The following is a 211257-nucleotide window of genomic DNA, read 5'->3' as shown; positions in this document are numbered from 1 at the left end:
GGGCTCCCAGCGGGAGCCCTCGTGGCCCCGAGCATTGAAATAAAGGTCTGTCTTTGTGCTGTGCTGCGATAGGTCGCTCTGTCGTTTGCTTTGTTCATTTTTCAGGCGCTCGTCTTTACGGATCCTTTGTGCAGACCCCACGTTGCTGACAGCCTGCTCGGTTCTGCCGTAGCTTTGCTTTCTCCTGCTCTTCTTTGTTCTGCAGGTGGGCTCAGAGGGCTTCATCACGCTGATATCCAGGCGCAGGTGTGTCTCCGTGGGGGGTCCATTTTAGGGCCAGTCTCCTTTACTGTTCTCATCATTGTGAAGGACACGGAATTGGGAGTAGCTGTTGAGCCCTTTGGTGGAGATGCCTTGCAGAGAGATGTTGACAAACCAGGCAGCTCAGCAATCACCAGCTTCGAGAAGTTTAATAAGTGCAAGTGCTGGATTCTGCACCTGGTACAGAACCACCCTGATGCAAACACAGGCTTTGGGATGAGAGGTTGGTGTGCAGCTCTAAAGAAAGGGATTTGCAGTTCTGGCTGATGTTGAAATGGATTTGAGCTAGCAGTGTGCTCTGGTGGCTAAAGGGCTGACTGTGCCTTGTAGCACCATGCCCAATGCTACCATCAGGTGACAGGCTGTGCTCTGTGCAGCTGCACCTCAGTCATGGTGTGGTTTAGGTACCACAGTGTAAGAATGGCATAAAACTATTAGAAAGCATCCAAAGGAGGGCTAGAAATAAGGTGAAGGGTATGGAGAACAAGGTATATGAGGAGCAGCTGAGGGCCCTGGGTTTGCTCAGCCCAGAGCAAAGGAGCTGAGGGGAGGCTTCATGGTAGCCTATAGTTCCTCGCAGGGAGCAGAGGGTGCAGCGCTGAGCTCTGCTCTGTGTGACAGTGACAGAGCCCGAGGGAACAGCATGGAGCTCTTAAGGGGGAATTGGGTGGGGGTTAGGGAAGGGTTCTGCCCTGTAGAGCAGTGGGTGTGGAGCAGGCTGCCCAGGGCAGTGGGCACAGCCCCAAGTGCCAGAGTTCAAAGAGCATTTGGACAGCATTCTCTGGTACATGGACTGCTGTGCAGGCAGTTCTGCTTGGAACCAGGAGTTTGATTTGAGCCTTTTGTGTCCTTTCCAATTCCAGCTGTTCTGTGGTACTGTGATATGTGACTGATGCTGTTTGGTGTCAATTCCCTTGAAATCTCAGATGCAAATGTGAGAAGACATTGATTGGTTTGCACTTATTTGAGTTTTTGCTTTGAATTTCAGGAGTGGTGGCACATCTAGGGAAGCTGGGTTGTTTAGATGCATAGTTGTGCAGCTGACGTGACTGACTCCCAACAGAAGGGGCCCACCTACCCGTGAGTTTGACCTTGTCAATCTACAGAATGCAGACTGAAACCTCTCAAGCTGATTAAGTTCTTCCGTACTTCCAGTGTAATCATTCATGGGGATGCTCAGGAAATAGCTGAGGTTCTTCAGCAGTGTCTGGTATCCATTTTTAAACAGTTTCCTTTTATTACCTAGACTTCAGCTTGATGGGCCTTACAAATATGCAAAGCTATCAAAGGGGTTATATCTATTCATTCTTTCTCTGGCTACTTATTCCCACTCCCACAGAGCCTGGAACTCAAGCAGCTGAAAAATAACCTTTGTGGGTTTTTTTTTCTTTTCTGGGTTAGTTTTCATTTCCATAAGTTTCCTAGACCAAAGTTCAACATATGTGCTGGCAAAGGATGCTGCTACTGCAGCTGTAAGGTAGGGAAGACCTACTTCTTCTCTTCCCTTTTCATGTGTGCTAAAAGCTTGGTTTCAAATTGAGTTGGTTCAGCTCTGAAAATGTTTCTGTCTTGTATCTCCTCCCTATAGCTGTCTGTCTTACCTTCCTTACCACCCAACCTTTTGTTGTTGTTTTTCAGGTCTCTAACTTCCATCTGCAGGTTGATTTGAGATTAAATACAAAAATCCTGTCCTACTTTGTTTGTTTTTTTCCCAAGCAAAATGTTTTTCTGTGCTGGTAACTGTTCTGAATGACATCAGTCTGCAGCATTTGAGTGTCACACTTGTTGAACTCCCAGGAAGTTTTAAATGTTAGTCTTAAACCGTGTTACGCTCCCTTAAAGCCTCTGAATTGCACAATGAAAACCAAAGCCTGAAGATTAACTTTGTAGCCAGTGACTGAGAGGGGGAGATGCTGTAGGAAATACTTGGGTTTCTTACATGACTGATGAAGTATAGACTACCAATATGAGGACCTGTTTGAATCCCCATCCAAACTGAAATAGCAAATAGGGTTTCTTTAATTTCCTATAACAAATATGTTCTGGACTGTCACATATACCATAGTCGCACTTAGTATCTAATGCCTTTGTTTATCAGCTTTGGTACCAAGCAGAAATTACTTCATTAAAATGAAGTCATACACAGTGTAACAACAGTGGTGTCGTTTTTAAGAGTGGCTTTCAGAGCTTGTTGCATTCAGAGTTCACTTTTGTGTTAGATTAAGCAAAACAGATGCACATATGTGACGAAAGTTCAAAGGTAAGTTGTTCTTTGCTTTGGCTGGTATGAAAAAATAAATTAAATAATGAATTACCCTGCTGTCACATTCTTGCCAGTTTTACTGTGCTGTGTTCAGAACTTAGAGCTCTCTAAAACTTCCAAAAAAAGAAAAGAACAGTCTTTCTCCATTAAAACACTTGTTCCATGCAGCTGATTTTTTTTTTCGTCTCTTTCACAGCTGCTTCTGCACTTGGACAAGATGTCTCTTCTTAGAAAACATTGTTTCTTCATTCTGCCCCAGTGTCTTTTCATCCTGCCAAAACTTCCTTGTTCTCTGTATTTGTTCCTTCACTTTGGGCAGTGGGAAATCTCTGTGTTATAATGACTTGCTACAGAAGTAAAATGTGGTTTCGACTAGCTACAGTCCTTTTCTGAAGTCGATAAATCATGGGTCAAATGAGAAATTAATGGTGTGTCTACTGTCTCTTCTAACTGCCTCATTAATTTTTCCACCCTAATTGATTATTCTAGCATTTGTTTTCATACTTGAGGAGCTAAGTAGAAATAGAAGCTGTAACACTTTTTCTACCAGGGAAATGCATTTCAAAATGGCATTAGCTGACCCGGTAAACTAGCAACCGGGTTAATAGTTGAGCTAAGCAAACAGAAAACAAACTCATAAATGAAACTATAGTCGTGCTATCTATAAAGAAGCTTAATTTTATTCTCCTAAGTAACATAAACTGTTTGCATTATAAAATAACTGTTTTCTTTCACGTCTGGCAGCATGTGGCCTGGTCTGTCTAAAGTGCTCTTAGGTACATAAAATTGGACTGAAATGGCATTTAAGTCATCTGAGTTCAATGTTTTGATCAGTGACACAAAACACCGGGGGATGGCTTCAAGCTGAAGAGATGCTGAGTCTTTTGCTTGGAGGCAAACGCTCTTATACACAAGCTGTTGTACTGGGTCACTACGCTCAAGCGAAGATTTCCTTCTGCAGTGCTGACGTGTTAAAGAAAAGCTGTGAGCTGCTCTCAGTTTTTTCGGGGAACAAATATAGGTTCATACTCTCAAGGAATTATTTTGGCCCTGAGGAGTGTCAGAAGCATCTGTGGCATTGAATTGAGGACAGAAAAGAGACTTTAATAAATGTGTCCTTTAAAAAAAGAAAAAAGGAAAAAAAAAAAAAACAAAAAAACAATAACTGGCTAGATACAGGATAGCAAGTCTTCACAAGCACTTAACTCTGAAGTTTAAGGGAGGCAGAGGGAGCAAGAACTGTGTTCCTGAGTGTTTCGCTAGTGATTACATAGAATCTTGGACCATATATAATACTTGTTCTTCTTGTGGTTGGTGGGAAGCAAAGAACATGTCACTAAGCACTGTACCAATTGTAGGGCCCAGAGTACTTGAGGCCATAATTTTATATCTAGTTAGATCTGTGTCTTTCACATTTTCATATAATTTAGCATGCATTTCTGCTTGAGACCATCATTTTATCTGCAATTTGCCGCTCAGATAAGGGTGGCATTGGTTTCCTTCCCCAGTTCTGTCACCATAACATCATTCCTGTTAGTTAAAAAGATCAGCTACATATTTCCATTTCATTTCCAAGGACTTCCCGGACCATTCCTTATTCAATTCTGCCCTTTTCTCTTCAGATATTTACTTCTATCTATCTTGCATTTTTCCCTACTAGCCTTTGTTCCCATACATTATAATTTGAAAGCATCATCATTTTCTTACTTCTCCTTTCTGCAAAGTAACTACCTCAGCATCACCACTCTGATCTCTTTCACATCCTTTTCTCAAAAATAAGTTGATGATAAGTTAGGTCAACATGAGCGTCTTGGTCTCGTCTCTTTTATTTGCTTGTTTCAATGTACATTTGTTACCTTCTATTAGATTTTTAGCTGTTAGATGTAAGGTCTGGTTTTGGCTCATTCATTTTTTCAGTATCCTCATGGAGGATGGGTAGGGAGCTGATTTATGCACATCGCTTAAATAACCCTTACATTGTACACGGAAATAGCTGCTGACAGTTCTTATAGCCCTTCGAGAAGGTACAGCCATTTGGGGAATGTTACTAATAAAACATGAAGCTTTACAAAAGCTGTTAACCATATCTACAAGCAGCAGCACAAGCTCCAGATTATTCCAGGTGCTTATTTAGAAATAAATACATTTCTTGTGTTGTTTGTTGTTTTTTGTTTGTTTTTTTTTTAATCAAACCTGAGTATTCTTACATATATTTAAAGCTTTATTGAGCCTATAAACTTTTCATTGTGTGTTTTGCATTCGGAATTTGCCTGTGTCTACTTTTTACTGCCTGATACAGTTACTAGAGTACAATGCTGCAATGTGCACGATAGAAAAATCTACAAGCAAAGTGTTTATTTAAACTCCATAGAAAAAGCATTCTTGGAGTCCTCCTGTTCTTGCACGTTTTTTATTTTTTAATGTTTGTGAAGCACACAGCCTGTTCTGAAGGAGAGGAAGGTTTGATAGCGATTCACAAACAGTAACAGACTGAAATAGCCCAAAGTGAGAACAGAGTTTTCAAGTTGCCGTAAGCTAGGGTAGAAGGAGAAACTGGAGAAGTTTTGGACTTGGTAATTCCTCTGAAAGGTTCAAATAGTTGGAGAAAGTTTCGTTTTTGTTGTTTTGGTTTTCACTGTCAAATAAAATTGATGGCAGAGGGTGTGTTTCCATAGCCCATTGAGTATGACTCTATCTCAGAGACATGAATCTGAGGCATACATTGCATGCATGATGCAAGCAAGATCCTTTTATGACTGTTTCAGGCATGGTGCTCAGTGTGACCTGATCTTTGTTGTCATATCCAAAATGGAGGTCTGTCTGCTTCAGGGCTACCCCTGGCCTCTGTACACCACAGTGTTCTGACATCTGTGGTGACTAGAAAGCAACTGTGAGAATTAAAGAAATGGCAGCACTGCAGCAATGGAGAGCAATGTGGGAGGAAATGGTGATAACCTCTGAACTGCCTTCCAGTAAATCTCCACTTGGCTGTGGGTAGGAGGACTTTGTTTAAACGAAAGATAGTGGCAGCTGCTTTTATATTTATATATAGAGAGGGTTGCTTGTTTTGTTTGGTGTTGTTTTTGAGAACATTTTCTTAAAGTGATTTTCACTTTTCTCCTGACTAAAGAATTCCAACCTAGGAGAATGAGATGGTATTAAGAGTAATTGGAAGTGTGGTAAAGGGCCTTACCCTAAGAATTCTACTCCTGCACGCAGTTACATGCACAAAGAGTTAGCTGCAGAGCCTCTCCTTCCCATACCTCCTGTTGGAGGTATGGGGACTAAATGTGCACCTGTGTGTGCATGTGACTTTGTGTGGTACTTGTCAGTATGCATTGTAGCAGATTTTAGCAAGCAGTACAGGTGCACGTTAAGATCCCACATCTCCAACAGGAGGTATGTGACAGGGGAGCTGTGCATATAGTTCTATGGGTGGGTGGCAACAACTCTCTCCTTGAACATAAACTTGAGGGATTAGTGATGGAAAGACCTACATTTCTTAGTTGTTGGTTAGCATTTTTCCTAAGTGTCTTATCTGTTGTATTGCTGATCCTGAACGTATAGCTCACTTATTGCAAGTTGATTATGTGCTATTAATAAATCAATGAACAAATTTCATTCTGATTAGGTTTGAGTTCAGTGAACTGGGCATGTTTTCTCTTTTATAATGATTATGTTGTAATTGTAGATATTACATGATACGTGGGTGGTATCATTATAAATTGGAGTTGTCTGACAGTGGGAGGAGACAACTGTTGATAAAAGAAAGATAGTTTCACTATTAATCTCACTGTTGGGGCTCTTTTGTGAATTTTTTTGAGCAAAATAATGACTGCTTGTGGAGTGCTGCAGGCTCTATTTATATCATTACAAACAGGTGATCCAGCAAGCATGCTGTCAGAACATGCTGATATTATACTGGTCAGAAGTGCTATTTCAGCAGTGACTAAACTAAGGTCCTATTACTAAGCATCACAAGTTGCCTGCTAGAAGACTGAATTTCTCAGGTCTGTTCTTTCAAAACAAATCAGGTTTGTACAAACATGCTGAAATGTAGTTTTAAGTCCTCAAACTGAGTTAGGAATCAATACAGTCTTGAGTAACTTGATCTGTGAAGGAGTTTTAGATAAAGTTGCTTCCTGAGGTCTCTACCAGCCAGAACCTTCCTATGATCCTGTATCTAGACAGGCACTTTTGCTAGTACAGGGAGTACATGGTAATATCTTGGCTATCTGGCCATAACCACAAGAGTATTTGGGCACAGTTATAGAAGTTCCCATAGCAATAGATGTTCTTCTAGAGGCAAAATCCAGCTGCCTATGATTGCCTAATTACTTGGACGTTTCCACCTGTGTTATCAGCAGAAGGTAAGTATACTTTAGAGAAGAATTCTCTTAACTGTGCAGGTCCTGCTGTTACCTCTTGGTATTATGTTTGCTTATTCAATTCTAATTTCTTAGAGGCCAGAGATGACTGTAGGTCAGATTTGATAAAAGAAATTGCTTTAAAATCAATTGATAGACTATGGAGGAGTGAGGAAAAGAAGAAAGATTCAGTTCCTGATTTTTATTTCCACTTGGTTAGGGTAAGGTTAGTCAGTAATGCACAAAGTTTAAGAGCACAAGACTGGAAAGAATTGAGTCTCATTCCCCACTTTGTGATTAGACATTGTTTCTTTTGCCCACATTACTCCTCTATGAAAAATACTTCAGAGCCTCACTTGTAAGGCATTTCTTCAACTTTTCAGTTTAAATGCCTCTGTAGTAGGTTTATACTTGTCCTTTATGTGCTGATTTTATCTTTCAGCTTAAATATGTTAACATTCACAGTGTTCATAGAGAGCAAGTGACAAATCTATGGCAGATTTTCAATTTGGTTCCAGGTTCAGTTCAGCTCTAGGTCAAAGTATCCTTGTCTGACTGTGGTTTGTACCCATACTATTTTAGCTCGCAGCCCAAAGACAGTTTGATAAACTTGATCTTCTGTGACATCAGAAGGTATAGTATAAAAATTGCAGAAATGACAGAACCTACACCTACATCATAGTTTTTTACATGCAATTGGTTTGAGCCACAGCCTCTGGGTTGCAATGTGTCTCCCAGCGCTCTGTCTCACCATTTTTCCAGCTCTCCGACCTTTCTACAGAGAGAGGTTAAGGAATTAGGAAGTAGCAGCGACACCGCTACATTTGGAAAGCAGTTATTACTGCAGCTGTGATTGGAAACCATCTTAAGTTCTTAGAATAGAGTCACTGAATATTTGGAAGAGACTTCTAATGGCCATCTAGTTCCAACACTCCTGCTGTGCGTAGGGACATCTGTCCCTAGATTGGGTTGCTCGACTTTGAAGCCCCTCCAGCTAGACTTTGAACACTTCCAGTTGATCCACAATATTCAATTCTGGGACATTCACAACTTCTTTGTGCAACCCATTCCAGTGTCTCATCATAAAAACTGTCTTCCTTGTAACCAATCTAAATATAGTCTCTTTCAGTTTAAAACCATTGCCTCTTGCTCTGTCATTGTGAGTCTGGTAAGTTAGTTCTCCTCTTTTCTTGTAAGCCCCCTTTATCTACTGAGAAGCTACTGTAAGGTCTTCCCAGAGCCTTCTCTTCTTCCTCAACCTACTAGCCACGTTTCTTTTTATGCAGCCTGTTTGGCTTTCTTGGCTGTGAGTGCACTTTGCTGCTTCACATTCAGTTTTTCATCAAGTTTCCCAGTCCTGCAGGGCTGCTGTCAGTCAACTCATCACCCAGTCTGTAGTGATGTTGTTTCTTTTCACCATGAGGAAAGTTGCTTTTGTACTTAATTCCCTGACACTGAAACACATAAATGCATGCAGTAAGGTTAGTGCAGAGAAGACTAATGGAACTGTTCTGGTGCAGTTAAGAGTACTGCTGTCTGCAGAAGGACCTGGTTCTGTTTCACCGAACAGCAGGAATTTTTGTTCAGTACCATCCTGTTAGAAGCTGTTTCATAGTTATTAACTTAGGTGTATAAAAACTAACCTTGACTAATCAAATGTGTACTAATAGGTGCAAAATTGATTCAGAGTGCTCATCACAGAGACATGGAGCAGGGCATGGGTTCATCTTCCACTTACAAGTTATTTAGCAAGAGAAAGAGGGAGGGAAAGGAAAAAGATGTTTTAATATCCAGTAGATTTCTTGTAGGTTAGGCAGCTTGAAGCTAGTTTTCACTAAGACTACTGTTCTGAATCAGTAACTGCAAACACAGCTTAGGTAAAAACAAACAAATCTATTCTTACCATATTTGGACAAGGAAAAAAAAAAAATCTCTGATTTGGAATTCAGGTTTGATTTCAGATCCGTCTTCTAAGCATACTCAGTTTTAACCTACATCAGTAGGCTAACCAACCCAGTGATCTTAAGGGTATCTTATGTGGTCTTTTGGGAGGATACAGAAGATGAACCTGTGCATCCACAACCCGTTCCTGTGCTCTGTTACCCTTACTGTGAAGAAGTTCCTTTGCATATTGGTGCGGAACTTCCTATGCTCCAGTTTATGGCAGTTTCCCTTTGTCCTGCACCCACAGACTGCGGAAAAGAGGTTGGCCATGTCATCTTCATGGCCATCCACTGGACTCTCTCCAAGAGATCCTTGTCTCATACTGGATATTGTAACTGGATACATTACTCCAGGTGAGACCTGAACAGACCAGGGCAGAATAGAGAGGGAGGATCACCTCCTTTGACTTTCTGGCCACTTTCCTTTCCCATTGGCCTTCTTGGCCATCGGGGCACCCTGCTGTCATCCACCAGGACCTTCTCCACAGAGCTCCTCTTCATCAGGTCATGTCCCAACCTGTACAGATAACTCGCAGGTACTCACAACCTGTACAGATACTCCTTCCCAGCTGCAAGACTTTACACTTGATTTTGTTAAACCTCATCTAGTTTATTGTTGCCTAGTTCTCCAGTCTGTCCAGGTCTTGCTGAATGGCAGCACAGCCTTCAGCTGTGTCAGCCACTCTTTGCAGCTTTGTATCATTAGCGTACTTACTGAGGGTGGACACCATGTTCAAGATATTGAATAAGACCAGACCCAGCACCGACCCCCAGAGAACACTGCTATTCACAGGTCTCTCCAACCTGACTCTGCATCACTGATTACAACCCTCTGAGCTTGGCCAGTTGGCCAATTTTTTGTCTGCTTTCTATTTCAGTTATTTTCAACAATGATCTTAAATTGCTATGTCTGAGGTAGAGAAGCTTATTTTTACCTGCATTTAACATGAATTTGATTTTTTTGATAAAGCATAGAAGACACAGGCAATGAAATATTATATGTGTATATATATATGTATTTGTACAACTTTTGGGCAGTAAAAGAAAGTTTATCAGAGCAGACTGCAGGGAGGGACAATGTCAACCTACACTGCTAGACGTTTATTTATTTATTTAGCAAAGTTTGGAGAGCTAAAAAAAAAGAAAAAAGCAAGTGTGTGTTGCAAGAGAATTAGGGGAAGTGACTGCTGAAATCACTCAGTATAAATGGGGCAAGGTCAATCCCTGGAGGCACTCACTGAGTAAATTATGAGTGCACATAACACAGAGTAATCGAAAAAGTTGGCTACAGCACTAAATGCACTTACTTCTGAGTTCCTGGATCACTAGTATGCCTTTCCTGGGCTATGCGGCTCTCCTGTTATGTTGGACATATTGTACTGCAGAGAGAGGTAAGTTTTAACCTGGAAAAAAGTGGCAAGAAAGTGTATGGAAAAACAGTTATGAAAACAATTGGTAAATAAATTGCTTGAATTGAAGCCTATTTTAATGAATTTCTGACAACGATAATTGAGATTTCTTCTGGTTGCATTTATCACTTTCAGTATTTAGTATTTTCTTGTGTGTAGCATGTAGTCTGTTTATCAGATAAGTACTGCTATTACTAAACTGTTGCACTTCTTTTTTAACGTCTATTACTGCTATAAACTACAGTTAGACAAATCATTTGTATTTTGTTTGTTAATTATTCTAAAATATAGAACTTGGAAAAAGATGGTAGGTTAAAATAGATGATATTCAATAAATATGTATTTCTGTCTGTCTGAAACAGTCCGTGTGATAATCTGAGATTAAGAAGTTGTTACTGGATTGACTGAAAAGCTTACAAAATGCCTATTCTATGACAGGTTAGGTCTATGGTATTTTTCATCCACTGAATAAGATAAACGCATGCAGATGTGCTTTGGGACTTGCTTAAAGAGGTAGTTTGTATTCTGGGTATCTTTCCAGAAGGCTGCATTAATATTTTCTGCTTCACTGTTGAATTAATTTTCCTTGATATTGTACTCATATTGCTTAATATCCATTTAGTAATCTGTTCTGCTTTGACTGCTTCTTTTCTTTTACAAAGACTGGGAAAAAGGCACGGTGTGGTTTTGAGCTAGTATGTCTTAGCTGTGAGTTGTTTGAGAACTAGCTTGTTTCACAAGGGCTTGAGTGCTTCTACCTGAGTCTGCAGTTTGTGCTTGACTTTCTGCAAGCATAATAACAGTGGGAAATTAATTTGAGCTATTCCTAATCCTGATCCAGTCACACGTGTTTAATAAATGATTAATTCCAGCTGTTCTGGTTTCCTACTGAAGTGTTCGAAGGAATGAATTTAAGCTGTATGTGCTAATATAAAAGTAAATAAATCGCACTTAACTTGTTGAGTACACAGATCAATGTGCATGATGTAATTAATATAATTTTGAAGTACATCTTGCCAGCTGATTTCTTTTTCTCAAACTATTAAGAAACCACATTAAAAAAAGAGTATTAATTAGCTGTAGTCAGAAATGCATTTGCATACTGAAGCGCTTTACAGTAACGCTTGCTGTCACGTAGACTGATACCAGAGCAGTAATAGAGAAGAACAGAGAGCTGAAATGAAATCCAGGGAGAAACATAATGTAATGGTGAAGAGACTGTCAGGACATCTTTCTTGTCTTGTTCTGTTTGTTTTTTAACATGAACAAGGAGGTGTAAAGAGTCCCCACTCTGCACAACAGACAATGGAAGTATAAATCAGAAATAAGAGGAGAATACAATTTATTGTGGGTAACAAATGAAAAATAGGTGAATAGGTCAAATTATGGGGCAAAAATCTGAACAAATAAGTTGTTGTTGTTGTTTTTTAACAAATGAGATTGAAAGCAATAAATTTAGATGTCTGAATAAGAGACAGCTAAGACACCCACGTGCAGTTTCTCTGAACCTTTTATAAATAGGATCTAAAAATGGTATATTGGTTTGAATGTGAGATGGCTGAGCTGTACATTTATTGTCTGAATAGTCTTCTGGTTGCTAACAAGCAGATGCATGCATGGAAGAAAAGTTAGTCACATGTATGAGTACATGTATAACTATTAAGCTGTTCTTGAAGTCATAGAATTTAGACTCTGCTTTCTCTGGTTACAAACTGAAAGCATTGGCATGAACAAGCTTAACGAGCTCTAATGAAAGGTATGCAGAACTGGAAAAATCCCTTGTTTCACCTTTGCAGACAATCTTTCTTGGGTAAAATAGACACTTTTAACACATTTGCAAGATGGAGCCAACTGGAGGACTACTCTTCTTTTAACTCATTCCTAGATTTTTTTGAGGGGAAAAAAAAGGTATTAAAGTGTGAATGTATCTTGCTAGTGAAAGTGGAAGTCCCCACCACTTCTTTTGATAGCAGAGTTCCCTCTAGTGGACAGAGCTGTCTTCGCAGAGTAATTGGTTGGAAGGAACATTGTTTTTAGAGTAACTGAAATAGTTCGGAAAATGATGAAGCTGTGGGAGGTCTGACGCTTCCTTTATCACCTCAGCAGTGTCTCCAAAGCTCGCCTACCTCTCCCACCTACTTATGCCAGTCAAAAGAAAGTTACTAGGTCTCACAGTGAGCATCCTTTGCTTTATACTTTCAAAATGCCATAGCTGCAGAATTACACTTTTTTAAGTTTTTACCCTTTGATACAGGAGAATTAGGATTTTTTTTTTCTGTTTGCTCTGTATTAGAGATCACATTTCTTAGTTTCTGTCTGCGATGGCCCTTTTATCCTCTTGTATGGAAAAAAGTTCCTACATATTTTCCCTGTAGTGTCACTTTCAGGCAGCATTTGGACCGTCAGCACTGCTGCTTTCTCAGACCTGTGGCCTTGCAACTAAACTGGTTGAGGCTTTGGTTCCAGCTCTGAGTTTAGCAATGAATCTCATTCACCAAGAAACTTCCTTTCCTAGCGGCTATCTCTCATTTCTTTTCTAAGTTCTAATTTCTCAGAGATCGCTTTTCATCAGTTCTCACTTGTGATGCTCAGATGTAAAATAGAGTATATTGTAACTAATCAGCTACACTGTCCAGTCTGTTACGGTAGGTAAAGCTTCAGTCTTTAAAGTAAATTCATTTCAGTCACTTAGGCAGAGAGATTAAAACTAGGTGACTGAAATTAGGCTAATGATTACAAACACACACATACAAATATTTTTTAACCTTCTTGATGTAATGTTGTTATGTTTCTTAGCAGCTTCCCATTTATTTATTTTTTAATTTCCCCTTTAGCCTCACTTTTCTTATTCTTACTCTTCTTGCTGAAAATGCTCTTAATAAAAGTAATTCAGGTCCTGGGCTCTATGTTTCACAGACAACAAAGAAAGCACCATAAGGAGCTTTTGGAGAAGACTGCGTAATACTGAGTTAATGAGAAACATCAGACATATCCTACTCCACATCCCAAACTGAGTCAAAGCTCACAGAGATCCAAGTGAATGAGCAGAATTAATTACACCGCGTAACAAGTAACTTGCCATAAGAAGCTTAGGGAATGTTTTGGAAAATCATAACTTTAGCTGAACAAAACATTTAGGGGATGTGAAAAAGAGGTCTGACAGGTCTTGACTCCAAGTGGAGCATGAGCTTACTGTCAGTAAGGGCTCTCATCTCTGGTTGTGGTCTTTGTAACTGAAATCTATTTTGAATGATAGCTGCCCAGTGTGTGTTTTTGTGTTTTCCATTGGCTTTACTGTTCTTCCGTCCTGTCCTATGAAATGTCTGTTCATACCCTTACGAAATGTGGATTCTTAGCAGTTCCCCGTTTTGCAATGAAGTTGAAAAGAGATGTGCATTTGATCACAAATGTACCCAGGATTTCATGCTACATTTTCCATTGTAAAAATATTTTGGAGATGTAACACGTGCCTCAATCACCAATATTTGTATTTATTACTTCTAGCTTGCGAACAGCCTCCTCCGAGGAGAGTTAAAGAAATACCTACTGAAACATGGGACAACCCTCCCTATCGACACGGTACTCTAGTAACATACAAATGTCGACCTGGATATATTAAAATAGGACGAATTGTGGTCAAGTGTGTTGATGGAGTGTGGCAACAACAAGGCAGCACAGAATGCAGGAGTAAGTATTAAGATATCGCTTCCAAAATTTTACAAGTCTATTGTTGATGAAACATAAAGTCTAAGCAAAGTAAATCACTAAGCTAGCTTCTAAATGCAAGTCAGTGAAATTATTGTTTTTTCTCTTCAGTTTATTCAAGTAGTTCTAAAGGATGCAACTTCTTGGAAGTAGATCAGGTTTTTTTGGCACTAAAAAGTTACGTAATTTATTTTTCCATGCCTTTTAAACTATAAAGGAAAATTCAGATGAGAATGAGAGCTGCTGCATACTATTTCTGATGTGCCACGTTAAGGGTTTAAAATTGTCTCACACTCTCATACTGAATGAGCTGAAGAACTGGAACTTCATTATTGTTAGTCAGGAGATACTTTCTGTCTATAGGGAATGAGTACTAAACACAAATAAATATTGATCATCTGAGCTTGTTTCTATTGCATCTTAAAATTTTGCCTATCTCAGTGCAACTACTCGGCTTAATAATACAAAATTGAGTTTCAAGATGAATGTAAGTTTTAAGTAAAAATTAACTAATTGTTGGTAGCTTCTTTTATAGTTTTATATTGTGGGCTTTTTTTAGTTGCTTTCTTACTTCAAATTATATTTGCATAAATACTTGGCGCACAGAGATCTTTCCAATTATACTAAAACCAGTGTAGTTTTTTTGTCTACGTATTTTAGTGAATACTGCCACCCTGTGAACTGATGCTGAAACTGGCAAGGTACAGATGGAAGGAAAAAGAGGATGATTTGGTACAGATTATGCGCTCATATTCATTTCTCACAAGAGACCACACTAGATAGCGAAAATTGTGATGGAGAGATCTATTTTCTTTGAATCACACTGAAAGAAATTTAGGGCCTACTCAAACATCTCTTATTTGGATAACAAACAAACAAGGATGTTGATGTGTACCAAGAAATGAAAATGCCTTGTTTGATAGGGACCAGGAAGGATTTCATCTGACAATGCCTATTGAAGCTTAACCTTACAACCCTTATTATAGTATTAAAGAGAGATGAATGAGAATTATAGGATCATAGAATAGTCTGAAGTGGAAAGATCCACAAGAATCAGAATCCAACCTCTGGCTCCATGCAGGACCACACAAAATCTAAACCCCATGTCAGAGTGGTGTCCAGAGCTCCTTGAACTCTGACAGCTTGGTGCCATGTTCATTGCCCTGGCCAGCAGTTGCTCTTGTTAAACTTAACACATTTGATGACTGCTCAACCATTCAGTTGCCAAAGATCTTTCTTCAAGGCCTCTCTTTCCTCAAAGGGGTCAACAGCTCTTCCAGACTTAGTGTTATTTGTAAACTTACTCAGTATGCCTTCAAGTTCTGTATTCAAGTCATCTATGACAGAGACTGCATGCTCATTTTTGCAATTCTAGTTTGGGATCAATTAAGGTCAGACCATAAGTGCAATCCTAGAGAAAACTTGAGCCACATTACTCCTGTGGCTTCAGATAATCCCTCTTTTTTACAGCACAATCCCCATCAGACTGAGGACATTTAAGTGCAAGTCATGAATGGCTCCTGTACTGGAAGATTTACAATGGTCTGTGTCAGAAGTTATGTGAAAAACTGATGTTACATTCTGTCCTTAAAATGTGTCATAAGGCTTAAAATGAGATTAGTCTAAAAAAGAGGAGCAAAGGCTCCTAATTTGTTACTTAGATTAAAAGAAAAAAGTCCTGATTCTACTATGTTCTTATTGAAAACAATGCTGAGCTTTTTTTTACTGTTTCATACCAGGTAAGCCCTGTGGACATCCTGGAGATACTGAGTTTGGTTCCTTTCAGCTCACCGCTGGAAACGAGTTTGTCTTTGGTGCCAGAGTTGAATACAGATGTAATGATGGGTAATATTATTTTACTCAGTATATAGGAGTTAAGGTTTTAATGTTAAGAGAAATATTGGTTATAAATGTGTTGTCTGTAAAGCAACTGCCAACTTGCTCAGTTTTAAGAATACCAGATTGTTGTTTAACTGAAAATACTGTAATTACAATACTAAATATAACTCTTTCCTATGTCTGGTCAGAAGGTTAGTGGTATTGGGATGACTGTTCTTCACATAAATGAAGCTGTCATACCAAGTCTCAGCTCACTTGAAACTGGTTGCCTGAGTATAGAGCAAAACAAATTGTCTGCCTCAAAGCTGGCTCATGACTCAACAAGCTAGCCAGTTCAGATGGGCATGCAGCTTCACACACTGCCATTAGTACTCATAGTAGGCAGTCATTATGCAATTATGTTGGAGAAGTCATTAGTCTGTACAATGGAATTGCCTGTTCTAAACTACAACACATCAAGCCTGCTTAAATAATTTCTATGAGTTATGGAAGGAGGGAGTTATTGAAGGAAGATGTTTCTGGTAGTCTGAGTAACATCCCTTCACTGACTGCTTGGAAGAAATTCTCTTATCTCTCTCTGTTCATTTTCTCCAATGAAAACTGCAGCAAGGCAAATGCATAGTGTTGTGTCTAGGTAAGTATGCTTATAATTGGATTTTTTCTTCATGAAATACAAATCAGCTATAACCGTGCTGAAGCGTTTTAGCCATGCTTTTGCAGACTTTATATTGCTGGAAGATGTACATGTATGAGTTAAGAAATCAATGTTCTTCTTAATCTCTTAATTGCAGACAGTTCTTCATTGTCATTTTAGACTATCTGTAATCTTCTGAACATGTTTCAGACTAAGTAGACGCAGTGTCATTGTGCCTATGATAATCTCGAGCCAAAGATAATATTAATTCAATGAACATGGAATGCATATGACTTGCATTGTCCTATTTTGATGCTGTCCCATGGCTTTCAGTCATGCTGGAACACAGACAAGAGATGTACTCTCCTTGCTAATGACTGTGTAAATCACCCTTGGCTTACTTATTATTGTAGCCAAAGCTTGATGTCTCTGTTATGAAGATAATGCTTTACCAATGAGAAAGCTACTTTAGGAATCTTACCTTTTTGTATCTTTTCCGTGTGCAAGTAAAAGAAACAAAATGGGGAAGATAGGCAGAAAAACTGTGTTTGTTGTTTTTTTAATCATGTTTTGGTTGGTCTGCAGTAGAATATCTGAAACCTACCTGTCTCATTCCCAAAACAGCAGCACTGCTAAGACTGTAATTTGTCATTTACTTTTTTTTTTGTAAGATACCGAATGCTTAGCCAAAAAAATTACCGTGAGTGTCTCGCAGAGGGATGGAGCAACGACATCCCTCACTGTGAAGGTAAATGGAATTTGACTTTTAATTCCTTACCAAACTGACTTTTTATCTGTCTGATACTGTCTGGAACTTGTCTATGATCTCACAACTCTCTGTGGCACGTCTATTGTGACTATCCTGATTGCTTATGCTGTAAATAACTACTCTAGAATATTCACTGACTAAACTCCTAGCATTAATTTACATAGATGTACATATGTCTAAACTCAAGTTATGCAGCAGTGAAACTCATAGAATATCTAATTATTCAAACCAAAAATCACTCACAAAGTTGAGTCTTGTCACTCCCAAATGGCTTAAAGCATTCAATGGCTTAAACCATTCTATCTCATGTAAAGGCTCTGTAGAGTAAGTATCTGCAAAACATGTTTATAAACAAGTCAGCTGGGATGAGACATTTTACATGTATATTTATACATTTATTTATAACTTATTTTCTCCTCCATCCTTATGAATATTCTGTCCATTAAGATTTTGTTACAAGTTCAACATCACTAAGATATAAAGAGAATAAAGAACCCAGTCCTCAGACCTGAATAGTCTGTATGGCTTACATATTACTTAATTAGTGAATTTGGAAACCCTTTCAAGAGTTTCAAACCTGTATGATTGTGGAAGTAATCATCCTTTCTCCCCAGAAATAACTTTTATCTTTTTAAAAGTAATTTCTAGTATTAGATATGTGAGTTTTGATGTTATTCCTGACCGCTGGTCTCAGGTATTCCACATTGAATTTACTGGGTTTTGAGTGCCCGTAGATTTAGGCACATAGCTAGCTCTCTGCTTAATTCAGAGCAATGGTTCCAATGTTTTTCGTCACATGTAGCCAAGATAATGCAATTTCCAAGTCCTCATAAACTTTCTCCTTCATGACCGAGGAGTTTTGATTCTGTTGAAAGCCAGCAAAAGTATCAGAATAGATACTCAAATAGATTTTGAGTAGATCTCAAAGTGATTGCTTTTCCTGTTCGGTTTGTTTGCTTTGTTTTGTTTTCCAGTTGCAAAATGTCTACCTGTGAAAGCACCAGAAAATGGAAGAATAGTCATAAGCGGTGCATTTGAGCTAAACCGAGAGTATTCCTTTGGCCAGGTCATAGAGTTTGAATGTAATGAACATTACAAGCTCGTTGGATCTAAAGCAATACATTGCTCTTCTAATGGAAAATGGGATAGTGACGTACCTCAGTGCCAAGGTAAAACACTGTTATCTGTAAGAAACTTTATTTTCATAGACTTTTAGGAACTGATTACAAAGCTTTCATTTTATTCCAGAGCAATTAAGCATAGGTTGCCTGTCTCCACTGTATATTTGCAGAAATATGATAAAAAAGAAAAATCAGAGGGCATTGTGTGCTAATACAGTCATAGTGGATCATTTGCTCATTCTATGTTTTCACTACAAACTGTGGTTTTCTGGGCTGCACTCAATTTCTTTGAAACTAACTGCAACATAAAATCTATACAATAATAGATTATTAATATATAATAATCTATAAAAGACTCAGTCACTTTGGTGTTCATTTAGCCAAATTAATTATCTTCTTGGTCTATCACTGGACCAGCTCCAGAATGTCTATGACTTTATTCTACTGGGAAGCTGAGACCTGAACAGAATACCCTACATGTGGTCTCACCCGTCCTGAGTAGAGCGCAAGGATAAAGTGAACTTAGTCACACATGCTAGCACTATTTATAGAATACAGTGACTTCTATTAAACAAAACTAATTCCACTGAGATTTATTTCATCCTAATTATAAAATAAATCCAGCAAAGAAATCTAAGAGAACCCTCTGGTGTCCTGCTCCACGGCCTAGGAAACAAAATCTTAGATATGATCTGGCTTTATGAATTCCAGTTTTAGAAACTGCAAGATCTTGGTGGTTTTCTGAGTTTGGCAAGGAACTGAGAATGCTGAGTTTTTCTATAGATGGTTAAATATCCTACAGTCAGTTCTCCAGGTATTTTAATGCTACTTTTATTCTGTTAATGCCGTAATTTTGTTGATTGTCTGCTGAATACGAGAGAGTTTTAGATTTGCTGGAAAATACAAGAAAATGAAATTACCAGAAAAATGAAAACCTAAACATCAGCTAGCCTAGCTGCTTAGTTTGCTTAGTTTAGAACATCCCTTACCTTATATACAATTCTAAAAGCCATTAAAAAAATGAACCATAGCCCTGAAAGATGTCTTATGAATCAGTTTGCTGCCGTTGCTGTGCTACAGCATACTTGGCACTCACAATTGTGTCACTGAACAGTTCTCAGTTAAGTTCCACACAGTCTCCAAATGCAAGTGGTTTTATTGATATAATTTCTATGAATTCAAAAAGAATAATAATTAAAAAACCACTAATTTTTATTCCAATAGGGATTTATTTTCAGCAAATAAAAACATATAAAATTATATGAATTTATGGATTTTGTTTGTTTTTTTTTTCAACTTCAGATATTATCTGTGATGTGCCATCAATTCCGAATGGAATTGTACGTTCCACGCAGAAGACTTATAGGGAGTCTGATCAGCTGCATTATGCCTGTAATGAAGGATACACGTATGGTGAACGAGCAGATGCACTATGTACTGAGTCTGGATGGTATCCAACCCCCTACTGCACAGGTCAGTCTTTTCCTTCAGTTGTTTTGGAAGTTATTTCTGAGATTGATAATGCCAATTGCTAGTTTGTTCATAAAATTAATAATTTCACCCGCATCTGACAAATACACCATGAAGATCTGGCAGGACTAAGGGTTAAAACAGCCAAAGTACCTGATATTAGTTTTTAATGAAGGAGCATGGCAAAAATAGTTAATTCAGCCTTTTATTACTCAAGCGTAGGTGGATGGCACTAGGAAAGTAGGATTTGTTGTGTATACTGCATAAGTAGGTTGATGCTGAAATACTGAAGCACTAGGAGTTGCAGAAAGTTACTGTGTTCCTTTTTATTCTGGAAACCTGAATTAATGAAGAAAACAGCAGATACACTTTTGAGTTAGAATCCCTAATTTGAACAAACAGAAAGGGTAATGCTGAATCTCATTGCCTTCTACAAATGAAGTGAAAATGTTTTAGCAAAGGAATGGAAAAATCAGACACTAAAAAGAATATTTAATCAAGCAGGGTGGGGAAAAAACTGTTAGTACAGCGAAACTAAAGGAAGTATCTGACATTTTTAACAGCATAGGAAAATTTGAAATCAGCTTCTCAGAGTAGTGATAACAGTTACTGTACTATAACAGTTACTGTCCTCCTTTCTTCACATCAAGACATTTTCAGTGAGCTCCAAGTTTACTGGATTTAACGTTAACATAACTAGTGAAAGTCAGTTTGGTTTCATTTGGAATTATATAAAGGCATTCTTCGAATTGGCACCTATGCACACCTTTTCTCTCTTTCCATTTAGAAGTTGTATGCTTTCCTCCGACATTTCGCAATGGAAACTTCAGACCTCAGAAAGACAGGTACACAGAAGGAGCTACAATCACAATAGACTGTCATTCTGGATATCGTTTTAACACACTGACTGCCAAAAATGTAGCTAAATGCACCAGCAGCGGCTGGGTGCCTGCTCCAGGTTGTGTTGGTAAGTAGCTCTCATGCACGAAGATGCAATGCACAGAATTGTTATTTCGGAAATATCTCAGTGAAAAAAAAGAACTCAAGAGAAAGATCTTAAGAAATGTAGGAATTAAAAACACGTATTTGCTGTGTTATGTAGTGTTATGAAGCTTAATGTGACAATGTAGAAGAAAACACTAAAAAATATTGGTAAAATCTAAATTCACGCTGTTTATGAACATGAGTATTATACTGTCAGTGTATCTGTGAAACCTTGTTAATTTGCAATAGCGGGCTCCTAGACAGGAAGATTTGTGGTACACCTGCAGAGTAGCAGGTCAGCCAAGTTAGCAAGGTACAGTGAGTGCTAAAGTATCTAAACCAAAGCACAGGTGGTGGTTGCAAGGTATGTTTAACCATGGTTGCCATAACTTTAGTTATTTACTTGCAGTTGTGTGTTGCTATGTAAAGAACTTCATTATAATCTGTCAAACAGCAAAACAAAATATTCTTGATTGATTATGAGGTTGGTTGGTTTTTTTGCTTCAATTTCCTAGAACTCCAATTACATTTTTGCCCAGTATGTGCAGAATAAAAACAAAACTCAGCAATTAATTTCATAGTTTGTCAATTAAGAATAATGTATTTTTTGTAAGTGTAGAAACCAGAAGGAGATAAGAGCAACTCTGATGAAGTCTGTCTTGTATATGAAAGTTTGAACAAGACAGTATGATCTATTCAAGGAAAGTACATTGTTCTGATAGGGATTAATCAGTTCTCTACTTGTGTGTTCTGAAGCTGAGTTATTTTTCTCACACCACCTCACTCATTGTGTTCTGTTCAGAGGATGATCCCTCTTCTTCCAGCATTTGTGCTTTAGGTCAGGACGTTTCAGGAGGAAACTGTCTGCCATGGCCAAATGGGACACCCTGGGTAAACCCTGGGTTAAAGCTGCTAGGAGCCTTCCCATTTTATCCCATCTTGTCCCCAAAAATCTCCTTAGAGCAACTGAGTAAGCAAAATAAAAATCACTGTGGTTTTAAGATGAAAAATAATAATAGTAATAAAATAAGAAATAAAGAGAGTAGCTAGAAAGAACATTTAGTGTGAGATCCTGGAAGTGACAAACAAAAGTGGTAACGGGTACCATTGCAATTTTTAGAGTCTGTGGTTCAGTGTCTGTACCTGAGCTAGCTAACTGGGCTTCCGTCCCTTTCAATACGGTAATTTAGTTGAAGCCCTCTGAAGTAACAATGTCGTCTCGGTGTAGAATAAATACTTACATTTGGTTTCAAGAATCAGCATCTGGAATCCACTGAGACAGAATTTCTGTTGGCTGTTGTATTAACAGGCAGCCAGCGTAGCTATAGACAATGAGAAAGAATTCAGAAGCACTGTACAGTTGCTCCTGTACTCAGTGGAATCTGGCAGAGCATGTAGACCCAGTTCTTCTAGTTACAGGAAACACTCCATGAAATCGTATCTGGATTTAGAACTTTGTACGCCAAGCTTTTTGTCATACATGTGCTGATATTGTTGCTATTAAATTCTTTTTAAAGAGAAACCATGTGACTACCCAGCTGTACAAAATATCAGGTTCAGTTGGCATCAAAGTTACTTTCCAATGAGGATTGGGCAGAGTACTTACTACCGCTGCGGTGAAGGCTACTTAACCCCAACTGAAGAAACTTGGGTTGAAATTTACTGTTCTCATGAGGGCTGGGAGCCAGTACCACAATGCCTCAGTAAGTACACTCGTAAAATATGCTTAATTTTGTTTTGGTTATTAAAGGTCTGCACAGGAGAAGTTGCACTGTGCAGCTTAGCAACTTATTAAATTACAGCTGCTTTAGCTGACCCCTGGAAGTGCACTCAGACTGTTATCCCATCTTTTTGGCTTAAACAGTCACCTGTCAAAGTGACATTATGTAGTGAATTAGTCTGAAATGATGAAACGTTTGGATTTGGGGCATTCTTTACACCTGCAGCTATCCCCAAGATCAAGAAAAAATTAAGAAGAGTAAGAAGGACATTTTTTTTCCTCTCTAGTGTTCAGGTCACACACATGCATCTGCTTTCTTTTGTACACACAGTGGTACATACACTTAAATTATTTTCCACATAAATAATCCTCCTTCAGTGGCTTGGGTGCATTGTCCAGAGGTTATTATCTGGAATCCAACGCCCTGTCCCTTGGGATAACAGCTGGTGGAAGGTGGAACACTTTTAAGCTGAGGGTAAGAATGTCTGCAGTAAGAGATCCAAATGCAGTGAATTAATCATTCAACTATGGGAAACAAATTTGAACCAGTCAGTTGAAGACTACTCTCATAACCCAGACCTTCAGTCACAGCACAGTTCCTACCTATCTACAGAACCTGAAGCATCAGCTGAAGGCTGGTTTTTCTCTTGTTGCCATCAGTGAACAGGAGATCAATACAGGGAATGAACAGAGCTGTGCCAGGTGGAAACAACCAGTTTCTCCAATAAAACAGCCACAACATTCCTTCCATGTGTCTAGGCTCTCGGGATATGGGATGCTGTAAGGACAGCATGCTTAGCTGCTGGTAAATTTTCTAGAGCTGGTTTGAGAAACTGACACGCTTGTACAGGGATAGTAAAATTGCCTGGTATCCAATACCTAATGTTTCTCAGCACACACGTCAAAATTTGAGAGACTCAGCATAGCACCCTGGAGTTGTACATGACGCTAGAGGCAGTGAAGTTAGCCAGCCTTTTTTGTTAACTACAGTAAAGTCTTTAGTTTACTAGGCCAGTTCTTAGTGCTTTATGAAACTCCTGTTTTTGTGATACAGTGATTACGGGGCAGTGAAAGGAAGCAGACCTTGATTCAGGCTTGAACACTGATGTCTTTTGAGTATAGACACAAGGGTAGGAGGAAGCTTTCTTGGTAAGTGTCTTCCTAAGAATTATTTACTGTAGTTTTGGCTGTTTTTATTAATGTGGTTAAATGAACTTTTCTTCTTTAGAAATATGTGATATCAGGCATCCGGAAAATGGTTATATGCAATATTCTTGGAGAAAATCTTACAAAGAAGGTGATAGAACTAAATATATCTGCAATGTTAACTATCGTACTGCAAATGAAGATGGTGAAATTAGGTGCACAAAGAATGGCTGGTCACCTACCCCGAGATGTATCCGTAAAGGTGATTATGCTTCTTTTTTTCTAACTGAAACCAATAAATCTATGGTTACATCACCCATGTTAATTCCCTCACTGCTACTTAGTGCAGCTCTAAGTCTAGGTGCCTGTGTGTTGCCTACCTGTAATTTCTTGTCTCCTTTCAGTCTCTAGCTTGATCTCTTTCTCTTGCTTGCTTTCCAGTTGGCATCATACTGGAAGGAGGGAGGAATGGGAAAATTACCTTTCCTAGCACTGTTTCCAGCTTTTGAACCGAGCCTGAAATTGCTAGAATTACTACAAATTCCTTAGATAATGATTTTGGGCATAGGAAAGAAATAACCAAATTTCCAACTCTCAGACCATCAGAGCATTTATTTTAGAAAACATGTTGCACATGATGATGATATCTGCAGTGTCTCGCTTGCAGTAGGGGTACAAAGTCCTCCTGATGCGTGCACACTACACGCCTATCATGAATTTTGTTTCTACTGAAAACCAAATGCAGCCGTATGGTCTTGGAATCTTAAAGAACAGCTGCAAATGAAATCCCTGCCCAGCCTGGCACCAGTTGGTAACACTGAATTTTGACTTTTCACACTTCAGTTGGATCCCAGGAAGGGACCTTAATGCAGAGGCAGAAATAATTGTGCTCTTAAAAATGTTCTGGATCCTACTGCTGTTTTTATTTGTCCTCCTTGTTCTAGATGTTACATCTCTGTCATTTAGCAATGGAAAGGAATTCTGTCTTTCTCTTTTCAGAAACATGCCAGCAGGTTGATCTGACAAATGGACATTTCATGAAAGAAAAGACAACATTTGATATAGGGGAAAGTGTCACCTATAGGTGTTATAATGACTTTGTAACTCCAGAAAGGCAAGAAATGAGAGAGATACGATGTCTAAAGGATGGCTGGTCTCCACCTCCAAAGTGTATCCGTGAGTAGCACACAGGCTTCAGTGTTCCCTGCTGCTGACACTGTAAAAATGTGATTTCCTATGTACTCTGATATTCTTCATCTATACTGGTATAGTTTTCTTACTGAATGGAAGGAAAGTCAAAAAGAGGACAGAGCCTCCAGAGGGGAACTTTTCTGAGGCTCCAAGAAATAAAAAGATAAAGCAAAATGGAAGTGAGTAAGCAGGAAAAAGTATCTCCTGTCTTCTAGGTGAGCCATCCTTTTGGACCCTCAGTGGTATGAAGTACATTGTCATTTACTTCTCCAGTGATTTTAGCTGATACAAGGTGCATACACACAAACTTAATCCCAGCTTTTCCATCTTGTTGACAAGAATATGAGCACCTTTCACTCATGCCAGGAACAATGTATGAAGACATGCCTATCAGCCAAGGTATCATGCCAAGAACTTTGTTTAAAAGTGAGCAGACTACTGAGAAACATGCTTCGTTATTTGGAAAGATGTTATCATCGTGCATAAAAAAGATTAGGCCATACATTTTACCCTGAGGCTAGAAACTATGCTTTTGAAAAAGACTGGAGTGCTTTCTCATGAAAATACTTTCACGTTCTTGTTGACTTTCTCTTATAAGTCCTGTCCTCTCCTAACAGGAGTGAGTATAGGATACAAAAAGAAGATACTTGATCTTTCATTGTTACAATGATAAGGTTTGCCATATTGACCAACTTCAGCTAATATTTTGTCTCATGCTTTAGTCTCAGGTTATGCTTACCCAGAATTTTATTTATTTATTTATTTATTTTCTGGGGCCCTCACAAAAGTCCATGGGCAAAATACGTGAAGCTGTTTGAGACTGCATCATTAAAATGAGAAGCAGTAGTAGAAAGGAAGGAAGATGAATACAGTAGATATTATGTGAATATGATGCGTATGACATTCTACATTCATGTGCTGACATTGCAAGGTTTTTAATGTTTTAACTATCCCCAGTCATACAGGAGAACCAGCACACCCCTGCAGTACAGGATGGTGGCCCCGAAGGGCAAATTTCTGGATCACCAAATGCATTAACTTTGTTTCATTCTACAGAATCCTGTAAAACACCGCGTGCTCACATTCTGATTGACAATGCAAGGAAAAATATATACCTGCCTGGAGATATGCTTGAATATGCATGTCCTGAGGAATATCACACAGAAGATAACATGCCAACTGGTACTACCAGGTGTGATGTAAATGGTGAATGGGAGCCAGCACCCCGCTGTGTCGGTAAATACATTTGTACTCACTAACCACTGTAACTGTACACACGCTGTAAAGCTTTATTCCTTCCTGTGCTTTTGTTCTAATCGGTGTCAAGTGATGATAAGAGTGTGGCCACCTCCTCCCGCCTTTCAGACCCTTCATCAGCACTTAAAGACAGGAGTCGCCTAAAACATAAATGTAGATCAGCTACGTCCTCTTTCTTCTTCAGCTGATAGAGACAGAAGTTTACCAGCAAAGGCACAAATGAAGCACTCTGGGTTCTCAAGCATGTGTGCATTCACGAACTCCCCGAGGCCTTTGCTGACCTCCCTCACACCGGTGTTCCTCCAGTAGCTGGTTTCTGGGATGCCACAGCAGCTGGAATTCAAAGACCCCCCTGCTGGCTGTGGTAGACAGCACCTGAAGCCAGGAATGCCTACTCGGTCTAACTTGAGCTGGCACCATTTTTTCACTCAAACACATACAGGTCTCACCAGTAACTAGCACCCAGACCTTGCTGCACGCAAACACATGGAGTAGAAAGTGACAGTATGCAACAAGATAGACAAGAAGGGATGTAATAAGAAGATAAAAGATGACAGGGTGGACTGTGGTGATCAGATTCAGGGCTCAGGTAGATGAGCACACTGACCTGCGCAGTTGTACACTTGACTGGTGCATTTTATGCCTTTTTCTGTTTATCCTGCTTTTTGTTTTCTTAGTTCCTACTTCACTCTGCACATCCCTCTGTGGACTGGTGTAGCTGTGCTTTTTTCCACACCTCACCCTGTCCAGGGTCCCCCTGGCTTATGGTCTTATCAGCTGCAGAGTCTAGACTGATCCTCCCAAAAGCAGTACCTGTACTTTCCTGATATCCAGTCAACTAATGTAACTGGGAAGAAAATTTCTTGTCAGTCTCCATGTTTCTTTCTGATCTTTGTTTCTGTATATGTAGTTTATTGTTTCCCCCTTGTCCATGAGTAGCAGCTATATATTTTTTGCAGTTTTCACAATATACACTGAAATATTCTAACTTTGCAGCAATAGAATGTGAACTGCCAGTACTGTCCCGTGGGCGTGTTTATCCTCCAAAGAGCAGATACTACAATGGAGATGTTGTGGAATTCAGCTGTGTAGGTGATTACGTAAGAGTGGGCCCTGCCTCTGCTCAGTGCTATCACTTTGGATGGTTTCCATCACCTCCAACATGTAAAGGTAATTTCTCTGTTGACTTTATTGTGGTAGGATGCATATACAAATACTTCGGTTCTGAAGACTTTTGTGGGCACCTGTAAGTCAGTGTAGCACCCAGGACACCTGTCTGGCAACCAGGCCACATGTTTTTCTTGTTCCCTTTATTCTATTAGCTTCACTTAGGTGAACTGGAGATCTTCAGTAAATGATTTGCACAAAACTTCACTCAGATTATTAAGTGTAAAATACTGCTTATCCAAAAAGGCATAATAGGGTGCGATATGGCAGCCAGAAATTGGGTACAATCATCTCTTCCTGCACCCTAAATAACTTTTGCCACTGCCTAGCATTGATACTCATCGAAGACTTTTTTCTATGCTGTTTTCTCTCATCACGTGACGTTTAAGTGGGGGAAAAATGATTTTGGAGATGATACACAGCTTGAACCCAAAGGTAAGAAACTCAGTGAAAGTTTCTTACTGCAGATTTCCTCAGTTTCATCCTGTAGGATTAACAGGTTCCTGCAGAAGGGAAGAAATACCCTGATCTGTGCTGATGACACAGCACAACTCATTGGAATCTGAAAATAATATTTTCAGACTGTGCCTTCCATGAGAAAGATCAAAATGACAAAGGCATCTCATGTTTCTCATCTCTCTTCTTTCCTGTTTACTCAGTCATTTGTTGTTGCCTTTCGTGCCCTCATCCTTCTTTTCACTCACTTTTTTGCATTTGAAAACAGGTGTATTTTATCTAGTTGACTCTTTAGCTCAAAACACAGGAGGCAGGAGTTCACTCCTTCAGATGTGAATCCCTTTAATGTACAGTGCACAACTCTGTATGGACAAAGAGCGTGTCACTGTTACTTGCAGAATATTCACTTTATTTATTCTGTGACAATACTGTATCACAGGCAGGTGGAGTCAATGCCCATCTAACACTTTTCATCCATTAAAAATTGATTGATTTCATGAACTGCTTATTTTACCATAGCTGGAAACTTATGACGCATAGAAAGAAGAGAGAAGACTGAGCCAGGGTAACTCATCTCTGTGAGCTCCACTCCAGCACGTATCTAAACATTCACAGGCAGAAAATAATGACCTGTTTAAGCTTTTCTGTATCTCTTTCTTAACTTTAAGCAATAAATTCTTTGTTGTTGTTGTTGTTGCACTTACTATGTAAGCGTGTTAATAATCCCAACTGCAGCATATATGTTTGATCTCTTTATTTCAGTGAATCCCAGAGACTGTGGACCTCCACCTGAAATCACCAATGGAAATATTACTGGTGGCTTTCTGGAACGGTATCAGCATGGGAAGAGAATGGAATATGAATGTGGCACCCAATTTAAATTGGTTGGATCAAAGGAAATAGAATGTTTGGATGGGCAGTGGTCATCTCCTCCTTCTTGCATTGGTAACCTACCTACTACTATGTATATAAAACTATGGTGATGCAGTACAAAGATAATCAAATGTGAAGTGAATTAGATATAGTCATTTGTTCTCTAGGGAAAAAAAAAAAATAGTTCTATAGTGAAAACAAGAAAAACCTCGTGTGGCTGTGAAACTTCTTCAGTGAGGAATTCCTCTGATACACCTGCCCCTGTTTTTCACAGCTTCTGAGAACATAATCACTTTCACAAGTTCCTATGTTATTGAACTGTTCAGGAGATTCTGCAGCTAACTAACTGTGGTGGAGGTCTGGAAGCAGGCAGGGAGGGACGTGCCATCACATGGATATCTTTCCTTAGAAAGGAAGCTAGAATCCATTAGCAAAATTCTTCAGTATTGACAGAGGTCTCAGAAGTCTTGAAGTTCCCTTGGGAGATCTGTTAATCTCTGGCTTTTAGATTTTCCCAGATCTTCCAAGAGCAACACTGATGTTTTAAAACTGTATGACTGCTCACATCTTTTCAGTGCTTGATCCACAGAGAACAGGTTTTGTGCTCAGGCTTAGCAGAAGTGTGTGGTCCAAGCTTGAGTGCAGAACTTTTCAAGTCCAATTTCTGCATTCGTCCTGAGTTTTCCCTTTCTCCCAGCAAAATAAAGTTGTATGTGTCTGTTCTATTGACATCCCCTTTTCCTCCCTCAGAAGGACTGCTAATATGCTGCACTCCTCTTTGCAAGCCACTAATCTTCGCTGTGCCTAGCACAGCAACAGTGGCGACACAGCAGGAACTACAGTTATCACACAGCAGAGACAACTTTGCAGCATTCTTATCAGTTCTAAGGATATTAGTCAGTTCTTGTAGTAATGCTAATTGAAAGTGTACATTACAGACGTGTAAGTGCATGACCAAATGTAATTTTTGATTGACCAGAAAAAGGGATCCAGATGAGTTGGATTAACTGAAGATTTTCTTATGCTTTAGGATTCATGTACCTTAGTAAAACTGTTTGTGAAATTAACCTTAGCTGAATTGACTCATGAAGTATGCCATGGAGTTATCTCAGTGAAGGAAAGAATTCTAGTCAACTGACTAAATTAAGGACGTACCCCAGCTGTGTAGAAGGTTATTTTGGGCGTTTAATTTACTGGAGTTGGTTTTACTCACCAAATACAAATGGAGTTACTTTATATAAGTTCTTTTGGGTATTCCCATGTGACATCAATACTTTGTGGAATATTTCTGTTCTTTTCAACAGAAGACAAAATGCCCTGTAGGTCGCCTTCTTCTATCTTGAATGTTGTTCTTCACCAGCAAGATCGAGACCAGTTTTCTCATGGTGATGAAGTAACCTACGGATGTAGGCAAGGCTCTAGGAGTTCTAGCAGAATGAAAACAAAATGTCTTAATGGGGAATGGAAGCCTTCACCTCTTTGCAATGGTAATCTTCTTACGTATTTCCGTAATATTTCAGTTATGAGTTAAACACTGTTACAGTCATGGTTTCAAGGACTTTGGGAATCAATATGTAGCTTGAGGTACTGTAATTTCTCACATCTCAACTAAATGATTTTCCATTTCCTCCTCTTTTAAATGTTAACGTATCCTTCATCCTGGAAAGACTATGGAGCTACAAGTTTGTAAACACTCTGAGTAGGTTTTGGGAAGGGAATGGACGGTTACACAGTGGTTAAAATCAAATGTGGCTGCACTGCATGTCCTTAACGTACAGTGACCCTACGACAGTACTTTTGTACTCATTCTCATGCGTTCCCCAGCAATAATTACTCCTCAGAAAGCTTTAGATATAACAGCAAAAAAGACATGGATAAGCATTAGGAAAATTATGACTTCTTTGTTAATGGACGCGTACATACATATTATCTGAACCAAATCTATTCTTTGGCTGTTTGTGTTGATTTTTTTCAGACCCATTTCATCAGTGTGTACTTCCAGAGGATATTGTGGTTGAACGCACTAGTGTTCCCAGGAGAGCAAAGGAGACTGGGCTGCTTTTAACATATAAATGTAGACCAGCTGACAGCCATTTTAAACAGGCAACTTGTGTGTCCGGAAAATGGTCTCCAGAGATTGAGTGTACAGGTATGATTTTAGATTTTCATACAATTTCTTCTTTTTTGTATGTATGGTAAATGCTTGTTATTGAAGATTCTTAGCACTTTTGTGCCACTGATTTGTAACAGAAATGTTTACATTCTTGTGTGTGTGTGTGTATATATGTATATATGTACATAATTGCATAGTCATTTCATTAGGAAATTATTTGAACAGCAAATAAAACTTAGAGACTCTACTTAGTGAAGCAGACTTAATAGTATCTGCTCTGAGCACAGACCTAGAGGAGGCTGCCATTATCTAATATATGTCCAATGGGTCAGATGCCTGCAGGACTGACTTTAAGTAATAGACAGAGCAGGATATTGCCTGTAAAAGAGTAAAAACAATTATGACTTAATTGCGTGATTTCAGTAAGCCAGATGTGTGGAAAATTATGTGTTGAAATGGGAGAAGCATATCAGGTGGTTACCATTCAACACAGCGTTCCCTTTCAAAACAAGTCCCTGCCATCCATATGTTCAGGAATAATGAGAAGATACAAACTGAGCTTTTGGGGTCTCCTCCTGCCTAGACCTATCTCTTTCCCTTCCTTTTCCTGTCCTATAGCAGGAGCCACCTCATTCCTTGAGTGGCAAAATTCACATCGCTATTAGGTAAGCCTGGGAAGACAACATCGACAATACAATCAAACCATCAAAAAAAACCCAAGCCCAACAAATCAGACACAACCTCCCAACCAGTCACACTTAACCTAGAAAACCCCAGAATGTGGAACAGTTTTCCTTAAGTAGCTCACCATACAGAGAGTTAGGAAAAGCACATAGGAGACTGCAGCTGTGTAATGGAAAAGGGAGGCTACCAGTTATGACAGGAAGGCAATTTTGAGATACAAAAAGATATATTTTTCTGAGTGCAGTTTCTGTGAAAACATGTTGAAAGCATTATAAGCATCTGAGAGCAGCTCTAGCATTTTTCAGGCAGAACAAAATGATCGTGGTACTAATTAAAGCTTGAGATAGCGACTGAAGAGTTGTCCACTGACAAGTGTTTTCTTAACTGTTGGTTACTGTTGCAATCGGTGATGAACTGTTACACTTCACCTGGTGCTCTGTTATGAAATGAATGTGCATCTTTAGGTGAGAATACATGCCCACCTCCACCTCAGCTGCCCAATGCTAACAAGATAACAATTGGAAGAAATTACAAGAATGGGAGTAAAATAGCTTTTTCGTGTCTGGAGGGTTTCCATCTCGTCGGTGCAAACGAAATAACGTGTATAAATGGGAAATGGCAGTCACCGCCATACTGCATTGGTTAGTAGCATTTGTTTTTATTTTATTATGAGCTTCTGTGTTGTGTACTTGCAGTCATCATTAGCAAAAGGATGCTGTTGTTTTTCTTAGGACAGTCAGAAACAGGTAATTGTATAGATAAGCAGTGGCATGTAACTAAGCAGGAGGCCTTTTTATTCAGGCAGACATATCGGAGATGACACGTAAAATTTTCAGGCAATTCCTCAAGAGCTGTGTGTTTATTCATGTAGCAGCAAATTCAGAGTGGAGTGTCAGTGTTGGGCAGGGGCTTTGGAATAGTGTCCTGGTGAATCAATTGAGAATGTTGGGTGGAATGGTAGCACTTTCTTGTTTTCTTTCTTAATTCTTGGTTGTTGGTTTTTTTTTTTCTTCTATTCCTTGTGACTTCTTGTAATACAAGAGTAAATACTATGACATAACTTTGTACATCTGTCCTAAGGAATCACAGAATGTTTTTTCTTGGAAGGGATCTTGAAAATCATCAATTTTTACTCCCCTGCCATGGGCAGAGACACCATCCACTGAATCAGCTTCCCCAGTGCCACATCCAGCCTGGCCTTCAGCATTACCAAGGATAGGGCACCCGCCACTTCTCTGAGAAGGCTGTCATTGCTCATTACCTCTGTCATAACGAATTTTTTCCTAGTATCCAATCTAAATTTCCCCTCTTTTACTTCAGAGCCATTACCACTCTTACCTCTCCATTCTCTCATAAAGAGCCCTTCCCCAGCTCTCCTGTAGCCCCCTCTAAGAATTGGAAGGCCACAATGAGAACTCCCCAGAGCCTTCTTTTCTCCAGGCTGAACAAGCCCAGTTCCCTTGGCCTGTCTTCACAGGAGATGCTGCAGCCCTCTGATTATCCTCAAAAACTTCTGCCCCGGGCTTGTCTCAATCTGTTCTCCACTTAGCCTGTATTTGTGCTTCACATGCTGAGGAATCTGTAGGCCAACAGTTAAAACGTTACCAATCAATGCCAGTTATCTCTTACAAGCAGGAGTTCATTAAGAGATAAAGTGTCTTCAGAAGCGGATAGGAAATGGAAATACAGGACAGATGAGGTCCAAGATAATGACTCGTGCACAAAGTGCCAAGTGAGTCTGTGTCTTTAAGCTGGAAGATTTTGGTGCTTTGTGTTTGTTTTTTTTTTTTTTTCCTGTTTTCTTGTTTATGAGTTTCCACTTCTGATCAGTGGCTCACAAAGAGAAGAATGAGAGAAGTGTTTGAGCTGTTCATAGAATTAATATTACTGCAATGAAATTTTCAGTCCTGGTTGCTGAACAGGAAGTTTGATTGTAATCAGATCCTTTGTCTTGTTGAGTAGAAATGTCTGCTTTCAACTCGATGCATCAATTAATAAATCTAATTTACCGGTAAATAGAAATGAATACTTCTTAAAATGTGACAGTTTCTTCTGCTTCTCTGCCTGTGATTGTTAACCTGTTCTTGTTAAGTTTTAACTGTATCTTCTTTGTGCTAAGTGGGATATGGCTCTAACTTGGTTCAAATCAAAAGACATAAAAACCCTTATAGGAAGGAGAATGGAAAGGAGTTTTGCTTTGTGAATCACACGTATTTATTTATCTGTCTTTCAAGACACTTCATTTTTTGTTTGGAATTTCTTTTTTGTTTTAGACTGCATATGTCTATGGAACTTATTGTTTATCTCTGTATTTTAAAGAAAATCCCTGTTCGCCACCACAACCTGTAGAATACGCTGATGATCCCAGGCTGGTAAATCAAAACTTAAAAATGGTAAAAGAAGGGAGAACAATTTATCTAGCTGGTGCTGTAATGAACTTCACTTGTCGTTCTGGATTTGTGTTAGACGGACCATCGGAGATAAGCTGTTCCATGGGAAACTGGAGCTCATCCCCTACGTGTTCAGGTAACATCAAACAATACTTTTCCTAAAATGTGCTTGGTAGTGAATTTGAAATACTGTCAAACTTGAGTTGACTAGTTACGACAGTTTCGTACTTTAAGTATTCCTGTGGTATTTCTGCCATCTTTGTTCAGTGTTGTCTCTACCAGATGAGTCATGAGCACATCCTTATCACCCAAGGACCTGTTTTCTACAGAGTCTTCAGCGTAGTAAAGGACAGAAGCCTTTTCTGGTGTTGATAGAAAGACAATCTAAATCTTTACAGTGACTAAAGTGTATGTCTATGTAGGGATCTAACAAGGAAGTTTCTTCACACTCTCTTTTATACAAAATCTGCTGGTAGTTATTGACTGTGCTGGTTAGGAAAAGCATCTATTTAGTCCGAATAATAACCTCATTCTGTGCGTATCATATTACCACAAGCATCAGGTTTGCATATCTTTCCTTTCAGAAATGTCATGCGGAAGTATTCCAAATGTTGCCAATTCTGCATTTGAAGGCAGAAACAAGAAAGTGTATGAGCCCGGAGAAACAATTCGCTACCAGTGTAAGGAAGGATTCGAGGCTGTTGGTCTCCCAGAAATTATTTGCAGAAAAGGAAATTGGTCGACACCGCCATTCTGTGAAGGTGTGTGTTCTGCTTCTAAATAGCATGCTATCCTTTTAGTATCTTAAGACATTCATTACAATAATACCCACTTGTGCATGCAAGTGAGTCAAAGCAATAGAGTCAATCATTGGATTGATTTGAATGGGATGCTACAACACCTTTTATCTGGTTCCTGAGAGCCATCAAGCAAAACTGACCAGCAAAGAAATCTTTTCCTCTTCTGGGAAAGAAGACGCAACTTAACTCATTTCTTAGATCAAACAGAAGGTTATGGAGGGAAGGGTGCTAACTGCAAAGGGATAACCGGTAAGATAACGTATTTATTTTCGCATCACTAGGAATGTAACTTTCACTATGAACATTACCTTCAAATAGTAAAGCAAACACTCTGCAGTCCTTTGGCGCACAATGCTGTACAGCACCAGCCCCCACGTTCAGCTAATCTCTACGACTCCTTTCTGCTTTTCAGTCAGCAGAATACTGTCTGGTGAAGCACTGCAGAGTAAAGACCATGGTATCTTCCTTTCCTACCTGTGAAAAACAAACTGCCTTAAGCAAACCATCTGTCCTCAGTGTGAATAATGTTGCCTCTGAACGCAATATTCTGCGGTCATCACATTACTGCCCAAGTATTCTTAAATGTGCCTCTCTTTTCAGATGTCACCTGTGAAGCCCCACCTGAAATTCACAACGGTTATATTACCAGCACTCAACAGCAGAGGTACCTGCCCGGTGCTCGGGTACAGTATCGATGTGACAGCAATTTTCAGATTACAGGTGTAAATTACATCACTTGTTCAAGTGGACAATGGTCGCAAACACCAACTTGCAAAGGTAGGAATCTCTGCTTTGGTCTTGCCCCTCAGTGTAGAGGAGTCAGTCTGTTTACCTAAATACTTGAAAAACTTCATATTTTAATTTTGTTCTGCAGCTGTGTACCTACTACTGCTTTCTTGCACAGCACTTGAACTTATTGCTTCTGGAAATACTATGTATATTTTCATCAAAAGCAAAAACACCTTAAAGTGCATAAGAAACGTGATGATTTTTCATTTTCCACTATGATACTTGTTATTCCCCAGAAGACACCATTTTATTGGCCTTCTCTAGAAAGATGTAACTGTCTGAACTGAAGTAGTGGGGGAGAGATCCAGCCATTTTTTCTGAGCATCAGCTTTAACTCGTAGAGATTCCACTAAAGTCTCAGGATGTAAAAACTGTAGATCTGCTCGAGTTCTGAAATGGCAAGAGCGTTCCTACAAAAAGACAATGTGCTGTCCTCCTGTACCTGCCCAAATCTGTGGCTAGAGGGTGAACTACTGCTGCTTGGGTTTCACATACTTCCATGGAGTTGACTGCACATACCCGTCCGTGAGCTCTGCAGGCTGACTACTTCTTCCAGAGCTCTGTAGTTCATTAGAGGGCCAGCTTGGCTGCTATGTCTTTGATTTTTCAGAAATGCCAAGGTTCTGTGGGGAGGGCCATGGCCTCACTAAAAGGACTTCTGTGTTGTAAGGTGTAGCTACAGAAACGCTGGCTTTTTTAAGACTCTCTCGCTGACACTGCCATCTCCTGAGAGTCCATAAGTAAGCATTCTGCTGCCGCTGTCATTTGAAGTCACACTCATGCTCACATTCCTGGCCTTCACAGCATTTTACCCCAGTGTGCTCTTGTAGCCAGGAGGAAAAATACAAATATATATATATATATAGTGAAGGTGTTAGAAGCTCTGGACAGAAATTGGACAGAGCTGGGGAGTAACAAGATTGATTCCCTTACCTGATATAGGTACAGGGGAACATCTCAATGACTATAACTGCAACTATAGAAATATCTCTTTTCAGATATGAGGTGTGGACCTCCTCCAGAAATCGCTGGTGGTAAAATTCAAGGTGTTAAAAAGTCAAGGTATTTCCCTGGGGAGACAGCTATATATCAGTGCTGGAAAGGTTTTCATATGACTGGAGCTTCCACCGTAAGTTGTCAGAATGGGACCTGGACGAAGTTGCCCACGTGCAAAGGTACTTTTCCTGTCTTTTCATCCAGCAGCCTATCATTTACTTCTTCAAATTTCAGTCTCTGAGCTGTGAGCAAATGCAGTGCATCTGTCAGGTATGGACTCCTCAGAGCCCGAGGTCTGCCCCATTACGAACTGAAATTGTATGGTCCGGTGTCCTTTGTTCTAGTTTGCAAACAGATTTGTGCATGTCCCTGCTTAGGCAGTACAGAGAGCTGGTGAGCATCCAGTTCCATAGAAAGAGCTGTGCCAAATATCCTGCACTATTGATAGGACCTGCAAAAGTCTTGCAGAAAGCAGCAAAAGCTCCTGAGGTGACAGATGGATGAACTGGTAGTTATGAGTCCCAGCAGTGGAAAAATGAGTAACTCTGGCTCTTTTCCATCTGCCAGATATTTGGTGTCAAGGTGGCAATTTTCTCTGCTTTCCTTTGAGTCTCCCAGAGTATTTGAGACCGGGCCGCCCCTGCAGTTTAACTCTGAAGTGTTCCTTTCTATGTGTTAATGTTCTTTCAGGAAAGAGTGAAAAATGCGGCCCACCTCCGGACATTGAAAATGGAGATATTCTTTCCTTCCCATTGCCAGAATATTCACAAGGTGCAGTTTTGAATTATAAGTGCCCAAATTTCTACATCCTGGAAGGATCTCAGCAGATCAGATGCGTTAATGGACAGTGGTCTAATCCACCGGTTTGCTTAGGTAGGTGATATGATGTGAAGAACCACTGTAGGAAGGAATAAAATTACAGATGGTGCATCTGTATTAATTGATGATGATGTTCTCTTGCCCTTTCCCAGTGGCCTGTACGGCAGATGAAGAAGATATGAACAATAACAACATAGAGCTGAAATGGAGGGGAGAAAGAAAGCTATATTCCAAATCGGGTGATTTTATCGAATTTGATTGCAAAATAGGAAATGTGAAAGACCCAAAATCTTCTCCGTTCAGAGTACAATGTATTAATGGCACATTTAAATATCCACGGTGCAAAACAGGAAGTAAGTCTTCTCCATTTGTCATTGTTTGGCTGCTGTTCTTTGCATATTTAGTGCAAAAACTTTAGCGAGCATGCCTGGGGAAATAATAACAAGGCAGCAGGGTATGGGAAGTCCTGTACAGCTGTAGGCCGTGATGGGCTGTGTTTCCCAAGATGCTGCTGACGGGAATATCTGAGATCACTAAGCCTCATGCCAGGGTTATTTGTTCTGTGACTGCCTGTCTAATTCCAAGGAGAACTAAAGAGCTCGTGAGTTCCCTGGAAGTGATATTCCTGAAATTGTTTCCCTGACCGTGGCAAGACAGGAGACCATTTCATTGCAGCCTCCCCCAAGCCTGCCCATTTAGGCAAGGTTTTGCCCCGGTGAGCTTCTCTCCTGGGTTTCTGTTGCTACTGTGCTGTGCCCCCTTCGTACCTCTGTGGCCTTTCCAGCTCCTCTCTGCTCATAACACGTTCCGATACGTATGGAGACAGCAGCTGATGCCCGCTGCAGGCCTTTGTAGGCTTCTCAGAAGGGAAATCTATGCTTGTTCCTTTCTACAGTTTCCCTGAGCAGGCTTTACTGGATCATTGCCAAAGAGTATGAAACGAGTTTTTATCCTTCATAGTCTGTGCTATGTGTCACAAAAGGGGAGCAGAAAGTATGAGGCACTCAGTTGGTACCAGCACCTTCAGAGACTCGGCTTCCATTGTGAGATCTACAGGCAAATAGTGAAAGTACTCCACATTGCTAGTGGCACTTTTTGTTTTCCAGGGGACTGCACAGTGCTTGAGTCAGAAATGGAAAAGAACAACATTAAACTACAAAAATGGACTTACACCTATCGCTCTAAGGAACCTATTCACTTTGCATGCAAAAGGTTATATGGCCCAGTTTCAAGACCGGAGAAATTTAACCCACGGTGTCAGGATGGAGTAATTGAGTACCCTCAATGTGTAAGTGAGAGGGTCGTGTGGGAGGGGCTGTAAAAGAACTGTGGGCAACAGCCAAGAAGGACTATAAAAGGAGGATCAGATTCAGGGGCCTCTGCTTAATCTCATACCTGCAGTTGTGGAGGAGCTGCTCTTGTTCCAATGAACCTGGGGAACTGAATTCAAGCAGTGAGCATGGTTGGCAGCCACTTGTCACTGCTCCTGGGAAACATGACAACGTGTCAGCCTTGACGATCTCTATTTCCCCTTCTGTCTCTTTACAATGCAGGAGCAATTGGAAAGACCGTATTGGTACGACTGAGTCCAGCTGGAGAACTGAACGCTCCTTCAACAGATCCAGTGATCCGAGTTCAAGTTTTCCCAGAGTTTCCTGCTTTATTGTGCTTTAAAGCTTAGGCAGCGCTCTCTGTTGGAATTTGCTAATTCATTTTCTTTGTACTATTGGATGATTTTTTTCAAATTTAACCATTTTTTGTGAATTTGTTTGCATTCTGTAACTGTGTTTACATTTCATCCGCCTGAATGATTGCACTTACTTACATCTTGCCTATTCTGCATTGATCCCTGTTAATTTTATTTACATTTGCATCCTGAAGTAGGCTGGCTTTGGTGGCATACCAAGTCAAGAATTAAAAAGCCTGCAGGTAATTCGATTATCGGTGTATTTGGCCTCATCTGCTTCTAGCTTTTTCTCCCTGATTGAGCCTGGAACTTAGCCTGGGATGATGGCAGAGGCAGGGTGAGTCAGGGTGAGTCTTCTTCAAACAACTCGGGAGATTCTTTGGATTACACCACCTGATTCCTACTCAGGACCTGACCTTCTGTGTTATTCTGTGATTCTGTGATTCTGTGATTCTGTGATTTGGTGGAAAGGCAAAGTGTTGGGATGCAAGTAACTAACTAGGATTTCCAGATGCAGGAGGGCACAACTCCTTTGGTCCGGGTCCTGGAATGAAACCTGCCATCCTTTTCAGCCTGCATTGCTTTCTCGATGGATCCTAGACACTTGTGCTTTATTTATTTTTTTGGTCATTGATCCAGTGGTGACATATTGCAGCTGATGAATAGGAACAGCTAATATGCTTATGTGGCATTGGTGTATTGCTCACTGGGGAGGGGTTTTATCTAATTGATAGAGCTTCATAGAAGATACGCTGCTCATTTTTCCTGAAGTTCTCTTTTCTATGAATTTTTTGAAAGGTAGCATGCGCAGCATACACAGCTCTGTGCAGCAAGGGATAAAGCTTTGACCTCGAGATGCCTTCAGCACAGAAAGATTTTTACTTAACTTCACCTAATTAATTCAGCCATGCTCATGAAAAAGAACCAAAGCAATATGATGCATCTGTGTACTGTTAATGGAATCTATCTGTCTCGCTATTCAAGTAGTTGAGTTCTAAGAAAATAAAGCAAGTAAGTAGTACCTGATTTTCCTGTTGTTGCTTTTGCTGATAAAGGAGATTTCAAGACAGCTAAAGCTTTGCTTTAGTCACTCTATAGCCAAATAGATGGACATGATTTGTTGGAATAAGATCACAAGAGAATAGAGACGTGCTGACTCCCTTTGCACAGACAGAACTTTTGTTGCAGAACTTGGAGAAGAGGGAATCTTTCAGCTGAAGACTGGGATGAATCAGTGCTAAAGGTCCACTAGAACAGTAGGGCTCCAGCATAGGGTACGAGTACCAAAGTGCAAAATAAATCCATTGGGAGTAGCAAGAAACTAAAAAGCTTCTGTAAAAAAGAAACTAAATAGAGCTTTAATGCCATTTAATGTACAGGTTTGACACTGGTGCTCTCACTCGATTTCTGTGTCAGATGGGTCATATAAGAGAAGCGTCCTGGGGGAAGAGATAGTGCTCCGTATTGCAGAGGGGTTTCGTTTAGCTGTCTGGACTGTGGGAATAAGAGAGAGGTAGATAGTGTACTTTAAACGTTCATATTGAGAAGTGTGTGTTGGGCTTGTATGTTTGTTTGTTTTTCAACTTTGGTGAAGCCTCTTGTTGCAAAACCTTATCCAGATGACAGGGAAAGCACTGCCAGGACTTTCAGTGCAAAGCGATAGGCTACTGCAGTGCATTATTATTTACTGTATGTGCTCATTCTCTCTCATTCTTACAAATGGCATTCATCTGCCATTTATTGTTGCCAAAGGGGACCTTTCCCTTCCTCCCAGCATCAGCCAGAGCTAAAGGTCTTTTAGAAAAACAGATGCATAAAGTTGAATGCGATGACAGCAACAGAATGAGAAGAAATCTCAACAATATCTGAGCAACATTAATAATTATAACCAATATTATGATGACATTCCTAGTGAAAATGCAGCGGTAAGTTGAATACAGTGATAAACAATTCATCACATACACAAATTCATCACCTGCCTACACAAAGCTACTACAATCCAATTTCCACGAACACTTATCTAGTTAATACTAGATAAAGAACACTTGGATAGGAAAGGTACGTATCTTTTTTTTAAGTCATATTTAATTATTTTCTCCTTTCAACACATCTTGGATACAGTAACCGTCCTCTCTTGCACTGGACTTGAAATAAAGTCGCACCAGATTCTGCTCCAAAATGGTTCTGTTTGCAGTAAAATCCAACATAATCTCCGTGGTAAAAGTAAACTTGGTTCTCATAAAAACTTTCCAGCAGCACGTTATTTTTTTCCATTTCGTCCTTTGACAAAGTGCACGGCTCTAATGAATAGAGATATATTCAGTGTTAATAAACCCACTGTTTTTAAAATCAGATGACTGTGGCTAGAACTGATGCTCAAAAGGCAGGTTATTCCACATTCTCTTAAGATATTATACTTGAAATCACTGCATTTTTTGATGCAGACAGCACATAAGATTTACTTAATAAAAAAGCCAAATGAGGTTGTATTTGCTTCTGTTAAAATATACATTCCTCTCTAACTGAAAAATGCATTCGAGCTCTTAATGATTTTGCTGTCGACAACACTTAATCTATAAATGCTGAGCATCAATCTATAAATACTTAGTTCACATCTAACAACCAAAAATAACTGCTTATATATTTTATGTATCTTCTTATGCCTACCTATACAAACTGGCGGTGAAGTCCACCGGCCCTCGGAACAATAAATCCTCTCAGATCCTTGCAAGAAGTAATAATCAGAGCAACTATACTGAACTGAAGAACCGTTGTCATACTGGGTCAGAGGTGGGAGAGTAAGAGCTCCATTAGCAATAGACGGTGGAGAGTCACATTTTTCCACGGGCACTGGAACAACATCAAAAATCTTCTTGAAACATTCAAGGTAAGAAATTAACAAATAAGCAGCTTTAAATTGCTATCAGCACTACCTAAATATCAATTCAGTTTACTCTCAATACTTCTATGTCACATCTCAAATCAGAATGAAATCTGTGCTATTTCTAAACCACGAGAAACCTCTTGTATGCATTTCAGTGTTTACAGGTGTCCTTTCACATCAGGGCTTTCACTTCCCTCAGCTTGGATAACAGCTGCTCCCTCCCTTCTATTGCCTTCCCACCAGAGAAAAGTATGTTGTTTTTAATGCACTTGTATATATTTAACAACTATATTCAACACAAATTTAACAAAATATCTGTATTGTGTAAGGGTATCTGTCAGATACTAAACTTTTATTACCCTTTACAGTACTTTCTAGGCCTCTTCTGCTGAAGCAAATGTTTCTGAATAGGCCTGACACCGATGAAATCGAAAGGACAAATGGAAAGCGATGTTTTACCTTGAAAAACACATTTGGGGTATTTCAGCCTTCCACGGTCACACCGAGTCCTCCATGGGGATGGCTCAGTAGCATGAATAAATTTGTATCCTTGCTTACATTCGAACTCAACGAGATCACCATGTAGAAAGATGAATTCTTCCTGTCTCCATTTCAACTCTATGTTATTACTGTTCATATCAGTTACAGTAAGAATGCACGGATCTAGGAAATAAAAGCAATCAAGCCATTTCTTAACTGCCTTTTGTAGGAGTTGGGAAAAAGTGGAAATAATAAATAAAAAACAGTAGTAGTAAAATATTTTGGATTTTTCTGAGAAATAACATTTTGAATATATTAAAAAAAGAATACAAAGAAGTATTACAAAAGTAATACATGAAAAAGAATAAACTCAGAACAGTAATTCCCAGAAAACACAACCTTCTGATACAATGTTTTCTACAAATGTTATTAAACATTAGAACATTAAACATTGGAAGAAAGATCTTTTTTTTCAGGAAGGAAAGGATACATTTATTGTATTTTTTTCCTGCAAGGCTTACCCAAGCAAGTAGGCCGTTCTGTCCAGTTTCCTTGTAGGCAGTAAATAGTACTGGGCCCATCCAAAAAATGGTAACGCTGGCAACCGTATTCAACTGAGTCACCATTTTTGTAGCTTGGTAATAAAGGGCCCAGAAGAACACCATTTTTAATCGCTGGTGGAGAGGTGCAGTTTTGCTGTATTTCTAATGCAAGGTAAGAAGATGATACATAATGAAATCTTTAAAATGATGTCACCTCTGTGTAAATATCTGAATAGTTTAAATAGTCAAAACGGAGTTTGATCCAAAATTTGCATACAAATAAAGTGTCTGATGAGGTCTACGATTACCCTGCTGAAGTGCAGGCTATTTTTATTCTTTCTGCACTCCTCATCTACGCCCACTCTTGACTCCTGCTGGTTTACACTCGATACAGACTAGCTGTTGTGTGCTGAGACTGTCTTAATTGGTTGCTCATAATGTTAAACCCATATGGAGTTCAAAATAAGCTTCAGTGAACTATGAAACAAAGGATTAGCAAAATACTCCTGAATTTGCAAATAAAAGACGATAGTAATGGAATACAAAATGATTGCAGTTAAATGCTAATGCATGTAAGAAAATTATACATACAGCACTGAAACACTTGTTTAATTAACAGTCTCTAGAAAAAAGGATGTGACACTCAGGCATACTGCTAAAATGATACACAAAGAATACACAAGCATCTTCAAGAGCAAGGAACTGTAGTGTAGCAAAAGAGTAATGAGGTTAGTCGTAAGATACCTGTAACAGCATTAGAGAGCATCTGATTTCCTATTAAATAGAAAAGCAAGTTTCACCTACTAATTTCTTCACTGTGATATGTTTCACTTGCTCTTATCAACACATCTGCTTCGAGTACTGGTGTCTTAGATTCCCTTTTGTCCACAGATCCTAAAATTACAGCAAGAAAAACAAACAAACAAATAAACAAATAATCTAGCTTCTCTTTCTCATGTGAGGTGCTCAAGCTCTCACTCATTTATCAGAGGAGGACAAATAGCTTTGCAGGTATAGAAACTGTGACTATTGGGAGTATTAAGATACTGTTTAAGAATTATTTCTATTCAGCTGCCTGAGGTACTGACCTATACAGATAGGGGGTGACGTCCATTTTCCTTTTTCACACTGGATTTCCCCGGATCCTCTTATTTCATATTCACTCTGACACTGTATGCGAACTGTGTCGCCGCTGTGATACGTCCTCCTGTCTGCGCTGATACGGGCATGAGGAGGCAGTGGTGGCGGAGGACATTTATTTCTTACATCTGAAAATAAAAAATGCATTCTTTGTCTCACTAAGCAAAACTGTAAGCGGTGCAATTCATTTAACCGTGCGGTGTGCGAGTCTTATGTTTTCAGAAGGCATTTCTGGTTTATCCAGAGGGATCTCTCAGCTCCACAACTCACTTATTAAAATGAAGATTTCGAACAAAAATGGGGTTTTACATGCAACAAATATAAAATTTTTATGATTTAAAATATTAAATAATTAATATTATTTTATTGTTTATATTAATAATAATTATTATATAGTTATTATTATATAGTTATTATTATAATTATATAATATATCATATATATTATATATAATATGTTATATATTATATAATAAATGATAATGTATTATAATTATTATAATTATGATTATTATAATTATTGATATTAAGTATTATAATTAATATTGTGTTATTAATATTAATATTATTTAATTAATTAAATAATTAAATGTTGTGATTTTGCACTGTTATAAACAAACTGATAATTTCTTGTGTGCTCGGTATAATGTTCTTTCAAAGTATTCGGGTAACAGATTTTCCACACCGTCCATTAGCACAATACTTAACTGAGCTGATGTATCAATTGTAATAATAGCAGTGAAAGCAGTGGCCACTTATCACAGCCCCTGGATGTATTTGAGAGATGTGTGGGTGTGGTGCTTAGGGACACAGGTGGATGTATAGTGTCAGGCTGATGGTTGGACTCGATCATCTTAAGTGTCTTTATTCCAACCAAAATGATTCAAAGACATCATTTTTACTTAAAAATGAACTTAAACCATCAGTGGTTTTGTCGTTGCTTCTTTCTTTTTTTCTTTTTTTTTTCTTTTTTTTTCTTTTTTTTTTTCTTTTTTTTCTTTTTTTCTTTTTTTCTTTTTTTTCTTTTTTTCTTTTTTTTCTTTTTTTCTTTTTTTTCTTTTTTTTTCTTTTTTTTTTTTTTTCTTTTTTTTTTTTTTTCAAGGAGAAAACAATATATATTTTTTCCTCTTCAAGCATCAGACAGAAATGCTGTAAAAGAATTGTTCTTAGTACCTCAGCAGGCATGCTCCCATGTCACGAAGCCTCTACACACGCTCAGTTAACCCTTCACATAATCTGAACACTGTTTACCTTGAACTCTAAGGGATGAGCGGCTTCCCCACTATTACTTTATGCTTTTCCAGGAAACAACACGTGGAAGCAGCAGCAGGTAACAGCACCTGCTCAGTTGTTAGATTCCACCTAGAACAGGCAGAAGCAGCCTAATTCCAATCACCATTTCCTCTTCCCCACCATTTAGGCTTGGTGCTCTTCTGCTCACATTTTATTTCTAGTTAGGTAGTAAACTGGTACAAGAGCTTATTTTTATTTTGTATTCATAAAGAAAGCATTTCATTTCAAGGAAGCACTGGAGAATTTTACATATTGCAAACATAAAAATGAGGTACCTTCACACACCGGAGGATCTGGATACCAGCCAAAGTAATAACACTGAATCAGGTCAAATTCACGGGTAGAATAATTTTCCTCACAGAAAAAATGAACAACATCTCCTTCTTCATAGATTTTCTTCACAGGATAGAAACCTCCGTGTTCTATTGCTCCCAAAGAGGGGCAGGTTTTTTCTGGGGAGAAAAAAAAAAAAAAAAAACTTTTTTATCCCAACAGTTTATAAAACTAAGCAATTTTTTATCCAGTTTTAGTCCGTGTCACATTTCAAACAGAATTCATTTCAAATCCACTTCATACTCGAGCACTTTGGAGTAAGGGACCATCCGTGTGCAAGACAAACTGCTTCGTCTGTAGCGTTTCCTCCTGCAGTGTGGTATCCCTCGTCACATTTATACAGCAGCGCTTCATTCACTCGGAGCTCTCGCTGGGTTGTGAAGTAGCTGCCATGATGTAACTCTGGTACCTGGCATGACTCTTAAATGAATAAGACACATTAATATTAGTGTTGGTTTTGCTTTGAGCTTATTACATAAAATTTCCCTTAGAAGTGATTGTATCTGAGGCACTCGTTGGAAACAGCAAACAATTAAAAATGCAACAGTTTTCATAGGTTTCCCAGTGTTCATTTGAGTGCAAAGTTTGCACAAAAATGGGTTTATGTGAAACAAAATAATTTTCTCTATACCGATTCTACAATGTTATCCATACCAATTCACAAAGCAAGCAGCGTGAAACATCTGAGAACTTCATTGCATGCAGTACAGCTGGGAACTTACTTCAGGAATATTCAAATAACCTGACAAAGGCAGTTTGACCTTTCAGGGTTGGGAAAAACAGCAGGATTATATAAACATATATGAAATTAGAAGGAGAGAAACACAACCCTACCAGCTTTCTTTGTACAGCTTGCCTGAGAAGACCATCCGTCTGACTGACATTGCAGCGTATCTTCAGTACCACCGCCGGGAGCGTGGTAGCCTTGATTACATTTGTACTGTAGTTTCTCATGTATTTTGAAGTAAGTTTCTGTACCATAAAAAATGCCATGTTCCAGGAGAGGCTTGGTACATTTTTCTAAATGACAAGACAGTGTGGTTAGCAAGAAATAATTAAGGTAACATTTTCTCTGAAAGGCAAGAAAATGAGGCTTTCAAGTCATCTCCATCCAAATTCATGTTCTTGTTTTATGGAAATGCTGCCACAAGCATTGAACAGATGATGGTAGTACCACTGCATATGTCAGTCTGGAGCTGAGGTGGCTCAGATGCCCATCTGTGACTAAAATATCAATTATTTTTCCCAAATTAAGTTACACTGGGCAGCTTTCTTGAAATGCTTAAAAAACATATGGAAAGAGGAGCATATACTAGTGTAAACAATTCAACATATGAATATAATACATAATGGATTTCACCTTGACCTAACTTCATACATAATGTTATCCCTACTATTCTGCACCTTTTGTCCCCCTACGCTTAAGGAAATCGAGCCAAAATAGTGTTCTGATTGAGGTAACAATGAAATGAAGAAGCTAACTCACTGTAGCACTGTGGCACTGGAGACCATCCTTTTACTGTACAAGTTATTCTTCCGTCTTGAGTCCCGGTTTCAGTCGTATAACCGGCCTCACAAGAATAGGAAAGATTTTTCCCTTTACGCATAGGGAAATAGTAGCCTTTAAAACTGTAATAATAGGGGGCAACCTGTCCGTGTTCTACGTGAGGCAAATCACAAAGTTTATCTGCAAAGAGATCATAACATGCATGTTTCTCACTGTAAATCTCATGCCATATAAGAATGTATTTGTTTTAAAACAGTTGGATTGATTCAGGTGTATAAAAAAAGGGAATGAAACTCTGCTTGCAAGGTCAAAGCTGGTGTATTTGGCAGTCACTGTTAAATAAAAAAAAAGTGTTATTCCAAAGTTATCACACTTACTTTTTTTTTTTTTTTTTTTTTTTTTTTTTACTAAATCTCATCCTTGGCATTTAGAGTCTTGTAATGCACACTGACATTGTCAGATATCAAAAACAGATGTTCTTTAGGTTCACAGAAATAGAATCATCCGTGGAATGAAATTTCCCTCTTTGATCAGGACAAAATGGATGCAGGGCAGTTTATTTGACTCTCTGTAGCCCAGAAGATGTAAGCACAAGCACCTTTTACTGAAAAACCTTCTGATGCACAGACTGAAATGAAGTGGAAACAGCGTCAAGAATCAGCTATGCAATAGCTGCTCATCCAACACAACAAACAAACAGGTGCTAATACAGAAGACGACTTGCTGAAGGGAGTTTAGGAACAGGACTGGCAGTCCAAGCAGCATGCATTCTAGACAGACCCAGGAATTTCAAGCAGTATAGAAAAAGGGGATAGGAAACACATGGCGCCACCCGAGGCTAACTTCTGCAGGCACCATTTAACTTCTGCTCCCCTGTTCAGCCGTCAGCCAGAACCACCCAATTACTGAGACACACGTCCTAGACACACTTACTGTCTAGGAGGGCAAATTTCCAATTGCATAATACCCCAAAATAGCTCAGAGACATTTCCTGAGAAAATTTCCTGTCTTCCAAACAGAAATCAGGACCTTTCCATTATACAGCTTTGAAGCGTGCGTGTGAATCTGTAGCTTGGATAAGCAGCAACAACTGATCCATGATTATCAGCCATCTCACAACAGAACTGTATTTTAAAAGCACTTTACATTCTTGGTCAAATTAGGAAAGACACCCCACCTAAGAAATCGAAACCACACCTTCTAGATTTGATGCCTATTTATCAGTAAAAGAATGCAGTGTTTTTACCTTCTGCAAACAGTTTGCCTGAATTCATCATAACTAGGAAGAAAAAACAGCTTTTAAATCTCATCTTCATTACCGTCCCCATCAGTAGTTTCCATCATCTGCAAAAACTCCCCCACTATCACTTTTGTGAATGATTAACTGAATTTTCAATGGTATTGGCAAACACTGTAACTCCCAGAGTATTTTGTGATGCAAGTTACTGCACCTAAAACTGTATTTTTGCTTTAATTCTCCACAAACTAGACTTGCAGAACTTTACTTCCACTGGCCATACTTTGTATCAGTCAATGGCACTGAATCTGCTGGATAACAGTACAGCTCTGCATCAAACTGAAAGGAACAATTTAAACTACCTGAACGCTGACCCCGTTAGAACCTCCTGAGTACCAAGTTTAAAGGGCATTCTGTTATCAGCTTACTATTTACCTTGGCCGCAGCAATAAGAAATAAAAAATTCCCTTCCACACGCTCCTTTGCACTCTATCTATCATCTGTAATTCATTCCAAAGGCCCTAATATGAAGGAGAACATCATAACCGTGTAGCCACTGCTCCTTCCTGTCCTTACATTCTGTAGCACAGCCACCCACCTTTCTTTTAAGCAAAGAGAAATGGAAAGATGCTGTTGTGTAAAAAAGTTAGATGGAATCAGTTAATTATTCCTACTGCTCTGTATAACTTCTCTGACACTCGATGTTCTTATTTCGAGTAACCAAGGCCGTGGATCTGGTTCTCTGCCAGCAAAACTCAGCAGCTTCATTAAATTAGGAAAAGGCGTGTGTGCAAACCAAAAATAAAAAGGGCCACCTTTAAGCATCCACTGAAGTGCTTGGTTTCCCACATGAAACAGACCAGGAACATCCTTATTCCCTACTTGCATCTAAAGACTACATGGTTTTCTGCAGGAGCCAAGCCTGTCATCTAGCAGGAGGTAATCTTTGTTTTCTTGAGTTTATTTCACATGTCTATTTTACTGGAACAGTGTACGCTCAGCCCTCCGACTTAAAGCAGTGTTTTGCTTCAGAGCACCCTGCAGCCCTGATACAAAACGATGTTGAGACTCAGTACTTGTCATGTGAAATAACTAATGGGACTGCAAGGGGTCAGTGACACAAAAAACGCCTCAGCTGCTTCGGACCTCGTGGCAGTAAAAAAAATGGAAACTGCATTTGGGATGTAATGGACAGCAGTGAAGGAAATGGAAAAGTTCAGCTGATTTTAAAAAGATTTGTATTTTAATATCTGAATGCCTAAATCGTAACAGAAGGTATAAATGAGGTATAAATGATGGTCTGAAACTGTACAGCCAGCCGGACTTGGACATTCCCGATGTTTTAAATATGATGTTTGAATATAAATCCTACGAGGACCTAAAAGCAAGGTAACGGTCAGCAGCAGCTAAAGTCACTCTGCATTTTATTAAACATGTGTGACCTGTAAGATCTAATGTCAGCAGTGAAACGTCCTTCAGCTGCTTTAGGTAAACAAGACACGAGCTCGCTGTGATCGTACGTGCTACAGTGATTGGACAGTGAAAAGGAGTTCAGAGTCAAGGTGAGCAGAAGCAGCAACAGTGGAGCAAGTGCCTGGAAAATATGTAATGGAGACACTGAGAAGGAATAAAGGAAGGGCTGAGTCACGGCCTGAGCCAGCGATTGAGCACCTGGTGGGAAGGCAGGGCCCACCCGGGGCTGCTCAGGTGCACGCAGTTCCCCTGACTGCGAGAGGAGGAGCCAGGATCCACCCCTTCGCGGACCTCATTTAAGGGCTGGCAGCGAAGGGGAAAGCATCAGTTTCCTGAGATCCCTGTTTGTCGGAGGCCTTCTAAAGCTAAGCAGTTCTTTTCCTTCCTTTTTATATCTGTGGCTGCTGCGTTTGGGTTCATTCTCATTTGCTTTAGCCAAAGACTTTGCCACCCTGCTATTATCATCCCATTCTAGTGTTAATGAAGAGCATTTTAATTGTAAAAAAGTTACTGCTTCTGTTCTCGAAGCAGGGTTAAATGGAGCATAAAGTGAAAGGAATAAAACATCAAAATAAAAGCAGTGTGGTAAAGCTCTGGCTTGTGCACAACACACACACAGTAAAACGCAATCACTGCTTTGTCACGTTGGTGTTTATGCGGACACTGTTGTTAATCACACGTGTGGATCCGTGGGCGGGTCGGGCACCCGGGGAAGCTGTTTCAGCGCAGGGAATAGAGAGTTTCCTGCTGTGCCCCGCTCTGCCGGGGATTTCGGCGTCGACAAATGTCACGTTGGAAGTGCAGACAGAGAAAATTACGGGGGCACAATCAGGAAACTTTCCGTGGCAGCATTTAGAACTTTCCTGTCTTTATATTTGTGTGTTGTGTAAAGATTAAAGCTTTGCTGTGATGTTATTCTAGTTGCCAGGGACTTGCTTGACAGCCCTGACTTATCAAATATGTTGGAGGGAGGCACAGCAGTGGCATCAGGCATTCCCCTCAGAACCCTGGGGTGCTGTATGTTATCACACCCCACAGACTTGTACGCATTCAGTCTCTTCAGGTGGTCTCAGACTCGCTCTTGTGTTACCGCAGGAGGGATTTTGATCTCCCTGACCCCATCTAGAGGTTTAGGGGCACAAGAGATAGGGAAAGCTTGACTGCCATCAAAGATTGAGGCGAAGGAATTGATGAGCACCTCAGCCTTTCCTATGTGTGTCATTGCTTTTTCTCCCTCTCACTTATCAGAGGGAATACGCATCCCTTGGTCTTCTGACTGGTGTACCTATAGAAATCATTGCTATTTTTTTAGTCTCCATTCCAAGTTCAGTTTCACCTGTGCACCGGTTAATTAACTCATCTGTGTGTGTGTGGAAGGCATCTGTGTATTCTTCTCAGGTTACATGGCTGTGTTTCCTCAGCCTTTATGTGTGTTTTCCTTCTTTTGCTTTGTTTTTTCCCCCAGCAGGTCACTGCTCTGTCACACGCTGCTTTTGGGCCTCCTCTGCTGGGTTTCTAACACTGGGTGCAGGAGAACTCTAATTCTCTCAGAAAGGCAACCTTAAAGAGTGCCTTTTATGCCTCTATCTATCTATCTATCTATCATCTATCTATCTATCTATCATCTATCTATCTATCTATCATCTATCATCTATCTATCTATCTAAGTCAGTATTTGTGAATATATATTTTTTTCTTCTGTACATGCACTGCTGCATTATTTTCTGTAGTAATGTCATGGTTAGCCTCCTCTGCCTGAGTTAACTGAAAGCTGTGAAGCATATCAAATGTAGAAATGGAAGCTGTGTGAAATAATGTGATTCATCTGGCTTTATTCCTTCTGGGTGTGAAAAAAAAGAGCTAAGGAGAGAGTTAGATCTGGTTTTTGTTGTGTTTTGTTGGTTTTTTTTGGCTGATTTCATTCTGATGGGGCTTTTAATGTAGGAACTTGGTTTCTACTGAAGTGTTGTTGTTGTTGTTTAGTGTATTCCCAGTTCTGTATGCTGTTCATACAATTCTGTATGCTGTTCAGAAACAATTGCTCGGAGGAGCCGGTCATTTACTTCTGTTGCACCTTATAAGGACTAGGTTCGTACTTTAGCGCCCTGTTAAGATTAAGGACGCTTTAGACTGTAAGAATTGTTCTCCCAAGGTGAATACTGTTGCCACTTGGCTGAAATGCCTAAGTTAGGTTGCTATGAAGGTGAATGAGGTATTCTTTAAGTCAGGGAAAAGATTATGTAGATCTGAGTGTCTGGCTTGAAAGAGAAATGGGCTAATGCAGTAATTCAGCATTGGGAAAGCCCCATTCAAAGCACTCACTTCAGTCTCCCTGTCTTGTGGGAGACAGACGCAGAGGTTTGCTTCTGAGACAGAGACACAGGGAGCGAGTACAAGTGCGTGAGTTTGAGCTCCACTGAACCAGCTTTATGTATTTATTTCCTTTGGTTTTTCTTTGCAGATGAAATTTTTAGCTGCCATAATTCCCTAGCTGGCCAGTTGCCCATCCATAATGTTATCTCTGGGTCATAGAGATGATGATGATGATGATGATGATGATGATGATGATGATGTGAATAGAATGTGCAGGATAGGAAATACATGTGAAATCACAATTAGAGGGTTGTTTTGCACTGCATGGAACTTTCTTAAGCACTTTAATATAAAGTAAGTAAGTGCTGCCTGGAGAATGTGGTAATCAGTCAGTTTGTAAAGAAACTGTATAGGGTGACAGTGGCACAATGATGATGTTCAGCAGTTATCGGAGTGTGTTGTTATTCACGATATTATGGGAGAATGTCAGTCTAAGTGTAAGCAAAGCCAGTTGACAGGGAAAAAAAGTTTAATGTGGAAAATCTTAAAGGCAAATTCACTTCTTTGAAAGATTTATTGGCTGCCTTTGCAGATGGGCCTTTTTACTGGCCTGACTCTTATGAGGGGTGATCAAAACTAGCAAGTCTCATAGAGAATGTAGTGGGATATAAACATCTTGGGCTACTTAAAAAAGTATTTCTCCGAGGTTTTATTATTTAAGAAAGCAAAGTGCACTGCATTGCAGGGTAAATAACTTTGCCATTGCATACTTAGAGCTGGCACTTGCTTAGTTAGAAGCCAGATGGCTGTTAGGGATACAGCAATTAGAAGTCGCTTGCAAGGTAGTTAACTGCCCTATCTTGGAATCCAGCAAAGTCTGCCTGCAGCCTTTATACATAAAACCTCAACTGTGACATACCAAGTCACCATACATAGTTGAGAAAAGAAGTACAGCAAGTCAAGTCAGACAGTGACTACATGAATGTATTTGTTTGATCCTCTTACTTTTATTAGATTTCAGTTATAAAGAAAAGTATTAAAAAAGAAAAAGCACATCAGCAGTAGCAGCAAGCAGGCTTGTTTTCTTTCCAGTCTTGTGGGATCTTGTTTCTTCTGAAATGCAGTTAGAAGGATTAGCAGTTCTCCTTCTCTCCAGGTAGCGATTCTGTCCATCTTCAGAGGCCTCTGCAGCAGTAGGTCAGCTCAATGGCTTGAAGCATTAGCACTAAAGTTTGCAATACCACATCTGAAACATTGCTGTTTTCTCTCTTGTCTTCCTTCTAACCATGGTTTATATTCTGTCATGTGTTATGTATTTCAAGTGTTATGTTGTACTGTGAATGACTGAAGCAATTCAAGAAACTTTGTCATAACATGGTTTATTTTTATTTATTTTCAAATAGAGAAAAAAAAAATCACCATGGCTCAGACCTGTATTTAGGGTAGGGGGTGAGAGATTGTCATCTCAGCAAGATCACAGTATGCAATTACCACTGAAAAAGAAAAGGGCAAAGCTCATACAGCATGTGAGAAAGCCTTTATTAGAGAGCATTATAAACAAAGAATTTATTTTTGTTACCAAGTCCTCAATTTAATGTTGAGGCATTACTTTAAATATAACTGAAGTAAAACTTTATTGGCACAAGGCAATAGGCTTCAGCATTTCTATAAAGATAAGACAGCTTTAATCTGATTATTGTGAAAGAATAAGTGCTTCCATTCTGTAGGTTCCTAGACTTTTTTCCAGGTACAGCTGGCAAAATAGCCACCAAGAACACCAACTCCTTTCTAACCATCTTATTCTCTTTAGGTTGCTGATACTGTGAAGCAGCACTTAGCATACAGAGGACATATCCTGGGACAGACACCCACCACAGCAACATTTTACCTCCAGCTGCTCACCCAAGCCTTCTCAAAAGGGAAACCCCTTGTACTGCCTAGAGCGTGAGTGACTATACACAGTGACTGAACTTATAGACAAAGTCTTAGTTTAAGAAGGTTTTACTTGACGCTTATAGTTAACTGTACTTTATCTTCCCACAGCACACAGGACCAAGAAGAGCTGGCATCCATCTCCTCACTTTCAGCCTAGAAGGAAAAGGAGAATCAGTACACAGGAGCCACTCCAGCACTCAGGTATACCTTCACACCCCCACTCAGGGGAGCCCCTATAACAGGCAGGGCTCCCCTCAGACCCCCACTCAGGGGAGCCCCTATAAAGAGGTGGGGCTCCCCCCATACCCCCACTCAGGGGAGCCCCTATAAAAAGGTGGGGCTCCCCTCAAACCCCCACACAGGGGGAGCCCCACCAGCCAGGGGGCTCTCCCACTCAGGAGGCCCCCATGGCCCAGGAGGGCTCCCCCACCAGAGGAGGAGACTGCTGCAGAGTGACCCACCCACCACCCAAAAATAAAAAAAATATATCTCTTTAGAGATAGTGCAAAACTCAGCCTCCAGCAATCAAAAAATGCCAAACACCCCCCCCAGCCCAACACCAACAGTGCCCAGCACACCACCAATAAACTAAAGCAACTTTAATCCAAACTAAAAACCAAGAACAAACTCAACCTCACTAAAATAAACTTAATACCAGAACTAGCAAAAAACACAAAGACACAAAAATAAAAGAAAAAACACAAAGACACAAAAATAAAAGAAAAAACACAAAGACACAAAAATAAAAGAAAAAACACAAAGACACAAAAATAAAAGAAAAAACACAAAGACACAAAAATAAAAGAAAAAACACAAAGACACAAAAATAAAAGAAAAAACACAAAGACACAAAAATAAAAGAAAAAACACAAAGACACAAAAATAAAAGAAAAAACACAAAGACACAAAAATAAAAGAAAAAACACAAAGACACAAAAATAAAAGAAAAAACACAAAGACACAAAAATAAAAGAAAAAACACAAAGACACAAAAATAAAAGAAAAAACACAAAGACACAAAAATAAAAGAAAAAACACAAAGACACAAAAATAAAAGAAAAAACACAAAGACACAAAAATAAAAGAAAAAACACAAAGACACAAAAATAAAAGAAAAAACACAAAGACACAAAAATAAAAGAAAAAACACAAAGACACAAAAATAAAAGAAAAAACACAAAGACACAAAAATAAAAGAAAAAACACAAAGACACAAAAATAAAAGAAAAAACACAAAGACACAAAAATAAAAGAAAAAACACAAAGACACAAAAATAAAAGAAAAAACACAAAGACACAAAAATAAAAGAAAAAACACAAAGACACAAAAATAAAAGAAAAAACACAAAGACACAAAAATAAAAGAAAAAACACAAAGACACAAAAATAAAAGAAAAAACACAAAGACACAAAAATAAAAGAAAAAACACAAAGACACAAAAATAAAAGAAAAAACACAAAGACACAAAAATAAAAGAAAAAACACAAAGACACAAAAATAAAAGAAAAAACACAAAGACACAAAAATAAAAGAAAAAACACAAAGACACAAAAATAAAAGAAAAGACACCAACTAGCAAAAAACCACTAAAGACACCAACTAGCAAAAAACCACTAAAGACACCAACTAGCAAAAAACCACTAAAGACACCAACTAGCAAAAAACCACTAAAGACACCAACTAGCAAAAAACCACTAAAGACACCAACTAGCAAAAAACCACTAAAGACACCAACTAGCAAAAAACCACTAAAGACACCAACTAGCAAAAAACCACTAAAGACACCAACTAGCAAAAAACCACTAAAGACACCAACTAGCAAAAAACCACTAAAGACACCAACTAGCAAAAAACCACTAAAGACACCAACTAGCAAAAAACCACTAAAGACACCAACTAGCAAAAAACCACTAAAGACACCAACTAGCAAAAAACCACTAAAGACACCAACTAGCAAAAAACCACTAAAGACACCAACTAGCAAAAAACCACTAAAGACACCAACTAGCAAAAAACCACTAAAGACACCAACTAGCAAAAAACCACTAAAGACACCAACTAGCAAAAAACCACTAAAGACACCAACTAGCAAAAAACCACTAAAGACACCAACTAGCAAAAAACCACTAAAGACACCAACTAGCAAAAAACCACTAAAGACACCAACTAGCAAAAAACCACTAAAGACACCAACTAGCAAAAAACCACTAAAGACACCAACTAGCAAAAAACCACTAAAGACACCAACTAGCAAAAAACCACTAAAGACACCAACTAGCAAAAAACCACTAAAGACACCAACTAGCAAAAAACCACTAAAGACACCAACTAGCAAAAAACCACTAAAGACACCAACTAGCAAAAAACCACTAAAGACACCAACTAGCAAAAAACCACTAAAGACACCAACTAGCAAAAAACCACTAAAGACACCAACTAGCAAAAAACCACTAAAGACACCAACTAGCAAAAAACCACTAAAGACACCAACTAGCAAAAAACCACTAAAGACACCAACTAGCAAAAAACCACTAAAGACACCAACTAGCAAAAAACCACTAAAGACACCAACTAGCAAAAAACCACTAAAGACACCAACTAGCAAAAAACCACTAAAGACACCAACTAGCAAAAAACCACTAAAGACACCAACTAGCAAAAAACCACTAAAGACACCAACTAGCAAAAAACCACTAAAGACACCAACTAGCAAAAAACCACTAAAGACACCAACTAGCAAAAAACCACTAAAGACACCAACTAGCAAAAAACCACTAAAGACACCAACTAGCAAAAAACCACTAAAGACACCAACTAGCAAAAAACCACTAAAGACACCAACTAGCAAAAAACCACTAAAGACACCAACTAGCAAAAAACCACTAAAGACACCAACTAGCAAAAAACCACTAAAGACACCAACTAGCAAAAAACCACTAAAGACACCAACTAGCAAAAAACCACTAAAGACACCAACTAGCAAAAAACCACTAAAGACACCAACTAGCAAAAAACCACTAAAGACACCAACTAGCAAAAAACCACTAAAGACACCAACTAGCAAAAAACCACTAAAGACACCAACTAGCAAAAAACCACTAAAGACACCAACTAGCAAAAAACCACTAAAGACACCAACTAGCAAAAAACCACTAAAGACACCAACTAGCAAAAAACCACTAAAGACACCAACTAGCAAAAAACCACTAAAGACACCAACTAGCAAAAAACCACTAAAGACACCAACTAGCAAAAAACCACTAAAGACACCAACTAGCAAAAAACCACTAAAGACACCAACTAGCAAAAAACCACTAAAGACACCAACTAGCAAAAAACCACTAAAGACACCAACTAGCAAAAAACCACTAAAGACACCAACTAGCAAAAAACCACTAAAGACACCAACTAGCAAAAAACCACTAAAGACACCAACTAGCAAAAAACCACTAAAGACACCAACTAGCAAAAAACCACTAAAGACACCAACTAGCAAAAAACCACTAAAGACACCAACTAGCAAAAAACCACTAAAGACACCAACTAGCAAAAAACCACTAAAGACACCAACTAGCAAAAAACCACTAAAGACACCAACTAGCAAAAAACCACTAAAGACACCAACTAGCAAAAAACCACTAAAGACACCAACTAGCAAAAAACCACTAAAGACACCAACTAGCAAAAAACCACTAAAGACACCAACTAGCAAAAAACCACTAAAGACACCAACTAGCAAAAAACCACTAAAGACACCAACTAGCAAAAAACCACTAAAGACACCAACTAGCAAAAAACCACTAAAGACACCAACTAGCAAAAAACCACTAAAGACACCAACTAGCAAAAAACCACTAAAGACACCAACTAGCAAAAAACCACTAAAGACACCAACTAGCAAAAAACCACTAAAGACACCAACTAGCAAAAAACCACTAAAGACACCAACTAGCAAAAAACCACTAAAGACACCAACTAGCAAAAAACCACTAAAGACACCAACTAGCAAAAAACCACTAAAGACACCAACTAGCAAAAAACCACTAAAGACACCAACTAGCAAAAAACCACTAAAGACACCAACTAGCAAAAAACCACTAAAGACACCAACTAGCAAAAAACCACTAAAGACACCAACTAGCAAAAAACCACTAAAGACACCAACTAGCAAAAAACCACTAAAGACACCAACTAGCAAAAAACCACTAAAGACACCAACTAGCAAAAAACCACTAAAGACACCAACTAGCAAAAAACCACTAAAGACACCAACTAGCAAAAAACCACTAAAGACACCAACTAGCAAAAAACCACTAAAGACACCAACTAGCAAAAAACCACTAAAGACACCAACTAGCAAAAAACCACTAAAGACACCAACTAGCAAAAAACCACTAAAGACACCAACTAGCAAAAAACCACTAAAGACACCAACTAGCAAAAAACCACTAAAGACACCAACTAGCAAAAAACCACTAAAGACACCAACTAGCAAAAAACCACTAAAGACACCAACTAGCAAAAAACCACTAAAGACACCAACTAGCAAAAAACCACTAAAGACACCAACTAGCAAAAAACCACTAAAGACACCAACTAGCAAAAAACCACTAAAGACACCAACTAGCAAAAAACCACTAAAGACACCAACTAGCAAAAAACCACTAAAGACACCAACTAGCAAAAAACCACTAAAGACACCAACTAGCAAAAAACCACTAAAGACACCAACTAGCAAAAAACCACTAAAGACACCAACTAGCAAAAAACACTAAAGACACCAACTAGCAAAAAACCACTAAAGACACCAACTAACAGCCTACCACCACCTCAACTCCACACACAAGACATAACCACTACCTACAACAAAAAACCAAAGCCAATGAACCAAACTGACACACCAACACCCTCAAACACTAACTAAGGCAACACTTAACATCCAGCTCTACAGCCACTAAAAACACTACGTTCCACCACCACTACATAAACTCCAGAAAAAACATGAAAACTTCAGGCCTACCTCTCACGTCAGCTCCGCTGCTTCCGCTTCTCAAGAGCCCAGCTCACAGCCGACGATGTGGAATAGCTTCTCAAAGGCAGCCGCACCGGGACCTGAGCAAACGACGGCTCTTCCATGTTCAGCCTCACCCAGAGGAAAAGCACGCTGCCCCGGGACACCAAACAGCGCAGGGAAATCCCATTCCCCACCACGGGGGAAACTTCTCCCTTCGTCCATTCTGTCCCTCCAGGAGATCTCCTGCCGCGCATCTTCGGGCTGAAACAAAGGAACAACACATAATAAACACAAGTGTCTTTTGCCTGCTACCACCCAGTCCCAGCCATACAGCCCGCCCCCACAAGAGGCACCTGCAGGTCACAGATAAGAGACCTAAACTCACCTCAGTCCGCACCGCATCCTCTCTCCGGCCCCAAACCTGCAGAAACACAACAAAAAGGTCACCCAGGTGGGAGCGCCCGCACCTGAGGCGACGGCCCACAGCTTCGAGGGCTCCCATCTTCCATCCTGCCGCAGATTAAACTCACCTATTCGGGCCGATCCTCAGAACGTGAGCCTTCGCTGCAGCCCTTAACCTGCAGCTAAATCCAAACCGGAGCTGTAGCGTTGGAAATGCCTCTGCGGACATCAGAGAGCCCCCCACAGCCGTCGGTTTCTCACCCGATCCTCACAAAGGACACGTTCCCAGCCCGTTATCATCTCTATCGCCGTCTGCTAGAAGCCACAAACTTCCCGTCTTTCTCGACCTGCAAAAACAAAAAGACACAGAGCCCCCAAAAGGAGAAACCCCCGCCGGCCCCGAGAGCGCACCGCCGGCTCATCGGGACCGCGCGGCCCGCCTCGGGTTCGGCTCCCGGCGGTCCGCTCCCGGTTCCTACGGTTCTTGCCCCCAGCTGTGCCGGGACACAGAACGCCCGCAGCAATGAGGCTCCTTGCAGCTGCGGAACGAACAGCTCACCGGCTGCCTCGTCCCGCTCTCTAATGGAAGCCCCCGGTGACGCTCTCCGCCTTTACCTGCCGCCGAGCGCTCCGCTTCTCCTCCGTCCGTCTCCGGCTCGGTCCGTTCGGTTCCCTCGTGTGAACCTCGACTCCGCCGCTGTGTCGGTCTGTCTTAGATAAAAAAACATCGCCGGTCACTCGAGCTGCCCCGCCGCGTCTCCGCGAAGGGAACGAGATCGGCCTCCTGGAGGGACAGAACGGGAGGAAAGGAAGGAACAAACGGTCCCGTCCTACTCGCTCCCGCTGCGGGGCACGGGAGGGGCCGGAGCGCCCTCGAAACCTTTCTCGGGGACCGAGGCGTTCCCGCTGCCGGCGGTGGCGCCGTGCCGGCCCTTCTAATAAAATACTTGAGAGCACCGGGACCGCACCGAGCGGACTCTGAAGAAATCTATGTGGCCGAGCGGTGCCCCTACCCAAATCCCAAGGAGAGCGCTTACCTGGTCCTGGTGAGAGAGAGCGCTTACCTGGTCCTGCTAACCCCGAACGCTCGCCGGTTCGGGCCGACGACGAGCTTTGCCGCGACCCTCGTTCCGCCTGCAAAACTAAATACTTCAGTCTTAGCAGCCCTTCGTGCCCCTCCTTACCCCCAGCAGCACGGCGGCTAATAGAACGCAGCCCCGTCCCGCTCCGATGACGGCGGGATGAACTGAAGAGCCCACCGGCAAACCCCGGAGGGCCGAGAGCGCTGCGGAGCCGCGACGGGACTCGGAGAACCGAGCGGCGGCCCCTTCCAAAAACGCCACGGAAGCCGGGCAGCCATGAGACTCCGGCTCCGAAAAGCTGGGAAAGCCCAGCAGCCTCCCGCCCAAGACGGACGAACCTCCGCCACTTACCGCCGAGCGCCCGCCGCTTCGTTGCTACCGGAGCCCCTCCTCGGGTCGGGCTGATCCGTAGCGCTCGCCGTCATCTGAAACAAAGCAGCAATCGCAGAACGTTACACAGAATCCCAGCGGTTCCTTCCACAAACAGCCCCCCGCCAAGTTTCTCACCCCCGGCAGCGCTGCGGCACGGCGAAGAAACGCGACCCGCTCCGGCTCCTCGGCTCTGCATCTCCGCGAGCTGCGCTCTGAAGCCCGGCAGCCTCCGGTGGAGCTTAAAAGACCCTGCGGCGGTTCCGCCCCCGAGCTTCCGACCAACAGGAGCTGAGCGTGGGCGGGGGGCGGCCCCCTCGGCACCTGGGGGTCGTTAGCGGGGCTGGGTCTCGTTGGGGCCGGCCCGGGGCTCTGACAGCTCGACACGTGCGCTCCGGATCTCAATTCCGCGCTGAAATGACGCTTCAAATGACAGTTTGTCACACGCTTCTTCTTCTCACCTGTCGGGTTCATTAACGAGTGACATCACTGTACCCGACTCGAACGGACCGCTCTGCGCTGCACGCCGACGCAATGACACGGAATCACGCTGCCGCAGAACGGCCCGGCCGTGTCCGTTTGGAGAGGCCCCTCCCCGCGTGCTTCCTCCGCCCCGCTTTCCCCATCGGCCCGGATCCGAAAACCGCAAAACCCCCCAAAACTAAAACCCCACCATTGTTAAACCTTTTGATCTCAGAGAAAACGGGACTGCAGGTGGCAGTGGAAATATGGCAGCAGTGTGACCAAGGGCCGAATGGGTTATCAAAGCCATCGGTAGCGCTGTGCAGAGCCAGGGGACGGATCCTGCCGAGACTGAGCGGGTTCGGTGATGGGGGTGTCACAGCTGGGCCAAAGGATCACAGTCACTCCAACATCATGAGGGGAGTATAATAATAATGCTCTGGGAGGCGAGCAGCACCGTAGCACAGCGCTTACGGCCATTTGTGGAGCTGCTGCTCCTTTAAGAAGTACAATTGAAGTGGAATTTTGCCTGGAATAATTGATGCAATGGACAAACAAGCCCTGAGGACTAACGAAGGGCCGCTGCGCTGGACAACACATGATGGACGAAATAAGGCCTCGTCTGTTTGACGGTCACTGGGGGTGGACAGGTTAATGAATATGGGGAGGTAATGAATATGTAATACATGTGAAATATAACCTGTGTAAGAACAGTCCATTGGTGGAGTGTTCTCAGAGAATTACAAGACAAGCAAGTCACTATCAGCAATGTGTGCGCATCATCTGTTGGCCTGGAAGCTGTTATTACAGTATTACCTTACAGTTACTTCAGGAACATATTGCAAAGTCTCAGCTTTAATGAAATACTTTTCAATGGACTCGGCCGCTTCCCTGACATGTACCTCATTGCCACCCTTTGCATTTCTCTGCTTCCAAGGAATCGTGGCTGCACTTGTTAGAAATGAGTGAAAAGTTAGCAGTGACATTCTTTATTCTGCTTGTAACTGAGGACCCACGTTCAGTTCTTTGGGTACGATGTTTCTCTCACGCCCTCTAAGCGGAATTCTTTTGTGACACTGATGCAAGTTTATCAGGAAATGGAAGGGAATGCAAATAGACCCTGACTGCTGCTTCTCGGGAATCTGTAACATCAGTGATTGACAGCTGGATTTTCAGCCTTCATTTTTCAGTGTGTCGTCTCCTTCCCACACCCTTCCACATCAGACACCCCAGTGTAACTGGCCCACACGAACAGCTACGCAGCCCTCGGTTACAGTGAGAAATACCACGATACCGGTAAGATTCCGAGCTGTACAAGAACAACACACTGATACAGCACTAAAATAGACAGACATATGATTTTATTGTACAATTGATTTTGGCAGGATTTCAAAAGCTGTATACAATACCAAAAAGATAAATACAAAACCACGTTCCAGGGCAGCTTGACGATTATTCGCCAGCAATGTACAATCATTTGGCTGCCCGCTGCGTGCCTTCTGTACCAACGCACTCATTTCCATTTCAGGGGCAGGCGATGCCGAGCGTATCCATCACCATCACGATTGCTTGGAGAGGATCCACAATTTCTGGCATGTTGTCTTTTCTCAACACCCAGTCTGGTTTAATTCTGTGGAAATAACAGTGGTTTATCGTTAAAATGGTATTTTGTCGCTGTAAAAAGTGCAGACTAATTTTTAGGCATGTACCTTGACACTGTGTTTATTCTTGGAATAAAGGAAAATGCGCTACTTGAAGAGTTTGTCTTCTGTTTCACAAGCATTCTCTCTGCATCCATCCTGCACTTACGAGCTGTAAGCTTATAGAGGCTTTGAATGCACGTAATGACTCGTGGTGTGCTTCGGATTTCCTGAGATAAGGTGAAAACAATTCATTGTTAGTTCTAAGAATTTGAAAGTAACTTAAACTTAGAAATCTGTTTTGTTCAATACAAATAGAGCATTTTTAATGTAAGCCAAACTTCTACCCCAAGGTACGGTGCGACTGCTTTAAAACCAGCACGCTGACTACCGCTGCTGTCCAAATATGTGCATGGAACGCTCCCTGAGTCTTCAGAGATTTCTATAAGCGCAATTCAAATGTTAATCATTTCTCATTTGAGATAATCTCATTATGTCTCCGCTGTCTGTCTCTAACAAGTGGGACTGGGAGACAAATCAGTGTTTCTGTGCATCTTTATGTCAAATCAGAGAGTAACACCGTGGTTGGAAGTGACTGAACGACCAAAGCGCTCACATGTGATGGATAAACTTGAATAAAGCTGATGATGCCTATTTACAGCACGGATCACAGACTGCTCTAGTTGTAAGAATGAATAATCTTTGTGGTTTTTTTTCCAAAACCAGGTTAGGTCTCTGTTACAATCCAGTAAGTCACACGAAAACATACACAATGTTGCTAGGTTTTAATGACATTAAAGATTTTAACTGTATCTGAACAGTAACGGCAAGCTCTCAGAAGCAGGGGAAAAAAGTAAGCACTTTATTTTTTACAGCAGCAACTAAACTTTACGTAATGCAAAGAAACTGATAGAAATTCACCAAAAACCTTTTTCAAGTAACAAATGCAACATCATCATCTTGCAGATATTGCGGGATCAAAACCTCGGTGTCATACCCTGAGTGACTCAAGCAGCGCTGGCTACTGACTGTTTGCACCACCCTGGAATTGCATTTCACCACCGACAAAGTTTAGTTATAACAGGTAACAAGTATCAGGCACGGGGAGGAAAAAAATCACCCGCAAATACACATAATGCCAAAACATAAAAGAAAGAGCAAAAAGTAACAATAAATCAAACATTACAAAGAAGACTCCAGGCCTTACCAAAGCTCTCTTTGAGTCCTTTGAAAGGATGGCCAACAAACAACAAGTCTTTGTGAAAATGCTTCCTCCTTTCTCCGAAATTTTGTCCCCAGCTTTCCCTCTGTACATTTGCAAAAGGTCCAGTAATGTATCTACACAGTTGTCTACTTCGTATACTGCTTGAGTGGTTTTTTCATACTGTTAGATCAGAAAGAAATAAGAGATCTTATATAGAGCGAGCTTCAAATTACTTTCCTGACGAGAGGAATTTGCACAATCCATATTCTTCCCTTGACTAAGTCTGTGGCTTGTCTGCCATCTGAGTGACAAAAATCACTTTTGCACGTCACGCTGTTCTAACAAGGTCACAAAAAACTATGCTTTTTGCTTCCCAGCCCCTTAGAGAAAGATCCCCAGGGATGGATGCTACATTTTAAATAATAATGTTAGAATGTGAACAGAATAATTTAGGAATAACTGTAGCCTCAATAGTCTACTTATTCCTGAAGTGATAAACAAAGTATTCAAACATAACTGTCTGTAGGATGGACATACGATTGAAAACCTGCGTTTGGCAAGTTTATTTCCAATTTCAAAATTGAAACGACTCCAGCTTTAATTATTTATTAAAATAATTCTGTAAGTTATCTATTCTATGACATGGATTTGAACAGGTAGTGTATCTTCAGCAACGTGTATCTTTTTTCCTTTACAGATGTCACAGTTCATGCCAATTGCAGACAAGTCCTATCCCTCTGGTACACAGTTTTACACATTTCCATAGTTTCCTGCAGTACTTGGGATATCCTGCAATGTCACCTCTTAAAAGTAAATTTCATTACTTTCTGCCCATGAGAATGTCTACATTTACCAAATATAGTAACTATGTTTTACTTTCCTCAAGTAAATAATTAAACCTCAGAAATTGTTTTATTCTTCAAAATTAGTAATTTTATTTTCGATCCATACAGAAATTTTGCAGAGAACTGAAAGCAGCAATAAATTCGTCTATTGCTTAGAAACCCACTACAGAAAAAACAAACTTACCTTTGAAACATTAAGTAGGACTTGAATTGAATATCTGATCACATCCATACACGGAACACTCCGGTTGCAGCTTCGAATCAGAACAAAAATAGTGAAGATCGCTCTGCTCCGGGCCATATTTTCACAGCAGAGAGGGGAGAGCCTGGTAACAACCTCTGTAACAGAGAAAAAAAAACTCGCTAAAGGCTCCGAAGCACAAGCAATTTGTTTTCAAAGTAACTGGGCTTGCTTTTATGTTAAAATCGAACTCTCAAAGAGGTAAGCACCAGTTTTGATTTAAGCGCGTCTTTCTAATAGAACAGTTGTAGTATTTCAGATTAAAAGTTAAGGACACCAAACAATCCGAACAGAACTTTTACGGACAGGAAATACAGCTGACCATAACGTGACGCATTACAAGGACGACCCGCACATCAGAGCGATCGCACAGGACTTCCTATCTGTACACAAGCCTTTTAATTTTGCTCTTAACAATTATCTAATTTTATTCTCGAAAAACGAATCACATCTCTTTGAACACACGAAACTCACTCGCTTTTCAAAATCATACGGAAAGCATTAACATCATTATGAACTTTTCCCGGCAGAACAGTTCCTAACTGTCATCCTGGAAATCTATCGGTTACACCGCAGGCTGTACTGATAGGACAAGGGAATTACAGTTTCAAACTAAAAGCGAATAGATTTAGATTAGAAATATGGAAGAAAATCTTTACTGTGAGGGTTGCGAGGCAATGGAACAAGTTAACCTGAGATGTGGATTGCCAGAAGTGTGCAAGGTCAGAACGGACGGAACTGTGAGCCGCCTAATCTAGTGGAAGATGACCCTGACCCACGGCAGTGGGACGGAAACTTTAAAGTTCGTTTGCAACCCAAACCGTTCTGTAATTCTGTAATGAAGTGAAATACTGACCTAGATGCTTCAATGCTGCAAGAATGTAAGAAATATGTTTGTATTTTAGAAGGTATTCAATAGCAATTGAGGTTCTGTTGCACAGTTTGTTTTCTTCTCTGCTCTTTCTGTTAGCCTTTTCCAAACTGAGCCTTAAAGCTTTAGTTTTTGCAGTGTCATTACTCTTTCTCCAAGAATATCCTCTCCACAATGCCTGCAGAAATGGAATTTCACAAAGACAAAAATAAACTTGCAAATAAGTAGAACAGGTAACAGAACATCTACCAGTGTTCCAAATCAATGTTACGTAAATCTAATCAAGCATTTAAATACTTTGGTTGCTCATTTTTAGATAACCGCCTAATAATCACATTCGGCGTTTAATCTTCCAAACACAGCATCTGCAACATGGAAGACCAAAGCATACCTGCATGTATACATACACCATCCAAAAACTACTCCCTCGTAAGTCACCTCAAACAGTACCTGCTCAGTATTACTGCACGGTCTGCTTGTATTCAATTGGATTGAAACTGATTTGGCTTGTAATTTAACTGACAAATTCACAAAGCAAAGTAAACTTTTCAGAGGAAAAAAACAACCAACCAACCAAAAGAGATCTGTTTATAAGAGGCGTTCACCTGAAATCGAATTATTCCAACTGCGATTTTTCTCTTACGTCTGCAGGCAAGGAATCTTCGTACATTTCGCTGGATGACGGTGGCCGCGTCATTCCTGCGATTTAGCCAGCCTCGGATCAGACGCTGACATCGAACGATTCTCTGATAATCTCTTTGAAATCTTTTCTGTTGCATTTTCGCTCGGAACCATTTCTGTTTAAAATTAAAATAGCTTCAGATTTAATACAGACCTCTTCCTAAGCCCCATTTCCCTTCCAAAACAAGCACTGATAAAAAGTGAAAAACAACTTTTGACAGATACAGGCTCTAAAAGCTCCTAACATTCACATCACATCTCAGCTGTGATTGGCCTCGTGGAAGCAGAAACGTGTGACTGAAAAATGAAATCTGAACTAGCAGCAGTTAGGGAAGCATTCCCTTTTCTCTCAGCTGGAAGGAGAGAGAATGTGCTGACAGGACAAGGGAAAGGGTGCACAAACTGAAACAAAAGAGGCTCTGACTGTCATGAAAAACTACCGTGCAGGTGACTAATAACTGGAACAGGTTTCCCAAAGAGATTGTAGATCTCTCTCCTTGAAGATCATCAGAAGCCAAATAGACATGCTCCTGGATGGACCTACTAGGCGGAGCTGGACCAGCTGACCTCCGGAGGTCCCTTGTAATTTCAACCATGCTATGGATCTGCAAATTCATCCCAAGGGCTGTTTCTTTAAGTAGATGCGCTTTGTCTCATGAGCATTACAGGTTGTTGTGTCTGATTTTTCCTACTTCTGCTTCGCTAAGACAGCACTTAAGATTATTTTAGCAAGACCGGTAGACAAAAGAAATTACACTTTCCCATCTACCCTCAGCTTTGAGCTGTTTAAGCCTCCATCGTCTGCTAACACCCACTGTATTTTGCTTAGCTGAGTATAAGCAGCATTTTTTAATACACTGTCATTTCTATATTACCTTTATTTTTACAAATTAAGGGACTATTGTGCCTTAGTGCAACAGTTCAGCAGACTACGTTACACAAAATTATCTATCTTTAATTACATAAAATAATTAGACTGACCTGTATTTTAACAACTGATGAGATATGGTTTTCTGCTAGCTTGTAGGAGAGGTGCATCCTATAAGCCCTTTGAATTTTAATTGCAGAAATGTGATGATATGCAGCCGCTATAAAACAAAGCAGTCTCTTCTTTTGTTTCTGTTCTGAGAACTGTCGGAAGAAAACGGATCAAAGCATGTCATTAATTTGCATACCCAGAGGCAGCTGACTGACGTGAAGAACAATGCACACGGCCAAGTATTCTTCAGCATCTTGCTGAAGAATGACCTCCAAAGTCATCACCTCAGAACTAAGTATGCTGCTATCTTTCCTCATTCCCAGGTCTCTAATCTAAACAAATACACAGCAAAGTCATTGTCAGAACAGTTTCATTGCAAGCAACGATAATCTGACCTCTGACCCATATAATTCTCCAAGCAGACAACACGAATCAGAGTTTAACAGTTTGAGCTCTTTTCTTGCCAGACAAAATTAATGCTAAAATTGCTCTGGAGTATCTGGAGATACTTTACATCGAGAGTAATTTTAAAGTGAAGTATACTAACCTTTTTCCTGACTAAATAACCCCGTATAAATGCTTGTAGTTTAATGGTAGCTCTTCTGATTTTGTTGTATTTCATAAATTGAAGCCTGCCCTCTTGCCAAGCCCTCAGATGTTTCTGGATAGTCACAGCGGCAGCTATTTGTTGATTAAGTTTCCTTCTCTCCTTAAAACATCTGTATGTTCTTTGGATCAAACATGCAGCTTTGTGCTTCTGAAAAAAAAAATAAAAAATAAAGAGTTAATTGAGGTGGGGTTCATTCCTGTTGCAATCAATATATGTCTTAGTCTTTTTCTTACGATGGAAATTTTTTCCTATAAATGAAACTTAAAAGTACACAAATAAAATAGGAAGTACGAGCAGCCAAACGTCACGATAGCTTATATGAAAATCTGCTTTCACTATTCGGAAGGTCTTTTTCCTTCCCTAAACAGGGTCAGAATATTGGCATAACTCCATCCTTTGTAAGCAAGAATGTCAATAAATCATTTACACATTTCATCTCTTTGGCATAGCGGGCAATTCGATAACAGGAATTGCTTGAAACCTAGTTGCACAAAGCGAAAGGAAATCAACAGAATATTCTGAAGATAAAACAGTTTTGATTTGAGCAGTCTCTGCACTGGCCCCGCTTCTTTTCTTCCATATATCGATGACAAAACTCACTCAAAAACGATGAAAACTTAACACGGCCGTGGCCCAGGGTGCAAGTGAAAACGTACCTTTCTTAACAGTCTTCTAGCCCTGTACTGTCTGTATGCCAGCTGAATCTTAAGTACTGCATTCTTAGTTGCCAGAAACTGAAGCCGAACCGTTCTCGCTGTAAGGGTTGCTCTCCATCTTCTTTGAATAGTAAGTGCGCAGAATTTCATTTTCAAAAACCTGACAAGAAAATGCATTTCAGGTTTTGCTAACTGTTGAGAATACTTACATTTTAAGTTTAAGTGGAACATGAAGCTTCTGAATACGGGAAGTGAGGTGAAGAAAGAGGCAACCTAGGTACGACATTGTATCCAAAGATCACACACATGCAATCTCTGCTAAAAAATCCAACGGCTAAACAGCAATAACTGAAACAATAAGAATAGTCTGAAAAAACACAGAAGCACTAAACAGAAGAGAAAAAAAAATGTTTCTTCCGTCAGGCTCAATCTTTTTATGTTATGTCCAGTGAACAATGGAAGCCAAAAACCTGTCAGGGCATCACGATGAAGAACACCGAGAACAATGCAGAGGACATAATTTTGCTGCTAATTAAAATAATCTTAAGGACAACATTTGCTTCTGATCTCTACATCTCAGAAAGGAAGTAGCAGTGTCAGGGGAGAATGACTAAAACAGAGAAGGTGGAGCAATGGATTAAGATGGTAACGCTTAGAAGAATTGGGTGCTTCAGATGAGAGAGAGGCCTAGAGCAGGTTTACAGAAATATTTAGGTAGACATGCTGAAAGCAAAGCTGTTTCCAGCCAAATCCTGCGACACAAAAATGACTGATTTACAATAGATAGGTTCTGTTTTCCCATAGTAGGCACCCCCGGAACTTGCTGCAAAATGAAGGTGTGGAGGCAGCAGCAGATTTAAAAAGGCAAATGGACATTCAGTAGGTCAGAAGAAGGATAATAAAGAGAATGAGTGAGGATATAAGCTTCACAGTTCATAAACTGGTGAACGCTGATGCTGAGGGAGGATCTCAGTAGCTGCTCAGGTTCACACAGTCTCCACAAGCGGCATTTTTTACTGTTTCTGACGGGACCCGGGTCTGAATGGGATCAAACAACAGTCTGATCAAATAGAGCATTTCTTGTCAGACTATTTCCATAAAGTGGATGAACGCTAGTTTAACTATTTCAATATGCATTACAAAGAAATGATCTGTCATCCTTTTCTGTTCGCGCTGGAATTTCCATTAAACTATGAAATCACCAAGCTTGGAAAAAACCTTTAGTTCACCTGTCACCGACATTTCCCACTAAGCCGTGTGCCTCAGTATATCTAAACGTTTCTGGAGCCCTTCCAGGAGCAGTGTGATTCCACCACCTCCCAGAACCATTTTAATGACAACAACAAGAAGACATTAAAGAAGATAGATCAAGAAAAAAGAATAGATAAAATTAAAAGAATAATTCCACTGAGATCAACACGATTCCGCATCAGCATATTATATACACGCTTGAGGGACAAAATCTGAGAATCTATAGCTACTTGCCAGAGTCCAAAGCGGTACAAAGTAATAATATAACACAAGCTTTTAGAAGTAAACTATGTTAAATTCAGCATTACCGAGTCCTCTGCTGTTTTGCTCTGAAGTGACTCTTAATAATGCGTACAGCTGCTACCACAGATGCGTATTCCTTCCGTGCTTTGCAGCCTCGAAACCAGGCTTGAATTACTTGTGCTGCTCTCACTTTGTTAGCCATCTGCCTGGCTTTAAATCCTCTATATGCGGCCTATTAAATACAAAAAAAAAACAAAAACAAAAATGTCACCTCTGTTTCTTTTACAACAGAGCTAACTAAATTAAAAGACAAAGTCCCTTTAGCACGAAAGTTGCTTAGGATTCCTATCTGTACCATGCTATAAGTGTTTATGAGTTTCTGATATCTGGAAGTTGTTTTCTACAAAACAGAAAAAGTAGCTAGAGAAATACTACAAATGCCACCAACACCTGTACAAATAATTATGTCGTAAAAAAATAAGTACAAGAAACACGAAGGAAAAAAACCCCACAAGGACACAAAACCAAATCCTCCTCCTCCAAAAAAACCCCAAACCCAAAATACCTTCCCGGATTACCTGAATTTTGACAGCAGCTCTTTTCTTTTGGTTGAATCTTTGTTGTTCAACATTTCGCATCTGATACGCTCTGTAGTGTTGCTGTATTACTAAAGCAGCAAACTTGCACCGAAGGTATCGCTGTCTCTGAGTAAATCCACGAAAAACTGCCTTGAAAGACAAAAACAAATTCCGGACTATTTCCCCACTTGCACGGTACTGACAGGGAACACGACTGCATATTTTAAAATATTGATATACTTGCTTACTTGCTGTCCAAACTAACAATATAATGGATTTTAAAACTGCTCTGATCCCCCAGTTAATTATTATTTCCGCTTTTTAAGCACAATCATCACACTCACCTTGTTTAGGACATACGAAGCTACATATACAGATAATTACTAAAATGCCGCCACCTCCACCCTCTCCCCAAAAAGGGAGGCAAGGACAGCACAGCTGTTTTCTTGTCTGCAAACAGCAGTGAGAAATTATGAGAGATAATTTACTTTTCCTTTTTAATTTGAGAGAAAAAAAATAAACCAAAAAAATTCATTTTATTTCAGTAATACCCTGAAGAGAGACTACTTTCGTTTTTCTTCGGAGTAAAATAAGTAAGAACTCCACAGGAGATCATGTAAAGCTGCTCTCAGAAAGAAAGACGGCTTCCCCAGTATACATACAGATTGTAAGTAATATCAATAACAGAGAGAAATTTTCCCTCCCTTATCCTCAAAAACAAAAAGCCACGTGAGAGAGCAATTCTAACTCTTAATTACTTCTTGCTAATGCCTGCTGATATTTTATCCAGTCAAAGAGGGAAGGAAAAAGCATCAAAACAAAATGCTTCCTCTTCCTACAGCCCGTCTGAGACATCACAGACTACAGTTTCACACCCAATGTATTAGTTGAGGCATATAATAAGAATGAAATATGTCTCCTCACATCCCTATTCAACACATTTTATCTAGGCACCAAAATTAGTTTGGAGCTAATTAACAGGTCTGAATTAAAAAAGCAAACACCCAAAATCTTAACTTGGCATATGTAGCAAGGCCTGAGTTAATCAAAGCCTTAAAGAACACAGCAGTCATACCCCTCCTGCCTGTACTTCACTTTATATCCAGTACTAGAGCTCACTTATTTCAGCGTGTCTAGACAGCTTTCACTTGCACTACTAAGAAAATATTCCTTGGGCTATTAATACTTAAGCAGGTGAAAGCCAGTTAGGACAAAAATGTTCCTAAAAAAAGCAGTAGCAACACACACAAATATCAGAACTCAAATTTTAAACAGTAAAATTTAGGGGAAAGATAGGAAAAAAAGGAATATGACTTTTAAGATGAACGCCTCAGCAAGGAAAGACAAAACAGAGCCAGAACCACTTCTTTGCCCCGCTGTAGTTACACCCTTTACACACTTAATATACTGCAGAACACGATTCTGTTGTAAGATACGCGGTTTAAAACTGCCCTTTGAAATAGGAGCAGTTCTCCAAAACGAACGAATAAATGGAGAACAACAAACAATATCATACATGTATAAGTACCTGAATTTTTATTGCGCTTCCCTTAATTTTCCGGAACCTCTTCTTTACAATGAATCTTCTGACTAAAGCCTGCACAATGATAATTTTTTTCTGGGTTTGCAGGTAGGTCATTCTTTGGTGTTTTACGATCAAGTGGGATCGGTACCACCGCTGTAGGACAACAGCTGCTTTTTTATAGCTCACATAATGTGATTTAGCTTTGTGCATTGAGTAATAGGCTTGTATCGTAATAGCTGCTCTTTTAAGTTGAATAAATTTTCTACGTTGCACAGCCATCTGAAGAAAAGACTGAATCTTCCTTGCGGCACGGATCTGTCTTGCTAGCTTTCTTGCTTGCATACCACGGTAGGCAGACTGAATAATTATTATTGCTCGCCTTTGAACGGAATACTCTGCTTTCTGTAAACGAGCCCTGTGACACGCTCTATACCACCTCTGAATAGCAACTATTGAATTCTGAGTGGATTTATAGTGGGCCCTTGCTCTGTGGCATCGAAACGCCGACTGGATCGTTATTGCTGCTGCTTTTTTCGCAAGAAAACGCTTCCTTTCCACATGCATTTGTAAGAACGACTGGATGCGTAGCGCAGCAGCATTGGTTTTATGCAACTGCCTTGCCTTTTTAGCACGAAAAGAAGACTGAAGGCAAATGATGGCCTTTCTTATTTTTGCATAGTTTTCCATGTCGGCTTCTTTTGCTCTTTTGGCTCTGAACCTTTGCTGTGTAACTCTGGTGGCCCAGCACAACTGTTTGTAATACTTATGTTGTATGTACATCCGATAACTAGACTGTATTATGATCGCTGACGCATGCATCATTTTCAGCTTCTGTCGTTCCTTCATGCCTCTGTAAGATGCTTGAATGAGAAGAACAGATTTCTTAATTGTCAGATATTTCTTTTGTTGATTCTTTGCTTTAATGTAGGAACGGTAGTAGTTCTGTATAACAATAGCTGCAGTTCTCATCTTTTGATAGGCCCTTCTATTCCTGTGCATTTTATAGGCTGATTGTATCGTACCAGCAGCTAAATGCATGCGCTCAATGCTCTTGCGCACTCTGAGACCTCTGTACGCAGCCTGTAGGCGAATAGCTGCTCTGCGAAGACAAAGATACTCCTGGCTATGCTGCCTAGACAGAATCAAAGCTCTGTATCTTCTCTGAAGGACGAGAGCAGCCGCTTTGAGAGAAAGGTATCTTTGATGTTCTCGAAAAGCTTTATAATTTTTCTGAACAACTGTAGCAGCACGGTGCATTTCTTGACGTTGCTTTTTCAAGCGCATGTCCCGAAAAGCCCTCTGAATACAAATCGCTGCTTTCTTAAATGAAGAGTAACGCTGTACTGCAATATTCCTTAGACTGTTTGCTCTGAATCTCCTCTGTATTAGCTGGGTCGCCCACTGAACTCGTCTGTAGCGGTGGTACTGCCTGAACATGCGGTAATTTCTTTGTATTATAAGTGCTGCCTCATGCCTTTTCTTCAAGAAGCATCTTGTTTTCATTCCCCTGTAGGCAGCCTGAAGAACTAAAACAGAATTGTACGTTTTTAAGTACTTCTCTCTGACAAGTTTCCCTTCCCTGTACGCACGATAACGTTGCTGTATGATTACTGAAGCAAATCTGAGAGCTTGGTAAGAAACGTAAATTTTACGCATTCTCAATGTTGCTTGGATGACCGTAGCAGCTTCGTGCATCTGCCGCATTTTTTGCCTTGCCAAAAATCCTCTGTAGGCTGACTGGATGATAACAGCAGCATTAACCAATGAGAGATATTTTTGACGCTGAATTTTTGCTAGTTTTGTCGCTCGGTATTTTCTCTGAATCACAACAGTGGCTGTCCTAAGGGAAATAAAACGTTTTCTTTGGAGAAAAGTTCTGAATCTTCTTTGAATAAGTTCAGCAGATTCATTCATAGTTCTTAAAAGTCTTCTCGTTTTCATGCCACGAAATGCAGCCTGGAGACAAAGCGCAGCACTTCTCACAGTCAGATAGTTGCGAACTTGTGTATTTCGCTCCTTACAAGCACGGTACCACTGTTGAATCTGTCTGGTTGCCAGCAACAAGTTTCTGAAATCTCTCTGTTGTTTGTGCATTCTATAATAAGACTGTATCAGTGCTGCTGACCGATGCATCATTTTTAAGTCTCGTCGAACTTTTGTGCCTCTAAGGGCAGCCTGAAGGACGATGGTAGACTTCTTGAGCTCCAGGTACTTCTTACGTTGTACTCTGCCTAAACAAAATGCTCTGTATTGTCTTTGAATTATAATTGTTGCCATTCTAATTTCCCTGTATCTGTTATTTATGCGATGCATCTTAAACATAGCTTGAATACAAATAGCTGCTCGATGCATAGAATGAACTTGTCGTCTGACTTTTACTCCTCTGTAAATCGCTTGCATTTTGATTGCAGCTGCTTTCAAAGATAAGTATTTTTGCCTTTGACATTTAGTGTGAATAACTGCACGATAGCGCCTCTGAATTACTACTGCTGCAGATCTAAGTCTTACATAGTCCTTTTTTACTAGGTACGATTTGAAGGCTGCCTGTATCGTGGTCGCAGCTTTGCTTAGTTCTCTCAGTTGTTTCCTCACAGTCATCCCACGGTACGCAGACTGCAAGACTAGCACAGCTGCCTTTGTCTTTAGATAAAGTGCACGTTGTTTTCTTTTCATACAGTAAGCTCTAAAGTATCTCTGAATCACTAAAGTGGATTGTCTTAGTTTTTTAAATTTTACTTGATTGACATGCATTCTGTAATAGGACTGAATAATTGTTGCAAGATCGTGCTTCTTTTGAATGTTTTTTCTCACCGCTTTTCCCCTCCATATCGCCTGCAGACGTACTACACAGTTCCGCAGCTCAACGTACTCCTGACGTTGTTTTCGGCCTGTGACGCTGGCTCTGTAACGCCTCTGGATAGTGAGCGCAGCACGGTTCATAAGTCTGAACTTTTTCAGAGCCATGAATTTTCTGAAGGCAGATTGTATTGCCGTTGCAGCAGCGCATCGTCTTCGAATTTGCTTTCGAACCTGGTATCCACGAAAAGCTGCTTGTAAAGTAAGCGCCGCTGCTCTTATCGTTAGGAAGGTCAGTCTTTGCCTGTTACTAGTCTTGCAAGTTCTGTACCATCGCTGAATTACAACAGCAGCTCGAATCATTGCCTGATATTTAGTTCTTGCAGCACGAGCTCTAATAGCCGTCTGAATTTTGACAGCAGCTCTGTGTTCAAGCTTAAGCTTTTTGCGTGCCTTATAACCCCTGAAGGCTGCCTGTATGCGCACTGCTGCTTTTTTAAGTTGCAGGAACTCCTGCCTCTGACAGAGTAGCTTGTGGTATGCACGATAGTGTTTTTGAATGACAACAGCAGCGCTGTATATTGTTAAATAACGTGCCCTGGTCCTCCTCATTCTGTACTGTGCCTGGAGAAATATTGCAGTCTCCCTCCACCTTTTTATTTGCTTCCTGACAAGATAGCCTCGAACTGCAGCTTGAATTCTGATGCAGGCTCCCTTCAATTTCCTATAATCTTCTTTAAGTTGAAGAGCATATCTACGTGACCGATACCTTTGCTGGACATAAAGCGTCGCTTCCCTTAAGGCACAGTAATACCTACGTGCTCGTCTCATCTTTACACAAGCTTGAATTTTCACTGTTGCATTTCTCAAGGTTTTAAATCTCTTTTGGATGACATAAGCACGAAAACTGGACTGAATTTTTATCACAGATCTCAGTACGTGAGCTTCTTTCCTAGCTTTCCTTCCTCTGTAGGCAGACTGAAGGACAATGGCAGCAAGGCGCATCCTCTGGAAAGATAAGGCTGCTTTTTTAGAAGTGACGTGTGCCCTATACCAAGCCTGAATTACAGAAGCAGCATTTTTCATCTCTTTGTATCTTTTTACCTGTTGGTATTTTCTCACGTGCGATTGCAATATAGTAACAGATTTTTTTAATAGCCGAAATCTTAGTTTTGCTTGTCTCATTCTCCACAGCGATTGAACAACGCAAGCTGCTTTTGTTTGCTCGTATAGTACACGTGCTTTCCTGCCTCTAAAAGCAGCTTGGAGAACTACTGCCGCTGCACGCTTTTGCAAATAGTTCTCTCTCTCCTCTTTTCCTAATTTATAAGCTCTGAAATACTGCTGAATGGTCACTATTTGTGCCCTGTATTCCTGGTAAGTACGCCTAGCTACCTGACACCTGTACCAAGCCTGAATCTTGATAATGCTTCTCTTAATCCGTAGATACCGTTTCCTATCTCTGTGCATCCTATACTGAGACTGAATGACAAGGGCAGCTCTCTTTCTTTTAGCCAGTTTTGAAGATTGCCATTTCCTGAAATACCTCTGGAGCACTAAAGTAGCTCTGATTTTCTCTTGAATTTTGTGTTGTCTCCATTTTCTGAATGCAGACTGTATAATAAGTGCTGAAGACCTTAAGATTTCATATCTTTGTCGATGTTCCTTTGCCAGTTTAGATGCACGCAGACGATTCTGAATTGTAACAGCAGCCCAAAGAATTCGTTTATATGCAGCAACAGATAACAACATCCTTATCCTTGCTTGTACAAAAATAACGTAGTATCTTAGCTGTAAATAACTTCTCCTCGCAGAGTATCTCCTCCAATAAGCCTATAGGGAAAAACAGAAAATTTAGAATTTTCTTAGCATGTCAGTATAGTATATACTGACATATATATAGCTTGAGTTAAGTCAAAATTTGATGACCATTGACCTCAGATGTTTTAAAGTTTCTGTATTCCTACTTAACCCACAGAGCACTCGAGCAAGCTGCCCGGAGATAGTGCGGATTTTCCCTCAATGGAGATATTCAAAATCCACCCGGATGCTTTTCAGGGGAACCTGCTCTAGGGAACATGCCTTAGTACGACAGTTGTACTGAAGGCTTAGACTGGGGCATCTCCAGAGGTCACTTCCTACCCGTATGATTCTCTAATGCCCAGATAAGTACATTAAAAACAAACAAACACAATTTTAAAAAGCTAATTACTTCAATCTTTGCTATGTTAAGAACTTTATATTCTGAGGGAAAAAAAAGAATTGCCCTGTCAATGAAAGATTACACATTAAAATACGTGATAAATCAGGGAGTATTTAACATCCCTTCCAAAGAATCTTAAGAAAGCTTTGGGTAACAGCGGGGAAAATATCTTAAGAATTCACTAGCCAATTACTAGCTATGAACTGGTAACTAATTTCTGCCATTCTGAAAGCGCCAACTGCAAGTGTCATAACATTAGGAGAGAAATCACTTCTAGCTTCAACAGCTGCGGAGAAGCAATGGAGAATTATTTGATTAGTCCTGGCTGGTTTAAGGCCCAGTGTGTAAATATTTGTGGTACGTGGGTATAAAATATTTACTAAGAAGGAACAATTAAAAATTTAAAACCATGTTACCATTTCTCTCTGAACAGACATCCATTGCTGTAAGCAGAACAAATGACCCTGAGCAATACTGTTTCTTCCAGGTTTCAGAGGGTTCCCTTGCTGCGTCATCTCACTTCAAAACAAATTACCTGAATTACTGTGGCCGATTTACTTCTGGCTTCCTCCCATTTTGTCTTTTTTAGATTTAAAAAAATCATCCTTGCTAAGTATCCTCTCCAGTGCTTCTGGATGATGACTGCTGCATTGTGTTTCTTCGCGAGGCGTCGATGAGTCAAGAAGTTTATTGCATATTTTTGAATTATCCGAGCAGCTCTGTCTCTTTCCTACAAAGAGTGAATTTGAACTGGTCAGGATTGATAGTTCTGTTGGTATTTTTGATGTATTAAAAAACTAGCTATAGCAATCTTATAAAAATTAGGCTTGCTGATACCATTGCTTTTCTTTAATCTATTTCAGTAAACTTTCTGAGACAGAATGCTTACTTCAGCACCAAGTTTTCTTGTAAAAGTACGGAATCACCAAAACTCGCATCTTTCTGCCTTGACAGTACATCGCACCTGTTACAGTTTTTCAGTGCTCCTCAACTAATCTGTTTTTAAGCCTGAATTTTAGTTCTCATTCACAAGAGTTCAAGATATTCGTAATAATGTTATCTAGCTATACTGAAATAACACAAAATTACTAAACCGGCCACACCGGATCGTGCCTATCTAGCCAGAGTTTTGTCTGCGTAGACCAACCAGTGTTTTAACAGTACTCCAGTGACAGTAGTAACAGACTGATACACATCAGAGCAACAAGAAAAGCAACTTGTCAATGTAATACCTAAGTAAAAAGCTCATCTAGTCAGAATCCTAACTAGAAGTCTGTCCAAAGTGCAATAACGACAAAGCAGAGTTGCTCACATTGCAAGATAAATTCAAAATAAGATCTGCAGTGCCTGAAGGCTTTGACACCAACCGCCCACAATCAGCTTAGCTGTATTTTAGTATCTCAGCACTGAGACTGTATTCTTTTGATAAGGTAAAGAAGCTGGAGATGAAGCATCCCCCATTGTGGGCCACAGATTCTTAAACTATTTCATATGGACACTGCTCAAGTTTCTAATATCAATCTCAGACACAATCAACCTCAGTGGTACCACAGTTTCACGATCATCACAAGTTCTGGCACAACTACTAGAAAAGCAAGAAACAAAATAATGCACAATTTGACTCAAAACACTACGGGGAAGTCTAGCAGTTTAGTGCCTAAACAGAAATAGTAAATCCATGTGAAAGTTTAATTTTACAAGCCATAAAGCATAATTAAATAAAATATCAATAGGAATTTAAAAGGAATAGCTCTTTTCAGTTCAAGGAAGCAGTGCAGCAACTTCACACCTGACTTGGGAAAAGGATTTAAGGGGTCCTACAATTTAGTTAGAATGCAAAATAATTCCTGATGGACATGAATCTTTAGGGAGCGCTCACTTTGTAAAACGCGTAACTACTTTAGAATGGTTTTCAGTTTTTAGTAGGTTATGCTACCAACAAGTCCATATAATTAGATATCAATATTACTTGCATGAATTTTAATGCCAGTATTATTCGAATAAACCCGTATACTCTATAAACTCTTTACTTAGTACTTCTCAAAGAAGGAGTTCCAAGTATTGCACAGATGGAGCACCTGAGAAAGTTTCAGTTCCCTTTTCAGCCTGTATTTCCTCCAAGCAGACTGAATTAAACGAGCGGCTCGAGTTTCATGACGCAGATCAAGAAGCCGTGAGCACAGGAACGACAGGTAGGTAATAACAACCTATTCAAACACAGAATATAGCCAAGTCAAGGACCTCTCGAGAAAGCTGGATACATTTACATCAACCCTGAAGTCAGCTATCTCACCTTCTCATCGGGAATTGTATTTGACATGTCTGAGTGATGAATCATTGCTGGTATTCCACCTAAGTCAGAAACTGCACTATTGATCAGCTGGAAGTTCTTCTTTTCATTTTCTAAAAGTTCCTTGCACAAGTCTGAAGCACTTACAGCTTTGCAAAGAGAAAATATTTGTCAAATTAGATCAAGCATTGGAGTAATGGATTTAACACTTGCTCCTGAATATTCAGTAACTTACTTTGGTCAAATGGTCCTTCCATAACATTTAGAGAAGTATCAGACTCTGAGGAGGATGAGGAGGAACAATTTAGTCCCACCTTATGAGTTCTTGAGCACTCTACCGTTTGAGTTGTACGTTGGCACACAGCTTCCAAAGGCATGTAACACGGGTGGTAATGATGAATTAAATGACACAGTACTCTTCCATCTGAGAAACAGACTGTGAAATTTTCCACCTGTTTAATACAGTACAGTAAGATACAGTTTCCTTGATTTTTCAATACCAGTTAATTTATAGAAAATTCTATACCCAGTTTATATCTTGTACTTTTGAAAGTGCCCAAGCAAAGAATGGCCTGGATTGGAAGGGACCTTAAAGATCATCCAATTCCAATTCCTCGCTGTGGGCAGGGTTTAGAACCAGTATATCAGGCACTAGACCAGATATGCATTCTGAACACTCATTTTGAACAGAAATGTTAAAAAACTATTGCTTCCTTTGAACGTTCACAACACATTGTCACAGAGCTATAAGAAACCTGCAACAAGTGTGAATTACTGTACAGTGAAACTGCAAGTGAAACACTTGAAACAGACAGCACTGTTTCTACAGAAGCATCTCTGGAAACTTCTATAGATTGCTCTCATGTAGGTCTTCACTGCGGAAGTAAGGGATGAACTTGCATGAGCTTCAAAGACTGTATTTTGCCATTCAGAAAAATTATCAGGTGTGACGGTGTTCTGATCAAAGATAAGCCTCTTAACAGGGCTTCAGAGAGAACAACTGGCAACATAATCCTTCTATAAACAGACATTTCTGAAGGGAGGCATTCTCTTTGGCCTGAACAGTAGCTAAATTCTCACAGTTACTATGAATAGTAGAACATTTATGCACAAATACTTTTAGGATGAATTCTCATTTAAAAAACAAAAAGCAACAACAACAAAACCCACTTCAACTGAAATGTTATATTTCTAAAAGGCATTTTTATGCATGAGACTAGCTAGAAGGCAATAACCTTTTGCTCAGGTTTGTTTAAAAGGAGAGCTGCGAGTCAATCCAGAGAAAGATACTTATTCCAAATCAGATTATATAAAGTTGAGAAGGGTATTAAAAACTAATTAGTATTGCCTCTAATGACATTATTTGATAGCTTGAAGAATTCTGCTCTTTAAAGAGTAAGTGCTTTACCTTGATATTGTAAAATCCACAAACAGCATTAACCCACGCCATCAGCAGCTTCACATTTTCACCGTGACTTTGAGGTGAGGGGCTACTACAGTTGTCTTCTCGTATTCTACAACAACTCGAAAAAAGCTTGAGAGCACCCAGCTGCATTTTGATCTTATGTGCATTCTTTAAAAATTTGATTTCTTCTTTTAACTGTTCCACGTTAAGAAGAATATCCACCTATTATGGAAGACAAAAAAAAAAATAAAATACAGAATTTATTCATGTCATCATTAAAACAACTAGATGCAGAAGCTTTAGGTATTGCCTTTTACAGAAAGAGAAAGGACTCTCACTACCTGCCACGCTGAGTCAGTAGTGACGAATATGGACTTGCCAACATAGGTGGCAGCATCCACTACCAACTGCTTCAAGCAAATAACTTAAACCCACATTCTCCCCGTTTCATGGCAAATGGTTACAGAGCAGTTTGGCAGAAATGGGTGCCGGAGCTGGGCGATGAGGCAGGAAGAAGACAATAGTGATGAATGCTTATAACTTCATTAAATACTCTATACTGCCTGTCAGAGTAACCTCACAAGCCAATTCAAAATTTGGTTCTCCGCTTTCATTTTTCAGTTAGGAAGCGCTTACCAGCTTTAGGAAACCAAAGTTACTTGGGTCTAACTATGCATTCTGAAAGCCTATCAAAAGCTCAGAAATATCTGCATGTTTGGTTTCTTTTTCTCTAAAAACATTTGTGACTGTATACAAGAAAAAAAGCATGGGTAAAAATGTTAAAATACACCCTTAGGGGTAGTAGGTACAATTTCTATGACATTTAGAATTTACAGTGCAAATAGTTCAGTTCTACAGTCTGCCTACACAGACAACAGACAACAAACAGTTGCTAAAGGACCGATTTCTTCATTACCTTTCACCTGCAATTAGTTTAAAAAAAAACAAACAAACACAAAGAAGTAATACCTGGAAAGCAAAGACAATTTTCCACAGCAGGGCTAATGTTCGTTCCCTGTGTCTGTCCACAATATCCCTACAGTCAATTGAAGCACCTATTAAATAAAACAAAGAAATAAAACATGCACTAATCCTGCGATGGGCTTAGAATAATCAATTTCTAGGCCTTACCACTGTCATCTTTCAAGTGTATTCCTCGCCTTTTAAGAACACTGAGAACAATATCGACATTATGCATCTTCTGTAGACGACTAATTGCAGGAACTCTCAGCTGTTTTGAAAGATTCCAGTCTTTGGTTAGAAGTTCCATTGCTCTCCTAACAAATGGAATTTCACAGCTTAATACCTTAACTTAGTTCACATTCAGTATCTTATAAAGAAAACGAATAGTTCAAAACAATTTGGTATCAACGTACACAAGACGAATGCCACACTGTAAGTCCACAGCCAGATTTGTTACAGCAAAATCAAATTCATCAAGTGGAGTTTGAACATGACTGACTGGTAGGCCCAGGAAGCCAAGATGGCGGGAAAGATCGCCTTCACCACTCAGGAAGTCACGAGAAATTGCCAGCAGAACGTCTTTACTTGTCTTAAAACAAAGAAACAAACACAGATGTATGTTAGATCCAAATATTTTGAAAGATAAATGTCTTTCACAGCTTGTCTGCACAGTATAAAATTACTGGAAACATTGTTTCAATGCAGTGAAGACGTTTGTTATAGAGTTTATATGACAGATGTTGCATACTCCCTTATCGCAGCAAAATAACAGAAGAAAAAGCAGAAAACCCACAGGCTGTTTTAAGACCAGCTGCAGTAGAGTACGCTACAGCAATACTTAATGCAAAAGCCCAGCTTTAGAAAGGAAGCAAGGTAATGCAACATAACAGAGTCCTTCTTATAGAACCAACAGAAAATGCTCTTGAGAAATCTTTCTCTTTACCTTTCTTTACCTCTTTCTCTTTATGAGGTCAAACACTGAGAATGTTCAGGTGAATGCACAAGCACAAACAGCCAAAACTCATTGCAGAAAAATACATCATGATATTAAAAAAAAACAACCTACATTCAGTTGCGGAATATTCATACATACAACAATGCTGGACAGAGACATCAAATCGTATCTCTCTTACCTTGAATTCTGCATCCTTACAAAAAAGGCATGGGTCATGGCCAATCAATCTGGACTGTTTAGCACGATCCAGAAAGCAAATTAACAATAGCAATTTTTTCAGTGTAAATTTCGACAAGGCTTCTTCGTGACCTAAAATGACAGAACCAATTAAGTGGCAGTTCAAAAATTAATTGCTAAGATGACCTATTTTTGGAAACACTAGTTACCTTCTCGGTAAAGGTGAGGCACGGTGGGATGTCTATATTCAGCTGCAATGTCAGGGTTCCAAAGCAAGCGATTAAGAATAAATACTGCCAAACCCATAAAATCACTATTGCTCTCCAAAGTTATCAGTTCCCCAAAAACAGTCTAAAATGAAGGAAAGAAGAAAAAAAGCAGAGCCATTAAAAATGACCTTAAACAACATATGTTCTTGTGAATATTGTACGCTACAGAAATAGTACTGAAATTCTGTAATAGCAAGTGGTAATTAGTCTCTAAAAGCCATTTTTTAAAGCAGTGACTAAAAGACAAAACCAAAGGAAATTTCAGAATGTTCTGTCTTATATAAAAACATGCTTGATAAGTTGCATTTGATGAAATCAACCAGGAGCTCCCTTAAGAAAGACACATCTTCCTACGGCTCACTGGGGAGTGAAACAAACTGCAACCTGTTCTTCTGTAACAAGTCCAACTTTCCTTGATTAAACATTTTCCTTTTTAATAAATAAATAATTTTTAATGCAATTAGGCTATAATAAAGCATAAGGAAAGCATAAGGAAAATAAACACGCTAAAACTTAATCAAACCTACTTGGACTGATAAAACAGAAAATAAAAGAGAAACCCGAAACATTCTCTACTAGCAAGCTTGCTATGATTTCTTAATACGTTGCTTACAGACCATAAGTTCTGCACTTACCTCCAGACCTATACGCAGCCACAAGGGGTTATAAGATAAAAGCCAGTTAAGGATTTTCTGCCTCTCTCCTGCAAAAGACCATTTTATGATATTACATTCAGTAAGTACTTCATATTTCAGAAAAATGTTCTAACAATTGTTTTTATTTTAAACCAACTAAGATTATAAACAATCATTTTCCTACTCACAAGAAAGGAGAGCATGAAAATTTTTAGTATTCTTACCTACATCTTTCCAGAGATGCCTGTCTCGACGAACTAGCAAACGCCGAGTTTCAATCTCAACTTCCAGCTTCTTAATAGCTTTAACCATTGTTTCAGATGTAAACAGACGACAGGCATCCCGACGTAACTTGTTCAGTCTACGACGAGCTGTATATGCTTTTAGGGAGGCTTCCTCTTTTGTTGGTGCTTTAGGAACACTGGTTTTATGATGATTCTCTTCTCCCAGGATAAGAGCAGCTGCATTTACTGTTTAAAACACAGGTGAATAGAAGAACTGTGAAGGTCTGCTCTTTATATAAGAGCTGAATGTAATACAAAGTAAAATGACAAATAGGACTAGTGTTAAGATATTCATTAATATGAACAAAACATTTAAGAAAATTAAAAGTGAAAATCTTGCACCCTACCTTGTGAGATGTTTGTTTTCACACTGAAGTCATCAGGGGTAAGCACAAAATTTAACCACCAAGTGAAACCTCGTTGTTGCTTCTCCTTCCAGCGTTCATCATAAAACATGTTTTGAGCAGCAAAAGGCATTGGGTGCCTAGGAATGACTTCAAAAAAAAAAAAAAAAAAAAAGTCAGTCTCCCCTTTAATCAATGTTTAAAGAATAGCAGCTCTTGAAATGTATGACAAGCAAATTGTGGGAGATCAATGTCTGACACTTCATCTAGCACTTGAGCAGAAAAAAATTAGGTTTTTAGAATCTCCAATGACTTGTGAATCAGCCACTAGTTGATAAATTTCAGCCACAAAACATGAATAGTCAGACCACTAAGACAAAGACATGATTTCTGGAACACAGGTCATTTTTGACACATCTCTCAGGACAAAATCCAGTTGAGTTGTATTACCACCAGGAACAACCATTTTACACATGCATTTTTTCTGATCAGATCAACTTATTAGTACTTATTAGTAGATTTGCTACACTGATACATGTTTAGTGGGAACATTTCTCTTCTTAGGTATTCTGTTCTGTTAAAATTTTATCAGAAATGGAAAAAGCATGTCACTGATGACCACCAGTTGGCAGGCAATGTATCTGTAAAGTACCTTTCCACACTTCTTGTATTCAAAACAGGAGGAAAGGGCCATGTGGCACAACAGGTTTCTTATGAGATGCGTCACAAAAGGTACAAAATTTTCTACTAGTTATTTAATTGTGGGTACAATCTTCTATTTCATCCCAACTCTACTCAGTTAGGTCTCAACTACAAGCAACAGCAACAGAGCAATTAGTGGATATGGATTTACTGAATATCAGAATTCTATTTACCTGTTTTCAGTGGTTTCACAAATGTCAGGTGAGACTGAGCCAATCCAGCAACGGGCTTATTCATTCTACTGGTAGTTTTCGATGCTTTCTGAAGGGAAGAACCTAAAAAGAGCACAAAAATATTAATAAAAAATACCCCTGAAACTTATCATATTCAGATTCATAATTCTTGTAACAGCACAGAACTGGAGACGTTGCAAAGGTCACTTTTACAGTGGAATATGATTTTTCTTTGTGAAGCCTATCAGTAGCATCTCCTGCACTATCTATGTGTGTAATTAAAATAACAGGTTATGTTTTGAAAGAAACACTGCTAAAAAAAATGTAATTCAAAAGGATGTCCTCTACAATTACACTTGTGGATGAATGGAAAACATCTGGTGGGTAGCATTGCTTTTTACTGCAGGATGTGCATATGCTGTTTTACTCTCAAAGCCATGATGATTTTTTTTCTGGCAGTTATATTACAGAGATTGCAGGAAGATTCTCAAATGAAATGCTTCTTTTAGTTACCACTCCTCTTGTATTCTTAAACATATTTGGGAGTGGAACCTTTTGAAACCATAAGAGTACACTGAAACACAAGAAGTCAGCTTGTTCTGATCTTCAACAATGAAGTACTGTTAAACTGCAGAGGCAGAAAGATCTACAGAAAGCTGATAACACGCTCATTGCAGACAGTAAAAAAACAGGCAGTGCAAATAAAAGACTTAGGAACATATCTGAAAGTGCATGACAGCAGAAAGGGACGCAAATATTCACACTGGTAAGTGTACACCTAACAGCAACATTAACCAATGAGCAAGTTTCTAGGAAATGTGAACTATTGTGCTCAGGAACTGCCAGATACTTTTCCTGTTTTTGTCATTACCACAGTTTATAACAGAATGAAGTACATTTGAATCCAATAGCATAAACAAAGCTCAGATCTAGTTTTCAAATTTGTACAATGCAGATAATATCTAAAAACAAATTACAAAGACCCACATTTCACAGGTACGAAATATCCTTGACTGTTGCTGGACAGTTCCATTTGCTAGACAAATTTTATAAACAAAGGCATTTTCCAAAAGTGATAAATGAAAGTACAGCTCACCAGCTTTCTTGTTCTGCCCTATTCTCTCTCGGGTTGTATGTTTGAAGGCTGATGGTCTCACGGTAGCACGTGTTTTATTGTCCATGCTGGATGTAAGAGCTCTTTTTCTCTCCACTTCTTCCACTTGCGCTGGGCCTACAACTCTATTTTTTTCCAGATATACTTCATTTTTCCTCTTACGACACAGAGAAGTTGATTCAGTAGACGAGCTTACTTTGTCACTGGGACACTTATTTCCAGCTGAAACTGGATCTATGACTGGAAGGAGTTCAGATATTTCGGCCTTTGTGTTTAATGACACCCTATTTTCACATGTCATTATTGCGCTATCAAGGCATTTTTTAGATTTGGGCTGAAGATTTCCCATATTTTTCCTCTCGTCAGCTTTGGGCTTATTTTTGATGACAGTGGCAGAAAGAATTGGGCGCTTTTTTGGTTGCTTTATCTGAGAAGAATTAGTTTGAAATTCCTCTATAGAAGGACAACCAAAGTGATTTTCTTTGGATTTGTTATAATGAAGCTCTTGAGAATCTACGCTATGCACCTCAAAGGCTTTATTTAACACATCTTCTATAGGAAACTTTGTTTTTGTCTGCTTGCCCGCATTTTTCTTCCATTTAGAGGGGACACATTCCTTCACAACATAATTCTCTGTAGTAGAAGATATTAAAGCTGCATCGGGCTTGGGAGTCTTTGATTGCATGTACAATTGCATGTCTTTCACAAACTGATCAGGCGAGAGAATTGGAATGGATGGCTCTACTATATCTCTATCAACTTGGTAAATGTCATTTACAAAAGAATCTGGACTTAAAAATCTCCTTGTACTTAATAAGGGCACAGATGATGAATGTTCTGGAGTGCAAACAGGTGAGAGTGTGCAATTGAGAATTACGTTATCATTTGATGAAGGTGATTTTCCTAATCCAGAAGAACTGTACGCACTTCCAGATTTCAATTCATTGTGGTCATCAACTAATTTATTGAAGTTATGGCTGTCCATTTCAGGCAATAAACCCTCATGTATGGCAGCAGCAATATCTGAGAATGTAGTAGATCTCCTCATTGAAAGTGGTGTGCAAGCAGTAGTACGAAGTTCCTCTAGCACCGGTACAATAGGAGAGATAGGCAATTTATTTTCTGAGCCAACAAGAGATTCATTTACTGGTGATGTACTATTTTGCACTGCATTTACTGGCGATGTACTGTTTTGCACTGCATTCTGATTATCACATGACTGAAGTGGGCTTCTTAGTCTATCTGACTTCTGCGAAACTTGAAAGGTTTTATTAACATTTTTAACTTCTGAATTTATTTTATTATTTTTCCTTGAAACTGATGTTTCTGAACTTTTTTTCTTTTTTAAAGTATCCCAAAGACTCCTCTGAAAAAGAACCATAAATAAGTTTTAGTATGCTGACTTTCTGCATACATTTATGCCTAGAAATGAACATCAAGACATTCTTTCAAAGTCTAAAATGATTTTTAAAACAGAATACCTAGGCATATAACACTGACATGACAGAAGGGGAATGTTCAGGATAGCAAGGAGAAAGCATGAGGGATCTACCTGCAGTTTTCTCTAACACCTAAGAAGTAGGTATTAGAGAAGCTGTGAATCCCCCATCTCTGGAAGCATTCAAGGCCAGGTTGGATGGGGCCCTGGACAGCCTGAGCCAGTGGCTGGCAACCCTGCACACAGCAGGCACAGCAGGCAAACTGGAGCTAGATGCTCTTTAAGGTTGCTTCCATCTCAAGACATCTCTATGATTCTGTGGTAAGAACCAACAGTAGCACAGCAAAAGGCAGCAGGCACAAGTTGCTTACTGCCATAAAGTAAGCATCGAAATACATCACTGTACTGAGAGTACCAACAAGATGATATCCCAAACAAGAAGGTAAAGTCAACACATCCAGTCCAAAATTCACTATAACTTATTTCCATGATTGAAAACTGGGTGCTGTTTTTTTTGTTTTGTTTTGTTTTGTATTTTTGGGGGGTACACCAGTACCTATATTTCAAGCCTGCTGAAAAAAATCATACACAATGTGCCTTCCCACAAACAACAATTATGAATTTTTAATCCTTCACTGAATTTTGACTAATAAAACAGTATGTTTCAGCTATGTTAAAGTAATGAAATCGGATAATAAAAACATACTCACCTTTTTTTTCAGTGGTTGCTCAGCAACACCTAAGAGCACAGCCTGATGCTTTACGATGCCATTAACAACAAATGTTACCAGTTCTCTGACCTTGCCTTCTTCTGGTGGGGTCCACGTTACATGAACAAATATTCTTTTCCCTGACTAATGGAAAGAAATGTTTAATGTATAGCACTTATGTAAACTTTTTTATCAAAAAAAGTCCTGGACTGCATTAAAAGAGGAGTGGCCAGCAGGGAGAGGGAGGTGATTGTCTCCCTCTGCTCTGCTCTTGTAAGGCCACATCTGTAGTGCTGCATCCAGGCCTGGGACTCCCAGCACAAGAAAGATGCCAAGCTCTAGGAGCAGGTCCAGAAGGCCACTAAGATGATCAGAAGGCTGGAGCACTTCTCCTATGAGGAAAGGTTGAGGGAATTGGGCTTGTTTAGCTCAGAAAAGAAAAGGCTCCGTGAAGACCTCACTGTGGCCTTACAGTACTTGAAAGGAATATATAAACAGGAGGGGTAACAGATGTTTATGAGGGTTGTTAGTGATAGGACAAGGGGGAATGGTTTTAACCTGAGACAGGGGAGGTTTAGGTTAGACATTAGGAGGAATTTTTTCACACACAGGGTGGTGACGCATTGGAACAGGTTGCCCAAGGAGTTTGTGGATGCCTCATCCCTTGCAGGCATTCAAGGCCAGGCTGGATGTGGCTCTGGGCGGTCCAGTCTAACAGTTGCCAACCCTGCCCATGGCAGGGGGGTTGAAACTAGATGAGCACTGAGGCCCTTTTCAATCCAAGCTACTCTATGATTCTATTAATAGTTAATATTTATTAATTTTAACAGGATCTTTTAATTTAAATACTCCACAGCAGGATTTCAGTCTGCTTTTGCAAGCTCCTTGTTGCAGGTGATGTTCAGAGAGCTACCTCCTACCCTCACAAAGATTCACAGAATGACTTAAAGGGAATGGCCTCTAGTTGAACAAGGGAGGTTCAGGTCAGATATAAGGAAAAACTTCTCCAAGAGAGTGGCCAGGTACTGGAACAGACTGACCAGGAAAGTGGTGCAGTCACCATCCCTGGAGATGTTCAAGAAACGTTTAGATGTGGTACTAAGGGACACGGTTTAGCGAGGAAACATTGGTGGTAGGTGGCAGTTGAATGTTATGACCTTGGAGACCTTTTCCAGCTTTGGTCATCCTATGGTTATTGTTTGTCTTAAAAGCCACATTCTCAGAAATCAGCTATTTGTGCATCTTACAGACCTTCATCCTGCATTCTGACTTTCCTAGAATTATAGTGAGGCCCTGGTACAGGCTGCCCAGGGAAGCAGTGGATACTCCATCTCTGGAGCTGTCAAGGCTGGATGGGGCCCTGGACAGCCCGAGCTAGTGGCTGGCAAACCTGCAGACAGCTGGCAGATGGGACCTAGATGATCTTTAAGGCCCCTTCCAATCCAAGCCACTCTACGATTCTAACATATGCCGAGTTGGAAAAGCACCTCTTCCCTGGGCAGCAGGATTCCACAGCTCGCAGGAGGACCTCACGCCGACCGGGGGAGGCTCCTGTGACGAGAGGCCCGGCCCCCTCCGCCTGCAGCTGCCCACGAGCGCGACTCGGAGCCCCCGCGAGCCCCCCGCAGCTTCCCTCCGCCCCGTACCTCTACAGAGAAGCGGCGGCGCTCAAGGCTGAAGCCCCTGGCGGAGGCCGGGAAGCGATCAACGACCACCTCGGCATGCTCCACGTTGGGGTTGTCGATCCCCAAGAGCCGGGTGCGCGAGGCGCCGACGCGCACGGTGCCGAAGCTGAGGTACGGCGGCCGCGAGAAGTGGCTGAGGACCAGCACGGCGGGCTCCTCGTCCGAGTCATCCTCGGGCCGCGGCACGTCCCAGCGCCGTCTGCGGCGGCTCACGGAGGGGCTCAGCTCCCAAGTCGCCATGTCCGGGCCGCAGCTCCTCCGGCAGCCGGGAACGGGACTCCGCACTACGCCGCCGCCCCAACCGCCCGCCGGTTCAAATCTGGCGCCTCAGCCAATGGCCGCCCTTCCTGCCGCTCCGCCAATGAGCGCCGGGCGTTTGATTTAAACGGCAGCCAGCGCCGGTCAGCGCAGAGCGAGGGACGAGCCTCCTCAGGGTTAATGAACAGCGAGACAGTGACAGAAATAAACAGCAAAACATTGAAAAATCACGAGGCAAAGCTTTTTTTTTTTTTTTTTTTTAAATAAATTTAATTTACAAAATCTTTTCAAATAAAAAGTAACACACACACACACACGAGAGTGACGAAAACGTTGCCTCATCTTGGTTTATCTGTCGGGAGTTGTAAAGGTAAAAAGACACGCAGAGCGCCGTGTTTCCACAGTGTGTTCCTATTACTGCTCAAAGCGACAAGGCAGAAACCAAAACAGAGCAAGCACCACGGCAAGAAGCCCTGTGAAGCGAGCAATGTTAAGACAAAAGAAGTTTACTTTCCCAAAACAAACGCTATCACACGTTGGACTGAGTACCCCTACGTTCACAGTACACTTCCTAACTTCTCCTTACAGCAAAGAATTTTTCTCCTATAAAAGACAACTTGAAAGACTTCCATCTAAAATACCAATCTATACAGAGCACATTTAAAACACAGTATTTTCCATTTACCAGTGACAAAATATTGAGTTTCTTTCACCTTGTTGTTTCCATACAAATGGACTAACATTTTAACATAAGCAAAACTGGGGGAGGATTAAAAACTGAGTGTCATTTAATGCTTCAAATCCCTTTATACCAAACCATTTCTTACCAACTACGCAGAGGATCGCAATGGGCTTAACACAGCGACTGCCCTGCACCATGTTCTGCAAGTTTCTTTGATGCATATGATGAACAACCAAATCACTGTGAGATGAAGCTAAATAAAACGATTACAGGTGACAGTGCACTAATGCGTAATGATAAATGTACTTTGTGCAAAGAGGAATCTTGTTGTGTGCTCAACACAGGGAAAAAAAACCAACAGATTTCTTGCCGTTGTTTTCGAGGGGAAGAAAAAACAAATCATCAGCAATAACCTCAGAATTCAGTCTTTGTGCGAGTTTCTACACTGATATAATTATTATCATCTTTTAATTGAAGAGTCATTCCTCAGCGTTCTGAATCGTCTTTTGTGTTTATTACTATGAAAATAAGGTTAGCTCTTTAATGACGGCAAGTCCATCTTTTGTGACAGCGTTTTGGCCAGACACATCTTTAAAAATAGCTACCTGAATAGTAATCTGGACTGAAATAGCACTGTACGTCAACCACAGCCTCACAGGAGGTGTGTCACCACCATTACAATTACTGACGTTCAGAATAAAAACAAGCCATGACAACCATGCCTCTGCAGGAAAAGTGTCAGTGCTCAAGGAGTAAATTCCAATATAAATAAATAAAACTGAATAGAAAAAAAAAAAAAACAAACAACAAAACTATTTAAGGAAAGGACAGTAATCCAGTCAACAGCTAGAAGTTACTAAATTTGTGTAGCAAAACCCACAGACTGAGTGCAGTAAGTTCTCAGAACTACACAGAAGTTTGGAACACCAATGTGGAGTCCAACACTTCTCTGCACAGCTCAGCAAGTGGAAAAGACCAACATCTTGCAATGTGCCACTCGTCACTCTTCAGACATTTTGAGAGACCTGCTTCTTCCTTCTTTGGCAACTAACAGTCAACTGAGTCAATTACTGCCAGATAAACACAGCTTGTATTGTAAGAACACTCTACATCTTACTAGGATATGATTAAGAGTACACACACCTTTAAAATGGAGGTACCAGGCACCTTAGGAGTTCTGACCCATACAGCTGTGAGGTTCAGAGTTCTGTCCTTCCAACTCCAGAACTCTCACAAGGAACCATCTGCCACTGGAGATCAGCTACTTCCACCCACCAAATGAAGTACCAGTCCATGAAAATTTACATAGCTTATACATGAATAGATGTAAAGCCGTAAGAGTTACAGCTGATGATATGAAAAATAAAAACTATGTATCCAGCACGTATGCTTTCCTATTTATTTTTTGCTGTCGACTGGCAATGATCAGCCTGACCAGCAGGTTAAAACATTCACTAGCCTGATTATCTGCAGACAAAAGAACATCAAAGAACTAGTATATCACCTTTTTTTCCCAGGAATGACTAGTATTGCTGGTCATCCAAACAATGAATATAGAGCTCATTTTTTCCTGAAAGTCCTTTTTATAGTCTGTTCCTTGTTGGGCATCCAGAAACACGAAGCCCTTCTGAAGATATTGACCTTAACTCGTTCTGAATAATCAACTGATGATAGAAAGAGCCATTATTCAGAATACATGTAAAAGGCACAATCACAAACAAACAAAAAAACAATTAAAAGGACATTATCAAGTAAATGTGCTCTAAATTCTCTCCTAGTGTTATTACTACAGTGCCTTGCAAAAGAACTGAACTTCAAAATAAAACAAATTAGTCACCAACTAATTTTAAGTCATCGTTTCATCGAAATCATACAATACCTACTTCTATTGTAGGCCAGAAGGGACAAGAAATAATCAACTGTTAGGCTCCTTATTCTGAGAAATGCACTGACCCCACTGATGTCAGCTTACTTTTAATCGTACAGTTACAAATGATGGAACTCACGTTTCACATCACATGGTAACATGACATGTACATGTAAACTTGAAAACTACAGATAAAACAGCAGTTTCCAAGTCATGGAGTGTAAAGACGACAAATGGTTTGTTTATAAAAGGAGATAAAGATGGAGTTAGAAAGCAGGAAGGTTAGTACTTGATAGTGTCCTTTCAGAAGGCGGCATTCAAAGGCCTCATTATTGCTGTATATTTGCTTGTATTCAGCTTCTTACCAGATATATTTACAGCATGTCAGTCTGAACATTCCCAGAGCTCAGCTCTAAATTTTACTTTAGAGATACAAACATAGAACAGTTAAACATACGTAGTCCTGTTTCAAAAACTGAACTCTTTAAAATTTAGGACTTTTATTGTGCTTCTTTGGCTAAGTCCTATTTAAATATCAGAAACACTTAAAATACTACAACTCTGCCACTACTTAACAGCTAACAGAAATCTTTGGTGTGTTAAGAATCCAATAGGGCACAAGCTTCAAAGTATGAACATTCAGGCAGCTCTGGCCCCTCTCCTGCAAACTGCTCGACACTGAAGTAAATGGGAACTAAAAAAACCCCAAGATCTCACACCAAAGAATTTAAATGGGATTTGAAAGGTTCAGTGTTTACAGTTTACAGAACAGGGATGATAAAAGAGCTTCTCAACACAGATTAGTTGTGTTTAGGTCACTGGAAAAATCCAACAGTTACAATAATACATATAGATCCAGCTTCCCACCTTAAAGATACTTTAATATAATAATTTAATAATAGTAGATTACTGGGGAGACTGGGGAAAATTTTGCCTTAGGCTGTAATTCTTGTGAGCAATAACAAAGGTTATAAAATGATATCGGATATCTTCTTTGGCATAATTACCACAGTACAAACAAAGAAGAAAAACTTAAATTAGGCTTCAAATAGAAAGCTTAAAGTCCTTAAATTATACTAGATTTCATGGTAAATCACGCTAGACTTTATAGTCCAAAATAGTTACGCTTTTTTAAACCTTACTTCCACTAAAGAAAAAGCTAAAAATAACCGAAGACACGGATACTCTCTAGAGCTTGACTTTGCGTTATAAACAGCACAAGACAGTGATTATTTCTTTTCTACCAAAACCAGCTGAGTGCTGTCCTGCAAATACCTGCCTTCGAATTTCCTCATCACAGGTAATTGGAAAGTGAACATGCTAAGGGGGGTCCTGGTACAACTGACGCTCTAACAAGGTTAAACCACGCCAATTCTTTATGACGCTCTATAGGCTACATGACATTGCTTTCAAATTTAAGAGTGTGGGGCACACTTTAGGAAACAAACATGACTAAAAAAAGCAAACTAAAATTGTATAGGGCTAACAGCAGAAAATTAGACAACAGTACTGTCTAAATCTTCACACATATTTCAATATTAAGATCAAGGAAAAAGTAAGAGACCAAATGCAGGTAGCATAATTATACTTCTGGTGTTCTTTACAGTTCCCTGTCTTGCGTTCGTGAAATATCTAAATCCCTTTTGAGAATTATCTAGCTCCCTCCATCACCCTGGCTCCAGAGTCTTTAGAAATTTAAAACCTCTCCAAAGATGCCTGAGGATTCAATTTTAATTTACACGTGAAACATAATTTGAAGTTTGTGTTTTGTATTACTGCCTACGCTTACCATTCCTAATGAATTCGATACAGTCCTTTTTCTTCCAGTATGCTTTCTATTACACTTATAACTTTAACTCGGTGAGATGCTGAAAGGCAAAAAAAATATTAAATTAATAGGCAGATACATAATTACATTATCTCGGCAACTACCCTTAAAAGATATTTCAGAGCATAATTTTTTAAAAGACCATCTATAATATTTTATAAACTCTTAAAATCACAAGAAACACTCTCTGTGTACATCAGTGTGCCTAAATGTTCAAATATCATGTAAACAAACCTGTTTTTCCAAAAACTATGCAGAAGACTCATGAGTCCAAATAAAATATAAAATATAAATCTTAATTGCCATATCAGCCTCTTCCTGTTGGCTAATGGCTTTGTACATTAGGTGGAATGTTATGCTCTGATCACGAATGTTCATCGTTTGAAATGTTCTGTACAGTAGGAGCCGTATCCAGCCCCAGTAAAGTTCCAAGATATGACTGGTCTCTAGGATCCAACATTTGCTCAGGTCTTACAGGATGAACAATATTTGCAGGCTGTGGAGTAAGAGTATATTTCTCTAGAAACGACAGATCTGCCGCACGTTGATAATCCGCTTGCTCATGCTGCGGAGGAAGAATGCCATGTGACTGAGTAGTATGCTGTACTAGATCAGCTTGAGGATCAGGCATCTGAACCGGTACCAGAGTCACCGGCACACACACTTCTGTAGATACATTCTGCAACAAACTCTTGGCTTCCGACTGATATGCTTTGGACTGTTCCACGTACTGCTTAGCCTCAGTTTGATAAACTTTGTCATCGGAAGTGTATGGTACTGGTAAGGAGACTAGTTTTTCCTCCGAAGAAGATGTCAGTGCCTCCTCTGCAGCCTTTGTTCCGTGAACATGATCAATATGGTATTTCAGCTTGTCTTTTCGTTTAAACGTTGCATTGCAGTGTTGGCAATTAAACGGTCGAGCATCTGAATGAATAACCATGTGCTTTGTTAATGTCTTCTTAATTCTAAAAGACTGATTACAGATTTGACATTTGTATGGTTTCTCACCTATAAAGAAGTAAAGAAAAGACATAAAGGCAATCGATTCTGAGTAACTCTACCTTATGCTTAAATAGACGAACTGTGCATAGCATAGGAACCCAGCATAAAATTAGAGTACTGCAAACAAAGAGCATGCACTCAGCAACAATTCAGGAATCAAGGGAGTCTCTGAAAGTTTAGAAATTATAATGGCAAACCCTTCTCCCAGAATTTGGGATTTCTGTCACAAAAACAGTCTGAATATAAAGCAAACTAAAAAAGAAACAAAACAAAACACCTCTCTTTCAACAGTTGTAGCACCATTATTGAATAAGCTTAGTTTATACTTTGCATTTTGAAAGGACGATGACTTTCTTTGAAGACACAAACCCTTCCAAATGAGTTTCAAATCCTCATTCGGATTACCAGTTGTAATACAGCATTCTCTGTACCCCTAAACCGATTAAGCAGTCTGGATGTGGAGACATACCACAAACCTATGCTGAGGATTCCCAACATTTCAAATTACACACATTCAGAAAGCAGTATTCAGAAAGATCCAACATACATGATGAGGAATAAGTCTGGCAGCATCCTGCTACTCCTACTCCTTAACAATTATAATAAATTCAGTAATACCATCATTTTTGAAATACAAAAGTAAGTTCTTACGTATTTTTGTTTTTACCTGAATGTGTCCTAAAATGCATTTCCAAACTTGATTTTCCTTTAAAAACCTTCTTACAGACTTCACATTGGTGAAACGTTGCTTTATATCTTTAAAGAAAAAAATGTATTTTACATTAGATATCTAATATCTCTTAGTTGTTTTGGAAAGAACTATGTGCACAATCCCTTCTGAAGTCTTTAACTGCAAAATAGAAGAAAATCCAGGTTTCCAAAATTCCTCACTTATAGCCATATTTTCCATCACCTGCTTAGCAATAAAGCCAATTACTTCTTCCAAACTATAACTCATATTCTCAGCTGGGATTGACAACTAGCATTCAAGGAGCAAAGACTACTAAAACTTTTTTTCTTTTTCCCAAATATGCCATTCAGTAACATTTTTGACTAATACCCACTCAAAGCTCTCATTCCAGTACAATTACGCCATAAATCAATTATTAGGAAAGGTTTAGACTACAGGCTACCAAGAAAAGCAAAAAAAGACCAAAAAACTCCCAGCAAAAGCAAAGCTTAAAGGGAAAGGACAAATCACTGTGCTTCCAACATAGACAAGTTAATAATGGCTTCCGCACAATGTTGAGTAAAAACAGTTGAAATACATTATTTGAAAAACAAATAATTTCAGTTTATTTGAACATCTCTGAAAAGCTCATTTTTGGAACTCAAAGGACAAAGGTAATGGGCATAACATAGATAACTACAGTTCTCCGTGAACATGCAAGTCTTAACAAAACCAGTTACGTTACAGATGTGTTCATGCAGTTATTAAAATTGCCAACACTTACTTCTGCCAAACCTTTTCTCCTAGATGAACACTTTTATAATGAACAGTGAGGTGATCTCTACGGCCGAAACATTTTCCACATTCTTCACACTGATGTGCTTTTTCACCTTTAAAGGCAAAATTCAATACATTTTGGTTAAAGCTTCTGGAACTTACTAACTGTCCAAGAGTCATAATCATAACAAATAAGACTAGATCCACATCAAGCTCTTCCATTCCTCGATTTTCATACCAAAGGATTACCTGTTATCAAAGAACAAAGTTCAACAAGTAGGGTATTTCTATCAGAGCAAAGGTTTTTACCATTTCTTGTTCATGAGTATAGCTGACCTTATCCTCATTCCTACATACAAATTCCTTTTCATGGGTTAAGGCACAATTCAGACCCTCACTGTACAAGAGGTACAAACGAATGGCTAGCAATCTACTCTCTTCTTTACAACTGGAAACGTAGTATAGCCTCTGAATTACTGAACATAAAAGAGAAGCTTATTTAAACATACCATTTAATTTCAGCTGCTGATTTTTACAACTTAGAATTGCTTCCCAGCATTTATCTTATGATCCTGATTTACATAGTTACCTTTTTCTTTTATTCTGCTGCTTAAAAGAATCTTGATTCTTTTTAGTCATCTTGAGATCTTCCAAATAGTGGCAGAATGTTTCTTCTCATGTAAGTAGGAGTGTGGACAGTCAAAGAATGTAACTTTCTAGAGGGGGAAAAAGCAAATAGAGTAGAAAAGAGGATTTTTTTTTTTTTCTGTACTCGAGTTTTCAAAGAAGATTTCTTTATTTTATAGCAGACATTATGATTCGGAACACTAAAAAAGAAGCTGTCCTTCAAGGTAAAGGCTCAGGAAGCTTGGACTCTGATCACTTTCATATTTTCATGCTGCCTCTGAAGCATTTTGCCCAGTAGAAGGCCATGTTCCCTTCGGACTCTATTTTAAGGAAGTCCCTAGTAAACCTTTTCTCTACATATACCTTTTGTAACCTTTCCACATTCAGTGCAATTAGGAGATGCTTTTATTTTTATTTCTTCCTTCCTAGATAATCTCTATCTGGCTGTTCTCACCACCACTTTCCTTTATTCCTTGTTCTCCACGACAGAGAACTTCAGAAACACCTCTTTGATGTTTTCACATTAAAGTGATCAGTGAACAAACTACGATAGAGACTGTGACAGCTTCTTCTTTGTTGTGGTATTAAAGTTTCACAAAATTGCTATTAAAAAAAAGAAATCTGAACTCATTAAAAAAATCCTCCTTTTACACTTTTGCTTTTTCTTAATATTGTAGTTTAAAGCAATTCGCTGTTACATGTTTTTGACTGTCCCTTGGCTTTCTAGGTTAACATGGAGGAAACATTCAGCATATAAACTCTGAGAACATGTAAGCTTAGCCCTACTGAAGCAGACCTTTAGAGTACTTGGTCAAAACCATCACACAGATATACAGCAAGGAAAACCCGTAGTATGTTTATTTGAAAATAGCTGTTTCTGAGACGATCTTCAAAGAACATGCCTACCTGAGTGTATTTTCTTGTGCTTTGTCAGATGGTCATGCCGAATAAATGTTTTCCCACATTCTTCACATTCATATCTCTTGTCATCATGGTGCACTCTTAGATGAAGCCTGTATTACAATGGAGACAAATTTACTTTCGCGTCCCTGTTCAATATTAGCAAATTTATAGTCATATGGCCACCAAACACAGCTTTGTTAGTATAATCTGTACTGCTACTTCAATGCAGAATTATCAGCAAATTCCTTTTCTTAAAGCTTCTCGCAAATATCAGGAAGTAACAGTTGAAATATTCTTAATGACTATGAAAAAGCAACAGAGGACAGAGCTCAACTCTCACATCCAAAATCTTGTAGTCCTCCACTTAATTTCTATCTGATTAACACAGATTCAAGTGTTTTCCCCAGTGCACAAAACTCAACTTCAATGCAAAATTCACACGGGATTCTGTGCTGAAACCGCTATTATTAAAAATAATTTTAAAAAATGAATGATTTCTCACATAGCATTAAAACATTCAAATTTTAAGCATGATTAAAGCATCTGCTAACACTCTCAGTTAGTATACATCAAAACACAGTATAAAGTATAACGCTGACAAGGTGAATAAATCACCAAATGAGACTCTTCAGCACTGTATCTAATAAAAACCTGTACCTGTAAGAGCTTCCGTGACGAAAACTCTGCCCACAAATACTGCAAAGATGAGGCTTCTCTCCACTGTGGATTCTCAGATGCTCTTTCAAAGTCGTTCTATTTTAAAAAGGCAGTAGAATTCAATTTTAAGCAATGTCACTGCCACTTCGAAGTAAAATACATCATCATTCCCTCAGTTAAATTCTGATAGATCACGACATATCCAAATAACTGTCTCAATGTATGCAAACACACATGCATATATCCAAAGGTAGTAACCCAAACAGCTGAGTGTGGACACAGTATCATCAAAGAAACAAAACATCATCCCAACATACGCCTGGACAACATTCTTTGAAGAAAACATCAATTTTGACAGTGTCTTGTATGTAATACGTCACTATGTTTCTCTAAGCTTTTTTATCAAAACGGAAGGACAGGTAGATCATGGAAGTCTATTAACTTAATTCTTCACAGAGCTTGTTTAAATGTATAGAGCTGCTTTGTCTATGTAGATAAGTATGTACATTTGCAAGTTGTTTTTTTTTTTTTTACTATTGCCTTTGCAAAATGCAAAAACTCAAAGTGCATGCCGGTAGTAATCCTTCTTAAGCAAAGGAATTGGAAAATAAAAATCAGTGTATACAGAACTGGTATGTGTATGAACCAAATAAGAAAGAAAATTCTTCAATCTATTACCAGTTCCTGTTAAAAATGCTATTAGTGAAGAATATTCTAGATTTTACACAAAAGTAGTTATATCTAATTAAAGCAGTAATTTTTCCATATTAACTGCATTGCATAACTTAAATGAAACGTGAAATGTATAAATATAGATTGACTTGTTTTTTAAAAACAAACTCTCGCAGTTCAAACTGAACTTCATAGAATTGTAAGACTGTCTTTTACTGTTTGTTCACTCTTTCATTACCACATTACAATGTTTTAACATACACCCTACTGATTAAACTGCTAGATAACACACCATCACAGTGATCTGTCAGGGACAAATCATCTTGTAATTACTCCAGGCAACTTTATCAGACATTGAGATAAGAAAAGAAATCAAGAAAACAGGATCCAATAAAGACCAACCCAGACCTTTTCAGTAGATATTCCCAATGAAAAATTCACTAAAATCTTTTCCATTGACACAAAGCTTGTTATATTCAAATAAAAAAAAAAAAAATTAGCTGACTGCTTTCAGAACCCAAGTCAGTCACTATTTGGAAACCTTTGAAGATGATTTCCTTTCACAGAACACTGCACTGATTAATACCTGCACTGAAGCACTGATAACAACTAATGAAGACTTACATTTTTGAATTCATAAAGAATTCATGCCTGGAATAGAAATGTGCGTTTAATTTCAACAGTTTCCTAGTGGAAACGAGGCACTGAGGGACTGCTCTGCATTTAGAAGTTTATGGTATTTGCTACTATCTGCTACTCATACATAGGAACAAAAAATGCATTTATTAGTCAACATTTGGAACTTCAATTTTTCTAACGGCCAAATTAACAACATTCTTCTCCATTCAGAGAAACAGCAGCAAAGGCTTTACAGTTTATTACTCCATTAAACTGTTTGCAGAAGTCCAATTCCTTCTCAGCCACTCTCACCGGTGTTCATCATCTTCCTCTCTTCATCAGTGCATTTACCAAGACAGAAAACTCTTTCCCAAACAAAGACGTTCTGGCAAATGCAGGATCCCTAACTGATGTTGGTGAGAGGCAAGACATCTCTAGTAATACTCTGCTTCATAATTACATTATGCACAGTTGTTACTGGTCACCAGTAAATTATGTGTTACCTGTGCCTCTTACACTAAGTTTTTACATACTAGCCCCCTGACGTGGTTTCCTTCACATTAGAAAGTCAAAGCTAGAAGTTATGCTAAGTGTTTCTGTGATGCTGAAGTTCAAACAGTTATGCACTTCCTTACCGTTCCCTAACAGATTTCCCACAGATGAAACAAGTCCATTTTCTCTTTCCTCCATGGGTACATTCTATGTGGCGTTTCAGATTTCCTGTATCATTAAACTGTCGCCCACAAATGTCACAGGGAAAAGGCCCTGCAGGTAAACATACACACATCGTATTATTATCAGTTAAACCAAACAAGATACACACATTAGTGACTTATTAAAACCCTGATCAATTTACAAAACAAAGAAAAAAATTCTTCTAATAAATGACTGATGTTTAGTACAGCCAGTATTGTTTAATTAAACTTCCTTGAACTTCCCCTTTGTTCCTAATACCGGCTATTTTGGCAAGTATCATGACTGTAAAGCAAAAATTAGAATTATTAGTCAAAATATTCAAGCCACTTTATCTGTTTCAAAACCTAAATTCCCATTGCTATCACCAATCTATTCCCTACTTCATAACTGGTGTAAATATATGGCAGTAAGAAGAAGGTCCCTGGAGAACTTCAGGGAGAATCTGAATCAACAGCTGAGAACCAACACACACAGAACACTTTTAAAACACAAAAGTAAACTTACTTCTCCCCCAAATAGATATGACATAGATATGATATAATGTCTCAAAAGGACAGCTGAACAGAAAGATGAAAAAATAAAATCCAAAAGAGAAGGAATACAGGGGAAAAGAAAAAGGGGGGGTGGATGAGTTAGAAACCAAACCAATCAGGACATACAATGGTGGAGGAAGTTTTACTTTAAATCTATTGTTTACATGTCAGAAGGAGGTTTCTATACCGAGATGGAATTTTTCTTGATGTTTCAGTCTTGCAAATCGGGATTTAAAGTGCTCTTCGCAGTAGGTACACTTAAATGGTTTATCCTGAGAGTGAAGGATCATATGCTCTTCTAAATGAGGTCTGCGAGTGAAGGACTTCTTGCAAATCTAAAACGATAATATATATTGTCAAAAATACTTCTGCTATCATCAGATTTTTTTACCTTAATTATCAACTTGAACATTTTACTCCACCTGCTCTCTGCAGAGAAAAACCTGGGTCTACATAAATCCCAATCTATTATGCTATGCAAACTAGGACATAGATCAAATGAAATCAAACTAACATACTTGCATCTTGTAAACAGCCACACACTCCATTCTCCCCTCTTTCTACCAACTCTGATGTTTAGCAGACTCTCTTCCTGAAAAGAAATCAACCTAACTAAAAAAATAAATAAATAAATAAATAAAGCAAACAGTTTTGGTTTGTTTTCAGACAGTAAAACACACACCTCTGTGTGCCTTCTCCTATCACCTTCTACCCTTGTAAAAAGTTGATTTCCCTCGTTTTTATGATCCCCTTGTAAATACTGGAAGGCAGCAACGAGACCTCCTCACAGCATTCTCTTCTCCGGGCTGAACAAACCCAGCACCCTCAGCCTGTCTTTGCAGGAGAGGTGCTTCAGCCCTCTGATCATCTCCATGGCCCTCCTCTGAACAATCTCCAACATCTCCACATCTTTGCTGTACTGGAGGCCCTGGACCTCGACATGGTACTCCAGATGGGGTCTCATGAGGGCAGAGCAGCGTCAGGCAGTCATCTCCCTGTACATAGCTGTACGATTAATTCCTGCTCCTAAAATGTTTCTTATTTAGTAGCAAATGGAATCTGCAGTATGTTCATACAACGTAACTTCATCTGGAAGAGAACACCCTCAGGCAGCCATGCAATACCTCCAACCATGCTGCAGTCACCTGCAGAATGAACACTACTGATCCCTACAGTTGATATTTTCCAACTTTCTCCTGTACGTTTCTAAGCCAAAGTTCATAAACAAAGCGAGACTAGTAATTATATCAAGTTACAGCACCTAGTATTAGACGTATAGATGCTTACAGCAGTTTGCTAAACAAAACAGCTGTCTTGACCAAAAATAAATGCATACTGATTGCCTTAAAACCAGAAAACCAAATTTAAAACGTTAAAAGTTTATCTGGCAGCAGATGGAGAACGAATGGAAATTCTGCACTTTTCTTTCTACAGTAGACATAATTCCACACCAAGACTTATACAGAAAATGATGGAAAGTGTTCTATGATTCTAAATCTACAGATAGATGTCATACAAATTTACAGCTCTGTTGACATGCATGTGCACTTAAATGAGAAAACATCTCATGCTTAACGTACACTTTCAAGGCCTTCCCATAACATATACTTTAAGGTCAGTGCTTGAAGCGTGTAATTAACAGATGAACAAATGCTTCCTTGTTTAAGTATTCATAACTCTCAAGTTTAATCATCTGCAAATTGATGTACTTCAATAAAAGTAATAGCTAACCACATGAAAAAAAAAGGGCCCTTCAAACTATTTTAGAATTCAGCTTGGTGAGTTCTGAACACAGAGAAGAAAATCCAGCCTCTAAATTCTCACATAAAGAAATAACTTATACTTATAAAGCTGGTTGAACATTCAGAGAAACATATACCTTATTTTCGCTTCAGCATTCAGGTCACAAAACAGCTTAGTATCGATAAGAAAAAACAGAACTACTGAAGTACTACTTACATCGCATTTCCAACCTTCACTCTTGGTCTTTTTAATAGAAAGAAATTCCTGCACATTCTCTGGATGAAACCTGGGGAAGGACAGCAGCAGAAAGCATTCTTAACTTTCTAAGACAAAAATCACCCAAACACTCAATATCAATTTCTATACTCTGTGTGCCATAAAAGTCGACCGAACAGCAGAACAGGACACTCATAATTAAGCAGTTCTAAAGACAGAAGTAACTGGAAAACAGTGTTGACTACAGACTCCATTAGAACTTTGTATGACAACTGGTGACACAAAGGACAGCTTAAATTACAACACTACATGGATAACAACAAAGAAAGAGAAAAAGTGATGCATAAATATTAATACCTCGTACAAAGACTTGTCACAAACAATTTATTAACCTCAAAGAATCCAGAGGGAAACTGTTTATCCATTTATTATCACCAGCAGTATGGTATCAACATACAAAACCAACGGCCTTTCATCCTTCCTTCAACTTAAAAACTTACAAAGACTTGTGTTCTGACTGACTCTAATAGCTAATCTGAGCACTCTAATATAAAAACCTATGGCACTGTAACAGTTACACAACTGCTGCAGAATTGCTATTTAGTCAGTTCTTGTGCACTCCACATGGCAAGTCAGTTTAACATTGCTAATCCCCAGGGCCTTTGAAAAGATACTTACAACCAATTATATAAATAGAGCCAAAAAATCAATCCCTGATAAACATGAGTCAAATTAGCTCATACTTGCCTCTTCACGTGCTTTGCTAACGTCTTCTTGCTTGCATGCAGCTTATTGCAGTAGGGACATTTGTGTTCCTTTTTATGAAAGTCTGTATCACTCGAGTGCTTCTTTCTGTGCACCGTCAGGTTGGACTTTGTTGAATAGCGCTGATGACATATATCACACTCAAAAGGCTTCTCACCCGTGTGCACACGCGTATGGCTCTCATATTTGCCTACATAACAGCAGAAACAAATATTTATTAGCATGAATACAATGCCTACAGGAGACGTTTGAGGTTTCTCAATTCTAAAATAATTCAGCCAAGGTCTAGGTACCTTCCACACACGTCTACAGAGTTCTATTGGTTTACACCACTGAAAGATGCACAATGATCACTTATGCATTTCATGCAAGGTTCCTCCATACACTTCCATCACAGCTATTTGTAAAATTGAGAGTAAAAATACAGTTGCTCCGTATTACTGTTAAACACGTGCAAGAGTTTTGAATCCCATCTGTTCTACCCTACAGCCTACTCAGCTCTCCAAGCACCGGATGTACTGAGTACTTCACAGGCCATTTATTCCTGCATAATAGCTTTTCAATATTTAAAGAAAGGTGTCATATTAAATAATTTTCCTTATTTCCTTGAATTTTAAGAGGTGGCATTTAAAGTACAGGTTAAGAGCTGACATTCTAATACAGAACAGCTATTATTACGTAACTTGGGATTTGGGAAATTAATTTCACCTCATTTGCAGTATCCCCATCTACAAAATGTGGATAGCACTAAAGATAAGACTGTAAGCTCAACTAACCAAAGTACTTTTAAAATGACAAGTTGTAGAGGAAAGTCAGAATAATTCACAAGTATATTTTTTATGTTATAGTCAATTAAAAAACAAAACAGATAAGGAAAACAAAGGAGTTCTAAAAGTCGTGTTAAACAACTTTTTGAACAAGAGCAAGCTAAACACACTGCTCTACATAGGAACTAACACACACCATAAACCTCTTGTTGTATAAACTCCCAAAACGATGAAAGAAACAATGCAGCTACTATAAGAAAAACGTCCCAATGCTATGAGGAATGGTTTCTATCCCACTTACTGTGACCTAAAGGGTGTCACCTAGACATTCTGATCTTCACCCTCTGTGAAACGGCTCCCTTTATCTCCCACACAATTGTCACCACAGCATGGAATAAAGGAAGAGCGCTACCCAACTTGCTCTTTCTTACCTATCCGATCAAACTTCTTGTCACACTTGGGACACTGCAGCAGTTTTTTGTTACTGCTTTGAATGATGACCGGAGCTAAGCCTTCAGGAATACTTCCCACCGAATCAGCCACCTCGGAACCCTCCTCAGTATCGTGTTCTTTTTCGCTTGGCTCTTCGGTGTCTGAATCCTCCCCCGACATTTCTTCCTCCTGTCCTTCTTCATCAGCATTGCATTCACTTCCGCTGTCTTCAAACTCACTTCTATCGGATGTTTCCTTGTCAGAGCTGACTTTTTCCAGATTGCTGTCAGACGCATCATCACTTTCGCTATCACTATCATCAAATTTAACCGGACACTTACGGTTTCTTGTGGACCGTCGAGTGGAGAAGCCTGCTTTCTCAACCATTTTTAGCCCATGTTTTCTCTCCAGTGAAAGGGACCTGTGGGCTTTAGCCAAGTGATTCTCTAAAGACTTTTTGTAACAGAAACTTCGGCCACAGAAAGTGCACTGATGACTATTCAACAGTTTACCAGTCAGCTCAGTTAGCGTTTCTACTGGCGTTGGCGTGTCAGTCACCACATCGGACTGTATGCTAGAAACACTTTCATTGTTCAGTAACTTCACTGCATCTATAATATCTAAAAACTTCGCCGCTTCCAGCACCAGCGGAATTTCATTTTTATACACGAAGAACTCGGAGGTGTACAGAAACTCCAACAAATGCTGAAAGACAGAATGAGTTACATGATCTAACGTGACGACGTCAGTGCTCGGATTTTTGCTTAAACAGGCGTGAAAATAACTACTCCCAACAGCCACAACGACTTTGTGAGCACTAAATTCTTTTCCTTCTACGATTATGAGTAAATCACAAAATGAGGGACGCTTCTGCCTATCGTCATTCAGGTACTTCAGCAGATTTTTGTTGTACTGTAAGGAGCTTAGGAGCTTCCTTTGTTCCGACGAGGGTGAAAGCTCTGGGGCAGATTCAAGCTGATCTGCGGGAGCTATTTCTGCAGACTTGGAGACAATTTCCTGGGCACAGTCTACTACAAGAATCTGATCCGAAGCAACTTTCTCATGGCCAAGGTGAACCTTTTCGTTTACATTTGCTGCGAGCCGTCTCCTTTTCTTCATTGCAGAAGCACAACTTTAAAACCAGGAGCTTCATAGGTGACTGACGAAGAATTCCTGTGGAGACTTGCTTCCGCCCCAGACCTCCTTGAGAAAATACCTAACAGCAATTTCATAATCTGCAAAAGAATTACGACAACAACAGCACTTAGCTCTGCCAGAACTCTCCTCGGATCCACGCTTTCCGCATTGCACTCAGCTCTAAAAGCACTTGAAGCGCTTACGGCACTCGGACAGCCCCGTCCCATTCCAGGCCGCCACACCGCACTGCTCCGAGCGCGCCGCTGCAGCCTATTATTAGAAGTACGAGACGACGCGGCCAGCTCTGCTGCCCTCGCAGACACATATAGCCCATGAAATACTGCGCGACGGCAGCAAGCTATTCTTACTGCACCGAGCGCGCTATTCTTATTACAGCCCCGCACGGAGGTCAGCCCCCACCGCTCTCCCGCCGGGCGCGGCCCTGTCCCCGCGCCTGTCACCGCCAACGCCAGGCCGCTCCCCGCCTTACTCGGCCCCGCCCGGCCCGCCGCCTTTGTTCCCCTCCGGCAAACCCACCGCGGAGCCCCGAGCCGCTCCGAGGGTCGTCGCCCGAAGGACGGCGACGGAGCCCTTACGGCACCGCGTTCTGGAGCGAAGAGGGCGCCTCGGGCCCGCCCCCGTCACCGGCTTGCGCCCACCCCGCCGAGCGAGACACAAAATGGCCGCGCCCTCCCTCGCCCTCGGGCGCGTCCCTCCCGCGTTACGCGGCCTTACACACCGGCGCGGCGCCGGGCGCTCCGTGTCCCCGCTCGGCCGCTGAACGCCGCTGCTCCCGCACAGCCCCGCCACCGCTTCCACCGCTTCCGGGTCCCGGCGCAGCGCGCAGCCGCGCTCCCTGCGCCAGCGGGCAGGAGGCAGCGACGCCGTCGCTCCCGAGCATGCGCCGATGCCAGCTACTGCGCGGCGCCCCCCGCCGGCCGGGCTGCGGTGCGCGGAGCTGGCTGTGCCGGCTCGGAGGGCAGCTGCGGGAGCGGTGACATTTCAAACAGCTGCGCCAACAGCGGAGGCCCGGCGTTCAAATACCGAGAAAAAGCGAGCGGCATTCTGCCCCGACATCCTACTCCGGCATTCCGCCCCGACAGCTGCCCGGCGCAGCTTGATTCTTCCACGCTACAAATAGCTTTTCTCTGTCACGTCATTTAACGGCTACAGCGCTTCCTACGCCCTCGGCGCTCCTTCGCGGCTCTCCCGGACCACAAGCAGCGGGCAGCGCCGCTAACCGTGAGGGAGGCGGGGGCGCGGGATCCGAACCTGCGGCCCGGCAGCTGTCCCGCTCCGCAGCAGCTGCACATCAGCCGTGGGTGCCACGCAAGAGCTGCTTGTTTTCTTCCCATAAAAATAGCGGAAATTCTCCAAGTATTCGTCACCCCGTGGCTGTCGTTGCTCAACACCCGCTAGGGTCCTAATAGGAATTCCTCTATAGCTAAAACGGTACAGGCAAAGTGTGACTGTATGAACCCTTTTTATTCCAATACCTATTCGTGCTGAATCTTCTTGCTATGCAACATAATATTCACACAGACGAAAAGGCTGGCTTTTATGTTAAAGAAAAAAAAAAACAGCGTCAAAGAAAATGCACTTGCTCATGTCTGTGAGGCTGTGATTTGCAAATACATGCCTAGATTTTTCCAAGAAAATAGTATTTTAATCACAAATATTCTTACAATATTGGTAGCTTTGTGCAAGAGAGTTTGATGTTAGAAGATGAAATTTCACCTTGAACTACCTGTTCTTCAGCTGAGAATCTTCATTTCTAACGTACAAGACTATGACAGAGACTTGAATCAAGTACAGTTTAAACAAGCATAAAGACAATCATCTCTGATTTTAAGCATGCAGCTGCGAGCTTTAAGATCTAGCTAAGTAATTCCTATTTATCTCCAACATATTCTATAACAGCTGTCTGCTGCAGTTATAAATCTAGCAGCATAAACATTCTAAACTGCCGCCTTCACTTTGGCTGTGACGTTTAGCGAAGGCAAGTGCCTGTTTCACTAGGAATTTTAGACCTACTTTGCTGTGGGTTCACTTTCTATGACACTGCTGAAACATGACCCAGACTGTCAGTCACACTTTTTGTATCCCAGATGTCTTCTCTCCCTTCCTTTCATCAGTAATGTGTGGGCTACGGGAAACCCACAAAACCTATATTTCCTCTACTCTGATTTTTTTTTGTATTTTATTGACAGCCACCACATACACACAAGTGTTTCAAATTAATCTTGAAGTGAAAGGCTTATAAGACTGTCTAGAGACTCCAACATTTTTTCTAGCCAATAGTGCTGAATAAAGCTGGAACAGTTGCCAAGACATTCTTTCAAGTAGGCCATGAAATGACCACCCTGATCTCTCAATTCAGGTCTCTGTGGGGCACTGATCAACTGGAGGCTTGTCATACATACTGTTAGAGGTGTTTGGCGTGCAAATCCAGTTGATCAGGCTTCTCCTCATCTCCCCTTCAAAGAGCAACAACTATAATGTGTAGAGAAGGAGGTCAGATTTGCTTTCTACTCTATCAGCCTGCCTCACTCCATCCAAGGAGCCGAATCAGAGAAGGGCAGAACAGTACAACTGCTTGGACCTTCTCCAGATTCTGCTGAGGAGGGAGACTTCACTCTCAAGTGTGTTATCAAGAGTATGGATTTAATAGCAACAGTCTTGGCTTTTGCTGTCTTTTTCTTTCTTTTTTTTCTGAGGGGTCAATGGACATGGCAGAAAGATATTCTAGACCCCACCTAGCAGGTTTCCTCCTGGAACTCTGATCCAGCACAGACCTTAGGTAAAACTATTATGGAGAAGGAACAGGCAGAATAAGGCAGAAGCTTAAAGTCTGTACTGAAATGTTTCTCAGCAATAGGCTTGTTCTCAGTTTCGGTCTAGAGCTCTGCTTTGGAAGAATAGTAGTTGTATACATCAATGCATGACTAGGACTCATTGTCATCATAGCTCCACTGCTGTTTGCATTTAAGATTTGCACGAGGAACTATGAAACTGAGAAAACCTAAAGTCAGCCCGCTGGAAAATTAAGCAACCAATGGATTCAAAGTCTACAGGAAGATTTACGGATGTGTTGCATTCCATTTGCACTTTGAAAATACACCAGCCATAGAAGCCTTAAGATAGAGAGAACTCACTTGTGTATGCGCTTGTGGCACTGCCGTCTTTTCCTGTTCCACCAGCTCCTCTGGTGCCTGACAGCCTACAGGAAGGGAGAAGAGTTGGAGAAAAGCTGAATGAGAGAAAATCACAGCAGAAGAAATACCTGGTATTACCCTCTGCTGATGTAAAAAAATCAAGCATTGCTACAAAATCGCTGTGATTTAAAGCTGTGCTCCCCATTCTGAAGCTGTGCAAAGCAGCAAGGATTTATGTCAATTGATGTTTTAACCCATGCTTTCAAAAGAACAAATTAAAGCTTCTGTGAAGATACATCGCTAGCATCAAAGACTTATTTTCCTATGATCAAGGCAAGAACCAGGGGGAAATGTAACAATTCTTAGTAGTTCAGATAGCATATGTGACCATCTGAAGTAAAACCAGACCAGCTTTGGGTATATGACCTCAGGAAGAGTTAACATGCCCCAAATTATCTTTATTTTTCTGGTCTTATCAGCTGGATTAATGGAAGGTATTGCCTCTCCCTATAAACCTTGCTTTGTTTATAGCCTTGGACTGTCACAGCTGCAACAGTACTATCAAATTTCCAGTAAAACAAGCAATACCAGGCTTCACTCTACAGAAATAACCTTGGCTCAAAATTTCTTGCATCATGAAAAACTATGTGGTAAACAGCTTGAAATATTTTCTGCATGTCTTACATTGCTGTGTTTCTGTTGTCCTGCACAACGAAGGACCTGTGAGTGCTACAGGAGTGCCTTGTGTGCTGAGGCCCTGATACAGTGCAAGAATTTCAATAATGAAGGGAAGCAGAGAGCTGTTGTCACTGTCACTTTTTTCAGTCAGCCAGAAACCAATTATCCCTAGTTGACAGGCCCAATTAAATCACTGGGTAGGAGAAAGTGCTGGGTAATTGGAGCATTTGTGGTGGTGGTGTTTGTAGGGCCATAGAGTAAGAGTCAGAGCCTTTCTGGTCTCTGTCTCTCTATGCTGTCCATAGACTTTGTTTTTCACCTAAGAAAAGCAGTTGTTTTTCTTTAAAAATTGGTTATCTTTCAATATATATTCTCTCTTATTGTGGAAACCTGAAGGTCAGACTAGCTCTTGAGGTTTACAGAGAACATGAAGTATAGGAATTTTGCCATGAAAAGCCTCATGTAAAGACCTTGTACTGATTTACACTTAGGATCCTAGGCCTTTTATCTAGTACACTTGCAAAGATATGTGGAGTTTCCAACTCTTATGTTACTTCAGAACATGAGGGCATATTTAACATAGAATTAGACTGATGCACCGAGGGATTAAATATTTTACCGTAAGGATTCAGCAGAGCTGAACAAATGAGGCACTGAGTGTGCCAAGGCCAGTTCTTGTTCAGGTTACTACTGAGTCGTGGCCCACCAGGGGTCTCAGGAGTGCATTGCTTGTGACAGCAAAAGGAAAGGATACAGAACTAGTTCGTTTTGAATAACCAAGTTTAGAATAAGATTAAATTAACCCTGTCTTTAATGCTTTAAGCAGTCCATCTATGAAAATGCTAAGTTTCATGTCAGCTTAACGCCCCATGTCTGTTATCCAGCATAGCTTGTTCAGGGTGTGTAGGAACACATGCAGTTTACTTATGCCTGGACACAAACTACTTGCTGAGTTACATATAAAATAGTAATCCTTCTTTCCACAAAGCAGCTCTTTGACATGCCTCTCCATGATATCAGAACAGAATTCCTTTACAAGCTCCAAAAGGACCTTTGCTATACAAGTAACACAGCACCTGTTGTGCAGTAAGAGACAACTTGTGGCTGCGTGGTCTGGATGTGACAGATGCTTTGTGGTATTTGGACCATTCAGTCACACAGTTGCACCACACTTGCATTGCCTGGCAGAAAACAGAATCTGGGGCAAAATAACGAGAAGGACGGCAGTGGTATTTTGTTAGAAGCGTAGCACACGAACCTGACAAATTACCAACAGCATTTAAGCCTTTGTGTCCCCTGATAATGTCCAATATGTAATTACAAGGACAGCTAGAAGTAAAATGCAGCCAGACAGGCCTATCGGCTCAGTGCTCACTGGGGCATTTCAGAGCCCTTCTTGTTTCCTTTGTGTTGAGCCCTCACATGGTTACAGTTGTCAGGCAATCCAGATCCATCTCTGTTATAGAAGCAAGGTGTTTCAAGGTGTAGAAAGAGATTACAGTGCTATTCTGTACCCTCCATAATCATGATCCATATAATTTTTCGATGTTCTTTATATTGAATCATAAAGCTGAGGGTATGTATAATTTACAACACATTTTTTTCCTCCCAAGAGACATCCAGTTCTAAAAACCGAAGAATGTTTTAGGGTTATATGAGTGTTGTTCATTCACCCGAGCCCAACTTACATAAGCTATGATGCACTCCCAGTGCACTTACAGTCAGGATGAAAGGTTGCTGCTAGAAAGCTTATGTCTTGTATTACCTTGCTCATTATGATTTAAATATATATATATATATATTTTAAAAAATCACATGATGAATGCATTGCATTTGTTACTGAAGCATCACTGTGGTATAAGTGAGGGCCCAAAGCAAGGCAAACCTGCTTTCAGTCAAAAAATGAGTAGTTAACATATGCATTGTGCAAGCAAGCAGTATAGAAGAAAAATATTTTAACTAAAAAGAACTGGAAATACAGAATTAATCCTGAAAATATTTCCCATTAGAAGTGGTTTGGATTAGTTGAAAGGTTTGATTGGAGGAATCTTAACTTATTTTACTTGCGCATTGGGGGAAAAAAAAAAGAGCCAAAGTATTTTTCCAGGCAAATTTAAATAGAAGACCATTAAAACAAACAAACAAAACCCACCTCTCCCATCTAAAAGGCTCCAAAAATCACTCATCAGCTCTGCTTCGAAGACTGTACTGTTGAGAGAGATGACCATCTGTGTTCATACTCTTGCTCAGGTTTTGGAAAACAATTCCCATTTACAGTAGCATGCAGACCAAACTAATTGTTCTTACTTTTGTGCAGAAATGTGGGTGGACATATTTTACTTCCCATCAGTAGAGAACCTGTGAGATCTGCACCAATTTTGTCCAGGTACAAAAGTTTTAATTCTATCCCATTTTGACTTACAAGTGCAACAGCTACTTTCAGAACCAGCGGGACTTCTGAAATCTAGCAGGATGTGGTCCTAAACAAATGCCAGATCGTTACAGAATCTGTTACAGAACCATGTTAATCGGTCACAAATGGTGCAGTCTATCAGACTACTGGTCTCCACAGCTACTAATAAACAACGTGTACATTAAGTTCTGCATGCATGGCCCTCAGAAAGTTAATTCCATATCTTAATGAGTTAGCCAGCTGTGATGATCATATCAAAATGAAATTCAGAGTCATAATGTACTTTGAGATACTGATTTCTCACCTTAAATTAGTACTGAAGTCTGACTTGAATGGCATTGGTCAGGGTTCACATGACTCATTTGACTCCTTCTTCAGTGGTCAGATTCTGCCACAGACTGCTTCACTCATTCTGATTAATCCTATTTAAGAAGAGAGCTATACAGTCTGTGTCTCTAGACTACAGTTCATTTCTACTCTTGAGCAACATTCAGGACAACATCTTCAGAAGAGCTCAGCACCTACCATTCTTTAAACATGTGAATTGTTCCTGGAGGTTAGCTGAGGACCTGAGGCAAAAGTCTTCAAAAGTCCTGTGGGGAGAAGACTGAGTTCCACAGAGCAGTGTTTGGTGAACATAGCTGCTAAAGTCATGGATGCTAAGACAAAAAGAAATCGCTCAGCAGCTATTGGTGCACAAAAAACCATAGTATTGTAACAAAACAGCTGTATTGGAGGAAGTTACTAATAAAAATACCTTTTTGTTTTTGTTTTTTTTTAAACCAAAAGAAATCTTGATACCTAAAACAAGATAAAGTTCAGCATGTGCAAAGTTATTGGCATATCCTCCCTTCTCCCCAGGAAATTTAAGATGCAGTTAAGGGACTGAAGTTAGCAGCAAACTGCCTGGTGATGTAAGGGGGGCTCTGGATACTACCAAAACATAGATAAGTTGTAATTTATATACTTATATATATATTATATATATATAGCTTATATACTTAAAACTTGTAACACTCTTTGCCCCATCACATCCAACACAATACTCAGAGGTCCAGCTGTGCCATTTACATCCAGTGGATGTTTTCCTTTGACTGGCATAGGAACAGGGTGACATCATATCACCTATATGTATGTCCTCGTCACTGAAGTCAATGTCACTCTTAGTGAATGAAATAGGTGTGAAATATTCTAAATCAACACAAGTTTAGAAGCCAGAACATTTCGTTTTTACCTTGTGAACAATATAATCCAAACTGACAGTCTTTCAGAATGTAGTTTGGTACAGAAGTGCAGCCTATGAGAAGTGCATTGTCATTAAGATGAATGCTGTCTTAACCAATACTTACTAGGAACTTGATATCCCTTTGGGGCACTTACTACTACCTACTGTTACTACAATATTATCCAATGCTTTAGCACAGAGGCCAAGATTTTCAAGAGGAATTTAATACTTGCCAAGACCCATGCTGAGACACTTCAGAGATGCCTGCAGGGAAGTTTTGCTTTGCACTTTCTGGAAGTCACATCCTTCAACTGGTAACCTGTAAATTAAAGAGCCTCAAATCGTCAGGTGTTTTTCAAAGCCCTGTTGCAAAGAGGCAATACAATAACTGAATGGAAAAAAAAAAGGGAAAAACTGACATTAGAGATTGGGAGTAATTAAGAATCTTCCCTATTTTCCTGTTAGAACTGTTTCTGTTTGATGAGTACTGAGTTCTGCACTTCCATTGCCAATTGCAGTGCCTGCAAATCGCAGAAGTCAACATATCTATTCTGCTAGAGTGAAAAGCACAGAGGTAAGATATAAATTTGCAGCCTGTTTAGCACTTAACAGATCAGTGCTGTTGTAAAAACACCATTTGCTTCATTTTACATACTCTTGTAACCTTGGGGCTCACAGGAAGATTGACTGACGAACTTTCTGATTAGATGGTCCATTAGCAGTAAGACACAGAATACTAATTGCAGATTTTCATCTGCATTGACAAGGCCTGACCTTGCATTCAGCTGCCAGTGGAACTGCTTCCCTGGTGGCATCAGCCACACACTATACAATAAATAGATGTTATTTGGTAAATTTCATCAAAGATGGTGGTAAGCGAATCACACGCTACACAGCTCTGCAAGTCCCAGGGGGATCTTGCAGTCCTTTACAGAACTGTTTGTTTTGGCTTAGTGTAAAATACTCAGGAGGGGTTCGGTATGTAAACAAACAAACCAACCCAAACAAAGCAGCTTAAAGTCCCTTGATTTGAACAGCAGTACCTGGACTAGTGGCTGACCCAGACATGTACCGGCTGCCAGCAACCACAGCTTGTAGTTCTGTGGTTGAATACAGTGTTAGAGCAGTAGCGGGATCATTGCTCCCACCATTTCTGTCACATCCCAAACAAGATTTATCTGAGTGAATTGGCTTGACAATTCTGTAATCTCTGGTTCATTCATGTTCTAAGATAAAAGGTAGAAATCCCAGATTACTTTGCTGGAAAATGGCTTTGTGGAAAACAGAAGAGCAATAAAGTGCTCATAACATCAAAATGGATATTGTGCTTAAGGAAGCAAAAGGCAAGGCAGAGATTGCAAAATAATTTTGCAATGTAAAATACAACCCTTTAGTTTCAGCAAACCATTTATAATCTGCAGATTGCTGAAACAGAAAGCCTATGCTCTGTCTGGGTAGTCTGGTTGGATGTGTTCTGCTCAGGCCAAGGAAGAGCAGAGGGGGGTAAAGAATAATGCAAAGGGGATAAAGAATAATGGTACATGCTAATAACAAAGAAAATGAAGCTCAAAGATAATATTCACAGACTAACCTGAGTTAAATGTAATTAGAAATAACTTATCTGTGGAAAAGCATCTGTGGCCAAAGAAATTTCCTAATGTATCTTAAAGACAGTAAACTTTGAACTTAAGAACAGCAATCTAAACATAATGTAAGCTTTGCTTATTAAAGGTGGTACCAATACCATGAACAGGAAGATGGCCTGGTCAGATCCGTTGTTCTAACAGGCTCCATATATAATGCTACTTCTTTTCTCTTAAAAATGTGTGGCTTAAAATTAATCTGTCATAACGTACCTTAGACAGAGCTATAGTCCTACAGATCAGATTCTGCTCATTTTTCTCATACAAGCCTCAAAGCATCTTTCATATGTTTATCTGAATTCAACAGGACAGCTTGAATGTGAGAACCAGTGTAGGCTGAGAAGTCTGCTAGTGGTTTGAAGGCCCGAGGGACATCACAACCGAGTGATTTCATGCCCTCATGTTTCATAGGTTTTTCAGAAAGTGAAATTCTACCAACGGTGAACAGCAACACAGAACTGCGATGAAATTTGGCAAGTACTTAACAGATGATAAAAACAAGGAGCATGGCTGAATACTAGCAAATAAACCAAAGACTCTAGTAGAATAAACAAACAAACAATCAAAAAACAACGGCAAGTCTATTATAAAGCAGAAGTTCAGGTGAATCAGCCACAAGTGCCTACATTCAAGGGAATTTTTACATTTTATATGGAATATTTACCTTCACTAGTCCTGTTCACTTTAGAGCTTAGATTAAAAAATACTGTGGCATTTTGCAGGTTAGAAAAGATTAACTGCTTAAGGAAATCACCTGTAATTGTATTTGGCCCAGAAGGCACAGAATAACCTTAATAGAAATTGCACTTTAACTTGCTGCTGTAAACATTCTCACCATCTAGCATGGCAAAAGACATGCCACTAATTAGTGCTGCTGCCATCTGAAAGTTGAAAACTGTGCTTGTATCAGGCAACAAAAGATTTCAGGTGATGAAGTTTGCCTGCCAGAGACACAGCAAAATATTTTAGAGAACATGACACTGGTGAGTACAATCTGATACCACGCTGCACTGTAACTGTAGCAAAGAAGCAATCAGAACACAAAGGGCAGCACTTAGGTAAAATAAAATGCTCGACACAAGACCTTTTCTCTGAGCAAGAGGCACAGCCTACAACTTATTTAACTGCAGAATCTCATTGAAATGAAGATATATTGAGAAAGTATCAAAAATACAGTCAGCTGTTACATTCCAGTGTATGCAAACAATGTTCACAAAGTACCAGCTACGTTCTCTTTCAGCAATTTCTAGGAACTGGAGCAGTGGTAAGTTAATCTAGTCTGCTCATCATTAAATGCTGGGATATGAATTGCTCATCAGGAAAAAGAAAAATTTGAAACAGACACTGAGAAAGGTGGAGCAAAGTTTCAAACAGAATGAAAAAGCAGCTCTCCTGACATCCTCTTTAGGCTACCCGAAAGGCAACTCAGACTGCTTAACTTAAACATCAGCACACATTTGCACGATTCGGTTGCATTCTGTGAACAAAGCTGCAAGTCAGCTAATGAGCATCAGACATGGAGGCACCTTTGGGCAGAAAGGGCATCACCTGTGCAGTGCAACAGGGAAGTAATAGCAGCCAGGGGGAGGCTCCTTTCAGCACAAGGGTGCATCAATGAGCTGACTAAAGGAAGCTGTGGCCAGAAAGAAGTGGCACCATCCCCTGGCACCATCCCCTTCTCTTACACATCCAACTGACTTCACAAATGAAAGGCCTCCCTACTTCAAAATTACAAGGAGAGAACAGGTCCTGATAGCAGCACCCAGTTTTTATGCTATTTCATTGGGGGAGGGGGGGGGGGGGGGGAATGGCAAAAGTAACTAAAACCAGCTTAAAAGACAAAATAAACAAGAAAACCTCAACAAAACCCCTAGGCAAGCTAAAATCAGTTTAAAAGACCAAATAAACAAGAAAACCACAATGACCCCCTACCCCCCAAACAAACAAATTAACTGAGATTCTGGAAACGAATAAACTAACAAATGACTACAAAAAGACTGAAAATTGGACTTCTTATTTCATCTGCTAATGAAGTATGATACAGGAAAAAGAGCGCAGATAACACAGAGTGTTTGTTAGCAGACTTGATGTGAAAAGGCATGAAGGGTTCATACTCTGAATCAGAAGGAATGCGATGTAATGGAGCTTTAGCAGAGGATGATGCACGAGGCTTTTATCTTCCCGAGCGCAGAGCGCTGCCTGCCCTGCTGCCAGCCAGACACCGCACAGTTTGTGACGCTCCGGCTGCCGACAGCCAGGCAAGACTCCAGTCCAGCTCACACACAAATCTGCACCAGGTTTGAAAAATCACTCGGACCTGCTGAAGTAAAACCTTAACAAGAACAACTGCCTTCCAAATCAAAGTCTGCAGGGAGCAGGCTGCTGAGGGCCACGGGCAACGATGGGCTGTGGTGGGCTCGGTACTGCTGGTAGCACCTTAGTGCTGGAGATAAGGAGAAAGCCGTGAGGATCAGCACCAGAAGAGACAACTTGTCAGAGGATGTCCCATCAGGATGAATATGGCTCACTCAAGAATTAACTCTCTATTCATCTTCTACCTCAGTTTTTTGCTGCTCCTCCACTTAAAAAGTAAGATTGGTTCTTTTTCTTATTGTTCAGACGTGTCCTCTGGGTAGACTGGAAGATGTGCGCTTCCAGTCTAAGGAAGCTTCTGTTGTCAGAAGACTTTAAACATTTGATGGAGATGCCAAAAAGATTTGGTTCTAGTAAACTAAGTTGCATAAATTCACTGTGTGATGGCTTTCGTGATCATCATACTTGTATTTGGTCTCAAAAGAAGAATGAAGGCATTTTTATTCTTCTGTTTCACACATTGAAAGCACAGCAGTAAAATGTTGTGATAAAATTCTAGCTATGAAGTCTGCATTTTGATACTATTCATCCGGTATAGTTCAATTTAGCTGTTTTAAATATGTAATATTTTGCTAAATCAGTACAAGGTATGTATTTTAGCAGTACATGTTGCTTTATGATACAAATGTTGTCTTTCTGATTTAAACTCTAAGGGAATCAGTTGTTGAAAAAACTAATATATTTGAGAAAGTACGAAAACTCAGCTATTTTAAATAGAGAAAATATTTACAGCAAACTTCCACCAAAAAAGAAGTATGCAAAGTGCTGGGAATGGACATTTTCTCAGAGAGCTGAGAGATCTTGGCTAAATCCAAGCCAAGGAGGCTAAGTGGCCTCAGCTGGTGTATGTTTATGTAAAGCAGCAGCTCTTAAACATGCTCAAAATGAAGACAGGCAGGATGCGTGTCTGTCTGAGGAGGCTGTTTGATTTGAGTACGCTGAATGTGAATTGCAATAAGACAAAGCTTTGAGCAGCTGCCATTAAACAAGAAGACTTGGCATTAGCGTACAGTGTTGTGTAATCTGGGTCACCTTCTGTTGCCGCATCACTCAAATTGTTACTTGGACAGTTTACAGCCTGAGCTAAATTAGAGGCTGAAAAGCAAACAGATGCAGTTAAATCAACAGGCACAGAAAAAAAATACTTACTTTAAAATGTAGTAAAAATGACATACAAGATGTCACAGAAAAAATGGCTTTATTCTTGCCCTTCTTCTTTAGGGATACACTGATGTGAATCTGTTAAGACAAAATGTTCTGAGTTATCTCAGAGAATATTTTTGGGAAAGAGGGAATAGATCCTGCACTTATAAAGAGCAATTTTAGAAACCAGTCTACTATAAGATGAACAACCAGAAAGTCTGAAACAGATTCTGCTGCCTAATTACAAGGAAGCAGCAGGAATTGTGATAATTAAATTGCATTTATACGTGAGGCATGGAATTTTGAACAAAATAAATGCCGTGGGAAGGAAGGTAACAAAATAGGTGCTTATAAAATTGGAAAGGTCGCATTGAAAACATCACACACAAAGAAAACATTGCTAGGATGTAAACAAGAAGAAAGCCCCCCAGGAACCCTGAAACACAAAATGGTAACTACACGTCTTGGCTTTGGTTGAGCTTTGCTTAACATAGGATGTCAAAGGAGAGAAAGTAATGATATGCTGTATTACACCTTTTCCTTAACACAGAAGCTGGCTGGGTGACATTTCAAAGGTGGCATGAGTTTTTTCTCTGGGATATGGCCATATGGCCAGTCTCCAGCTACAGGCTTTTCACTCTTGAGGACTCACTTTTCCTTAGGTACACTCATGGCTGTTACAAATTGATGTAATATAACGTGATATACCAGCACAGAGTGGTTACAGCAGCAGCCAGAATCAAGCTCAGGAGCATCTGTATCTATGCAGTGCACGTAATCACCTTGATGGGTATTCTCTCTCAGGAGTCTGTACGTCACTTGGAACTGCTGAGTTTCTATTGATAAAAACTGGGAACAGGCAGAGCAGGTCTATGCAGAAGAATTGATTGTAATTACTTACTTCTTTGAAAAATAGTATTTGAAAAGCTCAGGAAGACTGAGACAGAAGGATGTGAAGCAGAACAGAGATGGTTTTTGATGTGTATAAACATCATATCATTGGAAATTTTATGACATTTTTCTTTTCCAAGTCACTTGACTGGGCTAGTTTTTCCCCGGAGTATTCTAATCACAGGTCCAGCATAAAGTCTCTCATTGTTATCTATTTTAAATGACTTGGGAAATAAATAGTATTTAGAAGGCAAGACTATCTAAAGCATTGGATTATAACATTTCTTCCTGCTCATCCACACTCCTGAGATGGAGAGCAGTACACGGAAGTGAAAGGAGGCCCATCCAGATAGGACTACAGGGTAACAGGTCTTTCCATAACACTTGTAATGAAATTAAAGCATGATGCAGGAAAGTTCTTATATTAAGCCAAAACACTCTAAGTAATATAGCAGGAAATTAATAGGTTGAACTAAAGAAATTTAAACAAATTGTTCAATCATATTAAAATATGTTATCTCTCATTTGTAGAATAGTTCATGTGTACCTGAGTGTATATTATGAGAAAATATTCTCTAATTTCTTTACAACATTTAGCATTAAGTAGACGATAAGCTTTTATTAGAGACCTCTGGTTGCAAATAATGCTTCTATAAAGCTGAAGGTATTATATAACAGCCCTGTCACACATGGTTCCTTTTGAAACCACAGGTTGTGTAAAAATGCTTCACATGTATTATCAGTATTAGTGACACAATATCAAACTGTACAGTGACAGGACAGTGTGATGATCCAAACTGTGCTCCTGTTTCAAATGAAATGTTAGACATAAACCCAGTGGTGTCAGAAAGCAGTAATTCCTTCTCCTGTTTTAATTATGCATGTATTAAAACATCTGACATTTAATTGTGATGCAGAATTACAGCCTGAAATATCAACTCACTTTCTAAGGTGTCACTATAAGGTCCCCTTTTGCTGGGGTGTTAAAGAGAATGGGCTCTGGGCATCTCTAACTTCATCTGTTAGCTTCCTGGAAGTGAATTTACACCAGATACAGTTCCTGCTGCCTGATGCACCAGAGAATTGATTCAATTTTGCCTCTTTTTTCAGCTGCTATTTGCATCCACTTTTGACAATCAATAAATCAGATTTATGAAAGAAGGAAGTAACAATCAACTTCTGGATTTACGGAAGGAAACAGCAGCCAAGTTCTAGAGAATATCACAGTGCTGATTTATCTCCAATAAGGTTGTTTAAAGGATCTTATAGAGAAGAACCATCTTCCTGAATGTTAAGCTTCTCAAGCATCTCTTACTTTAGTTGGTATATTGATCAGCAAAATACCTGGAAAGACTTTACTTTCAGGTGAAGTCTAAAATGGCCATTGTAAAATTGTGAAGTAGTCTTTTCCCATTCCCTTAGTGTGAGAATAGTGCTACAGCCCTATCAATTCATTTGTGCCTTGTGCCCATGGTTATAAGTACAATTGCTGTGGATCTAAGCCTTCAATACACATACATGATTTTCCCCCAAAATGTTAATAAGTTACGAATGGAATTTCATTTGTGATTGCTGTTAATGTAAACAAAACATTCAAGCTTCCTCTGCAATCCTTTTCTGCTCCTCTGAGATGCTGGCACTACACACGTTTTCCCTGTGGACAAGCTCTTTTATTTTCCTGCAACTATTCCCATTACTCAAACTTCCAATTAATACTTAATTACTGTGTTAGGAATAAAGCTCTTAATGCGAAGAGATTTGTGGTTTTGCTCATACCACTAGTCCCTCCTGCACAATCAATGATGCAAGTAGCTTTCCAATGGAGTATTGTTAAGATGCAGTCAATGCATTCACAGCAGTGCTGTACTTCTGCAGGTCCTCATTATTGCAGAGGAGTGCTGCACCACTACAGCTGTACTACAGCTTTCCCTCTTTTCTAGCTGTTGTACATTGTTCCCGTGTTGTATATAAAAAAAATGGAATCTTATTTAGAAGCCTGTTAGCATCCTAAGTGAGATTAAGGCCTATCACTTTTAAACAAGGAAGTAACTTCATCAACCTTGTTCCACTCACATAAACATGACAAAAAAAAAAACCATCCCAACCACCACGCTTGTTTTTGAGCCTCTTAATTCCAGTTCTTACAAGCACCCTTAAGGCTACAACTACCATTTCAACAACACCACAGCTGCAAAGTTGGGTGCTGCCTGTGACTGATCTACTAGGGAAGAGATTGATGGGAAAGAAAAGAGCTTGGGCAAAAGGGTGTGTGTCACTTGTGCTCAGCTTGTTGCACACAGACTCCACAGCTGATCTTGAAACACTCAAATACTTTCCTACTGAAAAGCTGTATGAAAAGGCAAATATATTACTGCTACGTGGTAACAGGAAAATGACATGCAAGACAGGGGTGAGCAATCAGTGCACCCTTCAGTACTGAATATATCCAGCTTTGTAAGAAAGAAAAGCAATCAGGGAAATGCTGAAGAGGGACAGCAGAAGTAGGGAGACATTTAGAAAGATGTCACCTATAAGAAAGGGTCACAGCAAGAGAAGACTGGGGGAGGGTGTGATTACAGTGTTTCCTATACCAAAGAGATAGCAATCAACATCCATCGCTGCTGCCATGACCTTCCAAAGGGCAGGCACTCTGCAGTCATAGATTCCACAAGCAGTGGCGAGATTGCAGTGAACTTTTCCAATTGTAGGATAATCAGATCTCTGTATCAGAGCTTTTTGATGAACAGATTAGATAAATATCTGCCAGAGAGCATCCAGACTGCTGATTACAGCTGGTGTGACACAGATGGGGTAGTCAGCACCAGCTCAGGTTTCAATGCACTGGAGCCTCAAGATGTGCAGGCTGTGCCATGACCAGGCCCAGCTGGGAACAGCTCTTGGGCAGGGTGAGCAGATGGCACAGCACTGAGGATTAGTGCTGATCCAAGCAGGGGCAGCCCTGTGCCAGCCTTGCTTGGTGCACGGTCCACAACATCACTGCTAAAATTTCAGCAAGGAAATAGTTCACTCCCAGCCTTTGAGATAGCAAGTATGTACTCTTAATTTTCTGGTATTTAAACAGGCACTCCAAATATTGAAGGCACTCATGTCTATGGGGGTAGATAGCCTTGGTGCTAGAAACCACGGCGCTGTGACTTCCAGATTTTTGAATCACATTATTTTTCCTTTTACTTGCAATTTAAGGACACTGAATAAATTCACAACACGATGCAAGGAAAGACTAATGAACGAATTACCAATAGAACAATAGAACATAGGCAAAAAGCCTATGGAGGAATACAAAACTGACTGCCCTCTGAACCTTAATTTTGCAGCCAGCTCCTCATTCCTTATAAACACTTGATTGAAGACCAGAACTGCATCAAAACAGATACCAGGAATACTCTTAGGAACCTCAAATGACATTTCCTAACATGCAATAATAAATAATCATTCTGGAACTCGTCACTATGATGTTTCAGCTAAGAGAAGCTCAATGTTTAAATGATACTCATATTTTAAAAAAAAACCTGAAGTTTGAAGAATAAAATACAAACAAATGTATCTATTGCGTCAACTACCAAGCTATGCACATTAGTCTGTTCCCCTCGACCCTGGATACACAGCGTATTCCATCCAATAAGACTGCTGTTTCTCAGATGTATAAGTGCCTTTAATCCTACTACAGGGGGTTGCAGGCAGGGACCTCTCAAGAGTATTTCTTTTTGTTTTCTTTACAATTCACGTCCTAGCATTAAAAAATAAATAAATAAAATCATTTAGATTACCTCAATCTCCAAGCAACCTTAATTATTCCTTTTACTCTTTGTGGTGGCTCAGAAGAGGAAGAAAGGCCCTGATATTAACATTACCTTCTACAGGAAGGCTTTAAGCCTAATTGACTCATCTGGAGTCACAGAGGGTAGGCAGCAAACAGACCAGCTATGGATATTATTTTATAGATTGATATTACAACAGATTAATTTGTTGGTTTTAGAGACCAACATGTTTCACCAATCAGTTCCCACTGCACTCGTTTTACAGCCATTCACGGTGCGATAATACGTGAAAGTCGACAGAGCAGCAAACAGCAAAACACTCAGAGAAACCTTTTCCCAGCGAGACTCTTCTGTTTACTTCTTATCGATTATATTTTGCTCGGCCATAAAATGGGTCAGCAGAACCCTTTGACAAAGACACCAAGTGACAAGGCACTCCGCGGGCAGCCTGGCAGGCAGTGACACACCACGCAGCTGCCACTGCAGCTCTACGGGGCTCCTGGGGGCTGAGGCAGCACACAGTCCTCTCCAGGCATCAACAAAGCAAGTCTGCGGCGGTGGCTGCTGCAACTTCAGGGTTAGGGCAGCTTCTGCCTGCCTGAAATCTCATCAACAGGGACAGAAAGCAAAATATTTCTAGGGCTAAATATTTCTGTGGGTAGAAAAGGGGCATGGGCTGCCAACCCGCTGCGTGCAACATCCCTGCTCCAGCAGACAAGGCTCAGAGGCAGTGCCCAGGCAGTGCTCTTGCCTGGTACAGCCTTTGTTGGGAAATGCTGTGCTGGAATAATTGTGGCCTGGATGGATGCTTAGGGGAGAAGCCCTTTATTTCCACTGCTCTGCTTGGCTGCCCAAGGCTCAGAATACTGGGATCCTATTCCCTTAACCTTTCCTGGAGTATCAGAGATAGACAAAGCATCTTCAGTTGCATTAGTCAGGGAGTCTAAAAACGGGATGCATTCCTTTAAAGTACTCTCAGTCACTGTGATTGAGAGCATGACTCTGGGAAGCACACTTACTGGCATAGCCCAGCCTAAGGACTCAGCTAGGGACAGGATAGCTTGAAATTCCCCTTACCTCATTTCTCAGAGGTACTGCTGTGTTTCCTCCGTTGTGGGAATGCCAAAAGCTGACTGCTCTCCAAAGTAGTTAAGCTCAGAGCTGCTCTGATTCACATCCAGGCTGCCCAGGGAGCTATAGGAGTAGATGAAAGGCAGTGTACGTTGCTCACACTGTCCTTGACAGCTTCCATTCTCCCTCATTGGGAATCCTAGCAAGGATAGCACAGAGCACTTCATTAGCTCTTCCTTCCGCAAGGAAGCCTCAGAATCTGACTGCAACGCAAAAACTTTGAAAACAACAGTTTGACAGAGAGTCAAGGCAAGGATGGAAAGAACTAGACAGCCATTCTATAGGGATCTAATAACTGCAACAAGTTAAGTAACCTCCACTGATGGACTAATCACAGCACAGGATTCAATAAAAGTCTGCCCTTGAGAAGACATCTGTATGCAGCAGTACCTTGAAATGTATTTTGCTAAGCTTTGTTACCACACTGCAAAAAAGAAGAGAGCAGGGTCTGTTATCAGCAACAGGTCTGCAGAACTATGCATGTAATCCTCTTGATGGAAGAAGGGAGTCTAGCAGAGCTGTGAATTACATGCATAGTTCTGGTAATGTTGAGTATGGGCCACATAAGATGCAGTTTGATTGCAATGGACTAGTCACTTGGCCACGTAGCACACAGTGCCCCTTAGAGTCAGCTGGCTCCCAGAATTGCAAGAAGGGCAAAAACACTGGAGATATCTGATATAATGTACAGCAGTGCAAACTGTAGCTGTTCTTCTCCAGCAGCTCCTTGCCTTCCTTGGATAGCTGTAGTGCAGAGAAAGGATGCACCAAGCCAGACAATGACATCAATGTATCTGAGATTACATCAGAGATACTGAGTGGGAAGATGTGTGTGGCTCCTATAGGCTCTGTCTCTGTTCAGCCCAGAAAACAGTAGTTAAAGTTGAAATTAAAACTCCATGTTATTCCTATCCTAAAATACTGGAAAATTTAAGAAATGAATTGGTGGAAACAATAATCCCAAAACTTTCCTCACTACCTGTATGGTTGCTTGAAACAGCATATCTCATGAGAGCAGAAAGAAAATAGGTGCCTCTACAACGCAACTTCAAAAAGAAATATAACTGGCCCACATTTTGTAATAGGCACTATTTCAGACTTTCCAGCTGAACACATCCCTTCTCTCACATTAAACACTGCTGACGTTTGTATTTCTTTACTCACTACTAATGGTATTGAACATTTTGCATGCCTTGGTCTGTGTAAAAACACCCTCTGCTTGATGTAACAAGAACTATCTGTACTGTTCTCTCTTGAGCATGTCTTAAATGTCTGATTCAATTTAGTCTAACATCTACACATCCTGGAGCACATGGACAAGAGCAAGAAGAGTAAGATGCCTAAAATCAATTGCTATTTCTGCATTCAAATGGCTGTTTCCAAAGAGCACTGAATTTCCCAGAGAAAAAGTAGACATCCCAGACCTTCTGCCTTTGTCCATGCTAGAGCAGAAAAAAAAGGAGTTTAGGGGGAAATCTTGAATAGGATTAAACAGAAGAAAGGGTTGGCTGTAAACACCTTTGAGGAATCTGGATAAAAGTCTTTCCATCAGACTAATCTGGTGATTCAACAAGCAGTGGAAAGAAGGAAGAGGTTGTAATGTTGGGGGTTGTAAAAGAACACACAGTTCTAAAGGAAACCTACAGGACAACTTGCCAGTGCTATTTAATTATGCATCCACAAGACTTGTGGGGTCATCTTTACAACAGGCAGAAGAACTCTTTCCTTACTTTTATTAACTATAAACATCCAGACAACTGAGTGACAGATTCTCTTGTATTCTTTTAGCCCTGCTCATCTTTTATACTGTGTCCCTAAATCAGGCCAAGGAATGCTGGTTCTTCATGGATGACTGCATCTTTTCTGCAGTCACTCATGAGCACCAGCACTTCCATTAAGCACAGGCATGAGGTTACGCATGCTTACAGTAAGTCTGGCTTCCAAAAAATAAGGGATTTTAAAAGAAATAATTATGGCAAGTGCATGCTGAGCTTTCTGCTCTAGTTGATACTTCTTTGAGTAAGTGGGTTGAACCAGATGACCTCCAGAAGCCCCCTCCAATCTCATCTGTTCCATGATTCTGTTCTGTGAAACGTTGTCAGTTTATCTGTGCCTGGTGTGGCAGTCATTTACGGGACTACATTAGAAAATGTGTCTAACCAATTCTGGAATGACAATTACCATTCAGTAATTAAGAGATTATTAGAGCTTGTAGGAAGCCAGTTAGTGACAGAAAGACTGAGAAATGAAAAATAAAGTGGGAAAAGAAGACTGCAGAGTATATTTCAGATCCCAACTTAAAAAAATAAATACAGAAAATAAAATGATACAAGAAAAATCAGTTACTGGCTTCATAAAAACATCCCAGATCTCTTCTGTGTTACTGAACTATTACAGAGTCAGTGACTATACCTCTTCAGATCCACTGGAGAGCAACAGGAATGTAAATATACACCTGAAAGCAAATCCCCACAATCAGAAACATACCCTGACATCAAGGCTGGCAGAATCAAACAGGGGAAGCACAGAACAGAGCAATGACTGTTCAGCTGCCCCAGGAACACCTGCAAAACTCGCCACTTGCCTTTAAATAAAACAAGTCATGTTCTTCAGATCTTAACCTTGATGAGAGGCCCAGTGATTCAGCCTTTCATAGTGCAGTCATGCCCTATTCCAGCTATTACATGCCTCATTTCTGTTAATCTTCCCTAATTAGTTCAGCTTCTCAAGTGAAATCTTGGAATCTTAATGTTTTCCTGTGCTAATAGCGAGGGCTTTGCTTTCATGTTCAAGGTTGTTCAATTCACCCTGTAAAAATCATTTGTCCTCCCAGCACTTGCAGCTGTACACTGAGTTTCAGCTTACACTCTCTCAAAGAATTTTCCTGACTTTCAAATTATTGAAGTTGTGAACATGCCAAAAACCAACACATTCACACGAAGATGAAGGAATAGGCTCCTTTCCTCTCCTTGCAAATGTGCTGAATTGCATTTTTTTTTTTTCCAAAAAAGCACCTTCAGCCTTCTCCTAGTGAAGCGCTTCATGTGTGTCACAAAGTATAAGCAGATTGAGCACCACTGCATGTGAACAGGCAGCATCTCAATTTTAGGGATGGAAAAGTTGAGTTAGAGAAGGGCAAGGCAAACACATCTCCTGCAGTGGGACAGCTGAGTACAGTCTCCTTGTTCCATGCTCTACTAATGTAGACCTTACATTTCTCACTTCATGCTATACACACATACGCCTATACAGAGGAAGGGAGACATACTTTTCTGGATTTGTAAGGAGATTGAGACATCCACAGTACATGTGTATATATATATATATATATATATATTCTTTTATATATATATAATATATATAATATATCACACACACATATCTATAATATTCTTATATATTAATATATTATATATATTATATATATCATATATATTATATATCATATATAAATTATTATTTTCTATATTAATATATATAGTATTACAATATATATTATACATATTATATATATATATATATATGATTATTTATTCATTCCTACATTAAATACAGGCAAACCTAGAGTAGGTTTTCAGTTGCTAACTGGAAGGACTACCTTCATACATCATTTTATTTGACAACTTTCAGCTGCCTTCTTCAAAGGGATCAACACCTTCTCTGTAGTCACTAACATGGCATCCTATAGCCTTTGCTCCAGGAGGATTCATGAGATGTAGCAATGTCTAGAGGCACGTGATGGCTGAGGTGTGAGCACTGGCAGGAGAAGACATCTCAGCCTTAGGCAAGAAAAACTCTTCTTCAGCTGTTGCTCAAGAGATCACTAATAGGCCTTTCCCCCCCTCCTGCTTCTCCAAACTGAAATGAGACAAAGCACAGCACACACACACACACACACAACAAATTCACAGGCTCACTGTGAGATCAGTGCTCCATTTGGAAACTACTCTGAAGGTGAATAGCACCTCACCCTGAAAGAGGCTTTTGGAATTCCTGTTCTCTGACTTCTGATGAAGTGTGCTTGTCAGAAATTAGCACACCACATGCTTAGATCAGTACTGCATCCTACTGATAGGGTATTAGGAACTGGAATGGTATCCTTGCAAAATATAACCTAGATATCTCCACTTGCTTTTGCTGATAGTGGTAATGCTTTTCTCACCTAAATATTTTCACCGTGGAGTACTGACAGTGCTTTCCCTCCTTCAAAGCATCACCTGTATATATTTGCCTTGACACTGTCTTCACATCACCTTGACATTGTTCTGACCCTTAGGAAAACACAATCACTGTAGCAAAATGCCAAGACAAGGCAGAGAAGCATTATAAAGATTGTTAAAGAACTATGGAGGATTGCAGACTAGAAAAAATAAACAAGAACGTGCTTTTTCAAATTCATATTCCAAGTAGGTTTTAATAAAAGATGCTTTATAAAAACTTCAGCCAGGGCTGGCAAAAACCAGCTCAAAGAATGATGGACTCTGCAGCTGAAGTTCAGGTGTTCCAGTGACAGCCCTCTCAGTGCTGAAAGCTCAGGTCCACATGCATATTTGACAAATAAAGCTTGCATTTCAGCCATTTGCAAAATAACTAAATAACTACTGATATGAGTGGGAATTCTGATCATTAGGAACAACATTAATCCCCCCCTAAAATATCTCTGCATATGTGCAAATTTGATACATATCTTAAGTCTTCATTCTTAGAAGAACAACACCTAGGTAATATAAATATCACTTTATAAACCAATATTACACTTGCACACATTCAGTTTGAACCTTACCTGAAAGGTGCAGTGAAAGCATATCCACTGCAAAGCAGAACAGAACTCAGCTCAGCTGATCAGTAGGGCAGACTGCATCACTCTGCAGGTGATGCACAACATTTCCTGCAGGTCAGACATGCTCTTGTACTCAAGAAAGAACAGAGCTCTCTGTGTTCTGTTCCTCTAATGCATCTTGCATTCTCACCTTAAGGTAGCAAGGGAGGGAAAGCAGTCTGAAGCATTATTTCCTTTACTGCAGAGCCCCAGGCCTTTACCAGAGAAGCACCTGCCAGTTGGTCCAGGTGAACCAGTAGCAGCCATTTGTAGAGAATAGCACTATAACCCTTGGGGCAGCAATACTGGCAGCTGAGCACTGACTTCTTACACAGCATCAGTGCTTTACCAAAGCCTCCCAATCCACAAGACTAGCCTGATGACGGATGCCTAAATGATCTGATACAGGCTTAGACTCTAGAGCTAGAAGAAAGCTCACCTTCTACCTCATTAGCTCCCTAAGGAACTAAGGAGGAACAAGGGAACAAAGCTGCTAATCTGTAATCTGCTGATTGCCCTGCAGCTGGCTCTGTGTAACCACCCCAACAGGAACCTGCCCTACCTTGCTTAGGAACTAAACTTTCTGCTTCTCAAACGCAATCCATAAATGATGTACATGGAAAAGACAGCAACTACAGCATCAAACTACAGCAGGAATATTTAATGTTGCAGGATAAGGGAAATGTTAGTACAAGGTACTTGTAACAGAATTTACAGAAGTAAACCTCTTCCAGTCAACAAATATAATTTCTGTTGATGACAAAGAAATCAACACATGCACTTACAGTCATACCACACTAAAAGTAAACTGGGAAGGACCTCTACAAACTTATGATCATAATTCTGTGCCTATCTCCACAAGTGCCAGCAATTTTGTGGCTACATGTTCAAACACAATGAGTAAAGTACAGGTCAGACAAAAACAGGGCAGAGGCAAAATTAGTCTAAATAGTTATTAGCAGGAACTATATGCTTCCATTTATCCAGAGGTAAAATTCAGCTTGAAATTCACTTAGTTAAGTGAAGAAGATGACTTAACTAAGCATGTATCCAATTAAGAAATATGGCACAAAGGAGATGGCTCCACACAAACACAACCACTTCTGAACTATACAATCCATAGTCTGTATGGTTGGTGATGGTCCAACTGCCCTGGCAAGCTGAAGGATAAACATTTTAGTGCTTTCTTCCTATGTTGTTATGCTTATGAACTCCCTTGATTACTAATGGAATGATATTTGTTACAGTAGGCTACCATGGTCCAATCAATATCAACGTGTCTTGAAAAGACACCATAGTTGACCCTCTAATTAATATATCTTATTCATTTTAAATGAGACACTGTTTTAGGAGCACAGTAACAGTGCCTTGTTCTGTTCAAGGCTGTCCATAATTAATAATCTCATTGATCAAAGGAAATGAATCCTAAGAGAAAATGGCTTTTGAGAATCCCCAGGTGCTGAGTACTGAGAATTACTTTCCAATCTTTTCTGAAGCCTCTCAGCACAGTACGCTGTATGATGCCCTTTGGGATCATTAAAGCAAGGCCTGTCATGGAGCTCTCTCCCAAAAACGCTCCTGGTGAGAGCAGATACCCAGTCACTAATATTTATCACGATTATTGCCATCAAATCTGTCTTGGTTCTTTTCCTGGACAGCTCTTTTATTCTAAAACACACTACCTCATTAGGCTTGTTTAAACACCTTGCCTTTTAGTGATATTCCTTGTGTGAGGGGCTTATTGCTCAGATCTCCCCACAGAGGGCGCCTGGGCATGCCCTGGCACCTGGCAAAAACATCTTCTGTTTTTCCTTACCTTTACAATGCTGCATCTTGCAAAAGCTTCGAAGAAAGACATCCCTAATTGCTGAGGGGATTTTCAGTTCCTATCCTTGCTACTGCTCTGGCTCATACTGCTCCTGTGCATGTAAGCCCTGAGCTCCAGCAGTCAGATTTCCAGCCAGGAGAGTAAGCTTGGGGCCCAGCAGGCAACAAGTGGCAGAAAACATCTGTATCTGCTTTGTCTGTTACAGTGTAGGAGTCAAGCCAGGAGAACTGTCCTCTCAGTAGTGTATCTGAAGCAGTGTGACATACACAGCCATGAACTCTGAGATAATATTAGGTGACTCAGCCAGGCTGGCGAGTGCTACTGCACAGAAACAAGCCAGAGCCAATGAAAGCAGAGGACCTGACTGGCCTGGCAGTGGCACAAGCTCAGTGCACTTTGCTGTGAGCACCATGACACAGAGCAGTGGTTGTGCTCTGCTCTGAAGTGAAAGGAAGAACAATGAGCTGCACAAATAGCCATGTGATAAAGGCAGCTCTTTATCTGTATGGGATAGATGTCAAGCCAGGGACTCCAGTCTAGTAGGAATTCTAATTTTCCTTGCAGCCTCCAAAATCTCATGCATCTCTCTCTGCAGCAAAGCAGTTCCCTCAACCACAATATGAGTTTTATTTAATCTACATCACTTTCTTTGTTTTTTCATTTAATTTGTTTACAGTGCCTTGCTATCAGGTCCTATTAAGACCTGGTTCTTCATCACGAAAGAGTCCAGGCAGAACTCTGTAGGACTGTAGGATGAACAAGGAGAGGGTGGTAGCTTTTAGATAATGCTGGAACAACAGCCCTGCAGACTACACATTGCATCCATATACAATTTTACCATTAATCAGCAATCAGTTCTTGAAATCAGAGAGGAAACCATGCCAGTCTGCAGAGCTAAACTAACCTGAACTTTCATTTCATGTAGCTCAGAGCCTTCTTAACATTTGTTTCTGAACCTCCTCTGGAACTGAAATATTCCTTCCTCATAGAAAGCCACGAGCCAAATCCTTCCTCTGTTAAAAGTCAGAAGACTTTCAGGATGCCACAGCATGTCTGCAGCCTGTTGCTCTTGCAGGCAAGAGAAGCTACCATGGTGCAGCACCCACAGTGGAGCTTCATCACTATGTGAAACTGTAGCATTCTCACTGGAAGCCTCATTATAGCATCCTTCTATTGGGTCTGTGACTGAGGTTTACCTGTGAGAGGTCAGTGAGGGCAGTTGGTGCAGATGATGACCACACTGTTGTCCTTCACCAATCTCATTCAGCATCAGAGCTCTGCAGAAGCACAGCAGGTGAAGCCTCTGACGCTTTCCCCATACAGCTTCTAAATCCCTGTTGTTGATGAAGAAAAAGGGAAGAAATCAGAGCTGATTTGTGAACCAAAGGGTTATTCAGTAAATAACTGAAAGGGCAGGAACGTGAACTCCTCCATGAAGTTCACCACTCCGAAAAAGACAGATCTACTTCCCTGAGATCTGCATTGAAATCACAGCGCACTATATATCCAGCCAAACAATGCCCATCTGCCACAGGGCTGATTGTTTTCTTAAAGTCTGGCGAGACTGGAGAAGCAGCATCGTGATTTTGATACAAGAGCACTGTTATATTGTATGAAACAAATTGTGTGAGAAAAGGACTATGCACACAAGGAGCCCAGAGGGACAGGCACGCATTCCGGTGGCTGTGTCAGCAGTGCAACGCTGCTCAAAAGTTGGAGCTGATCTTGCTGTTCTGCTGCATTTTGCTGGCTTCAGCAAAGTTTACTCCTCAGCTGTGTTAGTGAGAACCTACTGGAGGCAATCCCAGCATCTGCACACATCACTACACAGCTTTGCACTTACAAACTTTAAAACATTTGCTTCCTTACAGACTTCAAAGTGGAGCACAGTAAGCCAGCTGGGGAAGGGAACGGAGCTATGAAAGCCTTATGCGTTTTGTCATGGTTTTTGCCCCTGTTCTATTGCATGTTAAAAAACATCATTTTCTAAATATGCATTTTGTTGCTGGAGGTTTGGCTGTACAGAAAGGATATGGTGCATCTGATATAATGTGCCTTGATGGCATCTCCTGGTTATCCAGACGCTATAAGACAAGTGCTTACAGAGACCGTGTTGAACTGGGAATCGTCAGCATATGCCTATGTGATACACCTGACCACATCATCTTCCCCACGATTTACCACCAATGTATGTTTGACCAGTGACCTTATAAATGTCTTCTTGAAGCCAAAATTTAACCAGGATGTAAAGAGATGAAAATCTAAGATTCTGAATCAATGACTAACAAAGTGAATGTGAAAATGTTGCTTGCATGAAAAGAAATTCTTTCTCTATGTCACAGATTGTTTTGATGCATTTCTAACACCAAGGGCCTTAAACATATGTAACTTTGACTTGGAAAAAGAAATCACACCTGCATCACTGCTACAAACATTTGCAGTCAAATGTTTGTAAATCACAGCACCTGTATTTGTTAATGTACATCAAAATCACTGCTGTATGCATTTCTCATATTAAAATAAAAAAAGGAAAGAAAAAAGAAAAGAGGCAATGGAGTGGATAGAAGAACCAAAGGGAAAGAAAATGCCTTCTAGTGGCTTTCAAAAGCAAACATGCAGGGATAGAACTTAAACCTGAAGTCAGTCTTGCGGTGTGTGTTTTGCAGAGAAGCGTGACCACACTTCCTGCAGCCTCTCTGGGCACTGTTGACGTTTCCCTCCTTAGTTTGCTACATGCTTGTTTCCAAGGTGTATGTTCTTGCCTTCCTTTTTAGGAAAGCTGTGAATGCAGGTGGTACCTCCCCAACTGCAAGCACTGCTCTCGTTTTTCTCTGGGTTCACAAGATAAGTTTGGAAACATATGGCTTTGTATCCTGAGCCATATGCTGAGGATGTCCCCAGCTTTATTGAAGATCCCAAAGCAGTGCAGGCAGGAAAGGCACTGATTGCATCCTTAGTACCTAGTTTAAATTGCTTTAGATTTTGAGCACACCTGATCATCTCTGTTTTTTTGCCTCTGAAGAAATAATAGAAAAGCTGTTCTGAAGCTGGCTGCTGGATTTCCTCCATCGTGTACTGCAGTTGTTTGCCACCTGTCCATTTGTCACCATGTTGCTGCATGGAGGAATCTCTGTTGTGTTAAGTATAAATTCTGCTACATGAATTAAACTAAAAGTGATTTTCATCACTTTGCCACAGCCTCGAATTGCACTCCCATCTATACTCTTCTCCAGACTTAGGAGATAAGGACATGCAGATACACTGTGAAACCATGAAAGAGGAATGTTATATTCAACAGAGTGTATAGAGCAGCAGAGATTGCACAGCAGCAATAAAGAGTGGCTTTGAGAAGTAAGCATTTACCTCATTTTGGAGACGATGCCTTTGCCTGTTGCTGACAACAGAGCTCACCAGCTACTGTGCTGCAGCCACCCCTCCCTTGCACTAGCTGGACAGTGTGCCAAATGAGTGCCTTTGAGTGAGCACACCTTGCTGCAGCAGTACGGCCTGCTAGAACATACATCAAACAGACAGGCAAGTCTGGGGTGGCACAACGAGAACAAGATGGCAAGGGAAAATGACAGCAAATGATAGAATCCTTTGTTCCTGGGGAGCAGCACAAGTTGGCATGAGCTTGCAGAAATGATCAGCAAGGAGACACTCATAATAACACGTAATAACGTGCTCTGTAATTTGAATTACAAATAGCTTCAATCTTAAAGTGCTTCCTGAGCAACATTTTAAAATAGTCATAGGAATAACGACTGAACAGCATTACAATATGCAATGCTTCTCCTTCAGATATGGTATTAATTTACCTTTTTTGGGTTTTGGATACAAATGTATCTGAAAGCGTTTTCAATATAAAATATTCTATTTCAATTAACTGCCTTTTTTCTTTTGTGCCTGTGTGTGGTGGTGGTTACTATGGTTATAACCATGATTCAAGATTTAAGGCCTGAAAAACGGTTTCTATAACAACATGCTAGGCCATTTTGGACATACAGCTGAAGTTGGGGATTCAGGATTAACTCTTTATGACCACAGTGACAAGCTCCTACTTTCCCAATGTACATTTTCTCACTGAGCAGATGGAGCCATGATTCCAACCATGGATAGCGCTGGGCAGGTCCTAGAGAGTGGCATTTCCATCCCCACTATCTATAAGCTGCTCATTACTTTCAATGATTAGGACAGCAGACAAGCATATTGGGAGATGGGACTGAATAGGGATGAAATACTGTCAGTGCAATGCTTTGGAAGTTTGAGATTTCAGTTTGTAAATCAGAACTGAGTGGAAAAAAAAGTGATCTATTCACAGTCTTGATGGAAACGCTATTTTGAGGGATAATGCTGCCACTTACCTGGCAATGCTTGATCCAGAATGGCATGTTTTTATGTCTTTTTTTTCAACACTTGCTAAATACTGATCCCTGAATGGCATCTCTGCTTTTCAGCCTACAGTGAAGGTATCTGAACCCAATCTCTTACTCTTTAGATTATACAGATGCATTCAGCTCTTCATTAGTTCTTCAAGATTTAATATAAATGCACATCCAGAACTTTCTAAGGCTATCCTTGCAAGGAAGTTATTGTTGTTGTGATGAACTATATTTTCCATGTTACAGTACACTAGATAAATGGAGATATGCTGAGTTATACCAGAGCCAAGTGCTGTTCCATGCAGCACTCAATGATTTATGTTTGAATATTACTAGTTACATGCTATTTCAATGCCATGCTGAAGCTGCAGATCTTGATATTTCACCAACAGATTAGTTTTAAAATCTCAAGGACAAATCTTAAACAAGAAAACAATACAGATAAGCTCATTTCTAACTCCAGATGTAGAACTATCTAAGCCCTTCCTTCCCTCACACTATAATCAAAAGCTCTTTTAAAAGTAAAAGGACAGTAAAACTATTGCTGCTGATGACTACGGGCATCCAGAAGTTAGCATCTCCTTGTAGTGGTTTTTGTTTTCCTCAGAAAACTGACAGCCTCACTTAAGAAGCACAGAAAAATCTCCGTCATGTATGTAAATAAGGCCCTGAAGCTGTTAGTGCTGAGAGCTTCTGTACAGCTTAGAGTCCTCTCTTCAGGGAAGAAAAGGCACATTTGAAGAACAGCCTTGTGAATCACAAGGAACCCCCAGGCATGATGAGATGATTAGTGATGATTAGTAAAGTGCAGGCATAACAGCATTGAAGCGAACCCAATACCAATGTGATTGGTGGTGATTGAAATCTGATTTTAAGTGACGCTGCTGATTAACATGTTTCACCAACTTGTGGGAAGAGTCACCTACAGGAAGAACAAACGTCTGCAGAAAGACATGTCTGTCAAATACAGCCTAATGCAGTTTGCAAGGTTTTGTTTGTGGACACTGAATGGCTGATTGCTAATCGGATTCACAGAAAGGGGGAACTGGCAATTTACTTCAGACTGCAGCAATTTAAGAAAGCAGAATACTTTGAAAGGCACACACACGAAGGTGCTAGCTCTGATTCAAACAGAACCTAGAAAAACTCCATCCAATCCTCAGGAAAGATCAGGCTCCTCAGTATCACTTGCTTAACTGAAAAGCACTAGTTTCCTTGACAGGAGAGGGACAAATAGTTTCAGCTTCCTCAGAACTCCTTCCCCACTTATCTTACCTTTCCCACTAACTTAATTTTGCTCTAATATACTCACCTCCATGCAGTTCCAGCATCCCATTCTGTATTACATCATTCAGTCACTGCCCTGGCAGGTGTTCCAGAAACATTTAGGTGCTACACTCAGGGGCACGGCTTAGTGGGTGGTAGGTGGATGGTTGGACATGATAATCTTGGAGGTCTTTTCCAACCACAGGGATTCTACAATTATAAAAAATAATAACAAAATAAAAGCAGGCAGAATCGTGCATTTTAAGTACAGGTTGGTATATGAAGAATTGAGATTCTATAATCAAGAGCATCACTAGCTTAAGTCAACTTACTCAAGAGGAAAAAAGGAAAACCTCCTTTGTAAGAAACACTGAAAAAGACATTTAATATCTCCAGCATTTCTAGAAGATGGAGAGCACTGACACGTTTCTAGCAGTACTGGCGACTTCCCAGTAGATGGCAAGCTTTACTGCAAGGAATTCTACTGCCAAACGCCTCAGCAACGTGAAAAGGATGTAACCAGAGTAAAATGCTTGGCACAAATTCCTCTAGTAATTAGATTAGTGTATCAGTGTTTATAAAGAGGCTGATAATTAACTCAAGTGTCAGTCTACGTAAATCCAAAGTGATCAGCATTTTGTTTCCATTTTTTTTTCTGATGCAACATACAAGTTTTAAGAAGGTCTGTCAGAACAAGTCACAGCCAAAGTAATCTTAATTGCGTAAGAAAGAAAACGACTTTTCTGCCAAGGAGAGCCATCACACGAGGCCTTTACTGATTAACCTTGTGCCATTTGATTGAAAACCAAGCCTCCATCAAAACCACCAAAACATTTATTTCCCTTACAACCCCTCCTGCAAATGCAGTAGAAAATATTCTTTAATCATTTCCTCAGACAGAGTCAGACTTCACATCAGACACCATCACACCCTTCCACATCACATCGCAGAGCATGGAGGTTTCTCTTTCCACGTGCTTTCATCTTCTTCCTCTGCTATTTCCATGTAGCTCTCAAAAGCAGTAGGTTTCCAAATCCATCCTTCCACATCACTCCACAGCAGCAAGGAAAGTGAGCATCCACAGGGGAGACAGGGAGGTGCTGTAAACAACTTTTTTCACATAGGTGGGAAAACAAGCAGAAAATAGATTCTCAGACTATAAATCCAAGCTCCAAAGATTTTCTGAAGCACACGTGATTTAATAATATGATTTCTGTTAAAAAATAATAATAATCATAGATGTCCTGGCAAATTTCACACCACTCAGTTTGATAATTGCATGGCCTCTGATGATCACCTCTACAAGATGCAGATTTGTGGTAAGATCTGCAGTTCTTTCTGGTTTACTCCAAGTGCTGGGGGAGTCCTCAGGACCTTTTTTGTTTCCTTCCTAGAGTCACTTTCCATGAGAAATGATTCCAGGTGCCTGTCAGACTCCTGCCAAAAGAACTCTACGTGTATTACTGGTCATACAGACGATATTTGCCGTTGTACGGACACATCACTTGGCACTATGGAGGAACTCTGCAATAAAACCTCTGATCCTTGCTCCTCAAACCCTTGTCTTCAAAACGCTACCTGTTTAAGTTCTGCTGGAAACCTCAGTTTCACTTGCGAGTGCCCGGATGGGTACAATGGGACCACATGTGAAATAGCCATCAGTATGTGTGACACCAACCCCTGTGAGCACGGAGGCACGTGCCTCGATGGCCTGACCAGGCCCACCTGCCTGTGTCACACAGGATACACAGGTGAACACTGCGAAATGGATGTTGATGAGTGCAGCTCAGGACCATGCCACAATGGAGCGGTGTGCAGGGATGGGATTGATGGATATTCCTGCTACTGTGTCCCAGGCTACCAAGGCAAGCACTGTGACCTCGAGGTGAATGAATGCGTGTCAGACCCGTGCCTGAATGGGGCAACATGTGTCAACCTTATAGGGAGGTATTACTGCATCTGTCCCCTTGGGTACACAGGTAAGCACTGTTTTAAACAACCTTTTCTCTGTGTCACGGAGAACTATCATACATCATGTTATAAGAGCTACTCCTATACAAACGCATACACGCATTCAGTCATACCTATCTTACTACATGGCCTTCAGCCTCAGCACCAGCAGCTACTGGTCCATAACAGATTACACCTTATCATAGTTGACTAGTGATATTGCATACAGAAATTCCACATCTTCCAAAAGCCACAGAGCACTCCAACAAACAACAGACTGTCACAAGCCCAGGTTAACTTGTGTTTTAACAGAAACATTCTCAAAATACAAGTATCCTTAGAGTATTATACGGAGTTTTTCATCCACAGACAAAACTTAACGCTTGACAGTGATAAAATTAGACTTAATTAGACTTGGGTGACTTGCTAATCACAACAAACAGTATTCTTAAACCTAGTCATTTGCTTTGCAGAAGCCTTTTCTTTTAAAACACTCTAATTTCATTTTCCTCTGTTTTTGAACAAAGCTACCTTTCTCAGCAACTTCCAAAACATCCAATTCAGACTCTTTCTCTTCTAATGGATTTCCCTTATCCACCCTTACTAACAGGCCTCTTTCTCCTCTTCTGTTTTACTGGACCTCAAGGCCAAATAGATTATTCTATCACTTTTCCTCAACATCAATTCTCAGAATGGCTATGCCTTTCTGTTTTCCTTCTGCTAAGTTTTCCAAAGCTATATGTCCTACTGATGTCATATATTATAACTCAAAATTTCCCCTTTTATTATTGTTCTGATTTAGTCTGGCTGAATCCACAGATAGATTTCTTTTCTTTTTGCCAGAGGAAAAGTTTCCAAAACTCATTTCAGGCTTCTTTTCCGGGAAGGAAAGCAGCAATATTACAGTAGGTTCCAGGCATTCTAAAAAGCGTACCTTCCCCTATAGAGGTACTTCTGCTGACCACCTCACATGATACAAAGAATTGCAGCTGGACATTCTAGAAGTATGGACCTTTGTCAAGAAGGAAGTTGAAAAGCCTAGAAAGAAAGATCTGCAGGACCAGAAAAGGATAAGAAAGTGAAGGACTAGGATAAAACTGTCCTGCTGACAGAGCAAAATAGACATTTTACAGCCAGATTTTAGCTTTCCAAACAGAACTGGGAAAGTCAACAAAGTGCCACTACATCTGCAAAAGCCATCCCTCCCCCTGCCCATATGTCACACATATCCTGAACCCACCACTTACCTTATGTAGTCTTAACCTTGACTAATTGTGTTGACTTTCTTGCCCCTGCCATACCAGAAACAGAGGATGCACGTGGAACTACAGTATCACGTAAGTTACATAGAAGGAAGAGTGTGATCAGGTTTCAAAAACTGCTCGTTTGGGGATAAACTTCCATTTTATCTGGTCCCATTTTTCAGGTTTAGGTGTGATTTTTCTTGCCTGATTCCTCTGCTGGAGGGCACAGAATCACTGCAGGGGGCTGTTCCCTTCAAATTTCAAAGATGAGTTCATAGATAGGATAGCAAGAAAGTGCACACTGAATCATTAAAAAGCAAAATGGGGGTGTGTTTTAGCAATACATTGCCAACTAGGTAAACAAAGAGAAAAAGAATCACACAGCAAAAGAAAGGGAGAAAGAACAGCTATTGCTTCAAGTGATTCAAATGAATAAGAAATAAGAGATGCGGTTTACAGCTCCATCCCAAAATCCCCATGCAGAAAGGGAAGTCAGAGGTAAAAAGCAGCTTTCCAGCTCTGACGCAGCTCTTGTTGGAAGCCAGCCCTCAGTTAGCATCCCTCATGAGCAGGGTGAATGTTGTTTGAAGGAAGCTTGTTACCTTCCTGCCACCCCGCTGCTACCAGCGGGTGTCTGAGCCCGGGCCAGGCAAGGGGAAAACTGCACAACCAGGGGAAAGGAGGAGGAAGGAGAAGCCTATTAACAATCAGCATGGCTACTCTGCAATGATTAGACTCAGCCCAGACCTCCTGTGGTATTCAGGAAACCGTATTTGTTTAACCTGTGCTGTCAGTGAGGCCTAGGCCTGGATTCGTAGACCAAGAACTCAGCTTGAGAGACAGAACCTACACCTTAGAGACAGAGGGAGAAAACATAATAAAATAATAAAAGCCCAGACAGGGAAGTGAAGATTTAGACCAAAATAAACTGCTGGAGGGAGCTCAGCCTGCTGGAATCGTCCTGCTTTCATCACAAAATTCTGCAGGTTTCCAGGTGGATGCTGTTAGGCCAAAAACAAGCAGAGTTACTCCAAGTGCAGAGCACTCAGAACAAGCAGAGTTAGGAGATTAGAGAGCCAAGGAAGGAAAAGATGTCTAAAACTCAAAGGAGAGGGAACTGCAGAGCTTTGCCACACGGCTCCGGCTGCTCTCAGCAGCACAGAGATGAATCACCACTGCTCCATACAGGAGTGGCAGGCTGTTCCTTCAGCAGTAAAACAGCAGCTTTTAAAGGCTACTTAACCAAATGATTTATCAGAAGCATTCTTTTTTGTTGTTTTCTGCACCTTGCTGTGAGTTGTGCTAAATGCACAAGCCAGGGGGATTACTAGATGAAAGCCCCGAGGTGTCCCCACTGGTAATAAAAACCCTCATTTACTCCACCGGGGGATCTTACCAACCATTAGTGTCCCGGCCTGACACCATGAATTACTGCGGGAAGTCATCCAGCCTCATCTCATTTCCCTAAGATGTTAAAAAGGTGATAGCTCCTGATACGGAGGTGGAGAATGCACAGTAAATTCTACAGCAGTAATGTTAACCAAATGCCTGAGTTACAGGCTGCAGTTGCTACTTGCTTCGTGGACTACGACTGGCGTTACATACAATGGCTACGCTGCAGCACTTCCTAAAATAGCTGAGAAATGTCACACATAATTCTTGCACAAATGGAAGAGGTTAGAACACACCAAGAGCCCAAGACTGGAAAATTTAGCATGAAATCTGCAGTTTCGATGATAATGTTCTACATGTGTGAAATTATTTACAAGACATGTGTCACGCAGCTGTTAAATAATGAAGCCCAATTGCCTCGTCGAAGTTTTGCTGGCTACCTTAATCAAATGCCTCCTTCCCTCCATTGGCCTAATTACACTTGCTTTAATTCACCCCAGCAGAGCCGGGCGATGGCGCCTGTTGGCTGCCCGCAGCCGGGGATGCTAATTACCACGCTGCACTCCGCCAAAGGAAGCCAGTCCTCTCAAATGCTTTGCTGTGAACTACCCAGGACATGTGACTGCTCCAAAAACCAGACCGAGCCCAAGTCAGCGGTGTGCCTTTTGCACAGAGAAAGTGCTTCAGGGTCAGATGAGATGGGTACAACAGACTATATTCGTTCCTCGTGCAGTATCTCTTGCTGTGATGTAGCTGAAGCAGACTGTACAATAAGAGGAAGTCATTAACTGATGAATCCTAGTTCTCTCTCAGTATTCTTAGCAGTAAACACACACCATGGCAAGTATTTACAGCAGATGCACTGTATGCCTTAGGCACTAAAAGGAACACTGCCACAGCCTTTGGGCACCCAGTTGTCAGGCTACCAGCATGGAACATCTATCCCACAAGCTGGTTGCTGGTACAAATTGTCACACTGCTATTCAAACCGGTGCCATGCCAAAAAAACATAGGAAAACTGCTAAGTGGCAAAAAAATCTTGTTGAATCAAAGCACCACTACTGCTGTTCTTGTGCCTGCCTATGCTCAGCCTCGTGCCAAAACATCACCTCGCCCCATAAAACCAAACACTTCCTTCCAACAGGGGATTCCTTCTATGAGTTCTGCTGGAGGGAAGGCATGAGCTTTATGTCTGCTCTTTTAGATCTGGTGATTAGGAAAAGTCAGGAAGGCTATCCAAAACACCCCATCTGGGTGGTGGGACATAACCTCACTCCATACAGATAGAGGGATTCTAAGAGGCTCTCCCCTTCCCAGGGTGCCTGAGCTCCACACTACAGTGCAGGAAGGGAAGAGGGCCTGAATCCCCCCATTCAGGCTGCACAGGACCCACACATTCCTCTGTCCAACCCTGCCCACAGGCAGAGAATTGGAAGCAGGGGCTACACGCCTTTTACCTTCACCTGCATTTACCTTTTATTGTCAAAGAAGAGCACAGCAGGACTCATCTGGAAAACAAGCAGTATAGGTAGTCTCCCAAGAAAGCACAGAAGTTATAAACATCACTAAAACCCATCTTCCTAGTCCCAAGCACCAGTGTGGTGAGGTACACATGGCACTGACACATCTCCCGAACTCCTGGCCCCACGGAGTGCCTAAGGAGTGCCCGGCACTGCCCTCCTTTCCTGCCTTCTGGCACACGATGTTTGGCGCTCAGCATATTCATGACAGAACATGAGACTGAGGTGCAAATGCAGATCCAATCTTTTCATCTCTCTTCCTCGCATCTGAGAAAACCTGACAGCAGACTCGCTGCGGCTGGGAAGGAATCCCAGTTCGGGCGGCACATCACATCGGCTGGGCACATCAGAGAGGGAAGTTTTCTTCTGAGGCAGCATTGCCTAAGGCAGGTTGCTGGGCTGATAGATTAAAGACGTGAAGCACAAAACAGCGCTGAGCTTCTCCTGCTAATCGCCACGGTCTGAAAGCTGGCCGGGCCGAGGCTCCGCTGAGCGGGGCTTGTTTTGTCACATGGCTCGCAGTGCTTGCCGTGAGCTGTTAACGCGCTCTGGCAGATTTACGGTCACTAGGCACACTTCTGCAAACACATTGCTTACAATTACAGCGGATTCGCAGAGCAACGACTGCAGAGGGATCACTCACTATGTCTGGATGCGATGCACATTACCATAAATCCACACAGGATCACTGCGGTTCTCCCCACTGGCAGCCAACCCCCCAAGGCACAGGGGCACAAACTGGAGGCATTACCCATCTCATGCTTTATCTGTGGCCTCAAGAAGTTTTAAGAGCACATTCCCTAAGATTATGGTAACCGTGCTTCATAACTACCTGTATGATGAAAAAAAAAGTGCATGTATTTTAATGAGAATTAAGTTTAAACGCAGTGAAAATAGTTATGAGCTAACAGCTTCCCGTTTGGGTTTGATATTTTAAGATATTTTCAGATATTTATCCATTCTATGTGTTGGAAATATCCTCAATAATTTTTGGTCAGGACGGTATCTCTGATAAAAGCAGTTTTTATTCGCGATTGCAATGGCGGGCGCCCTGATAGCAGAAGCGCAACTAAGGACACGATGTTACAGCATTTATACCTTGTCTCCCATACCTTTTCCCCTCCCGTTTCCCCTTTGGTTGGGTATTCGAGATTACAATTTTACCCGAGATTTGCATTTGTTAATTACATTCTGAAGTTTGTTAATTCAGGTGCAGTCTGTCGCCATCCTGCTGTTGTTTCCAAGATGTCTCGGTGCTCTTATCGTATTGATATGTTGATTTCTTTCAAAGCTTCGTCCATTCTGTCTCAGAGACCTTTGTTAAACAAAGAGCCCGGGGAGGGGGGTTGATTCCAGTCCTTCCCGATATCTCTTCAGGCACATCCTTAGGTATGTCACGACTTGCATACTTTTGCAATGCGTACAACAAAACATTAAAACATACATTGTTGCTGGTTTATACAGGTATATTGTTAATTATTTTAACTTCTCCTCTTTGGATCCTTTATTACTCAGGTCTTATTTGTCCAGCACCAAAAATCAGTAGTTCTATTTCAGACAGCTGGACAGGAGCTGCAGTTTTGTACCTATGACTTCTACCTAATAACTACAAATTGCTTCATTTATATAATGAGATCTTGAAATAAAATATTCTTATCTTATTCTAAATGCAGAAACAACATTTGATTCCCACAATCCCCCCTTTTCTTCTTTATACACTGTTGATTTCTGCAAGTTTTGCTTTTTCTTTAAGGCGTTATCTTGTAGACCTCTTCCTATTCATCACTTCCTTCATTAACCATCTCCTCTAATATTCTTGTTGATTGTCCACCCACCAAAACAGTGACTCAAATCCTGCCGCAATTTGATTTCTTGCCTTAAATTCATCAGGGACACCTCTTGGTACCCCGAATGAATATATATATATTGCATCATCAAATTATAACCCTAAACTCCTTTTGGTTCTTCCAGAATTTTTGGATATTCCTTTTTCAAATGCCAGGGTGAATGGTATAACTAATTGAACAAGTGCACAGGTGCTTCCCCAGTTTGAAGGTAGGGTGGACCATAAAATCTTTCCCCCACAGTACCACCAGAGATCTGCTCTGAAGATTCCCAATCTTGAATAATTTCCTGCTAAATCCTCTGTAACATTCAAGACCTTACTGCATAAGGAAAAGTTTCCCATAGGCCTGGCAGCCTTCACACCCTGCCATGAGAGGCAAGATGTATGGTTACCTAGCACTGTAGAGAGTGCAGGAGGGATCTTGACATCTGTATCAAGCATTGGAGGAAACAAGAGGGAGAGAGATCAGCAGTCTCTGTTTCCCCAGGCAGTTTTCTCTTGGTACAGTGCAATCATGCATCACATTCCCTTGAGGTCCTTGGTCCATCCCAGCAGAATGGGTACCACCTGAGCTATGGGCCATCCAGATGCACAAGCATAGCAATTGCTATAGTTGAGACTCTGGACAGTATACTTAATCCATTCTACCCAGGCATTAATGTCCCCATATCCTGTTTTGATTTCAAATGTTTATCTAAGATCTTTTATTTCCTTAGCTGTCACAATTGCAGGGTTTCTAGGAAGATTTCTAACCCCTTTTTAACCTCTTCCCTATCCTGGACAATTTGGGTATTTTCACAAAGTGTATCCCACACAGCTATCTGGAATCTCGCTGTTGGATCCTTTCCATGCATATCTATCCCAAGACCAAAAGTGGTATTACAAATGCTGTCAGTCTTGTTAATTGTTATTTCTACCAGGTTACATTGCAACGGTTTGCAATCTGGCTGGACAACTCCCTTATGTGCTCACAAAGTATCACATATACCAGGTGTATATGTCCAGCCTCAGTAGGCAGTTGTCCACCATACATCATTCCATACGCTACAAGAGAGTCCCTTATTCATATCAAAATTATCAGTTGGTCCCTCCCCTGCATTGTTGTCAAATTTTACATTTTCCAGATAATTATCAGGGTAATAAATGGGATACACTCTATTACAGCAGTAAAAACGTCTTGTCATGACATGGAAAACTTTCTGTGAGCATTAGTTCTATATAGGTTATAATACTCTCCCACTTACATATACAATTTATTTACTTATTCGAGGAGAAGTTAAAGGTTAGTTAAAATAATAATTTTAAAAAATGCATATATAAAAAAAACTTTTCATTATTTCCTTCTAATTCTTATCTTTTAAAGGTTTTTCTGTGGCTACGGTTCCCACGCCTCAGGGCTAGTGGATGCCTTTACCAGTGTGTAGTGAGTCCATCCTTTCACGGCTGTCCTCACAGCTGTTTCAGTCATTATAAGTGCTTGGAACGGTCCTTCCCAGTCAGGCTGCAGCTTTGTCTCCTTCCCCGTCTGGATCAGGATCCAGTCCCCAGCTTGAAATGGGTGAATTGGAGATTTCAAGGATGATGTTTGCGCTAATAGTCCTTGGATCCTGGTCAGTAGCAATTACTGCATTCCTTGCCTTACAGTCTCCTTGTCTCACAGAACTGTAGCTGTCAGTAAACCAGGAACTTCTGCATCTTCTAGGGGTTTGTCCTTCAGTTCTGACTGACCATATGAAATGGGCAGCTTCAGTTGTTTCAAAGCAGTCAGGAGATACTGGTTCTCCAGGTGTTCCGCTAAGGAAAGATACTGGGTCGACAATATTAGTTACAATTATTTCTACATCATCCTGCTCTATCAGGATGGGCCTGGTATTTCAGGAATCTTTGGGGTGAGAGCCAATGTCCCCCTTTTGCCTCCAATACAGTAAACACTGTATGAAATATTAAAACCCGTATCCTTTGACCCAATGTAGATTTACAGGCTTCTTGAATATTGAGCACCAGTGCAGCCACCGCCCTCAGACACCCTGGCCATCCCTTACTCACTTCATCAAGCTGTTTGGAGCTTTACGATCAGTCCATAGCTAAGTATCCACAGTCAGCACCACTCTGTCATTCCTGGGAATGTATGGAGTTCCTTGGCAATTTGCAGCTCAGGGGTTTGGCAGATGGCTTCTTTCCTGGCAGTCCTTAAGGTTCAAAGTCCAGCTGTAATCTCCCAAATATGTCACTTGCTGTTGAGTTAGTTGTGCTTTCTGTAAATCAAGAAACTCAGCAAACTCACAGTCCACTACACAGTTCTTTTGTTGCTGTGGCATCCAGGTGCTGTAGTAAAGTTCCACCCTGGGCTGGAGGATCCCAGGTCTCAGGCTCACGAGTTGACCAGTTCTCAAAAATCATTAAGCTGTTCTCACAATCCTGGGTAACACTGTCCACATTAACTGAGTCTATTCTCCCTCTATTAGGGATTTTTTTTTTTTTTTTTATTCAAAGGCAAATAACCTTAGGCTTCCTTTGGCCAAACCAGGCGGAAGAGACATCCTTCAAATCCAGAAGGTAAACTCCACCTATTCATTCCTTAACTGGGTTAATAAAATGCATGGATTTGCTACCACTGAATGTACACATTCAACAATTCCATTACTTGCTCTCAAGTCTTGTACCAAACTATTGCACTTGCTATCTAAAATTTTTGCAAAATTGAAATCCAAACTCCAAAAAGTTATCTATTATTTCTTTTATCCTTCTACAGTTACATATCCTCAAAGGGCATCGCTTTACCTTGACTGGGCAAGCTCTTGCTTTTAATTTCTATTTAGGGCTTCATGTTTGCCCCTGATGCCCACACCCCTAAGTGCATCATATTTCAGATTGCTGTGACTCCTGGGGGTACAACATTGTTTTTCCCAGTTTGTGTTAAAACTTGCAATTCTTAATCAGTCAATATTGTTGGACTCTTAGCTCTAGTTTTATTAAATTTCTTGCCGAGTAACCTGGCAGGTACAAGAACTCCTGTATTCCTACTTGCTTTCCTAGCTTATATTTACTTAATTAAAAAAAACATTTTCTTGTTGGGCAGTAACTTCTACTACTGTTATAAAGCCATCTATGAGTGGTAAGAAGAATATCATATCCACCAGAAAATAAACCTCTTTATCCAGCTTCCCTAAATGCAATTTCCCGTTGCAGTTTGCACACTGCTTTCCTTCCAGTGGGGGCAGAGCCCTCCCTGGGCTCTTCAAGCTCCTACCCCCCCCCCCACCTCTTCCTGAGGGGATCTCTGGGCCCTACGACCCTATTTTAGCACAACACAGTAACAGCTGTTATTATCACCAATTCCCTTTCTATCTGTTTGTCAAACAATTTTTGTTGTTGTTGTTTGTTTGTTTTGTTTTCTTATCCTTCACCTGTCTTCAGTCCTGCCATCCCTGTTATACCTTGCCAGTCCTTGCCTCCTTCAGCCTGTGTCTTTCCCAAACTTTCTCACTTTCCAAACTCTCATCGTTACATAAACTACTAACATTCTATTTCAGTTTCACCTCCTTCTCTCCAGAGGTGTCCAGTGCTAACACTGGGATTTCAGGTTTCCTACATCTCTGCACATGAAGGCTGTTCTCACTTCCATTGCCCCTTCCTCTCCACCTCCCCCTTTGCTGTTTACAGCAACAGTCTCCATCCCCGGCTCTCTCTCACTCAAGAGTTCTTGCGGGGGGGGGGACAGTGCAGGGGGTTGCTCTCATACCAGCACAGATAAACGCACTTTCTCTTTAACCCTTTTTCCTTTGTACACAATTCCACTATTTGTACCTTCAGATACACTTCCACACACCCTCAATTATACTTCTGTATGCCATTAGCAAATACTCTTTCTTAGACCATCAAAGCAGTTTGTCCCATTCCCTTCAAAACCCACAGATCAAGCAATACAGTTTTTCAGTTTCCACACCCTTAATACCATACAACTTTTTCTTAGCAATCCATATTGTTCAGTTCCCTGGGCTGTTCCACCCTTATCTTTATGACCTTATTTCATGTTTTTCTTGATTCCAAATTTCATCTTTATCCACTAATATTCTCAAAAATTGGTACTGTCATCCAGGTTCTCTCTCCCCCTGATAACTTTAAGGCCTCATTTGTTAATTTGAGTCCTGATACTTTATGGGCCAGCAATGAATGAGCTGCCCCAGTATCAACTAAAATCACAACTTCTTCCCCCTCAGGTCCCACTTTTATATTTACCAGAGGCTCCTGGTGGGACCAAAGTTTTGAAAGCCCCAGAAATTGATCTAATTGTTCTGCTACTCTTATTGGATCCTCAAATAAAGATTTCATTTCCTTCTTAAAATTTCTAATTTCTCCACTAGTAAGTGGGGAGTTTACATAGCATATTTGCCCTTGTCCCAGTGGGACCTCCCATAAGGGGTACATTGAGGTGCTGGTACACCTGTCTGGGAAAGGAAAATTTTTGATATCCCTTTTACATTGTTTTAATTTTTTTTCTGAGCCCAGCATGCCCCCCCTTCCTGTTAAATGACCCCATGTGCTTTACCGTTTTCTCTTACTGGGGCAGTGCCTGTCTCCCTTTGCCTCCCTTTGTGCAACATTGGAGTTATATGAGGGGGAGACTCTCTAGAGGGTCCCATTGACTAGTTCCCTTTTGTAGTTCCTCTCCTTCCTGGTCTGGACCTTTTTTTTTTTTTTTTTTTTTTTTTTTTTTTTTTTTTTTTTACTAGTAACAGGCCGATTTCTTGTATCCAACAGACAGCATATTCTGATTCCTCCTTCGAAAAGGGGTTTTGTTCTTATATATATATACGTCTAAATTCAAGATCTGACAAACCCAACCTTCATCAGATCCATATTTTGGCCAAAATATTCATTTTCCCTGTAGTGGCTCTCTAGGCCATATCTGTACACAACATTTAAACATCTTTTCCCTATCCTCTTTTCCTGATTTGGGGATCATTTTTCCCTGTCCTCCAACTTATACACTAATCACCAATGATTACAGTATTTGATGAAATTGTTCTTGCTTAGAGTCCCTCCCGGTTTCCCAGCAATATCCCTCCAATATGCCAATATACATCCTAAGGGAGTTTTCTTAGGTATCTCTTTCCCTTGAGTTCCCCATTACTCTGTTTTCTATTGATTCGTACACACACAACAAGGGGGAGCAATGGTTCAAAACAAATTTCGTAAAGTTAACACGTTAAAGCGGAGGTAACACAACCCTATTGTATCCCTAATCTGAATCTTTATCACCCTTAAACCGCAGTATTCTCTACAACAAAAGCAACAGGGTCTCGATACTAATTGTGGTTTGCCTTTTGCGGGCTTTCTTTCCACCACCCTACTCCGTATGCACTTCACTATTATGTGCGTTACAGTTGCCACAATACTAACAACAATTAATAAGACAAAAACATCGCAACATATACAAAAACATCGTAACATATAGAACATAGAGGCCTTTCGCGGCCGTTTCCCTCGCAGGACGGAACCGCGGGTCGCAACTCCGCACTCGCCCCGCAGTTGGGCTGCGTCTCACTCACACCCACACTCACACACACTGCACAAGACCGGTCTTTACACAGTTCAAGGTACAACATTTCTCGGAAAATATCAAAGTTGTTGGTTCAACACTTAGTTCAAATGTACAGTAACAAGCGCTAATAAGAGATGTTAATAATGGCCAAATACACAACAATTCCTGCTAATACAGCTAGAAAAACCAAGTTTAACGTTGACAATATTCACTATACTTTGTTACCAACCAACCCCTCCTCAAGAGGAAGTAAAAATAGCTCTCCTCGTGCACGCACAATAATCCCGGTGGGACTCGAACCCACAATTAGAACAGCTCAAATTCTGAAGCATCTTCCCCAAGGGGCTATCTTTGGGCACAGTGTTAGGGACCCTTTTACCCTGTTTTATGGAGCTCCTATTACCCATCCCTCCGGAGTGCTACTGTGAACTACCCAGCTCACAAGTTACCACACTCCGATTCTCGGATTTTTGGGCCCAATCCCTGCGGAGCACCCGCTCCGACTCTCGGATTAAATAGGGGTGTACTGCTGGCATCTTCGTCAAGTGCGCAGGGTACCGTACACCAACAGCTCCCTCCCGAGACTCTTGCTTTCAGCACCACAGCCGCCTCGTCCGTCTCCGGCCGCGCCCCTCGCGGGACAACGGAACCGCGGATTGGGACTCCGCACTCACTTCGCACTAAAAGTGCGTCTCAGCCTCACACATTCAAGAGTCTCAACCCAAGATAAGGATTCAGTTCCCTTACCTTGATCCGTGCACGAAGTTTCCGGGCCTGCAAGGGTTAACACCTGTGCCTGCCTAGCCCCTTGGCTTTTACAGAGCCCGTCCTTTCTGTAACAATCTCGGTTTCCTATCGGCTGTCCTGAGAAGTCACCTCACCACCCAGACAGGACCGCTAAAATCAGCGGAGTGCACTTATCCTGTCCAGTGCAGTGGGGACACCACAAGAAGCGATAATGATCCCGGACGAGCCCCCAAATTGTTGGAAATATCCTCAATAATTTTTGGTCAGGACGGTATCTCTGATAAAAGCAGTTTTTATTCGCGATTGCAATGGCGGGCGCCCTGATAGCAGAAGCGCAACTAAGGACACGATGTTACAGCATTTATACCTTGTCTCCCATACCTTTTCCCCTCCCGTTTCCCCTTTGGTTGGGTATTCGAGATTACAATTTTACCCGAGATTTGCATTTGTTAATTACATTCTGAAGTTTGTTAATTCAGGTGCAGTCTGTCGCCATCCTGCTGTTGTTTCCAAGATGTCTCGGTGCTCTTATCGTATTGATATGTTGATTTCTTTCAAAGCTTCGTCCATTCTGTCTCAGAGACCTTTGTTAAACAAAGAGCCCGGGGAGGGGGGTTGATTCCAGTCCTTCCCGATATCTCTTCAGGCACATCCTTAGGTATGTCACGACTTGCATACTTTTGCAATGCGTACAACAAAACATTAAAACATACATTGTTGCTGGTTTATACAGGTATATTGTTAATTATTTTAACTTCTCCTCTTTGGATCCTTTATTACTCAGGTCTTATTTGTCCAGCACCAAAAATCAGTAGTTCTATTTCAGACAGCTGGACAGGAGCTGCAGTTTTGTACCTATGACTTCTACCTAATAACTACAAATTGCTTCATTTATATAATGAGATCTTGAAATAAAATATTCTTATCTTATTCTAAATGCAGAAACAACATTTGATTCCCACACTATGGATGTTTATTCTTCTTTAGATGAGCATGCTACGTTCAGAGGGGCTACATACACCACAGATTGAGAAATAGCAGCAATCTGTGTTTTCAGAAGAAACAAAAAGTTCCTAGTTAAATGTACTAATTTCGGAGCAGAACAGGAAAAGCAGCATCAGTAAAGTGTTAAAGATGAGCTCTCAAATGAACTGCTAAGAGAATCCCAATAAACAACATGCATTCACTGCTTGAAAGCCTGCCCCTCACATGAGAAAGGGATGAAGTTCTCAGCCTCCAGAAAGGACCACAAGTCCCTGCAGTTTCTCCCCAGCTGAAGATTCCCTCCCAGTCAGGAAATGCCCTCAAGAACAGTTCACAATATTGCTCCTCCTCTGCCTGCCACTGGACAGACGGGGAGATCAGCCTAAAAGCAGCTTCTTCACTATGATGTACCAGTGTATTTTGGGGCTGATATCGTGGCTGCTAAAACAAGCTGACTTGGCAGGTGGAAGTTATTAAAAATAAAAATAATCAGTGTTTATTACCCAAAGCATGAAATAAGTAGATAAACAGGCAGAATACTGGAATGACCAAAGTGGGAAATGCAGGACATGGAGTTTTTTTTAGTCCTGTACTATACTAGAGATGAGAAAAAGGAGCATGCACATAACCTACCAATGATCACCAAGAGCTGTGAGCTGCCATTAGCACTGCTGTGGTCTCTCATCGGGTATCTCCAGGACTGCAGCCTCCCCGGCACCCAGGGCTGGGCTGTTACACTATGTGGAGCAAACACATACTAAGCAGCAAAGCACAGCTGACCAACCAGAGCCCATGCATTCAGCTTTCAGCGGATGCTTCTGATGAAACTAAATCCTTAATCACGTGTCCTACATAAAGATGATAGTAGCATGGTCTGAATGAGAGCAAATTTGTTTAACTTGTTCCTGTGTTTGAGCTAACATCAGAAGTTCTGCTCTTGCTATTTGTTCGGGTCTTTGGTGAATTCTCCCAAGCCTCGCAAGAGAACAAAACCCAAAACGCCGCACACTGCGGCACTTCCACTCACAACCTGCTGTTGCTTGGGAGCAACGACAACAAAGCTCCGCCGCCTTCTCCCTCCTCTCCCCCGCAGGCGTCAACTGCGAGCTGGATGTGGATGAGTGCCACTCGCGGCCGTGCCAGAACGGCGCCACCTGCCGCGACGCTCCGGCCGCCTTCTCCTGCTCCTGCCCGCCCGGCTTCCGCGGCGCTCTCTGCCAGACGGACGTGGACGAGTGCGCCAGCAGCCCCTGCCTGCACGGAGCGCCCTGCGCCGACCGGCCCGGGGGGTGAGCAGAGAGCCGAGCCGGAGAGCGGGAGCGGGTGGGTCAAGGGGAGGTGACCGTACAGCCCTTTGCTCGCCGTCGCTTCGCCTCGCTGGCGGCAAGAAGTTAAGGACTGAAATGCTATTGGCTCTGTGCAACGCTGCTCAGCGACAGCTAAAACATCTGTGTGTTGCCAACAGCGCTGTTCTACAGTCACGACACAACATCGTACCGGGCACAATGAAGGAAAAACAAAGATCAATTCTGTCCTGGTTTCAGCTGGGACAAAACAGAATCCGCCAACAGCAGATAGGCAGAAACGGTGGAGAGGCAAAGTAATCACAGTAACCATAGTGATAGACTTCATTAGGAGCCTGTCTGGTACTTAACAATACGCAGCTCCTGATGCAAAACTACCTGCAACCCATTCACAGAAGTGTAGTAAATGAAGACAATACAGGGCAAGGAAGCTGCTCCACCTAACGGGACCAGCCCTGCCCAGAAGCCCAGCACAGTCCAGGCAGTTGGAGCTCTGGTGTGCATTTGTTCACCGGGATCAGCGTGAGATTTTTAAAGCCTGAAATCAATATGAAAATCATTTTTTTCTGATTCACATCATCATTACATTGTATATCTTAAATCCAAATGCCACCTGGACTGCGTCATCTCTTAAATTTAAGCATAACCCATACACAAATAACACACTGCCCTGCCATACGTTTTTGCTCACTTAAAAAGGGCACTGAAAAGCCTGTACTTGGCTGCCAGACCCAGGGGCCAGCACTTCTCTTGCACTCCCTCATGTCCAGCATGCATGTATTTACTCCAGATCTGAGATTTTGGTATTAAACACAGAGATTACCAAAGAAGTGTAGTCTTAACTATTACTCAGCAAGACCCCCCCATGATTTCAGATGCACATTTTCTAGTATTTGTATATATTACCCAGTTTGTTCAGGTCTAAACCATAACAGTGGCATTGCTAGCAAAAAGAAGCTAATGTTACTGTTAATATTGGAACTATGCAAGTAATTGACATTTTCTGTATTGAAAGCTAAGAAAAGCACACGAGCTCTGGGCATGTTTGGGAACAGAGCCTGGGCTCCTACAGTGACTGCCTTTTCCCATGTACAGGTACAGCTGCAACTGCACAGGCACTGGGTTCATGGGCCTGCACTGTGAGACTGCTATACCCCCATGCTGGTCACATCCGTGCTACAACAACGCCACATGTGAGGACAGTGCTGATGGATACATCTGTCACTGCTGGCCAGGTAAGCCCCAGGTTCTCCTGTCACACCACCTATCCCTCTATGTTAGATAAGTTCACCTTTTTTTTGCTGATACAATGAAAGCATGAAGCCACGTGGCCCTAGAAGAGGTGCATGAGCACACTGCCTGCTGGACTCTACTTCTCAATGGAAGGCTATGGGGGGGAGGAGGGGGCACTGCCTCTGCCCAGAGCGGTGGTACATTGGAACGGGCTGCCTGGGGAGGTGGTGGAGTCTCTGTATGTCTCTGTCTTTGGAAGCGTTCAACAACCGAGGAGAAGCTGTACTGATGGACGTGGTTAGCGACATGGGCTGGTGGCTGGATCAGTTCTTTTCCTTCTCTGCTCACCTTTGCAGGCTACACCGGCTCCCACTGCGAGACCGACATCAGCGAGTGCAGCAGCTCGCCGTGCGCCGCGGGCCGCTGCCTGGAGCGCTCCTGGGCCACCCGCTACGGCCACGAAGCTGCGCTGCCGCCGCCTTTTCGCCACGACCGCGCCGAGGGCTACGTGTGCGCCTGCCCGCCGGGCATCCGCGGTGAGCGCTGCGAAACGGAGGGCCCCGGGGGATGGGCGGCGTGGGGGTCCCTCTGGCGGCCGTTCAGTGGGGCCGTGGGACGGTAGTTTGTAACCACGTCTGGGTTAAAGTGTAAACTTGTGTTTGCGACGCGAGTTTGAAACTCACTATGCAGAGGTGCTGCGTTGTACGCGTGAAACACAAAGAAACAAGCAGTAACCAGAGAACGTTTTCATCGAGCGGCGATGCCCGGACCCAGCGTTCTCATCCCTGCACTCCACCCAACATCTTACAGAGGTGCATGGGACCATAAGGAGCACTTCTCCTTGGGAACATAACACCCAGTTTGTTGTAAATGCAGCCCGGTGCGGGGCTGTGCTAGAGCTGATATTAAAAATAAATGCCTAACACAGCTGCACTGTTCAGCACAGCCTCTGACACGCTGGCTTTGAGTTGTGCAACTCTGGGCCTAAAGTCTGGTCCTGCCACTCCGTGCCCTTAATCTGTGCAGAAAACATCCGAAGCTGGATCCGTGGAAGCAGGCTTCCCTTCCTCATTCACTGCCTGCGCAGTTCCCAGCCGCTGTGCTTCCTCCCGCTGGGTCGCGTCTCTGATCGCTGCAGCTCAGCGGACAGAGCAGCACTCGCAGAGCACAACTCGCACTCGGAAATCCCAGCGGCTTTCCCTCCTGATTAACAGCAGAGCGGTCGGCTCCGTTCCCTTCTCCTCCCCTTCCCCCCCCCCCCAAGCTGTCCTTCCCAGTCCCGTCACTGCGCGCTGCTGTTGTACCGCTGTTCTGCAGCGCAGCTCGGGGCTCCCAGCCGCGCCGGTTACAGCCATTATTACCTCTCCAAGTTCCCCTTCCGACGCTGACTTCGTGCCCTCCGCTTCCTTCCAGCGATGTCCAGCTGCCGGGCTTCTTTTGCTCCCCACCTGCTCTTCAACATCTCCCATGCTCTGTGAGACGGCTGCGAAGGTGGGCCCTTTGTTAGGCTCAGTCCTTTATCCTCCCACGGGTATCTATTGCCCTCACCTGTGTCCTTCTGGTTTGGTTAGGGGCTCCACTGCTTTCCGTCACAATGGGGACTCCCTCACTCCCCAGGAGTCAATGGGCCCACGTGCAGGCAGGCTCTGATCAGTCTGAAAGACAAACAGGTGTCAGAATCTATTAAATCTATTAGTCTTAAATCCATTTTGTCCATAGCTAACCTAAATCAAACTGCAGAGCTCTTTGGAGATAGCATCGCTTCAAGTCTTGGGACTGTGGCACTCCTGCTAATGCTGTGTGCAAATGATTTCACCTGAAGCCTTTGTGTTAGTTCAGTTATTGACACCCCTGTCGGATGCTCAATGTACACTTAATTAGGAAAAACAAAACAAAAAACCAACCAAACACAAAACAACAGCCCCAAAATAATTATTCTTAGCAAACAGTGAGCTCAGACAGCTAAGGTCAGGAGCAGCCTTTAATAGGGGTGGCTCTAAATGCTGCTACTGAAGTGCCTTTCATCACCTGGCTGCAAACTGATGTCAGAAAAAGGGTAATGTTCTGCTGGTCAGCTCACTCGCTGCTCGCATGCATCTGTGTGGGTTAGATTTTAAACTGTTTTCTTCCTGGCCTGTGCGAAGTATGAGGCACTCTGGTAACAGATATCTGTAGAGAAAACAGCAGCATTGCTCTAGTGGGAGGTGAGTATGTTTGGCATGCTGGGCTGTGCTCTAACAGCTGGACGTAACCTGGCTGTTGGAGCTGTGGCTTGAATTTGTGGGTATCCCACCCACACAGGTGGACTAGCGGGTCCTTGTCTGTCCCTTCCAATTTAACTTCTAAGTGCTGACACAAAGAGCCTGTAAGGTGGAATGGAAATATTCACTTCTGATGCTGAAAAGTCCTCTTTCTCCAATTATAGCCAAATTAATGATAAATTAACTACATTTTAATGGGAGTTCAGGAATACAAAGGACTGAAGTTGACTGCAGTAGTATAATTCTGGGTAGCAGATGAATCCCTGATCAGGATCACTGGGTTTATGCGTGCTTACCTCATTTATATGAACTAAGCCAACTGTCCTTCTGCATGGCAAAAAGTCAGATCCTTTCATCTGGGTGTCAGCACATCTCATTGATGCCAAAGTCTTGCATTTCTGCAACTGAGGGCCAGTTCTTCTGGCCTCCACATCTGAACGTCCGTACATGTTCTAGATATAAAACCTCAGGTTCCTGCTGAAACAGGACAAAGATTTTCTTTAATAAATAGCATTCAATATTTTTTTATGCTTCTTTCCTCAGTAAAGCATTAACAGAAGATGTTAAGCATACTTAGCTGTTCCAGGTATTGTGAAGAAGTAATAATCCACGTAGTCTGTATCATGAGGGCCATATCCAAAAGCCATTGAAGTCAGTGGAAAGGTGTCATCACATCTGGGGACGTGTGTTGATTTTGTAATGAGTATAAAATGGCATCATTGCCTTATTGGATGAGATGGCACATTACTGTAAGGCAGCTGAAAAACTGGGCTACAGTTTTCAGCCCCAAGGACAGGAGATAATGGAGCCTCTATCAGGATAAAGTATTGCCCCACCCAGCTGGGAGAGGGGAAGAAATACTGTCTGCTATTTCTTGTTGCAGATGGTGATTATTCAGCTGAACTGAAAAATAATCAGTAGCCTACTAGAAGTCCTGAGAGGATCAAATCCGCCCCATTTGGTAACTCAAATAACTGACTTGCAACCAGACTTATTCATGCAATTTGATTCTGTGGAATAAAAATCCCGGTGTGGTGAAATTTTCCCAGCCTGGAATTTTTGGAGCCCATTGGATATTTGCCTTGTCCCACATCAAAGACAGAAAATTCATCAGCAGGTTCTACAAAGGGTTAAAGTTCTCCAGCTCCCTTCTAAGTCAGAGGGTCTGGGGACGCTCAGATTTCAAGGGGTCTCAGTACTCTGCAATAGTAAGCCCAACATTTGTGATATTGCCTTGGTCTGCTGGCCCCTTAGCACAGAAGCACTTTTAATAGACTGGGCTTTCATTTAAAAGTCTTGTGATTTGTTACTGCTGGCTACAGGCAGCAGTTATCCTGGAACTTCATCCTTTCATATTGCGCATATATTGTATTGCTCCAGCTCCCCTTTTTAAAAACAGAGTGTTATTTGAAAGGTTCAGCTTCTCACTTTCCTCATGAAAACATGTGGGAAAGGAGGAGAGCAGAGCTATGAATTTGGTCGTGACGCGTTTCACCAGGTTGTAATAAACTTAACACCATGTCAGAATTAAGGAGTCTCGAACCTGCAGGCTCTGTCAAATGCCACATTCCAGCACTGATTGGAACCTGAGGAGGGAGAGGGAGCAGCATAGACTGCCAGGGGACGTGCCACCAGCAGGGATAGTGCTGCCTATGTGGCTGTGGGCTGCCAGGGGACGTGCCACCAGCAGGGATGGGGCTGTCTATGTGACTGTGAGCTGCCAGGAGACGTGCCACCAGCAGGGATGGGGCTATTCATGTGCTTGAAGCAGGAGTGTGAAGGAGCAAAGCCACCAACCAGTCTGTAGGCAGAGTGTCTACTGCCTGATGACATGCAGAAAAGTGCTGGCTGATGAGGTTCTGATCACTTCTGGTGTGTTGTTATCCAACTGTGGGCCAGCTGTGCCAGCAGCACTGCTGCTCACTTTGGCATCATGAGATCCTAAGTGGGTTTTTTGGCCATTTTATTTGTTGTTTTTTTTCTGTTTTTCCCTTTTAAATCTCCTTGGCCCTTTTCCCGGCATGTTGGGCTGCTGCAAGAGAAAATGATATGATCAGACTGGAGTCGTATGTGTGTTGAATTTCTGGCATAGAAAAAAGAAACTGTCTCCTGGAGCCAGAAGATGAGGCAGATAAATAGCCAGCCAGTACAAGAGGGTACTGAACAGTCAACTAACTAAAGAAAACCTCAACCTGGACACATGGGACTGGTTTTAAAAATGATTCATTTAGACTCTCAGTCTGCACAGCCAGGGTGTAAGAAGCACGGGCATACATGGAGCACTGGGCTTCCATTTCCCTGCACGTCTTCAGATGCTGCTGTGGGCAGGGCGCTCAGCAGGTGACAGGCCTGCTTGTGTCTCAGCCAGACATGCTTCTCTCCTCTAGCCTCCTTTCTACGTGTGACAGTATTACACAAAACATAAGTGATGTGAGTCTTCCAAAAAGGAAATCAAGCAGATAAATAGCTGTGTTCTCATCTAGTCCCCAAACTCCAACATTTCTCCCTATTTCCTCATCTATCCTTCAGTTGTTCACACCACAGCAGTCAAGCCTTCCTCCGTCACAGCAGGTTAATTAACTGTGTTTCATGGGCCATCATCACAGTTTAAAAGGTTATTTTCTCTTTATTCTGAAGATAGAAGACAAGACTATTCAAGGGGCATTCACCAGCTTTCTTTTTCTATGCCCATGGAAAGGATCAGGAGAAAAATAAAATACAAAGAAAAAATGAGACTCTTTTTTCACTGCAAGGAGACAAAAGAAGAGAGAAGCTGGGCTGGCTTGAGCTGGAAGGCTTTTTCTTCTCCCTTCCCAATCCTCCTTTGTGAAAATAATAGGATCCCTCCTAATGGAAAATTCTTCAAGGTCCTGCAGCAAAGGAGATGTCCTTCCTGATTACTGCAGAAGTTCTTTGTCTCTGATAGGGCTTTTCCACTGATCAGGAAGGAAAGCTGTGGGCTGCACCTTCTCCCAGTCTTTTATGGGCCAGTCTTTTATGGATAAGAACAATTACCCAAACTTGGTGGCGCTGCAGCAGGTTAGGTCAGAATCCCACCCGTGCTGTGATCAGTGAACCTGGTCACGCCAGCTTTGCTTTATGGCTTGCCAAACAAAGAAATGGTCCAGGAGACCGAGGTGGCACTTCTCTGATATGTGGCTTGACAGTGGGCTTGGCAAAGCAGAAGGTCAGCTGGAAGTGCTGATGGAGATGATGGCTGTGCATGCATGTTTACAGACAGCTATGGTAGGGTGGGTCACAGCAGCACCCATTTCTTCCAGAGTGAGAAAGTCATGGTCAGCACGTGGGTTCTGTGCACTGCATTAATGATCCAGGACAAGTAAGGGAGATGCCCAGAGCCCTCTCACTGTCTCAGTGGCGCATATGCCCAGTTCAGTATCAGCAGGCTGAGGGCTACAGCTAGCTTGTGGTTATTCCTGTACAAAGGTTTGAGAGGGCAAATGTTGCTACTCTCAAGCTCTCATTCAGATGTAGCTGGTTTAAGGAGAAATTCCAAACACAATGCGTGGAACAGAAATAAAGAATTAGGATTTGATGTATGCATCAGCTTCTTACCATTCTGGAATTGTAGAGAGGCTGTAAAGGGAGTGCAAACACATTTTTCCACCAGACGCAAGTCATTCATCACTACACTATTAGACTGCTGTGAAAGGATCTCTAAAAAGTGAGACATTTAGGGGGCTTGCTGGCATTGGTCAGCTGTGCAGCAAAATGGGGAAATATACTGCCATTTTCTAAGCATAGGAAAGATGTTCCTGTTTACCTAGACCTATCTCTGCAGTTCTGCCCTGTCTATCGCTGTTCTGGACTGTGAACTCCTTCCTACACTCCTGTGCTCAGAACCACAGGGAGGGGGACTTCCCCTCTCTCTCCATCAAGCCCTGCAGCCCCAGCACCGCATGACCAGTGTAGCAATGCTGTATCAACACAGGATGCCCTCAGGGCCTGGCAGGCACTTGCTGCCTGTGAAAACTCAACAGGGAAAAAGACAATTAGCACTTGAAAGTAGTTTTTAAATCTCTCCTCAAGTCTCTGATCTTGAAAGAACAATTGGACAGGCTTTAATGATCCTGTCCTCTAATACTTCTTAACCTTTCTTCAATCTACAGCATCCTGGTAAGGAGCTGTTCTCATTTTCATCAGAAATGATCATTTGAGTTTCCCCTCTCCTGTACTTTTGTCACCCAGTTCTTCCATCACCCCTTTTTTCTTAGTGTTTGGAACTGGTCAGGATAGTCTCTTGAATCACACTGTGTATTCTTTAGCCCTGCCTTGTGCACAACTCCAGGGAAAGATGCAGAGTTTTGCAAACTGTTGCAGAATCCAGGACACAGCACATGCACAGTCTCACAACCTTCATTCACTATTCATCAAGCTGTTCTCTTTGCAATATGCACTATTTGCTTCTCACGTGCTTAGCTCCTGGACCCAACTCATTGCACATGTGGTGTGACAAGCATCTCCCTGGATAGCCCCCAGAAAGAAGGCTGAGACTGCACTTGTGTATTGCACACTGCACCATAATGGCTATAAGATGGAAGCATACCTCAAAACATCCACAGCATATTGGAAGTTTGCTTATTACTGGAGAAAGTTATGAATTTGCCATTCTCCTACCAGTTTCCAATCCAGAACTCATGGGATATTCCTATCTGCAGCTAGTGCTGCTCTTAAGGCAAGAAATACCATTTAGGGCAAGCTGCACTGGAAATGCAAAAAGATCGCTGCATTATTCAGCACTGAAAGAATGCACAAATATCAAGGGTTTGTTTGTTAGAGTTAGAAATATAGAAAACGAAGTGCTGGAAAGCATCTACCAGTGTTATCTTCTGAACACATATAGAATTTTATTCTTTACAATTTCACAGCTGACCCTTCATTACTATGATCTATTTTCTCTGGTTACGCTGATATGTTAAACTATATAATGTAGTTGGACATGATTGACAGAGCCTGGGAGCAGTGGATATTTTGAAATCTGGCACATCTCTCTGTGTTAAACATTGTTGCACATAAACACTTTTTAGCATGAAGAGCTTTCTTCCTCAAAGGGCAGGAGGAGGGGATGAATGGATTTTCAGCCATAAGCTCCCAGGTCTTGCAGAAACCATCCTTAGATTTAAGGAATACTTGCAGAAAATGCTCTTATTTAAAATATGTATATGTATAGGTAAAGAGAAAAAGACAGTTGTGTATTATTTGGCAGCAGGGATAATGCTTTTCAAGCACTCATTATTTTTGTGGCGCTCATTCTTAATGGGTCATTCTATTATAGGACTGCTAAAAATAGTCAGTGAGAATTTTCCTTCTGGGGCTTTGTGCCTACTTACTTTCTTTCTGAATACTGTGAATAAACTCTTCCTAGCCTTTTTAATTGGTACATCCCTGATATTTATAGTCTCCTACAATCCCGTTTAGCCACCTTTTGGCTGAGCTTATGAACCCGCTCAGTTTCATCTTTCCCTGCTGAAGTCCCTAAGTCTCCCCAGCCTTTTCATTTCTTTCTTGCTTGGCCTGAGCATAACAGGCGATATCTTATGCAGCCTGGAATTAAACACATTCCTTCTGCCATACCCTTTCTGTTGCTGAAAACACAGTAATATTTCCCCATTATAAACAGAAACTGCCATGTATCTCCTGCTCTGTGTGCTGATAGAATGTAGAATGTTCTACATGTCGCACACATCATGGCATTGCAGTTAACCCTATCTGCTTCCTCAAATGAGATGTTTCTTGCATACACACATAGCTCCCCTGTGGATGTACATAGACCGGAGACAAATACAATCACTATTGAAAGCAGAGTTCCAAGTGTGATCTGAGTTATACCTGTGCACAAACTCTGTGAAACCAAAGGAACTGGGCAGACTAAGCTGACAGCAGAACTTTGTTCATCCTCCTAAAAACGTGATTCTCCACCTCAAGAACTACTTTTCAGCACTATATCCTATAGAGTGACATCACTCTGGTCCAATTACAATCAAGTGACAAAGTCAAGCAGATGCACGACTTGTTCTTCACACTGAAACGAACTCTAAATCTACATGTACAGTCCTTACTAACCTGGAGAAAATGTGCAATGAGTAGACAGTAAAGAGAAGATCTGTGTTATGGGACTAATATATTTTACTTCCTCAATATATTTTAATTAAAAGAACATTTAAGGTCAAATGTCAAGTGATAAACAAAACAACCCAATTTAATAGTTCAATGTTTTACTCAGTAGATGATTTTGAAAACAGCCTTAATTATTTCACCATTGTAAAGCCCATTAAAACCTAGTTTATTGGAAACATGGTAAATTATACAGCCAAACATTTAAAAGGCATTACTTCTCTTTCCCCCACAACAGAGGAAATCAAGAGTGACATTAAAGAAGCTGAAGGAGTTCCTTCAGAAATAGCATGTGGGCAAGTAATTTTGAATCGTATGCTTGGGCATGTAACAATGTATGCATGTACACATGCACGTATGCACTCGTACACATATATATAAATCTGTAGATGCATACATTACAGCTCTTCAGAGTACTTTGTTGCTCTGCTTGCAGCAAGCCTTTCTTTGATCACTAATTTAAAAGGTCCACAACTTTCATCTTTTCTATTTTGAAGTGCACAGTTTTCTGGCTGGGTTGTTTTGTGGCAAGAATGAAAGATTTGTCTTTATTCCTTTCGTCAAGATTTGCAGCATGCAATGTGTATGTTTATTAACAGGCAGAGTTTATGTTGGTCTTCATTACTCATTAATTATTTTAACTGCACGGCTTCTGTCAGTGGGAAATGTGTGATGTTTGCATGCCAAATCTGCATATATTTGACATGCCAGCAATATTGGCCTATATTCAGGAAAAAAAAGTCAAGATGCTTGCGTAAATTTATTTCAGATTAAAGTATGCAGGCTGCCGTTATCTTGCTATGGCATTAAATTTAAATGGTGCAAAACCATTCATCACTTAATTCTTGTCGAGGCCACAGGTTTCATACAGCTTAGCTTTTCTGCTTATCTGCTTATTTTTCATGCCTTTGAAATACCATTTCTTACATGTTAACATCTCCAAATAACCTGTAGCAGAGGGGTGGTATTCTGGCCCACCCTCAGTTAAGGGGTTTATTTGGTAAACTGTTCTTTGTACTTCCCACAAAATACATAAGTTGTCCTACTATGTGCAAGTATGCCATTTATTTGAACTAGCATCAGCATTTTAGTACCAGTGTTGCTCTCTGTACTCTGCCTGTACCTCTTAGCCTAGAAAGAGAGCATGAAATGCTGCGTACATGTAGCATCTGCTGTACATTAACAGAATAGCGGATTTAGTTGGTATTTCAACACAGTCACTAGAGCCTTCTCTGGGAAATGCTGTTGCTTGAAGTACCTGTGATGACCCTGTTTGCTAGACCTAATTCTTACTATCAATTTTCAGCTGTCACACTGTGCAGTTTGGTTAACAGAACCTTCTGCGTGAAGTTTAGGAATATTGATCTTCAGCCCATCATACGAAGTCCACTCAAAGCTGTAAGAGTTATGGAGAGAACAAGCACCTGGGTATTAAGTACAGAAAAGTCATTTGGTGATCGAGATCAGGGCTACTCTTACTTAAAAACTGTCAGCATCTTGGAGGATTGGCTTTCACACAAGATTAACTGCATAATCTTTCATCTTGAAGTTCTGGGTTTTGCTGATTGCAGTAGAGGTCCTGCTGATGGAGCTATTTAGGTGAAAGGAGACAGAGGAATTCCTCTCCTGCTAAAGATGAAGCACTCACCATGAATTTTGCACCCTCCTTTGACAAAACATTCATTTTAACTCAGAGTTGTGCAAAATATTCTTGTTTTGTTCTTTACCCTTAAGACACCAGCAAAAGACATATAGACCCTTACATAAGGTTCCCATAATGCCAGTGGCGAAAATGAAATCAGTTTTTAAAGCATAAAAGGCACCTCATCTAGGCTCAGAAATGTCAGTAGTAATTACAAACTTTTTTTCCAAGTATAATCAATTCTTTATTTATGGTGTGAAATGTTTTTTACCCTTTTGAACTTTCACTGTTCTAAGCAAAGCTATATTGTTGGCATGTTCCTTTAAAAGTAATTGCTTCTGGACTGAGAAATTGAATGTCAAGTTCCAACTTGATGTAAATTAAATGGGTTACATTAATAGCCTGGCCCATGGTAGAAGTGAGTGTTTGGGTTCTGGGTTTGACTTCAGGACGCGACCCCTTGATCACACAGGTCAGCACAGATGGGAAATATTGGAAAGGTACCCTAGGTTGACATGGGAAAGAAAGTGTCTTGTACTGATGTATCACAAACTGTCTGATCCATTAAAAAGAAGCAGTGTCAGACTCCACAGAGAATAAAGCTTGGTTGTCACAGGTCATTACAATCTTCAAAAAAAAAAAAAAAAAAAACAACACAAAAACCCACAAAAAAACGAGTAGTTGGATGGAAAATCACAATGATGGAAATCCCCAGGGCTGTCATGTACATATAATCTTCTGAACCTTCTTGATTTAACACTGCCAAGCCTACATGCAGGGTGAAGGGATTAAAGAATCCAAACATTCTTATTTTTTAGCATACAGCCATGTCTCAGATTTCTCACCTGTTCCTGTCGCATGCAACATACAGAATTTTACTTTTAAAAGCAAGTTATCACTGTAGCTGGTTCTCACACTTATGTGATTTGGTCTTAAGTAGACTAATTGCCAGCAAGATCAAGCAGTTGATGGTTTCTCCAGGATAAAAACCATCTGAAGGTTGGGGAAAGCTTTATTTCTTTTTGAAATCTTTGAATCTTTGAATTTTGAAAGTGGAAGACACCTCTTGAAATCATTTCATGCAACCCCCTTGCTCAAAGCAGTGTAAGCTTAAGCACACTATGTCTTCACTAGGCTCTACTATGGAGTCTTCTCCTTTCCTTTCAGGTATTTATATGCACGGAGAAGATCCCCCTGAGCCTTCTCTCTAAGATAAACAACATCAACTCTCCCAGTCTTTTCTCTCAGACATGTTTTCCAAACCATTAAAGATTTCCATGAACATTTGCTGCACTTGTTCCAGTATTTCCACTTGCTTCTTTATCTGGGGATCCTGATGTGATCTCACAAATACTGTGTAGAGGCAAAGGGTCACCTCCATTACCTGCTAGCAGCTCTTGTACTAATTCAGCCCAGGAGGCTGTTGGTCCTCTTTGCTGCAAGAGCACATCACTGAATCCCATTCAACATGTGAGCCAGCATTGCAGCCAATCAGCCTGATGCATGGCTCGGTGCATGAGGCTGCTCCTCAGCAAGTGCAGGGCGTTGTACTTCCCTTCCCTTCGTTGAACTTCCAAAGGTTCTGAAGGTTGCCCATTTCTTTGGTTCGAGGTTCCTCTGAATAGGAACACAACCCTTTGATGTACCCACCACTCTTCCTGATTTTATATATGTGTATGTACATGCATATGTATGTATGTATATATATATGTACGTATGTATATGCATGTACATACCCCAGTTTAATCCATCACCAACTAAAAACTGATCACTAGTGCTTCTTCTTTGTTCAGACTTGGGAGAATTGTACTTTGCTGGCAATTACTTATCACTGATGAGTCCCAGGTCTACTGTCTTCCCAGGGAAATAAAAGCATATTTGGACAATGAGTAATAAAAATAAGCTGGTAAAGCGAATACCAAAATTAATTTTATGTGATATGCTACACAAAGGCTCTTTTATACAAATTGTTCCCTGTAGCACTTAGCTCTTAATTATTCAGGGCTTGCCAGTGGGAGGAACAGAAGTGATAAAACCTAATATTCTTATGTCTGTCCATTTCCACTGTTTCAAATAAACTCTGGATAAAATAAGGCACAAACTATTTCTGTTTAGGTACTCTGACTGATTTCTTCAGCTATATAAGTTTAAAGAATATAAGCAAGTATTTTGCTGATTATCTGGGTGTCTATACCCTTATTTAGAAAAAATAAAAAGAATTTACTTAGAAAAGGATTTTGGCTGATTTTTTGAAATAAATGGATTAAGGAAAGCATGTTTTCTCTGGCTGACACTGTATTTGTGCTGATAATTAACTGCTATAAGTAGGTTTGGTGGATCTGGTTCTGATTGCTCTCCCACTGCTGTGATTCTTAGAGTCTGGCTGTGTTAGAAACACAACACTGTTACAGGGGATCATAATGATCAATACTGTTATGGTTGTGGTCACTGTTGTATGGGCACCATATTTTCTTAGCAGAGGATAAAGAATCTGTTAGTAGGCCTGTGTGTGAGGCCAGAACACTGTGTTCAATCACTAGCTGTAGTAACAAATAGAGAAAATGATTTAAATGATGTATTTCAAGTATATCTGCACAACAATAGGAAGACTAGCTAAATCATGGACCTCTAGCGTGAATCAGGTCATCCTTAAAAATGATGGCCAAAAGTCCACAGCACGCTCATGCAATTTTAGCTAAAGTCCATTGTGTTCCCAGTGGGATGGTTATAAGGCCTGGTGAATAGGACACTTATTTAGATGTCAGGCTTCCCAGTTTCAGGATGTATTAAACATATATGAAATCTTGGATAAACAATTCCTAAATGCTGTCGAGGTGAGTTTTCACACTGCAGAAGAACTAACATTGCATGGAATAAGACAAATGAAAAAGTCAAGAGTATGATCTCCTGCCATTTCCATTGCTATTGAATTTGATGACAGTTTGCAATCCAAGGTCTTCTGCATCTACTACTAGTCTATAGCAAGCCACAGCTGTTTACACAGGAAAGAAAATCCATCAGGCAGAGTAATTGCTGTATAAAAAACCATAGAAGTGAATAGTTTGATGTAGAATAATTGTTCTTCTGCATTTAAAATGATAAGAATGTACAAATACATCCCCTAGGAACAGAGAAACATAATTTTACAAACTATAAACGAATATCATCCTTATACAATTTATACAGCTATTCTGTACACAGCTTAAGATGCACACAGTGTACACATGCTGTATATGTTAACACATATGTATTTTATGTATTTCTGTTCTCAGCTCTCCATCCCCAGTTAAGTTCTATGGGCCCAATTAAAACTATGATTTTCTAGCTTGCTGGCTTTTCCAGATTCTCTTAATATTGACTGACAATGAAGTTATGTAAATACAATCACTTTTGTGCATTGTGGAGACTTGTTTTAGTCTTACTAAAACCTTGCAGATGGCTGACTATTTTCAAAGCAGAGGCTGTACCACACCAGGCAGCACAGTGGCTGTGCTTGCCCAGCTCAGTTAAAGCAAGATAGAAGCAGCCAACAAGAGACAAGGTAGAAAATCCCTCTTAGGGGAGACTAGTCACATTTCTCAGTGGAAGTGTTCATCAACAGCGAGCACTCTTTTAAAGCCCTTACATGTTTGTAGAGGTGAACATTCATTTGTTTTCCAATTCCAGAGTGAATCATATGCTCCAAACAGATTTTTAAGTCAACGAAACATGACCTTGTATGATCTAATTAAACAACTCAAAGGTATTGGTTGCTTTAAGATCCCTCTGGATACACTCCAGTTCAAATGCACACACATCATCTGAATGTACAAGCTCGTGAGTCTACAAAAAATGCAAATCAGATAATTAATGATTTCAATTCAGAAATCTTACTGCAGCAGTTGTCTTCTGAAAGGTAGAGCATGAAAAATGCCTGAACAGAACACACAGAAAATAATCTGGAAGTACAAGAAGAAATAACTTTCTTCATTTCCAAATACCTAGTACATAACCAGGTATAAGTTTATCAAACTCTGTGAAACCCATTAACCCTTCCAGTTTATTTTCTGAATGTCCTGAGCATTCTTTGAGTGGAAGGCTGGATGTCCCGCCTTCTTGGCCATTTAATCTCCAAAATCTTACTTGCTCAGTGAGAAATTTATTTCTTATTATTAACCCCTATAATCTTTCTCCTCTGGAATTTTTCTTCCTTCTTTTCTTTGCCCTTCTTTTTTAATCTATCACTGTTCTCCACTGCTGTCTGACACACCCTGTGCTGTCTGTTGCTGCTCTCCTTCCTCCCTTCAGCCCTTCCTAGCTCACATCAGTGAGTTGCATGCACGTTAGTGCAGCCAGAAACCCCGCTCAGGAAGGATGCTGCCTGGGAAAACCAGGCTGCCACTGTTCCATTTTCATTCTTCCCTCCATCAGTCAACCACAACGGCAGCTGCTTCTTTTACTGATATATAAAGCTGACTAAAAATAGGGAAATTAAAGGAAAATGAGTGCCATGCAGGGACATATTTCTTCACCATGTTTCTCTTTACTCCAGATTCAGACCCTAATCCTACAATTGGATCCACATGGCCGGCTGTGTTAATCAAAATATGGGACAAAGGTGTAGGCTACAAGCAGCAGCTTTGCCATGCTGCCCGTCTAGGACATGGCCCCGTGCCATTCGCAGGCGATATTTTTCTGACCTCTGGCTGTTCCGCTCACACAGCCTTGCATACGGAGCACTGCAAAGCAGGCACGTGGAAAAGGCTGCCCGATCTACCCAGAAACCAAAGCCAATGCTTAAATCGGTCGGCTGTTTCCAATATTTGTAAAATAAAACAAACACACCAAATCTCACTAAACAACTAATCGCTTACGTGGCGTTGCTTCTTTGTTGGTTTTCTTTTTGAATGAATGAATGAACGAAAACTGCCTTAGGTGTGACAAAACACATGAAACAAGTGGAAAAAACATTTCCAAGTACTTCTGCTCTCAAAAAAAACTTTAATGATTGAACAGATTAAGGGATTGGGCTTCATAACTGCTTTAAAAAGGAAAGCATTTTTACTGAAAATTCAAACTAGTCTACGAAGGTTCAGGCCAGCAATATTTGAAAGGATTAAGTTACAGCATGCCATGCTGAACGTGGCGCATTATGAATTCCATATTCCTCAGCTAGAGTGACATATTTAATGATTAAGCCAAGTCATTGCGCTCTATTTCTATTTTAATGTTTTTTTTCCTAACCAGTATTAATTTCATATGTACATTTCAAATGGCAAGAGGAAAAAAGCAGAACAGTGAATTTGTCGGCAATAAAGGAGAAGCTAGCAAGGTCTTGTAACTTTGCAAAACTAGAGATCTGTGTGAAAGTTATCACGTGCAAATTATCCCAATGTTAAGATGCTTATTATCCTCCTGTTTTAAAGTATCCAGTTTTCCATATGCTCTGTCTCTGCTCTGTGTTGTGCCTTTCATTTCAAATGAGCTTTTCCTGCTAAGACGGTAACAGAAATTGCCATTCTAGGTCAAATTACTGGTCACATTAAGTTCAGTATCCAACCGAAGGAAAATAGGAGAATACAATCCATTTAAATACCCCTCACTTTCTCTACCGTGATGTACATAAGAGAAAAACCTCCTTCCTGACCTCCATGACAATTGATTGATGCCCAGAAGCATGAATTTTAATTATGATGACATGGAGACGGTCAATTTATTGCCTTGCAATGAACGTGCATTTCCACCTTCCAGCAAAGAATAATTATCTCTTCGCAATTATCAGCATAGATGTGGCAAAGTTAGAATTTCCATGATTGTCTGCTAAGACCTGGAGGCCTGAAGAATATATGCACTGCTAGATCTTTTCCCTGGGTTCAGTGTTAATGAGCCCCCTTTAAATAGTTGTTTCTGCCTGAAGTAGGATTTTGTAACAAGCACTTCCTAAACTATAAAATGTAGGTGGAAGAAGTGTTATTGCAGACTCTTTATCTTCATCTCCCATAAAGCATAAAGGGTTTACTACAATTTAAGTTTCTCTAACATTTACTCCCATTTGTATTTTACACCTAGATGCGTATACATACCTCTGTATTTATAAACAGTTTGATGCACCTACAGCTCAGCTGCTGTGATTTAAGAAAATCACAGAGTTAAGGAAAACAAAGAGTGGGAAGGGATAGGAGTGCAGACATTGTTCAGCCTATCTGTGATCCATACCTTACTGTGTGCTTCTGTCAACTAACCCATTTTTAAGGACCCAAACTAGATGTGATGGCCATGGCAGAATATCTTATGCCAGGGGTTTGCTGCCTTACTGGCATTAGAAATATTTTCCTAAAATCTGACTTGAATCCCCTTGATGCAGTGTGACTTGTTTATTGTGATCACAGACAACATGTAACCACATCCCCTTTCCTCCTCTTGTCTTGAATAGCATGACTTTTTTGGTCTCTACTCACCTATGATTACTTTCATTACTCTTCTGTGAACTCTTCCCAATTGATCCAAACCTTCCTTGCAGTGTAGAACTACAAGTGAACTTGATGTTCCTGCTAAGATATGAACAAAACTTTGTAAACAAGTGTGATTATTTCACCTTAGTGGTGACTATCCTGAACCAGGACTGTACAAGCTGAATTAGTCCTTCCACAGCCTAATCCAGCACTTTTCAGACCATCACTCCGATTTCTTAATTTCATCTACAAAGCTAATCCTTTTCTTTAAAACAGTCAAATTTTCTCTGTAAATCTACCTTAACAGACAACTCAGTAAGCAAACTTTCTATTCCATCATCCACATTTTTATGAAAATAACTAGAGCAGACATAGGACAGTCCCAAACCATACTCAGCAGAACAACAATTAATTTCTGGTTGGGATGACACAGTTTTTACCCCCAGCTTATAGTGGCTTTATATAGATTAGTTTCCTTGTTTAGCATATGAAAATGCTGTCAAAGAAAATACTGCTTCTATTACTGTTATTAAAGATCTTGCAGCAATTAGAGTAGGTTATTTGACTCTGCCATCTCCTGTACCTCACTTATTCATGACACTTGTTCAAAATAACCTGCTAATGGTTCTGACATGGCTTCAGGCAGTTTGCTAAATACCCTGGTATGAGGTTTTTCATTCTCAGAGTGTCAGCAACTCAATGTTGTCACTGAGCTGTGGTAATAAATGTCTACCCCAACCTGGTGACAAAGCATATGTTCATAATCTTACCTCAGAACATTTGTCAGTGTCATGTTGTAAAAGGAGGCTGAGAACCTCCAAATTTTTCTTGTTAATTCCAAAATAATAATAATAAAAAAAGCATTATTAGTGCTACAGCTAGAGCTTCAGCACAAGACATCTGATCAGTACCTGCATAATAACTTGTCAACATTTACTTCCTTTTGCTTTAAATTTGGTTACTTACCTTTCAAAGAGTCTGGATGACATCCTTCCTCTGTGATATTTGAATTCATAATATGAATAATCACTCTGCGTCATAGGCTGGATGGAAAAGCAGTTTTCTGGGCACCACAATGGAAATAACCCTGCACTATAGATTAACTGAATCCAAAATTGTATATTGTGTGCAGGTCTTCTGGTGAACCTACAACCAGACTTAACACGAAGTCAGGAATCTCCTAATAAATGAAGAAATGAGTTGAGGGAGGGGAAGGAGTTGAAAAATACCTGTTTGCAAAAAAATAATAAACATTTTCCTGGGAGTTTCCACAACTTGATCAAACCTTCGTGACCACAGAGGTGATTTCTCAATCAGTGATATTTTTATATTCTGGAGTAAGTAAGACAATCTGAAAGAGACTTCAGGATCCGTTGTTGAGGTTTTAAAATAGGAAACTAGCAAAAAAAAATCAGATCTGAGCGCATAGGTGGTCATATGTCAGTTGTATGGCATAAATAGAAACCTGGGCAACAGCTATCTTGCTTTGTAAGTATTCCAGTAACTGTACAGGGTTACTGCTCTAGCAATATTTTATGCAATTCATAATATAAATAAAGTGATATGAGAAAGTCAGCCATTTCTATTGTCGCAGGCAGAAGTACTTCAATCTACCAAGCTCTATACTTATTTTTCATTCATTAAATTAGGGCCAAATCGAAACGTCTCGCTGAAGAAGAGAAATGTTTCAATAAATGTTTTTTTTTCCTGTCTTCAGCACATTCAAAAATCTGCAGTCGCTGATTTCTAATAAGTGATACATATAAAGCCAGTGGAACAAAAACACTTTACAAAAGCAAAGAAACCAGACAAGCTGTAGGCCTTTCTGTTCCTTTATGGACATATGTAGATTTCTGAATGACAGTGACTGCAAAAAGATTGGTCTGGTTTTATGCACCACCTGGAAACCAATGAAAACACCATCCTTAAAAGAAAAAATCCTATCAAAATATATAAAGGGACAAATCAGTTTTGAATAGAACCTCAAAATGTGGCTCTCAGTGAAACACCACCTAAGTTCAGTGCAGTTATACTTGGACTGAGCATTCTGAAAAGGAATGTAAGTAGAATACATATCTGTTGCGTAAGCACTTTAATGAGTCTTACTTAAAGCCTTGTTGATCTGGCTTGGGCAAAATACACCATCAGACTACATCAGCAGGTACAGAAGTGGAGCAAGCTAATCCTGGAACAGACGCCTTTATACCAAGAACTGCTTTGAATTTTGCAGAAACTTACTCTGTGGACTGCATAAATGCTAAACCAATTTTTTTTACCTCAGAAAAAGATGGTTGCAACTAGGATACAGGTTTACGTCACTTTAATGACAATGTTTACAGGTAAATATTTTCTTTTTGTGTACTAGTATGTGCACTTAGGCTGCATAGAACACGTCACATCTGTCTGTCCAGACTGCTTGCTTGTACTTACGTGGTATTTATTAATTGTCAAGGAAAGGGAATTTCTAACTGAAGGTGCGTATGAAAAGTGTAATTTGGGTAACAGTTTTATACAGCGTTAGTAGAAATGGGAAATTAGAAGCGTTTAGCAGAGGTATGCATGAAGAATTGCTTTTGTCGTTCTGCTTCTGTAAGAAAAGCTTTTCTGCTAAATTTGAAGTTTAAGAAATCAACGGGTAGAGAACAGCTACTACTACAGCTACCTTGAAGCAGTAGTAGGTGAAAAAAAGCAACGCAGAGTCAAAAGGCTGCTTCATCTGTTTCAAGTGAAACTCCACAGAGGGAAAAAATACTAATTACTTATAGAAATAGGATAAAAAATATTCACAATATATTTCCCTGAAATTTTAAGTGGGCATGTAATATATTTGGAAGAGAAAATGCTGAATGATTTCACTTTAAAAATACAAATACGTTTAGCTGAGCAAATGTACGCAACCCTGAAAAAAACAGTTCCTTACAGTTGCTTTTCAGAATTCATTCTTTTACATGCTGGCTTCTCCTCCAGCCTGAGCTATGTGAACTGCTTATACAGTTCTATAAATATTGGCTAATCCTTTTATCTGGAGTGCTTTTATCTTGAGTGACAGTGGTCTTTGCTTGCTTAGCAGTTGGCAGATAACAAGCAGTATCAACCACCCACTTGTAAGAACAGCTGATTTATTTATTCCTGATATGAAAAAATGGTTTGCTTGCTTTTTGCCGCGACCTATATTTATGTTTCTGCTAATCCTATTATGAAATATCAGCCATTTCAATGTGTGTTTATATGAATACACAAACAATACATATATAGGTACTTCCAAAATCATTATTTCACAACATATTATTAACATAATTACTCAAAAAATAAGCATTTGTATTCTGACACTGAAATGCTTATGAAATTTGCACATAATGAAGTCACGCTGTGTGACTGTCTTTGCAGTTAGAAACTGATGTTATTCACATTCTATGGGAAAATAACACAACCAAAAAAGCATGTCTCTGTTTTAAAAACAGCTGCTATGACTTTGTTAGACACCAATATTTGTGTTATAGAAGTGTTATCTAAATTTAAAGATAGAAAGGTATGCAATTTCCATACAAGTTTAACACATTCATGGAAACTTTTCATTAATTTTACTTCTAATTTGGTGAGGTAGAGAACAACACTGACCCTTAACACTGCGTTGTGAAGCTGGGCTTGGTCCATGCATGTTTCAGCTGTCTGTGGACAAGTCCCTGCTACAATGTGTGGCTCAGAGCATGGGCTGCAGGCAGAAGTGCTGCCTTGCAGGGGCTTGAGATGCTAAACAAACGTGCACAGAGTGGAACAAGCAGCAGCAGAATAGCTGGGCAGGCACCGCTGCATGCCATTCATTTGGTTGATCCTCTTAAATGGCGGGTTTCTATTTTTTTCTATGAAAGATTTAATAGGAGCCCCCAGTCTATAAATCCTTATGTTTGCCCCGATCACTCTGAGGCTCAAAAGCAAAGCTAAGTACAAGCCTGATCCTAATGCTTTTAGGCTGAATTAATTTTTCTCTCTGACACAAAAACCCAATGAGACCCATATTTCTACAGCTGTCACAGTAAGACCGAGCAGTCCACAAGACCCGTGGACACATTGCTCTGGATGTCAAAGCAGGAGATGTACTAAAACATTGACTGAAACAGGAAACAGCTCACGGTGACTTCACTTTTCATATACCAGAGCAGTAAAAGCAGGACAAGTCGCTAACACAGAAATTGCCACAAACTGGGCAAAGCAGGCATTGTTCTGGCCCCAAGTCAGAACAGGTTTGAGAAGTGCACATCACTTTGAGAAAGTCAGTCCTGATGATTCATATTTCTGCCAGATGCCACTACACATTAAGGTATACAGACATCTCATGTTGGAATAAATATAAGCCTGGCTGGAAAGCAGAGAGGCTGCTGCGGTACAACCCTGCTGTCAGATCAGGGAGGGCACGGTGGTGTTTGATACTCTGAGGCTTCAAGTGGAAACTGCATGCTATAATAAAGGAGAATGCTGTAATGAGGAAGATCGCTGCTAAGAGGGCCTTTCACATATGTGCTGTGACCACTTCGCTTTGCCTAATCTTTAAAACAATCTCAGCCAACTCTGAGTTCCCTTCTGGCTCTCTCATAACTTACCTCTCTCTAATATGGGTCTAGTTACAACCGTGATTGAATAAAGTGGACAGGCAGGGAATTAGCCTGAGTAGATACATTTATCTGCTGCTATCTGAAGCTATTCGTTGTGGCTGAATGCTGCTCTGTAATTTTCCATGAAAAAAATAACTGCATTTTGCTATAAAAATAAAGCTCTATGTGAATTTGTACATAAAACTAGGTGTGATGCCTAGTACCTGGCTGTGGCTCTGTGAGTCTTGTCTTACCCACTGATGTAACTTGTAGGCACCTCATATGGTGAGCCAGCAAGGAGCTGCTGAAGGCAATTCTGCTTCAGGGACAGGCATCATTATGCCTACAAATTACTTTGTGCGGTTATCTTTCAAGCTGCTATTTCATATTCTTCTCTAGAGCAGTGAAGCTATTAAGGGTTGTACTTGGCATAAATTTTCAAAAAAGCAGTTGGATATTTTGAATGCTTTCAAGATAAGAAACATGTTTTGCCTGATCCATTTCATGCTTATTGGTCACTTGAGTGCTCCTGAGAAAAGTTACTATAATTACCATTTTGTAGGTAGGTGGTCAGTAGTCCAGAGGGATAAGCTGATGAGTTTTACAAGACAAACAGATTTGTCTTCCTTTGTGCAGCCTGACCCAGTATATGTGCTTGGGTCACAACCTATCGAATCGCAGTGAAGGCAAGATGAGGAGCTCTCCTTTTACCCTGTATACCAGAAACCAAGTGCTATCTGAGAGAAAGGGAAATAGGCAGCTGTGTCACTCATGCTTTAATCGCCAGCCCTGGGGCATTTGGGAAGATGCTCTGTTCCTCTTTTCTTACTTTATAGTTTGAAAATAGTAGAAGTAAAGAACATTCCACTGTAGATACACAATACCAGGAATATTTTTCTGGATCACATAGATTCAGATCCCTCCAACTGCTTCTCTCACATCCTCATGTGAATTCTCCTCTCAGTCTGCGGTCATAGCTGGTGGGCCAGAACTCACCTTTGCTTTCCTTTTTTTAGGAGATGTGAGATCTATTGTCCCTTTGTGAAAAACTACAGTATGCAGCTACACCTGAATTGTGACAACTGCGCATTCGTTGTGGATGTGGTGCACGTGGCTGCATGTTACCCAGATCTCTGATAGAATGCGGGGTCAAGCTCCAGCAGCTCCCTGCTCCATCTGTGAATATCATTCTTAAGTTAAAGATGATTTAACAGAGCACGTGTTCTTAAAAAACACCTTTCTGGGCTCTAATTGCTCAATCCAGAATGTCTAATTCTTTGTTCTTCAGGTACTCACTGTGATGAAGACATCAATGAATGTCACACGAACCCTTGCCAAAATGGTGGCATCTGTGAGAACCTTCCTGGGAATTACACTTGCCATTGCCCACCTGCAGACAAAGAAGGGATATTTTACGGCGGCTGGAACTGCACAGAAATCCTCCATGGCTGTAATGATCAACAATGCCAAAATAATGGAATGTGCATCCCACATTTAAAAAATGGCCATCACGGATTCAGCTGCATATGCTCACCTGGATATACTGGAATACACTGTGAAACTGTAACTACATTTTCTTTTCAAGGAAATGGTTTCCTTTGGTTGAAGAATCCCACAACCACTAAAGAGGAATCTTCCTATAATATAAACCTGAGGTTTCAGACTGTGCAACCGACAGCCTTTCTGTTTTACCGAGGGGAGAAAGACACATTTGTGAAGCTGGAGTTACTGAATGGCTACTTACATTTGTCCGTGCAAGTCAAAAACCAGCCACGGGCTCTTTTGCATATTTCACATAATGTCAGTGATGGAGAATGGCATTCAGTGGAGGTAACCTTGGCAAGAGCTGTTACTCTTAATTTACTTGACAGCTCTTGTGCAGAATCATGTGTCAATAAAACTTCTGCTATGATAGATAATGATCACGTGAGGCTTGCATTTCAGAGCACATTTTTGGGCAGCTTACCAGTGGGGAACATTAGCAGCAGCTCTCAGCTTAACATCAGTAATATACATTCTACACCTTCATTTGTAGGCTGTCTTCAGGATATTGAAATAGACTTGAATGTTATTACTCCAGAGAATGCATCACCTGAATCCTCTTTAAACGTCGAGACAGGATGCAGGAAGAAGGACTGGTGTGAGAACCACCCCTGCCAGAACAGGGGCCGCTGTTCCAACCTGTGGCTGAGTTACCACTGTGACTGCTACCGGCCGTATGCGGGGCCGAGCTGCACAGCAGGTAAGAGCATGCGATGCCATCAGCGCTGTCAGGGGGTGTTGAAAACATAAGCTGGCCTCAGTGATGAACCAGTGTGACCCTAGGGATCTCTGGAACTTATTGCCCACTGGTAAGAAGGCATGAGAGGTTAGCAGTAGCACATGCTCATTATTTTCTAGTTATTTTCCAGGAAGGCTGCTTTTCAGCTTGACAAAAAGTCAGGCCGAACTAGGGGATTCTACTCATCCAGTTTTTAAATCTTCTTAGCACTCCTGGCACTCCATAAACTCTGGAAAACTGCAGTTCACAGGAGGTTATGCACTCTGAGTAAAATTTAGAAAGCAACCGAGTCACTTGGAGTCAAAGTCTTATTTTCAAAGCATTCTTTCAGAATTTTATCCTCTCTTGGCTGACATAAAGAAACTCGTTTAAGGCCATGAAAGGCCAGCAAAGCACTGCAAGTTAAAAAGAATAAATACAGATTCCAATTTTACAAAATGAACGAGATTATCCTATTAACTTAATCTGATTAGCCTGAGGAGCAGCCAGGTCCTCAGAGGCCATTCATCTCAGCCAGGTCCCGCACAGCTCCAGGCTGCAACTAACGAAGGCTGCTCTACCAGATAGCTGCTGAGGGCCAGAGGGAGACATGCCTGTGTCCTAGTGAGCAGAAGAGCACATGTCAGAATACAGCCTCACAGGCAGCAAAGCAGGGATTCAATAGCTGGCAGTGCCTGTAGCGCATTCCCTGCTACAAGTGATGGTTCTAAGCACAGGCTGAGACAAAGCAGGAGGACACCAGCAGGTCCCCTGCTGTCCCACATCCGTGCTGGAGCAGCAGTGAGTAACCCCCTGGAGCTGAATAAAGCACATCTCAGGAGCACCAACAGCACCGTGGTCAGATGAGTACAGACTCTACTGGTGAGCACTGGCACACTGCAACCAGGGCAGTCCTCTGCCTTACTGCAGCTGAATGGCTGGGCCCAGGGGCTTGCTGGAGGCACTGCTGCAGAAAGCTGTGGCTTGAAATGCACTTCAAAATGTTTAAAGACAGTTTCATTTTGTATGCTATACTTGATAGGTATCAATACTTTTCAATAGTGTTTTTTTTCCCCTTATTGCAAAATGACAAAGTCTGAGAGGTAATTGTAACAGACTTCTTTGAAGTCTAGCTGTAATTTATCCAAAGGTTTGGAAAGCAACTTTGGAGTATAGGACAACATCTGGTAAATATGTTGGCCTCCTTATATGAAGTGAAATTAAAACCAGTCAGGGCCAGGAGAGGCTTATGCTGGCATTACAACTGTTGAGAATGATTAGAAAGCAAGCTTTTTTTTTTTTTCTTTTTTTTTTTCCTTTTTTTCCCCTCCTCTCTTCTGACCACAGTATTCTTTGCAATTCATGGCACCGTGCCACTTTGATACATAGGTTCAAGATATATGCCATTTTTAAAAGATCGTGGCAGGTTGCTTAAAAGGCAGAGTGGAGGAGACGTGTGGCAAAGGATAATATAAGAAATGCTAGTGTCTTTTTGAAGAACAGTTGCTGCCAAGTATTTAATTGACAAGAGGCAATATTTTCTCTACATACACAAAATAACAAACAGATGTTGACTCATTTTGATCAACATCCAGATGTTGCAACCCAAGAGGTTAATACTGACCAAGGTGATGCTAGCCATCTCATCAAGCAGAAGATCAGACTGATGATATATATATATACATATATATGCATATATATATATATCACATGTATATATACATATTTATAAATAGAAATACAACAAAATAATTGCAAACGTGAAATACCTTTTTTTGATAATGAATAGTAACTAATTCCAGCAGAAATTTTATTTTTACCCATATGAAAACATGGTTCAGTCTGTAGCTCTACCTTACCAAGAAGGCACCATCTGAAGAGGTTTCAGGCCTCAAAACACCCATTTCAACAAATAATTATTTCTACACGCCAGAGTTTTCAGCAAGCAGATTTAGAAACAGAGGCAACGTTACCCTTAGTACTAAAATTGTTGAAATTTGATTTATGAAACTGTTTAAGAACAATGAAGGGATTTATTCCTATTGCCAAATATTACTACTGTGCCACGTAGTAGTGCAGCATGATTATTAAAGGGTCTTCACATTCAGCACCCTGTTTTCATGGCTCTTTTTAACACAGTAGATTTTAAATAGCAGTGTTTCATGCAGCAACTTGGCCTATGAGGTCTCACTCCAGGAGTTCTGCTGCACAAAAGGAAACCGACTGTTCAGCTATGTGAGCATTCAATCAACAACAAAAAAATGCTGGGTTTGTTCTTTCTATGAATTTGATATATTAAAAAATAGCTCTTGAAAGTGTTCAAGCAGGAAGTCTGTAATACCGAGGACAAGATCATGAAACGTGAAGTGTAAAAATAGAAACACTTTGTTGTGCTTTAACGAGATGATTCATCAGAATAAAATACGCTTTGGACTACATATTTTATATCCTTACGAGTCTGAGAATCATTACTGAAAATAAAGAGTAAGGCAGAGAGACAGATGGTTTTGGTTTAATCATTTTAATTGATAAGAGCAAAAAAATAAAAAGGCTCGCTCAATCCTAGCTCATTTTTCGCCCGTGACACAGTAGCATTATAAGCACTCAGGAATGAGCAGAACTCGAATTAGAGCTTACTGAATCTATTGAAAAACCCGTGCAAGACAAAATAGGTGTGCTATCTGTAAGTTTTACACATGAGGGTTTTGCCAAGCAGCTTTTTGACAGTGCAACATAAAAAATCAATGAAGTTCAAGAAGTAAGTAAACTGCCCTTGTCATCAGAGGATCAAAGCAACTAGCTTCTTTTCAAAGTGATCTTTCTGATGACCAATACAGGAAAATGCAGAAATTTGTCCTTCTTTAACCATTTGCAAACGCAGTATCACACAGAGCATGATAAAGGGGAAAACCGTGCACAAAAATATAACATCTGGTCTTGTACTGGGGCCTAATGTTATAGCCATGGAAGCTGACAGGAGTTTTGGAATAGAAGCTATTTATGGCCAGAACAAGTCTTTATTCATCCATAAATACCAGCACATCTTACTACCATAAGTACAGCATATTATCAGAAGTAGCTATTTGATCATTATACCGGTTCCTTTGTCATTTTGCCCTAACTATTTTATTTTTCCTCTTTCTTTCCTTTTTCACCTTTTCTCCTGTTGCTAATCCCAAGAGTACATTCCAGGTCGATTTGGATCTGAGGACTCCTCAGGCTATGCTGCTTTTTCTGTTGATGCTACTGAGAATGAAAATCTGAATATATCAATGTTTGTCCGAACACGCAAATCTTCTGGCTTGTTACTGGCTTTGAGAAACAGTACCTGTCTCTATGTAAGAGTCTACTTGGAAGGTGGGAAACTCGCAATGTTAGCTCCAAATTCCAGAAAGTTATTAGGGAGACATCCTATAAATGATGGAAATTTCTACCTAATAACATTAAAAATAGAACCAAATATGTTGGAATTATTCCAATCCTCTCAATACTTAGGCTTTATTTCTACTCCAGTACTAACTACCCAAAGCAAGGACTTCCTTTACATCGGAGGCCTACCAGACAACAGAGAAACTGATAGAAATGGCGGGTATTTCAAAGGCTGCATCCAGGATGTAAGAGTGAATAATCAGCCACTGGAATTCTTCCCCCTCACTGATTCACTGAATTCTTTTACTAACCGAACCCTGATCAATGTCACACAAGGCTGCAGTGGTGACAACCTCTGCAAGGTAAGAATGCCAGTTTCCATAGCACTTTCATGTGTTTATTTTGAGTAATTAAAAAAAAAACAAAAACACCCCAAAACCAAGACCCTACCTTTTTGTACAATATATCATGGTAACAATACTGTAGCAAAATGGGTAAAGATGCCAGAAAGAGAAGATTTTGATATGTTTTGATATAGCAAAGTTATGATAAATATGATTGATAGCACAAGCAAAATGTATGGGTGTAGAAGAAAATGGGAACATTTTAAGATTACAATACTATTGTTCACAAGTTATTAAAATGTTCTGTTCAGTCTTTAGTACTAATCTCTATTGCTTTCCATTGGATTTAAATAGAATTTTCCTTTTATACAAAAAGTCCTACATTCTTAAGAGTTGTGAGTCCACCAAGATTTATTCATGCTTTGATTGTCTCTTCTCTTTCCCCACAGTCCAGTCCTTGCCACAACGGTGGTATATGCTATTCAATCTGGGATGACTTCACTTGCACATGCCCCCCTAACACAGCAGGGAAAGCTTGCGAGGAAGTGAAATGGTGTGAGCTTGGGCCCTGTCCTCATGAAGCACAGTGCAAGCTGGTGCACCAAGGATTTGAATGTAGGTAAATTGCAGTTATTCCCATCATCTTTGGAAATTAGAAACAAGTGAAATTTTCACCAGTATTTCCTTAAAACTCTGAATGTAATGCCTCCTATTTTATTTCAATGGAAATGACAACAGCTACGAAGAGGACAGTTGCAGTATTTAAGAGAGCAAATCCTCACCTACAAAGCACCATTCTTCAACACAGTCACCACCAGTAGCTGTGCATTTTCACCTGTGATAAACAAGAGCCTGCATGCTGCGCTTGTGAACATCTGCACCAGTGGAGGTGACCCTCTGTCACTGTCACTGCTGCTGAAATGCATCACCCCATCACTGCACTCTTTCACTGTTTGGTCTCCATAAATGTTCAGCAAGCATCAGTGAATGTCAGTAGGTACCATTTTTTTCCTGCATGGAGAAATTCAGTGACACATCTTTGCTTCCTATACACTTCCATATCAGATACCATTTTGTCAGACTTCCTCTCTGCTGCTGTCTGCTGAGCAGGAAAAAAATGTGATGGGATATTGGCAGGAAGGTTCAACTCCTACTGTCATACCACCACCATCTGCCTCTGACATCACTGGCCAATATAATAAAATTAGAGGCATTACTTTCGGAGCATCCCCTATAATAACAGAGATAATGATAATAATATCAATTGTAAGTTATATGAATGAAAATATCCTGCCATATCGACCTCAGAAATTTTCAACGAGACCTAATGATGCAGGCACTGATATTTACATAGCCTTTGCTTTGACTTATCCCAGAGAGAATGTCAAAGTTGTAGAATAGACCACTATATTGCCAGACTGCAAGTGTACCCCATGCCCCTCTGCTGCAATGAGATAGGAAGACATCCAATGTTGGATCAGCCTGAGGATGTTCTCCATCCTCCTGAAGATAAAAGCTACGTGACATAAATTGCATCACTTGATTTTCTTCAATGTTAATAATCTTTGTAGAAAGTCACCTTAACATCAGCCATACAGTTATTAAATTAGTATCCTGGGGAGAAGCACTTGCATGCCAAGTGGTCTATTTGTATGAAAACTGATAGCCATCAGCTGACTGAACATTAGCCACCCTGCACATCTTTCCTTCTCTTTCTTTCTCTTTACCACCGTCAACTGGAGCTGAATGTAAGAAGCAAGTAGGGATTTTGAAGCAAAACTTCCTCTTTTTGCTAACAAAGAAAATTCCTAACAATGCAATGAAGGAAAAGAAATATACACAGAGTCTGTTAGAATGCCTTATTCTTAGGAATGAGAAGGCTTGTCAGCAGAAGATTTCTATCATGGGCAGTTTGCATGCAGATCAATATGGTGCTGTTTTCACTGAGATAGTTAGAATCAGCACAGTTCGCTTTTGCACTTTAGGTAAACATGAACTCCAACTATATAAAAAAAAATAATAAATCAAAAAAACAAACCAAAACCTAATCATAAAACACACACACACACAAGAGAAACCCACACACACACACCCCCAAATCACACAAGAAGAAACACAGACAGCGAGAAAGCTTCTATGAGAAGCTGATACAGGGAAAGTCAAAGAAAAACCAAAACTTCTATTCAGTGGCACAAATGACAGTAAAATCCTCCTCCCAAATACCATTTAGAAAATCTCAGTGCAGTCATGTAAGCCAAATTTGGCTACATCTGTAAGCCTGTACAAAGCTGCTGAGCCTCATCAGCGCCCGAGGCAAACCAGTGCAGCACCACTGGGTATGGTAGCCTGGTCTTTAACTATTATTTCTTTGCTGAGAGCTTATTCTGGGCTACCCTCACAAGAAGCAGCAAGGTTTAACTCTTATCTACACTTGCGTACACGGATTAGCTCATTGGTTTTAGTAGACCTAATTCTGATTTACATTACAGTAAATAAGGCCAGAGTCATTGGGTCAGGGTTACTGTCCTCCTTCCCTTGTTAAAGGGAAATGAGCTGGAAGCTTTAGGATTAGAGTTGCATGTAGCACTGCCCTGTCACCTGTACAGCAGTAAGGGGCAAGGAAGAATAACTGGGGCACTGATGGCATTGGATTGCTTTTCAGTAGAAACAAAAGGACTTCAGTGATGGGGATCATGGGGCACTGAAGAGATACTGTCCAGGTGGACTGGTTTAAAGCTGGCCTGGTTTTTCTTGTCTTTGCACAGGTCTTGCTAACGCAGTGTTTAGTGGCCGAAGCAGTGCTATATTTTACAGAAGCAATGGGAAAATCAGTGGAGACCTCACCAATATCGTGTTTGGCTTTCGAACTAGGGACACAAATGTGATACTGCTGTATGCAGAGAAGGAGCCTGAGTTTGTTATCATCAGCATTCACAACTCCAAACTCGTCTTCCAACTGCAAAGTGGCAACAACTTTTACATGCTGACCCTCACTAGCTCTCTGACTGTGAGTGATGGGAAGTGGCACCAAGTGATGGTGTCCATGGTGGAGCCCCTGTCTCACTTCTCGAGGTGGCACATGAATATTGATAACAAGGACACTGTAACCAGTACAACTGCTACAGGAAGTCTCAACTTTCTACGAGAAGAGACAGACATCCATGTGGCTGACAAGGCTTTTGACAATTTGGATGGCCTGCGAGGATGCATGAGCACCATAGAAATCAGTGGCATTTACCTCTCCTACTTTGAAAATGCTGACATCCTGACTAAAAAACCTCAAGAAGAACAGTTTCTCAAAATATCTGCAAACCCTGTTCTTATGGGCTGCTTGCAGGAGGATGCCTGCAGCTCAGAGCCCTGTATGCACCAGGGGACGTGTGAAGACTTGTACACCTCCTATCGCTGCGTGTGTCCCCCAGGGTGGGTGGGCACCCACTGCGAGACCAACGTTGACGAGTGCTCCTCCAACCCCTGCATTCATGGAAACTGCACAGATGGGATCAGCTCTTATGAGTGTGTTTGTGAACCGGGCTACACAGGGTTAAACTGTGAAGAGGACATAGACTACTGCCGTGGCCACCAGTGTGCAAATGGGGCCACCTGCATAGATGGGATTAATGGATATTCATGCCTGTGTGCTGGTAACTTTACTGGAAAGCTTTGCAGGTAATACAGACTAGGTAGGTCCATATGATTTTTTTCGGGTCTCATCTGAGAGATTATTACACCAATGATGCTTCCATTTAAATGCACATCTAATGAGCTGTACTTTATATACCTATACTTTATGAGATACCTGTATGCTAATTGTGTCTGAAGAATTGATGTACAAAGTCTGCAGTACAGAAAGCCATAGAGATCAGTTAGATATGAATAAGAGAGAGGCACCAGCTCAGATGGGGACAGATGGCAGATTATGGAGAGGTGGGGAGCAAGGCAGAGCTCTGCTGCCAGCCTGAGTCATACAGCTCCTCAGTGGCAGCATTGCAAGTCAGCTGGACAGCTGAGATAGATGAACTGCAAGGATCCTGAAAAGGTTTTGAATCACTGAAACTTCACAACAACTAGTGAAGGTCTTAATGTGTGGGTAAGAGAAACAAGTACAGAAGAATTTGTAGAAAGCTTTTTTTCCCCACCCATAGAATGTTTGCTATGTGTGTCTTTTCCTTCTAGGCTTCTCCTAGCCCAATTCTGTCTGTGGCACCACACTGCCCACTCCATGCATCACCTCTGCTGATCTCAGTGTACTGCTTGCAGTCTCTCCCAGCCACTCCACTGTGAGGGGTGCAGGCTCTCCCCTTCACTTGCCCTTCTCTGCATATTGTACACTGCTCCCTTCTGAGAGGGCAAAGATGTAAAACAGCTAATTTCTACAGCTACAGCTACTAGGAATCTGCACACTGTGCAGCCCCAGACACAAGCTCTGTCCTTGTGTAATGCTGGCACCACAACCTCTCCAGTCCATCCTGCACCATGCAGACATGACCAGCCCCAGACACCTGGCCTCTGACTGCACACCGGCATGGGCTTCCCTACAAGGGAGAGAACCAGGGAGGCACAAGTTCTGTGTGCAGCTCCAGAACTATGTGCTCATCCATGGGTAAAATATGATACCTCCCCTGTTTGCATTGGATGGTATTTGCCAACAGGAGCGCAGCTCTAATTGTTCAGAGATTAGCAATGGTAAGTCCTTTGTTCAAACAACAAATCTGCAAAGTAGACCTAAACATTTTCCTCTAAAGCAATGGACTAGACTCAGAGGAAGAACACAAGACATCCAGAAGTGAACAAGGAAAGAGCAAATAACAGCTATTGTTGCCCTCCTATTTATCTAGGTATCGAAGATTACCTTATACGGTTTGTGGGAATGAAGACAGAAATCTCACCTGTTATAATTACGGCAACTGTACTGATCTTGGAGGCAAGATGGCCTGTGCGTGCCTGCCAGGATTTGCTGGAGAACGGTGAGATACTTCAATGTATGGGACAGTTCTTCCAAAAGTCATTCCAAAAGGTTGTAGGGTGTGCCATCTATAGGGAAATTACCCTCCTGCAGAAATACAGAAAAAAAGCTGGTTTTCAAGTGTAATAGTTCTTTGCCAGAGCGCCTTGCAGAGCCTGAATGTATAACAGTCTTACTCAGGTAAAAATTACAAATTAACTCAGCAAGGGTCAGTCCAGTACAGCATCACTAATGCCAGCACAAGCCTTTATTTCTTAATCAGGTGCCATACACCTCCTGCTCTTTGAATTAAACACTAATGTTGTATACAGGCAATTGAGAGTTATTTTTCTATACATAGAAACACATAAACGCACAAATCCTATTCGTATATACGTAAAAATCAGAATGCACAGACACATAAATATGCCAAGCTGTTCTATTTCCACACGTATCCATTATAAATATACAGTCTATTCTACAGGGATAACATGACATGAAATATGTGGTGGTGTTATTTTCTTTACTGAACGCCAAAATATGAAAACAGAATTGCTATTTAAAATTAAAGTTGAGAAGTATTTCTTGCATATTATAGTATGAAAGAGAAGGGGCCGTCATCCTTCCCAGTTTGTATCTTGTAGCAGGTTGCTGCACAATCACTTACCGCTTACTTGATTCTCTACAAACACCTCTGCAGCAGGGAGGCCTGAAGGTCTCAGTGCATCAGGTGCTCTAAAAACATAAGAGGACATCATCCCAGTCATAAGACGGCCTGAAGTAATGGCAACTTTCTGAATAGTAAGAAAAGGTACACAGAACATAAACAGAAAACTGATTTGCTTGCAGTGCAATTAACATTACATTGCAGCACAGTATCCAAATGTTCAACAGGACCGAGCTGTGCTGGCTTTGCAAACACAAAGCAGTTTTCAACAAATGGTTTTCATTCTTTCAAAATCAGATTAATTCACTGACTTTGTGGAACCTGTACAGTAAGCCATAAAGGATGGATGAAATGAACATTTCCACCCACTCAGTGCGCAGTGTAGTTGGCTGACGCATTTGCACTGTACTCTTAAACTCAGCCAGAAGGCCTGCATGCCACACCACAAAAAAAAAATAGTCTAAGAAATAAAATAACAATGAAAATAAAAGCATATTCTCAAGCAGTTCTTTGGTGTGCATTTTTTTTTCAGGACTTCAGGAGAAGGCAAAATGCTTTCTCCTTCTTCCTTTCCCTGTCAGGCAACTTGCTAAGTGCAGCTCTGGGAATGAGCCTTGCTTACATCCACCCCACTGGCTGGCAATAATGTCTATTTTATGGTTCCTGCGATCCTCATATTGAGCAGCAGCCTTGCACCAAGCATACTGCACCGTAACTGACTATCAAAGCAGGGCATTCTTCTCAAATGTCTAGATTGGACTGTTTGTCCTCTTTTCCTCCAGGCTGACACACCGTAAGCCAGGAATATTTCTGTTTGCAGAATTTAATACATCAGAAAATTTCACCTCAAACATTTTAATGTTTCTTTTTTCAGAACAATTTCAAACGTATCAGTTAACAAGAAAATTCAAAACAAAACCCTTCAGTCTATTTATTGATTAGAAAAGTCAAGCAGGCATTTTGGCTTCAAGACAGTATTTAATCCCTAAGAAAAGTAAAAGGAAAACTAAGAAAACTAAAATAAAAATAAAAAAGGGATGTCTTCCTATGTCAATCAATTGACTTGGGATTACAAGGGAAAAAAAAAAAAAAAAGAAAGAGCATATAACAGCTGGAAAGGAAAACTTGAAAAGATTGAATAGAAGGAGATGTATTATTTCAATGAATTCTGGCAGTATTCAGAATCACCCAAAGGAGTTAAGTTTAAAAGTCTTCCTGATGTTCAGGTAGACTCAGGTATCAAATTGCCTGCACTACTTTGTTTTTCAGTTTTGCATAGGGAAATTCATAGCCGTATAATTTTTATGGATTGAAATAATACTTAATACTTTCTGAAGTATGCAAATATAATTTATCATTGGAGGAAACGGTTGAGACTTTTTCATGGATTAATAAAGAAAACCAGCTAAGAGCGTTTAATGCAAAGAACAGCACATCTCTAATGTGACACTAACAACTTATTGAGTGGTTATGGACATGATTAAACGAAACAATGCCTGGTAACTCTGAGTGATTTTCATACATTCTGCTTCCATGGTAAATGTGATTCTTTATCTGGAAAAAACCAGGATTGACCATTATTGGTATTTGAAAAAATGAAGGCAGGGAATTCAGGACAAGCTTTGTCAGGACAGAGAATCATTAAATCATTACCACTTTTTAAACAGTTGCAAATGCTTTTCATTAATGTTCAGTTGGTTGCCTTGAGAAATTATTAGAGCTCAAATTTCCCATCTCATCATAATTGCTGAAAAGCATTTAATTATTAAAATTTAAGCTTTTAAAACCTTATTCTGCAACTGCCTTTCTTAACATTCTTAACATGCCCATAGCCCACAACCTCTCAGAGAGAACATATAGGAGATTGTGCTGGACATCTACTGACACTTCAAATTGAGAAAAGAAAGGGGTGAACACTGCCAGGGGCATTCATTTGTGAAAAAATATGTTTTGGTTTGACTAAGATCTAAATTATCATGAAGGAAATTGTGCCCTCATCTTGCAGTAATGATGAAAACGGACCAGCAAGTGTTCAGCAGGATTTGCACTGTATCCAGCACAAAAACCACACACCAGCTTTCATTTCACTTTGCTAAGCACCACTAACCATGAAATGCACCACAGAAATGAAATTTCTAGCTTAACTATCTATGTTTGAAAGCAACACAGGAAGTTCAAGATTTAAGAGAGGCTAATCAAGTAGTTAATAAGATTCTCCGAAGACCGCAAAACACATGTGGAAATATACTACAGATTTCAAATGGAGCAGCCTCCTCGTTAAAAGTTTCTGAATTAAAAATGTGCCAGTTTCATGCATTTCATACCTGATTTCAGGATCTCACTTTTTTGCACCCTCCCTTGTAGGTGTGAAAAGGACATTGATGAATGCAGCTCTGATCCATGCCTGAATGGAGGCCTCTGCCAGAACCTGCTCAACAAATTCCACTGCCTCTGTGACGTGAACTACGCTGGGGACCGCTGTGAGATCGATGTAAGCGACCTCTCCTTTTTTGTCTCTTTACTGTTGTGGCAGAATCTCTTTCAGCTTCTCTCCTATCTTATTTTGAGAATGGATGATGATCCAGCAGTCGAATGGGGTGACCAGGAAGACTATTAGCAACCCTTTGACTCGTGGTTTAGCAAAACAGAAGATGCCTTGACCAAAGAGCTTAGCAAAGCAATGCAAGCATCTGAGTTTGAAAAATCATTTTAAATGTTTTTTGAACTTATGTGAACCATTCAGTTTTACATAAAAGTTCTTCAACTCTGATTGTAACGTGGAAGGAAACCTTTCAGGTAATATCATGATACTTTATAAGATATAAGAAAGTGAATGATGAGAACTTTGTAATGCAGTACTCAAGTCCAAGTTCTCGTCTGTTTGATGAACCACTTTGCATCTGTGTTAGAGCTTTCACTTCATATTAGAACAAATGCTAAGAAATCTCAAAAGGTGTCTCATCCCCACACCACTACAGTGTATCACCACATGCACACTGTCAGCACAAAGAGTGGAAAAGATCAGAAAGCAAGACATAACAAGGGGAACTTTGAGATATACCCGTGGTAGCATTCAAGCTCTATGCAATGGCTGGCGAGGGCTTGTTGCCTTCAGAGAGGTTAATCTTACCATTAAATCTTACTGGTGTCACTATGTCTGGCACCACATAATACTTTCATTGCTAGTTTTTGGCCATTTGGTCTCCCACTTGCGAAATCAAGTATGGTGCTTTTGGATAAATAATGTTATGGATTAGCAATGGGACCCCTTGTACATCCATTTAGATCAGCGGTAATCCTGTACCTCTGCTCCATTAGCCTCCATGCCTCCAGTGCATCACACAGATAAATTGCAGTTACCTCAATTTTCGTTGCAATTTCTCTGCCAAGAAAGGACCAGTAATTGCTTTAGATTTTGAATCATAAGTTTGCTGCTTTTTTCTGAAGATTTCCTCAAATTTCAGCAAGTCTCTCTTATTCATCTGTAGATAGACTCAATAGACAAAAGTCCAACCTTTTGTTCCTCCTTAAGGAAGGTAGTTCAGATGAGTGGTTGTACACAGTTTCTTGAAATAATGAAAATTAAGAACACTGGGAGATTTAGCAAAAAAAATGTGGGAAATGTAAAATATCTGAATTCGTGGATGCCTTTGGGAGGGTCAACATGAATGAATGGCATTGTTAAATATAAAACAACAATGAAAAGGGAGTTCTTCTGAACAGCGCTTCAATGCAAAAACCATTTGTCAACTGTGCAAATACTTCTCTGGGCATTGATGATCATATTATATTTGTACAGATTCCATAGTCCTTTTCATTCTCAAACAACAGTGGCATGTAGCAGAGTTAGAGGAAAGATTAAATGATTCCAGAGAGTGATAAGTGAGATGTTTAGGTTCCCATTTTGCTACAACAAAATGCAACAGAAGTCACTGCCTGAGAATTAAGTGTCCCCAAACCGATTATCTTTTTTAACATCTTTCCAAGCACAATCGCAGCAACACTGGTATTATTAAATAAGGCTCCTATGTTCGGAAGAAAACCCTCACATTCTTTTGTGTATTTGTGGAAAATACCATGATTCATTCCTGTGAAATGTCACCCATTCCTGTACTGAGCATTTGCCTCAGTATGAAAACTTAAGCGCAATAAAATTATTATGGTAATTGCTACATTTATCTGGATAATATATTTGTTAGATTTGTGATTCGGGTAGGTTTCCCACTTTGTTTATTGCTCTTAAAAAAGAAAAAAAGAAAAGTACTAATCAGGTGAAAGTTCCTTCCCCCTTTATAAGCAAGTAATTAATGTTGAAGAAAGCTAGAAAGTAATTCATGCATTAACATTACACCTGACAAGCATCAGCTTTAAGCGTAGCATGCAAACCAACAATTACATCTGTATGGAGATTCCAAAACTCTTTCTATTCAATACTAGAAATGTGATGACTGCACAATCAGTTTTACATAGATCTAAAAGAATGTGTGAGTTTTCACGTACATTTAGAGTTTGTTACCTGCAGAGCAGCAGTTCGGTCTCTGAGTACACTATACAAAAATATTGTCTGTTCTTGCAATATAATTCTTTCCTTTCTGTAATGCCTTGTCATCATGAAACATCTCCTGACTTCAGCTGTGCTCCTCTCCCCTCTATATTTCCATGTGTTCAACCACATCATGTACATGTACAGAACTTTCCTGTCTTTGCACAAAATAAACCTTCTGCCTTTGTCTCTATGTCTGCTTCTCATTTCCTGTTGACAGCTCTGTCCATTTGCTTCAAATGTGCTGTGTTTTCTGATAATACCACTTCACACACATCAGCAGAGGCAGCATCTCCCCATTGCTTTGCAGTAGTGCTGGCAGTGCCCGGGGCAGCTGTTCAGCTGCCAGAGTCTCCCCAGCTGCAGCTCTGTTATGTGTCCAAGGGCAGTTGCATGGCACAACCCAATAGACAAGACCCAAATCAGCAGCTCAGAGAAGGAGGGCTTAAAGGGTCTGCAGAGCTCAAAATGACTCTTATTATCTGCTTTCTCCTTTTGTACTGTCAATACTTACAAAACTGCTGGGTGTTAGAAGGCCTCTGCTAACATTCTGACAGGTCATTTCTTCCCTTTGAGTTACATCATAGCCTATAGGCTGGTTCTGACCTGTGCACAGATCTCCAGTTGGAACGGACTTCATATTTCCAGTTTATAACCTTAAACAGAAAAAAGAAACAAATTCCAGATTAATTAAAATTATTTTCTTGAATATATACTTTCAAAGAAAGATAAGCCATTTTAAAGGAAACAGCTTTACAAGCAAACATGAAGAAAAAACTTTGCTAAGCACTAGTTTTTGTAAATGCATCCAATTGCAAAGATTTTTTAAGATCTGAGAGGTTAAAGATGTTAATATTTAAAATTGAGATATAGCAGCAACATCTTCACAGACGAATGGAAGCAATCAAACAAGTTTGCTATCTTGGGAGGTGTGGCTTGTGATGATATGAACACTGATACTAGCAGTAATAGATCCCTTTGTATCTTGACATGAAGGCTCAAATATTTTTTCATGTCATTAACTGTCATTCATAAATACAGGCAATGAGAAGTAACAGTGATAGATCTTCAAGAAGGGAAAAAGATTTCTGAAAAGAGGGGAAGACAGCAGTGGTTGAGGTACTAAAAGGGAGAGCAAAGGGATCTGCATCAGCTGTGGGATGAACAAAAGGGTATTCTTTAATGAGTGTGGGAAACAAAGGAGTGGTATTGCACTGGGGAAGTGTACACAGAGAATGGAAAACAGAGGGTTGTACTGACAATGGTTCCTACTTCTGACCCTTAAAAAACAGGTTCATAGTGATGCTCTTCTGCTGGTGCAATTCAACCTCTGCCAGCAGCATTCTGTCTCAGTCTTAGCTACAAAGAACCCATGTGTTTGTGAAAGAATCCTTGATGCTGGATGCTTCTTTGAATTCTCTTAGTCCCAGACCATTTCATTTTTAAGAAACTAGATTCAGTACTCAGTTTACTCAGTTCACGTGACTACGGTATGTTAGTGAAACAAAAAAATATATCAAAACATCTGCTTCAAACTCACAGTGATTAAATCAGTTTTTCTTTTATTTCAAGTATTTTTCCTGGCCTGACACCCAGAGGTGCAGCTGGAAGGGCACCCTACTTTGTAAATCATCTTTTAGCTCTTGAACTCGAATTTTTGCAGTTTGATACAGTGATTTTCCCTAGAAATGTTTGCAATGAAAAGTTCTTCAAAATACTACCTCAAGAACCACTGGTTACTATAACCTAAAAAAGGCCACAAAAAAATAAACAACAACAACTCCAGCAGGTCATCATTCTGTAATACTTAGACAGCTGTTACCTGCAGTACATCTTTGGAGAGTAAAATAAAATAAATACAAAGTTTGGTTGGTCCTTTTACTCCGTGTTTCAAGAGTGCCCTGAGGTCCCATCAGGCACCATAGCTCATTCTGCCTGCGCTGTGCATTGCAAAAGGCAAACAAAATCCCTATGCTGAGGCAAATGCAATCCCTACACTGACTGGCAAACAGCTCAGGATGTGCTTTAGAACTGTTTTTTGAGCACTGTCTTCAGCTGCACCTTTGGGACAGCACTTCCTCGCAAAGCATGCCCTCTCCTATTGTACACGTGAATATACATGAAACTTGAAAGCAGTGCTAGATTTCACATCCCAGAATACAAGTTCTGCTTAAGGTAGCAAATGCTGTGTTCTCCGACGTGTGCTGCTGTTGCTTCCAGCTGATATCATTTGATCCTCCAGGGCACAAGGACAAGCATTGCGCACTGGAGGTTACAATTCACATTCAGTGTCATTAAAAATACACTGATAAGCGTGTAAGTTATGTTCAATATTGAATCTGAATTCAGTAAAAATCTCTCAGGCTTCCATAGCACAGGCACACAGAATGCTGATTGAATCAGCACTGCAGCGATTAGCTAATGTATTCATTAACTGCAAGGGTTAGTAATGTGAACGTAGCAAATTATACTTAATTACAATAATTAATGCCTAGTGATTCATGAATAATGCATTCCCTATTTACTTATTCATACTTATGAAGCTATTAATGGATAATGATCATTCGAATAGTCTCACTGTAGCTTTACCTGTTTGCCTCGCTGTTACATACTTCTGTCTTGCCAGTACCCACAGAGATGGAAAGAAGAGCTACAGAGCAGAAACATGACAAATAGAGCTGTGCCAGGTAGTGCGTCAGTTCTCAGTCAGTATTCTTCTCAGTTAAAAACAATTTAGAACAATTTTGAGATGTCCTTTGAGATGACGAATAAATAAATAAATAAATAAAATCATCTTTTTTATTTTATTTATTTATTTATTTATAACCAATTGGTGAAATAACTTTGTTCTCCTTGAGAACAGCATGGATTTGCTCCTGACCTGGATTTTTACACTTTCAGATTGTGAGTAGTTAGAGCATTTCCATACTTCAACATTTGTTCATTTGTGAAAGCAGGACAGTCATGTTGTTAACACCTGTGATGTGAACAGCTTCTGAGCCTAAGTTCAAATGCTCAATGCTAGCATAGTAGTGCTCGCCAGCTGGACCAGGGATATGGTAAAACTAAGCAAAGCCAGGAAAGTCAACTGAAACTCTGAAATGCTGCTGCCCTGGCTGAGGAGCTGCACTCACCTTCTGCTCTTCAGCTCTGCCTGTGGGTGCCACGGCTCACCAAAAAGCTCACCTCATCCTCTGCTCTGAAAGTCATTGCAAACGTCACATGGCCATTTTCATAGCTGTCGTTTTTTGTTTGTTTGTTTGTTTTTCCACAGCTCCTTGATATCCTCTGCTGTTTTCTATCAGTCTGTTTTCAAAACACAGGGTTGAACGAAAACTTCTATAAGACTATTGCAAGAAACACATTTAATATGTGTCGTAACATAAGGTACAAAGACATTAGGTTGCAAAGACGATAAGGTTATCTGATGTGTCTTAGCTGGGAAAGACAAGAACACTCCTCATGAGGCCGACATTACTGCACGCATCAGTGCAAAGCAGCTGAATATTTAATGTGTGTGGTAAATATAAGCAGCAAAGGGAGCCCAGATGACATATGACAGCATAACACTCCACAGTATAGGAATCGGCTCAAGTAGGGTATTCACATAACACACTTAACATTCAGACTAACATGTTTTGTCTGTACACCATCCTTTATGTTGCAGAAGCATTGTTTTCCTTTTCTCACCTTCTGATGCTTTCCTTGTGGACTCTCAGTCACATCACATGGGCATTAACTTCAGTCATTGCTCACTTCAGATCACATTCAAGCACTCCATCCCTGCACTGTTCAGATACTATATTTTACATGTTTTTTATCATATGGTTTGCGAGAATTAATGTTCTTTCTTTTATTTTTCTCTATTTTTTTCCCCCCGGCTTTCAGTAATACTAGAATATTTAATACAAATTCTTTCAGAGCTTTAGAACAATTAACTCAGAAATATGTCTGTCTGTCTATCTATCTATCTATCTGTCTATCTATCATCTATCTACTTATTTATCTCTATATATTTGTAAGAGCAGAAACAAGTAGTTCTGTCTTCCAGTGACTTTCAAATAATAATGCTTCGTGTCATTGGACAGCCTTGCCAAAAGCAGACTGAAAACAGTTAAAGACGTTTTACTTCCTTAAATCCAAATCACTGAACTCACCAAAAGTTTCTAATAGTAAGACAAAATCCAGCCTCACCTTCGAACTGAAAAATAAAGCCTGGGCTTATCCTTAATGGCTTTTAAAAAGAAAAATAAACTGGACAGAAGTTGAGGAGTTCATAATGGATAAGATAACTTACACGGAGTTGGCAGCAACCTCTTGGGATTCAGTGTTTGTCCTCTTCACTAAAATGAACAGAACTGAAAGAGAAGTACAAAGTGATAAATGGGATTTACTGCCAGATTGGAAGGTGGCTTCAGAGGAAGCTTGTCCACCACCAATGAGAAGTTTGAGAATATCTACTCATTTTTATGCAGGTGCTTAAATAGGAACCACGGTCCTCAGCTGCAACTACTACGTTATTTAGACAGCAGCAGTCCTGTAGTTCATTATTCCTATCTACATACTAGCTCAGCATAACAGATACATCTAGCAAAACAGTGCTAATGCCTCAGAAACGAATCACATGCCTAGAATTACTATTGAAAGGTCCGTGGAGTTATGATGCTTCCAGATAAAGCAAAGGTGGCATGCTCATCTGCCTACGCATCTCTTGGTGAGCTCCGTATGTGAAGTGTGTTCTTGTGCGCAGTGCTTTTCAGTTCTTGTTATGAAACTCCATTCCAAATAGTGTCTGAAAATATTTTGCACACTTTGTTGGACTTCTGGAATATTTGCCCACTAAAAAGCAATAATAAAAAAAATCCTATTCTTGAAGATCTGAAAAATATTTTGTGTTCAAATGATCAGAAATATGTGTTTTGAAACAGAGTCGTTTACATGGGAGGAAGAGCTTGTTACTTAAAAATCTGAGATTCTGTGTACCAAACTGTAAAAACAATAGTCCTCACATTTATTCTAACACTATTTATTCTGTTTTCAAGAAGAATAAGGACTGCTGTGATACTGCATTAATACAGTGGAAAGGACAGGGGAATCAGCAACTGTGCCCTTTACAAACCTTTGCAATTATTCAGCTAGAGCAGCTTTCGCACCACTGCAGACTGCTTTGGTTGTTGATAGACTGTGTGAAATGCCAGGGAAAGGATTTGGGAGCACATAAGCACTGCATTCATTAATGGAATGAAAAAATAAAATGACCATTGTAGGTATCATCTGCTATGAAACAATACTCTGAAACAGCAAGCTTCGCCCCATGGAGTTGGCATGAAAGCAATATTTCACTACCTGCTTGATCTCACAGCGACTGCACTGACCTTGATATTCAAGTATGAGATCGGAAATAATTTAAGAAATTTTAACAACCACGTGGTTCTTGTTTGCTTTATCCTGCTGGCCTCCCTGCTCAGCCCTTTTGCGCTGCTTTCAGCTAAAGGAAGGCTGTGGCTCTATAAGTATAACTCCTCTTGGAGCCATGAAGATAACATCCATAGTTACTACTACATAGTCCTCTACAGCAGACTAGTGTGCTACCTTTCTTGTTCTGAAACTTGGACTTAGTCTCACAACATGAGTTGAATACTGAAAGAAAAAGAGGAGAACGGTGGTGCTAAGATGAGGATCTCAAGCACAGCAGGAACAGGTTAACCAATTATCTGTTTGGCAATGTGTTCTGCCTTTCTTGGGCACAGTACAATGGAACTTTAAAAATAGTTACTGTATTGCCTTGTCTTAGCTGCTCAGAGTTACTAGACCTAACTTAGCTACTTTAGTTAAAAGTGTAACAAAGTCTATACTGTTAAAATCCAAAGGTGAATGACTTTGAGCCCTGTTTTATGTAAGAATAGATTAAATTACAACAGATTCTATTAATGCAGTACGTTAAGGTGGAAAGTTATTCACACTGCTTGAATAAAAATCATTCCCCAGGATAAATGCTTCAGTGCTTAACAAGTCGCATACTGGCATTCAGGAATGAAGTCCTGAGTATCCCGTTTGTACAGACTCCTGGTTATTCCAATTCTCAAGACAAAACCAATAATCCTATGAGCAAAGTGAAGTCTGAAGAAGTCTTCAGTTTCAGTTTAACTCTGTGACTTCAGCTTGATAGTTTTTAGATATCTTTTGCTTATATCTGAATATGATTAATTCCCCACCTAAAAATAACGACACTGTAGACTTCAAACTGAGCTCAGGTGCCTGAGGATGGACAGTGGAACCTGCTCTGTACCTGGAGAGTGGCATACTTTCCTCTAAAATAAATACTGTACAGGAACAATGCCAACTTGCAACAACTCCATAATATTCATTAGATGAGCAAAAAGACTACCCACCAGACTCCAGCTTTCTTGTTTCAGGGCTGTACAAACACCAACAAGTGACATATGGCCAAGGGTGGAGACCTGGGGATAAGTTCTAGCCTCACTAAATCTTGCTCTTGATGGGAGTGTTATGATCAGGGTAGGAGGAAGGAGCCCACATACAGCCATAAGAGCAAGGGCTGCTGTACTGGAAAGAGCTTGCATCTGCAGATAAAGGTGAATTTTGATCCAACTCTGCAGATTGTTAAAAAAAAATGCTTACTTCCAGCCTGTACTGAGAAGCCCACAGATCCAAATTAATCACCTGACTGAAGCAGAGCGGAGTTACTCACAGTCAATATGCCTTGCCTTAGGCGAACAGAAATAAATGCGATTAGGTGAGCCAGCATATTTTTTCATAAGAAGTATGAACATCAAAAAAATCTAGGAAATCTTAAAAGAAAGGCATTAACAATGCTGCCATAAAATCCTAGCATGTTACAGTAAATTCCTCTAATGTGAACTACAATGTATTTTCTATCAGTTATCCTTAGGTGGCAGTAAGGTAAAAGCGGGAAGCAGAAAGTGAAGCGAAATCTCTAATGTATTTATAGAGACCTTTTCCGCATGTATTGTGCTGCTTATAACATGTAAAGAGACTTCATAAACTTCTTGCATCTTCAGCAGAAATCCAAAAAGCAATTAGTAGATTCAGCTTCATCCAAATCACATTTGGTATTGAATGCTGGCAATATTACTACAATGAGCAGCTATTTCACTAGGTATGCTGTACTGATCCAGGAGTCCCTAAGATCAGAATTTAAGTTTGTGAGTAAAGACAGACTCAAACACTCCTGTCAACAAGAAAGAAGTACACTAAAAAGAAAAAAAAAAAAGCTATAAGAATATGGTAAATTCACTATCAAACATCTGCATCGAGATTTAAATAGGATTTCAATGAGTGATTATTGATGTAGAGCTCTACAGATTTCTGTAAGAATTTCATTTACACTTTCCAAGTATGCATCTCTTCCAAAGTCTTTCTTGAATATAAAAACATACTGACGTAAGTCCTCTCTAATCATCATCAAGTAGAAAAAAGAACAAACACTAGGATATAAACATACTTGAAATTTTTATCGAGGAATATCATTAACCAAGTAACGTGACAGTGTCATGTAGCGTGCTAAGGCAAGTATTATGTAGCCAATAAAGGTCTAACTTATACCATTAATATTTACAGTTGGAAGCATGAGATGGCTGCAATCTAAGTGCTGCACCCAACAAAGGCTTGTTGTTGACTTGATACCTTCTTGTCTGACAGTGTGAAACACTCACATAGCTACTTACTTCATCACCACTTGACAGCGAAATATTAATGCTAGGTAGCAACACATGGTTATTTTGCAGAAGCTTAGCACCAAATAGGAGGAAGAAATTCATCCAGTGCTTTGGAGATGGTTGGCCTAGCTGTGTAGCAGAAAAGTAAAGATGAAGAGTATCTGGAAATTATCCACTATAACTGTAATGCCGACTTTGTTTCTGCTTCACTGAACTCTATTGACTCTCTTACTGTGCACCATTGGACAGAGCAGTTTCTTATTCCCATAGAAAGTGGAAAGAGACAAGTCTGCCAGGTTCAGCACAGGTTGCACCAGTTCCTCCCAAGAACCAGAAGCTGTATTAGATGATCTTGCTTCGCATCACAGCAGTTGGGTCCAGAACCCGTGGCAGGTGGCTGCCTTGTGTGAGACACCATTCTTTGACAGTTGCTAAGTGGTGATGATCGTAAAGATCTGATTTCAGACATAGAAGAGCATCTGTCACTAGCTTTGTTCATTAAAGAAGCAATCTTCTACCTCAGCTGTTGTAAGCTGAGAATCAGAGGTTCTGAGCAAGCAGTTCTGTGTTTGCAATTCATATTCTGCAAATCCATTAGAGTTCACTGAAATCAATAATGCAGAATAATACAGCTGAATCATGCCTAGTCAAAACAATCTCACCTCTTTTACCCTAGAACTGTCCTACCCTCATCTTCAGCACTGTAGCATCTTCCCTTATTCTGCTTTTGGATCGCCTTCACCCACCTCATTCTCTCATGATGGCATGCACAGTCCTCAAAAGGCTACTAATGCTCTTAGTAACAAATCTCTTTTCAGGAGTCATTTCCACTGTGACAGCTGTATAGAAGTAGTAAACTCAAACCAGCTAGATGCAGGACAATAACAGAAAGTTACTGTTTTCAACAATAGGCTTTTGATTTTAAATATTATCCTAGTCCTTCTTGTGAGATGCTTGCCTGGTAAAGCTTTATTCCATCATCAAGATTTATTCACATAGAATCTACAGTCTTGAAGCTGTAATGCAGATATCCCCTATGGAGAAACAACACCTGATGTACTGCACTGTTTAACTATGTACAAAAATAATTATATATGACACCCCAAAGCATTTCCCAAACTGGATAGGGATGTCGCACCCCAGAGACTGATACCTTCACAGAAACATTGTCATAGTATTTGTCTAGTCTGCCATTTAGCAGCTCTGGGACAAACTCCTCCTCAGCAAGATTTGCCTGGATTTACACCAGCTATAGATTTTCTCTCCTATGCTTTCAGACGGCAGCAGATGGCTAAGTTTCTACACCAGAGGCTGTCAATAGAATTTTAAAAGGCATCTCATAACAACACATTGGAGCTGCACATTTAATCTGTGCTGCACCAGCAAGATGATCTTAAAAAGAGCTGGAGTACACTTACAAAATTAGCACTGTCAGTTACTGCAGAAATGCTATCAGGGAGTCTTCTGAAAGCCTGCAGCTTAATGACAGCTTACCTCCCAAACTGCCAGCCAAATCACTTCTCTGTGTGTAACCAATGCTCAGATGTCTAAGAGAAAAGGCATTTAATGCTGTCTCGCATGATGCCGAATCCACCAAAATATCTAATGGAGATTTTAAGGGACTACTTAGGCACGTGAGGGTTTTCTTGGGTCTGTAGCTGAGCTCACATAAAGTACAGTAGTAAAAAAAAAGTATTATTTCTTCTACCTAAGACAGACCACCCCAGACCTTTTAAAGACCATCAGTTTTGAGCCTGGGCCACCTTCATTAAACAGCTGATATACACCAGACATCAATACTCCAAGTAGCAAGAAGAAAATGTAATTACTGTACATAATACTGTTGTTCTGAGATGAATTCCTAAAAGTGGGCATTTGAGCTTGAAGAGCTACATCCAAAAAGCTAATACTATAAACAGAAGGCTACCTGAGCTGGCCATTTGTGATAGCATCTGAGTAGAGGGTGAGCTGTTTTGGTCTAAACGCAGCACTGTCTCTATATGATCCAGAAGTGATCTTGCAGTCTGATGTGAAAAGGAAGAGGTCTCTGCATGCTGATGGGGCTGTAAGATCAAGGCCCTTGTGGTACCCCTGTTTTAACCAAAGGCTGCGTTACAATTAGCTACAACGTTTTTGAGATCTCCACCATCACTTTCCAACTTCTCGTTCCACCATAATTAGAACAAACTTCCTTCTCTGTAGAGTCACAGCAGTGAAGCTTCATGAGTCAGGAGGGAGGCTGTCAGAATTTCTTAGGAGGCACATAAATCCCTGCGAGTGAAGCTAAATCACAGATTTCAATCATCTCTGACTTCTTCATTTTCTCACAGGACACCAAAGAAGTAATTATTCCTTAATAAAACAGATTGCATTTTTTTTCCCCGACCCGTAACTGCACAATCCAGATGATCAATTTATCATTATAGCTGCTAAAACGAATTCTCTCTGCATTCATGCCTTGATTTCATGAAGAGTTGTCAGACAACTAAAAGCTGATGTTTTCCAGGAAGGAATTCATTCAGTCTGTCATATTTCAAATAAGACACACTACTCAAACTACAATTCATAAGCAAATGTCTAATAAATAAATAGGTGTTGGCGGGTTTTTCTTCCAGACATAAATACACACCTGAAAATGAAGAAATAAAAGTTACTTACCTACAAACATTCATCTTTGAGGCGGGCTGTCTGTACTGTGGATCTTCTGTGCACATGCAGGGAGCTCATCCAAGTTTTATATTCAGAAACTACCATTCAGCTACAAATAAGACTCAGGGATCTCATTCAGGCCCTCCAGCAGTGGAATTACCTTTTCCTGCAGAACTATCTCAGATGCTGATAGCAGAAAAAACAACAATAATCTATGAAAATTCAGGACTTTCTACAACTCTATGTACAGTATAGATAAATTTTCAGAAGACTACAGGGATATGAGAGGGGTGAGGGGAAAATCACAAGATCTGGGGAGAAAAATTCCAGTGGGGCTATGTGGCATGACGTAGGTATCATCTGCACACAGAAGGCAGAGCTAAATGCAACCAAGCACATGGGACATGTGGGCAGCCTGATCTGGAGCTATGAGTCATCTGGTTGCAGAGGGAAGCAGTCACACCTTTAAGCAATGGCTTCAAGTCTGAATCTGAACCTTCTATAAACAGTCTTCTTGGTCTTCTGTCCTGCTTTCACTAAGAAAGCAAAGTGTGTCTAGGTCAGTGTTCTTATCACATAATCCTGCAGCTTGCTAGGCACCAGTTCTAAAGTAAATCAAGTATCAAGTTAAAAGAAAATGACTTTCTTCACACAGAAAATAATGGCTATTTAATATGATGGCCATAGAAATTGCTTTTTTGAAGCTGATAAGATAAACTGAAGTGGGCAGAAGGAAAAGGAGTTGGGAGAAGTGGCCTCACCAGTGATAAACAGTGGAAGATCAGCCAAAGCGCACCACAAACACTCCGGGTGCTGCCACCTTTCTTACCAAAGGTACAAAATTATTTACACACCTGGCCAATAACAGTGACAAACACGCTCAACAGAGATGAGTGCCCACATGGACAGCAGCACAAAGAAAGCTAGGATAAAGAGGATAAAGCAGTTAAAGGAAGTAGCTAATGGGTACAGAAATTAAAAAATCATTTGTTGTTCCCAATGGTCAATGCAGCGTTTGGCTTAACTGAACATGAACGTGCTGTGTTTGCTGTGTTTGAGTTCAAAATGGATTATTGGTTCAATTTTGCAGCCCAACAATCAGGGCAGCACAGCTCACAAGACATCGTGTCTCATGCTTAGCACAGACAGAAGAGATGCTTCTAATATGATGCCAGGGAGAATGCTAGGTACTCGCTTGTGAAACTGGAAAGCAAAGCAAATAATGGAAAAAACAATCTGAATGCACCATCATTTAAAGTACTTAAATTGGAAGAAAGTCAATCTGTGGATTTACTGCCTCCTTACAACTGTTGAAAAATTGCAGTCCCCCAAGCTGAGGTTATCAATGCATCTTATTATATGACTCATTGGATTTCTTCTAGAGCTACTGGGTTTCTTATTTGAAATCAGCCTTTAATAGAATGATTTGCTGATAAGATAATTGTAAACCCTCACCGAAACCAATTCAGCATATCTGTGGGCTTTCTAAGAGTGATAATAGCTTTTCTTTGGCTACGCAGTATTATCCCTTTATATTTCCAAAACCATCCAAAGTAGTTCTGACACGGACTAGTATGATTCAAGTCAATCATCCTTAGTTACTTTAGCAAATGGTATTGTTTTCAGAGCAGTAAATCTGGATATCTTGGATCAGATGTTTTTACTGCAAATGAAGTGCTAAACTCATGGTTGGTGTCAGGGCTGCAGATCTGGAGACATCGCTACTGAGAGCTCTACTGCACACAAGCAATTGCAGAATTCCCAGAAAGCACTCCCAGAAAGCACTGCACATGGAGAGAAGGGAATTCTCCAAGGCTGGGCAGTTCCTGTGTTTTAAAGTTTATGCTGATGTCTCTGTCTTGTAAAGCATCCAGAAGCTGGCATGAAGCTGATTAATTCTTAATGTCCAGTAGCAGAGACATCTGCTTTCAGCCCACATCATGCCATTCCTTTTACAACCTGAAGACACATAGGAAGTGTGACTGGGGCCACTGGTATGTCAAGCTCATGCCCACATCACGGTGTCCCAAGCATCTTGTGCTATTTCTCTTAGACATGTGGCAGCTGCTGCTTCTCTGTCAGCACAGCGATCTCCTCCCTCCCTGGCTCTGGCTCAGCACTTGTGTCTGGGACCATAATTCTCATTCCCCATACAGCAAGCAGTATTAGATCAGCTAAGTTGTGCTGATGTAAAACACACAAGAGGAAGAGGCACTGTGTACTTTGCTGGTTCCCTTGTGCTGTTCCACTTGCCTTTGATATTTGGCACATGTGGAAACGTTCACATATATAGCAAATCTTGAATGTTTCACTCATAAAATAACCGTTTGGAAGGCATCTTGTTTAAAGATAACCACACATACATGAGATTGGTATGTACTACTGAGCTTTGACTCATGAACTGGGCATTTTTTATCCAAACAGTTCATCTACAAAACAAGTCATGGAACCAAACATAAAAATCAGCCTATCACAATCACCAAATGAATATATCTACAATGGATTTTAACTGTATAGAATAATATTATCTAAATACTCAAAATAACTTTGATTAAACAATTTTAAAACTTAAAAAGTGGATAAACTATAAAATGAAATCAAGAGTAAAAAACCCCAAAAACCTGTTTTTCTTTTGTATAGAAATGTTTCCATAATAAATTTGCCTTACACTTTCTAACATCCAAACACATATAGAACACACTACATAAAACACTTGAGAGAGAGGCAAATTGGCCTTCTAATGTTAGCCAACTTAGTTTTATTGGTAGTACAATGACACAGGATGTCATCTTGCCATCTGCATCCATTACTATTAAGGATACAGTTTTTACCCACAGCTACTGTATATAGGGAGCCAGTGAACTCCCAACTGTCATTCATTGGTTACCTTTTAACAAGGCTCACAGCATCACTCAAGTTGGAAGAGCCCTCAAGCAGCAAGATGTTTCTGAAAACCCTGCTCTGTGCATTATTGTTTTGGGGATCACCACCAAACACTGTGATGAGCAGATCCTAGAACTATCAGAGACAGAACTTTTCTGATGCCTTTTCCAGACCATCCAGTTCATTCTCCAATTTAACTGAAGTGTTCAACCATCAGTTACTAAAGAGGCAGTTGCTTTTGACAGGACCAGACTGCAGAGCCTTCTGGCAACTCTGCTATCAGTTCCCTGCTTTGCTCAAGGGTCTACCGACACTGTATGCTTGGACAGTGATCTGCAGGCTGATAAACCAGTGCACAGAACTTGGACAGTAGATTTTTTGGATTAATAGAAGCTATGTGCACTTTTCAGTAATTTTTTCAAGTTTGAGTCACATGCAGATCAATGTAAATGCAATGAACTCAACATAAATGAAATAGGAATGAGGACTGAAAAAAAACAAAACAAAACAAAACAAAAAAACTCTAGGATATTGCTGTAAGGTGCTATGAATGAAGTTTCTGCAATAAGCAACTAATGGAAGAAGGAAAAAGGAGTCCTGTTAGGGTAATTTTAACTTGAGAATGGGGCTTATGTACATGGTTACATTCCACCTTTTCTTTCCTTTCCAATTCCTTTGTGTTAAACTTATTCTAAGAAATAAATGTAGTTGAAGAATATCACACATGAAAGTGTTTCCGATAGATACAGACATACTTACAACAGAAATTAAAAGAGCATGGAGTAGAAAACAGAAGGATGATTCCAGAATATTAATGTATCAAAGACTACAATAATGCCATCCATCAGCCTGTTTTAGTACATGTCTTTCATAACCATCATATTCAGCTTTAGGATGAGAGCTAACCAGCTAGCCTCTTGTTCCTCAATTTCCCTGAGCATGAAATAAAAATATTTAATAAACAGCCTATGAGAATAAAATTTCCATCAAAAATTTGTGGTCTTTTTGAAACAACAGGAATGAGGGTCATACAGTCTGAGAGAGCAGAGAAATTAAATATTTCAGACATACCTGCAACATCATTTTAGAATGAAATGACCTTCTCAATCTGGTGCAATTTAAAGGACACCAACATGTTTCATGTCACCTTATTTTAACATTGGATTCATATAGTCTTTCTCCTACATAGAATTATTTCTGTTGCAAAAAAACGTTTTTAAAGTCATTGGAAATGTATATGGAGTCATCAAGGACAGAGAAAAATATTAGCCCAACTGGTCACATATTCCCTAGAGAGATTCCCTGAGCCAATCTTGCTTTCATTATTATAGCTGGACCTTTTACATCAGCATGGAGGTGGAGAGAAAAGAGGCAGGATTGTTTTATGGTTCACCTTCTGGCATTACTGACCTGAACAGCACGAGCTCCAGCACCGCACACAGGGCACTGCCACACAAGTAGCACGTAGTGACAGTGGGTCCAGCACTGAACACACAGTCTTTCTCAGGATAGAAGTGGCACTTCCTTAGAAATAACAAGTAAGAAGGTCACTGAAATATCCTGTAACATGCTGTATCTGACTGGAAAAAAACCAACAGGCTTTGACCTGCTATTTTCTATTTGTAAATATTTGGGGATTTGAAAGTTCAGCCTCAAGCACACATTCATCTATGGCGGTTCATCTGTCACTTGTAATACAAATCACAGAATGATGGATAGCAGAATCTACCCAGAAGTTCCATTCCTTCCAGGGTCATTCTGTCCACAGTGACCACTTACCTACATCATCCGCATCTCTTCATTGGCTTTCCTCACCACAAACTCATTTTTTTTTTATAAACGAAACCCACATATGTAGATGCATATATAAACACTTCTATAAAATTTATCTGGTCTTAAGCATTTTAGCTGGCAGATTTGTTTATGCGCACTGTACCTTCTGACATTATCACATTTCCTACTGCCACGTGAAGGCAGAAAAAAAGGCATAGCATCCTTACACTCATCTTATGCTGTATGATGGAGTGTCTGTAGATTTAGCTGCAAAGCGTATGTGGAGAAGAAGAGCTGGATGAATATTTGAAAACATTTGTGAGAATATACTGATATTCATTTCTCACTGAATAGATTTCAGCTGTGCTCATGTGCAGCCTCTATATGCTTATTTCATGCAAACATGCTAGTAGAAAAATTTACTGGCAGGAATGGCTGTATAATAGTTACAATTTACACAAATATTTACAGTAAGCAAATTTTCTATATGCAAGTATTCACAGAAACTTGACTTCTCCAGCAAGAGAAACAGAAATATGACTGTCTATACAGCCATCCAGAGTAGCTCATATTTAACTCACAGTACTGAAAACTAGCAGTAATATGTTCACAACAAAAGAAGGAAGATGAATTATTATTGAAGTGGTTAAATAATTTCTGAATTACTACTAAAGTCCACAAAACTGTAGCTCACAGACTATTTTCAAGTGGGAAGTTGTCAAATGAAATGGGTCACTACACTAAAATTCATCCGGTTCTGCCTTGTATGTTAAATACCCCACAGGGTGTGTGTAATTTTCCAGAGTCCAATGAACAAACTCTGGAGGGGCTAATTTGCTTATCTTCCAATAAACCGTGCTTAAGCAGTAGCTTCTTTATGCAGAGTTCTAGCTGTAGAAGTGTTTTTGTTTTCTTTCCACAGTAGTAGCTCAAGTGTGTCTCGGTACTCTCTTGACATAAATTATATTGCAATTATTTCAATCCTTCCAGTTGACAACTGACTTGATCTCGAACGTATTCACCTCCCTTGGCTCAGTAACGCTGGCTTTATTGATCCTCTTCTTGGCAGTTGTGGTTTCAGTCATTGCTGCCAATAAAAGGTCAACCCAAGGGACCTACAGCCCCAGCCGACAGGAGAAAGACGGTGCCCGCGTTGAGATGTGGAGCATGGTGCAGCCACCGCCAATAGAGAGACTCATTTAAGGGAAGGCTCTCCTCCATCCTGGAAGATGAATGGATGTGGACAAGGTACACACGTTGGATACGTTCATTCACATTCTGCTGCTGGAAGCACCTGTTGTAAAGATTACAGTGACTTTGAACTTCAAATAATTTCCTCTTAAGTTCAATAAAATTTAAAATTTTCTAGCATTTAAGTGAACCAATGCCATTTATCACTATTTCGGGACATTTTGTCCAAGGACAATTTTTATTTGCACTGGAAACTTCAGCCTTGGTAATCTGCAGTAGGCATTACAGACAGTAATGGCTTCTGTGATACTTGTAAGTGCCTGTCTCAGACTCAACACAAGGAACAGCTTCTCATTTGTGTTTTCCTTTGCCTGCCTAGCAATCACTGCTGCAGAAGACAATGCAGATCCTAATCAGTAAAGACATAATTTTGTTATCAAAGGGTTTATCACTAGAACTGTGTTTCACCATACTCATCTGTTAATCAGGGATTGAAAGGAAGCTTGCAGAAACTCTCCAAAATAAATGTTTCACATTTAGTTGGTTTTCTTTCCTTCAATTCTTTCATTTTCCCTGCTGCCACTCTACCTTCTGCTGAAAGGAATTTCACTTAACCTCTCTGGCAAACCCACATGTTTCTCTGAGTGTGAAGGGTATGTCCTAAAATACCCAGCAGACAGAACCTGACATTACAGAAGACATAAAACCAAAACAGCCTAAACAAATTTTGCAAGTCTATAGACTGCCGTTCTCTCATTATGATATTACTTGATGCTTCATTTTATAAAGTAATTGCATCTCACTTTGCCAACATTCTTTGGCTGCCAAAAAGGCAAGTGTGCTCAGAAATGCTTTCCAAAGCTCACAGAAAATACAAGCAGCAGATACAGGTAACGCGCTGACTTAAAAATGATGAAAGAGTGACAGCTCTGAAAACAGTGTTGGTGATTCTCGTGGAGTTCAGACTTTCATGTTAATGAGGGAAAATAAATGTTTGTGCCTGAAACAGCAATAATACCACCGTAATCCTTTGTAGCAAAATGATTGCAATTGTTTGTTGAAAAAGAAACAAATATGTAAAAAGAAGTGGAATGACTGCAAATGTTTGGAAAATACATTGTAATGGAAGAGAATTGCAAATCTTCCAGAGCAGTTAATGATTACTGGCAGAGAGAAAAGAATGTGCCAAAAATACACTCAGGTTAAGGTTTTCTTGAACTGTAGGGGCAGATAGCAGTAACTCATCCAGCTAACTTTCACATGTAGTGAAAAATTTAAAGCAATAAGACATGGCTCCCACACCAACTGAGCCAACAGGAGAGAGGCAACAGAGCGGAAACTTCTTTATGGCATTTTGTTTTTCCTGCAGCTCAGCTTATCTGTTCCTGCCATTATGAAACATCCCAGATGCAGGCGTCAAACCTTCAGTAGTTATTCCGGGAGTTGCATAATAGTGCACACACACTCAGAATCCAAGGGTTTAAGTGATCATTTTAACTAATGATCAACTCATAATTCATTTTGAATTAACCTGTTTGGGGGCTACAGAATATTGATGTCAATCACATCTATTTCCTTATTAGATGATTATCAGTGACTCTGATAGTAAACACATTCTGGTTGTTTTTGCAGTCTTAACAGATACCTTTCAAAACAGGGAACTATAGTAAATGAGAGTGAATGGTGGGATTCAAATTGAGTTAAAAGAGCAGGGTGCTAAGGGTAGAATGACATCACAGCATGAATGC

General features: G+C 40.5%; 5 protein-coding genes across 7 annotated transcripts; 2 read left to right on the top strand and 3 right to left on the bottom strand.

Annotated features, from left to right (window-relative positions):
• The first annotated feature begins 10056 nt into the window (after positions 1-10056).
• Positions 10057-39873, top strand: CFH (complement factor H). The gene is made up of 24 exons (XM_072342566.1): positions 10057-10225; positions 13748-13930; positions 15688-15793; positions 17093-17169; positions 18165-18359; positions 19614-19784; positions 20569-20748; positions 22283-22468; positions 23714-23893; positions 24631-24807; positions 25879-26058; positions 27076-27249; positions 28465-28647; positions 29880-30062; positions 30551-30724; positions 31837-32013; positions 33692-33898; positions 34347-34523; positions 35163-35339; positions 36350-36526; positions 37038-37220; positions 37319-37519; positions 38273-38454; positions 38720-39873. The coding sequence occupies exons 1-24, from the start codon at positions 10132-10134 to the stop codon at positions 38750-38752; spliced, it is 3957 nt and encodes a 1318-aa protein (XP_072198667.1). The 5' UTR covers positions 10057-10131; the 3' UTR covers positions 38753-39873.
• A 1054-nt stretch (positions 39874-40927) lies between these two features.
• On the bottom strand, positions 40928-48359 carry LOC140255241 (coagulation factor XIII B chain-like). Its single transcript, XM_072342571.1, has 11 exons — positions 48278-48359; positions 47011-47211; positions 46359-46544; positions 45768-45944; positions 45467-45643; positions 43848-44027; positions 43564-43653; positions 42739-42921; positions 42197-42400; positions 41521-41703; positions 40928-41153 (listed from the first exon to the last, which is right to left on the bottom strand). The coding sequence occupies exons 1-11, from the start codon at positions 48357-48359 to the stop codon at positions 40942-40944; spliced, it is 1875 nt and encodes a 624-aa protein (XP_072198672.1). The 3' UTR covers positions 40928-40941.
• Positions 48360-62707: 14348 nt separating this feature from the next.
• Positions 62708-91923, bottom strand: ASPM (assembly factor for spindle microtubules). Its single transcript, XM_072343360.1, has 29 exons — positions 91872-91923; positions 90748-91112; positions 89102-89245; positions 86936-88319; positions 85840-85941; positions 84968-85114; positions 84561-84806; positions 84337-84404; positions 83642-83783; positions 83434-83564; positions 82714-82889; positions 82469-82614; positions 82307-82392; positions 81341-81559; positions 80168-80384; positions 79936-80081; positions 79721-79849; positions 78178-78372; positions 72647-77272; positions 71119-71268; positions 70606-70772; positions 69047-69206; positions 67783-67932; positions 66726-66917; positions 66106-66298; positions 65193-65347; positions 64167-64343; positions 63029-63189; positions 62708-62949 (listed from the first exon to the last, which is right to left on the bottom strand). The coding sequence occupies exons 1-29, from the start codon at positions 91921-91923 to the stop codon at positions 62844-62846; spliced, it is 10332 nt and encodes a 3443-aa protein (XP_072199461.1). The 3' UTR covers positions 62708-62843.
• On the bottom strand, positions 91308-113648 carry ZBTB41 (zinc finger and BTB domain containing 41). 2 transcript variants are annotated; one of them, XM_072343543.1, is made up of 12 exons: positions 113622-113648; positions 110792-110856; positions 106499-107734; positions 105283-105490; positions 104536-104605; positions 102764-102911; positions 101983-102112; positions 100058-100153; positions 99404-99510; positions 97878-97983; positions 97091-97179; positions 91308-96429 (listed from the first exon to the last, which is right to left on the bottom strand). In XM_072343543.1, exons 3-12 carry the CDS (start codon positions 107616-107618, stop codon positions 95786-95788), a joined length of 2718 nt encoding a protein of 905 aa, XP_072199644.1. In that variant the 5' UTR covers positions 107619-107734; positions 110792-110856; positions 113622-113648; the 3' UTR covers positions 91308-95785. The 2 variants fall into 2 exon arrangements, with proteins under 2 accessions (XP_072199644.1, XP_072199643.1); XM_072343542.1 differs by lacking the exons at positions 110792-110856; positions 113622-113648 and adding an exon at positions 108376-108504.
• A 5477-nt stretch (positions 113649-119125) lies between these two features.
• CRB1 (crumbs cell polarity complex component 1) lies at positions 119126-209521 on the top strand. Of its 2 annotated transcripts, XM_072343163.1 has the most exons (12): positions 119126-119339; positions 139757-140341; positions 154684-154879; positions 155990-156129; positions 156484-156663; positions 178474-179427; positions 182626-183176; positions 183608-183773; positions 185924-186827; positions 187997-188125; positions 191135-191261; positions 209309-209521. In XM_072343163.1, exons 1-12 carry the CDS (start codon positions 119264-119266, stop codon positions 209519-209521), a joined length of 4221 nt encoding a protein of 1406 aa, XP_072199264.1. In that variant the 5' UTR covers positions 119126-119263. The 2 variants fall into 2 exon arrangements, with proteins under 2 accessions (XP_072199264.1, XP_072199263.1); XM_072343162.1 differs by lacking the exon at positions 119126-119339 and having other exon boundaries at positions 139590-140341.
• Positions 209522-211257: the final 1736 nt, after the last annotated feature.

The sequence above is a fragment of the Excalfactoria chinensis genome, chromosome 8 (assembly GCF_039878825.1).
Source record: "Excalfactoria chinensis isolate bCotChi1 chromosome 8, bCotChi1.hap2, whole genome shotgun sequence".
NCBI classification, from domain to species: Eukaryota; Metazoa; Chordata; class Aves; order Galliformes; family Phasianidae; genus Excalfactoria; species Excalfactoria chinensis.
The sequence above is the reverse complement of the archived record's forward strand: the minus strand, read 5'-3'. Positions and strand labels throughout refer to the sequence as shown.

Bases quoted from the DNA above. Each gene is read 5' to 3' on its own strand.
- CFH (XM_072342566.1), top strand. From the start codon at position 10,132: ATGCACTTACTTCTGAGTTCCTGGATCACTAGTATGCCTTTCCTGGGC. The intron at 26,059-27,075 runs GTAAATACATTT...CTAACTTTGCAG, and splicing joins GCCAGCACCCCGCTGTGTCG to CAATAGAATGTGAACTGCCA. The intron at 36,527-37,037 runs GTACTTTTCCTG...ATGTTCTTTCAG, and splicing joins GAAGTTGCCCACGTGCAAAG to GAAAGAGTGAAAAATGCGGC.
- LOC140255241 (XM_072342571.1), bottom strand. From the start codon at position 48,359: ATGGGGACGGTAATGAAGATGAGATTTAAAAGCTGTTTTTTCTTCCTA. The intron at 47,212-48,277 runs GTAAAAACACTG...ATCTCTTTGCAG, and splicing joins AGGCAAACTGTTTGCAGAAG to ATAAACTTTGTGATTTGCCT. The intron at 44,028-45,466 runs GTACCTCATTTT...TTTTATTTTCAG, and splicing joins AGATCCTCCGGTGTGTGAAG to ATGTAAGAAATAAATGTCCT.
- ASPM (XM_072343360.1), bottom strand. From the start codon at position 91,923: ATGGTGCAGGGCAGTCGCTGTGTTAAGCCCATTGCGATCCTCTGCGTA. The intron at 84,405-84,560 runs GTAAGAATACTA...GGTCTTTTGCAG, and splicing joins GCATCTCTGGAAAGATGTAG to GAGAGAGGCAGAAAATCCTT. The intron at 65,348-66,105 runs GTCAGTATTTCA...TCTCTGTTACAG, and splicing joins TGCAGCATTGAAGCATCTAG to AGGTTGTTACCAGGCTCTCC.
- ZBTB41 (XM_072343543.1), bottom strand. From the start codon at position 107,618: ATGAAGAAAAGGAGACGGCTCGCAGCAAATGTAAACGAAAAGGTTCAC. The intron at 97,180-97,877 runs GTAAGTGTTGGC...TTTTCTTTAAAG, and splicing joins GGAGAAAAGGTTTGGCAGAA to ATATAAAGCAACGTTTCACC. The intron at 96,430-97,090 runs GTAAAAACAAAA...ACTTCTTTATAG, and splicing joins GCATTTTAGGACACATTCAG to GTGAGAAACCATACAAATGT.
- CRB1 (XM_072343162.1), top strand. From the start codon at position 139,642: ATGGCCTCTGATGATCACCTCTACAAGATGCAGATTTGTGGTAAGATC. The intron at 154,880-155,989 runs GTGAGCAGAGAG...TCCCATGTACAG, and splicing joins TGCGCCGACCGGCCCGGGGG to GTACAGCTGCAACTGCACAG. The intron at 179,428-182,625 runs GTAAGAGCATGC...GCTAATCCCAAG, and splicing joins GGGGCCGAGCTGCACAGCAG to AGTACATTCCAGGTCGATTT.